Below are 203984 nucleotides of genomic sequence, written 5' to 3'. Positions count from 1 at the left end.
CATACGGCTAATCATTTTTGAATTATGCGAGATACAAACGTACATACTGACTTCACGCCGAAAGTAGTCAAAATGAATTCAAGATTGTCAAAATGGATATTTCCGCTTAAATCTGAAAACCGAAATATTTCACGAACACATTACTTCCTTTACTTAAATTAAGAAGTGTATTAAAACAAAATTATGAATTCGTGTGAATTAATAATATATTATAAATATAGATAGTATTTTAATTTATTTTTTATTAGGTGTTTTATAAGTCCCAAAATAATATTGGTTTTAATACATTTAGTTAACGTTACATTCAAAAGATTTACAATTGACATGCTTCCCGCGTAGACTTTAAAAATAAAAATGTCGGCAGTACAGGATTTTCCGGTTTAATATTGTTGCAAAGATATCGTCCTTTCAAACGCTACGTTAGTAGCTGTTATTTAAGTAATTTAATGGCGTCGGTTTGTCTGTTGGTGTAGGTCGCCAATGCTTACTACGAAAAATTATTTTATAGATCTACTGATTGGTTTCTGTGAATAGTGAAATAACATTTTTCACCCTTGCTGCACGTACTGAAAGTGTGTAATGATTTATACATATTTAATCTGTTCTAAATAAGTGGATGAAAAAAGTAAGTAATGGCATTTAGTTAATTTTGTTGAATTACTGTATATAATATTAAAGTGAGTTTTTGAAGGCGGCTTTACACATTAAGTATTTGTAAAGGTATACTTGATAAATTGTGATAAATAAAGAGGTATTTTAGGTAAATAAATAAATAAAGAGGTAACTAGGTAAATTAAAAATATAAGTGATTATGACGTTAACATTTATAGTTAATTTGAACCAAACTGTAATTTAGACCTAAATTTTTGGAAACTTTTTTTTACTGTTTTAATATTATTTTTTTTGTGTTCATCAGTTAAGTTACTTTGCATTATTTTCTTGTTATCAGTTCTAATCACAAAATTAAAGATTTTATTCAAAATTATCAGTTTCATATTGGTTATTCCTGCTGAATATAAGTAGCTAATGATTTCCCCATTCTAGCTGCTATTTTAATGGTTTGCTTAAAGTGTTTAACATTTGTACATAAAGAAACACGTAAACATTTACTACCTGAGACAAATTATTTAAATTACACCTTCAAAATTTTTTATTAATAAACTCAAATTTGTTATACAAATGTGAAAAGCATAGTACAGTATATATTTATTCATTTAACAGCATAACAAAAAAAAAAACAGAAATAATACTTAGGTTATTAAATTATATTCAAATTGATAAAATTTTTCTTGCAAAAGACTTTTGAAGCTCCTTTTTAAATCTGCTTCTTGTAAGGAATGAGGTAAAATATATATATATTTTTGTGAATTGTTATGTGCTGCTAATAAATTAATTAATTAGCTGCATAAGACATTTGGAAGAAAGATTTTTATTAATCTGAAACAGACTAGTTTAAAAACTTTAAACATAATTATTTAGGATTTCCTTCTATAAAACAAATTGTTAATTTAGTATCATCCATTCAATTTAAGTGACTAAAATTGGAGTTCTTTTTCTAAATTATAACATTTAAAAAATTTTGGTAAATTTCTTCTAATTTGCTTAATTTATAAGAATGAATTATCCTTGTGTTTTGACCGTAGAGTTTTCTTAAAATTATTTTTTTAACTGTTTTCCTTAAAAATTCTGTAGACCTTACATACCACACAACACTTCTCTAAAACTATGCTTTCTTAGTGTCTTAATTATGGGTTTTTGAATAAGAATTTTTTATTTTTTTGAAAGCCACTTCTTTCATTTTTTGTGTTCTGGCTTTTACTTCTTCTTTTTAAAAACATTCAGAGTAATTATTTCACCTAAATGTTTAAATTTTTGTACCTGTTTGATTGATTCTTATTCTGAAATTTTCATGGTTTGGATTCTACTTTTATTATTGGAATCACTTATATGAAATTTGCAGCTTGATTTTGTTTGCACATTTTTCTAATTCTTGAATTCTCTAATGTCTATTGCCAAAGTTACCAAATCATCAGCAGATGCTAAAATGTTTACATTTAAACATATAGATGTGTTGTGCCCCATTTTTATTAAGTATTTGTTTTATCCTATTCTATTTCTCAGTAAATTTTTCCAGAGTGCAGTTGAACAATATTAGTGAAGAGACCATCACCTTATCTCACTATAGATTTTGTTTCAAAGGGTTTGGAAATTCCTCCCAAAAATAAAAATTTTGAGTATATTTATTATATTATGTTTAGTGTCTTATTATTGACAGTTAGGAAGTTTTATCGCCTTTAGGAAAGTTTACAAAAATAAACTATTAATTCCAGATTTGTAATTTTTTTGTACTTTTATAATTATATAATTATTGTTTTTTTTTTATCAATACCAATTGTTTGTGATTTTTATATTATCATTATTTTCAAACCATCTATGGTGGAAATATGTGAATCTTTTCTAAGCTCAACTCTCTCAAACCAGCTGATATTTTTAAATTAATTCAACTTGAATAACAAGTGAATTACTTTTTTTTTAAAAAAAGGTAAGGAAAAGTTTTTCAAATTTTTACAATCTGATTTGTACCATAACCATTTGTAAATGGTTATGTAATTATCAAGAATTTTTTTAGACTTATTTTTTAAAGCAAATACATTCTGATTAAGTATATTGCAATTAGTATTTCAATTATAATAAATAAATAAAAATTAATTTTGAATTATTCAGACTAATTTAAGTAAGAGTTTTGGAAAAACGTATACAACTCTTTTCCTATTGAAAAAACTCAATATTATTTTTTCTATAAATAATGGATTGAGAACACACCAATCAGCAGATTGTTATTGTTTATTAGTACATACTTTAGTTGTAAATTCTAATTTTATTGAAAATTGTTAAGTTTAAAATATAATTAACATCATAATTTTCCTTCATGCTTTAACATTGTTCTATTGTTTTTTAATTATAGTAAATTTTTATTTTTATATTTTTCAGACAAGTTATGCACCAACAGAGATTAAAATAACATGCCCAGGTATATAAAGAATTTAAGTAATTAGTAAATGATCATAAAAAAGAATCAACATCTGGAATATTGTTAAAGGTAAGAACTCTTATTATTTATTTAATTACATTTCGGAATAACAGATTTGAAAAATCAATTCCATATTTATGATAGAAGGTAGATTTTACCGTCAACAATTATATAATTTTGTGTTCTGTTAGCAACGGTGGAAAAAGATTTTTCCTACTTAAGGCATGGTTTCATAGACTGCATTGTGTGTGTGTGTGTGTTGTTGGCAAAAAAAATTAAGTTATCAGTGGAATGAATCACCACTGATACACTTTAAACACATATTAGTCCAATTTATTTGTTATATATATATATATTTTTGCTTATCCTTGAGATTTTGTTAAATTAATTTTGCTTTTGTAATTGCTAATTTTTTACTTGATTTAATGATGACATACTGATAATAGTTTTAATATTTATACTAATAGAGTATATGCATGAATATTGTTGGAGATGCATTCATTTGATTTTAGAAATAATCAGGATAAAGCATTGCCAATATTTCCCGTTTCATTATAATTTTCACCATCATTTTATTAGTTTTAGGAAGGGTAAATTACCAGTTGCGTGAGACTATGAATTTTTATTTAATTTATTGCATCAAAATTGTCTGAGCTGCTTTACTCTACTACTGCGGCTGAAGATACCCGAGGAAACTTTTGTTTGTGAATATTTTAGGTGCAACACTTCATTGAAACCTCTCCTCCCACTTTATTTCTACCTGTTGAGTGTGGGTATACCCTTTACCCATCGGGTTGGTCTAGTGGTTAACGCGTCTTCCCAAATCAGCTGATTTGGAAAGTCGAGAGTTACAGCGTTCAAGTCCTAGTAAAGCCAGATATTTTTACACGGATTTGAATACTAGATCGTGGATACCGGTGTTCTTTGGTGGTTGGGTTTCAATTAACCACACATCTCAGGAATGGTCGAACTGAGAATGTACAAGACTACACTTTACACTCTTAACATATCATCCTCATTCATCCTGATGAATGAGGATGATATGTCGTGCATGTTGTGCTAAATTATCCAATCTCTTTTAGGAAGCCTAGTTTAAACCTTTTCACTTTTATGAATATGCATTCCTATTCAAAATTTAACATTGAAGCTGTTGTTTAACTCTCCTGAAAAGTTAAGTTTTTCACATTTATTACTTTAGCATGGTGGGGACAATATATTATTTAATAATGTACATTTATTGTGTTCTCACACCTTTTTGCAAAACACAAATCAAATTTTGTCATCAAATATTAATATTTTATCAGTGTTATGTTAATGTACCAAATCTAAACTAGCATTTGTTATGCGTTTGATATTACAATAATTGTTAAATCATTGATAAACATTGCCAATAAAATTTGTAAAAATTTTACAAGCAGTGTATTATATATTATTTGATACTGTAAAATTATTTTATGTGCCCTCATCGCTTTTTAAGTACACAAATTAAATTTTGTCATAAAATATTAAATGTAAAATATTTGTCAGTGTTATGTTATGTTCTAACCCTAATCTACCCTAATATTTGTTGTGTATTGGAGATTACAATTATGGTCAATAGACATTGGCAATATAATTTGTAAAAAAAATTTTAAGCAAGCAGTATCAGTATATTACATATAATTTGATAATTTAAATTTATTTTGCATGCTCTTGCCGCGTTTTAGGTCAGAAATTCAAATTTTGTCTTCAAATATTAAATGTAATCTTATAGCAAGTCTTTCCCAAAACCAATTTGATATAGTAATGGATAATATGACCAGGAATTTGTGTGTGGACTACATTTGTCATACTACATGTTACACGAGGTATACCTAATTACTTTAACAAGATGTGTAACCCATTTTGATAACTGTTATGTTATTAATGATGATGATGATTATGATCGCTGAACAATCTAAAATAGTGATCGAAATAAAGGACATAAAAAATTCCAATACGCGTGAGCTAAGGTTTTCTTTAATGCAAGAATATATACTATATTTTTAACCTAATTTTCCTAAATATTTCCAAAGAAGTAATTTTCAACAATCTTTCAGAAATCTGTTAATGGATCTAAATTTCCAGAAAAATAAAAAAAATCCTTTTCGACACGCTGGAAGGCGGAGCTAAATTTTACCGGTGCTAAAAAAATTTTAGGGGATAAAAAAGACTTCCTCCTTAAAGTTAAGAAAAACTTCAAATTTATTCAATACGACAATGGTTGCATGTAAAAAAAGTTTCACTTGTTTAGCATACGACAGCCTCATCTTACAATTCCAGCAACATTTTGGTCACCCCTTGCCGTAAGGGTTGATCATATCAAAAATTGTTTCAGACAATACTTTTTAGGTAATGTTTAAAGGACTAACGATCACTTTAAATCGATTCGATACTGTGTCTATTAAGGGAGGAAGGATTTTTTGTCTTTGAAACCCCATTTTTTCCACCCCCTGGGCCAATGGTTGATGATATCAAAAATCTTTACTTAGATAAGTTTTAGGCTCTTATCAAAAGAATTGTAGGAACTTAAAACAAATTCGATATTTTACCTAATAAGAAAGTTATAGCGATATATTTTTTCGAAAAATCCCCCCCTCCTATTTCCACCCCCTGGTCCGATTTTGTCCATTAACAAACTACACCGAGAATTTGGGTTGTTATATTTTATATATAAACTTGAAGTGATTGGCGCAAAATTACGGCAGTTATCGTGTCCACAAGAAAGTAAAATATATATATAAATTTTTGAACTGACGATGGTTTTGGGGGTCTGGTGGATGTGAAACGCGAAGATATGTCGAAATTTTCCGGAAGTCAAATCATGGTATTCATTAAAATAGGTAGCTTTCTTATGAAATCTACCTAAAACTAAAGTATCTTCAACCCGTCTACGTACGTGCGTATCAACCACTTTCACTTAGTTATTAAAAAATTACATCAGGGGAACTTCTTTTAAAAATAATAATAATAATCAGTACAATTAATTAAAATTATATCTGGAAGATACATTTATAAAATTAAGATGCTGAATAGAGAACGCCATTAAAGTTGGTAAAAAAAAGAGCTATTTTTATTGCATTTAGAAATATTAAAATAGATAGTTCAATCAATCAGTAAGTGCCGTTATTTTACTACTATTTTACCTATTTCCAATAATAATAGATTACAGTTACTTCAGTGACTTTAATGATCGGTATAAAAAATAGAAGATTTTAAAGCTCACCGAATAAATACCATTACAGAAAAAACACAATACACTATAAATATCAAAAGAACTTAATAAATTCTATCTACAACTCAATTTTAAATCTATCTTACAACTTAGTTCTTTGGATCTAACGACTTCTTAAAAATTCAATAGACATATAATGCGTTAGGAATTGTTCACCTACATTTTAATCAGATACTTTTTGATATCGTTGAAAATTAGTGAATTCATGCCACATATTATTTTCAAAAATAAATTACGCAGTAACTCATCATTAAATAGATTTTCATCAACACATGAGAAAGCTAATGTATTTTAAAGTGCCGTTAGAAACAAGCACGAAGTTACCAGACGGATATTTTTAAAATAATTATTTAAACATTTGACAGACTTTTAAAATTTAATAAACCGGAAAAGAGTTGCATAAATTTCCCGGCCCAGAAAGTAAAAAAAAAAATAATAATAAAAAAAAATAATTCTCTTAACTTAAAAGATACAAAAACAGCATATTCGAGAACAAAACAATAAATTAAAAAATCAGATGCTGAAAATCAAAAAAAGAAAAAATTTATTTAATTTATATTTAAAAGATCTTAAAAGAAAATTGCATTTGGTTGTTGAGATATACACAAAAAAGTGGAGAAAGTTAATTTGGTTACAAAATAGGTCACAACATCCTAACATAATAATTTTAATCGACTTGAAAAATAAATTAAATCCATTCACATAATTTTTACTTAATCGCGAAAAAATTTATGTTCAGATTTCAACAAAAATATCCATTTTGACTAGCTTCGGCGTGACGTCTGTACGTACATATGTATCTCGCATAACTCAAAAACGATTAGCCGTAGGATGTTGAAATTTTGGATTTAGGACTGTTGTAACTTCTAGTTGTGCACCTTCCCTTTTGATTGCAATCGACTGAACCAAAAATGTTCAAAGACCAAAATCCAATTTTTTTTTTGCATTTTACACCTTTTCTTAACTGCAGTAGTAGTAATAAGCCTTCATTGAGACCTTTTCAACGATATATCATAAGTAGGACTTATTTTCATTATAATTTTTATTATATAGTTTATATTAGTTATTTTGTTATTTTAGTTTTTAACCTAGTTTTAAGTTTTATGTTAGATCTTTTGTGGTTTTCAGTTTTCTTTTTAGTCTTTTTATTATCCGAGAATGGGCCCTTTACACCCATCTCGGACTTTGTTAAGTTCTATTCACTTTTGGTTTTATTTTAGATTTTATCTGTGATATTATTTGTAAGTTTTATTAATCTTTTAGTTTAACTTTATTTTCTTTTATTTTTTTATCAAAAAAAATTCCGGGCGATGATAACGCACAGGCGTTTTTCGACCCCAAAAAAATTTAAGTCATTGAATATTAAGCAATAGCAATAAATACGGAAAAATATTTAATTTTAAATAATAATATCAGTTTTACGTAAATTTTTATTTATGACTGAGTTTTGGTGCGAAATGTTGGTAAAATTCGTCAGTACGCACCAAACAGTGAAAATAGCAATATAAATAAAAGTTTGTAAAAAATTAACAAAAACATTTTTTTATGTTAAACATGGTAAAGTTATCACGACATATGTACTTTTAGAGTGTTATAGCGGGCGGCGTATAGCTCTACACATTGCGTGCGAGAGAGATAAACGATAGGACGGGAGAAACAGTTAGATTCCTTTACGAAAACATCTCGTATAGATCCGTATACTTACATAGATTGCAGTACATTGCCAAAGTTGAGGATAGTTTTATAGCTATATAAGCCAGCCGTCAGCTTACGTGCACAGTACGTCGCCCTCCGCTGCAACCTTCGATTTCATTATTTTTTTTAATTTTCAAAAAATTTAATTAACATAAAAAATGAGTTGATTTGTTGTCAATAACAGGTTAATCTCACGTTTATTTATGATCTCATGAAAATGTTACTAGAATTTTTTTGTGCAAAATTTCCCTTCTACAAGTTTTATTTGAAACTTTTTTCGATAAATTCAATACCGTATTTATCGAGTAGCAATACCTTGCAGGTGAACTGTGGAGTCTCCTCAGGAATCGGTTCTAATAAGCTTTATGGTAATGCTTATTAGATTCATTAATAACCAAAATGTTGATTGCAATCATATTCAATTTATAAATTGTATTAAATGGTCTCTTTATTGACACCGACCTGATACAAATGTAAATATATTGTGTTGTCTTAAGTGAGAGAAAAATGACTGAAGAAAACAGTGCATGTGTGATGTTAAGTGTATTAAGGGTTTTTTATTTTAATTTTTTATTAATTAAATTGTGGATCTGGTACTGCTACCGATGGTCAAGCTTTAGCTTTGTGGGTAGTAAACTACTAGACCTACTCGATGGATTACACTTCATGGGTTTCTTGTCTTTTTCATGTATGTATTATGTATTGATGCAGTTGAAAATAAATAAATTCATTGTTATTACTATTGTCTATTTTATTCACGAGGAACTAATGAAATCAGTTATGAAATTGTACTTACATTCTTTAAGTTTGACATAACCTACAAATGTCACCTCAACTTATATTTAAACTAGCACAGTGTCATATAACATTTCACATATTAACTTTCTGTTTTTCATTTATTCCTCGATCACCTTCAGGTTTTTTAAATATATAATTGGATTTTCGGGGCCTTTTTTTGTAGTTACCCATAAAAACAAAATAAACAAATAATCAATTCAAAATTAATGACAACCACAGCCAGTGTTTACTGGATATTGCCGTAATAATTCTAGCAGATTATTTTGGTATAGTTCATTATTCAAAAAGAATTTTTACTAAAATACTAGGCAAGTAAATGCTCGCGCAAGGTAATATTTCGGAAACAAAGATTCAGCAAATGTAGTGTCTAAGTTATTACATCATTTTTATGTAGTACTTGAATATTTATAATTGAATTAGGAAAAAATTAAAATCAAAACAAATGACCAAACTTTGAGTAGACTTCCTCTTTGAGGTAAAAGATCAATTTGAACCGATAGATATTTGTAATCGAAGCTGCAAAAGACTTAAAAATTTTATCATATAAAAACACTATTTTTCCAATAGTGTCCTTCAACAAATCTATTTTTACTACTTTCTTCAAAATTAAATTACGGATAGCAGTGCTATCCATAATCTTAAGTCTTTTTTAAGCTGCTAAAGCTGTAGCCTTCTTACTGAGCAGTATTACATCATTTTTTTTGTTTTTAATGTAAACCCTATTCACAGGATAAACTTACTCTTGTTTTTTTGACATGCGTTTTACTCTCAGAAAAATAAAAATACCACATCGACGAGGGAGATTCAAAGCCATCTTGCCCCAACAAGTCTCTCCCTCCTGCTTCCTTAATTTACAAAAATCAGATTGCATTAATAAAACTCGGTTTTTCCAAAATATTATCTGCCTTAAAATAACTAAAAATTATGTAGTGGGAAGTTCATATGTTAATCTTAGTGGATATTATCCTCTAAAGAGAATCATCAACTTCATTTAAAGAAGGCAAAGTCCTGTAAGGACATTCGACAGGATTTCTGAGATCTGTAGCAAAAGAAACAAACCTGAAAATCTCTTCTAATTAATATTTTACATCCAGCAATCATTTCTAATTTGATACTTACCGCTTAACACCATAAACCTGAAGAATACATGTGCACTAGCTGCTTTAAGAAAACTTTAATATTTAATGTTTATTAAATAGATATAAAATGTATGTCATTTCTTAAACAAAATTGGACCAAGATTTTCGTGTGGTCACTGATCTCTATATAACTGGATATGGGATCCTTATGGCGTAAAATACAATAAAATGTTCAATATTGACCCCACAAGTTTAATTGGTCTACGGTGAACGCTTCTTCGAAAATCAGCTGATTTCGAAGTCGAGAGTTCCAACGTTCAAATCCTAGTAAAAGTAGTTACTTTTATACGGAGTTGAATACTAGATCGTGGGTACCAGTGTTCTTTGGTGGTTTTTATTCCCCAAGACCACTGATGATGGTCCACAAGTTACGCATTGTGATTCTCAATGGTTGCATGGTCTCTAACCTCCCGGGACCCCACAGGATCCGGTGATGCCGAGCCCTGTAAGGGTCGCTCACCCAGTAGGCCGGGACTCGATATTTCCTTTGCGCCATATCTCAAACCAGATCCCCTCCAAGAAGCAAGGAGGGGATCTGGCCCGGTCTCCGGTCTTTTCAATTTTCCCTTAACTCAACGGTCAATCATCGAGAGCGGCCCACCTCAGCGAACCGCCCTCTCATAAGCAGGGCCTGCCTTGTATTTCCCTACCTCCAGTATCTCTCCCCATACCACTCCCTAGCGTCTCTCCGCTTGATTTGTATTATTCTGGTTACCATACAGGCTACGTTGTCCCATTCATGTTTTCCTTTTAGCATGTACTGCAGCGTGTTTTCCGGATGCAATTGACTTATTCCAAATGAATGTCTAATCTCATCCCATCTATTACATCAGTATATCGATAGTAATATATGCAGACACAATTCGTATTGCAGCTCTCCTCTGCAGAGCAGATATCTTATTTAAGTTCTTCTTATCAAAGGCCTCGGCCCACGTATAAAATAACTGTCATTACAATTGATTTCAGTCTCCTTTTTGATGAACATGGACCCCAGTATGTGGTCATGAGTCTGCTTACCTTACCAATCACAGCCTCGGCACGCTGCGTTACCTTGTTCAAGTGCTCCGTATATACCCTACGATTTGCAACCATACGCATAGATATAATACATGTAGATATGAGGATTATCATGCCACCTACTCTACTCCTATTTCTCTGATTCTTCTCCTGCCTGTTAAGGTGACCGCCGGTGACTTATTAGGCGCTAATGTCAGTCCTTTATCTTCAAGCCACCTTTGTATACTTGTATACTATCGACCACGATTGCTGCACAATCCTCCACTTCTTGTCCGTCTTGCCGGCGACCAAGACAGCAGCCAGGTCGTTGGCAGGAGTACGTGTGTTGACTTGTATTGTGATTAACTTAATATCTCTGGGCTTGCTCGATATAAGACTTAAAAAAAAATCTCTGTATATGGAAGATTAATGTTATTAAATTTTGGATAACACAGAAGGAATTTAAACAAGAATATCAAGAAGTAAGCAGGCATTTAATACGAAGGAAAGATTGCTGTGTGGAATGTTAAATTAAGCGTTAAGGAAGAAATTAATGAAATATTTTTTATGGAGCTGAAACGTGGATGATGAGAAATTGAGAGTGGGAAAACGAATCGAGGATTTTGAGATGCGAGTATGGCGCAAAATGATAAATATCAAATGGCAAATATCATGTAACAAATGAAGTATTAAGGAGAATCTGAGAGAACAGGAAAATGCTAAATGTGATTGAAAATAGGAAAGGAACTGGCTAGGACATTGTATGAGAAGTTGTCTATTAGTGGATGCGATAGAAGACTTGGCGAATGGAAAGAAAGGAAGAGATTTCAAATGATGAATGAGATTATGGAAAAGGGAAAATGTGTGAAAAGAAAAAGGTTAGCAAAGGATAGAATAAGGTGGAGAGCAGCAGCCGTGACAGGACCTGTCCTAATAACAGAACACTATGAATGAATTAGTTATTAATTTATTTGAAATTCCAAAATTTTAAATCAATTGTGTTTCGGTGCGGGAATATTCAAATTTGTACACAGTTTTTGCCTTATATCTCAAAAATCCTTTCACCAAAAAGTTGAAATATGACACATATACAACTACGTATATCCAAGTTTTAACCTAATTTTCGATCTCATCAAACAAGGGGCATCACGATACCCTTATTTTTTTTTTTTTGAAAACTATTATTTATTAGTCTTTTTGAGTAACATTGCACCAAATTGGCCTAACTTATTGAAGAAAATAAATAAGCTTTTAAGCTCAAAAGAAACGAGGAGCTGAATGGGACCCGAACTTAAAATATCTTTTTTAAACTAATTTTCAAGATTGTAAATCCGACTTTATATAGTTTTAATAGACGACTTCGGAACTGAAAAGAAGAAGTTCCATGGGTCATGACTTAAGGATTTAAAACTTTTTTGAATTTTTTATTATTTTTGATACTATGTTTTTAGCAGATTTATATTCTAGAATATAATTGTGATGATAAAAACGTAATTTGGTAAAGCTGTTCAACTAGGGAAGCCAAAATTTTCACTAAAAATTAAAATTGTTTCTTTATTGCACTTTTAGTACCGCGCAAAACATTTTTACGGAACATTTTGGTTTTTTTTCGTAATTATGGTCAAATCTGCTTTCTTTGCTAGGTTAACCAAACCAGTTAAGTACAATTTTCACTATTATTAATCATGACTATAATCATTAAAACAACTGTCGCACTATGCGCGTCAGAAGGGCAGAAACAGATTTTTATAATTTCTTAACTTTATAGTAGTTATTATGAAATACGGTTAGTAAATCTAAAATATACCAACTACCATGACATGTAACAAAGGTCTTCCAATTTCTCATAAGGGAATTCCAGCAAAAAAGGTCAAATTATTTCATAATTATAGTTATGGCAACAAACTACAACAAAGTACTTATTTATGATGAGTAAGTTATTAACTGGAAAGCATCGTTAAAATATATACATAATATATATGAATATGCAAACATAAATACTCATTTATAGAGAGAAAGAAAGAGCGATTGAGAGAGTGTGTGCCTGTGTAAGTGAACAGTGGATATAAAAATTTTGTTACCAGTTCCACTTTAATGAATTTCATTTATAAATCCATCTAAATTAATTAATTTTTAAATATCACATAAAGTGCTAATATATATTTTTCTGAAAAAAGTATTATGTCTTCAGCGAGTTATTTATTTTGGACAATGAGATCTAAAAAAAATGTCCAATTTGATTTTACAAATTTTTTAGTCAAAATTGTACTAAAAATAAGGTCGTAAAGAATCATGTTTTTGAGGTTAACTTTTCTGTATTTATATATAATGATCAGAGATAAGCGGGATGGGAGTACCAGGGATAAGCAGTATAGAAAAGAGCCATGAAGAAATTATCTAAATTCCCTCTTCTTTCTACTCTAAACGTAACTGTACCCTACTCTAAGAAACAAATCACTAGAAAAAAATTTCTCTATATATAAGTGGTCACTGTGCAGTTATTCTGTTACCTAGAATAGATAAACAACTAATAAATAAATTGGATTTGAATTTAGGTCCTGGAATAACAGGAAATAAAATTAATGTAAAAATGCTACTTGTGGTTTATTTTTTAATATATACATATGTTAACAACTCGTACAGTCATACAAAATTTTATATTTTATTAATTAATTAATTAATGATAGGCGTTTAAAAAAAACGCTAAATGTGATATTATATAACTGTCATTAGAGATAGTATAACCTGTAAATAAACTTATACTGTGCAGACATTATAACGGACCGCCTTTTGCAAAAATTTATTTAGCCAATATTACTAAGAAAATTGTGAATTTATAAAACAAACAGCTAATATTACTAATAAATCGGAAAATAAGGAAGACTCAAAAATCGTTTAAATGGCCATTCTGATTGAAAAAAAATATCAGTAGATGCTACGAAAGGAAGTTAAAAGTAATAATAATAATAATAACAATAATAAACAATTCTTAAAGAGTCTTTCAAATCAAATATTTTAAATAATCGATAATACAGTATTTATAAATAAAATTGAGAATTTTTAACATAGTATAACGAATAAAAATAAATTAATTGCTGTTACAATATTTTACTTATTTTTATATTTATATAAACATGTCTTTTATACAGTTTTCTTTTTCCAAGCCTTTTTTCTCCCAAATTTATTTCAATAATCGTTCCGCACTGTCTTTGGGGTTTTCCCCAAAGTCGAGAGTTCCAAGGTTCAAATCCTAGTAAAGGCAGTTATTTTTATACAGATTTGAATATTAGATCGTGGAGATATCGGGTTCTTTGGTGGTTGGATTTCAATTAAAACCACTCATCTCAGGAACGGTCAACCTGAGACTACAAGATTACACTTTATTTACATTCATTATCATCCTCTGAAGTACTATCTTACGGTGATTCTGGAGGCTAAACATAAAAAGAAAGCTATTTTTTTTTTTTGTAATAATTCAAACCTAAATTTTTTCTTGTACAAATAAAATTATTTTTTACTTTTAAAAATTACGATCGTACTAGAATTAATTATAAAAACAAAAGTTTAGTATTATATGTTTAGAAGATTAAAAAAAAAACTAGAGATAAACATTAAAAAACACGACTGCCGAAAAAAACACTGTAATATAGGATAATTAAAGAGCGTGTGGGTGACATTTTATATACAATAAAACTTTTTAAATTTAAAACATTCACATAAATAAATATATAACATGACACTTCTGGTAACATAAGAATTCCAACACAGGGTCATAATCTAAATCGGTTCAGCCGTTCAGTTTATGAAGTGGAACATACATACATACACCCTAAATGCATTACACTCATTTTTGTTCAATCGTGCAGAAAAACAGTAGATTCTCATTTCGAGTCATATATTCAACACATGTATTGATTTCGATATTTATTTTTTTAAATTTTGTACAAATATTTTCTCAGGCAGTAAATTTCCATTAAAAATTTCTTATAATAACCTAAATAAAAGGTTTTTAAGTGAAAAAGTTACATTGCCAATGTCGGCATTTTTAAGAAAATGTGTACGCTACGATTTGTTCAACTAGTGAACAATAAGCAACCCCCCACCCAAAGAACTGAGGATGATCTTCGTATGTATGAGAAGTAAATTATGCGTAGTTTTTACAGACGTCGACCATTCTGAACCCACCAGGTTGGTCTAGTGGTGAACACGTCTTCCCAGCGTTCAAGTCCCAGTAAAGTCAGTTATTTTTACACGGATTTGAATACTAGATTTGAATACTAGTACTTCATTTACACTCATACTATATCATCCTAATTCATCCTCTTTAATTATTATAAGAAAGGTAATTATCGGAGGCTAAACAGGAAAAAGAAGGAGGTCAACCATTCTGTGATGTGTGATTGATTAATTTAACTCTGACCATCATGACTTCGAAAATCAACTGTTAAACGGCTGATTTGCGACGAGTTAACTACTAGTACAGTCGGGCGGGCTAATGTCTACAAAATTTCTTTCTGCCAACAGAAAATCTGGATAGTGAAAAATATAAAAACATGAGATATGTTTTATCTAATCTTTTTATGATTATTTTACCAAAATAGAGGATAAACACATGTATTTGAAACTTCACAGAACGCCATATTAAGAATCATACTTGACAAATATACATGTCACGTCGTCATATTTTTTCTACCTCTACGTCAGACTGAGAACTTTTCTAACGGTTCCTGATTTACTGTAAAAATAATTCTGAAGAAAAATTTTTTAAATTAACATTTTTTAACAACTGCCAGTTTTAATTTAATTTTGGGTCAACTTTTTTAAAAGTTGAAATTTAAAGAATTGAGAGAAAAATTATATTTTATCAATATTAAATAAATCTTTATTATTTATTGTGTTTTTAAGTTAATTTTCATTAATATAAATAATATAATTAACCCACCGGGTTGGTCTAGTGGTGAACGAGTCTTCGCAAATAGCTGATGTTAAAGTCGAGAGTTCTAAGGTTAAGATCCTAGTAAAGGCAGTTACTTTTATACAGAGTGGAATACTAGATCGTGGATACCGATGTTCTTTGGTGGGTGGGTTTCAGTTAATCACACATCTCAGGAACGGTCAATGTTAGACTGCACAAGACTACATTTCACTTACACTCGTACATTTCATCCTCTTAATACCTGACGGTGATTACCGGAGCTTAAACAGGAAGAAAAAAAAATTAATCACATTTTACTTCATAATAAAAATTTATAGTATCATCACTCTCCATAAAAAAGGTGACAACCAGTTGAAGGACTTACCTGTCACGCGGCTTTTTTGCTGATGCACGGCTTACACACACAATTTAAGATATATATCATTCTATTTACATATAATATTGTTTATTTAATTCAATGATTCTAACTAAAACACGCATACCGTATTTCATTCGTGCGCGTGTGGAGGTACTAGCGGCCACTTAAGTACGTTTTTACAATTTAAATATTCATTTATTTAACAGGTTCACTGCCACGATAAAGATCGTAACTTGCCAAAACAAAAACGAGAGAAATTTATCCCTCAGTGTATGAGTGTATTCGTTGCTGAGAGATGAAATTATCTCACTAGTCAAGAGAATTTAACAATCACGCGAAGTGCGAGAGATATTTCAATACCTCTTTACCAGTGTTATTTGATGTGCCGTGCAACTAAGAAAAAGACGTAGAATTCGAAAATATTCTTGGCATTCTTGTAGCAATAATTTTGATTAAGTTACAGGCCATCAGATCTTTATAATAATATTAAATCCCTCCAATATTAAAGCGACTATCCCAGGATGTCTTAATATGTGGCCTATAAGTCTGTCTCTTCTTTTAACTATATTTTTCCAAATGCTCTTTCTTCATCTATTTGCCGCAATACCTCTTCATCTGTCACTTTATCCACCCGTCTAATTTTTAACATTCTCCTCTAACAACGCATTTCAAATGGTTCTAATCTTTTCTTCTCAGGTACTCGATCGTCCAAGTTTCACTTCCATATAAAGCTATGCTCCAAACATACTTTCAAAAATCTTTTCCTGACATTTAAATTAATTCATTTTAGTTTAATTTTAAACTAACAGTTTCTAAAAATCTAAATCATTGGAAATATGTTTAAAAAAAACAGTTTTTAAAATTTTAAATCACTGGAATTGCATTGCCTTTTATTTTTAAAATATGTTGACAAACATTTTCGCTTGTACGATGTCCGATCAGTTTCTCTAAACAAAACCCAACATTAATCGCTCATAATTCCAGGATCCCATCTTCCGTTGTGCCGATGCTACACGGTCAGAATATCCTGTGGGAAACGATCTCCTTGCTCATCGCTGCAAGAGCACTAATTTTTGGGGGAAAAGTCTAGGTGGGAATGTATGAAATAAACTTTTAATAAAAACCTACATCCTAAACGTTTGTAGTTTTCTAACAGCTTAACAGTTTTAATCTGTTTTTGTCGCCTAAAAACCATCAACATCTTCTTCCATGCAGCTAGTTCACATTCGCTAAGTTTATCGTTCAAAGTTGAGTCCTTAAGTAGAGTTTCTTGATTTGCAGACCGATAAATTTACCCTCATTGAGCTTACAATCACTCAATTCACGAAAAATTATCTTTAAATGATTAAATTCTTGTCCATCTTTATAATTCTTGTCTAGTGCCTTTATAAAATGTTTCATGAGTCCGAGTTTTATGTGACGTGGTTACAGTACGATTTTACCACTCTTAATTAATGATAAATGCTTTACATTTTTTTCACCGGCTACAAAGTTCTGTCACAATCGCCAGTTCTTTACTTGGTAATGACGTTTTGTATCACGACTATTCCAAAGACAAAGAAAACAATATTTCGTAAACCAAGAAGTAACGAAACAAATTTCTGATCGCTGCAAACTTGCCCGTATGCTCTTTGTATTTTATCGCTTCTAATATTGATGCCATAGTTTCATACGTTTCTTTCACGACGACTGCACGAGCTAATGGAACGAATGGCTGTTTGTTACCGCTACGCTATTACATAAAATTCTTTATGAAATGGAGTTTATAAAAATGTATTCATACCGATAATTGCATTTAATTTATAAAATAATTATATTAATTTCTGAAACCGAGAAATTTTTTTTGGAAAAAATTCAGCTTATTTTTATAAAATACTAGTTATATCACAGATTTGCTTCCTGAATAATGTTTGGAAATATTGGTATATAAGTTTTTTCAGTACTAAAATGTAGTTCAGCCTCAGTAATACACATCATTGTTAGTGGCAATTGTCATAAAATTTTGTTAGAAAACCCATCCACTATGGAATTTGAGTAGTCAGAATTTTAAATGTGATTTGTGTTTTGTTTCTTGAACTAATATATTATTTCTTTTAAATTTATATCATTTAATTCACGATTTTTATCTGCATGTGTAAAATTTACATGTCATCTCATTATTTCCAGTTTTGAGGTTGATGAGGTTACTTGCAAATGATAATTCTGAAATTTAGTGTAGGTCCTTTTAGAATATTATGATTTCACTGAATGTTCAATTTTGTAAAAGAATGAAAGTGAAAAGTGACAGTTTAAGTACAAAATCGAGCAGAAGCTATTGACTTTGTATGGACATTTAATGAGGATGAGTAAGAACTATTTGCTTTAGACATTTTTTGAATGACAACCTGCAGAAAGAAGATGGAGAGATCATTCAAGAATGGAAGATAAGAGTGTGAAAAATAACATGTAATATTGTAAACACATACTATAAGTATTTAATTTATATGAGAAAATTGTCATAATCTTTTTGCTATTGTGGCATATGTTCCAGTTTTAGGATAGGTTATTCCCTTGTTAAAAAATAGTTCTGTAAATTTCTTCGTAATATTGATATTGCCGCTAGATGTACCGTACTTTCTTATATTGTAATGTATTAAATTAAGCCTTACTGAATTAAAAAGAATAAAACTAAGAATTTGTCTTACCTATGTAGTGATAATGTACTATCTGCAGAAACATCCACATCTTCAGCTCATTCACTGGTTTTCACATGTTTTCAAATTTACCGGCAGAAGACAAACAGTTGAAAGAAATTTTAAAAATTCTATTTCTGTCTGTGGACTAAAAATAACAATTTTCTCTATTAAGGAATTTATTGATATGATCCAGGAACAACACAATTCCGCCATATTTATCAGTATCAAAAACAGCAAAAAATTTTCAAAATAAAATTAATAACTGTTAAAAGAAATTAAAAAGCGATATGCCATTTATTAATTCATATCTTATTGAAAACTGAGAAATTGTCTGGACAGATAAATAGAATAATTTTATCATATCAGTACTATGATAAATATTTCAACAGAATCATTGTTTTCATTTAAAATTAATTACACTTATTTGTATTTATGAACATAAAAACTACATACCTGTATAAAGAGAATAAAATTTATAGATAATGTTAAATATCTTAGAAATAAAATCTATAAACTAAGACAAGAAAGCACTTACATTATTTTTTTTCCTTTTTAATTCTCATTTGTCTTGAAATTAATCTTCATAATTTCTCACATCTTCTAACTGCATGTTTTTAGTCGACATCAATTAATCTTCATAATTTCTCATAATAATCTACTGATAATAAACATCAGTAGATAATCTCACATCGTAGGTTATGTATATGAAATTGCAACCTATAATTTTGACCTACACAATTTCATCTACTAATCCTATCCCCTATACTCTCTACTAATCCTATACTCTATACCCTATTACTCTCATCTAATCCTATACTCTATACCCTATTACTCTCTTCTAATCCTATCCCCTATACTCTCTACTAATCCTATACCCTATACCCTCAGCTATCATAGTTATTTGTTACTGTATATTGTAAAAACATTCTTTTTTGTATATGTATTATGGAATAAAGAAGTATTATTAATTATTATTATTATTATTATCTTTTAACTTCATCTTTTTAGTCAGCTGTATTTAATTAAAAATAGTTTCCTCATCTGTTTTTCACCTGAAAATGTAAAAAACCTATTCAGAAAAACATGCACTATTTTGTGAGTAAAATAAATACCCTATTACTCTCTACTAATCCTATACCCTATTACTCTCTACTAATCCTATACCCTATTACTCTCTACTAATCCTATACCCTATACCCTATTACCCTCTACTAATCCTATACCCTATACCCTCTACTAATCCTATACCCTATACCCTCTACTAATCCTATACCCTATTACCCTCTACTAATCCTATACCCTATTACTCTCTACTAATCCTATACCTTATACCCTATTACTCTCTACTAATCCTATACCTTATACCCTATTACTCTCTACTAATCCTATACCTTATACCCTATTACTCTCTACTAATCCTATACCTTATACCCTATTACCCTCTACTATACCCTATACCCTCTACTAATCCTATACCCTACTATTCTCTACTAATCCTAGAAATCCTAGGAAATTTTCCTACGCTACCTTAACCTACGCCACTCACCAAGACTCAAAAGTCTCCCCGGACAAACCAGGGGATTGTACACAAAACAGCAAGGCAGGATGATTTCCTAACCATAAATGATAACCTAACTGTTACATTGGGCCTAACTTACTAACAAATCATCCAATCCTCTCGGATATACCAAGCTGTCTGTACAACGACCTGAGGTAAAATTGTAACACTTTCATAGGAACGGCGCAACCGGCTCTTATTTTTTTTTTTTTCACCAGACCGTGCTGGGAGCTGTATTACCGTTCCTAAGGGCTTGTCCGGTCATAGGAACAGTCCTACAGACTTTTTTCCACCAGATTAGACTGGATGGTCAGCCTTGCATTACTGACTATTCCTACGGGCGTGTGTGGTTAAGGCTATCCTACAATTAAGCTATGTAGCAATTACATTTCCATAAACTTTATTTGTTATGTATATGAAATTTTGACCTACACAATCGCATCTTCTAATCCTATACCCTATACCCTATTACCCTCTACTAATCCTATACCCTAAGCCTATTACCCTCTAAAATACACTATTACCTCTCAAAAATATCTAACCCCTTTCTAAATGTTTAAATGCCCACTATTCACTGTCATAAACATCTCTTGTATTCTATGTTTCTATTTCTCTCTCTTCATTGCCTCATTCCATTTTTCTTCTTTTTTCCGTTTTGTTCTTCCAATTCTGTTTTGCATCTGCAACATAAAATTAATATCCAGATGTAAGTTTCATGTATATTACTACTTACAAAGACACAATTTAGTAAAAAAAAGGGTGTGTGTGTATAAGCTATTTGTATCCTGTGCATAAAACAGAATTGCATGCAAATGTAATGACATAATATTGTATATAACAGTTTACATAACATAGTGTTATTCTAACAACACTGTAAATTGTATGTTAACAAAATTAATGCTTTTGTTTGAATCACAAATATGCAATAATAAATCTTAATTATAATTTATAGTTTTGCAAGTTTTTATTAGCCAAATTACTGAAATATTACTTTACTGATTTTTTTTTAACAAACAGAATATTTAGATTGGAAATAATACATCTGATGCCAATTCCACAAACTATTTCTAATTATCAAGTCAGTGTTATTTTAGACCATTTTTAATTCTTCATTGAATCTTTGATCCTCCAAATTTTCTAAAGTTGGATGATTTTATTATTTAGGACCTTATAATAATGCTCGGATGATTTTTAACTTTTTTAATTATTTATCCTAATTTTTTTGACTTCAAAAGTGATCTTTTTTTCTGAACTTTGTTCATTGTTATTTAATGTATCTATATTAATTTTTAAAGTAGGATAATGTCTGAAATCCATAAATCACAGTTCTAAAATCTAAGAGTGTCGTCATTGGTTTCCCTTATTTTTACTGCATAAAACAAAAAAGTACTGGATAAAAATTGTATTGCTATAACTTCAGCTGAAACTCCAGTAAATAACCAACAATATGCTGTCACAGATAAAATCTAAGTCACTCAACTAAAAATACTTTTGTATTTTATTATAACATTTCATGTGTTTGTATTTAATTAATTAATATGGTATTTAAATACAACTATGTTTTGACCTATAAAATGTATTATGTATTTATGTTCTGATCGGTCTATAAGTTTATTTATTTGAATTAAAATCTTCTGTTACATTTTAATTCAATTCAATTCACTAAACTAAAAATTTAGACAATATATTTACATTTTTTTTTTTTTTTTGTTTTCATGCATAGTTTATAAATTCAATTATACTTAGTAAGCACTTATTGCTTATATAAAAAATTCATTGTTGGTTGTAGGTTACACAACTTAGCCTTTAATTGGAAAAAATTTTAAAATGGTAATTGTATAGTATTTGGTAACTATGTTTAATTTTTTTCATACTTATAACGCATACTATATAATGCATACACATGTATAAGTAGCTTTTGTATTATAAATATTTAACAAATATCTTACATTTTTAATCAAAACGTTTAACAATATATGTATATATATTGTAACATTTTTCAGTGTTAATTAGTTTACAGTACAATGTTTTAAAATTACAAAAAATAAATGAGATGAGATGATTGTCTTTACTTACATTAGTATCAAAGGACACATGAAAAAGTCTTGTAAAATACAGAAAAAATATAACTTACCATATGTTGTATGTTTTTGAGTAAAAATAAGAGTAACATATATTATTATTCTGTATTCTTATTAATATAGACTAAAAATAATATCTATTTATCTGTCCAGTTTCTCTTCAATAAGATATAATACTAAAAATTTTCTTATGGATATTAATTGTAATTTTAGTTCAGAAAATTTCTCTTTTATTCTTGACATTTTTCCCCTTACTCCTTTTTTCTTTATAAGTGCATTTTAGATTTTTTTAGATTTTCATCATTATTGTAGAAATTCAATTTGTTCTCAGAGTGTACATTATTTCCATTTTAATATGTATAACATAACCATATTTAATTAAATTCATTTAAATTTATGTAGTTAATTCGGTAACGTTAATTTTCATCAATTACGGTAAGCATTTTTTAACTATCTTTATGTAAATGAAAAACATGTTTAAATGAATTAAAATTATGTAAATAAAATGAGAATCAGTTGTTTGGTTACTAGGATACTGATTTCAAAATAAAAATTACAATGAATTCAGCTAATTATTAAAAAAACTATGCCAAACAAAATTTTGAAAAGATTAAATTTCAATAAGTTACAAGTTGAATAAAATATAATTTCCAACCTCCCTGATGGAGTGATAGTATTTCTTTAAAAAAAATTCATTTGGAAGGTCCCAGGTGTGAATCCCAGTCAGGTAATGCATTTTTTCACGTCCTAGAAACGTTCCATCTCAAATTTCCCCACACAAGCTCCAAACCAGGTTGATGATTAATCTATCATAATCAATCTATAAAATAATCATCAATCGCCCAACCCTAAAAAACCAAGAAATTTGTTGGAAATCAGTAATCAATAAACTAAATCTAAGAGATTTCTCCGAATAATCTGCATTTATTGCTGATAACCATGGACTTGAAGCAATACATTTAACCTGGTTTATAATTTAGTCAGTGTTTCCTTTCTTTTTTAGTAATAAAATTAATACAAAATGTAAAATAACAAAAGAATGATTGAAATAGAGTTTTCCAACAGAATGCAGGATTCTGTAGAGGTACTGTATATAATAAAATTTATCAAGTCAGGTCTTAGAGAGAAATGCAATTGATGATTTCAGGGTCGCCATTTGGAGATTGTAATTTCCCAAACGATAATGTTTGGGGAAAAAATTTAGAATTATAAAGAACCAACACATTTTTGAAAAGTATATTGTTTTATAATGTTCTGAAGAAAATGTATTTTTGGTAGTAAGTGAAATAACTAAAATAAAATAATTTTACTCATTTTATTTAAACAATAATAAGAAATCTAATAATATCATATGTTAACTTTTGTCCGCTTTTGTCGTCTTTAATTACATGTTGAATACATTTTGTCCAAGCATCTGCACCTACTCTATTACCTTCTATCAATAGATTTTTACATCATTTAAATGTTGTGTTATGCAGCCTTTGACTTACAAGGTCTATAAATAAAGTAAAGTTGCTAGTAAACATGTGGTTATATGAACAGCTGATTTATATTAGATATTAATATCTTTAGTTTACTGCTGCCATGTGAGAAGCAACTAAACTTATTGTGAAACGAGTTTTTATTGTGCGTTACAAAAATGAGTGATACTAATTATGAGCAACGTTATGCAATCAAGTTTTGTGTTAAACTCTGTGAGAGTGCTACTGAAACGTTTTCAAAATTGAAAAGGATGTAAGGAGATGACGCTTTGTCACCAGCCCAAGCTTTTAGGTGGTTTAAAGCATTTTCAGATGGCCGGGAATCAGCTGCGGATGATCCACGCTCTAGAAGACTGTTAACGTTAAAAAGTGACGACAATGTTGAGCAAATCGAGACTTGATGTGGTACGACCAGTGAATTACTGTCAGAATGATTGCAGTACAATTGAATTTGAACCACACCACAGTCCATCAAATTTTGACAGACGAATTGGATGTTATAAATGTTTGTGCAAAATTGGTCCCAAAAAACCTCACTACTGAACAGAGAAACAACAGGGTGGAAGTGTGTCGCGATCTTCTAGGGCGGATTGAAACTGATCTTGATTTTCTAAAAAACTGTTATTACTGGTGATGAATCTTGGATATTTGAGTAAGACCAGTAACAAAACGCCAGAGCAAGGAGTGGCACACTTCAAACTCACCACATCTCAAAAAAGCAAAAAAGAGCAAATCAAAACCATGCTAATTTGTTTCTTCGATAGTAAAGAGTGCATGAGTTGTTTTTGCCTACAGAACAGATTGTGAATCAATATGTATACCGAAAAATTCTTGAAAGACTGGAAAAAGAGTTGCCTGCGTGAGACCAGCCATCAAAGACAACTGGATGCTGCATCATGACAATGCACCTTGTCATACTGCACTCTCAATTACGGTAATGAGGTTTTTTGCATTTCCTGTAGTTCCTCAACCACCTTATGCATCTGACTTGAGTCCCTGCGATTATTTCCTGTTCCGAACTTTAAAAAACACCTCAAAGGACACCATTTTGGAACAGTAGAAAATATTTTTAAAAAATATAACCAACCATCTGATGGATATTCCAGTTTCTGAGTTCCAACTCTGCTATGAATAGTGGGAAACCCGTTTGAAGCGTTGCGTGGCTCTCCAAGGGAACTATTTCGAAGGTGATAGAGACCATGTATAATTGAATTGTAAATAAAACGTTTTTCTGAACCGGTCTCATTACTTTATTTACGGACCTCGTATGTCGGTATAAATTCTATAGCGCTAAAATTGCAATGGCATTGAGGAAGATGCAGCACGACACAATTTTTTAATTTTGCTGTTTCATCTAGTATATAATGAATATATTTTTGTTTAAGTGATTTTACTAATCTTATAATTTCTAATTTTAAATTGTATTCGGTGTACGCGATTTTCTTCGATTTTAACCGTTCGGAAATTTCAGATTTTGGGATCGAAGCGTTTGGAATTTTTTCAGTTTTCAGGCAACGGTACGGCGCTTTATCCATTATTATGATGGATCCTTCAGCCACAATTTCGACAATTTTTTTAAACCTGTACGTAAAATTGTGTTCATTCATTTCAACACGATACTCTCGGGAAGATCCGATTAAAACTCAGAAACCGGAATATCCTTCAGATGGTCGGTTACATTTTTGTAATGTTTTCTAGTGCTCAAAAATAGCGTCCTTTGTGGTATATTTTTAGTCGGGAACAGAAAAAAGTTGTAGGGACTCGAGTCAGATGCATAAGTCGGTTGAGGAACTACAGGAAATGCAAAAAGCTCATTACCGTAATTGAGAGTGCAGTATTACAGGTACATTGTCATGATGCAACATCCAGTTGTCTTTGATGGCTGGTCTCACGCGGGCAACTCTTTTCCGTAGTTTTTCAAGAATTTATCGATAAACATATTGATTTATAGCTATCCTGTAGGCAAAAACTCCTTATGAAAAACGCCATTACTATTGAAGAAACAAATGAGCATGGTTTTGGTTTGATTTTTTGGAACGGGGTGAATTTAAAGTGTGCCACTGCTTTCTCTGGCACTTTATTTTTCTGGGTTGTACTCAACTATCCAAGCTTCATCATCAATAATAGTTTTTAGAAAATCAAGATCAGTTTCAATTCGCCTTAGAAGATCGCGGCACACTTCAACCTTGTTGTTGTTTTTCTGTTCAACAGTGAGGTTTTTTGAGACCAATTTTGCACAAACCTTTTTCATGTTCGATTCGTTTGTCAAAATTTGATGAACTGCGGTACGGTTCAAATTCAGTTGTTCTGCAATAATTCTGTCAGTTAATCGCCGGTCGTACCGTATCAAGTTTCTGATTCGCTCAACATTGTCGTCACGTTTTGATGTTAACCGTCTTCCGAAGCGTGCATCGTCTGCAACTCATTCCCGGCCATCTGAAAATGCTTTTGGAGTCGTGACAGAGCGTCATCTCCATGCGCTCTTTTCGATTTTGAAAACGTTTCAGTAGCATTCTCACCAATTTTTAACACAAAACGTGATCGCACAACGTTGCTCATAATTAGTATCACTCGGTTTTGTAACGCACAACAAAAACTCGTTTCACGAAAAGTTCACGTTTCACGTGGCAACAATAGACTAAAAATATTAATACCTAATATAAATCAGCTGTTCATATAACCATATGTTTACTAGTTACTTTATAGTGTTGCCACTTTGGCTGCCAAAAGAAAAAAAAACTATTTTCGTTACTACATTTACAGATTTCGTATATAAAGATGAAATGGATGCAATAGTGATTTTCAAATTCTTTGGAAATCCGCTAAAAGTTATGTTTAATATTAATATTCTCGATTTTTATTTTCATTTTATTTAATAAAATTATTGCCTTCATAGCACTAATTATTGTTAAAATTTTTGCATTTCTTAAAGCCGAGTAATATTTGCAATTGAATAAATTTATTTTAACAACCTAATTCTATTTCATTATTTCTATTTTAAAATTTTGTTTAACTTGAGAGAGACGCAGTGTAAGTTTTGTAATCCTTTGCCGGCAATTTTATTTTTGTAAATTTGATTGCGGAATGAAAAACACTACCTGTAATTTTTAATTATTACTATGAAGCGTGTTATTATTAAGCTTTAAAGTCATCGGAAAAGATTTAACATTAATTGCATTAAGTTACGTTAATATTCTTATTTTAGTATAAAAAAAGTAATAATAATAATAATAGCAATAATAAATTAAACTCTGTTAAAAGTTATGTAAATAAATTGACTGAGAATGAATGATAAATGGCAGTGAATTGTACTTTCGTACTTTTAAAATTAAATAAAATAATTATAATAATATAAAGTAAAATAACGTGTTATTTTTACTTCTATTCCTTTCTTTCTATAATTTTGATGATCTGATAACCCAGTTTAGTTGTAAAGAATAATAAAATGCAGCGAAGAACTGTTATTGGTGACTGAAGGAATGAAATGAATGAAGAAGGTTTTTTTTTAAAGTAATTTACTGCTCCAGCATTACATTATATGAATGTTAGGTTAAAAAAAAATGGTTTTCATGCTTCTTTTTATACGTTGATGTATATTAAACATCTTTTTTCTACGAATACTTTTATTGTTATTGTATCTGTCGGTGTGGGTCGTTATACCACTTTAGTTTTTGTAGTATTGTGTTTCATTTGTTTCTCTTGACAACATAAAATATACCTTTTTTATTTTGTATTTTATATATATATATATATATCCATGTTTATTAATTAGAATACATTAACTTAAATTTCAGTTTTTTTATTGTTTCCAAATGTTTAACTGTATTTTTATTAATTCTTAAAAAGAAAAAGATGGTTCTAATTGCATATAAAAGTTTTTAAAATGTCCTAGATTGTTTGTAACAACGATGTGTATTTCTACGTCATAGGAACACAAATAGTTACTTTCATTGTGAACGGCAGTGTAATTACTTTTTTTATTATCTCATAATGACGAAGTGAAATTACTATTCGAAAAATATTAAAATAAGAAAATGGTGTTAATTTATTTGACTTAAACGTACGATATTTAATAAAATAATAAAGATAGCGGATAATAGATATTAAATGTTGCATTATAATTACCAATTAGGAAGAATAACTTTTTTTTCTTGTTTAACCTCCGAGACCACCTTCAGGTATTGCTTCAGAGGATGAGACGAATGATTTGTAGCGTGTGCGAAAAATGCCAAGTCTTACCGGGATTCGAACCCCGGACCTCCGGATGAAAGGCCGAGACGCCACCACTCTCGCCACGGAGGCCGGCTAGAAAGAATAATATTAATCAATAAATTGCGTTCTGCTTCCTGATAGGTTTTCCATATGTCACGTTCCTTGTCAGTCTCTCAGTGTTATCGTATTTTCCTCCAATTGAATCTGTCATATGATACCTCTTCCTTCTTCCTCTTTTCTTCTCTCCATTCTCCCTTATCTCAGTTTTCAACAGGCATTTTCTTCTCAACCGGTGTCCTAGTCGATTCATATTTCTTCTTTTTAAGATCAGCCTTTCTTCCTCGATCCTTTGCAGCATTTCTCTTTTTTGGTCTTTTTTTACGACCAAAAAAGAGAGTTTAGTTTAAAAAGAGAGAGTTTAGTTTTTTTACAAAAAAAAAGAATTCTTCATTTTTTACTTTATCCTCCGTCTTACACCTATTTTTCTCCATATCCAGATTTTAAACGCCTCTAATCTTTTTTCATCCTGCTTTCTTAGTATCCATATTTCAGCATCATATACGATGATACATTCTATAAATAGTCTGTTGCTATTCTCTACCTTAGTTCCTTGTTTAACAATTCCCTGTGTAACCTTCATACGTCGTCGCTAATGTAAGTTTTACCTCTATTATACATCGTATATCCTCAGTTACTGTGCTTTCGAGATAGAAAGAATTAAGTCTTTCTATACGTTATGTCTCCTCACCGTTCAGTTTACTTTTCCTTGCCCTGGCGGGCGGTGTCTCGGAATGGGATTATTAGGTGATCAAAATTGATTACCTAATTTAATTGTCTACTCTCTGGTTAAAGTTCATTAGCTTATGAAGAAAACTAATCACATAAATAGATAAATACATTATTAATATATATATTGATATATATGCGATATATCGATATTTAATATAACAAGTATACGCCTTACCACCACGAGACATGCACTAAGGAATATCGGGATTTTCCGTTAGTGATCGGTACATTCCGTTGCTACTCTAAGGAGAACGGACACACACACACTTACAAATGCCCTTTAGTAGGATAGGATTAAGAAATTCATCATTATAATTGTAAACTGCTGTAGTACTCGGCCGCCGTGCCTCCCCTACATTCTAAACCTAGTTTCAGAATTTTTAAAATATATGTTTTGTCGTGGAACAGCATCTTTGTAGTACTCTGCAGAGAAGGTCCTTGTTGATTTTTTAGGATCCTGAATTACTCTATGTAAAATTACAAAGTTTGATTTATCTCATTTATTGCAATTTTAGAACTCGCTTATATTTGTCAGTTCAATCCGACCACTTCAAAACGATTCTCTGTAATTTCCTTAAATAAATCTAAACTTTATTTTTCTTATTAGTAATATATATACTGGGATTCTTCATTTAATTTTATTACTTTTAACAAAAACCTTTATAAAAAAAGTCACGATTTAATTGGACAATAACTACGATATTTTTTTAAAATACAGATATTTTGAAATTCTAGTGTTTTATCCTATGTTCATTATGCAGTTACTAGAATGAAACTAAGATTTTAGTTTAGTTTGAGTAATTTGAAAATATCATAGTAAGTATTCAATTGAAGTTGAAAATGCGTGAATTCTGATGCTACAGTTTGTACAGACGGTTCTAAAAACGTCCAGCGATCAAGTCCTAGTAAAGTCCATTATTTTTACACGGATTTGAATGCTAGATCGTCGATACCGGTGTTCTTTGGTGGTCGGGATTCAATTAACCACACATCTCAGGAACGGTCGAACTGAGACTGTACAAGACTACATTTCATCTACACTCATTCATCCTCTGAAGTAATACCTGAACGATAATTACCGAAGCTAAACAGGAAAAAGAAAGTTTCTAAATACGTTAATTCTGTCGTTGAAAATAGAACATACATGTTTGGCCTTTTCAGTATCGTCAGTGTTTTTGTTGCGGAGCTGTATGCTTAAATATAATTATCCCAAAATTTCTACACATATTTGTCTGTTCAGATTTCATGTATGCCTTACAGAAAATTAGTGTCGTGTACTCCAGACACTCTGTCGTCTGTGATACACAGTCTCTTTTTTCTGAAATGACTCAGCGAACACAACTGTGAGCTTCTGTTGCATCCCCAGCCGTGTTGAAATTTCAGGCAATGAGTGCACTGATAGTGCAGTAAAAGACGCTTGTTTCCGACCTCCTTTCACTAATCGTGTTGCTTCTGATGAATTTGTCCGTTTTCTAAAGAGATCCATGATGAGTGGCAAAGTGAACGGAATGCTACCACTAACAATAGACTTCGTCCTCGCAAGGATACTACGGAAGAATACGGTGGAGTTCCCCGTGCAGGAATAACCGTCGCGAGGAGGTTATTATTTGCCGTTTGCGAATAGGGCACGTTAGGCTCAGTCAAAAATATCTCACGACTCACATTATGCACACGTTTGTATTCGATGCGACTGCCAATTAAATGTACACCACATCTTTTTGAACTGTTTCTGTTATGCGACATTGCGTCGAAAGTTTAAACTAGGAGATAATGAAATTCTATGTTATATTTTATTACGATTTCTTATGGCCGTCCGTTTATTCAAATATTTAATTTTTTATTTATTTTTTTAGTTACTGAAATATTTAATTTGTCTGTAGTATGTTACATTTATTTTCGCCATCTGGGTTATGGCAGATGATGAATTGATTGTTTTAATTCAGATTATTAATGTAATATTTAATTTTTGTTTTATTTCGATTTTAGTATACATCATAGGCTTTTTCCATTTGTGCCGTGTTTTTTGTTACTGGGTTTTAGTTTTCAATTCAATTTTTAATCGTTAATATTTATTTATTTACTATAGAAATATCGTGTCTGGGCGCTGAGGTTGCGTACCCAGGAAAAACGTTACATAACTTCTGAAAAAATTAACACCATGGTTAAGTAGGTAGCGTCTCGGCATTTCGTGCGGGGGAGGTCCCGGACACGGATCCCGGTCAGGCATGACATCATTTCATACGCTACCAATTTCCACCGGGCAATGACTATAGCTGTTGATGCCCGCTCTTTCATAACAAAATAAAAAAAAATGGATAATATTTATTATTCTAAATAAAAAGAAAAAAAAATTATTTAACTGAAGAAAATCATCCTAATTTAGGAAAAGATCGATGTTTAAATGATCGAACCCATTTTCAAAACAAAATAAGTGAATTATGTACAGAATTTTTTTATTTTAATTTTTGTTTCTCATATTTTTTTTCTATGTTTACATTATTAATGTCTTCCTAAATGTGTGATTGACACTGTTACAACGTATACTAAAGAAATATAATACAAAAACTTAAAACTTAAAACTTTAGAACTTTTACTGTATTAACTCTTCTGAAGTTAATAAAATCCGTTTAAAATCTGCGTCAATTGTATAATACTTTTTAAATTATTTCATAATATATTTTTATTAAATATTTTATTTAGTAATATTTATACAAAGTGATAGATTTTTCTGAAACAGTCAGACCGTGGAAATCTGAGAACAATAGAAATTTTCGTGTTAAAAAAGAAGGATACTTTGAATTGAGAACTAAACGTGATGGAAAAAAGAAAATCTTCAAATATTTTTCGTGGAAAATGTATTTTTCCCTTAAAAATGAAAAAAATCCCTTAAGTTAGATGAAAAAAATTTACTACAGAACCATCAGAGGAAATTTATGCATAGAATTAAAAAAAGTCATCGAAATCTATCCATTTGGCAGAATTAATATTTATATATGCATTAAAAAAGATACAATCTGATCGAATAATTAAATATTTAATTAATTATTACAAATATATTTTTTCAACATAAAAAAAGCATAGAAAAGAGGTGATGTCTGAATTAAAAACAGTTTTTTTTTTTGTAATTTTTTATTTAGTTACATCAACCACTACAAATATTCTTGTCTTTTTGCAACGAGTAATTGTTTAATCACATTATTGCTGTTAACAAAAAAATTACTTAGTAATATTCCAAAAGTATGTTATTTTTTTTTAATCACCAGTCGGTGTTAAATATTTACAAAGAAACTTATGTGGGACACTGTAGAGAAAAGAATAAAAACGTGGTTCTTAATTTCGTTGATTCTTGTGTAATCAGTCATGACGAACATGACAAAAGCGTTGACTTCAAGTTTTTTAAATTGTATATTAAAAATAAATTAACAACATTAATACAATTTTCCCGTAGTAATTTTTTTTTCTTAATTTTGTTCCTTCTATTAAAATTCAATTAGGTAACGTGTATGGTTCGGAAAAGATTTGCGATTACTTATAAATGAGCAAGAGTTATTAAAAAAAATCCCTTTCGGCACGGCGGAGCTAGATTTCACTGGTGCTAATTAGGGGATAAAAAATATTTCCAATTCAAAATTAAGAAAAACTTCAAATTTACTCGATACGACAATGGTTACATGTGCAAAAAGTTTCACATGTTTAACATACGACAAGCCTCATTTTCTTACAATTGCAGCAACATTTTGGTCATCCCTTGCTGTAAGGGTTGTCATATCAAAACGTTTTACAGAAAAAATTTTTAGGTAATGTTAAGAGGACTAAAGATCACTTTAAACCGATTCGATACTGTGCCTCTTAAGTGAGATATGATTTTTTTTTGTCTTCGAAACACCATTTTTTTCTATCCCATGGGCCAATGGTTGGTGATATCAAAAAACTTTACTTGCATAAGTTTTAGGCTCTTATCCAAAGAATAGTAGATACTTTAAACGAATTCGATATTTTACTTAAGAAAGTTATAGCGATATTTTTTTTAAAGTCTCACCATTTCCAGTCCCATGGTCCGATTTTGGGTGTTAACAAACTTGACCGAGATTTTGTGATGAGATTTTTAAGGAACAATTTGAAAGTGATTGACGCAAAATTACAGCAGTTGTGTCCACAAGAAAGTAAAATACATATATAAATGTATATAAAATGTAAATTTTTGAGCTGACGGTGGTTTTGGGATCTGGGAGATGTGAAACACGAAGATATGTCGAAATTTTCTGGAAGTCGAATCATGGTATCCATTACAATAGGTAGCTTTCTTATGAAATCTACCTAAAATTATTCGTGTACTATGATAATCTCTCCAATAAACAGAGTGCGTTGGTATGTTTGCTGTATATACTGACATTTTTATATTGAATGAAGCGTAACCATTTAACAAAAAAATTGAACTAACAAATAACTGTATAATTAACATTTATTATAGTTAACATTTATTACACTTGTTATTCTTTTATATTTTATTGAAAAAAATTATTGTTGACATTCATACCAAAAGAAGTTTTTTTTTGAAATTTTTTATAAAAATAAGTATAGAAGCATCATGCTCCTTAATACGAACGATATATATATATATATATATATATATATATATATATATATATATATATACTATGTAAATCTATTAATTATTTTACTCATTATATTTCTGTCATCACGTTAACAGAAATGTAATTAAGTAATATTACTACTAATCGTGTTTTCTTTAATGAATGTCGTAAATTACTTAATATTCTTACTAACATGAGGATACGAACGCACCGACGGTCCAGGGGTCGGAGCCCACTGACCGGCCAGTTTATTTAAAAAGAACTGGGTTACCATCCATCTGTTTTTATTTTCCTATACATACACAAAGTCGGTACACGTACTTACGTCACACTATTAACTATCTGAAAAAAATGGCAAAATAATAAATGAAATACACAATATATGAACCTAAAACGATGTTAATATTAGTTCTTGAACCGTAACTCCTAATTCAATTAAGTAACGGTCTATCATTGCTTCTATATTTTATGGTGTTACATTTTAATCAATATAAGTAACGGAAAAGGCTTTCCCATCGAAATACATTTTTTACAAAGTAAATTATATTTTCTTCTTTTTTACTATTTATATCTTAGTGTAAAAAAAAATTAGGAAGGTAAACGGTTTTTTAATAGCAGCGTATAAATTTAAAGATGTGCACTAGTGAAAACTGTGACTGGGTTTTACGATAAAAGAAGTGGACGTGATGCATTTAGCTATGAAAAATAAAAATGATATCACGTATAAGCGATTTATCGCAAAAAAGTCACGCGACAAGTTGACTATTGTTACAATTAAGCGTATTATATTTTATCTTTTATGGTTGTCGTTAATGTAGAATTATATTATCCAGAATAAGTTACAAATCATTACTTATAAACGTGCATATATTAATCAGTGTTCATTGTGAACAAGGTATATTATAATTTTATTTATAAATACCGTATCGCGATTTCTTTCCAAATTTATGAATGAACCACCATATCGGTATATTTGTACATTGAAACATATTTGTTATTTTGTTAGAAGTGATGGTTTCATTTATCCGTGTGTCATTTCTATTCGTTTATTTTTATCTATTTATTTCGTTTTGTGCAGATTATTTCGTTTTGTGTCATCAAAGCTTGCAACAGAAAGATCGTAAATAAAACGATTCTTATACAAAGTGTAATATTAAAGGTGCATCCAAATTTGTAATCGCTTTTTATTGGAAGATATTCCTGTTAGAAGCGATTGTAGTGCACACATTAGAGTATATTTTTGTTTGGACTTACCGAACAATATACGATTCAGTTCTGCTTGATTTTTTTTTTGTTGAGATTGTTGCCATATTTTTGTTATTTAGCAACAATTCCCCAACATGTAAACTAATGTGTATGGTAACGTTTGGTTAAATGTACTCGTGATCATAAAATTTAGCATATTTCCCGTGGAATTATATTTAAAGTGTATCCGTATAATTGTTTTAAAGAATGGAAAACAATCATTTTCACCCGATCATTGCTGTACTAAGATTTTTTGTTTGTAATTCTTATGTAGAATATACAAATACGCTTGTGTGATCTTATAAGTACAGTCGGGTATAGACGAATTTTAGTGTGTTAAGTACGTGGCTTTTTTACCTGAAATCTTTGTTTTTTCATTGAAGGAAATGGAAATACGATTTATTGGATAAGACTGAACTAAAAAGTCTAAGTACGAGAACTTTCTCTTTACCACTACAAACATTATTTATGATATTTCTTCTATTATAAATGAGTTCCTTTGTTATATACATTTAGGACATCCAAACCCCGTAGGGAGAAGACATCCACCTTGTGACGACGTTACCGGTCGCCACACCACCCCCTCCGTTCCAAGTCCTGAGGAGCTTTACCGGAAGTCGTCTTTAGATCCTCTAACTGATTACATCTCACAGTCATCGGCCAAAACTCGGTCGGTATGCCACCGATGTAAATGCCTCAGCAGATATTTATATCAGTAAAATACATATCAAATTTCGCCTTCACGTGGGCCTCAAACGGTCATATTCACATCCAACCAAATATGATTCCTCAAACTAACTAATCGAAAACGCGGAAGCGCGAACCCCGCGCCTAGTGCAGATTTGACAACACCGTTCGTGACTGTGAAAAACGCACGAGTTTAAAGTTAAATCAGTGCTACATCATGCCAACCAAATTTATGTTTACATTTAGGACAACATATTACATTATTATTTGTAAATAAATATGGAAACCTATATTTTTTAAATTTTAATTTAATCTTTAATTCTTTATGAAAGCAGATTTTTTACTTGGGTCAAACACATGAAACAGTTAAAAGCGAGATGTTTAAAAATTGTAGATCAGCTGTGAGTCCTTAGCATCACCAGGGGGGGGGGGGAGCCGACTAATTATGTATACGTTTTTATTATTCTTTAGTTCGGTCCCTTTTGGATTATGGTAGTAACGGCTACTCTTCACCGCGTCATACCGTGTTTAAGACGCCGGATGTTGTACACCTCGCTTTTTTTCTTCGTCTTGCCTCCGGTGCGTTTAGATCAAGCCCTGTTGCAGGCATACTTTTGATTGCGGTAAGCCGTCACTTTGGGATAGACGGGACCAGCTGCTAGAATCTTACTTTGCCCATGTTAAAGGACAACCAAATCATTCAGTTCTTAAAGCAGTTCTCGCAAACCCTTATTTTCAACGTTATGAAAACCATCCACGTAATTACAGCACAAATGGGTGTTCGAACCCGGGGTTTAATGTACATTTTAAATTTTGACACCCCTTGTATTTTTCCAACCTATCCCTGCTCATATTCTCCACGGAGACTCGACCCGATACATTAAAATTATGACCTCACCGTACATAATAAAAAATTAAACATTCCTATCGTGTTTCAGCAAACATTTTACCATTTTCTATCCAAGACAAAACCAGACGCAGTAGTATACACAGATGAGTTGAAACAGAATGATACCGTTGGATGCGCTTTTGTTGTAAATGACAGAACCTATTTGTTCGATCTACTTGGCATTACAAGTGGTTACAATGTTGAACTGTATGCCATCAGTATGGCATACAGAATATCATTAAGTCAAAACATCGTCGCATCCTTATTTGTAACCATTTTTGTAGTGCACCCCAAGCTTTAGAAAATTTGTATTCGAAATCATAATACAATCGCCGAGTTGAATCGTTACATGTGAGTTTCTGCTGGATCCGTAGCCTTGTGGGAATCCTGGGTAACGAACGTGCAGATTCCGCTGCTAAAGACGCATGTCGCTAACCGTCTTTCACTACTCGTGTTACTACTACCGATTTTATTAATTCTATTAAACATACTCTTCGAAGAAGGTGGCAATGTGACTGGACTACTACAGTACGAGTAGGTAATAAAGAGTGGTACTTGGTTTGCTTGATATTTCTCCCGCCACCACCCCATTCGGTCGCCCTAAAGCATAAGACCGAATGTCTATGCCACAAACGGCTGCTGAGTCTCGAAACAGTTTAGCGACCAGTGTCCTAAATAGCTCCTAGAGCTTACCTAACTGCGTGAGCGAACTATGCGCGGTGCCATACACCACCGGCTTACGTGTCCCAACTCATCATTTGTCATATATTTACTAAAATGGGTAGGCGCATCCCGTCAACTACTAAAAATATATATGACATCCATAAATTAAAATTTATTTCGTCTAGATAATAATTCGCTGCCACGCCTACGTTGCTGAATGCCAGCAAGTACCTGTCCACCATATTAAAGCGCTTGGAGCCTTAATTGGCTGGTGGTAAGCCATATATATATATATATATATATATATAGATTAGCTTTACACAGCAGTGCGATAGGAGTCTTTTCCCTTAGGTAAACTACTGATGTCGGTTGAACATAGCAATCGCATCAAGGAACCTCCACAGGGTCCGACAATGCGGCTCCCGCCACATTGACTCGCTGTTTGTGAGTGGCCAATTTTCCCGTTGACCTTTAAGTTCCACGGTGGCTCGGTCTCTGCCCCCCCCCCCCAACAAAAGAAGGGGGAGCAGTCAAACATCAGGTGTTTATTTGACTGGACCTCCCCGCAGACGCACAACTCATCAGCTGCCAGGTGAAACCGAAACAAATATTGGTTCAAGTTAGCGTGGTTGGTGAGCACCCGGGCACCCGTTGCCTTTAAAAACGAGCTCGAGGCATACCATTCCCCCAGATCCTGTATAAATTATACAAGGTTCTTTCCTTAGTCGTGGTGTCCCCTTTCAGCTGCCATGCTTCCATTGCGAGGCTCTGCAGCCTCTTCCGCAGGCGGGAGATGGGCAACTGAACGAAATTTAGATCCGGTGCATTGTGATCACCGTTCCGCTCCGGTACTGGCCGGGGCCGAAACCGAATCCCAAATACATCGGCCACCCGGCCTCTTCGCAATCTCCACATGGCTGCCCGAACTTTCACCATTAAATCGATTGGGAGAGCCTTTCCCAACACGGTGGTAGCCTCGTAGGAAGTTGTTTTAAAAACACTAGTGCATACAATTAAGGCTCTGCGCTGGGCACTTCTTAAATTTTGAACAAGTGTTCTATTCATATCCAACAAGGATACTGTGTTGCCATGAAGCTCTTCAATCCGGAATAACCGTCGAGAGGAGGTTGTTATTTGCCGTTTACGAATAGGGCATACTAATCTTATTCATGGACACATAATGAATCAAACAGCGACTGCCAAATAACGACACATCACATCCTTGTAGACTGTATGTGCTACGCTGCATTGTGTCGTAGTAGCTAACATCCAAGATATTCTAGGAAACAGTACAATTATGCTATCGAATATCTTGTTATTTTTTAGGGCTGTGCATCTGTATGCAACAATTCAATAATTACTGAAATACGTTTTTTGTAATATTTTATTATGACTGTTCCAGTCCAACCCACCGGGTTGGTCTAGTGGTGAACGTGTCTTTCCAAATCAGTTCATTTGCAAGTCAAGAGTTCCAACGTTCAAATCCTAGTAAAGGCAGTTACGTTTATACAGATTTGAATACTATATCATAGATACCGGTGTTCTTTGACGGTTGGGGTTCAATTAATCACACACCTCAGAAATGGTCGACCTTCTTTCTTTTACTGTTTAACCACCAGGAATTACCATTCCGGTATTACATGAGGATGATATGTATGAATATAAATGAAGTGTAGTCTTGTACAGTCATAGTTCGACCATTCCTGTGATGTGTGGTTAATTGAAACCCAACCACCAAAGAATACCGGTATCCACGAATCTAGTATTCAAATCGGTATAAAAGTAAAACTGCCTTTACTAGGATTTGAACCTTAAACCTTACGATTAAGAAGGTAGCTTAATCGCTATTTATTTTTTGTTTAGTCCCCGGAACCACCGTAAGGTATTACTTCAGAGGATGAATGTAAATGAAGTGTATAGCCTTGTACAGACTCAGGTCGACCGTTCCTGAGATGTGTGGTTAATTGAAACCCAACCACTTTTTTTAACCTCTGGGTCTACAGTTAAATATTGCTTCAGAAGAGGAGATGAACGATTTGTAGCGTGTGTGAAAATACCACGCCTGACTGGGATTCGAACCCGGGACCTCCGTGTGAAAGGCCGAGACGCCTACCACTCGCGTCACGGAAGCCGGCAAACCGACCGCCTGAACTACCGAAACCGTTCTTTTATGATGATTTATATAGTAAAGAAATATTTAGAGTACCTATAAGATAAAATTATAGTTTAGATACTTTGAAATTTTGGTAGTATGATAAAAGGAAACTAATTTCCCCTATTACTTTCAAAAATTATTCATACGTTAAAAACTAAACGACCCAATTAATTTCAGTAGATTACATGTAAACAGAAATTTAACAATTTTGTCCGCAGTGTATACCACACTTGTTTGTTACATCACCACACTTTTTCAGTTTTTTTTCTTTTTTTTGTTCAACTTCGTTAAGATTTCATGAGAAAATGAATAATAACGTTTATTTAAGGATAAAAAGTGTATTTATTAATGAATAATAAAAATTATCAAACACCAATAATCATTTCATAAAAAATGGCGTTGCGATAACAATAAGGTTATATTATTAATAAGTTTTATATAATTTTATATTTAACAATAATTAGACGATGTTAGCGAACGTAAGTTATGTTTGGTTAGGTTTGTTACACGTACGATTTGTCAGTACACGGAGTTAACATAATCTAAATAAACATAACTTCGCTTGCTTTGTTCGCTAACATTTATTTTTTTTAAATTCTATATAATACGTTGTTTTTTGACAAAGAAGTAGCATAAAAAAAGGCTTTACGATAAACAAGTAGCTTATATTATATTCAAAAAATATGTAGTAACATTCAAGATAAAAAAAAAGCTGACAACTGTGGCTTGTTTCTGATGCACTGCTTTACATACGCAACTTTATTTATAAAGAATTACAACTTTATTTTTAAAGTATTTATCATTTTATTTAAATATAGTATTTTTTCGTTTACTTAATTCAATGATTCTACCTAGAGTGCGCGCGCATACCGTATTTAATTCGCACGGTTGTAGCGATACTAGCGGCTACGGTCGGCACTAACTAATATAATGTAATTTCACAACTTACATAGAACGAATTTTGCTTGTACGGTCGGCAAAATTCTGTACCCGCGAGGTGGGCGATCGAGTTCGAGACCCAGCCAAATCTAGTTACTTTTATACACTTTAAATATTATTCATTTATGTAATTCTACCGCTTACCTGTGAGTCACAACATAGCAGTAGTTTATTAGAGCATTTTTTGGGGTGGAGGTGCGATTATGCAAATTTTTTTTTTCAAATAATGTAATTTTTTATTATTAACAAATGCGCCTAAGAAAAATTTAACCTAAATTACACAAACTTTCGAGCGATACTAAGGGAGTCACCTTGCTCTACAGCTTCACCCCCTTGACCCCTTGAAGTTGAAAATATCATGACATCAATTCCCCAAATGTAGAAGTAATCTCAACAGGTTTGGTCAGAATTTTTCCAGTAGTTCTGGAGATATAAGGTGATTTAAGGTCAACACCGAATACCCACACATACACGTACATACGAACATTAAAATCCGGAATATTTCCATCCGATTTTTGGGTTTCTTAGGTGTCAAAATGTAAAGATCCGGTGAAAATCGCATATGCCCAAATTGGACCGATTATACAATACTTTCCTTCTATAACGCTATCTAAACGGGAAAGTAAAAATAAAAATCGTTATATATAAATTAGATAAAGTACCAGTGCGTTTTTTTTTTTATTGTAGTTATGTCTCGTTAAATTTTAGGAACGGATGAGCCGATCTGAATGATTCTTTTAACATTTTACTGAAATTTTACGAAGGTTTCCGGTATTAATTTATCCAGAATTTCGTTATGGTGTACTCTAAGGCCAAAAACGGATAACTCGTTTCTACAGTTATTTTTCTTGTAGTAATATTTTGAGTCTGTTCTGTAATAAATATTTTTATGGTTTCCGAAAATGAAATGAAAAAAAAACAATAAACGAAACTTTATCTTTAAATTTAATTTATCAAAATCCGGTGTCTCAAGATACGAACGATTTAATACATTTTTTTAATATTTTTTCACCTTTTTCGTACGTAGTAACTTAACTTTTTTCTGCGGCTTATTTATATATACAGTTTATATAAAAATAAAATTTTCCTATCAATTGTTAAGAGTGCATTTCTATTTATACATTTTTGGGATTTATACAAAATAGAAGGAATATTTCAATTTTTTCCATTGCCAAGTTAGCGTATTATCTCTTTTGTTTTGTGCGTTTGTGCCGAATTATGCTGAAAAGGTAGAACTTAGTTTAATGAAACTTGAAAAATTAACTTACTTTTACTAGATGTAGTAATTTAGACAATTGAAATTTTAATAAACATTTCAATTAAAAATCTATCTATTAAAATAGCTATTTAAATTATAGGTAAAAGGTTTTTGAAATGTTTTTATCAAAATTTGGTTCAATATACTTGGAAATTTATAATAAACTTAAATGATTCTGAACTTTGAATTTCTTAAAATTAATTACTTGAGTGAAAAATATGTATGTTAGCATACTCCATGTAAAAAAATAAGTATTTTTGTGATATCTACATTTTATTCAAAAATGTTTCTCGAAATAAATTTCTATAAAATTTCAGAAATTTATTATAATTGTCTTTTATTTTAGATGAATGAATGAAATAAAAGATAAAAGTAGATTAAATTTATAAAAATTATACTATTTTAGATGCTTTAAATATTAAAAAAAAAAAATATATTGTTGTTTATGAAATGTTTTCTTATGTATAACTGGAAGTCAAATAAAAAAATAAAAATTCTAATTTAATGTGTAATTTAAATTTCAAATACTACTTTTGGAGTATTTTGTTGTATCGGTTTGAAAAACGGCTGTTAATAGAGAGAGAGAAATGAGAAAATTAAAGCTTCTGAAGTGTGAGTGTGGAGAGACTGGAATAAAATAGTAGACAGAGTTAAAAATGAGATGGAAGAATAAGAATCCGGCAATGAAATACACATATGCAGTTCAATTTTTCAGTTCAATCATTTTAAGCTCTAATGATGTTAAATCATTTAAAAATCAAGTTTTAAATAAAAATAATTTGATTTTTTTTTTTGGGGGGGGGGGGTGAGCTTCGTTATGAGGAAAGGAATATTAAGTTATTTTAGTGACTTTTAACAAAATACATTTTGAGCATAAAAATTTGAAATTTCCGAAAAAAAAATTTTTTCATATTAGTGGCTACCAAACAAAAAGGGAAGCATTCTGGTATAATTAATTTTTTTTTAAATAATCCCTAAATGGTGATAAAATATATTTTAAAAAATAATTTTTTCAGTTGTTTTAAAAATACAAAAAACACAGCCATAATTCTAAATAAAGTTGTAATTTTCTAGGAAGTGAACATTTTTTACTAATTTTTTTTTGTCAAAAAATACGTAAGAGTAAGGGCTATCAAAAAATTCAGATTTTAACATTTTAAATGGGATGGATTACTTTGCAATGGATTTAAGTATAAAATTAATTTTAAAAACTTATTTTTTAAATTAAAAAAACATTTTTTGTTAGCACAGATCACTGTAATGGGACGGTCAAAAGTTTTTTTTTTATAGTGGTTTGAAAACCTATTGATGCAAAAATAAAGATGTAATAAACTCCCATTAAATCCTTTTCTGAAGCAATATAGCTAAAAATGAAAAAAATATATATTATTATTTTTTTTGGGAGGGATGAATATTAAATAAAAACTTTTAATAATTTGTGTTCATGATAAAAAAAATTACAACTTTTGGAAGAAAAACGTTTTCGCTAAAGTCCCTCCAAGTTAAGATTTGAGATTTTATTTCGGTTAAAACATTCCCTCCCACCTATTTCTCCAAATTTTTGCAAAAATTGAATACATTCTTTCCCTTCGAAGGTAGTTGCTGTCTATTAACTTTGAAGAAAATCGGTCACTGGCGTCCAGAGTTTTATTGTACTACGTATATATACACAAACGTCCATCTGACAAAAATTGATTTTTTGGAATCGGACGCGTTGGAATAATTTTTTTTTTCAGTTTATTTACTGTTTATTTAATTTAATTTTTTTGTTAGTGTTCTTTATTGTCTCCTAAAGGCACACAACTTAAAAAAAGACCAAGGTTTTAAATCTTTTTTACCGATTTATTACTACTTTCCTGTTATAGCTGTAGCTTCGATTGCAGCATTATTACTACAGCCGGGAAAGTGAAAGGAAGAGATTGAAGCCAATAAAAAGTAAAAAAACAAAACTGAGAATACATCAAGATCAAAGATTAGATGTGAAACGGAACAATTGAAGACAACAATGGTGTTAAAGACCTGCCACTCAGCAGAATGTCATATGTTGAACATAGTGACAGCTGTTAAATTCCGATTTATCTAACAAATTTTTATTTATGAATTTACAAAATGGTACAAGTTCAATGATTTTCTATCTTTTTACATAAAGATATTAATAATTCTCAACAATCAAATTTATATTTAAACATCACATTTATCAGCAATGAATACAAAAACAAACGATATGTAGAGAGTTATAAATTTTTAATAAAATCAGACGGATAAAAAAGCATTTTTTGCCAAAGTGTTAAATTATTTTTTCTACATTTATTATTTATGAACATGTTTATATGAAAAAAAAAAAAAAAATTAAAAATGTTTAAAACCAATTTCGTTAGGTTTTTATGTTCATATTTATTCTAATCCTAACGAAATTGGTTTTAAACATTTTTAATTTTTTTTCTAATCCTATCTCAGTCAAAACCTAAATGAAATGAAAAGAAAAATGTTAATTTCTTAAGCTTTAACGAATAAATTATACATTTTAAACACTTTTTATAAATTATACTTCTTGAAGTTATATTATTTTTTAGATATTTATGAAAAAAAATTTTATTCCTTGAAATAATAATAATAATTTTTTTTATAGGGGATTCATTTTTGTATATATCTATCTAAAATATTTATGCAAATTTTTCGTCTACTTTGACACTTTTTATTTATTTTAATACTGGACCTCTTAAGTATCACATATATAATTACTGAATTTGTTTCCAAAATTCTGTCCTTTAATTTTCTTTTTTTTCATCCATTGTATTTCCTTTTAGGTAGATTTCATAAGAAAGCTACTTATTGTAATGGATACCGTGATTCGACTTCCGGAACATTTCGACATATCTTCGTGTTTCACAACCCCCAGACCCCAAAACCACCGTCAGTTCAAAAGTTTATGAATAAGTTTATAGTCATTTTGCGCCAGTCGCTTTCAAATTGATACATAAAATATAACGACCAAAAATCTCGGTTGAGTTCGTTAATGGGAAAAATCGGACCATGAGGGTGCAAATGGTGGGGGGGGGAGCTTTTTCGAAAAACAAAATATTAATTTCTTATTAAGTAAAATATCGTATTCCTTTAAAGTTTCCACAATTCTTTGGATAAGACGCTAAAACTTATAGTAAAGTTTTTTAATGTCACCAACCATTGCCCAGGCGCTGGAAAAATGGAGTTTCGAAGACAAACAAAATCATACCTCCCTTAATAGGCACAATATCGAATCGGTTTAAAATGATAGTTATTCCTCTAAACATTACCTAAAACCTTTGTCTGAAACAGTTTTTGATATGACCAACCCTTACGGCAAGGAATGACCAAAATGTTGCTGGAATTGTTATGAAACTTTATTCACATGCAACCACTGTAGAATTAGTAAATTTTAAGTTTTTCTTAACTTTAAGATGGAAATCTTTTTTTATCCCTCTTCTTAGCACCGGTAAAATCTAACTTCGCCTTCCAGCGTGCCGAAAGGGATTTTTTTATTTCTCTGAAAATTTAGATCCATTGACAGATTTCTGAAAGATTGTTAAAAATTACATCTTTGAAAATATTTGATAATTTATTTTTTTTCATTTTCTTTGAACCGGGTTATTTTGGTTTACCTTTCTTTGAAAAAATTTGTAATAACTTATTTCAAAATTTTTGCTAAATTTCTTTATGATTTTTTTTATTCTCGTTTGGGCTATAGATTTTTCTTAAAATTATTTTATCAATATTTTACTAAATTGTTCACACAAGCTTCCAGTAAAACTAGTTTTATAATGCCTGAATTTCGCATTTTGAAATAAGGATTTTTTATTGTAAATATTTTTTGTAAGGTGATAACCAACTTTCATTTTTTTTTCATGCCTTATTCCTTATTTTTCTAAAACATTCACCGAAGTTATTTCAACTAAATATAACTTTTTTCAGGTAATATCTATTTAAAAATTCTTAATTGAATATTTTAAATTAATTTTTCTTCTGAAATTTTCATTGTTTGGACTTTGTTACTGAAAAATCATTTTGTTTTTTCACATGAAATTTTTTGATAAATTTTGTTTGCACATTTTTCTAATGCTTGAATTTTGATTTTGCTTTATTTTAAAGTATAGATATTAATTCGTGAAAAACGTTTTTCTTACAAAATCTCCATATACTTTCAAATACTAATATGATTTATTACTAACGTGAATACATAGGTTGTTTTAGTTGTTTTTATTTTCGTTTAAAATAGTTTAAAAAATACTTACTTTGTATGAAGAATTAATGAGAATAGGCAAAGTCTTACTTGCTAAACCAGTTTGATATTCTTTAATTTTTTTTTTCTCTTCATTTGTTGTTTTGTTAAAAACAATTAAGGTGGATTTACCCAGCAATATTGCGTGTTAGTTAAAAAGTGTTTATTCAAGTTCTTGTATAGTAGACTAAATATTTATACGCCTTTCCTTTATGTTGTTAATTTTAAATAATGGAAAAATGTTGTTTATAATGTTACGAGTAATAAATTAATATTTAAATTGTTAACCAGAACGTAGGCTTACCGTAAAATTCTTTGTTATAAAAAGACATATTTTAGCAATTTTATATTTAATATCACGAGTGTTTTCTGTCAGAAAGTAATAATGTTAGTAAAAATATATGTTGAACGTGAAAATTCAAATATTCATACGGAATGTGTGGTGAAGAGCAAAATAGTGTATGATATAATACAGTATGTTGGATAAATGGAATAAAATGAATATAAAGTATTTTCTTATTCTGCAGTTCAAGTCGTATTTTGTATCTTCTAATTTAAAATGTAAAATATTAAATTTTATTATTACGCTGAAATTATTTCGATATTCTTAACATCCTGTTATTATATATCATAGTTTTTATAAAACTTGTGTGAAAAATAATTATCTTCTAATTCTTTTTTCTAAGTTTCTTTTATTTATGGTTCACTTAATCTCATCAGTGCTCTTTAGTTAAAAAACTATCTCTTGTCCATCATTTGTGGAATACTTTTTTAAAAATTCTTTTGCCTTTTGTTGTTAAATGTTATTCGTTTTCCCTACATTTCTGTTACAATATATCCATCCTGTTCTGCTTCTTAAATTCAATCTTATATAGTTGAATTGTATTTATAAGACCGAATTAAGAACCGGTTTTCCGTTGTTAAAGAATCTATATTTAAAATAACAACTGATTTTTTTTTTCAAATATTCTTATATGTCACTTTCTTTTTCTGTTTAGTCTCCGGAACCATCGTAAGGTATTACTCAGAGGATGATATGTAAGAATGTAAATGAAGTGTAAGTCTTGTACAGTCTCATCTCGATCATTCCTGAGATGTGTGGTTAATTTAAACCCAACCTCCAAAGAAAGAACACCGATATCCACGAATCTAGTATTCAAATCGGTATAAAAGTAACTGCCTTTACTAGGATTTAAACCTTAAAACTCTCGACTTCGAAATCAGCTGATTTGCGATAATTCTTATATCACTGACGAATTGTCTTGTTATTTGTAACAAAACATCCATTTCATCTGCTTACCGTAGCGTAGTGAAACAGATGAATATAGTTTGAGCTGCCATTTATTATATCATAATTTGTTGTTTAATTTAAAAAAAATAAATAAATTAGCCTATTCTGGAATTTTATTAGAATAAATCTACTGTAATACTATATATATTATATGGTACTTTAAAAATTTTAATTTTCATTTCATATTTAAAATTGTGAAATTCTTACGGCGAGTTAATTTTTAGTTCTCATTTCATCTTCATTGATAAAATAAGCTTACAAATTTAAGGTTTAAAACAAAACAATTAGTATATCAAAATAAATATGTAAAAACAAAAATAAATAAGAAGTATTATATTAGAAGTAAATACGATTACTTCTAATATAAGAAATGTATAGAGATGATCTTCAGATTTGTTTAATGTTTTACAACAAAAAAATATAATAATTAAAAGTTTTATAATATTTCTTTTTAATGTTTGTTTCAGGTTATGATGTGGCGTGTTGTGTACATATTAATAATGTTATGTATGGTAGAAGTAATGGCTCAGTTAATAAATAGGCCGCCGCAATTTTTACCCGGTGGTGACAAGGCAAAATTTTCATTACCAGAAGATACTCATGTTGGTGCACCGGTGTACAGGCTGTTGGGTTCTGATCCTGAAGGTACACATGTACATTATAGTATTAGCGGTGAATACTTTAATGTCGATAGAACATCTGGCATCGTTAAGTTAATTAAACAACTAGATAGAGAAACACTTGAAGTTATTATAAGTATCACCGGTAAGTAATACTGAATGATTATTATTAATTATATTAGGATAGTTTAGTCGTTAGGAACTTGTGTTTTCTCATCCAAGGGTTGCTGGTTACAATCCCGTTTAGTCTAATTGAAGTTTGTAACGTTACAGGCAATTCTTTACTGAATCTTTGTAGATAATTATCTGCACCGTTTAGAACTCGATGGCCCTTAAACAGCTGAATACAGTAAAACTTGATTATGACGAGATTCAAGGGGCCGATTAAATATGCTCGTTACATCCGCGTACTCAGTACTTTCGAGTTGCCCTCGTAAACGTAAACATTATATATTATAATACAAAAAATTCAGTGTACTGTATACCTAAGAAGGAACGGTGATCTCAATGCACCGGTTCTAAATTTTGAACAATTGCCCATCTCCCGCCTGCGGAGGAGGCTTTAGAGCCTCGCGATGGAAACATAGCAACTAAAATGGCACGCCACGACTAAGGGAAGGTCCTTGTATAGATTTATACAGGATCTGGGGGGACGGTATGCCTCTCATTCGTTTTTAAGGACAACGGGAGCCCGAGTGCTCTCCAACCGTGTAAATTTAAATCAATATTTGTTTGGTTCCGCCTGGTAGCTGATGAGCTGTGCGTCTGCAAGGAGATCCAGTCGAACGAACACATGATGTTCGACTGCCCAGTATTTAGGGGGGGGGGGGAGGAGCAGAACTCAGACCACCCTTGAATTTAGAGGTCATGGGGAAAATTGGCCACTCACAAGCGGCGAGTCGATGTGCAATAACATGCTCTTCCTTCTACCTGTCCCTCCAATATTAAAGCGACTATTCCAGGATGCCTTAATATGTGACCTATAAGTCTGTCTCTTCTTTTAATTGTATTTTTCCAAATACTTCTTTCATCATCAATCTGCCGCAACACATCTTCATTTGTCACTTTATCCACCCATCTGATTTTTAACATTCTCCTATAGCACCGCATTTCAAAAGCTTCTAATCTTTTTTCCTCAGATACTCAGATTGTCCAAGTTTCACTTCCATATAAAGCGACGCTAAATTTAAATTAATTTTGGATGTAAACAAATTATATTTCTGACTGAAGGCTCGTTTCGCCTGTACTATTCGACATTTTATATCGCTCCTGCTTCGTCCATCTTCAGTAATTCTACTTCCCAAATAACAAAATTCTTCTACCTCCATAAACTTTTCTCCTCCTATTTTCACATTCAGTAGTCCATCTTTGTTATTTCTACTACATTTCATTACTTTCGTTTTGTTCTTGTTTATTTTCATGCGGTAGTTCTTGCGTAGGACTTCATCCATGCTGTTCATTGTTTCTTCTAAATCCTTTTTACTCTCGGCTAGAATTACTATATCATCAGCAAGTCGTACATCTTTATCTTTTCACCTTGTACTCTTACTCCGAATCTAAATTGTTCTTTAACATCATTAACTGCTAGTTCTATGTAAAGATTAAAAATTAACGGGGATAGGGAACATCTTTGTCGGACTCCCTTTCTTATTACGGCTTCTTTCTTATGTTTTTCGATTATTACTGTTGCTGTTTCGTTCCTGTAAAATTATTTTATAAAATAACTAATTTTTCAGCTTATCTTATATAATATCTTATATATATATATATATATATAAAATAGATGTTTGTTTGTTTGTTTGCCCGTATGCGTTCCTATACCATTCATCCGATTGCGATAAAACTTTGGCGAGTTGTTGTACGCACGCCCGCGAAGGTTTCTGAATTAATTTGGACCCGTTAGGTGGCACTGGAGTCGAGATGTTTCGAAAAATTATAATTATGGTCCGATTTGGCTCATAATCAGAATATGTGTTACTTACGTGGAAAGAAATAACTCTGCAAAAAATGGAGACGGCGCTGGGGGTTGAAATTTTTGGAAAAATTATATTTATGGTCCAATTTAACTCATATTCTAAATATATATTTGTTACGTGAAAAGAAAAACTTTTGCCAAAACTATACCGGCTAAGTGGCGCCAGTGTTTACGAAACAAACAGACTTTCTTCTTCTATATATATAAAAGGCAATGTTCGTCTGTGTGCACGGTATAGACAATATCTACTGAACTAATTTACGCGCTGGAAAAAGGGAAGAAAAGAAAAAGGGAAAATGGGGAAAAGGGATATATGGAAAAAAGAAAAGGGAAAAGTTAAATATGGAAAAGGTCTAAGTAAAAAAGAGAAGAAGGGAAAAATGGAAATAGAGAAAAAGGGATAAAGTGAAAGGTGAAATTTGTGAAGTTCCATAATGTTCATTTTTTTAATGTTTTATAAAACTCAATTGTATTCATTTAATATATATATATATATATATATATATACTCAAATCTAGCAATGTCGAAGCATTGCCTAGTCTGCTAATTTTTTTATAATTGAATTTTATTGATTTAATGTAATTAGGCCATATAAGTCCAGTGCTGTATTAGTTATGTGCAATAATAATTAGGCCCGCAAGCAAACGAAAAATTTTTATGAAACGTAAAATACGGTACACTACTGTATGACACCGATTCTGACTACATTCACTCAGCTAGCCTAAACATAAACACAGTTTACGCTGTTATCTCTCGTATTAATCTCACAACATCGATACATTAAGCGGTTTTATTTAAAACCTTCTCAATATGATTATGTCATAAGTGCGTTATAATCTCGAAGTGAAGACTCCAAAATCATCATATCCGTTGATATAAGGTGGCGTCTATAGAGTGAACATTTATTTTATACAGCTCGTACATATGATAGCGTTGCAAAAATAACCACCTTTTAAGTAACGGACATACAGTGCGTAGATTATTTTGTTCGCATACATCAAATGTTTATTTAAATTCAGTACAGTATAGTAATTAGTAAGATTTCTTTTTATTTTCGTCTGTTCAGTAAAGTGTAATGATGAGTTTATTAACTACCAATAGCTGCAATTTTTTTAGTTTTATGTAACCTTTGCGATTCAGTACAGTTTACTTTTTACCTGTACTTACAGTTATGAGTCGCAAAAGAAAATGTGCGGTAGTTTCGATCGAAACTAAACTGAAAGCGTTAGAACAATTGGATAAAGATCGATCGGTAAAATCAACGGCATTAGATTTTGGTGTCGGTGAAACAACGGTTAAAGATTAGAGAAAAAAAACCGTTCGCAGATTGAAACATATTGTACGCAGCAAGGCAGCCAGGTGGCTCTTCAATCAAGGTGCACCTTAAAAATATCTGTGTTAGATTTACTAGATGAGGCGCTGTGGATACGGTTCCTTCAAGAAATAGAACGAGGAACACCTATCGGCGGACCACTGTTAAATGAAAAAGCCATTATTCTGAATGGAAAAATCGCTTCTGCTAACGGTTCTGGCAGAGCATTACTAGCGACTCCTTTGCAGCAAATGAGGGATGGTTTACGTCTTTGGAAAAAGCGCCATAGTGTCCATACCTTAAGTATATCTAGCGAAAAATTATCTTTAGACCACACCCCATCGGAAAAATTTATCAATTTCATAAAAAATCATCGATGAACCAACTGACACCATTAGGGGTCAATTTGTTAACTAACCCCTAATGGTGTAACGCCCTTGATCCGACCTATGGATCAAGAGGTTATAGAAAAAAAAATTATCTTCAAAATTAGAAGAAAAAGAAGACGCCAATGTAATTTTTCCATAATTTAATTAAAAAAATTACAATTAGAAACTTAATTTACAACGTAGCCGTAGCGCGGAATGAAATCCACGACAATAAATAAGTGCTGGAAAGTCTTCTACCAGAAATTTGAGCCGCGTGTAGCAGCTAGCGATGCGGATGAAACGCAAAATTCAAATAATGAAGATATCGGAAACGTGGAATTTTTTAAATGATTTGAGGGAGCTTAACACGTAAAGCGCAGCGTTGTTAGATACGAATGAATGGATATGCACTGACGAGCTATTAGAAAATAAAATTATGAACAGTGATGATATTGTTGAAGTAATAACAAAAGAAAATCAAGCTGATGAGGAAGACGAAGAAGAAAAATGCGATGTAGCGGAAGACGATACAAAAATACAGCATACGGAAGCAAAAAAAATTTTTGACACGAGTGTGCATTACGTCGAACAAACAGCCTAACGGCATGTATTACGACTTTCTACAAATGAAAAAAATAGTGAGTACGCGTCGTAGCAGTTTCAGTGGTCAAACAAAAACGAGTTATTTAAAACAAAAGTAATCGATTCAATCTTTTAATTGTATTACAGTACAGTATCAGTCTACAGTCCTTGTGTTTAAAAGTGTATATGTAATAGTGCATAGTAAAGAATTAAAAATTAAAGTATAATAAAAAGCAGTGTTCGGAATAAAACGCATTCAGTACAGCACTGTACTACAACGAAACAAATATTATAAATGTAAGTACTGTACATCCTACATCATATTTTACCTAAGCAATTATTTTAATTTTAATAGGGGTAAGATACGAAAATATATCTAGGGCCTTCATTAAAAATGTATCGTTACAGTATTAGTACAAAAACGTAAATATTGGTTAGTAATGTACAACGTATACCACCTACAGTATCTCTTATTCGTAAAAAAAAATTTTTCAATCTAACCGACCTTTTTGTTTAGCCGACCACCCGTCGGTCCCAACTAAGTGGGTTAACCAGGGGCACAACTGTATTTATTTAGAATTAGATTTTTTTAAATTATTATTAATAATAAAAGTCGATGACATATAACGGTTTATCATTAATATTCATTGCTTGTTTTTGTTTATTATCTGTATGAAAAAAATAAATAAAGCGTTGCCATTATTCTATTTTCTGCTTTTCATTATTGGGTGTAATATCTTTATTTTTAAAGTTAATTTTTTTGGTCGTTCATCTTCAAAATTTGTACAAATGTTCCTGTAGTATTTCTTCTAATTACCAGTTACCCATCACAAAAATTTGGTTTCCTGGCTTTCAATTTTCTATTGATGAATATTTCACCAGCCATCATTATCCCTTTTTTCATATTAAAACATTGCCGTTTATGCATTATTCCTTCAAGCTAATGTAGAATAGAGGTATTCATCAATTTTACCTCTGTTCTTTGTTGTCTAAGACAATAAAAATGTTCTGTGTTCAAAATTTGTTGGGACTAGCATCCCGGTTAACTATTTTTTTTTGGTTAGGACTTAAAAATTTGTCTTTGAAGATAAATAAAAATTTATGAAAGTTATATTACTTTGTAATAATAATGAGGATGTCTTATTCAAATTAATTTTTACAAGTAATTATACTTTGGTTAAAATAGATTAAAATTACATACTGTTAAGTTCAAAAAATTATCAGCTGATTGTTTCATTTTATAATAATTATAACATGCTTATGTAGATCCATTGTGCTCACTGTGCATTATGGTATGTTGTAGCTGTCATTTCAGATTATATTTATTGTTATTATTCATTAATTATATAATATCAGTGTTGAAATACATTTTGAACAGTTTTTTTTTAAACGAATAAATTATCTTTTTGTATACCTTGTTAGAATGGGAAATTCTATTTTAATGTTATAAGGAAGTTCTATTAAAGATGACAAAAAAATTATTAAAATATTTATTATTTACATTTTTTTAATAAATTAGAGAATTTGGGTTACCAATTAATAACTACTTTCTAATTTTATATATTAAATTTTTTTCACATCCAATTAATTGTTTTTTTAATGAATTTTAAAATGAAATGAAGACAACTTATTTATTTGCACAATAAAAAAACATTCCTTGGATAGATTTATTACTAATTTTTACTTGTTATTTGCCCCTTATTCTTAATTCTTTCCTTCTCTGTGGTTTTTTGAGTTTTGGATAACCCCTCATGAAATCTATACTAACCCCTCATGTATCTATACTAAAGATGTAGATATCTTTAAATGATGTTCATGGTATTTTTTTGGTTTTGTGGAGCTTTATGTACATGTTACTTGGATTTTTAACCAGTAGGGGTTAATGCTTAGCACCTTGCCAGTTAGTTTATATTCACTGTTTTATTGTGCTACACATTCATACTTGATTTCAGATTTAGTTTAGTGTTATTACTTTTAGCCCTTTAATTAGTGTCTTGCTAATAGATTGGTGTTTTTTGTTAAATATACTTTCACATCCCAAACAGTTCTGACAGTGAGTTTTTTTACTTTTAAATGGACCCATTACTATTCTCAGCGCTCTTTAACATCAAGGAGAATAAATTTATTGCAGACTAAACTTGGTTAGCATAAATTTTTGGTTCAGTAACAAGCTATTGCTTTAATCTTGTGTAAAGGTTCCTCAGTCTCAGAGATTGTTGGTTGGATGGTTGCTTACAGCCTGGAAGGATCCTTGAAATATCTCATTTTCCTATGTGATGGTGTATTGAGGGTTTTGGTTAAACGCTGAACTTTGATATGTTTAATTCAATTGCACTTCACAGGAATGGTTGATTTGGTTAGGAGTAACAACTTGTAGATTGAAATTTGGCTGGTGTGATATGTTAAGAGAAAGTAATATAGTGTTAATAAGAAATAAATAAATAAATATGCAGGTGTAACAACTAATATATTTTTTAAATAAATCTTTAGTAGTATCAATTAACTGCTGTGGTCATTAGTTTCTAATAAATGCAAACAGCATGCAATTCAATTTCAATTTGAAGTTGTTTATTCACAATTAATTACTTCAAACCACAAGAATGGCCAGCAAACAACTTCAATGGCCATATTAACTTTGGCCATTGTATTCACATGGAAATCAAAAGTAGGGTTGAGTAAGAAGAGAGTAGGTTTTAAACATAATATGAGTGTTTTTCAACTGTCTGATGCAATTTTATTTCAATGGAGTTGGTATATCTGTTATTAGTTTTAGTTAACTTTTTAGAACTCATCACCATTTACTTTTCAGATAAATTAATAACTAATCGTTTGCTTATGTTTTCTACAGAACTGAGAAAATAAACATAATACAATAAAATCTCTTAATTTTTTGGACTGAAATATTCATCAAAAAGGTCATTTACATGTGAATCATTCGTATTTAAAGTTGTAATTACTTGTTTTACACTAATATTTCTTTATTCGTTTTTGGTTATGCTATACATAATCCTTCCTTACCCCTATAAGTATCACAATTTACATACGATAGTTCTCACATTCTTAAGAAAAAAAGGTCACATGGGGCCGTATGTAGTGAATACAGAAAGGTACAGCACCATAACATTATTTTCAGTTAATGTGTCCATGATATTTATCTATTTTGTCATTAGCTGTATGTACCTAGCTTTACGTAAAAGTCAAAATGTAAATATAATTAAATATTTTCAAAATAAAATAAAAAAGTTTAAAATAATATTGGGACAAAAGAATAGAAAAAACCTACCTTGTTATAAAATTTTAAAATGTTGAATATTCATGATCCTCTTTTTTCTCTTATTTGAGCAACACTGAGTATTTATCTATTTTTTAAAATTCATAAAATGTTACTTAATATTTTAGATGAAGGATGCTCAACGCATAGTTGGCTGTTGTTAAACATATAGTTTGCAAACCCAAAACATTATAAGGTAACCAAGAAAATAACAATTAAAAATTAAAATAGTCATAATCATAAGTTAGTTGAGATACACATTACCCATTTTGTTGTAGTCTCTGCTTGATTAAACCCATTCTTTTTGTTTGAAAATTATAATTTATTCTTTATTTAATTCAATTATTTTTTACACTGTTTCTTGGTGTTCTGAACTTTAGGCCACCATTTGCATAATTAAATTTTTAATTATTTTAGTTTACAAATTTATTATTTTCTTTTGTTTCAGATGAATCAGTTGGTGGTGCTGAACCAAATACAGTTTCATTAAGAAGAGAAATACCAATATTAGATATCAACGATAATCCACCTGAATTCATTAATAGGCCGTATATATTTGCTGTTACTGAAAACACCAAAGTTGGATCAATATTGTATTCAAATATTACAGTTATCGATAAAGATGTCGGTGTTAATTCTGAATTAAAATTTAAATGTTTTAAATTTGCTGTATTTAATATTGACTCTGAAAAGGTAAACTATTATTATTTTATTCAGTAATACAGTAATCTTTATGCTGTTAATGTTTCCATTTTTGCATTAGAATGTATTAATCTACAACTTATTTTCATCTAGAGAAAGACCGAGTTTGTTGGTGACAAAAGTTCTGTAGCTAAAAATAGTTTGAAGTTTCTGAAAAATCTGTATTATATTTAATATTTTTTAAATATTAAATATTTAAAAAAATATTTAATATTTAAATACACACACTGTTTATCACAAAAAAACTTATGTAATTTCATTGACAACATGCACAAGAAAATATGAAGTAATATTATATGCATGATTTGATCAAAAACTTTTATACACGTTTCCTGTATCCAAAAAAAAATATTTCTTTATTCGTTTTTGGTTATGCTATACATAATCCTTCCTTACCCCTATAAGTATCACAATTTACATACGATAGTTCTCACGTTCTTAAGAAAAAAAGGTCACATGGGGCCGTATGTAGTGAATACAGAAAGGTACAGCACCATAACATTATTTTCAGTTAATGTGTCCATGATATTTAACCATCAAAAACTATGTTTTATTGGGTTAAATTTCATGATTTTTCCATGAATTGCCCTTCAATAAATTTACCATTTTCTTTTTTTTATGGATAACTTTGTAGAAATAATATAAAATGACCAAATAATATATTCTTTTTTGACTCTTTATGGTAAAAGTTAATGGAACACAGTATCATATTAATTGAGAAACAGTAGTTAGAATAGTAAGAATATTTAAAAAAATTTTCTTTTTTCATCAATTTTAACTTAGTTTTTATGTTGCAACTGTATACCCATTTTTCATCACTAGTTAAAATGGATTGCTGCAAAGTCGAGTCAACAGTAACTTTCATTTATCATTTATCATTTTCTTGACTTGTAATTGTTTGATGGTAAAAACTGTTTAATACTGTATTACAAAGAATTATAAAATATCAGTCAATACAACTTATTCATTTGGCTATCAGATCTAAACTATATATTCGATATTAACCATATTAAATATATGTAACAAATAAAAGATTCTAACATTTCCCTGCATTTAAATTGTATGAATTTATTACTTTGGCTAAAGTAAATTTGTATTTATTTAAAAAAATTATATATATATTTAAACTCTTATCTAATTAGAAAACTGAATCTTTTCATGTTTTACTACATAATACTTTGGTTGCAAGAAAGGATATTGCAGTGTTTTCATGACCATTTTTAAATAAGCCAATTAGTTGCCTAAAAATTTAAAAGATCTCCTGTCCAATTAATTTAAATGTTTATTAAAAGATTATTTAATCTTACATTTATTTAAGACTGAAACTTTTTTTTTACAAAAACTACTATTATTTATCATCCTTAAATGAGTTTATGAAGTAGAGCGCATTGTTTCATAATAGAAAGGATATATATATTTAAAATGTATGTATATATACACATACATTTTTTTACATTATACATTCCAGTTTATATCATATGACTGTGACATATGTAAAGCAAAAGAAGTCCAAAAGGTACTTCTTCTCAACAGCTTCCTCTGAACAGCTTTCCTCCCAACAGATCTGAACAGCTTTCTCTATAGTAATGATGTTCACTAGACAGCCAGTCCTAACAGAACAAATGTTGTTTGTAGAACTGAATATGACTCATCTCAATCCTTGGCATGCTGATATGTAAATGTATGTTTAGCACAGTGAAGAAAATGACAGGAACAACTTCACTCTTTACTTTTCCTTATTATGCCTGGCATGGAATGATTGTCATTTTTGGGAGTGATTTGTGACCCGTGCCAGGTATCTAACTGTATTATAGTAGTGACATCTAATGCACATAATATTGTTACCAATATTAAGTAAAATTATAATTTTTTTAATGGTACTAATTAAATGAATTAATTTTTTCCACACTTATTTAACATTTAGTTTTTTTTCATCTTTTATGACTGTATAGGATCACTTTAATCAGTCCATTATCCAAGTCTCATCAAAGGGACTGTTCAGACCTTGCAGTTCTCCCAGTACTTTTTCACACGTTCTGATCCCCATACTGTTTCTGTTGTTGAAAATGTCTGTGTTGTGAGTGTGAAGCGAGTATTTTTTCATTTAATTTTATCTTGTCTGTGGTGTCTTCTGGCGTAAGGCCAATTTCTTTCAGATCCTCTCTTATTTCTCTTATCTATCTGCATCCTGTCTTGGTGTTTTTCAAGTTGAGGTTGTGTTGTACCAACTGTTTCAGAAGTCTCAAATCTTGCATCCTCATGATGTGTCCAAAGAATCCTAGTTTCCTCTTAGGCCAGGTATCAGTGATGGATTCAGACTCTTTGTACATAACTTTGTTGGGCATGATGCACCACCAATCGGCTTTCCTGGTACTTTTTGCTGATGCAGGTTTTTCCAATTTCTTCTTTTGATTTTCTGTAGTCTGTTGGTCTTTGATTGTTCGTTCAGATGGAAGAGTATTTCTGCTGTATATGTAGCTTCCGGCTTTATAACTGTATTGTAGTATTGTATTTTTGTGTTTATGGATAAACGTTTTTACTGTAGGTGTGCTAAGTTAATTTTTTGCTATAGCTATATTTTTTTTTGTTTGGATTGAGGTTTTTCATTTAGGTTGTTTGTTATTATTTCTTCGAGGTATTTAAATTGGGTTACTATTTGACTTTATTACCGTTTATGTTTACTTATTTAATTGTGCTGTTTTTTGAAACATAAGTTCTGTCTTTTTGAATGATATTTTGAGGCCAGTTTTATTTGCAATAATTTGAAGTTTTAATATCTATGTTTTAGTTTTGTCAGTGTCGTTTTCTAACAGTGATAAGTTTTCGGCAAAACTAAGGCAGTTTATTTTGATTTTTTGGCCTATTTTTTGAGCCATGCCTTCATTACCATTTTGCAGTTAAGTTGTGGTGAGAGTCCAACACCTAGGCATAGTCCTGTTTTAATCTCAAGTGGTTTCAAGAGTTTGCCTCTGAATTTCACTTTTGACTTAACGTTTATGAGGGTCAGTTTTATCATATTTATTAATTTGTGGTTATACAATCATATGTAAGAGGTGATACAATCATACAATCATTTGCTTCCTGAAGTCTGCAAATGTCATCACCATGTCTCTGCTTCTTTTTCTGTTGTAATTCATTGTTAACTTGAGACTAATGATCTGATCTGAACAGCTCCTTCAGGGTCTGAAACCTTCCTGGATTCTTCTAGTTATTTCTCAAGATGTAAACTGATCTTGTTGAGGATGAAGCTTGAAAACATTTTGTTTGTTGTGTGTAGGAGTGGGATTCTCCTGTAATTGTTAGGGTTTGTTTTGTGTAATTTTTTCTATAGCAGGTGGATGAGGGTCATCGTCCAGAGTTCTCATAGTTCTTCTTGACAAGCTGTTAAAGGATGATTTTTGCTGGTCTTCCTACATATTTCCAGATCCCTACAAAGATCCGATATTCTCCCATCGCCTTTTTAATTCTTTATCTCAGCCAGTACTTGGTAGACCTTTTTTATTGTGGTTGATGTTTTTCAGCAGTGTTGTTATTGGGGTGCTGGTGTAGAAATTTAGGAGTTATGTCAATTTGTCGCAATTTAGGAGTTTATTGAAATATTTAGTTAAAATTTCCATGTTGTCTTTATTATTATGGGACAGTTTTGGTTTTCATCCTTCATTAGTAGGATTGGGATTCGTATGTTTTGGAGTAATTTTTTTGAAGGTTTTATGGTAATTTCTCAATTGCATTTTGTTGAATACTTCTATTGATTTCAGTGTGTCTTTATGGTGTTGTCTTTTTCTTTTCCTTAGGGTTTGGGTGCTTTCTTTGTTTTACCGTATTTTAGAAGGATGTTTCTGATTTTGTGATTGGTGTGATAACCATGCTTGATGTTTCTTCACTGTTGTGTTGCATTTGCTGTTCCACCATTGATGTTTTTACGGGATTTTATTGGGGCCAATAAATCTGCAATTTGTTTAAGGTTGTTGACTAGGTCGTTAAGTCTATCTGTGATTGTTATTTTTTCATTGCTTTTTGGTAATTTTCATTCGTGATTAGTTGGGTTGGGTCTACTTTTCTTTTAGTTTCAGGGACTTGGTTTTGTAGCTTCCTTTGGGGAGTAAATTTAATTTTAATTTTGACTATTTAGTGATCTGAGCCAGTGTCAAATGCTCGGAAGACATCTACATTGCAAATTTCTTTGTGATGGTGTTTTTCCATGAAGACATGATCTAGTTGCCATTCTCCTTTAGTGTAGTCAGGGTATTTCCAGGTTTTGAGTTTTTGAGGTTTACTCATGAAATGTGGATTTCAAAATTAGGTTGTGGTTTCTGTAGAGATCAATGAGTCTCTCTCTGTTTTCATTTCTTCTCTTTTTAGCAGGCCATTTTCTTATGATGTCACAGTATCTTCTTTCTCTGCCTAGGTGAGTGTTGAAATCTCAAATTAGTCTTGTTTAATGTGATTTTTGGGGATATTATTTATGGTCTGGTTGAATGGATCCCAGAATATTTCTGTTTTTTTATAGTCCTTTGGAGATTTGTTTTTATTTGTAGGGCATGGGGGTTTATTATGGTGTAGATTTTATTAGATGCATTTAGGTTTATAATGAATTTAAATATTTTTCAAAATAAATATTTAAAAATATTCTTCTTCCCTTAAGAATTGCAATCTTTTTATTTTTTATTTCCTCCACATCCTTGGATAATTTTTTTTAATATTCATAATGTTTATAAATTAATGTAAACTACAATTTTATATCTTTCTTATTTATTAATTTCATATTTTTTTGCTATAATCAAAGAAAGGTCCTCCATGATTTTCCTTATTCCTTGCCAGTGAACATTGGAGCAATTTTTTTTTTTAAATCTGGAATAGCACACCTACTATTTCTGAAGTGATCTTTATAATATATCAGTATATTGTGATCTAAAGAAAGTCATTTATTTATACTCAAATTTTTATGAAAAATTACTGTAAAAAATCTTTGGCATAAAAATTTCCTCAAACTGTGTGGAAATGAAAAGGAGGCAGCTAATAAAGTGGAATAAAATGGACTGGAAGAATTTACCGAGGACTCAAAGCTATTGTTATAAAGAGAAAAGAGAAGGAAAGAAGAAAAATCTTTGCCCAAATTTAATTACAGTGGTAAAATAATCATTCAGATTAGGTTTCTAAGTTTTAAATAAACAATTGTTATAAACATATAAATGTAGACTTAGATTCTTATTATAAAAATAAATAAAATTTTATTATACATTCATGTTAGAAAAACAATTAACAAAATAACTTTTTCCTTTATGAAGAAAAGTGGCCAAGGCTTTAATAGATCATTGTGAGATCCATAAAATAAATAATCGTAACATTTTTTCTCTATGTATATGTCTAGTAGTTTTTTATTTACAAAAAAAATCACACTATGTTAAAAACACGACTAATTCTCAATTTTTTTCATTCATGAATATTATATTGTACTCTGTTTTTGTTTAAATGTTGTAGTATTAGACATGATTAAATAATATTTTGAAAATGACCAAAAGATTCAAACATTTACTGGATGTTGTTTTGTGCAAGTGACGTAACCATTTTAGTGTTTAATAAAGTGATAAGTAGCAGTTTTTAAAAAAGATATCAAAAGTTTAATTTTTGTAATGGGATAAAAATTTAAAGCACAAGATATTTTATGAAGCATAAGTTATTTTACTAAGTCTATTAAAGTTTTTTTAATTTATTTATTCTTTAGCCCACTGATCTAATGGTTAACTTGTCAGAGTTCAATTTTTGAACAGCTATTTTCGAAGTTGAAGGTTCTGAGGTTCAAATCCTTGTAAAAGTTAGTTGTTTTTATACGAATTTGAATATTAGACAGTGGACACCAGTATACTTTGTTGGTTGGGATTCAATTAATCATACGTCTCAGGAATGGTTGGCCTGCGTCTTTACAAAATTTTACCTCATTTGCGTGTAATATATATCATCGTCATCTCATTGGGCTCTGAGGGGTTGCTTATTGTTCACTAGTTGAACAGATTATAATGTTCACATTAGGAAAAAAAAATTATTTTCTAATAGATTTAAAGTAGAAAAAAATTATTTTCTGCTTGCCAAAGTGCCTCATAAATACTTATGAGTTCACTGTCCAGTGAAAATGTATGTAAATTTTAAATAAAGCGTGTTTTTTAAGAGTTATTAAAATAGTTAAAATCTGATTTTTTTTACAGGTTGATGAAGGTTTTTATAAAATATCTGTTTTATTATCTAAACCATTAGATTATGAACAGACTCCTGGTTATAGTATTACAATTGAAGCTAGTGATAGCAACCCAAGGTATAGTTTAACAGCGACTGCAAGTGTTGGAATCGATATCATAGATGTACAAGATCAGGCTCCGGTTTTTCTTAATTCACCGTACTCTGCTACATTACAAGAAAATACACCACCGGTAACAACAATCATAATGATAATTACTATTATTTTTCATTTAAAAAAAGTAAGTCTTTTGTTGTTATAATAAAAGCTGTTAGGTCGTGGTAGGAATGAAGAAATAAGAAACTTTTGGTAATCTTTTTTAAAGCTATAGAATTAATAACTATTCATCTTCTTATTTATAAAATAATAATGAATTTTAATAAAACAGATTTTAAGAGAAATTTAGATTTGCATAATTGTGATATAAAAATTTGATCAAGTAGGTTTATGGTGGTCCATTAAACAACAACAGTATTAAAGTGTAAGTCCAACCTTGAGTGGTTGTGTAGAGCCAGATTTCATAGAGAAGTTAGTGCATGACATTAGGACACTATGATGGAGTGTTAGATCGGCATAAAGGAAATGATTACTTTTAATTTTCAGTGACAAGCACTGAAAAGAAGGTTTAGATGGTTGTAGGTTTAATTCTGATACACTCTATACTCAGAGGACTTTTTTAAGGGATAATTTAAAAAAAGTGTGATGTTTGTTAGATTGTTTTTGGAAATAAAATTAATGATCTTTTTTTTGAGTGCTCTGATTATTAGAATTTACATAATTTTTATTATATTAAGTTCTAGTGACTTTCTCATTAACTATAAAATTGCCTCTTAATCCCTTTAACTGGCAATTCTCTTTCACCGAGTGACATCTTTTTTACTTTAACCTTGGGGCTGGGGACAGATCCTCTAAGGAAAACTGAAAGGGAATTATTCACTCTTAGGCTTCTGCGATTTTTGTTCAGATGATTTTAACCAACATCTTGGACTCCACTTGCTATGCCCATAGATCTGCAGCATAGTCCCAATGATGTTCTCTGGAGTCAGTGTGCCAAATTCTCTCCAGCATGCTACCCTATAATGTGGGAACCAATTGCACATGAACATCATGTGTTCTGCAGTATCCTCCTTCTTGTAATAATTACATTCTGGATCTCAGTATCTACACATGCAGGTATGCTTTAAAACATTCCATTGTTAAGGAAATGAATCAACTTGTGCTGTGCAGTTCCTTGTGTTTCAGTACAGTCATCTCTGAAGGCATTAGTCTGTAGGTCCACCTGTCTTTTATTGATTAATCCCATTTCTCCTGCCACCTACAGACAAGCGATGTCTCTACATCTGCCCTTCCTCCTGTACATTTACTCCCTCTTCTGAATGAGAAGATCCACAGACACAGTTACGGCCACTGTGCCAGCGGCTCATGAGGAGGTATCCTCTGATAGGTTTACTTTTACTAATTTATATTTTTTTTATAATTGAATAACATTCTATACACACTTGAGTATGAATAGTCAAGAAAATATTGAATATTCATCAAATGATGAGTTTTTAATGATGATGCATTAGATTAATTTTATATTTAAAAATCTTTAAAACTCATAAGTTAGACTATTTTAAAGTAAAATTAAGCACAAATTAGTAAAAAAATAAAATACAAATGACTTGTGTAAAAATGAAAACCAATGACAAACTGTACTTAAGATATTGATCAACTGCAGAATACAATGCAATTCAGTATAAAACTTTTCGTCAGTTAAGCTAATCTTCATTTTATAAAGATAATTTGCAGATGATCTATTGAAGTTAGGACAGAAAGCACAGAGGTGCCTTAAGGCAGTCTTAAGAATTATCGAATTGCAAGATGTTTGAAGAGTAGATATCACGTGAGTAATAGTGAGGGATAACCACATTAAAGATTAGAGAGTTGTATTTAGCTCTAGAGGTGTAGTGATATCTTGTTACCCAAAAAAAATCTGGTCAACAAACTACTTGTATTGTATTGTTGATATCAGTAAGAAATCTAGCTTTAAAAATATGCTAAATTCTTCACTTCTAATCCTGTAAAAAACTAATGATGGAACTTTTTCCCAAAAAAAAAACTTTTCCCTAAATCTGGAAAAATGGGAATAAAAATATTGAAAATATGAGTTTTCTTTCAGTAACACTTGATTTGTATGTATTATAATAAATAAATAAACTTCATATATAATATGATTCAAATAAATAAACTTCATATTTTGTATTATTTTTACAACCCCTTATTTTATAATTTTGGTCTGATTTTTTATTTTAAGTCAGTACATTTACAGCAAAATGAATTTGATTATTAATATTTTTCTAATAGAAAAATTTAGATTTTCATATTTACTTATCAGTGAAAAAAATACTGTAAATTATAAACCTATCAGTTGGATGTATATATTTATATAAAAATCAAATATGTTGTATCTATAGTACCACATTAAACTTAACTACCTCTTATTTAAAGAAATGCGAGTGATTTATAGTGGGAATATTGTATGCATGTTCCCAATTTTTTAGACATGTTTTCTTCAAAACTAACTCACTATAAGTAAAGTTTTTTTTAATTACTGATGATACATTTAAGTAGTTTAAATTCATTTCTGTACTTTATACTTAACATGTCTTGTAATCTCAATAAGCTGTAAGACATTTCTGAATATTCTTTCATTCAACCAGGTCATATCTGCTATGAATGAAACAGGTTATACTGTAATCTTAATCGATGCTAGAAAATTGTTTTCTGTTGGATTTTTTATCGTAAGGTTAAAATTGTTGAACTCATGTGAATCATTAAACAAAATTAAAATGTAGCAAACAATAATGTACATAAGCTCTTTTTTATGTATTACTTTTTTAATGTTATCTTATTAACTTTCAATTTTTATTATTGTAACAAAATATGTTTTTGTTTTTTTCAGGGACACAGTGGTCTCTTCATAAGGGCAGAAGATGGTGATGTTGGTGATCCTCGGCCTGTTACTTTATCATTAGAAGGAGATGATTTAAATTATTTTACATTAATTTCCAACGGTACTAATGGTCAAGGTACTGTTGTTACTAATAATAATCCTATCGATCGAGAGAATCATAAAGTATTACAAAATGGTGGTGTTTATACTTTTAATGTTAAGGTAAAGTTGAGATTAAATATTTATAATATGTTTGTTCATTTTAAAATTTACTATTCTATTGAATTAATGCGTATGCAATGTTTTCCATAATTGTATAAGTTCATTTTGAAAATTTTTCCTTTGATGATAATTTCCTGTGTATAATGAGGTAAGAAGAAGGCTTCCCATGTGCTGTAACAAGAAGCAGTAACATCACATATTTTACATTACCAGTAGATGATACTAGTACAGATATGTATTTTTTCTCTCTAACAATAGTTATCATAATTCAATAGCATATCATAATAAATCGACCCTGGTTTGTAATTCTGATTTTTGGGCCTTGCAGTTGTTTTTCTAATATAATTTTTTTTTTTTTAATTTTACCATAAATTTTCATTACAATTTAATCATCATAACATGAGTAGATACTATGATCAATTTTTCCTTCATCAGATGGAAAGACCAAATATTTACTGCACCAAATATTTTACGTAGCTTGGTTTAGTCTGCAAGTGATAACCCACCGGGTTGGTCTAGTGGTCTTCCCAAATCAGCTGATTTGGAAGTCAAGAGTTCTAGCGTTTAAGTCCTAGTAAAGTCAGTTATTTTTACACGGATTTGAATACTAGATCGTGGACACCGGTGTTCTTTGGTGGTTGGGTTTCAATTAACCACAAATCTCAGGAATGGTTGAACTGAGACAGTACAAGACTACACTTCATTTACACTCATACATATCATCCTCATTCATCCTCTGAAGTAGTATCTGAAAGGTAATTATCGGAGGCTAAACAGGAAAAAGAAAAAGTCTCTAAGTGATAATTATACTCATACATACAGTAATTGTGGGCAATTTCCTATTTTATTTTGAACAATTTCAGTTGTTACTGCAAGTGCTTTTCTATTAGGATTTCTATTTCCAATTTTATTAATTCTTCTTCTGCACCTCAAAATTAACTTTTCCCCCTTGTAACAAGGTACAATTAAAGTTACCATGTTTAACACTTATTAATTTCCACCACACTAGAATATTAGTTTTAAATTGATTGAATTTGGAAGAAGAAGCTTCAACACTACGGTTCTGGATATCATGTTACATTATTTCTAACTTTAACAATATATAATGAATGAAAAGTCACTGGAATCAATTTATTAATTTTTATTTGCTGCTGATAGTAGATCTTGAAATGAACTAATATTAAATAATTACAGGACATGCACTAAACTCTCTATGTAACAAATTCAAATTCTCCCTTACACAGAAATTTCTCTGTAACGGAAGTCTGTAATGGAATGTTACGTTTATAAAAATTGAAATTTATTCTTTTTAAGTTGCATGTTGTTGTTTACATCTGGAAAACTATTCTGATCTCTAAAGAATAAATATTAAACAGAATAAATAGAATTAGGTTAAAATAAAAATAGCATGTAAAATATGTAAGAATGTACATTTACCAGGGTATTTGCAGAGAACCATTCTTAAAACAGAATTCGACTTTAGTAACAACACATTTAAAAACACTTTTATTTATATATAATATTTAAAAAAGACAAATTGCATTTTACTAAAAATTTGTAACATTTTTTATTTAAGAACATAATTTATTAAAACAAATATATAAAACCTACTTTTTAATTATCCTCACTTATTTATTATAGTTTTAATAAAAATCATTATTGTTTTTTGACAAATTTTATTACTTATAATTTTTTATTGCTAATATTTTGGTCAGTAACACTTACCTCCAGTTACTTTTTCTATAATCAGAACTTGTTACAAACACAAGTCAATACATTGGCATCTAAAATATATTGAAACAAGTCTAATAGCATCTTGCTTAGAAGTTACTAATATAAATATGAAGTCTGTAAGTTTTATTTTTTGCTAATTTACTAAACACAAAATCATAGGTTATTTTTTTTAGTCTTTCTATTTTTGTTTGAAATTGTGTTTGTGTTTTCTGGGTTCTTTTCAGAGTGCTTTGTTATTTAATTGATGGAATTTTTGTTATTTTGTAGGCTACAGAATTAATAAACAATGAGTTGCCTGGCGACTTTAATACAGAACGAATCACTGTAGTAATTACTGATGTTGATGATCAGATACCTACATTTAATCAGCCGTATTTTGAAATAAATGTGACTGAGGATGTTGGTAAGAATTTTTTTAAGTTTATTTATTAATCCTTTCAGTGTCGAATGACTAATGTAATAAGTATCTTCCCTATCGTGGCTGAGTTAGTGACCGTTACATATTTTACATCATCTGATTCCTAACTCTCTTGTTTTATTATCACATTTAATAAAAAATCTCTGTATAAAGTTAAATTATATATTTAAAATTCTACTAACATAAACCACCTAGTACAGACAATTGAGATAAGACATTTCTTACCTTAATTTTATCATGATAGTACTTTCACGGGATCTCGCATCCTCAATCTAATTGAATTAATTTTCTTAAACTGTACTCATTAAAATAAAAATACTAAGAATATTAAAAATTAACAATATGCATCATTAAAATAAAACCATGCATGTGGTGTAATGTTCATTACAGCACTGTTATATTATAATGAAAACTATTTATTAATTTATTGTTCGAGTGCTGCTATTTTTATAAGATTGTCTACCTCAAATATTATCTGAAGCTTTTTCTAATTGTTTATTAGATGATCTGCCATATTAGATAAAAGTAATCTATTATTTTTGTAATATATATAATATTCAAGAAATTTAGCTTTAAAGGATCTATTTGTTTTTCCTTTATAAATACGATCACAATCATTAAATTTTTTTTCACCTCCATTTATCCTGCTCCCCAGTGCCAGAACTAGCATTTAAGCATTAATCAGCTCTGCGGGGGTGGGGGTGTCTTTGCCTCAAACTACCTCGGCAGAACAAAAGGTCCTGCCCAGGTAACTAGGACTCAGTCTTGCAGTACATTCCACGCCTCTAATGAGAGTACCCCAAAGGGGTCCCATCACTGGGACTCTGGTCTTAATGCCCTGCCTCTAATGGGGAACCCCCAAGAGGATCCCCCACAGGGAATGTGGTCTTACATTCCCTCCCCCAGAGGTGCGGCGAAGGAGTTCCTGTCCCCCTCCTGGACGAAGTTGTCCCCTCACAGACACCCATCAGCACAATCATTGAGACTAATTTTATAAATTCCACATAGATTATTTTATTATTGCTATTTTATGTGTTTTTATTTTTTATTTGTTTTATTATTACTATTTTTGTTCTTTTTTTTAATATTCTATTATGTAGTTATTTGGTTTGTGTGCTGGTTTAAATATTTCCTTGTAAGTTTTAGGATTGTTTTCAAAGGTAATATTAGTGTATAAATACTTTATTTATATATTTTCATTTTTTTGTGTCTTATATATTGGTTATAAGCTGGTTATCTTGTTATTATGTTTTGATATTTGTGTTTTATGAATATTATTAATTAAAGTACTATCATATCCAATTTCAACTGGTAAATATGTTTTATGATGTTTATTTTGTTATTTAATTTTTCTTTGCTGTTATTTTCGTACTGGATTACCAAATTTATATACTTGTTAATTTTATGAGATCAAGGGTGATTTGATTTTTTATGTACTATTATATTATTAGATGTAGGTTTTCTATACGCTGATGTTTCAGTTTGGTTGCCCTTGTTTATTTTGATATTTACAACTAAATAATTTAACATCCCGTTATTATTTATATCAAATGTGAATTTGAAATTTTCATTATAGGAATTTAATTTTTTTAATATTATTAGATGTTCATTGTTTATTATCGGGCTATATATAATGAAAATATCATCAACTTACCATATCTATATTAAAACTTTATGTGTATGAGTAAATGTGTATGTGTATGATGTCATACACTAATTTTCTTTAAAAATCTTATATATATAATTTTTCTAAGACATATTATATATATGTCTGACACAATTCCAATAGTGGAAATCTCATAGATAAGGTATTTTTTGTGTATAATATTTTTTTATTAAATTTAGAATAGCTTTGTTTGCATATATTTCTTATAACAGTGTTATTTTTGTATAGTTACATTTCTTACAATGTGTCAAAATAAAGTTAAAAAATTGTTTCAGAATTGTGATTAAGTCATTTTCTGCATTTTTTTTGTTGAAAGTAGAAGATTTTTCACTTTATGATTTGTATAGTAAATAATGAATTAATATTTAGAATGAATTGATGAATTTACTATTGTGAAATGAATTGATATTTAGAATTGTTCTTTTGACTGGTTTTATATTTTTAAATCTACTTAATGAGAAAAGATTATAAATTGATTTTGAGTTGAATGGAGCTTGTGATCTGCAATCTTCTAAATTTAAGTTTATATCTTAAGAATGAATTTATTTTTTGAAGAAATCTTTCAGTATTATTTTTCTATCAACAATTTATATATGTAAGTGGCAGAAATGTAATGCACACTGGAATTTAATGGGAGAACAAAATGTTGCATAAAGCAACAGGTGCTGCCTTCTTGTAGTTTCATTTTTCTGATACTAATATTCTAAAACTTGTTGACCCATGCACTCTCATTTTCTGTCATCACCATTGTTATGGAGTCAAGTACTGCTTGCTATGTCAACCCGTGTAAAATAATGTGCACCGATTGAATTTTTAACAGCAGAAAAAGTGAATGCTGGTGACTTTCATTGTGAACTAAAAGCCATTTATGGCATTGAAACTGTTGATTGAAGTATTGTGAGTAATTGAGCAATAAAATTTCATGCATCAGAAGCGAATATTAAGGGTGAATCTTGCAGTGAATGAACTGTTTCTGTGACTGATGAGACTGACCAAAAGGAGGTGAGTGAGTTGATACAAAATAACCATTGCATCACCATGCAGTTAGGCATATCAAAAGGATGAGTAGGTTACGTATTACACAATTGTGCTATCATTCAATGTGTTCATGTGGATGTCATGTAAACTCACGGTAAAGAACAAACAGCAGTGAAAGGAATGTTGTGTACAGCTTCTGAAATGTTATTGTAACAAGGGAAATGACTTCCTTTTCAATGTCGTGACAAGAGATGAAACTTGGGTTTATCAACACAACCCAGAAGAAAAGCAGCAGAAAATCGAATACCAATACTATGTTTCACAATATAAAAAAATTCACAATACCCCCTCTGCAAAAAGAAATTCTGCAATACTATAATGCTCAACGGAAAAAACATTGTGGCAACCATCAATGCCCTTGTGAAGTTGACATTTTAAGCTATACTACACACTTGATACTCACTAGATTTGGCACACTGCGATTTTCACTTATTTCTGCAATTAAAGAGATATATTAAGAGTATTCATTTCACTCCAGATGATGAACTGAAGGATACAATACAGTTGTGGATCGAGGAAAACAAGCAGCATTCTTCATTGATGAATGAAAAAACTGATTCCTTGTTGGAAGAAGTTTGTAGGTGTAAAGTGTTAAGCAAAAAAATAAATTTAAGTCTTTTTAGCAAATAAAATGTACTTTTATGCTATATTTGTTTTGTTTGACTATTTCTTCTCATATACGATTAATGAGCAACTTTACATTATATCTCTGCCATCGCTCACTTTTTTTTTTTTCAGTTGTATTTGTTGTTGATAAAAGCCATTAGAAATCATAAAATTTTAAAGCTGATCTCTTCTTACAGTCATAATTGTTGCTCCAGCTACCAGTGATGCAAATTAAACTAAATAAATGTGCGGTTTGTTTTGTATTTATTTCGTTAAGTTGTTAAACATGTTAAATATTTGTTTCATACTATTTTTAGAAATTTAAATTATTTATTATCTATTCTCATACAAGTGACCTAAGTGATAAAGATGAAGGTGAAAAATTGTCTCTTTCTTTCTTGTTCCCTTCTGACTTTGAGCTAAAAAAAAACTTCAGTTTTTTAAACTTTAATTCTTGAGCTAGCAATTTTTTTTTTTTAAATTAAACTTCTTGAGCTATGTTTTAATACAGCCACATAAGAAAAACTATTTTTTATTTTGTTTTACTCCCTAAAATAAGTAAGAAAAAGATATACTCTTTAATCTGAGGATTTATATTTAAATTTAATTTCTTAGTAGCTTTTTCATAAATTTTCTACGCTGATGAAAAAACATTATAAGAACAGTTGAATCTGAGTTCACCAAATTCAGATCCCTACAGAAAATCATATGCGTAGTTTCTTATGCATAATTTCTTTCTAGATGTCGGTACTCCATTGCCTGGTTTGAATATGGTTGTAAGTGATGATGATGTCGGTGACAATGCACGATTTACATTAACATTACAATCAGAAGATGAAAGAGTGCATCGTTGGTTTTGTGTTGAACCTACTTCTGGTCAAGGCAGAACTCCAGTTGTTATAAGATTTAATGACAACACTGATCTTGATTATGATGCTGGTTTAAGATCAGCAAGACTTGCTATTATTGCTTCAATACAAGATGCTGATGTAAGAAAATATTCATTTATTAATTAACCAAATGTTACTTAAGACTGCTAAAATTAAAAGATTGTTGCATGTTAATGGTTCACTAAGTTAGTTATTACTAGTTTATTTTATGTATCATTGATTTATAAAAATATACAATACTTGGTTGATTCATAATTACATGAGTATCTTTAATTAATTAATCGGTTGGACTGATTGTAGAAGATTAGATCTACAATAATGGTGTTACTTGAATTGGATTTATCTGATTCTAATTAAATTGAGGTCATGAATTTTGTTAGCTTCCATGGCATTTTCACTTTAGCTGCATTTATATTTCATACATCTGTCATATGTTTCATACATCACATATGACATAAATACAGAGGATCCCATCAAATGTATCATTCAGCTGTAAGTGATACTATAATTTAGAAGAGGCATTCTCTCAAAAGGGAAAGCAACTTCTGATGTTTAGTTCAGTAGGAAATTGTATTAACCCAAAAGTTCTGAGGGGAGAAACCAGATCCCCTTTTTTGGATGGCATAATGCTCGATTCAAGAATAGAGAAGTTACAGTGATAAACTAAATTTGACTTAGAGGCTACTTTTGAGGAGGTCAAATGTAAACTGTACTTTAAAAGGTTAAATGTAAATGTACTTTTGAGGAGGTCAGTATTGATTGTTTATGGTGAAATAAATAAAGATTGGTCCTAAGGGAAAGTTGCTTTAGTTTTCACTAACGTTTGCAAGATCATAAAATAAAGATAAAAATTAATGATAGGGGTCCAATATTTATACAGTTCAAAGTGATATCCGCCAAATCTGTAAGCTTTAACCTTTGCTGTTACAAAGATTGAGGCTGTCTTATCTCTTCTTTTGAAACTAAATACTTTTTATTTCAAGATGGTACTAATTAAAGGACTTTATTTGTTAAATTTATACAGGAGATAGAACCTGCAAACTAATCCAAACGTGATGACCTTGATGTTTGTAATAAATAATTTCTAAAGAGGTCACACATTAATTATTCACTAAATTAAAGTTTCTGAAGTTGGCATTAGAAAATGTTGAAAAATAGTTACAAACTTCTACTTTAAGACAATTCTACATCTCTTTTATACACTCTAAAATTATCTCTTTATGAGTTCTGGTGTTCAACAGCAAAATCTTACATGCAGAAGCTCCAAGTACGGCAAAAGTCTGCTTTGAGAGTTGTCTTGGCTGTCCAGAAAAAAATGTATAAGCTTGTCGGAAGTGGAACTTGCAGTTTTGTCCCTTGAGTTAGATTATTGGATTAAAAACTTAAAACTTGCAAACCGCTAATCTGTTTAAAAGCTCTTTGTCAGACTGTACAAGCTCATTTAAATATAAAATCTTTTCATTGAAACAATATTACTCCGAGACAGTATAGGAATCTACACCAGCAGGGATGTTATTTATTTAACTACTATATATTCAACTACTTCTGTCAGACAATTTTTATAAATAAAACATCAAATATCATTACCTTATATTTCTACAGACATTATTTTAACAAATTAATACTCCCTATAAATATTGTAGAAAATGTACACTGACGGTTGCCTTACTTTATGCTATGAAAAATCTGGGGCAGGTTTTATTGGGGATGTGTTCTGTTTTCTGAGTAGATTCTTGTATTTTTTTGCTGAAATTCTGATCACTGAGCTCTTCTATGTCTTTGGTTGGGTAAAAGACTTTACACTTTCTGATTCTAGATCCTCTGAATGTTTTTGATACATTTTGGCTAATTTTACAGATGCTAAGAAATATTTCAAGCAATATTGAAGTTAAAAAATAAAGAAATTATCTTTCAGTGGATCCACAGCCATTGGAGTATTTTTGGCTATCAAATACTAGATGGAAGTCATAAGAGTTGTATCAGAAATCGGTCCATTGTTACAATTCTAGTAGTCTTAGTAACTATGATTCTACTGATGAATAAAAAACATCCTATATAGCTAGTGATGACCATGAGTGGTCATCAAACTTGTGATATTCAATTTTTCCTTACTGACATATCTGTTTGTTCAGAAAATACTTTTGCAACAAGAGAAAAAACAGGACTTCTGTTAATACTCATGCTGTTTTCACCTCTCTTGATCATCTAATTGAATGAAATGTGACCAGTGATTTTACTTTTAATGATTCACCATATATTCCTAGATTGCTGTTTTGTAATTGTATTTAATAACATACAAAGGAAATATTAACTCCTGATGATTCCTTCTCAAATAATTAACTGGCTGCTTGCTGTGTTGATGTACAGGATATGTTGGGTTATTGACGTGTTTTGATGTTGGATGCCCATATAAAGAAGTAAGTCATGAATGATGCTGCCATAAATTATGACATAAGTAAGCCATGTCATAACTGCCAGTAGGAAGTTGTAACAGATGTACGACAATAAAACAAGTGTGGACACATTTTCATGAAGTCTTTTATTTATTCTCTAGACTTATTTGTGAGAACCTGATACTCATTTTGAAGATTAGTATTCATTCATCAACTATTGTAACTTAACAATTAGCATTTTAATAAAATCTTTACATTTTAGAAGATTATAAATTTTCTTTTATTAGACATAACCAAGATGAGTTTATTAATTGACATTTTCCTTTTATATGGATTGTTTTAGAAAAAATACATGGAACAATATGAATTTTAAACTATTTTTAAAAATGACTCTTACTGAGAAACATTTTAATAAAAACTTTTCTTGTTGATAATTTTGTGAAAATTATCTACAAGTGCTAAAAGTTTATAATTGCCTAATAACAATTCATATCAAAAGTTTATGAGGTGTGGTAAGACTAATCCTGTAAAGTATTTTATCTTATATCTATACATATTTGATTATTATCCCCTTCAATATACTACACCCTTCCTTTATTCCTACAATGCTCCATGCAAATTTTCTTTTTCTTTTTAAACAGTGCTTGAAGTCTTCTGTGAGCTCTTTCATGACACTTGCTACTTTTTCTTTCACAGCTTCAGTGGTTTGAAATTTGTTCCTTTTAATGTAGATTTGACCTTGAGGAACAGATAAAAGTCACATGGCCAGATCAGGCGAATAAGGTGGATGGTTTAACACTGGGCTGTTATACTTGGCTAGAAACGTCTTGACAGACAATGCAGTGTGAACCGGTGCATTGTCCTGTTGAAGAATCCATGACTTGTTCTTCCACATTTGGGTCGGGTTTTTCTTATTGTTTCACGGAGTTGAGCAAGGACCTCAAGGTAGTACTGTTGATTAATATTTTGACCTTCAGGAACCCAGATACACAATCCCATGAATATTGAAAAAAAATAAGACCCACCCGGGCGAACATCATCTTCAATGTCCTCAGCCATCTTGGAAATGCTTAAACCACTCAAAAATCCATGCACGTGATAAACATTAATTGTTATATACTTTATTTAATAAAAGATAAGTTTCAGTAGCGGTTTTTCCAAGTTTCATATGAAATTTCACGACAATTCTTTGCTCTAATAAAACACTTATTTTTTCGGCAAAACAAAAAGCAGATGTTATTCAAGTGAAGGCCATAGCCAGACTAATGTCTTCAGAAACTGGAGTCGTAACAATCGAAAGAGAAGGCTTCATGCTACACACTGTCGGTTATACGAATTTGGCACATGCGCAGTTCTGCGGTAGCATTAGTCTCATTATTTAATAGCCACACCTTGAATAATTAATTTTTCATATTGCTAAAAAATTGGAATATTCTGAATTAAAATTACTGTCAGGCTTTGCGTTGCTATAAAATGCATACTCTTAAGTGGTCGTTATCATCAATAACTTCTTTATTTTCATTATCAGTACTTGTATGATGTGATGTAATTTTTAGATTGTGTAATATGATTCTATTTTAATATAGGGTGAGATGCAGCAAGTAGCAAGTAGTGGTGTTAAAATTAATATTCTGGATTCAAATGATAATTCACCGATATTTAATGAAACCAGTTATTCATTTACAATACCAGAAGATTTACAACCTGGTTCTTTAATCGCTAATGTATCTGCTACCCATAAAGATAGTGGTGAATTTGGTAAAATTACTTATAGTCTTTGTGGTTTTGGTATGGACAAATTTGGAACAAATCTGAAACATGGAAATTTATATCTGCTTGGAAGTAAGTTGTACTATGTTGAAATTTTTATGGTTAAAAAAATAAAAATTACGGTTCATTGTTTCTTATATGCAGTTATGTAATTAATTTAGTTAAATTTTAATTTTTCAAAACTCAACTCAGTCACCAAACACAGTAAAAAAAACTTAAAAGAAACTAATATCAATAGTTGACTTTTGCAGGATCCCACATAATCAGTCAGTTTTATTTTTTGTGTATTGCATCCCATAACTTAACAATTTTTGGTAGCCTGGCATATTCACTCACAAAAATGCTGCAGCCAGTTCAAGGAGTAAAAGCAATCTATACATGGCTTATTGGGAAGACATATTGAAAAGTGTAATAGTAATAGTTTCCCATTGCCCTTGAATTTATAGTAAATATCAGTTTGCTAAACTGCCAAAACCAAGCAACAACTCCTTCCAAGCAACAACTTCACTACATGGTTTTTCTGTGAAATGAACATCATTACCTTAAACGAAGCAAATTTCTGATCTGTGTTACTTTTATCTCAGATGATTTACATATCTGTAAGAGAGACTCGTATAGATACTGTAAAGTAATAAATTAATATACTCCTTCCTGTGGGAAACAATGAATTGTATACATATGTAATATACGATTTATGAATGTGCAAACACAGTGTAGCTGACATAAAGATGGTTTGTTGTTAACTGAAATTCATGATAAATTTTCATTTTGTAAACATTGTCCATTTCTAAATTTATAGTCAACAGGAAGAAAAAATCTAATGGTTTTATGAGGCATATATTTTTGTTTCCGGTAATTTAAAAAATTATTATATTGTTATTTCTTTAAAACAATTTTCACTAAGCATTCTTTAATAATAAAATTGTTTAACTTTTATTAATTGATTTGCACTTTTTAGTTTGTTTAATAAAATTTTGCTGTTTTATCAACTTTTTAATAAATTTTTTGAAGTTCGCACTTAGTTGGGATACTTAATGATCTGATTTGTTATTAAAATGTTGTATTACGTGTGTTTGTGTTAAAAAAACTTATTACATGTTTGTACACATACATATGTAGTAATAATTCATATTCAACAATTAAACATTGTTGAATCTGCCTGCAAAATTAAATTATTAATAATAATAATGTTTTAAATTGAATAATAATGTTTTATTGTAGCTACTTCATTCAATATAGAAGCTCTTTTGTTCATCAGCTGTATGTATTTTTAAAAATACATAAAAAATATATAAATTCTTGTATATTTTAAAAAAGTGATTCACTTTTTTAAAAGAGTTTTGCTTTTACCCAATTCAAGATAGATCTTTAATAGTAATATCTGCAACAACATTGTTTTTAACCAATAAAAACCAAATGTTTTTAAAATTGTATGTTTATTTTTATTAATATTTTTGTTAAATGTACAGGCTGATTGCACACATGGCAATCTCGTGGGAGATGATTCTACAGCCAAAAATAAGAAAAAAAGTTCTTATAAACGTAGGTCAGAAAACAGTTTGTTAGCGAGTTTTGGTTCACGAAAATTTAACCCTGATTTCTGCTTCATCTCTGAAATTAAACCGTACTAAAATTCTTTAAGTATATATAGAGGGGTAAATTTTGTTCTTCCTTGTGGAGTTAAGAAATTGAATGAAAGTGGTTCCAGATCTCTATCTTGCTTAGGTTTTAAGAAAAACCGGAGTAAAACATGAAAACATTTTGTCGGAAAATACAATTCTTTAGATTTGGAATAAAATAACTTTGTTAATTTACCAATAAACAATTAAAAATCTCTAGATAACTTTGTAGAGAATTTAATTATGAGAAAATAGGTGTAAATAATGCCTATTAAAATTAAACATAGGTTTGAGAAGTTAACTTTAATTAGAAACAAAATATACAAACTGGATCAGAAAAGTGATATGATTTTAAACAGAACAATTTACACACAAATACTAAAACTTATAATAATAAATTTGAAACACATCCTTTTAAAACACATTAAAAATTTTTATTTTTTAATAGGTTGTCAGTAACAGCTGACCAGCAGTTAAATTTAGTGTCTAACATTTGAATATTCATTTGAGCAGTGTTTGTGCTGTTATTGTTTGGTCAGTCATTCACTGTGGGTGATACCATAAATATTTTTTCATTTGGATAGTTGACAAACATGTTATTAATCAATGGTAAAGTAAATAAAAATTGATTGGCTGCTGTGTGTGTGTGTGTGTGTGTGTGTATGTGTGTGTGTGTGTGTGTGTGTGTGTGTGTGTGTGTGTGTGTGTGCACATGAGAGAGAGAGAGAGAGAGACAGTATATATATATATATATATATATATATATATATATATAAATATAAATATATATATGTGTGTGTGTGTGTGTGTGTGTGTGTGTGTGTGTGTGTGTGTGTGTATACCAGGAAAATTATCTAAATTGAAGAGTACTGGATTGTAAAACAGTTGAGGTATTTGAGAAGCAAGTTTGAGAAACAGGTATGCTTAAATCACAACGATTTGATGCTGGTCGTGAAAATTTTGTGAGAAATGCCAATGCTGAAGAAGCAGTATTGAATGCATTACAATTAGTTCCCATCTCAAGCACCAAAAGGTTGTTACATCGCTTCCATGCTCGCAATCAAGTGTGTGGTGAACGTAATGGGAGCAACAACTATACCTATTTCATACAACATGAACTAAAAATCATAAATCAGAACTATTGCTATCTGATTTTGATAAACAGATGAAATTCTGTCGATGGTTAATTAAAAAATGTGAATATCTTCCTGATTTTCTAAGTAATATTATAATTACTGATGAATCCTGTTTTACAAGAATGCCATTGTAAATTATTGAAACACACACTTGGGGAGAAGAAAATTCCCATTAGATTGCTTATTAAATGGCTACCTTAATCTCCCAATCTCACGACAGTGGACTTTTTCCTTTGGGGTTGGATGAAGTCGTTAGTACATTCCACTTGTATTGGCACGCAAGAAGAATTTAGATATCATATAATAGAAGCTGGAGCTACTGTTAAGAATAATAATGATGCTATTAGGCATGCCCAGCTAGCATGAATTCGCCAAACTGAACTATGCACTGAATAGAATGGTGGCCACATTGAGCAACTGCTTTAAAAAAAATGTTTGCAGTTTTTCTAGGAACCATTTTATAATAATTAATCATTTTTAGAAAAAACCAAAAAGTATGTGATTTTTAATTTTTTAAATCTATTTTTTATTCATTTGTTTCTGTTATTGATTAGTTTTCTATTTATTTTCATTTACATTATGTTGTTCAAACACTGATGAAAATTGTTCTGTTTAAAATCATATCACTTTTCCGATCTAGTTTATGTGTTTTGTTTCTAATTGAAGTTGAACTTTTCAAATTTGTGTTTAATTTTATTAGATGTTATTTACATCAATTTTCTCTGAATTAAACTTTTTACAAATTTTTATTTATTTATTGGTAAATTAATAAAGTTATTTTATTTCAAACCTAAAAAAGTGTATTTCCTGACAAAAAGTTTTTGTATTTTACCTGTTTTTTTTTAAACCTAAGTAGTTTTAATCTAATTTCTGAGATCAAAAACCATAAGGAAGCACCAAATTAACCCCTTAATTTATATCCCAAGAATTTTAGTATGTTTTAATTTCAGAAAGGGAGCAGAAACAGAACTAATGTTTTGTGAGCTGAAACTCACTAGGAAACTGTTTTCTGATATATGTTTATATGAACTTATTTTCTTATTTTTGGCTATAGAATCAACTCCCGATAGATAGCCGTGTAATTTGGAATCATTATGTATATGACAAAAATTTAATGAATGAAATTAATTTTACAGTTTCAAATAATTACACACTATTAACATAATAAGATTTATTTTACTTTTTTTTTTTTTTTTAATTAAGTTCTTTTTTGTTTATTAAGAACTAGATTATGAAAAACAGTCATCATATTCATTAACCATGGAGGCTAAAGATGGTGGTGGTCGTATTGTTTCCACAAATATCTTGGTCCATTTAACTGATGTTAATGATAATCCACCAGTTTTTGAATTGTCTGATTATAGAAGAACAGTCAGAGAAGGTGCTACTACATTTCAGCCTCAATTTTTTGTCAAAGTAAGTTGATATTTTTTCTACCAAAACCAGAGATATATTATTTTAATTAATAAACTGATATGGATGATTTTTGTGTAGTCCATATATCCTTTTAAAGATAATGTTTAAAATATTTTAATTTATGTATTTAATGTATTTTACAGGCTTTTGATAAAGATAAAGATGGCCAGAGTGTTATTAGGAGGTATTCTTTATTATCTTCAAATTCAGATGTTCTAACTGTTGATGAAAAAACTGGTGAAATCAAAATGACAAGGCCAGTTAGTTCTAGTCATACTTCTAGAGGACAGTATGAGCTTATGATAAGAGCTTCGGATGATGGTAATTATTTCTTATATTGCTAAGAAAATCATCAGTTTAATTTTATCTTTGCATCGGAATAAACAATATATTTTTTTTATAATGACTTATTTAGAATATATTAGATTATAATTCAGTTTATAATTAACTATAATAAAGGATTGGCTTTAATTCATAGAGCAAAAACAGTCCTTAGATATATGTAGTTCTGGTAGTAATTAAGACATTATACTAAAGAAAGAAAGGGAAGAAAATATTCTTCCCTATATATAAAGGAAAATTAACTTACAAAAGCCGAACTATTAAAATATTGAGTTAATCCACTGCGTAGAATCAGGGTTTATCACACAGTTAAATAACCAAACTTATATGACAAACAGAAGAATTAGGTTAGGACTCCTAACCTAATCATGGCCATTCAAGGGGACCATGATATCCTAACAAGTGTCCTGGAAAATAAGTGTTGAGCCACGCACAGACAGAACTTGCGAAGTTAGCCTGGACCCTATTGTTGTATAAAGATTAGGTCATTGTAATTGTCCCATGTGGATACAATATCGTGAACATCATCTTCAAGCATATCAGGTAATGAGGTATGGATTCACAACTTTCATGGGTGTCATGCTTGGATGATGTTGGCTTTTTTCAACAACCACTCTCAGATCCTCTGTTGCCCAATAATAACTGTGAGCCGGTTAAGAAACCTCCCAACATGAAATATGACTCCATCTGATCACAGGATATTACAAAATATTGAACCAGTCTTAATACCAAGCAAACATCTTCTCCCCATATTCCAACTAATGATCACAGTCTTGCGTGATAATTCCTGGCAGTAATGTGGTTTCCATGGATGAAAATTCAATTCTTTCTTGAAAACAGATCGGGTTGTGTGTCGAGTTAAACCACTTTCATGAGATGCCTGTCTGTGATTTCTGAGGAATTCAAGTGAACATCTCCTAAAGCACTTGCCCATTTTCCTCTGTCCTGAATGTTGAGGAGTGTCCCCTAACATCTGGTGCAGAACCTGTATCCATTAGTTTTGAGTGACAATACTTATGTCTTTGCATCTACCAAGGCACACTTCGCCATTATCTCTGTACTTGAACCACAGACCACCATACTTCGTACCAGGATGCCAGTTGAGCCTACTCCCGCGAGGTTAGATGTTGTGTCATGGTCTGCCACTGATACCTGCAATGATTTTAATAAGATATCATGTAATAAATTCTACCACTGCAAGGAAAGATGCTTTTTGTTTCATGATAATCGGTTAAATATTAAAAAAGTTATAAACAGTTTTCAATAGGGAGTTAAATCACGCCCAGCTGTTACATAGTGCTACAGGAGGTTCCTACTAAACTTTATGGGTGTATTCCTCTGATTAAAATAGTGTAAAAAGTAAACATAAATATGAGCCCAAACTAATTCATTTTTTACTTATACCCAATAAAAAATATTCTCTTTTTGGTCATAAAAGATAAAAACCGAATTTTTTGCTATGCGGTAATGTTTTGGGATGCTTCCTCAATTGTAGTGCATGTTTCAAGAACCAGAAGTTGGTAGTTTGAATTAAATATAATAAGCCACTAAAACATTATTGTACAGCAATTTATTTCAGAAAAATTCTTGATAGTTCCAAGTATTTATATACTGAGATTTGCCAAATCATGCTTTTATGAATCACGTGATGCATGGATGGCAGATGCCAAATATTATTAATTATGTGTGAAATCATACATCAGTTAAAATTGATATCATTCTACCAGTTGTGTAAGTCTACCTCAAATCATACTTCTAGTAAGATATTTTAACTAACAGAAAATTAAGTTGTTAACTTCCCAATATTTGTTCTATATAAAAGAAATAATAGTAATAATAGATTTTCATATTTTGTTTTTTGTGTATGTAAAATATTCTTTTATATTTGTGTTTGTAAATGTAAATAGTTTTATCCAACCTATTAAATTATTATTTATAACCTGTAATTGTAAGAATGTTAAATTTCATTTTCTATGTTTATTTTATTTATTTAATGTTTGTAGTTAAATGATAAGAACCACATACACAGTATTTCACTATCAAAATTTTTAATAGATTAAAAAATGTAATTATTTTACGATAAAGTTTTTTTACAGTATACGCAGAATATTTTATTAATGTTTATTTCTTACTAGACGTTGAGTTTTCGAGTGCAAGCTTTATCTGATGATCAAAAAAGAGTATCTGAAGCTCTAGTATTATTAATAGTTGAAGATATTAATGATCATACTCTACAATTCTTAGAACAGGTAATATTTATTATTAAACCGTAAAATACAAATATTTAATTATAATTTTACAGAAGTTTTATCAGTTTTTTTTATGCGTTAATGTGTGATAAAAAAGATATTAGCTATCTGAATCTAATTATTACTTACTATGAGGAACGTTCAGTAATTAACGAGACAAACTGATGTAGAAAAAAAAATTATTCTATGATAATGAAACTTGCACTACTTTTCAACATAGTTTCCAGCAACATTTAGACACTTGTTCCACTGTTCTGTGAACTTTATGATTTCTGCTGTATAGAAGTGTTTCATGTACCACTTGAAAAAAGTTTAATCCATTCATGTGCCCACTCAAAAAGTCTTTTGAGTGGACTAAACAAATAAAAATTGTATGGTGCAAGGTCTGGGCTGTAAGGAGTATGTGGAAACACCTCCCACACCAACTTCTTGAGCATTTTTCCCGTTCTCTGAGCAATGTGGGGTGTGCATTGTCATGAAGAATCACACCTTTTGAGACAAATATTAAAAATAGCCCGGATGTTTTTGCTTTATTGTGGGTCTCACTTTCTATTGGAGCATGTTGGAATAGTACTCACTGTTCATGGTACATTGTTATTCTAAATAGTCACCAAAAATTGGGTCTTGTAAGTCCCAGAAGACAGTCAACATCACTTTACCAGCTGATGCGTGAGTTTAAAATTTTTTTTTTGGTGGGCAAATCCGGGTGTTTTTACTTAAGTCTTTGCCATTTGAATTTGGGCTGGAAATGATGTAGCCACATTTCATCACAGATTATTATACAAGTACGATCTAGAAAGTATTTATCTTTCACTTCAAACCATTCTTTGAGCTCAAAAAATTGCGAATCCGAATGTCTATGGGCTTGTGTCGACTATCTTGGAACCCATCTCAAACACGTTTTGTGATAATTCAGCATGTCATGAATGATTGAATGCACGTTTTCAACATTATTATTACACAAACTAATAATTTGGGAAATTTTGACTCACATCTATCGTCATGAATAAGATCATTTATGTAATTTTGCGGTGCAGTAGTCAAAACTTCAACCAGTCTTCCAAAGTAAGGAAGAACAGTTGCACTTGTTCTGCTCAAATTAAACTGTTCCACACACTTATACACATTACTGCGGTTTAAACATGTTTCACCATACTGTTTCAACATACTTGAGTAAATTTTCACCAGTTTCACACCTGATAAAAAAAAATCATAGCACTGAACGATGCTTTTCTGGCATACACATTTCAAGTAGAGCTGACATTCTGAAATCAACAAAAGAAGTTATGTTTATATTAATTATGATTGAACAGCTAATTAAATATGTTCCCAAGGTTGCCAACTTGACCCTCAAAAGATTTCATTGTCGTTGAATGAATATCTTCAATACATTATGGGTGCAAAGTGAAAATTTATGTATCTTACTGCTAATGAATATTTTTATAATTTAAATCCCATGAGTTAAAATAAAAACGTTATTCCATGCAGTCAACTAATATAAAAAATATTCAACTTCTTTCATGCTATTATAACAAAAATGTTCATCTGAAACACTGCTGGAAAGAATGATTCTATATGACTAACAAGCTTGGTTAACGTACATTTATTTCATTAAACAGGCAATATTCCATATTAAGAGCTTTTTCTACATTTATATGGTATATTGAGATATAATTTTGTATTTTTGCAATCAAATATTTAAACACACATGCATTTTGTAACTAATTGTAAAAATCTTAAAAAAGTATGGGTTTGATTAATGGTTTATTAATATGTTTTTTCCTAGAAATACCACGGTTCAGTTATAGAAGGTGCTAATAAAGGAACACCGTTAAAGCAACTGATGGTGATTTAGCTAGAACTCCTCAAGGATTTGGTGATATTCGTTATTCGTTAACTGGTGAAAATGCTGGATTGTTTGATATTGATTCTATTACTGGTGAAATTAAGGTAAGCTATTTTTTAAATTACTATTTTATCTTAACCTAATTAATATTTAACCATTTATAAACAGATTAATTGTTCTAATCAGAACATTTAAATTATATTACTGACCATAATGAAGTGATAATGTTTCTGGCTTTTATCTGAAAGATTCTGGGTTAAGATTCTAGTCAGGTTTGGCATTTTTTACAAATTTCAAACATTAAGCTCTTGTCATTAATGTTAACTGTAACTGGAGTAATTGCGTATTCTTTCTTGGGGGAAATTTGTATTCTTTCTTGGAAACAAATATAGTTTTAGCAATTATTTGTTTGTTACCTGAGGTATATTGTTGCAAACTTATACAGAGTTAGAAGAAAATTGGAGGCGTTTTCATACTACAAAACTGAATGATTAAATTAAATTAAACTGAATGATTAATTAAGTAGATGACAGAAATATATGTACATGTATATAGTTACTGTTTTATTTGAAATTTCTATTTGCTATTCGGATCTGCTGTTATGAATTCATCTTTAATTTTAAATAACAAAATGGAGTAAGATAATTACTCCCATCTTTTTTTTTTTTTTAATTATCAACGACCAAAATTGCAAATATACATAGTAAATTAAATGGGACAAGCTTTTGGGATTTCTTGTGTTTCACATTGCATTCTATATAAGTGGTATACTTGTAATACTTACTCAAAAATAACTCGAGTATTAATTGTTCAACAATTTATCATTAAGTGAGCAAAAGTGTGCATTCTTATTTATACAAGGCATGTTTTTTTTTTGTTTTAAATAAGTACCATTTTAATATAAAAAATAACAAGCAGATTTAAAAAAAAAAATTATTCACCTGAAAGCCTGGATTTTAATCTAAAATTCTTTATAATTACCACATACATTAAGCACTTGTCACATCATGTGATCAGCTTCTGCATTTCAGCTCATAGAAATCTGCTGCCTGAGAAGATATAACCTTTGCTGATTGACTGGGAGCTGGTCTAGTGATTAATTTCTCATCGCAAATCAGCTGATTTTGAAGTTGAGAATTCTAAGGTTCAAATCCTAGTAAAGGCAGTTACTTTATATGGATTTGAATATTAGATCGTGGATACCGGTATTCTTTGGTGGTTGGGTTTCAATTAACCATACATCTTAGGCTTGGTCGACCTGAGACTTTACAAGTTTACATTTCATTTACATTCATACATTTCATCCTCTGAAGTAACACATTACAGTAGTTTCGGTAGCTAAACAGAAAAAAAAGAGCTTTGTAAGTCGGGTGCTAGGTCAACACTAAACAGTGGGTGATCAATTTGTTCCCAGATAAATGATGTGATGAGATCTTAGGTTCAATGAGAGGCATGTGGCCAAGCATTGCAGTGAAGTAGCAATATTCCCATGCTGAGCACATTATGCCTTCTGTTTTTGATTGCACAATGCAGTGTAATAGGTCTCACAATATGTCTGTGGATTTATCAATTCACCCCAAGACAAAAATCAACAAGCAACACCTCTGCCTATCCTAAAATACAGTGCACATGATTTTCCAGGCTAACATTGTTTGCTTGAACTTCACTTTCTTGGGAGGTGTTGAGTGTCTCCATTCCATGGATTGTTGTTTTGATTCCTGTGTAATGTGAGGCACCCATGTCTTCTCACCAGTAACAATTCAGTTTAAAAATGGATCGCCTTCATTGTTGTGTATCATTGTGTAGTTGTATCTTCATTGTTGTGAGAAAATTCAAAGCACTGGCTAAATGTTTGATTTTGTGCAACTCTGTCAACACTTTTGGTACCCAGTGTCAGCACAACTTCCAAAAATTTAAGCTTAGAGGCACAATTTCATAGAGAATACTTCTTGAAATTAAAGGAAATTCATTACATAGAGATGAAATCATAAACCATTTATTTTCATAGACTTTTCCATTAACTCTCTGCAACAGATCATGAGTAATGACAGATGGTTGCCCTCTCCATGCCAAATTGTGTACTTTTGTATGGCCCTCTTTAATCTCCTAGTCCCATTTTCTCACCATTCCATTGAACTTAGTGTAATCTCTGTACACTTCACTAATCTCTCAATGAATTTTGACTGCTTTCGTATCTGTTGCATTTAAGAAACAAATTACAGCACATATTTGACGATCAGTGGCACTGTCTAAAGTGATAGACACTTTAAACTGTAAACAAAGACTAACAATCGTGTAATTATGTCTGTAGCAAGCCAGTAGATGTAGTTACTCGGTGCACATGTGGAAAACAATGACAGCATACTGCAATAAACATATATCAAAAAGGCTACTTAACCTCATACTTTGCAAGTATGAGTACCTCATACTTTGCAAGATTTTTATAAAATTAAATCATATGCTGTTATAGACCTGCTGATGTTAAGTATACTACAAATTTAGGGGTTCCATTATCCAAAGGTATCCAAGTTGCACTGATCTGCCAGTTAAATTGATAGATCACTCTTTCTGCGTCCTTCTGGAAATATGTTGTATTTATTAAACAAAATTATAGAAAATGACTGTTTTCAATAAAAATTAACTAACTAATAAAACCATACATCATGTTGAATTAGTATCACATGATGTGAAAGCCAATTGTAGTTATGCCCATGGCGTTAGATATCTATCTATATTGTTGTTTTCGGTTGTTATATTTAATTTAGAATAGAAGAGTAAATGAAAAACACAATTTTAATTAAGTTTTTTGAACATGGCACTGTTGGTAAAATAACTATTATACACAATTTTAAGAACAGCTTACCAAAATTCCAATTTACTTCCTCAAGCGCTTTCGGCTATTCTGCCCATCTTTAAGAGGAATTTATAATTAAAATATATTTTTAAAAATGTAAAATTCACGTAATAAAATTAAGTACATAACAATTATCGTCATTTTGTATTGTTCATAAGTTAAAGTAACTATGTCCGTTTTATGAGTGTCACAATTGTTATGAAATCTGTTGATAGTGGAATCAGTTTAGTCAACTTAATAATTGTTGTTTATTATTTGGTTATATAAAATGTCATCATCGAATTTAATCTGTTCATTTATAAATCTGTTGTTATTACATGTGGTGTTTATGAGATTAAAGGCATTATAAAAATTATTAGAATAATCCAGTACTTCCATGAATTTATTTAGATTATAATTATGTTTAATATTTAAGATGTGTTTTGCAAAATTTGAGCAGTCTTTGTATTTCTTTGTCATACAATTGATATGTTCTTTAGTTCTAATTAAAAAGGTACGATTGGTGATACCAGTATATCATAATTTGCAATGAAATACACACCCTGTTTGTTCATATTATATTTATTTCCAGTTATTAAGGTTTTAGTTGGATCTATTTAATTATAGATTATGTAATAATATTATTATCTATTTAATATTTATATAATTTATGATTTTATTATTAGTAGTATTTGCTGTATTAAAATTAAATAATTTATATATATTTTATTAAATTTTCTATAGCTTAAATTATATTCTATTTTTACATATTTGTTTTCTAAGTTATTTTTTAATTTTATTTTTCCTCTTATATATAATTTACTTTTTAATTTGAAGTATAATCTATCTGTTAAATTATCATTATATCCATTTGATGTGGCAATGTATTTAATATTATTTAATTAATTATTCAATTTTATAGTATTACGTTTAAGATATTTGATTGCTCTGTATAGTGAGGAATTGAAAGTGAAAATTTTTTTGTTTCTATGTATGAAAATGACTAAAGTGAAGTACGATATTTTGTTGGGTTGGTTTCCTATATATGTTTATCTTCAGTTTATTATTATTGAAGATTTTATTAATTGTTATATTTAGATAATCAATTCTATTGTTAATTTATTGATTCACAATGAAATTAATGTTTTCATCCAATGAGTTGATTTCATTAAATATTATATTTTCTTCAGTATTAACCTTTTGATTAAATGGCAGTGGTTTCCAAACTTTTCTGAGTCGCAGCCCCCTTTTTCAATTAAGTTTTTTCCATGGCACCCTATCCTAAGTAAAAGTATGACTACTCATAAGTAAGAGATAAAAATAAATAAACTCATTTATTTTCATTATTTTTTTTACTTTATTAACATTAAATTAATGATTATAAATATCTTGGTTCAATTAATTATGAAGCTTTTACAATATTTTGTGGCACCCCTGTGAAGACTGTGCTCCCCAGGGCTCCATGGCTGACAGTTTGTCAGCCATAAAAGTTTGTCATAATTATTCATAAAAATGTCTGCCATGATTGCCAAAAGTGATGATTCGATGGCAAGACCTTTTTCCAGTTGGTAAAGTTTGTTATTGAATTTAAAATAATTGTATTTAAGACATAATTGTAATAAGTTAATTATTTCATTTGTCAGATTGATTTATAATTTTAATTCAGATAAAGTATTATTAATTATAATAAAATTATGAGTTGATGACTTACTTATGTCCTATGAGTACCAATCTATGCATATTAAATTGCTACAACCAAAAATTATTCCATAGAACTTATGTAAAATTATTGGCTCTAATAGAATTCTTAAAGCAAACAGATGTAGAAAAAAATTATTTCATTATTTTTCAGGGTTAAATTAATAGTTCTAATTTTTTTACTATCAACAACTTCAAGATTAGATATCTGGATTTATACTTTACTTTGTTATTTTTTATTCAAGAAAGTGGATAAAAATATTTACATATTTCTTATGCTCTAGAACACATTTCCATATCCTGTTGTGTTCAGCTTAAATATGGTTAACAAATTTCTATACTCATTCACTTGGTGAGTACCTCCCCGTGTGAAAACAAAACTTTAATTTATTTGCAAGATAGTTATGTGATTTTAATAATAACCTTTTCAAAAAATTCAATCCAATAATAAATGGATTTTTTCTATAAATTCTTCATCACTTTGTATAACTTGAAGATCAGCAGTTCATGTTTGTCTTATTTTAAGTTTTACTATATGGGTTTTTGACATATCTGTTGTCAAATATTTAAATATTACAGTCACTGATACATTTAAATTACCAGTAAACAGTTGGTTCAAAATTTGATTTCTTCAGATTGTTAATTGAGAGAAGGCTAAATAGTTGTACAAAAAACCTAAATTTTTTAATATTATTATGTTTAATAATCATTTATTTGTTTTTTTCTTAATTTTTAATGATATTAGGTATCTGGAAATGGTACAATAGATCGAGAAAAGCAGTCTGTACTTAGAATAATAGCTGTTGCATCAGATACTCCTTCTGATGACGCAAACCAGAGACGATCATCTGTTCCAGTGAGTAAATCAATTTAAACATTATTATGATTTTAATAATTATCGCTTACTTGTGATTCTTCATGCGTTATCAAAAATTTTTGAGAAGGATATAGTTTCCTTGCTACTCTGTTACTTTGAAAATAATACATTGTTATTTGTATCATACCCAGTTTGGTTTCCATAAAGGAAAGAATTAAAGCAGTAAATGAATTTCTAACAAACATTTGTATGCTCTTGATGGGTCACAGCTATCTCTTGGTGTCTTCTGTGATTTATCAAAGGCGTTTGATTGTGTGAATCATAAGCTGCTGCTCTGGAAGCTTTAATTCTATAATTTGTGGAGCTCCTTTTACTCTACTTAAGTCGTATTGAAAAGACTATCGCCAGAATGTTCATGTCAGGTTATTAAACCTGAGTAACATCCATGAGTTTTATATTATTTGTTTAGAAATTTTTTTTTTGTCTTTTTTGGTTGGTAATAAATGAAGTTTTAAGGTAGTTTCTAATTGTTTTGCTTATCTGTTTTAGCATCATATCATGGCTCAATGGATTTTTTTTGTAAAAAAAAAAAAAAATAGTCTGCCGGTTGAAATTTTAAAAATGGACAAAATTTATTTCCCAAACTCCATCAACTCTTCCTTAAAGAATGTAAAATTCTCCAAGAGGTTAATTGATTTTAATTGACACCTTATTAAAGATGCATGGATTAAAACTATATGTTTTAGTCAAGGCTTATGAAATGATTTAGGAACAACATTTTTATCAAGATCTTAGGATCTAAAGTCAAGGACAGTGATTACACTGGGACATTAAGTCCCAAATGAAAAGTAGTAGTTTACTCCTCTAAATGAGGTTAAGTTAAAAAAGGGGGATGAAGTGGAACAGTGTGATAATATCTTGAAATGGAAGGATAATAGACATCCTAGCCATTTATAATGAATATGTTGGAAAAGGTGAGGTAGTTGCAAGTAAAGGAGGAAAAAATAAAATCATCCCTGAAGTGATTGATGAGTAAAAGTACATGAAAAGGATTGTTAGACAAGACCAAATGTCAGCTTACTACTCTTCTTATAAGTCCCTTAAGTGTTTTAAAAAATTGGCTATTCCCATTATATTCATAAATATCTTAACTTTATACCATAAATTACTGAGTTTATTACCACTGGAAGTCCATTTTGTTACCCAGTAAAGGAATTATCCATGACATCTAGCATGATTTCCAAATAGTGATCTCTAAGTCTTTATTACCAGATCCTAACATCCTACTAGTAAAGCAGCATAAGGTCCACTAATTAATTTATTTACCCCCTTTTCTTTCTAAACTTTCAAATGAGAGAATAAAGAAGAAACAGTGAAAATGTACTGCAGGAAAAAAACTGCTTGTTACCAGTTATACTTGTTCCAGTTACCTCGATTTACCCAGTATATACTTAGAATGTATACTATCACGAATATTAAGATTAATTTCTAATAGTAAGAGTTTTATTTCAAATTTCTTCAAGAAGATACATTTTTTTTACTAAAAGATGTAAACTTCCATTAGTTATATTTAAGGTAAATGTGTGTTTGTTTTTTTATATTTAATTGCTAATTAAGTAAAAAATATTTGTAGGTCTATTTTTATTAAATCCTGTTTAATATTATTATAATTATGTTAATATTTTACCACCATTCTTAATGAGTGGAAGATTTATTTTAATTAATTGAATATTGAATAATAGTTTGGTTTAATTAAATTAAATTCTATATCCATTGTAGTTTATATTATTTTTTTTATTATTAATATATTTTTATTTTTTATATTTTATCCCATGGATAGTATTATCAATTTTATAATTTCTTTAAATATTAATACTAAAAATTTTAATTTATTAATAATAAATATTTAATTTAACTTAGCACGTTTATTATAATCATCATTTAAATTCTGAAATAAATTAACCATTGTCGGACTTAAAAATAATTTTTATAGGAAGTTTATATAAAATCTAAATTTCATGTCTTAAAGCAAATTTTAGTAATTTACAAAAAGAAATGTGAAACGTCATTGATAAAATTATTATTTCAAAAGATGGAGTATTTTCATGCTATGGAAAGGAGTGATATGAAAAAATATTTCTATATTGTAAAAAATCATATACATAAAACTAAAAACGTACTAAATATATAAAACAAATTTATTTTATGATAAAAAATTATTTTATATACATAAAAAAGACTAAATACTGGAATGTTTTTCAAAACCTGGAATTGGATAACTGCATGCTCAGCATGGAAACTAAGAAGCTACAGAGTTTCAGTAATCACTGGTACACTTCAGCTCCATGGAGTACTGAGTATTTTTCCTGCAGATTTATGTAATATAATTTATTTAATGTACTTAGATTTAAAATTAGCACAAAGTGTAATAATATTGTGAATAATGAACAATATTTTTTAGTTTCATAATGATAATATGTTATTAAAAATAAAATTTTCCGAGATTCATAAGTATGTTTATATAAATAAAATATTTTTTTATTATTTTTTGTTTTTTTAAAGCTGCTTATTTTTAAAACTTCTGAAAAAATTATTTAAAACACTTGATTTTCAGTAAATTATTCACTATCATCAGATGTAAAATATTTAATGCAGAAGCATTTGCAAATAAAAAAAATATACCGAAAGTTATTGAAATAATTTAGATAAGATTATACTCAAAGACCTTTTACAAAATTTTTTTAATTTGAAATGTTTATAATTTGAATATATTTAATCATTTAAATAATAGTTGCAATAATCTAAATTAATTTGATTTTCTTTAAATACACCAAATTTATGATCTTTAGAAACATGGGTTGCATAATTTGAATTTAAATTGGTATATTTTTATGCTGAATATTGTTTGTTGAATCTTTTTTTGATGTTTTAATTTTAATTTTAGATGTAAAATTTTGAGCAATTTTTTGTATCACGTGTAACTCAATACAAATAATCTTGTATTAAGTGTGTTTCTTTTTCTGTTACAAAGATAGTAGAAAATTTTACTAATTGTTTTCAGAATGCTAATATTAGAAATTTTATTTAAGATTTTTACTTATTTTGTTAACAATAATTTTTCCTATAAGTTAGAGAAAATTATTTTTTATTGTTGTTTTTATAATGTGAATTAGTTTAATAATTATTACTAATAACAACATGATGATGAAGTACATAATAAAAGTTATTGAAAGTTCAATTTAAAATCAATTTTGTTGTATAAAACTTTTCTGTTGCTACAAAATTTACTCAGGTCTTGTGAGGAAGAACTAAATATTCCACAGCAAGGAGAATTAAGGCAGTCACCAGTACTCTCTGTATAAATGCAGCATGTTTATGCACTTAAAGAAATCTGCTTATAAATTCATTTATAAATGCTTATAAACAGAGAGTGAGTGTTTGCCTTCTTGTATGAGCAGTTAACATTTCCAGGCCTGGTTGGATCATTTTTTTTTAGCACTGTTGACTTTTCATAAATGTTTGTTGTTAACCATTCTGTTTTTGGGTTTTAATTACAATAAATCCTGGTTAATGAGCTATGGAACACTTACATTGGACACAACAGTCCACAGAACCTGATTCAGCAAAGTTGTATTTGATGACTTAGAAACTTGGGAAAGTCATATGAATAAAATTTTAAAATTTATTCATATGATTTAATGATCTCTACATGGAGGGGATCTCAAAATTATCAAACAAAACAATATAAGTGAGAGCTTCATGGCCCATCCAGGAAGGAGATGTCCTTTACCTGCCTACAGTTCCCCAGCTGGGAATTGGGTATTTTTACTCTGGATTAAAGCAGCGTATTACATTAATGATCGACTGTTTTCCATTGGCTAATTTAAATATTTGCTTCACAAATCATTTTTTTAAAATCAAGAACTACAGACCACTTTTTTTTTAGAACCATCCAAGAACAACAGATTCTTCTAAAGAAAACTCTTATCCATCCTTAGAATATGAATTTGTGAAAATATCTCACTGAATTACAAACTGTTCAATTACATCTTCACGGAGAATATTTTCAAATATATATCAAAGCATATTTTCAAATTTGTTTTTTTTCCACCACATAGAAACTGTTAGGTTCAGACAGAAACTATGAGAAAAGTTAAGGAAATAATTCTTAAAACTGTAGATACTTTTAATGTATCCACTTTATATAGTTGGAGATAAAAAACAGCCTTAAATGATAAAATTTTCCCATTTTATGCATTTATTAGGTTAATTCATTTCAGATTTATGATTATCTTATAAATTCTTACGTTTTACAGGTGTTCGCATTAATGTTCCAGTTGACACATTATTGTTGACCTTATTAGCTACTGATATCGACGCTGATGCAGCACCTGTAACATATCATTTAGAATCTACGCAGTTTAGTCGTCCTTTATCACCACTTTTTAATGGTACGCAATTTTCATTAGACAGTATAACTGGAGAATTGCATACAGCTACTCATATGACACCATTTTCTGATGGACATTTTATCCTTAGAATATTTGCTAATAATAGTCAAGAACATTCTTACGCTACTATAAAGGTATGTATAACATGTGTATAAATTAATAATTAATCATCACTTATTTACTGTATTTCAGCTATAATACAAGGTGATATCAAAAGGTTATGGTAAAAGCTCTATTTAAGGAAAAGTACTTAATTTATCTAAGTTTGAATACCATCCTCTTCAAAGTAGTCACCCTGTGCAATAATGCACCAATGAAAAGTGGCTACCTTTCAGCTGCATCACTTTTGGTAAAAGGAAGAAGTCTGCTGAGTGAGTTGGGTGTGGAAGCGATAACATGTTCTTTATGAGAAGATTATGAAAATGGAGTGCTAGGTGACAGGGTGCATTGTCATTGTGAATCCAGTTCTTCACATGCGACAGATCTGGTTGCTTTCATGAAATTTTCTCCATCAAATTTCTTAGAACATGGCAATAAAATTATTTATTGATAGTCTGACTCAGGGGGACGAATTCTCTGAGAATTTTTTCCTCATTTTCAGGGACAATGCTAGTCTTAAGAATTGCTCATTGTACTCCAGAGATGTTCTGCTTTTGAAATGTGTGTGTCAATCAAAAGATTTTGTGCAACTCATTGGCTCATTGCTATAAGCTTGGAAAAGCAAATTGAATGTCTGTAGACAATTTTCTTGGCTTAATGCAAAATTTCATATTGGCTCCATGTTCCAATTTCTAACTATGGTTAATTGCAGACTATCACACACACTTGGTCATAAATACACCAGTTTAACATCTTCTAATGTAAATGCATCAATGTCACTTGGCACACTGCATTATAAAGTTTAGAGCGTAAGCTTACTGCTCACTTAACCTATGTAGTCATCTGTTGGCACATTACCAAACCAGTCCAGAAATGTTTTGATGCTACTGATATTGATTTGAATAGTGTTTCATTCTAATCAGAATATTCTGTTCCAGTCAGACATGGTGATGATTTTTTGTTTCATTATCAATGCCTTTTTCAAGCCTTTGATGATGATTGAAGGTCTCCTCGAATACTTTTTATTATGTATCTTCATTCTACCATTCTGAAATATTTCAGGACTGTCCAGTATCAGAAGTTTTGTTTTTTTACCGAGCTGTGGAGGAAGAATATTGCCTCATCAATCATGATGAGTGTCCTCTTGAGATCATCATGCATGTGATAGCACTGCCCCATCTTTTGTTAACAATGAACATGTAAAACTTTGTATGCAGCAGTTAATTTCTGGATGATTTGCTGTGTATACGAGTGAAAATGCAAATTAGTGTGTAAAAAGTTTTTATTTATTTCTGTCTGACAAATTCAAGAGTTGGGGAATGCAATCATATTGATTGACTTGGACTCTTTTCCAAAGCTTCTCACATTCTTGATATTTCAGGTGACCAACCAGTGTTTCAACAAGTGTAAACTTTATCATGGACAGATCCATTTTCACTTTACTGACACTTATTGATTGACTGTTTTCCTTAAAGGTGCAAAAAATATTACCAAATGTTTTGAAACTCTTGCTGCATAGATACGATCGACTTGCTTAACATGAACTGTTCCACACAAAACATACTCTTCTACATGGACCAAAGATCCATTGTATCTAACCATCACTGTCAGTGACTCCTCTCACAATCCACATAAGCAGTGTTGCCATCTCAAAATTAGTAATGTTAAATGTAATTATAATTTACCCTTTATATAATTTATAAGTACTTCAGCTTTATAAATCTGATATGAGAATGTATTAAAAATTAACAAATTCACATTTATAATATAGTGAACTTACATTAGTATTAGTGAAAAGTACAAAGAATGAGTGTAATTTTAATTTTAAAACATATTTTATGAAATATGATTGGGGATTGCAGTATCAGATAACACAACTGACTTCTGCAGTCCAGTCTTTTGTATTATTAACTGATTCACTCTATTTATAGAGGTGTATCATGTAACATTTGAACACCTGAATAAATTGAATTGAATTTGTTATTAAATCATTAAATTATAGAACATAATATTTTTTTTTTGTTTTTCATTTAATCAGTATATCTTATATCTTAATAAATTATTTGCAGATAAATTCCTGCCGTTATAAATATAAACAAAAATAAATAAAATTGCATTTTCTGACACTTCATTGGATGCTGTACTTCTTTTGAATTTAATGCTTCCAAGATAATGTATAAAGCCTTGTTAATATCATTATATGCTTGTTTCTTTTTTATTTTTATTTAGTAGAGTTACTTTTTTCAGGTATTTGTTGTTCGTGAAAGAGGTTTATTAAAATTTGTATTCAGTAGGCCACCGGCTGATGTTAGACAAAATTTATTAGAATTTCGTCATGATGTTGAAAAAGCTCTAGCATTAGGTGGAAGTTTAAATATCTATGATACTCAGTTTCATTCTAAACAAGATGGAAGTTTAGATTTTAGTAGTACAAGGTAATATTTTTTTTATAACATTTTAACAAATTTACTGATATATTTAATATTGAATTTCTTTGTTGAAAAAATGTAATTGAAAATTAACAAAATGTATTGCATTCACCAGATTAACATACAGAGGTATAAAAAATAATAATTCTATTGTTTTCTTGTTGATTGCTATAACAACATTGAAATTGCTATCAACATATTGATGTTGAATCATCTTTTCATGTTGTAGCATTATAGATAACATATAGTATAGTAACTTTCTGTAAAAGTTGCTTGTACTGTTTAAGCATACATGCCTTTATAAAAAAAAAAACTGATGATGTCTTTCAGCAGGATTACAAAAAATGTTAACAGATAATCAGTATGCTTGTTTTGCATTGAAATCTTGCTAAAAGTGGTTTTATTGTTTATGCATTCACTTTAAAAAAAACTGACTTATTTAATTGATTGGTGTGAACTATTAGATATTCATTATTCCGTGAAGTATTTTAAACTATTGTCATTCATAAATTTTAATGCAAATGGTAAATTGTGTTACATGAAAATAAAGGTAAGGTTTATAAATTACAGCTAAGTAAACTACACAAGAAGTTGCTGTGGTTTCATGTTAAGTCAGAATACAATCAAAGATTGCACTGAATCAGTGGGAAAGCATTCTATTTGCTAGAATGAATTATATCCATTGTGAAGTGCAGTAATGATTTTGAATAAAATTTCAGGATCCCCTGAACAGATGGATCATAAAGTGGAGTGAACATTTTTAGAATTTGTGTCATTTCTAGGCGAGAATGTCCAAAGTCAAGTGAAGAGATTGTGGATCATTTTAGACAAACCCTCAGCCCTTCATCTGGAGGTTTTGGATTTGAATTCCAGTCAGGCATGGTTTTTTTTTCATTTGCTACAAATTTCAATTCTCATAAGCAAAATGACCAAAAGCAGATGATTCCTGTCATCTCAAAGAAAAAAAAAACTTGTACACCTTACAGTTTCACTATATTTACAAGCTCATTACCAATAATTTTTTATATTCTTCAAAAGAGATTGGAAAGCTGGTGCGGGCTCTCAGCATCAGTGATAAAGAAGTGCAACTTCATTTCTGCATTAGTTCATCATATAAATTTGAGATTAACAGTTAAATGGAATCACACCTGTGTTTTGTGATGAAACTTGTGTTTTGTGATGAAACTACTTCTCATGCGTGTAAGACTGTAAATCTATACAATGTGCAAATATAGACTGAAAATAGACTGGAAATCACCACATAGTTACTGAACATATGTAAATCTATCTAAACTGAATTGTTTTTCCTGTTTCAATGATCAAGTTATAAGGTCATATTTCTTTGCAGTGTACTATCATAGAAACAACGTATTTGGACATGTTGAAAAGTTGGCTGACACTTTAGATAATTATAGGGATTATCATTACACGATAATATGCATCCCATTACCATAATAAGATTCAATACTGTCTCATGAAAACTTCTACGGGAAGTTTTCCCATAGTTTTGGATAGAATAGACAGGTCACGATGGTGAGGTGTAATCGTAGTGGCTATCCTGATATACTGAATTTTACACCAATTTTTTTAAGGGCTTTACGAAGGTTATATTTTTTGTATGCTCACTCCCAGCTAATCTTATGAAATTTCAAATTTTTTTACTGGTGATAGACATGAATTGACCGATAGATATGAATTGACCAGAAAAAAAATGTCTAAAAAGTATACAGGATAAAATGATGTACCATATAGATACCTGCAAAGGTGGACACTTTGATCATTTATGAATCTGTCTGAAAAAACTGAAGATTTTAGCTTCTTTTTAAGATAATGTATAAGTCTGTTTCATAATTTATTAGAACTGATTATTTTAAATGTTTTTGGATATATAGATCATGAGATAATACTTCATTATGCTATATTTTATATTAATATTTAAATTATATATTAACAGCACTTTATTCGATTTTTTTTTTAGTTCATGTTTCCAATTAGTTGGATCTCAAGGATATGATATCAAAGAAATGGAATCATTATTAAAAGAAAATCCAAAATTGGACAATATTTACAATAAATATAGTGTTCAGTCAGTTGAGGTAAGTAATTTGTTTAAAGCTTTTTATTAATTAATCTGATAATATGTAAGCTTTTTATTGCACGACTAATATCCAATCTGTATACAATTTGCACTAAAAAACGTTATGTAACATACTGTTATGCTTGAAAATTGCATCCTTAATTTCCATAATTTATTTTTTTGTGACTCTTCTTGGACTCATTTTGAAATTTGAACTAGGTTTGTTTGTCTGTCTTTCTAAAGATGTGCATATGTGTATTTTCAATCAGCCATATACATTTTGTAAGCATTTTTTTCTCTGTGATTATTAATATAATTTTTTTCTTTTAACTAGTGAAACATTTTATACAGTTTTTATATTATATTTTTCAGTTTTTAAATAACTTGCTTCATAATAATGGTAAAAATCTAGCCTTATCAGATTAGAATTGAAGTGCCTACTATCTAGGATTAGACTGTTTACTAGGTAAACCTTTTTACTTCCAAGTGACCACAATTCTACTATTGTAAACAATTTAATTCCATTGTAAACAATTTTTTCCAAAATACAAAAAAATCCATACTTTTTAATACAGATCAACATTTACTCATTTTGTGAAATGAAAAACAATTCTAAATATTTACCATATTTAGTATCCAGTTAGTAATTGTTTTTTTGTAGCCCATGTTCATTTAGGATAAGCAGTTTCTGCCATTATTTGGCATTTTCTGAGCAATAATTATTTTAATCAAAAATGGTTATTTTTGGAGATTAATTAAACAATTTTTTTCTTGATGTGAATAAGAATTTAAACAAATCTAACTCTGTATTATAATTTATTTATTTCATTAACTGTAAATATTATTGCATGTTAGCCAAGATCCAATTATAAATGGTTAAATTAATAATATTATAATAATTAATTGTATATTTTGTAAACAGAAAATTATTAAATTATAATTCATTTACCAAAGTGCGAAACCAAAGACCAAATAAAGCAAGTAAAGACATTTGTTGAACCCAAAATCAAACAAAAGAAATCAGAACTGATGTTTACTTTGACAATATTTAATTTTATCCTAACATTGCTTCAAAAATAAAAATAATTACAAGTGAATAAGTAGAAGCAAAATATTTAACAAAATTTATGCGACCCCCAAAATTGTTTTCATTGTTATATAAATTAAATTATTATTATTTCAAATAAGTGATATTTTTTACTTTATATATATTTATTATTATTATTATTACTATTATTATTTCCGATTATTCCCCTTAAGGAGAGCACGTGAAACTTGAGTCAATCATGGCTTTAATCCTTCTTCTCTATCCTATATATGTGAGAACAACTGTTATTCACTGACAAAAGGTTTACCTATGGGTTCACCTATTTCTGCAATTATTTAATTCATGACATATTAAGTGCTATTATGGATGAGATATGTACATGATATTTTGGTTATATATAATTCACTTATAAATAATGAACATTTGTTCATTATGAATAAACTTAATAACTATAATGATAATTTAAAGTTTACGTGTGAAATAGAAAAGAACAGAAAATCACCCATGGTCACAAAAAAATATATGTAAAAATCTGATGTTTAGAGAGCCTTAGGGCTTTACATTATACAAGGAACAATGATAAACTTAAAAAAGAAATGTATGTAATAAAACAAATAGCAGTATTTAATGGTTTTGATGTTGGAGGTATAGATAAAATATATTGAAAGCAGAGATTTAAGTACCGTGATAGTTTTACACAACTGCAACAAGAAAATAGCACAGAGATTAGTAATAGTTTTTTCTTAAAATACAGTTATACAAATAAAATAATAGACAAAATTACTGATATTTATGATAAAGTTAAATGTAAAAAAGCTTACAAACTAAACAACCATATAAAATATTTAAGTAATAATAATAATAGTAATAAAGTAATGGAGAGGATTTAAGTGGAATGTATAAAATTAAATGTAATGAATGCAATAAAATTTATATTGGTAAAACTAACACTTTTACAAAATGAGGTTTATGTAACATTACAATGCTTACAAAAATGGAAAGAGAGGTGTATCTAATATGGGCGACTATTTGTTGTTGTGAGGGCACAGTGTTACTGATTGTAAAAATAATTTAGAAATTTTGGAAATATTGCAAACATATATTTTTTCAAAAATAATCATTCCTAATTGAAATAGATATTTTCTTAACAAAATATTAAAAAAAAACCAGAAATAACTTGTTACCATTTTGCCCCAAAAAGCCCAATTAAGCAAGGGTAGAACAATGAAAAATATCTCATTAGCAGATTTCACTAACACGTCAAGTTAGGTTAAACTAAAAAGAACAAGTGATAAAATTTTGTCTTGATAGAATTAAAATTTTTTTAGTGATAAAATTAAAAATGTTAAAAACCCACGAAGCAGTTTTTGAAGAAACATATCTATTACAGCGCCCCCTGGTAGCTTGTAACCGTAAAACTAATCTAAGAACCTGCTCTGTGGTGATACCTATGTAATGCAGAAAACCACATCAAAATTGACCTGTTTTAGAGAAACACTTCTATTGCAGCACCCCCTGTTGGCCTATAACCGTAAAACTAATCTAAAAACCTGCTCTGAGGTGATACCTATGTAATGCATAAACCGCATAAAAACTGGTCCAGTCGTTTTTGAAGAAAATGGTAACACACACGTATACAAAACCTCTTACCCCAAATGCATACACTGTTTCCGTTCCATCATGGGCAAAAAACTACTCGATCAGTCAACAAAAAATTTACCTGTGTTTCTTGACATAACTGAGACGTTTTTTGGTACTTACGTATTAACGCCACCGCAGCTACAGCTTTATTTAAAATTAAGTATTTATTTTATTGAGTCTCTTTATTAATTTTAAGAAATGGTTATTTATATTTATTTATTTTATAAATATAATTTAACCAAACTTAACCTATGCTCGCTATGCTCGCTAACCTTAACTAATTAACACCGTAATTATTTGAGTATTTATTTAATAAATTCAGTAATTATTAAATAATTAGTCAATGTTAATTAGTCAAGGTTAGCGAGCGAAGCGAGCGTAGGTTAAGTTTGGTTAAACTATATTTATAAAATAAATATATTAAAATTAATAAAGAGACTGTTTTGAATCTATGTTAAACTCTATATCGGCCCATTTTCCACCAAAATCCGATTGACTACTTTGTTTTTAAATAAAGCTGTAGCTGCAGTGGCGTTAATACGTAAGTACCAGTTTTTTTTTAGATATATCATTCTGAAAAAAATTGCATTAAAATTGACCCGACCGTTTTAGAGAAACACATCTACTTCAGTGCCCCTTGATAGCCTATAACTGTAAAACATGTCTAAGAACCTGCTCTGAAGTGACACCTATGTATTGCAAAAAACCACATTGAAATCTGTCCAGTAGTTTTTGGCAAAAATGGTAACAGACATACACACACACACAACCTCTTACCCCAAATGCATGTACCGTCTCCATTACATCATGGGTAAAGAGTTAAAAATAATTTACTTAAAAATTATCCCCCCCATCTCACTCTCTCTCTCTCTCTCTCTCTCTCTGTCTGTCTGTGTGTGTGTGTGTGTGTGTTTTTTTATATGATTGGAATAATCAGTCATTAAATTCTGATTAAATTAATAAATTAAATTCATTAAATTCTGAATATATTTATTATTATGTGTAAAATAAAAAGGTTGTTAAAACACAAATTATGAAATTTATAGAATAAAATGTATTATTTAAAAAAAATATGTTTATAAAAATGTAACAGCTTATTTTTAATTTAATAATTAAACATAAATGAAATAATAAAAATATTCTTTGCTACAAGAATTTCTAATCTTTCTAAGATTTGTATATTGTTCTATTTACCACTTTCTACCTAAAATATTTAACTTTTACACATTTTTGAAAATTACGTATAATGTTCGAATCACATTTGTCCTTTGATCACATTTGAGTCCTTGATCACATTTTTAGAAGTCAACCTTGATTGATCTGTTTATACTCCTTTTGTCATTTTCTGTATGTAAATCATTAATTGCTGTAGAGTTTCATTTGTTTAACTTTTTGATAAAGAAAAATAATTACAACAGAACTATTAAAAACCAACCAAAAAACTAGGTGTGACTGAACTGAATAAAGGGTAACATAATAAATGTGTACAATATAGGTAATTAACATATGTTGATAAGGTGTAGATACACCTGACCCATTAAATGTTGTAACACAACTGAAATAAATTAGTATTGCAGTTTTAGTGGTACATAATATTTGATAAAATATTAATACACGTTTTGTTAATGTGTTTTACAAATTATATTCCTAATAATTTTAATTTTTAGATTCAGTTGATAAAAAGTTAATATTTATTATATGTATTGAATAAAAGTTAATGTTAATTATAATTTATTGCATCAGATATTTAAAATTGAGCATGAATAATGATGAAACTATGTAACAACATATGTGTGAATAAATGATATCAGTACTGTAAACAAAATTATTATTTTTCAGGTGACCTGGAGATATTAAACTAGCTACTGCATTCAATATTTTAATTTTCATTATCATATGTATATTGATTGTGTAAATCACATGTAATAAAATATTTGTCATACCAGATTTACAGTATGTGAAACAGGTTTTTATCAATAACTAGAACTGATATCTGTTAATTTTAAAGATACGTATACCGGGAGATATTTAAGTATGGAAACTGCTTTATACTGCATAACTGAGAGATATTTGGAGGCAAAAAGAAGGAGGCTGATAGGTATTTGAAGGGTTCATATAGTTTCATACAGTCTGCATTATGGTGGGTTTTTTAATTTTTATCTGCTGTATTAAATCAAACTTAATTTTTTTTAAATAGAAGCTATATGAAACATGTTTTTGATTTAAAATTTTACTAGAAAAATGATGGTGAAATTCATTTTTCTGTTAATGCCTTTGTTATATACTTATAAGCATTCAAAGTTGCAATGAGTATAATTCATAATTCCAAGTAGCTTATAAGGGTGATATTTATTTGTATTAAGAATTTTTTTGAACTGAAAAATAACTGATATCATGTTAGACAACAGCTTTCCCAATCGATGAATGAGAATTCACAAAAGGTCTGCATTCATCTAATGACTTTGCATCAGTTGTGATGGTTCTTTGTCTTCTGTTGCAAGGACAATTTTTTACAGTACCAGTTTCTTCAAATCACTGTACTGTCTTGATCACAGTCGATTTACTTATTTGTTCTCTGTTTGGAAATCTATTATTAAATCAATCACCTACCTCTTGTAAAGGCTGAACTCTGTCATTATACCTGTACATCATCAATAGAGTTATTCGTTTGGTTTCACTTAAAGAAGGCATTGTTATTTGTTTAATATTTAATAAACGTAAATAAATGAACAAGGAAACTAATAATAAAACTTTCACCAAACATCAAATTTTAACCGTAGGTAGGCCTACAACTTAATTTTTACTAGTTCTATCAAATTTTACATCACAAGCAAGTATGTTTAAGTAAAAAGGTGAAGTGAGGAGTTAATAAGTAGCATTATTTCAATGTAATACAAACCATTTTGTTATAAATTAACAGCTGATTTACTCAACTAAATATGAAATATATTTTTTAAGTAAAAAGTATTTCCTGCTGATTTGTTTCATTTATGATAAGTAACAAATGTCAGCTGCTATTATCACTGGAAGTTAATTTTTATTTAGAAAATAATATCAGTTGATATAGTCGTTTAATTTGTTGTGTTGTGAATTATTAGTAATTGTTTATTATTATCATCAATATTATAGCACTGTTTAAACTTTGTTATTGTATGTATTATAAATGTAAAATGCTATTTTACCTTGTTTTATAGTTAACACGATTTTTCTGTCATTGGAGATTTGAATGCTTTTAATTTGATAATGAAGGCATTAACAGAAAAACATTGTTTTTCTTGTAAAATTTTAAATTGAAATCATGTGTCCATCCACCGTGCTATTTAAAAGAATTAAATTTGATTCAATGTGGCAGATAAAAATTAAAAACCCACCACAATGCAGTTTTTTTTAATTGTGTAGAACCCCTTTTCTTTCTATCTCCAAGTAACTTTCAGGTATGCAGTATAAAGATGTTTCCATACTTAAATATCACCTCGTATAAAAATAATATTACATTCTACAACATAAGATATAATTCCAAGTAATTTTTTTTTTATAAGTAGAATAATTATATTATAAATTAGGAAGTAACTTATGAAGTACTTAAGTTAAAAATCAAGAAACGAACACAGATGTGAAGAAAATTGTGAAATTTAGTTGAATTTAAATTAGATGTTGTGAGTGGGTTGTATTTTTGAAACAGGAATTGTGAAATAAAACAAGCAGGTATTAAAAGTAATCATTTCAGGATGTAAAAAAAGACAACAGTAGAGGAGAAATTATTGATATGATGAAAGAGATCAGAAAGAAAAATATCAGAGATTTAAGTTTTGTTTCAATTTATTGAGCTACTTCTCTACAGCCCTCTATCAGATCTGTATTTGTATTTTAGGAGGGATTAGGAGTCCTGGATTTACCCATCAGGCACTTCAGCCATTAGATGTATTGTTCAGCCACTGGTCAGAAAACAGTCATCTCTCGTCAGATCACAGTGGCTCTACAAGTCTTTACAACCTCAGCATGGACTTAGTATCTTATCTACACCCACAGGACCCTTATTGGGAAGAATGGATCATTGATTAGGAAAAGGGATGGATAATGAGAAAGTATAATCTAAAAAGAGAGGAACTGCAATACCAAGAAAACAGCCCTGTATAAAAGTCTGTCCAGGTAGCAGATACCATCCTGTTCACAACCATTCAGATAATTGGGGATTTTTTACTGAGGATGAAAGCAGTACATTATTGTTCAACAATATTTATTGAAAACTTAGTTTTCCTCTCGAAATAAAGATCAGGCAAAATACAAGCTCAGATTTCCTAAAAAAACAAAAAAAAACATTATATAAACCCATCCCTGGATTTGTGTATTGTTATTTGTGAGATATAATTTAATATAAATTGTTCAAGCTGACTTTCATTGGAGGAATTCAAATCACAACAGTGCGAGAATTTTATATCACATTTTATTTTCAGTGGTACAGATAGTAAACATATTGAAAATCAGAATTTAATCATTGTATTTTGACATCTGGATGTTCTCCTTATTAACATTCCCAGTTTCAAGCTCACCATTTTTTATCATTGTTAATAATTTTGTTGTCTTATAACTCAAAATTATTTTTTTGTCTTTCCACTTATCATTACTTATTTCTTTCCACGTATTCATTCTTAAATTTCTTTGTAATTTAATTCTTTATTGTTACTGACTTCATTCACAACTTAAAGCATTTATTTTTATGTAATACGAAATTTGTTAATAAAGTAATGAGACTAGTTCAGCAAAACTTATTATTTACAGTTCAATTATACATGGACTCTTCTTCGAAATAGTTCCCTTGGGAAGCCACACAACACTTCAAACGGTATTCCCACTCTTCATAGCAGTGTTGAAACTCAGAAACCGGAATATCCTTCAGATGGTTGGTTACATTATTTTTAATGTTTTCTACTGTTCCAAAATGCCATCCTTTGAGGTGTTTTTTTAAAGTCGGTTACAGGAAAAAGTGGCAGGGACTCAAGTCAGGTGAATAAGGTGGTTGAGGAATTACAGGAATGTTTTTCTTTGCCAAAAACTCATTAACTGAGAGTGCAACATGACAAGGTGCATTAAATGCAGATCCTTTGATGGCAACTCTTTTCCACAGTCTTTCAGGCATTTACAGTCTGTCCTGTAGGCAAAAACTACTTATGGACAATGCCATTACTAAAGAAGAAACAAATTAGCGTGGTTCTGATTTTTTATTTGCTCATTTTTGCTTTTTTGGGATGTAGTGAGTTTGAAGTGTGCCACTCCTTGCTTTGACATTTTGTTTCTGGATCGTACTCAAATATATGAGATTTGTCATCAGTAATAACATTTTTTTTTAGAAAATCAGGATCAGTTTCAATTTGCCCTGGAAGGTCGCGGCACATTTCCACCCTGTTGTTTTTCTGTTCAGCAGTGAGGTTTTCTGTTCAGCATTGTGGGACCAATTTTGCACAAACTTTTTTCATGTCCAATTCATTTATCAAAATTTAATGTACTGTGGTAAATTAAATTGTTCTGTAATCATTCTGACAGCTAATTGCCGGTCGTACCGTATCAATTTTCTGATTCGCTCAACATTGTCATCACTTTTTGACATTAATGGTCTTTCAGAGCATGGATCATCTTCAACTGATTCCTGGCCATCTGAAAATGCTTTAAACCCCCTAAAAACTTGAGCTCATGGCAGAGCATCATCTCCATACGCCCTTTTCAGTTGTGAAAGAGTTTCAGTAGCATTCTCACAAAGTTTAACACAAAACTTGATTGCACAATGTTGCTCATAATTAGTATCACTCATTTTTGTAATGCACAACAAAAACTCGTTTCACAAAAATTTTGTTTACGTCTAAGATGGCAATAATAGACTAAAAATATTAATACGTAATATAAATCAGCTGTTCATATAACCATAAGTTTATTAGTAACTTTACAGTGTTGCCACTTTGACTGCCAAAAAAAAACTAGTCTCATTATTTTATTTACAGACCTCGTATGCTACTTGTATGAGAAATTAATCTATGCCATAAATTTTGCCATGATATTTTAATGTACATGAATTTTATATTTTACAATTATAACTTGTACAGTAATTTTTTACAAGTAAAGTTTTTCAGAAAATTATTTTGGAACAGTGGAGATTCGACTCTTTTGGAATTTTAACTTGCAATTATTACAAAAGAGAGTTTTCTGAATTATTTTAAGGAAATTTATAAAACCATGTCCTTCAAACTCTAAAATATAATTTTGGTTTGTGAAAAATGTTAGTAGTAGTTATTAATAGCAAATATAATTTAAACATAACTGATATATACCATATTATATTTACATAGTTTGTAATATAAATATTTTTACGTTTTAGTGAAAATAGATTTTTTTTTTACATTATCTTTACTTTGTGGAATGGAATGGAATGGAATGCAAAGTTGGCAGGAGTCTATTACTCCCTACTTTATCGCAGAACCTGGACAGAGTCCCTTGCTGCTGGATCTTTCTAATCGGGCTTGTTTTTAAAAAGGGTTATTTTTTTTAATCTCGGATCTAATTTTTCAAGTTTTGTCTATTATTATTTTAGTGAATTTAAGACGGATTTAATTGCATTCCAATCCGTTGTTAAACCAGCGTTATCGAACCCATTTCATGGGCCGACCGCGGAAGGCTAGGCTTATAAAGCCTGTCCTCCCGACGTAATTCCCCTTCAGACCGTCCACTGAAGTCCTTTCGGTGCTAACTCTTTAATAGGCTAGCAGGAATACGCCACAACGGGGCACTAGCTATAAGGAGGGAGCAATGTGTCCCCTTTTCCGGAGGAGTCGCAATTGCTGGGTTATTTTATCTTACTGTAAGTTTAACTTACAGATGGTGATACCTATTCGCGATCGCGGTTTTGGGGCGGCGATTCTGGAAAGAAGTAAACAGTAATTATTCTTTCCACGTAATTATTAACCTTCAGACACGCGTGTGTCTGAGAAGGGGTTGGGGGGACCGCGTGGCCGCAGTGAAGAAACCATTTGTTTTTGTGGTGGCTGTTGGCATCTGCAACAAAAGAAGCAGAACACACACACGAGAAAAAAGAAAAAAAAAAAAAAAAAAAAAAAAATTTAATTTTTACTTTCCTTTCGACTGGCAGGATGAGACGGCACGACGCGTCGTTCCACATCCACGTTTCTCCCGTTTCTGAAACTAGAGAAACAGAACAAAACACACGCGAGAAAAAAAAAAAAAAAAAAAAAAAAAAAAAAAAAAAAAAAAAAAAAAAAAACTATTCACTCGCGACCCCGGAAACGCGTCTGACGCACTATTCCGTTTATGGCTCATGCGATATGGAGGCCCCTAAGCCTGGTTTGTCGATTTTCGGCTACCGCACCGCACCATCACGGTGGTTCGTCCAGTACGGCGTGAGGCCGCTTCCTTACAACTGTCGGAGTTGGGTCCTCTCTGCAGATGTCCCGAAGATGACTGTGTTCGGACACAGCCGCTCTCCCGAACAGTCTGCGCGCCTGCGCCACCCCCACCTCGGACACGGATTGAAATCTCGCATCAGATCGGAGAGTGGCGTTCCTGACGAACCACGGAGCTCCAAAGATCGTCCGCAACGCGATGTTTTGGACGGCCTCGATCTTCTTTTGAAGCGAGGAGCTCAACATTGCCCCCCATGCCGGGTAAGCATATGTTAGAATCGGCAGTACGTACAGCCGAAAAATGAGAAGCTTAGTTGCCAGTGGGTATGGGCTGGCACTGTTCAGCACTGGGTATAGTGAGGCTCTGGCGGCCTTAGCCCTCCGGGTCGCATAATTTACATGTTCGCCGAAGGTAAGCCGCCTGTCCAACACCACCCCCAGGTACTTAACTGTTTTCTCAAAAGGGATTTTCTCCCCTGAGATTTCCAGTTCTCTGGTCGGTTTTCGTGTCTTGCATGTGAACATCACGGCCACCGATTTTTCACCGTTGACCCTGATTCTCCACATGTCGAGCCACGGTTCCACTAAGTCCAGCTGCCTTTGGAGCCTCCGGACCGCGTAATCCACATTTGCGGATTCGTAGAAATATGCCGTGTCGTCTGCGTAAAGGGCCGTTTTGACCCCTTCCGACAGCGGCATATCGTTCACGTACAAAGTGTACAAGAACGGGGAAAGTACTGCTCCTTGGGGAACCCCAGCGGCTATTTCTCTGGTGGAGGAAATCGTTTCCCCTACGCGCACGACAAAATGTCGGTCTAGCAGATATGACCGCATCAGTCTGACATAGCGGTAGGGGATCGCCGATCGCGCTAGCTTATAAAGCAGCCCGCTATGCCAAACTTTGTCAAAGGCCTTGGCCACATCCAGAAAAACGGCTGCAGTCACCCGTTTCCTGTTCAGGCCTCCGACAAGGTCGTCTATTATTTTTACCAGTTGGAGGGTGGTTGAGTGACCCTCCCTGAACCCAAATTGCTCGGGCCGCACTTCTCCCTCCATGTATCGCCTCAGTTTTTCAAGAAAAATCCTCTCGAACAACTTAGACAATACCGGTAACAGGGAGATTGGCCTATAATTCCGTGGGAAAAGTAAACTTTTCCCCGGTTTGGGTAAACATACGACTTTGGCCGTTTTCCAACAATTCGGGAAATATCCAACGTACAAAATGGACGTGAATATCACCGAAATTGCTGTAATCACGGAGGCCGGTATGTTCCGGAATGCACGGGCGCTGATCCCGTCGACACCCGGGGCCTTGTCGGGGCTTGTGGCCTTAATGGCTGCGGAAACTTCCGCTTCAGTGACTTGGTCAATCTCTAGAGGGGCATCCTCCACCTGTGAGAAATAATCTACAAGAAAGGATTCCACCTCGGTTGTGTGCTCGTCGTTCGGGGAGGGAGGGGGGTTTGGAGTGAACTGCTCCTCCAAGGTATCGGCAAATACCTCGGCCCTCTCCGCCTCCGAGTATGCAAGAAAACCTCGCTGCCCCACAACCGGATGGCGAGGCTTCTTCCCTTCTCGCAGTCTCCTGTTCAACCTGAACACCGAGGAGATGTCGTCAGAGACCGAGGCGAGGTATTCGTTCCACGAATCCTCTCGATGGCTTGTCAGCAGTTGTTTTACCCTGTCCGTTTGATTATAAAAGGCCCGCTTATCAGCGGGGGACAGGGTGATTCGATATCTCCTCCTCAGTCGTCGTTTCTCCGTTATGGCTTCGGAGATATGAGGAGGGAGGTCGTTTCGAACAACTGCTCGAGTTTTGGCCGATGAGCTGCCTGCCAGGGCCTCAGTCATTGACGACGTGACGCGCCCGACAGTGTCGTCGATTTCCTCCGGGGTGTTCAGGAGCTCAGGATTTACCGGCCTGTACTCCCGCTGGAGGGTCTCGTAGAACCTTTTCCAGTTGACTGACCTTCGGGGTATAGGCGGGGGATCTCGGCCACCCCCTGCCTGACCTAGTTCCAACAGGACAGGGGAATGGTCCGAGCTGAGGTCTTCTATCGTTTCAATCATGAATGGGAGGGTACCCCCCTTCATGACTGCGATATCCAGCACGTCAGGCCTAGATCTGCCTGAGCGATGCACGAACGTGGGCACCTCAGGGCCTACGACGACCAAGCGGCGGGCTCTCGCCCTTTCGTACAGCAATCTGCCATTCGGATTTGTCAGAATGCTGTTCCATGACACGTGTTTGGCATTGAGGTCGCCCATGAGTATCATGGGCCCATCCCAATTTTCCAGCACGGCATCCAGATCTGCGCCGGTTACCGCGTCGTTCGGCTTGCTATAAGCCGAAACCAGCCGATACACCGTGCCCAGATGCTCCACATGCACACACGTTTGCTCCATCACGTTTGTATGAAGAACAACGCGCGTATGCATGTGGCGTCTGTGGACTAAAACCGCAGTTCCACCAGAGGTGCGAGATCCGGGTCGAACTGGCCTATCCGTCCTATATGTAAAATAGTTCCGAAGGGTCAGTTGCTTGGTTGGGTTCAACCACGTCTCAGACAACAGTATCACGTCTATCAGTAGATCCTCGGCCAGACGGCATAGTTCCTCCGTCCGGCCTACTACTGAGTTGGCGTTCCACTGCAAGAGCCTGAGGGTGGGCCTAACCATACCTGGACAGTACAGCCATGAGGCACTCTATTAAGGACTGAATACAGTCCTTGAGAGATTTTGCCTGGAGCAGGCGTGGCAAAACCATCATGATATGTGGCAGGATATCCTTCACTGTCATCTGCGACAGGAAGTCCATGCCAGTGGTCTCCAACGGGGTAGCCGGTTTCGGATTGCCGCTGGAGGTGCCTTTTGGCGCGGCCGCCCTTTTGGTGGGGCGCGGGGTCACAGGGGCCGCGGTGTTTTTAACAGCCTGCTTGGCCTTCCCAGCCGGAGCAGGCTTTGCCTTTCCCGTCGAGGAAGGCTTGGCCTTCTTCGCCGGGGCCGGCTTTGTCGCCGCCTTTTGTTTCACCACCTTCTTGGTGGTCGCCGCCGGTTTTGGCTTGGCGGGTGTTGGGGAGGGTACCTCCCCTTTTTTCACTACCGCCTTGGCCACAGGTGCCGGCACCTCCGGTTTGGGGGCTGATTTTCCCCCACCGGCAACACGGGCCCAGCTGCGGCCGTCAACAGTCGCGGGCTTTTTAATGCCCTTGACCTTATTGACTTGCTCCTTATAATAGGGGCAACCCCGGTAATTAGCCGGATGAGGCCCCTTGCAGTTAACGCATGAGGCTGGTTCATCACGCGGCTTAACGCATGTGGCAGTGTCGTGGTCCCCACCACACTTGACACATTGCTGGGCCCTCTGGCAGTAATTGGACGAGTGTCCAAATTTCTGGCATCTGTGGCACTGGGGTGGCCCCCCTCGTGACACAAACGCAGTCACTGCGACCTTGCAGTAAAAAATACTGCCAAGGTCATAAATGGTCCGGGCCGAAGGGGTCCTCTTAAGGGCCACTAGGCAGGTCGGGGTTTCCCGACCGTCCCTTGTGAGGAGCTTCTTAACCGAAACCACCTCATAGCCAAGGGAGGTCAGTTCCTCCCTTACTTCCTCCGGGGCAGCCCCATAGGGGATTCCCCGTATAACCACCTTCAGCTCCCTGTCCTTCGGGAGCTGAAAGGAGTGAAAGGCGATTCCCTTCGAGTGCAGAAAACTCTGCACCGCCCGGTAATCCGCCTCGCTGCCCAGCTGCAGCCTTATCGAGAGCCCGGTGCTTTTAGCCACCAGGCGCCCCCCGATCCGCGACTTAATGTCGCGCGCTAATGCTGGCCACTCCTTCGGGCAGTCCAGCATTATTGGCGGGATTTTCTCCCGCCTGACGGTAGCAGGCTGTGATGGGGCCCCATCATCAGCCTGCGGGTTGGCGGCTGCTGCAGCCTTGCTGCAGCCCGCTACGGGCTCCGTCTCCATAGGAGGCGCGGAGTCCCGGCGTTTCTGGCGCTTCCTAGCGCCAGACCCGCTTTCCTCTCCACCGACGGACAGTTCCGGGGTGGGAGAACGGGGCGGGGCAGGCCTTACTTTTCCTTCCATTGAGGAAAAATAAAGAATAAAATTTAAAAATTAAAATTAAACTTAATTAAACACTTCTTAATGTACACTTGCTGCAAAATAAAATCACTGACAAGAAAAATCAAAACAAGATATAACCTGTAGACCTAAATAGGTACAGATTATATCAAACAATTTAAAATAAAATTATTTTAAAATCAGCACAATAGTCCTATAATAATAGGCTATTAACTTAATGTGTTCGTAATGACTACAAGAGTTCACTTTACATTATTATAGAAATTTGAATAGAATAGAAATAAAATTAAGAAAAGGATTATCCTTTTCTTAATGTAACTGGCCTGTAATCCAGGTAGCTGGCCGCCCGGCTGATGTCCTAGCAGACCCTTCTCACATTGTCTGGCGACGCAGGTAGAAGAACTGTTGAACACCTGGCTGGACTGGTTACAACTCACAATCACAGAGCACAATAAGACACAACCTTTCACTACAAGAGCCAAGGATGGAATCTTACTTTGTGGCTTTCTAGTATTAATATGTCATTATGTACTATTAATATGTCCTATTTCTAGTATTTAATATTGTTATAATATGGCTACAAAGTTTAAAAGTAGTCTCTAAATATATATAATGAATAAGAAACATTACATCTGTAGGTAATTAATTCTTAAGTTATAATATTTAGATTTTTACTTCAGAAAATAATGTGTGTGTCACAAAATGTATGATATGAATTTCTGTTTATCAGTTTAGTAGATATGTCCTATAAAAAAAAAAAAACAATTAAAATTCAAAACGAGTACTAGCTTGTACCATTATCATCAGGTTTACTAACATTTATCACAGGATTGTATGTTAATATTTTTATTGTTTACTATTTTAATTATTAAGCATTATATTTAATTTTGCACTCACAATAAATTTTTGTCCACCCAGAATAAAATATAAAATATTTTCTTGTTGAAGCTATACTATAATAAAATTTGTATTATTTAATAAAAAATAGTTATTACAATGGATCAAATTAAGACTTAAGTAAATATTTAAATTTTTTTTGTATTATATTGTATAAATGTTATTACTATTACCCATTATGAATTTTACTGAAAACATTTCCTATTTTACGAATTCATTCATAAAATTTGATTTGATATAAAAATGTTTAAGTAATCTTGTAAGCTAGATGAAGTCTTTTTTATCTTTGAAAAAAGATTCTATTTTATAAACACCAGTTTTTTTGTTTTTTTTTATTAATTTATTAAATATGTGTTGTTGCCATATTAAAAATGTTTTAGTCAATTGTTGATGTTTGATATTTGTGTATTTACTATTTTATTTTTAAAATAGGCTGTATTATTTTTGTAATCAAATGTATTTTTTCTGTAAGTTATGCATATACCTTTTTTACTATGTATTTTCTTTTAATGGTAAGTTTTTTTAATGTAAGATAATTATTGTGTGATATAAATTTCTTAATGTATTTTATGTATTTTTGTACATTTGATTATTTTTAAATAAATATAAAGAAATAGTATTTACGTTTATTCTTTCTTGTGTTGTTTTTTTTTTACCTTTTGCCTTTGTGTTCGGACAAAAATTTGTGTTTAATCAAAGATCACTTGGTTTTTTGTTCATATTGCCTATGGAACAGTATATTGTAACCCACAAATTGAGTTGATAAACGATTATATTTTTTAAAGCAACAGTTACTAAGTTGTTATCAAAAAAAAAATTTCTAAAGTGTGTAATTTAACAAACTCATATTATATAGGCTGAAAGCCTATATAATATGAACCGATGCTAACATTCATTTACCTATCAGTATCAAATTCTGCACTTAATGTTGCCCTCTTACTGTGTTTACTGTATCAATTTTGAATTTGAAAGCCTATATAATATGAACTAATGCAAACATACAGTCCCCTATCAGTATCAAATTCTGAACTTAATGTTGTCCTCTCACTGTGTTTACTGTATCCATTTTGAATTTTAAAGCCTATATAATATAAACCAATGCCAACATACATTCACCTCTCAGTATTAAATTCTGCTGTAATGTTGCCTATTCACTGTGTTTACTATATCCATTTGAATTTGAGAGCCTATATAATATGAACCAATGCCAACATACATTCACCTATCAGTATTAAATTCTGCTGTAATGTTGCCCTTTCACTGTGTTTAGTATATCCATTTTGAATTTGAAAGCCTATATAATATGAACCAATGCCAACATTCATTCGCCTATCAGTATCAAATTCTCCACTTAATGTTGCCCTCTCACTGTGTAACTATATCCATCTTGAATTTGAAAGCCGATATAATATGAACTAATGCCAACATATATTCACCTCTCAGCATTTAATTCTGCACTTAATGTTACCCTATCACTGTGTTTACTACATCAACTCTCTGATCAAATAATCTGTGAGGTTTTTGTATGTTAGGTTAATCTGCGGTTATCAAAGCAGCTGGAAAATCTTATTCTGATTTACTTAAAACGATGAAGTCTGCAGTAAGTAGTGAAGATGCAAAAGAGGTCATCCCCTTACGTAAGGGCAGGAATGAAGAACTCCATGTGAGAATTCAGTGAGCGCAGAAAGCTGCACAGTTTACAAGTAACCTATGAGATAATGCGGCAGATCTGCATGTTGACCTGTGTACAAGAGCGGGAAGGCCCAATAGTTCACATCAGGGATGTAGAATATGACACCACTGAGACAGAAATTTTTTGCTGCAATTACTGCAAGAGTAGGAGTAGGATGAGGACATCAAGATATCGTCAATTAGATAAGGGTACGCCGAAACCCAAAATGTTACAGTTATCACCTCGTATAGGGCTGCCTGTAAGCTGGTGGAACAAAGGTTGAGGATTGGCTGGGTAAATTGTCGGGCATATATTAGGGAATCAGAGAAAAAGTGCTTCAGATGCTGGAATACTGGATTTCGTAAACACGAGTGCAAGGGCCCTGACAGAATGGATCTCTTCTTCAATTATGTTGGCAGAGACCACAAGATTGCTGAATGCCAGGAGCATAGTAGCTGCCTGGATTGTGGGAGCCAAGAACACTGCACCGGAGGCTGGGGGTGCTCAAAACACTTAAATGCTTAGGGTGATAATGGTTAACGCAAACAGAAGCACCATGTCTCATGATTTGGTTAGTGAACTGGTTATAGAGCAAAGGGCTGATTTACTGATAATCACGGAGCCGAACAAGTACCTTGTTGCTAGATCAGGCTGGATAGTGGATACAAATGGTGACGTGGCAATTATGGATGTAAGTGGCAGGATAGCATGGAGATTGATGTCCAGATCTGGAGGCATGTTGGCGGTGGAGTCGGATTCAACACTAGTGATTGGTGCCTATTGTCTCCAAACTGTGACATACATGAATTTACTAGAAGACTAGACATAATACAAGGAGTAGTAAATAACGCTAGGAAGAAAGTCATTATTCTAGGTGATTTCAATAGTAAAGCGATTGCAGCAGGAAGCGCATACACCAATCGCAGAGGTGAGATCCTTACGGATATGATGGGGGCAATTAGCTGTCATTGTGTAAATGATGGCACCCCTACATATGAGGCGAAAGGACCCTCGTCAGTGTTGGACCTAACAATCATAGACGATAGATGGAGTAGGGAACACTGGGACTGGCGAGTGTTACCACATGATGTGGCGAGTGACCATCATGCCATTATGATTACCATAAAAGGCTCAGACTATGTGACTAGAGAGAAAATGCCCTATAGTAGTTTTACAACGGAACAGATCGAGATCATAATCGATAGAACGGCCGAAAGGATTATCAACATAGAGAATCTGACACCAGTTGCCCTGACTAATGTTATAAGACAAGAAATGGGCAGAGTAGCTCACAGAAGAGCTAATAGACACTCGGTGTATTGGTGGAATATGGAGATTGAAACACTGAGAGGGCTCCTACAATCGCGCAGAAGAAGGAAGCAGAGACTCAGAATGCGAGGCGGACAGGAGTACGAGGAGGCATAGAGATGCCTCCTCGTACTCGTACTTTGATGCCGTCTCGTACTTTATAAGCCAGAGCGCTTAAACAAGGGTCTCTTAAAGAGACCAGACAGGCCTTAAACAAAGCTATTCGTATGTCTAAGAAAAAACAATGGCACAGACTCTGCGAGGAGTTAGACGGAGACCCCTGGGGACAGGCATACAAAATAATCACTAAGCGATTTGGAAGGCGTCTGCCCGTATTAAATAATGAGCAGGTAGAACAACAAATTAATGAGCTATTCCCCGGTAGAGTGGAAACTGCAGGAAATGTTATAGATTGCGAACCCAGACGCTTCACGTTCTCTGAACTGCACTTGGCTGTAGCACAACTGGGTAATAGGAAGAGCCCGTGTCCAGACGGAATTCCAGCAGCACTCCTTAAAGGGCTGATAAAGAGAATTCCTTATGAAATGCTTGATGTTGCCACCCATGGATTAGAAAACAAGACATTTCCAGGAATCTGGAAGGAATCTAGGGTGGTGTTCTTCCCAAAAGGCACAAATGACAATGGAGAACCTTTATACAGACCATTGAGTCTTTTAAATACCATGGCGAAGGTAGTGGAGAAGATGCTCGCTGGCCGAATCTTTAAGGAACTTGTGGAAGGAATAGGCATTAGTGGAAATCAGTTTGGATTCATGAAGGGTCATTCGACGATACAGGCGGCGACAAAGGTGATCGACTGGGCTAAGGATACTAGGAGCGGCACATGGAGAACGAGGCGTATTCCCCTATTCATAGCTTTAGATGTAAATAATGCATTCGGTTCTATCAAGTGGGAATCAATAAATAGGGCATTAGTGGAAAAAGGTATCAGTCCGTATTTAAGAAGGCAGGTAGGGGAATACCTCTTAAATAGAGAATGCTTGGTGGAGACGCAGAGTGAGTGCCTACGTTTCAATATTTATGGCGGTGTGCCACAGGGGTCTGTACTGGGACCCTTACTCTGGATAATGGCCTTTGATGGGATATTAAGACTAGACTATCAGGATGGGGGTACAAGTAATTGCCTATGCCGATGACCTGGCGATACTCATCAAGGGTAAAACAAATGTCGATGTACAAGAGATTGCTAACAACACGTTACGGACGATAGATAATTGGTTGAAAGAGAGGGGACTCCAGCTGGCAATAGAAAAATGTAAATATATTATGTTCACAGGGAAGAGGATTTTAGACCGTCCGGCCATCCAAATTGGAAACCAACAAATAACAGAGGTCGAAAAGATTAAATACCTGGGTGTGACCTATGAGAGGAACTGCCGGTTCACCCAGCATATAATAGACGTGCCAAAGGTGAACAGATGACTAAGAATTTGAATATAATAATGTCTTCGCAGAGAGCTCCAAGACCCTCTAAGCGAAGGGCGATAGCGTCCACAGTGACATCCATGATGTTATATGCAGTACCAGTGTGGTGGCACTCAGTCAGGGTTAAAAGAAATTTGAACAGACTGGTTAGTACTCATAGGAGGCTGTTGCTGGGGGTTGTTTCAGTTTACAGGACGGTCTCCTATGAGGCGTTGTGCGTGTTGTCTGGGGTGCCACCAATACTTAATGGCCCTAAATAGAGTCGAGAGGGCGCAAGGCCTCGAAGCAAATGAAGAAAAAGATAGACTTAGACATAGATGGCAGGAGGATGGACCAGCCAGACGCACGGTTTCCAAGGAGCTGATTCCAGATCTTGCACTATGGTTAGACAAGAAACATGGTGAGTTAAATTATCATATCACGCAGTTTTTTACAGGTCATGGCAATTTCAATGAGTACCTCCATCGTGTTGGAAGAAGGCCATGTCCAGAATGTATGTACTGTGAGAGAATTGACAATGCAGAACACACATTTTTCTGCTGCGAGAGGTGGGCAATTAAAAGGAGGAACTGTGGCATAATAGGTATGAGCGCAGCAGAGGTCCTAGAGCACATGTTGAGGAGCGAAATAAACTGGAAGAAGGTTACGGAATTTATAGTAGCAGTATTAACAGAGAAGGATATAGATGAAAGGCGACTAGGTTACTAGTGTAGAATAGGGTAGGGTGGACATCCTCAGTGGTGAGAGACGGTACACTGAGGTGTGTCGTTCTCAATGATCCACTGAGGACTCCAAGGGTTTAGATAGGTTCTGATGAAGAAGAAGAGTAAGAAAAGACCCGGTGCCACGTTACGGGTATTTGAGGTATGTTGTGGTTTCCAAATGGGCAAACAGAAAATCACTCAAAAGAGCTGACACCGGCGAGCCGACCTGCCATGCCGGACGTTCAGCTGGTAGGCGGAGAGGCTCGTTAGAGTTTACCAGACACTCCCCTGGGTGGCGCAATACCAACCAGTCGGACCGGCCCAGGGGAGTAGAGTGAATAAGAAAAAAAAAAAAAAAAGTTAATCTGATAGAATACTAGATCCTGGATACCGGTGTTCTTTGGTGGTTGGGTTTCAATTACCCACACATCTCAGGAATGTTCAAACTGAGAATGTACAAGAATACACTTCATTTACACTCATACATATCATTCTCATTCATCCTCTGAAGAATTATCTAAACGGTAGTTACCGGAGGCTAAACAGGAAAAAGGAAAGTGTAATCTGCGATAAGGAAGTTTGAGATTTTCTTGTCATTGGTTAAATTTAAAACGGCTTTCGCTGTCTAAAAGATAGTTATAGAAGTAATCTTTGAGGGCCTTGAAAGTTAAGCGTAATCTGATATACGGAAGAGTCAATGTTTCTTGACATTGGTTAAATTTTTATTGGTTTTCGTTCTCTTATAATATAGTTATGGAAGTAATCTGTGAGGGCGTTGAATCTTAGGTGTAATCTTAGATACGGAAAAATGAATGTTTCTTGACAATGGTTAATGGTTAATGTTGGTTGACAAGTGCTGTTTGCGTGTGGCTCGACACCCAACTTCTAAGACACTGGTTGAGACGTCAGAGCCCCCTTGAGTGGCCAGCTAGTAGTCCTAACGTAACACCCTGCGACTTTTTGTTTTTGCGGTGGGCGGAAGAGGAAGTTTATCGCACAAAACCAAAAATTCTAGATGAATTGGAGGAGCGAATTCACCAAGTTGTTGGAAACATCGTTGGATTATCTGCAGAAATCTTTTGCAAACATCCCCATTCGTTTATGGAAACTGATGGATAACGGTGATGCTTATGTGGAAATTTAGCAATGCTTAGCAATTCTACCATTGCAAGGAACAAAATGTGTTTTTTTTCGAGAAAATTAGTTAAGTAATAAAAGGTTACAAACAATTTTCATTAAGAAGTTAATTTCTGCCCACTCTGTACGTGTCGTTCATGTAAGTGTTGAAAGTGTTGGACATGTTTGGAGCAGAGCCTAAACTACAAATGAAGAAAACTTTTTCAGCCCCCCCAACACCACACTCCATAGTCCCTGTTTAAAAAAGACCTCAGCCACCATTTCAAAACGGAAATTTTATGAAAATATTACAAATATGTTGATCTATTTTCTAGCAAGCAGCCATTCCATAAAATTTTATAAAAACCAGAAAACATATTTGGGAGTTAACTGTGTCAGAATGATACAAAAGATGAGATACCAAAAGGTTTAATTAATACTAAACCACAATTTTCTGCTTCAAATTTATACTTTAAATTTTAAAAATAACATTAATCATTCACACATTTTACGCTTGTTAGAATAATATAAAAAATAATTAAAATTAAAAAATACATAAAAGAATTATTCTTTTAATTTATACTGTTATTATTTATAATGTTTGGTAATGAAAGTTATTGCAAAACATTAGGCAGATGTGTTTAATAGAAACCAAACCAAAATTTATTGTAATACTTTTTTATTAACTTCCTTTGTATTGTTAATTAATCTTATTGTAATTTTAATTAATTGCTGCCATTTCCTGGTGAGGATTTTTTTTTTAAGAGTTAAAGAAGATTTTAATTTATGATGTGGTCAAAAAGTGTATATTTGAATTTGTAAATAATTGTGTGTTTGTATATTCATCTATGCACCTGGTCATATGTAAACTAAATTTTTTTTTAAAACCTCTGGGATCACTGTTAGGTGTGTTTCAGAGAATGATATGAATGATTTGTAGCGCATATGAAAATGCCATGCTTGACCAGAATTCGAACCCGTGACCTCTGAATAAAAGGCCGACATGCCACCACTCGCTGGCAACTAACTAACTTGTTAACTAACTGTAAACTACTTGGTTATAATGCCCTGTAATGGAAAAAACAGGATACAACTTCAAAACATAAATATAATTTCATGATATGGAAATTTTTTAAAAGGCACAATGAGCAGTTAATTATTTACAAATTAATTTTACATTTTTACACATAAATAGAAATAAAAACAACTTGGGTATAAAATTATTTAGAAACAGGAAATAGTTTAGTAAGTATTATTTGTCAGTACATGTAATTTTCCTGTTACAAATAATATAAGGTTATTTAAATATATTTTTCCTAAATTTTTTTTATGTAATTATTTTCTAGGATTGCATTAAGGAAAAGTGTAAATTATGATATATGTAGTTTCTAAACCCTGTGATTTCCTCTGCACATGATATGTTATATGTTATAAGTATACGTTATATGCGTTGGCAAAACATTAACTGAAGTATCATCAAGAATATTAAATTAACTAATGAAATCATTATTTTATTTCTGACTTTATTATTCTGAATATGTCAATAACTTTCATCGAATGTCAACTTTTTTGTACAAGTTGTGGCATGTAAAATACCTAATATACTAAATTACTTAATTTATGAATATTTATTTATCAGAACATTTCAGTTACAATTATTTTATTTAGAACAACAAACTTTTGAAAAAACAAACTAAGTCAAATTTGATTCAGTGATAACAATTTATATGTTTTCAGACATCATTCCAATCATCCTCAGTAAACAAGCTTCTAGATTTTTTTTGATTTATGATCCACAAACATATTCAAAACCACACCTATTAGATTAAAACCATAAACATTTCAACACTGTAATATAGGTAGTACTCTAAAGTAGATAAAATAAAAAACAAAGATAAAAAATACATCACATTAATATACAAACAAAGAAAATAACAGAGAAAATAGCTTACAAACTTAAAAATTCTGGGTACAGTGTTGCTTTCAAAATAATAAACAAATCATTAACTCATAGGACACTGATACTACACAAACATAACGTCCCTTGAACATGTAAATTTAACTCAGATCGCACAGTGTTCTACATTAGTCAAACAGGATGCAGCTTCAAAGACACAATGAACATTTGAAAGCTCTCTGTAGCACCAACATTAGCTAACCACCTCATAGACATAAATCACCAAACCATTACTATTGACAACAACCTTGATGTCCCATAAATTAATATCACGACATACACATAAAAATACATCGGCAGCTGTTGCCAGGTAAAAACAGTAGCACCATACTCTGAACACAAGGATAACAGAAATATTTTTTTTTATAAAATTTGGTTGGTAAAGTTCGGTCAGAAGATTATAATTGATTATAATTCAGTTGACAGAATTTTTAATATTCTTTATAAAATAATTTTCATTACAAACCAAATGAACAGTAACACAGAAAAAGCTAAGTTTTTACATTAATTTCTACTTTCCCTTAATAATAGTGACTGTATTGCATGAAGACTGAGTAAAAATATTTAAATTGATTTTTTTTTTTGTGTAAGTGGAAAAAACTTCTAAGTGGATAAAATGCATTGTTTAATAGGAATGAATATAAATAACTAATACTCTCTTTCTGGGATATATTAATGTCAGAAAGAGGGTACTTTATATTGCCGGTCTATTATCTCAGACATTTTGCAACCGTTATTAAGTATGAAATAACTGATGAATAAGAAGCATTAATCAGAGTAGTAATGTTCAGTATACAGCCTCTCCCTGTGGAAAACAAGGTAATGATACTACTTCATATAGAAGAATAATATTTCTTTAGAGTGAGAGGTGAATATCAGTTCTTGTAAGTATAATAGTATAATTGGTCCAATTAAGGAAGAAACACAGAAACAATTTGTTATTTAATTTCCTAAGTAAGCTCTTGGAATAGTGCACTACATTTGGAAATTGTTTTGCTGTTTAGAAGCGCGAGTTGAATATAATATAGAATACCTACCAGCATGACAGTTATGGTACTTTATAAACTGTCTGGAAAATATCTATGAAACAATACATTTTATTCTACGTTCAAGATTTAAAATTTTTAAACATTTATCTTAATTTCTTGTAATTTAATTTTTCAAATAATTACCTAAATTTCAAAATTATTATAACTAAGAATGAAAATGATTTTTTTAAACATATTTTACCTGGTTAACAATTTACTTATAAAATGAGTGCTGGCATCTCTAATAACTTATAAAAATATTATTCCATGTTTATTATTCCGGAAATAAAATTGCGGTTAAAAGTTTAAATTCTTATTTGTAGAGCTGTCTAAAATTAAGCATATCTCAACATAAAATTGGCCATAGTACAGTGTTTCTCAGTCTGGAGTGCATCCCCCTACTGCTGTGGGAGGGGGGGCATGATAACACTAAATGGGGACATGATCATATCACAAAGAAAATATTTTTAAAATGTTTATTAACATTTTAGGAAAGTAAAACAAAATACATTCTGATATAATAAATAATAAAATACACATTTACACTGATATAATATAATTATAAATAGGATTGTATCAGTACTGCATATGTATTTAATGATTAATAATTAACTGTAATTTAATAATTAACTTATCAATACTAAATTAAAAACAAGTTTAATAATAGTTAGTGACTTCCTTGGGCCTAACTTCAGAGCAAAGTTTATCAAAGGAAGGTTTAATATTAGAAATAGATACACTGGATTCATTTTCTATATTTAGCCGAGATCTATATTTTGTCTTCAAAGCAGCCACCAAACAAAATCCGGTTTTGCACAGGTAGAAAGTTGAAAATGGTAATAGTATACAAACAAAAGCTCTTGTTTTCACTGGAGAAAACTCCCACCCTTGCCCAAAATTCAAAGAGTGATTTATTACTAGCTGTCTTTCGATTTCACTACTTGCTGTGAAGTCTATGGAGATTTCTTCTTCGACAGTTGAGAACCATTCAGGGTATTTTGAAATTGATCTCTAACCCGCTTGTAACTTGCTACCAAGTTGTCATCAGCAAGAAAATACTTTTTAAAATTCTTTGCCAGCATGGTTAAATGATTTTCAAGGGGGTTACAAAAACAACTTTCACATGTTCTTCAGCCTTGTATGTTTTGATACATTCATCCACATTTGCAAACATTTCTAGGATTCTTTGTTACGCGGTCAAATTTGCTTGATTTCACAACTGTTAGAGTTTTTACAGACTGAGTCAGTCTGTAAAAACTACATATAATTTACTTCTCATACATACGAATATCATCCTCAGTTCTTTGGGTGGGGGGTTGTTTATTGTTCACTAGTTGAACAAATCGTAGCGTACACATTTTCTTAAAAATGCCGACATTGGCAATGTAACTTTTTCACTTAAAAACCTTTTATTTAGGTTATTTATAAGAAATTTTAATCGAAATTCACTACCTGAGAAAATATTTGTACAAAATTAAAAAAATAAACATCGAAATCAATACATGTGTTGAATATGACTCGAAATGAGAATCTCGTGTTTTTCTACACGATTGAACAAAAATGAGTGTAATGCATTTAGGGTGTATGTATGTATGTTCCTCTGCATAAACTGAACGGCTGAACCGATTTAGATTATGACCCTGTGTTGGAATTCTTACGTTACCGGAAGTGTAATAGGTTATATATTTATTTATGTGAATGTTTAAATAAACTTAAAAAGTTATATTGTATACAAAATGTCACCCACATGATATTAAAGAGTAATGTTTTTTTTTTTTCAGAAGTCGTGTTTTTTAATGTTTATCTCTAGTTTTTTTTTTTTTTTTTTTTTTTTTTTTTTTTTTTTTTTTTTTTTTTAATCTGCTAAAGATATAATACATTTTTTTGGGTTTAAAATTAATTCTAGTATGCATTGTAATTTTTAAAAGTAAAAAATATTTTTATTTGTATAAGGTAAAATTTAGGTTTGAATTATCACAAAAAAAAAAAATAGCTTTCTTTTTCTGTTCAGCCTCCAGAATCACCGTAAGATAGTACTTCAGAGGATGATAATGAATGTAAATAAAGTATAATCTTGTAGTCTCAGGTTGACCGTTCCTGAGATGAGTGGTTAATTGAAATCCAACCACCAAAGAACCTGATCTCCACGATCTAATATTCAAATCTGTATAAAAATAACTGCCTTTACTAGGATTTGAACCTTGGAACTCTCGACTTTGGGGAAAAACCCAAAGATAGTGCAGAACAATTATTGAAATAAATTTGGGAGAAAAAAAGGCTTGGAAAAAGAAAACTATAAAAGACATGTTTATATAAAGTAAAATATTATTTTTATTCATTAAACTATGTTAAAAATACTCAATTTTTTTATAAATACTGTATTATCGATTATTTAAAATATTTGATTTGAAATACTCTAGTTTTAAGAATTGTCTATTAACATTGTTTATTATTATTATTACTTTTAACTTCCTTATTAAATATTTACCATTTTCGCAGCATCTACTGATATTTTTTTTACAATCAGAATGGCCATTTAATTTTAGATTTTGAATAAAATGTTTGTAAACAATTTGAGTTTTCCTTATTTTCAGATTTATTTTTAATATTAACTGTTTATGTTTTATAAATTCACAATTTTCTTAGTAACATTGGCTAAATAAATTTATGCAAAAGGCGGTCCGTTATAATGTCTACACAGTATAAGTTTATTTACAGATTATACAATCTCTAATGACAGTTATATATCACATTTCGCGTTTTTTTTAAACGCCTATCATTAATTAATTAATAAAAATATAAAATTTATGTGTATATTAAAAAATAAACCACAAGTATCATCTTTACATTGATTCTATTTCCTGTTATTCCAGGACCCAAATTCAAATCCAATTTATTTATTAGTTATTTGTTTATCTACTCTAGGTTACAGAATAAACTGCAGAATAACTGTGCAGTTATTCTGAAAATGATTCAAAAATACTCTGCAGTGATGCCAAGGCATCTGTGCACAGTCTGGCGTGTATTTGTAGTAGTAAATGAGTAAATTGTGTAAATGTGTAGTCTTGAACAGAGTCAGGCCAACCACTCCGAGATGTGTGGCTAATTGAAACCCAACCACCAAAGAACATCGGTATCCGCAGTCAAATGCATATAAAAACAACTGCCTTTGCAAGAACTCAAACCTTAATACTCTCGACTTCAAAAATCAGCTGATATTGTGATGACTCGTTAATAGTGTAGATGTTGAAAATTAAATGCATGTGTTATCAGTATTAGCTGTTGCTTAACTGAGGGATTTCTTTATAAATAATTAGCCTGAATATAAGGTCAAGGAAGGAAAAATAGAGAGAAAAAAAATTACAGATATTTGGATACTATAGTGACAGAAGATGGAAGAGTGCAATAGAAATAAAATGAATACAGTAATGGCAAAGGAAGCCTTCAGAAGAGGAAATTGCTAAGTTGTGAAAGTCTGAACTTAATTAAGGAAGAGGTTAGCTAAACTCTAGGTATGGAATGTTTTGTTGAATAAGTGCCCCTGGATTGAATCTTTTGAGATGTGGATAGAAATAAATAGAAGTGGAATCTTGACATATAAATGGAAGGGCCAGTAGAAAGAGAAATGAAGTGAAGAAGATGAAGGATGTAGTTAATAAATGAGGTGAACAAATTATAAACTGCAAGAGGACAAAGGAGAAATCTTGTGAAGAAACATATGGAGACAACGGCAGTGTAAGGAAGCTGCTACCAGGCAAAACAGCAGATGATGAACCTGAATATGGACATGACAAATATTGTTTTTTTTACTGATATCTCTGCTTGATATTAAAACCACTTCAATAATAATATCTGAGAAATTTAAATGATGATTGTTGTTATATTTAAACTGGTATGTGGTTTCAAAATAAACTACCGGAACAATTTTAAAAAAAAATCAGTTACAGTTTGTTAAAATATTATGTTGATTCAATTACCACTCATATATAGAGAAATTTTTTTCTAGTGGGAGAAGGTGATTTGTTTCTTAGAGTAGGGTACAGTTACGTTTAGAGTAGAAAGAAGAGGTAATTTAGATAATTTCTTCATGGCTCTTTTCTATACTGCTTATCCCTGGTACTCCTATCCTGCTTATCTCTGATCATTATATATAAACACAGAAGTTAACCTCAAAAACATGATTCTCCACAACCAGTATTTTTAGTACAATTTTGACTAAAAAATTTGTAAAATCAAATTGGACATTTTTTTAGATCTCATTGTCCAAAATAAATAACTCCCTGAAGACATACTTTTTTCAGAAAAATAGCACTTCATGTGATATTTAAAAATTAATTAATTTAGATGGATTTATAAATGAAATTCATTCAAGTGGAACTGGTAACAAAACTTTTATGTCCACTGTTCACTTACACAGATATACACTATCTCTCAGTCTCTCTTTCTTTCTCTCTATAAATGAGTATTTGTTTGTATATATTTTAATTATGCTTCCAGTTAACAAGAAATACTTTCACTTACTCATCATAAATAAGTATTCTGTTGGTAGTTTGTTGCCATAACTGTAATTATGAAATAATTTGACCTTTGTACATACATTATTTTTTTGCTGGAACTCCCTTAATACTTCTGAGAAATTAGGAAGACCTTTGTTACATGTCACTTTGTCACATCACTGTCACATTTTTTTAAAAATTATTCTTTGTAATAATATTGTAGATTGTATATTTTAGATTTACTAACTGTATTTCATAATAACTACTATAAAGTTTAGAAATTATAAAAATGTTATTACCCAAGATTGAATAAAAAAATTTTGCACAACATAATTTTAACTTATGTATGATTCTCAAGATTAAAAAAACCCTAAATTTAATTCCAAATTTAAAGACTAATTATAAGGTATATACCTCTGAAACTCCTGACTTGTTCTAGATTTCATTCAAAGACTTAACTTTTTGTTTTCTTCTACCCTTTCCAGCAATGAGACAATTGATGTTTTTCTACATGAAATGTCAAACAAGGAAATTTACTGTGATACCAAACAAAGCCTGATGGAACCAGGTTTTAGATTCAAAAGTGATGTGGTTATTTTATTTTATGAATGTTTGTCATATAGTCATGGCTTTATGACATAAAATTACATATAATCAAAAAATTTTCAAAATTTTATAGGAAGGTTTCTTGTAACTAGATAAAATGATGTATATTAACTATTTTTCTTAAAAAATTTTATTTAAAATTAGTAATCATAAAATTGTATTCAGTTGTCAATAGAAACTGACTGGTAGTCCTCTCTTAAGAGTAATTTTTTGGTGAATACTCATTGTCCATATTACTTTTAAATATTAATTGTATATTCTGTTGTTAAAAAGATTGAGAAATACAAAGAATGTAAAAAAGGAAAAAATTAGGATGTACAAGAAGTACATCACTTCTTGTCTTTCAACAGACAGTGATATCTGGGCATTCCTAGAAACATTATTTATGATACGGTAATATTACTTTTCAAACTGACAAAACTTTCCACAAACAATTATAACACAAAACTCCATTTTATACATTATTCAAAGGTAGAATTTTTAAGATTGCCTGATGATGACATACTAGACTGATGAGTTAGCATCTCTAATTAAGAGACATCAATTTAGGGTGGATATATGCTACTACTTTCCCATCTAGATAGCACTATAGCAGAGCTATAGTTCTAAAAGAGAAAGTATTGTAATCCGACCAATTTGGGTATATGTGATTTCCACTGGATCTTGACATTTTGGCACCTAAGGAATCCAAAGAAGCAAAAAACTGGATGGAAATTTTCCTGATGTTAATGTTCGTATGAACGTGAGTCTATCTAGTATTGGCTTCTAAGTTACCTTATATTTCCAGAACTATTGGACCAATTTTTAACAAAGATGATCAGAATACTTCTATATCTGGGGCATTATGCAATTAAATTTTTAATTTACAAGTGAAGTTTGTTCTATGTTAGTTGTGAAATTACATTAGTTTAGTTAGTGCCAACTGTCGCCACTACCACCACACAACTTATGCTTGGGGATATGGAATGGTAGCAAATGAAAAGACCGTGCATTACAGGATCCAAGCCCAGGATGTTCTAGATGAAAGGCTGAGATGCAACCTCCCACTACAAAATGAAGGATGATATTAATTGAATATCATAAACCAATATGATATAACCAATAATGAATATTATATAACCAATGAATATCATATAACCAATATTTATTGGTTGAATCAATTAAATTGAAGGAAAAACCATCAAAAGGGAATATTATGCAGCAATAATAGATTAACTGAACTGTGAAATCAAGCAAATATGACCGCATAACAAATATTTCCTAGAAATGTTTGCAAATGTGGATGAATGTGTCAAAACATACAAAGCTAAGTATTTTCTTGCTGATGACAACTTGGTAACTAATTATGTTATGCATCAAGTTTTATGTTAAACTTGGTGAGAATGCTACTGAAACGTTTTCAAAATTGAAAAGGATGTATGGAGATGACGCTTTGTCACCAGCCCATGTTTTTACGTGGTTTAAAGCATTTTCAGATGCTCGGAAATCAGTTGCGGATGATCCACGCTCTGGAAGACTTATCGTTAAAAATTGACGACAATGTTGAGCAAATCGAGACTTGATGTGGTACGACCAGTGAATTACTGTCAGAATGATTGCAGTACAATTGAATTTGAACCACACCACAGTCCATCAAATTTTGACAGACGAATTGGATGTTATAAATGTTTGTGCAAAATTGGTCCCAAAAAACCTCACTACTGAACAGAGAAACAACAGGGTGGAAGTGTGTCGCGATCTTCTAGGGCGGATTGAAACTGATCTTGATTTTCTAAAAAACTGTTATTACTGGTGATGAATCTTGGATATTTGAGTAAGACCAGTAACAAAACGCCAGAGCAAGGAGTGGCACAATTCAAACTCACCACAAAAAGCAAAAATGAGCAAATCAAAACCATGCTAATTTGTTTCTTCGATAGTAAAGAGTTCATGAGTTGTTTTTGCCTACAGAACAGATTGTGAATCAATATGTATACCGAGAAATTCTTGAAAGACTGGAAAAAGAGTTGCCTGCGTGAGACCAGCCATCAAAGACAACTGGATGCTGCATCATGACAATGCACCTTGCCATACTGCACTCTCAATTACGGTAATGAGGTTTTTTGCATTTCCTGTAGTTCCTCAACCACCTTATGCATCTGACTTGAATCCCTGCGACTATTTCCTGTTCCGAACTTTAAAAAACACCTCAAAGGACACCATTTTGGAACAGTAGAAAATATTTTTAAAAAATATAACCAACCATCTGATGGATATTCCAGTTTCTGAGTTCCAACTCTGCTATGAATAGTGGGAAACCCGTTTGAAGCATTGCGTGGCTTCCCAAGGGAACTATTTCGAAGGTAATAGAGTCCATGTATAATTGAATTGTAAATAAAAAGTTTTCCTGAACCGGTCTCGTTACTTTATTTACAGACCTCGTGTGTCGGTATCAATTCTATTGGCCTAAATTGCAATGGCACTGAGGAAGACGCAGCACGACACAATTTTTTAATTTTGCTATTTCATCAATTATATAATGAATATTTTTGTTTAAGTGATTTTACTAATTTTATAATTTCTAATTTTAACTTGTATTCGGCGTATGCGATTTTCTTCAATTTTAACCGTTCGGTAATTTCAGATTTTCGGGTCGAAGCGGTTGGAATTTTTTCAGTTTTCAGCCAACGGTACGGCGCATTATCCATTAGTATGATGGATCCTTCAGCCACAATTTTGACAATTTTTTTAAACCTCTACATAAAATTGTGTTCATTCATTTCAACATGATACTCTCGGGAAGATCCGATTAAAATACCCATAAAACACCATTCAAAAACCTATTTTCACTTCCTACGTGCATTACTATTAATCGTTTACCTTTTCTAGCCGGGGTTTTCACCCCAGTTGACAAACTTTTATAAAAAATGTCTTTTGCGCTCTTTATTTCTCTATTTTTTCCCCTACTTGTATCGCATTACCAACCTTTCATCTAGATATAAATTATCTTACCCTCTGCATGAAATCTCTTAGTTTCTCTTGAATATTCCCTATGCCGTGAAATAATATATTCGTATTCAATCAATAAATAATTATTTTTCCTGGACATAAAACAAAAATTCATTGATTTTAAAACACAATGTACATTCTAGAAGTACATTCTTCTAGAAAAATTAGGCGGTTCAGAATCTGTATTAACGGCATTTAATATTTTGTTCCAAAGCTAGGAAGCTTGTTATTGAAATAAAACCAATGAACTTTTCTTCTGATACCAGTTTTAGTAAAATCGTCCTTTATTGGATCGAGAATAAGTTATTTCAACTGTATCTGCTTGAACTAGGTCGTCTAGACCCTTTAATTCGGTCTTTCTAGTAGGATAATTACGTCTAGCTGGCCTGTGTAATTCTTTCACCAAATCAATTTTAATTGACATGTATTCTAAAAAATAAAATAATAATTTACTCGTCTTCTACTTTTGGTGATGTGATCTTCAACGTATTAAAAGATTTTTCATTCAACAAATCCAACTTTTGAATAAAATTAAAACACATTTAAAGATTATGATCACAAAAATGTAATAGGTAAAAGAAATGTTGGCAATGAGTCTGCAGATGATTTCCTTATAAAAATATCAACTGTTACTTTACAGAAAAAATTTGTAAATAAAACAGAAATTTTTATATAAATAGGTAATACAAGTAAAGTGACTAGCAACAAACTGTAATTATTAACCCAGACCCAGAAATAAAAACATGCATGGGAAAGAATTACAGTAAAAAAGGAATCACAATAACTTTTTAAACTAAATAACATCACCTGATATAAAATACAAAACATGATAAAAAAACTGCATAATTAAATCTGCAGTATTAATACTATTTTTAAAGATAATAAAATAATGGCCAATCATAAATAAAATTAAAAAAATTACAGACAGAATAAACAATTACACCAGTGTAAATTGAATAGAAAATGAGCTCATTGTAAAAAAAAAAGAAAACTTATCTCCTCTTAGCAGTTGGTGGTGCTTGAAAGTTATAAAAATAAAATTACACATAGCTCGTATTTGCCAAAAGAAAACTGGACTTTATTTTTTACAGAATGAAATCAGAATTATAAAAACAAGAAAAAATGCATAAATACATTATTACTAATTATTGTTTTGTTAAGACAAATGCTTTGCACAAAATCTCCTTGTGCGATATTTATATACAACAATCCTTAAGTAAAGTATAGGTAAACTTGTTACCTTTAATGTTTCTTTTACATACACAAAGTATATAATAACAATACAGAGTATAATGATAATATCTTATTATTTAACGGACGATTACCCTATTATTTAGCAGGCAATTACAGTTCAATGAAAAACACTAATATCTTGCTATTCACTTACGCAGGATATAATCTGGACTATCATAACAGAAAGTTTAACAGACGATTACTGTACAAAGAAACACAATATCTTGATATTCACTTGCACAAAATATAATCTCACAATCATGGATTTTATATATGTCTACATAAATTTCTTTGTGTTTAATATTTTATCATACAATTATAGAGAAGAAAAACACAAACAATGTTTAAAAGATTTTTTGCCATACAACTAAGATTCATAAGTATTAAACAAAGAATATTCATAGAGTTCACACAACAAAGATTCATAAGTATTCTAACATAACCAAAGATACTTTCATAGTTGAAAGATACAATTTTTTTTTAACAAGAAAACTTATAACACTTTTAAACGTACGAAACAAAAATGACATGTACATTACAAACGAAATGTTCACAAAGACAGCTTAACAACTTGAGAAAGAATGTATCAAGAGAGTTTTTTTTACATTGTGAGTCAAATACATAAAATTGAAAGAATAAAAATGAACTTGTGTAATTATGAAAAAAAAGAAAAGAAAACAATACAACAATCTCAAAATGTTCTTTTCCTCTTGTTCACAATTAAAAGTTATTACCATTCAGGATATAAACACATGAAATAATACAGAGTTAAATCTTAATAAATAATCAAAACAGAAGGCATAATGAAAATCAGCTGGCATATATTTATATGTTGAATGGAAGCTACTGCCTTGGCGTACACACAGCCTTCTATTTTTTCTGGCCAATCACAGTCATTTTCATTCAGGTTGAACACAAGATTTGATGGGCATGGCATGTGATATTTTCTTTCACCTTCACACATGTAGTACATAGTGCAATTTGCTTTATCTGGTTGGTATGAAGTATGACTAACTTCCTCTTCACCTAAAACTGCATTTTCTGTGGAAAAAATATATTCATTATACTCTTACTTTTCTAAACATAGATATTCAAATTTTTAGAGGTTTTACTAGTTTTGCGACTTAAAAAAGAAGGAAAAATAAGGAAATTATATTGTATTTTCCCTGATGTACACTATTCATTTCCATTATTTTTTATGATTATGATGCACATACAGCAACTGAGATAAAGAAGGCACCTGTCAGACTAACTTTCTCTGATAACAATGATTTTCACTACATACAGTGGCCAGTCCCTACAGTGAACAGAATGAAAATGTAATTTGTAGTACTGAACACCAGTTTTTTTATCGACAAATGCAGCAGTACATTCATTTCAGTGAAGGCACCGGAAAATACTCTTCTTAGAAAAGAGCTTTCCCTAGTAAGATCATCGTGTAGTAGGTATCTTTGAGTATGGCTATGTCATTTTGTGAGTGACTTGTATTACATATTAAGTAGCCTATTACAGTACAATACTTAACATGCATAAATTCCATAGTTACTCCTAGATCACAAAATGCTTTTGAATTTAGTAGAAATATAATTGTTTTACCTAAATGTTTTTTAAAATTTAAACTAAGGTCCAACTCTTGAAAAGTAATGAAAAAAATGATTTTTCAACTAAGAAAAACCTATAAAACTGTATATGCAAACTAAATTTTATACCTGGTTACTATAGTAATTGCATTCCTTTCAACGTAATAGTTCTATAACTCCTGGGTCATCTTAAACATTTTTGACAATAAAATTATGTTAAATAAGGATCAAAGACCTACTATGTTAATTGTTTTTAACACTGACAACGACATGTTTAAAAACTATTAATCATCGAACGTAAATTACAAGGTTGTATGCCTTTATGATAGACATTTGAAAGACAGAAATGCTACTACTACTCTGGCTTTGATGTGATTGTTCTAGAGCATGTAACTATTCTCATGGTATCCGGTAGATACTGACCACATCAGTTGATACCACTTAAAAAAAAATATAAGTAAAAATACACTTAAGATAGAAAAAGAAACAGGCTGGTAGAAAATATAATAGTTGCTAAACAGCTATAGAACAGTGAATAGAAACATAAAAGGAAATTGTTATACTTGGATAGGTTTGTGTGTTGCATTACTCCATCCATCTCACAACAATTATCCAAAAGGTGCGTGGCCTTGCAGCATTTGCTGATGAAGGTATTGATTGACAGGTCTTGAAAACCTCAATAATTGATTTGGAAGGATGAATATTTTTGTATTTTATATAGGTATGTGATATTATGTGTAGAATGTCTGTCATGTTATTTTGGTATGTCTACATTTGGAAGATTTATAAAGAAGATCCAGCTGCTTTTAAGATAATATTTACAATTATAATTAAAAGAAACAAGTAAATAACCTCACTTAGTATTTGAGTACGGCTCAAAGAACTGTAATCTTTACTGCTAGTAAAGAATATAAAAAGCTACTATAGAAAGTAATATCTTAAATTTCAAATTTATTGTACTTTTTTATCACAAATAATAGAAAATTCACTTTCATTTGTTTAAAATAAATATTGATAAAGCTCTCTACAGTATTTTATAGATTTCAAAAGTTATCTCTTGATTAACGATAATTAGTGTTTAATAATTTTTATTTTTATTTAATTATAATTTTATTTTTGAAAACTTATTGAATTATCGTTTGAACAATATATTTTATGTTTTTAACACAAAATTAAAACAATAATAGATAATTTAAAAAAAGGATAACAAAAGTACTGAAAATTATATATCTGGTTAGGTAACATTCTATTAAGTATCATTTTATAAAGTATTAAAGGGGAAAAAATGAAAGTAAGAAGAGGAGACTTACAATAAAGATTAAAGAATAAAGAAGTTATAATGAAATAAAGAATGATGTACAGAACAAGAAAAATGTTCAGTAAATAAAATAATACAAATTTACAGAAATAGAAGAATTGTACAAAATTTATGGCACATCATTTTGATGCGTTTGATATTTTATTTTGTTTATTTTTCTATTGTTTTGTATGAAAAGCCTTAAAATACCCATCTTATTATAAATCTCAAATACAATTTACTTAAAAATTACATTACGTTAGGGATACAGGCACAATTACATTAAGGGTCTTACATCAATTCAATTTCAGTGACAATTCCTGAGAAAGTTCTGTAATCTTGAAAAAAGTAAAGTTCTATGAAAAAAGTACAAACAGTAACATATAGGGGATTCAAATCTATTAAAATTCTCTTTTTAGCTAACTACTTGAACCTGAGGTAGCAACATCACAAATCAATATCAGGAATATTATCTACTCATTCAAGTTAAGGATTACCACCACTTAACCCTCCATTAGGAGTCTGGGTGAATAATGCAGTCACATAATTTCACAGGGTAGCTGTGAAATAAAGGGTAGCTAATACGTAAAGTATTAGCTGTTAATACGCACTTGCTCAAGGAAATGAAAGTGGAAACTAAGTGTCCACAGGGAAGCTTGAAATACTCCTTCTGATGGGCTGTTTTTCTTATTATGTGATCCTCTACTGACAGATGGACTGGATTTTTAATTATTCAGTCTCTTCATTGATCCTGGATCCATTCCTCCCCTGGAGTGTCTAGCGGGTTATATCTGATTGCTAACTGGCTCTGTGCTGTGGATATGGACACTTTAGATTAATTTAACCGGTATAGTGTCAAAAATACAACCAAGGAATAAAGAATGCATTGAGAACTAAGTAGTAGTAGGAAAACTGAAACTTAATAATGTTGATTTCTTTTAACAGAGTGTGTTAGAGTAACAGTACTTAAAATAATTTGTAAAAGGGAATAATGTTAAGGGAATGAAAAAGATTTATTGTATTCCAGAAGATGAAGGAAAAGTAGTAAGAGATTAAGAATCCAAAAAAGTCTATGAGAAATACAACAAATGGGACTTTACAATTACATCTACCAAACATAAATTAAAAGTTAGTGAGAGAATGAAACAAATAAATAAAATTACTATGAATAAGTTTTCACATAAATAACAAAGAATGAGGGAAATTTATTGTAAATAATGTATAATGAAAGATAGCGCTTATATTTTTTATATTCATCATTTTTCTCACATTTCCCCAACAGTTGAAGTCATTTATTTATTTATCTTTAAGCAACAGCAGTTTTATACTCACTTGCAGTCACTTAGTGATAACTGAATTTTATAGTGAATAAAAAATTCCAAGCCTTACTGGAATTTAAATTTTGTGACAGCCACTCTGGCAAATTAATGGGTTTTAAGTTATGGCAGCTAATGAGCATCCTCAGTAAAGAATAATTTATTTAACTACAGATGTATGAGCAGAAATTTAGTGGAAACAAATTCTGTTGACATTTATAAACTGACATTAATAACTCATAACAATGAATTATTATAAATTTTAATTTATTCTCTATATATTATATATTAGATAATGAGATCATTATTAAAAATGTGTCAAGTCTAAACAAACAGACTGAGGAGGATATGGTTTCTTTAATAATTATTTAACCTGGTTACAAAAAGTAAAGGTTATTTGGATACTCAAATTTCACAAAAAAAAATCTATCAAATAATATTTCTATTCTATTCCAAATTTAAACTAATTTCATACAGCTTGAAACAGTAAAATAATTCTTACATCAACTAAGTAAATTAAACTGGTGAATTAAAAATTAGTTATCGTTATGCAGAATGTATACAGTATAATTTATTATTTTATTTTTGGTAAAGAACTTACGATCTTTAGTTGTATAACCACCCACAGGTTTAGAAGTTTCATAAGGACCATCATATTCCAATTTTACTGTGTAACCATCTAATTCTTGTTGCATTGCAATGGCAATTTTCCTGTTCCAAAAAAAAAAAACCTCTGACCATCCATATCTGCAGACCAAACCATGTTACCTCCAAATCCTTCTTCTTTTAATCAAGCCATCTACAAACAAAAAAATTAAATATAATTAGTAATAGTTTAATAATACCTTAACGGTTAATACCCACGTTATAATACCTTTAAAGGTCTGCATCTTGTAAGAATCTGTAGGTGTTGCTGTTTACTGCCACAGTAAATAGCTTAATCACTTTACACATTGATTGCCAACTATGTAGGATTTATGAAGTCTCCTTGTGTGTTCTTAAATTTTGAGTCTGTTGTTTATGGAGTTTCACTATTGTTTAAAACTCTCCTCTATTCAGTTGTCATCCGTTTACCATGTTTATTTTATTTTAAATACACACAATATGAAATTTACTTCATCCTAAAGTTGGATTAAGGGATTTTTATTTTTGTAGTGTAGTAATTTGTTCAGTTTGGATTTTTGAGCTAACTCGGCCAATAAATTTTTTTTTTCATTTAACTATTTTTAGTTAACGTGATACACAACAGGCATAGATTTACAAATACCTTATACAGTCCACTACTATTGAAAAAAATCAGAAAATGTCCTTCATTGGCAGAACAAAAGTCAGTTAAATTTATCAAATGAATCTACTTCAGAGTAAATAATAATAATAATAATAATAGAATAATTCACTCAATGAAATAAATGATAGATTTACATAAAATTAACGTAATAATTTATTTTATTTAATGGAATTTACAACTACACAAATACAGACGACGTTTGGCTATCTCTGTCGTAACCATTGAATTGTGCAGACAGTGATTATTAGTTTGCAGTATAATTATAACAACATTTATATTATACGAGTATATGCAAGTTTACCCATCATGCCTGATAAAGGTATTCAACACAAGCGATGAAAGAGCTAGTTGGCTACAGGCATTTTTAGTAGCTGAATCCGCGTGGCTAGGGATTCAACAGAAACTTACAATTGTAGCTATTTTTTCATATTTAGTGTCATCATCATGTATTTTATCTTAATATTATTTCATGTTTTTTTTTTTATATTTAATAATTAATATAAACTTTAATCAAATCTATTTTTGATATTATAATTAACTATTTATTTTGTGATCCTGCTTTGAACAAGGTTTTACCTGGATCCATCCCGATAAATGCTGGAACAGTTCCTTTTACATCCATGAAATAGCATAACTATCCATTCCTGACATGAACTACATGTATTGTTACTGGGTCTTTAAGCATAATGGTGTTTTCCTCTAGTTGTTGTATTATTAATTTATTTATAAGATATTTATTTTTACAGAATTATAATAATTCCTCTGACAATTCATGCAAATCTGAAGGACCACTATTTTCTGGTTGTGGGAAACTGACACAATAAAGAAGCGCAAAGTTCACAGAAAGGATTACAAGTGAAAATATAAGTTAAGGTTAGAAAAAACTAATAACATACATGTGGTTGAAACACAACCGTCAAACAACACTGGTATCCACAATCTAGTATTCAAATTCGTATAAAAGTAACTGCGTTTACTAGGATTTAAACCTTAGAAATCTTGACTTCGAAAGTAGTTGATTTGCAATGACGAGATTACCATTAGACCAAACCGATGGGTTGGTGACTTCTTAAGTTTGAATTTTTAGAGTAGTTACTGTGGAATTTAGAAGTGCTCAAATAAAAAAACAAGAATGCTAATAAAAAAACGGTTTTGCACATAACAATACACTTTTGTTCTGTATCCTTAAACGCAATACATACTCCCAAAATCCTTCTTATTTATTTAATAAGATAGATTCGAAGGTACGGAAGGTGTCGCAAAACCCTATTTTAAAGGTTGTTTAGATACTGTCGCCGTCTCTGTCATACTTGCATCGCTAGTGCTCCCTCGGGAGCACTAGCGATGCCCCTCGATAATAATGAAAATATAAAATGTACAATTATTATCCTGCACTAAACTACACACAACTCAACAATTTATTATTCGCCAATACCAATAAAAATGAAAATAAAGATTTACACACACCTGAATCAGTACGCTACATAACATATTTAACTCTGTCAAAATTATTATCCAGTAATACATTATTATGGACTATAATAGCATTTATTATATAAAAAACTGTTTTGGATCAAACCAGTTAATTAACTGTAGTTAATTCTCATGCAGCGAGGAAAATATTAACTCTCGGTTAAAAAAACGGTTTTTTATTTATTTAATACCTCCAACATTACGTAAAAAATAAAAATTGTTTTAACAGAATATAGTAAAAAATTGATAAGGTTTAATTGCAACGAACTGTTCGTTATTGAATTCAATACATAATGAATTCATAAAAACATACATTGTTTGTATATGTATAAACACTGTTTTATCACAGGATTACAAAAATACAAACACGAATGGCCGCAATCAGCCGTCGGGTTCACCTCAAAATGGCTGCCAAAATTAAAATGTTATAATAATCATTATGTAATAACGGTATAAGCTACCAAGTTTGTTCAAATACACTAATGTACGGTTTACTAAGATGCATAAAATATATAAATATCAATTTTGTAAATCACGTGTAAACGGTGGGAAAACTAACTTTTTAATAATTGAAAAAAAGAAAACCACCAAAACACTAAATAAATAAATTACATTAACTTAGTGTATGTAATAACGTTAGTGAAAATAACTTTGTTAGAAATGAATTAACGATTGAAAAAACAGTAATAATAATATTACCGTAAAAGTCTTAGTAGACTTTCCATTGATAACTGCTTTATTTTATTTTTAAGATTCTTAAAATTAACCTGCTAGATGGTGCGCTTATAATCTAGATTGGGATAGCTAAGATGAAGAGACATTATAACTATCAAAGTTTTACTTTCCCATTAATAGCAGAGATATAGTTCTAGAAGGAAAAGTATTGTAATCCATCCAATTTGGGTACATGAGGTTTTACCTGAATCTTGACATTTTGTCATCTAAGGAACCCAAAAATCCAGATGGAAATTTTCAGAATATTAATATTTGTATGTACGTCTGTGTGTTTGTTGTTGGCCTATAAATCACATTATATCTCCAAAACTACTGGACCAATTTTGACCAAACTTGATCAAACTACTTCTATGTATGAGGCACTGCCATTAAACTTTCAATTTATAGTCAACGGGATGAGGCTGTATAGCAAGGTCACCTTCAGTATTTCGAGATTTCGCTTATTTAAAGTATATTTGCAAAAAGAAATATCGCATCCTACCCCAAAAAATGCTGTTGTAGTCCCCTGTTATGTTGTTACGTCACAAGTGAGCGGTAGAATTAAATAAACGAATAATTTTTTTCCTCTGGGCCAAATCCTGCAGTTAAGTATTACACAGCCCAGGGGAGTATCCTTATGCTTACGGGCCTCCATGTCTCAGCCCACCGGTCAGATCTCACTTTGTGCCCGCCTCTAACCCCCCAGAATCCACCAAGCCTGGCTATGCCATCCCTGCTCCGGAAGCTGGTACTCGGCCTTTATGCCAATGCCTCTAACGGGGACACCTCTTAAGTATTTTTTCTGTGTCGGTTTAAATGTAATTCTGAAGACCCTTCTTTTAGCAACCGAAGATTAGAATGTGATCGTTTGTGTCACTCGAAGTAAAACTACCAGAAACATCAGAATAATGATAAAGTACACCGGAAAAATCACTCACAAGACTAGCGCAGAAATCACAACTTGAAACTACACTGGAATGCGATGGTTTCATCATTCGCAAATATACCAAATATTAAGTAAAATTCAACTCAAGGTAGACTGTCTGGGGAAGAACTTTTTCAACAAACAAAGGAACTTAGCAACCTCAGGTTAAGATTATGTATGGATCTTAGCAGCTTACCTAGCATAACGACATGAAACACCACCGACACAAAAAAGAATATATTGGAACTTTTCCTTCGTTGTGGAGCTGACTTAAATGCACACCTTTGTGCAAACAAGCAAATCAATATAACAGCATGCGAAGCATGTTATCAGACAACATCCTCTATCTGTCTCTCTTAGTCGACTAATTTTCTAATGAAGACAATTTATTACTGTCACACTGCATTGTCATCTACAATAATTCGGTATGCAAATTTTGACCTACTTCGGTTAACAGGAAGAAAGTAAAAAATCGATGTCCAAGTTTTGATCATCTTGCCGTCGATAGAAAGACTTACGCAAAATACGAGTTAAATAAAAGCATATAAAAAAAACGCCAAAAGTTTTACGTAACCAGAAAACTTGAAAAATCTTTAAATCGTACTTACACTGACAAAATCAGTAATCACATTTTTATCAATAGTATGGTTTTTGAAATAATTTCTTATAGAAATTATACTTTATCAAGATCTGAAACAGAATCCTCACAAAACATCATTGCTGAAGCAATTTTTAACAATCTCTGATCTATTTGAGAATACTATGTATAAATTCCTTGTTTCTGTCCAAAAAGCTCTGAAAATTATATAAAGATATAAATTGTGTTCTTTCCATGTAAGCACATAATTTTCAAAAAGCATTTACATTCTAATCTTTCGTTGCTAAAAGATAAAGGATCTTCAGAATTACATTTAAACCGACACAGAAAAAATACTTAAAGGTTGAACTCTGAGTGTGGCTCTTTTATTGAAACTTTTTTAAGTTATATTGTTATATACTCATTTGTAGTGATGTAATTTGTTGTCATGGATTTTGGAGTGACAAAAACCTATGTGGTTATTCACCCAAAAAACAATTAATGGCAAAAAATTAATTGAAGCCTTCTTAAAATTTTTGAATGAATATTTTCAATATGAACTTTATTTTGTAGTATCAACATTGTATAGCAGAGAGTATGAGAAGAAAATAAATGCCAAGTGTGCCAAGTTTATAACACTGTTTCTTTTGTGAGCTTTGTGATAAGGAATTCAATAAATCACTGAAAAAAGCTCATTGTACATAAACAAGACAAATGAAGTGAAGTTCTTAAATTTATTAATTACCTACACTCGTCAGAAAATAACTGGCATACTTTAAAAAATATGTTGGTATGAGGTAATTTATTATATTGTAATAAACAAGTCAATACTCCACAACATACTTTTATTAATTGTTTTTATGATAATGATTCCCAATATCTCAGAGTTTTAGAAAATATGCTCATAAATGTAAACACATTATGATATGAAAATAGAAAAAAGACGAGCCTATAGCCCACCGTGTAAATGTTAATGAAACGTCTGATTTTGTTAAATGTTTTTGCCAGTTGTAACTAAATAACTTCATGAATTTAGCATACTATCAACAACAAAAAACTTTTACGATGAAAAGTTTCAAAATTCTGAACATTTTTAGCAGTTTCTTCGGTTGTGATTTTTAACACAGCTCTAACCCCATTGTTTTCCTTTTTTATCCCCAAAGATCAATAAATTTATTAAAGGTATATTAATCGCTTTTATTTAAATATATTAATAAATGTAAAATATAAAATTAAAGAAAGCTGATACGATTATTCCAGAGCATTTATTCAACACAATCCTTTTGTTTAACCAAAACAATAATTATTTGTTAAAAAAAAAAATATATAAGCAATATCCTGCAAATAATCTCATGTCCCTTCTATTTGCTTTGTCCCTTCTATTTGGTTTTCATAATAAAAAGTGAGCACATGTTTCGGTTACGAAATCAAAGCACGGTGCATCAGTTTCATAACAAACCGATGCACTATGCTTCTTTTTTAGATTTATAGATTACTTGGAATAAATTTAACTATACTGATTTTTATTTTTTTTATTACCTTATTTTAAATAAGCGTAAATAAATGTGTATATAGAGTGGCCGAAAAGTCGCCATACCCCTAAAGTTAACGAAAAATATGAATTTTTTTTAGGATATGTTTATAACATACGGTATTTTCATTGGGATCAGGTGGCAACGGTTTTTTAGAACGTCACACTGAGTCAAAGACAGTTGTTCCAAAATAGCTAAAAACAAGTAGGTACAGCATCTAGGACAAGTATATGAGTTCATGAATGACAACATACGAATCAAACACATCTAATCAGGGATATGTTTCGGCAACGCTTTAATAAGCAGTCACCATCATGAAAAGCAACAATGTTGGCTTGAGGAAAACATACGTTTAAATAGGCAGTGTTAAAGATAGGCCATGGAGTGGACGCAAGTTAATGCGGTTAGAAACACGAGCTGCTATTAGTTTCCATCGAACAATCCTCAATGAAATCACTTGTAAAGAGTCAACAAAACTTTGTGTACTGAATGCAAGATCGTATGAAAAAGAACTTGAGAATTGTGTCATTTCGTCTGATGTTCATCAATGAACTGTCAGATGCCAACATGGAGCGTCGCGCTGTATCCTGCCGGGCTTTATTAGAAAAATTCCCTGCTGCAGTGCACCATGGAAAGGTGCTTTTTACTGACGAATGTGCAATCTACCGCAGTTCGCGTGCCAGAAATGTGATATTTTGGGTGAAAGAAGATCCTTATTACGCGACACAAAAGGAAAGAAATTCACCGCACGTCGTGATACGGGTTGGAATGACAACTCGTTATTTGTTTGGTCCTTATTTTTTTGACGGGCCAGTGAATGCACAAACTTATTTAGAGATGTTGCAGGCGCGGGTAATACCACAGCATCAAGAGAAGGATCTCATGGAACAGCATGGTTGCAGCAGGATGGAGCACCTGCACATTTTGCTCTATCAATATCAGCATTTCTAAATCATAAATTTTCAGTTCAATTATGGAGTATCAAGGCACATGTATCTGCATGTCACTACACCACAAATGAAGAGTTACATGACGCTGTGAGGGACGCCTTCCATAACGTAACACCAGAAATGCTCTGTCGCATATCACAGGATGTGGTGACGTGTAGAATCGTGCGTGCAAAAATGAGGGGAAGCACACAGACCCACTGAACCATTAAAATTAATACTATTTATCAAGCGAGTCAATAAATAATTCATTATTGCATCGCATTTTTCATTTATAACTTATTAGAAATTTTTAGTTTTTATTTTAGGGGGTACGGTGACTTCCTGGCTATTCTGTACATTTTTCAAAACTATCTTTTATGATTTTTTTTAATATATAATATAGTTTTTAATATATTTATTTTACAATAAAAAAGGCTTGCTTGACCTCTGCTAATATAGTATTACCATAATCTAATTACCCAGCAGACCATGATTATTTCTGCAAGCATTATTTTTTTCTATGATGAAAATAGTTAATTATCCCTGTATGTACTATTTTCATGAGAAATAATTTAAGTTTCTTGTATACAGTAAATGATTAATAAATAAACTGTTGAAATTAAAAGTTTACTGGATAAGGAAGATTCTCATATCCCATGCTGCATGGGATTTGTCAAATTTCTACTGACAAAAACCTCCCCTTCCCTGTCCATACTAAACCCTTTTTTTTCTTCTTTTACATTGGAGGAGTGGAAAGCTCTGCTAGTCGCCGCTTACCCGTACAAGATGACAGTGTCGGGCTTTCACCGACTAAAACCCCTCCTCCATTACTAACAACTAATATTAGCTTACCGTACCATATAGATGGAAGGAGATTGCAATACCTAGTCAATGGATCGGGGTTTTGCGGTTACTAACAAGAGGGGCATAATCGACTGCATTAACCTTGCTTGGCATATGCTATTGCGCGAAATCCCATAAACATGGAAGGATATTTCAGTACTTATTCAGTGGAGTGGTGGTTCTGCGTTAGTAATGAGAGGTAAAATCGCCTGAAAATCTCGCCAATATATATATATAATCTCACTTATATTTCAATGACAAAAAAACTTTTTTTTAAATATATTTAAATCAATACGTTTTTTATGTTAATTGATTCTGGATTGAAAAGATAATTTTTTCTGCCTAAAAAAATAATTTCTAATTCCTCTTTGTGACAAATTTAAGCATTTTTTACATGAAAATGAACAAAAGTAAGATAAAATGTTATAAAATGAGCAATAAATAAACAATAGAAAAATGATCATACAAAAAGTCCTAGGAAACAATAAAATACGTTAAGTATGACTGACTGACAGCAGGCTCTTCTATTATATCAGCAGCATACTGTAGAATGAAAAATCGCTAATATAAAATGAACATGTTACATCATACAGAATATAATTACAAGTATACTTTAATAATTATGACACTTGAAAAAAATGTACTAAGAGAAGAATCTGGATGTACTAAGATCTGGAATCTGGAAGCAAAGGATAACTGGTTACTTAATATTCCAGTAAAGATATGTTAATTGCCCATGTTTCGCTTATTTTACCCAATAACATATGGAGTGCCAACAGTTACCTTTAGCATACTGACTGAGATTAAAACAACAGATGTTTTAAAAGAAAACTGTTCATACTTTTTTCATATTTTTCTAATTTTTAAACTTTGTAAGGTAAATCCCCTTCCTGGCACATTGCCATACTATAATCACAGTTTGGAATGAATATATTACAAAAAATAAAAATAAAAAACGAATTATTCTGCTTGCTACAACCCAAAAATTATAAAATCCTTACAGATTACAAATTCTTTTTAGTTTTACAAAAAAAAAAGAAAAAAGCTTCCTATTGAAGTAATTTTTTAAATATGAGACCTATTCCAAAAATCAAGCATTTTTAAAACAAAAAATAAATGGTTATTTAAAACAGCTGGCAACTAAGTGCTTTAATGCAGCTTGGGGCTCCAGAAAGGTGTCAATGAATGGCTGAAAATGAGATGACAAAAATCATTGATTAAGGGATACAAAAACTCTACCACAGATATGATAAATGTCTACACTATGTAGAAAAGTAGTTTAAGAGATAAACTAGTTACTTTCTGGACAGCCCTATTATTTCTCATAATATATTTCCCTAATTTTATTTCTGGGATTAGACAGGATTATTTGTAGTTGGACAACTACATTCTTCTAAAGAAAATGAAATATAGAAATTTATAAGCTGTAAAAAATACAAAAATGATCAGGAATCAAACCCACAACCTTATGGATGAAAGATGGAGGTGTTACCACTCCAACACATCAGTTTATTATATTTTCTCACCAAAATATAATGCCAACAACATTGAAGTGTACCCAGAGTTCTTAACTCTGATGATTTACAGGAACCATTCATCAAACAGGATAAAAAAGCCCTTACATACATTCTCATATCGTCCCATCTAACACTTCATCAGAGAAATAATTTCAAAAATGTTTCTGTTTAATGATTTTTCATCTTTTAATAATTTTTTTGAACAATAATACCAATTTTAAAACACACTATGACTTTAAACATTCACTGCATTTCTCAAGATACGAGGAACACTCAAAAAGTTATCAACCTACCTTAAAAAGAATGGCGGTGGAAATATAGTGTCATTTTTATTTTTCAGTGTAGATCCCTTGCACTTCCACACACTTGCTCCATTAGCCTGCACAGAGATTACGCCAGGGTAAAAAAATTTTGTAAAAGAAATTCAGTCACAATTAGATTGTAGCACATACATATTATGAACCACAAATAGGTATCACACATCTCAATATGAAATTCGCAACACCCGTAGGTAGATAACTTGCCCCTCATATGTAGTAACATTTTTAAAATAAAACAATCAATTTGACTGATTGTCAAACAATACTGACTGAATATATAATTATTATGTAATAATAATTAAATTTAATTAATTAATTATACAGGTGTAATGGTAAATTAATTACATATGATTTTTATTAATAGCAATATACATTTTCTATCTTTTATTTTTATATTCATTTAAAAGCATATTCTACTTGTATTGTATAATTTGCAGATTTTTTATTTCCAATCGTAAATAAAATTTAAAAAATTACAGACAGAATAAACAATTACACCAGTGTAAATTGAATAGAAAATGAGCTCATTGTAAAAAAAAAAGAAAACTTATCTCCTCTTAGCAGTTGGTGGTGCTTGAGTATGATGCATACAGCCTGTTGGGGAAAGTTATAAAAATAAAATTACACATAGCTCGTATTTGCCAAAAGAAAACTGAACTTTATTTTTTACAGAATGAAATCAGAATTATAAAAACAAGAAAAAATGCATAAATACATTATTACTAATTATTGTTTTGTTAAGACAAATGCTTTGCACAAAATCTCCTTGTGCGATATTTATATACAACAATCCTTAAGTAAAGTATAGGTAAACTTGTTACCTTTAATGTTTCTTTTACATACACAAAGTATATAATAACAATACAGAGTATAATGATAATATCTTATTATTTAACGGACGATTACCCTATTATTTAGCAGGCAATTACAGTTCAATGAAAAACACTAATATCTTGCTATTCACTTACGCAGGATGTAATCTGGACTATCATAACAGAAAGTTTAACAGACGATTACTGTACAAAGAAACACAATATCTTGATATTCACTTGCACAAAATATAATCTCACAATCATGGATTTTATATATGTCTACATAAATTTCTTTGTGTTTAATATTTTATCATACAATTATAGAGAAGAAAAACACAAACAATGTTTAAAAGATTTTTTGCCATACAACTAAGATTCATAAGTATTAAACAAAGAATATTCATAGAGTTCACACAACAAAGATTCATAAGTATTATAACATAACCAAAGATACTTTCATAGTTGAAAGATACAATTTTTTTTTAACAAGAAAACTTATAACACTTTTAAACGTACGAAACAAAAATGACATGTACATTACAAACGAAATGTTCACAAAGACAGCTTAACAACTTGAGAAAGAATGTATCAAGAGAGTTTTTTTTACATTGTGAGTCAAGTACATAAAATTGAAAGAATAAAAATGAACTTGTGTAATTATGAAAAAAAAGAAAAGAAAACAATACAACAATCTCAAAATGTTCTTTTCCTCTTGTTCACAATTAAAAGTTATTACCATTCAGGATATAAACACATGAAATAATACAGAGTTAAATCTTAATAAATAATCAAAACAGAAGGCATAATGAAAATCAGCTGGCATATATTTATATGTTGAATGGAAGCTACTGCATTGGCGTACACACAGCCTTCTATTTTTTCTGGCCAATCACAGTCATTTTCATTCAGGTTGAACACAAGATTTGATGGGCACGGCATGTGATATTTTCTTTCACCTTCACACATGTAGTACATAGTGCAATTTGCTTTATCTGGGTGGTATGAAGTATGACTAACTTCCTCTTCACCTAAAACTGCATTTTCTGTGGAAAAAATATATTGTATTGTATAATTTGCAGATTTTTTATTTAAATAATTGATATGTAAATTTCTGACATCAATAATTGTAGTAAAAAAAAATGAAATCTATCTTACTGCACTTGTACACCTCATATATAAGTAATCCTTTATGCAATAACCGTGCCCATCCTAACTATACATTATTATATCCTAATTATACATTTACGGAGACAATCTCAAAAAGAAATTATTTTAAAATTTGTTACCACCATCCGAAATCAACTTCTTCAAGTTGTGAACATTGACTTTAAACATGCACACCAACCGTAGTTAAACTACGTTTTCCAAAAAGCTGGAGAAATATGGAAAATATATTCTAAGACACAGTGAGTAATAGTTGATAGCAGTGTATAATTACATTATATTTTTCAACATTTTAAATTATGGACACTGAATAAAATAAGGCTCGTCTAAAAATCCTTTATTTTAATTTACAAATTAAAATAAAGTTATAAATTAAAATTTAAAAATATTTTAAGTTTTTTTTTTTTTTACAGATACTAGTGTTTTTGCATTTAGAAAGATTTAATATATATTAAACAATTTTATCCATACATCAGTAGTTTATAAACAGATTTGAACAAATGAAATGTGATTTTGTTCATAATAAAAGGCTTAACATTTTATTTAATACATAATTTGATTGAAAAATTTAAATCCAAATTTTTGAAAGGTACATGTGCACCAAATTTCATTAAAATATTTCAATCTGTTCTAAGATGTACATTTTTATTGAACAAACAAGTATAGAGAGAGAAAATAACCGAAATATGGAATTTCTCTACTTTAACATTTTTCTTTACTTCGATGTCCTGTGAATTTGGCCAGCACTTCTCGAGACACCTGTACATTAAGTTGGTGGTAAATAAAAAATGTGTTAAACCATATATTTTACAGGGTTATATTTAAAATTTGATATTTAAAAAAGTTGTGCCATTTACAATGAAAATCAATCGATTAATATTTCTTAAAATGTTATAATAAAATTAGAAATTAAAACTCTTTATTATTACTATTATCATTATTGAACTGCTTCAAATTTTATTATTACTATTATCATTGTTATTATTGAACTGCTTCAAATTTAACAAGATTGTTTTCAAATTGCTTCGATCATTTAACCAGCTCAGCAATTGACTGATTTATTTTTTTAACCTCCAGAACCACTGTTAGGTATTGCTTAAGAGGATGAGATGAATGATAGAATAAAGTAGCATGTGAAATGCCATGCCTGCCCAGGATTCGAACCCGGGACCTTCGGATGAAAGGCCAAGATGGACTGATATATTTAAAGGTATTAAAAATTACGGAGAAAGAATGACTCATTTTAGCTAAAGCATCTGGAATTTATAAATAAATAAGGGAGAGAAAGAAGGAAAGTAAAGAGAGGCTCCAGTAAATCAGTATATTTTTGATAACGATACCGATACAAATTTTTTTTTTTTTTTTACTTAGCACGCTTCATTCTAGTTGCCCAATTTAAAACTTGTTAATACATTTAAAATTAAATTGTGTTAAATTCCATATTTAAAAACTCTATACACTTTGCTTATATCAGTACAGTTAAATTTGATATACAATATATTTTACTTCCCGTACTATTTAATGACCAAATAACCAAACATATAACTTGTTTGGTTTTGTCTGTTTATTTCTTCGATATGTTTAACCGGTATTTAGATACATTATTAAATAAATACAGTAAATAATTATTAATTTATTTTGTAAAAATAAATGAGTGTAAACTGGGTTCTAACATTTTTAATCTAATAAATAATTTGAATAATACAAACAAAGAACAACTGCAAATTATTGTTTCAAAAATTGTAATGATATTAAAAAGCAAATAAAACTTTACCATAATCAGTAATAAGTAATCTCAATAAAAATACGTAAATTGTATGACGGTTACAATTGGATTTAGTTAGGTTAAACCAAAACTGCTGGCTAGAATTTTTTCTCTGTTTACACTCGTGATGTCTCCCCACCGCTACGGCAACGAACATCATCGACAGAAATCTTCAACAACCTGTGTTACGTATTCGATAATACAAAACTGCAAACAGCACAGTTTATTCATTCGTACACTGAAGATCACCGATTGTACACGGAGATTGACGAACGTATGTACATTCAGGTCGCTTGCAGTTACGGAAAATAAGCAGTGTTTAAATTTACGTATCTCAATGCGTGTTGTTTTATTTGTAAAAAATTATCGTCTTTATTTTAACATTTTGATATGTTTTTTCTTACATATTTTATTTGTTCTATCTAATACATAATTATTATAACATAAGGATTTTAATTTAAAAAAATTCAATACGTATATATTCAATTTTTAAAATGGTCACTTATGTTTTCAATTATGTAGAACACTATATAGAACCTTTTCGTATTATATAATAAAAAATAGTATTGAATAACTTGTTTCAAACCTGGTTGTAGTGTCTCTCTCTCACTCTCTCTCTCTATCTGTGTGTGTGTGTGCGCGCGCGCGTGCGGTATCCTAATCCTTCATAATCATCAAATTATAGTTGATTTTTGTTCGATTGTTTGTTAATATTTTTGTGCGAGTGCGTGCGTGCGTACATCTGTGTATGTGTATGTATTTAATTTATTCTTATAACTGTTAAACGAATGGATTTTGACTTTTTTTTCATAAATCAAGCATATCTTAACACACTAATTACGATGTATTTTTCAGTCTACCGGTTGTAATTTATAAACCATAAAAATGAATTATTTTTTCTTACCAAACTTTGGAGGCATTGAACCGACTTAAAAAAAAACCTTCATTGTTTAAAATTTCAGGTTTTCTACATAACGTAGGATTTTTTTTCTTATTCAATACTGAAAAAAATCAGTAATAAATGAGATTCATTTTGAAGGAAATAATATTTTTTTTCGGTACGGTAAACTTAAATACGGTAGAAAATTTAGTTGAAATACTTTAATATTTTGATTTTTAATATGTACGTATGAAAACAGACAATAAAAATGAAGAGGTGTTTATTTCGTTAGAATAATTAATAGAATTGTTGTTAGTTGTTGTGCGGACGCCTGCGAAGGTTTCTTAATTAATTTGGACCCGCTAGGTGGCGCTGGGGGTCGAGATATTTCGAAAAATTGTATTTATGGACTGTTTTGGCTCATATTCGGAATAATTATTAGTTACTTAAAATATTTTTTTTCGAAAAATTGAGCCGCAGGTGGCTTTAAAGTTGAGATATTTCGAAAAAATTGTATTTATATTCTGAAATCTGATTTGGCTCGTATTCAGAATACATTTGTTTCGTAAAAAGAAAAATTTTTTGCAAAAACTATACCTGCTAGGTGGCGCCGATGTCGAGATCATTACGAAACAAACAAATATACATACAGACTTTCTTCTTATAAAAGAATGTATATATATGTCGTATGTGTGTCCGCTACACACTAAAAAACTACTGGACCGATTTATGCGCGGGATAAAGGGAAAAATAGAAAAAAAGAAAAGGTAAAAAGAAGGAATGTGAAATGGAAAAAGAGGAAATGGGGAAAAAGTAAAAGGGAAAAGGGATACAGTGAAAGGTTAAATTTTGTAAAGTTCCGTAACGTTCAGTTTTTTAATGTTTTATCGAACTTTCAATTGTGTTCATTTAATCTATATATACACTCAAATCAAGAGATAGCGAAACATTACCGGATTCGCTAGTTATAAACAAAATATTGTAATATTTACCCGTTTAATTTGTTTGTTGTATTGTTAATGTTGTTGTTAGTTGTTGCTTATTATTATCAATATTTACTGTATGCATTATGAATATAAAATCCAATAAAATTGTTCACGCAATGCGTTTTACGTTGTTTTAATTTTAACATGATTTTTCTTTTATTTCAACTTTGAATGCTTAGAAGTCGATAACGAAGGCATTAACAGAAAAACGGGTTACACCTATGTTTTTCTGGTAAAACGTTAAATCAAAATCATGTGTCATATGTCTACCATCCTAATTAAAAAAATTAAATTTGATTCAATATGGCGGATCAAAGACGGCAGACAAAAATTAAAAACCAAATATAATGTATATTTTTCATTTAACTATGTAGAACCCCATTTCTTTTTACCTTAAAATACCTCTCAGATATACAGTATAAAGCGTTTTTTTTTTAAATTAAAATACCTATTATTATTTAAATATGTATTAAAAGTTTAAATATTTGTATAGACCATAACATTTGCGTATGAATCAGAATCAGAATTTTCAGATTTTTTCAAAAAAACAGACGTGTAGTCTGTTTCCATAATTAAATATCACCCAGTGCAGAAGAAACGTAGTCGGAGAATTAAAAAATATCCCTTTCGGCACACCAGAAAGCAGAGGTAGATTTCACCGGTGCTAAGTAGGGGATAAAAAATATTTCTATCTTAAAGTTAAGAAAAAATTCAAATTTACTCATTACGACAACGGTTGCATGTTCAGCATACGACAAGCCTCATTTTCTTACAATTCCAAGAACATTTTGGTCATCCCTTGCCGTAAGGGTTGGTCATATCAAAAAATGTTACATATAAAAATTTAGGTAATATTTAGAGGACCACTTTAAACCGATTCGATACTGTGCATATTAAGGGAGGTATGATTTTTTATCTTTTTTTTAATCGAAACCCAATTTTTCTTACTCCCTGGGCGAATGGTTGGTAACAAAAAGCTTTAGTTAGGTAAAATTTAGGTCCTTATCCAAAAAAATAGTAGAAACTTTAAACGAATTCGATATTTTACTTAATAAGAAAGTTATTGCAATATATTGTTTTTTCGATAAAAACCTTCCATTTCCACCCTCATGGTCCAATTTTGCCCATTAACGAAAACTCGACTGAGATTTTGGGTCGTTATATTTTATGTATCAATTTGAAAGTGATTGGCGCAAAATTACGGCAGTTATCATGTCCAAGTGAAATATATATATATATATATATATATATATATATATACATTTATATATATAACCTTTTGGACTGACGGTGGTTTTGGAGTCTGGGGATCTGAAACGCCAAGATATGTCGAAAGTCGAATCATGGTCCCACTACAATAGGTGCCTTTTTTATGAAATCTATCTGAAAAAATTGAACAGAATGAAATAAAATTTTATCATTTAAAAAATTTATTTTTTAAATTTATTATTATTTTGCATTTAAATTTCATCGTTAAACGTGAACGCATGTTTTTGACAGCGAATAAAATGCTTTAAGTCTATTCCCCGGTATAAATTTAAATAATGTTATTTAAAAAATATAATAATATTTTAATTAAAAGGTTCGTTTCTTTTGCGTATAATATGGTTTTTCATAAAATGAGAAAAACCTTTTTCGACATAAAACAATTATTAAAAACTATTAAATGATAAAATTATGTTATTTAATTTATGTTATTAATTTAAAATATGTTATTCTTCTTATCTGAACGTAGACGCACTGTTATATAAATTTTTTATCGTTGTTTGAAGATTAATTTTTTTTTAATTTCATGGCGTATTTTTTTGCCAACAGCTATACTATTGTCTTCCACCTGCGGTTATTTAAATTAATTTGTACGGTTAAACTGCTCAGTATTTCGTTTAGTTTATTGTAAAATTATATTTTATCACGTTCTTGGGTTTAAAGCCGTTCGTTTTGTGATATGTATTGTTATATTCCTTAATCAATTTTTCTAGAATATCTACTCGCTTCTAATTACCCCTTTCAGTAAAATTACGCCGTTTCTTGTTCTTCAATGTTCTCTTAAATTTCTCAACTATAGACGTTTTTCTTTAGCTAAAAGTTAAGTAATGATTGTTACCCGGTCCTAATAAGGACCGTGCCTGGTCCTTAATCGGCAAAATTTCAGTAACGGTTGAAAATATTTGGCGATGACTGAAAGAAGATCGTAAATAAAATCTTAGAGATTAAAATTAAAGTGGAAATCTCATTCGGTTCGGAACGATCAGTTTCAACTGACGATCTTCGCCTAAACATTACGGCAAAATTTTCCTGAAGATCCTCACCCCTGTTTTTCGTGTTTAACGTAGTATTTCGGTTTACTAAAAGACCGACTTTGGTTTTATTGAAGAAAATCATAACTGTAAACGAGTACTAGACCTACGGATATGTTGCTTAGGCAAAGACAAAGTCTTCTCAAATGAAGATGGCTATCTTCGTGGATGAAAAACATACCGATGACAATGCGAGTTGAAGGTCATATCAGTCGTTTTTTTTTTTACCACCAGCCCGTAATTCAGATCGATTGCAGTCGTTATAAAGTGATGACAAGGTAATTTATTAGGAACAATCCCACACGTTGATCAAAGTTCATTGAGAATTTACTAGAGAAACATTGTCAGCCTCTCTACTTCCGATAATGGTTCTAACGACTAGTTAGTTAAAATTTTCAAAACATCGCTCGAAAAGATAATATTTCTGAATAATGAATAGATCAAAACAAACGCAATGAGAGGGGTCTTTTTATAAATTTTGATGTAAGCAAATGCATTTTTATATATATAAAATAGTGAAATAACAGAAGGAAGAAATGTATCGACTTATAAGAGCTGTTTTGTAAGGTAACTTTTCAAAAGTTTTAGTTAGTTAATATTTTTCTCGCTTCACGTCTAATGCATTTTGATCAGATGCATATGTACTTTTGGTGGATGTGCTTATATAAACGATTGAGTTTGTGTTATTTTATCACCGATGTTGACCTTCGGTTCGTGTAAATGAAACGCTTATGTTGTACTACGTACCAGCTTCTTCACCGATGATAAAATTTAATTTAAGTCAGCTATGTTGTTTGCCGCAGTACAACTTGTGGCTAATAGCGGTCTCTACCTTTGATTAGGGCTTATGTTGTTTTTTTTTTTTTTTTTTTTTTTTTTTATAAAAATAATCAAGGATATTTGATTTGATTGACTGAGGAGGATATTTGATTGAAATTAATGAATTTAACTTCAAGAAAGATGTTGAAAGAATAATTATTTTATTAAATTCAATAATAAATAATAATTCAATAATAGTAATAATTTATTTATTAAATTTTTGTCAGGATTTTATGATAAACTCTATTAATACACTTATAATTTGGAGATATTACTATTAATTTTACTTGTGTTACACATTTGTTTTTTTTTTAAATCTTAATAAAATGAAATCAAAAATTAGAAAATTTAAGGTTTCATTTTGTTCTTAATTTTCCTCAAAAATTGATCTATCCTTCTTCTATTTGAATATTTAATCGGTTTGAACATTTAAAAAATATGTTCTACAGTTCATCACGATCCAACTGGAAAATTAATATTAACTGATTTACGATCTCATATAGAACCTACAAAAAAGAAAAACTTATATCAGCGATTAGATTATAACAGTAGTGTTACGTACTAATTATATAATTTTTCTTTAAGAAGTACTTGTTTTTATCGTACAATGTATAATTGTGGAAAAATGACGAAAAAATAATAAATTAACAATTTCTACACGTTTTTTATCTGCGTTATTTAAATTGGTCGGGCAGTATTTTTCATTATTTCTGGTGCTGCTACTCCTTTGATGTGTGATTTCATTATTGTATATGCCTAATTTATAATTCTTAAGGGCTCTGTTTACAGGAATGTATTTGAGAAACGTACAAAAACCAAGGTAGCGACTAGAGTTTAAATTTACTAAATAAAATCTGAAGAGACGTAATTTATTTTCTTAATACTAATCAAAGATGAAAAAAGTGAATTACATTAACAAATTTTTAATATAAAATAACAAATCGGTTAATTCTAAGTATATTTTTAATGTGTGCAAGAATTAGGGCTATTCTGTGAATATGTCCTGAAAACAAAAATATTAAAAAAATTACAATAAATAAATGTTTCGATAAAAGCACCGATCCAAATTTCATTGAAATTGAAATAAAAATTATAATAACGTCAATCGGATTTAATTTTGAATTCGGTAACTCTTTAAACAACCCAATTATTTCAGGTCATTACAACGAAATCAATCGACAAAAAAAATTATTCTGCCGCAAGAAAGAAAAGATCAAGAAAAAATGTTATTTGGTACTTACTACGGTATTGTATTGGGAGACAGGAATTTTTTCATAAGCACCCTAGACAAAGAATGGCGATTTTTATGCAAATTATTTTTGAAATTTTCTTACTCGTACGTAAATAATGTTTTTCTCATAACCTCGCAGATATTAAGGATACAAATGGAAGAAAAGTTTCCTCCGCATCATTAGAATTCATCCACCAATCGTTTAGCTTAAACCATTTAAGAAGTGAATGTTGATTGAAAAACGTGTAATAATAATAAATTGAGGATCCAAAAACTTAGCAGTAGTAAACATCTCGCAGAGAAAAGACTACTATATTGTAAATTGTTCTGCCAATTTACTAACAGGGAAATTATTCTGACGTCAGAACTTAGGAGACAGTCATATCTATATCTACGGTGAACGTGGTATGTTCTTATGAACACCTTCGTTTTCACTCGATTATATGTAGGATGAAGCGATGAATTTTTTTTTTTAGTTGATTAAAACATTCAATAATTCCCGAATTACTTATTCGGGAATTATTCTCTGGTCACCAAACCAGAGAACTTTGTAGTGGAAGTGTGAAATATTGAACTGGTCCTTCGAGCCGAAATTTAATACTTCTAAATTTCAAATCAAACCATCAGGATTTACTAAGGTTAAGTAAACATTTCTGAAGGTTTATTCGATAATATATAAAGGAATATAATTCTAAACGGATTGTAATATAATTATTAATATATGTTTCGGTTTTAGTTATGTAAAAATTAGATTCTGATACCTTAATAATTATAGCATTAGTAATAACAAGTCCGAAGCTTCCGCAAACATTAAATGGTGTCGAATGCAGCTGACTAATCAAGAAATAGATCTGTAACAAAAAGAGCTTTATAAAAATTCCATAAAAATAAAATAACTTTTCAAAGCTATATATCACATTTCTCCAGTTAAAATACAGACAGATTCATTTGAATGAACCCTTAACAACATTCTGTAAAAGATGGTTTCTCATTTCTCATCGAATAAATCACAAATTAAGAAGGCTACATGAACATTGTTATTTCAGATTGAAATTCAACAAGCGGTAACTGCAAGAGTAAAATTTCCGTAACCAAATCACGTGATTAATATTCACATTCATATTGAAGTTGAACGTGAATTGTTCATAAGAGGAATATGTATTTTACATTTTATGCATATTTTTTTTTATAGAACATATGATTGAAATTCAAGAATTCTTTCTATACTTTTGACTAAACGCACCATTGCTCTAATAAGAGATGTCATTGTGAACGTGGAACAATTCACATAAATAGATTCTGTTTATGTGGACTGCTGAATATTTTACAATGTTGAATCATATATCGATGATTATATGTTTGTCTAGCAATGAAATACTTTCAAGGTATAATCAATTTAACTTTGTTTTTTTTTTATCTCCGGGACCACCGTTAGGTAATACTTCAGAGAATGATATGAATGACAAGTAGCGTGTGAAAATGTCACGCCTGACCGGGATTCGTACCCGGGACCATCGGATGAAAGACCAAGACGCTACCACTCGCGCCACGGAGGCCGGAAATCAATTTAACTAGCAGCAAAGTTTAGTTTATTTTCAATTGATTATTGCTATGAGATTTTCCATTTTCTTGATTTAAAATTACCCATTAACTGTTAATGGATATATATTTGCAGCAGGAGTGGGTAATTTGTATCGTTATAGGTAGATATTATGAACTGCAGACTTACTATGCCATATTTTACAAAATTTTGACCGTGTAAATTTCCAGTATAGGTAAAATATTATTATTATTATAATAAATATAATATTAAAAATTATTAACCAATTTATTATTTGAATTCCTCAAACGTTTTCGGGTACTCTGCCATCTTCAGGAGGAATTTATAATAATTTAAAATTAAAATATATAAAATTCACAAGATAAAATTAGAAACATATCAACAATTGATCGTCATAAGATAAAATTTTTGCAAATGTTAAGGTCATAAATTAAAATTAAATAATAAAGTCATAAATAAAATGATGGTCATAAATTAAATTAAAATAATTACGTCCGTTTTATAAGTATCACAATTGTAAATTTCAGGAAATCAATATATTGGTAACTGATTTTAATATTATATTAATAATTATATTGTACCAACTGTGGCATGTTTAAAAAACGGAATTTAAAATATGTTCTTTTATTAATGAATCTATGAGGGTAAGTCAATTATTATCCGCAATTTACTTATATTTTTATTTATGTTGGTAGTACTGTCATGTTGCGTAGATTACGCATGCGTGGTTTAATTTTTGTTATGTCTGTGCAGCTTTGATGCTGCTAGGTTAGTTCCAGTATCGCTTCCCTGCCGTTAACCATGGCTGCTCCTCTTTCAGTTTGCACCAAAGAAGAGTTCGGATCACGTTCAGTGATCCGTTCTTTGTGGTCGGAAGGTGCATCAGAGGCCGAAATTCATCGAAGACTTTCGGTACATTCCCCCCCCCCCCCCGAGGGGAAAAAATCCCGCCTCGTAGCGTGTCCGGTCGCTACACCACCCCCTCCGTTCCTAGCCGGTAGTGGCTTTAACGGAGGACATCTTCTCGCTCTCAAACTGATTGCGCACCACAGATTTCAGTTCAGGCCCCGCAGAGATGCCACCGACGCAGATGCCCCAAAGGGACATCTACATCGGTAAAGTTCACCCCGAGATAGTTTTTAGTTTATGCCTTCAAAAGAAGACAACGGACACCTGCAACTACCACGTCGCCCTCAGGAACTAAGCTAGAAGCCCAACCGCGGAATGAAAACCCCGCGCCTAGCTCTAACTATTAATGAGCCGACTTATTGAATGTCTCAGATCCGAGAAACTACCACTATAACAAAATCTTTCCCACTAAAAGTTTTAAACACAGCGAAATTTGGTCCTAGTTCCCTTAAAGAACCCCGCTTACTACCCCGTTTGTACTCAAAATGAGTACAAACTAACTGACTCCGCTTCGGTCTGCCCGGAAGAGGAGAACGAACGCCTACTCCCACAGACTTTCGGTACACTACGGGAACAGTGTGTTTCCCGTACGTTTAGGAGTGTCTACGAACGGATTGAAAAATTCAAAAATGGTCGCATAAGTACGACGAAGGAGCCGGACCATCGTTTACCGCCACAAATGAGGGAAACATTGAGCGTGCACGCGACATGGTTTTCTTAGACAGACGAGTAACTATCGATGAAGCGGCACATCGTCTGCAAATTATTCACGGTTCTGTCTACGGAATCGTCCACAACAGACTCAGGTTTCATAAAGTCTGTACAAGATGGGTCCCAAAACAACTCACACAGTTGCATAAAAAAACGCGCTTGGACATCTGCCAAAACATTTGGATCGGTATGGTTACGAACTCCTCTTAGACAGAATCATTACTGGTGACGAAACACGGATCCATCGTTACGAGCCGGAGAGTAAACGGCAGAGTATGGAATGGAGACATCCAAATTAGCCCTGCAAAAAAATTTCAAGACCCTTCCACCCGCACGAAAACTGATGCTTACGGTTTTTTGGGACTCACAACGCCGAGGACTGCTGTCGAAAGATGTTGTGTTGTTGCACGACAATGTCCGTCCACATACTGCTGCCCAAACTGCTGAAACGCTCCAGAAACTCGACTTTGAAGTACCGGCTCGTCCTCCGTATAGTCCTGATCTTGCCTCTTCTGACTACCACTTGTTTGGTCCACTCAAAGAGGCGTTAAGGGGCCGTCGATTTACCTCGGACGAAACGGTGAAAGAAGCGGTGTATTCCTGGCTCGCAGCTCAACCGAAAACCTTCTTTTATGAGGCCATCAGGAAGCCTGTGCAACGATGGACCAAGTGCGTTGAAATGCAGGGGGACTATGTTGAAAAATGATGTACATGTAAGTTTCCTATTTGTATTGCAATAAAATTTATAACTACATTGCGGATAATAATTGACTTACCCTCGTAATTGCCAAGGATTATAAAAGAAATTATTAATGTAAAGATTTTTTCATTCCATGTTATTTACAAAGTGAATATATTTTTTGACAATTTTATGACAATACATTCGTTACGTTTTTTCATACCGCAAAAGTTTGTAGCTGAAATTATAAAGAAGTAAAATTGAAACTTTAAAAATTATTCTTGACTAGAATATAAAAATTTATAAGAAATCGAAAAAAAAATCAAATCAAGTCTGGAATTACAATTCAATAAGTAATTTTATAAGAGTTTGTCCGGATGCAACTGATAATGTACTTTTTGTGAGTTTTCAAGGAATCTGGTGGAAAATAAAATCTTTTTCTGAGCCTCCACTTGTAAAAAAGTTATTAATTACGAATACATGACATGAAGGCTTGTAAAAACTAAATTTTAGTTTTAAAAATATATCATATAAAAATGGATTATTCCAAGACAATATTGTTTTACTAGAACATATGCAAATTATTAGTAGAGACGATATTCCTTGAACACTCATTTATCCAAAACCTGCACTTTTTTCTAGATTTACATTATTTTTTTATCTAAACGTTAGTCGATTTGTCCATGAACATTTCTCTATTGAGTGTGTGCTAGGTCTACATACAAACCTAAAACTAATAAATAAAATCCTCAACTTTCGCGTGCATCCACAAACGCAAACATCTACTCACGATATAAATTTGTATTTACCTCATCTTTTAAGTCGTCATCAATAAGAACTGTGTTCATCTTTAATAAATCCTTTATGATATCACGAACCTGACAAAATATTACATTTTGATCAATATGAAACATTTAAATGTTTTGTTAGATAGCAGTATTAACACAAAAATAATTAAATATATAACTGTCGATGTTATGATATAATAATTTTTTGTTAGCTAAATGGAATATTTAAGTTCAAATATCAAATATTATTGAAATTATTTCAGTTACAAATATCCAAATACAGAGTGATTTTTTAGTCCTGTTACCCAATTGTTAATGTCTGGTAATTGTTTTCTAAGAAAGGAAAATTTTGTTTTGTGACACGAAGTTGGTAGCGCTACTCAACGGGTATAGATGCGGCAATGTGACTTGATTCTCCTTAAACTGTGAAAATTTTGTGCCGTTTCCGGTCGTATTACGAACAAAATGTATTTTACCATAGAACAACGAGTTTTCATTCTTGCACAATATTTTGCTACGAAATCGTACGCGAGTGTAAAAGAATCATTTCAAATTAAATTTGTTGGTGCTCCTCCGACAGAAAAAATGTCAATTTCTAGGCTAGCAAATCGATTTCGAGAGACAGGTAGTGTTTGCGACAGAAAACGTAGCGGTCGACCGACTCGTTTGACAGATGGCGTTTTAGAGAATGTGAAAACAAGATTGCTCGATTCTCCACGGAAAAGTTTACGAAAACTTTCCACGCAGGTCTGTTTGTCATATTCGAGTGTTCAGAAAGTCGCTAAAAAATTGAAATCGTATCCGTATCGCGTACGATTAGTCCAAGAGCTTCAGCCTCCAGATTTAAACAAGCGATTGTAATATTGCCGTCGGTTTAGGTCTCTCGTAAACGGTAACGGAATCGAATTTTTAAATACAGTGTTCTTTAGTGATGAAGCTTGGATCCATCTCGACGGTTATGTGAACAGTCAAAACCGTCGAATTTGGGCGGTTGAAAATCCTAACGCTTTACAAGACAAATGTTTGCATCCTGAAAAAATTGGCGTGTGGTGTGTGATATTCGTCATCGTATAGTGTGACCCGTATTCTTCGAAGAGATAGTAAACGGTGAAGTATACAGGAATATTGTGCGCCAATTTGTGTCCCTCTTGGAACCTCAAGAACGGTATTGCTGGTTTCAGCAAGACGGGGCTACATGCCACACGTCTCGAGAAACCGTGGATTTTCCGCAAGAGTTCTTTGATGATCGAATAATAAACAAGGGCTTATGGCCTCCAAGGTCCCCAGACCTCACATCGTCTGACTGCTTTTTGTGGGACTATATTAAGTCCGAGGACTTCAAAAACAATCCTCACACTACCGATGAACTTAAAGTAAATATTATAGACTTAATCACGAATATTTCCAATGCGACTCTTAAAAAGGTTTCTTCTAATATGCTGAAAAGAATCAAGGGGTGGGCATTTTGAGCATATTCTTTAACAATTATGTAAGTAATAGCTTTTTATTAAATCTCTTTAGTAAGTAACAAATACATTTTTTTATTCCACGGAAATTTCCCTTTCTTAAATTACATTTAAAATTGGGTAATAGGACTAAAAAATCACTCTGTAGAACATTTATTAAACGCAATAAGATATCTATTAAACACAACTGATGTCTTCGTCTCCTGAAATCAATCTTTAAAATTGAATTTAAAGTCAGTTAGGTGATTTCTTTTTAACAGTTAAAATTATCTGGTTTGTTATAAAAACTAAAAATGTAATTATTCCAAGTCGGCTTACCACGATATCTCTTCTAAGAATTAAACATTGAAGTATTGTATGGATAATGGTTGAAATAGTTGTGTAAATATAACTAGCAAACATCTTAATGAGCATTATTACGTTTTTTTTAAAAATATCATTGTAATTAAAAAAAAAAAAAAAAACAATCTTACCATTTTATTCGATCTGGTGGACAAAAGAGCTACAACCACGTATATTGAAATATTATAAAAAAATCCATAATTCAAATCGGACAAGATCTTGTAATTTAAATGAAAAAATTATCAACGGTGTAATTGCATATCTGGTATAAAAATGATTAAACAAACGTTCCCATCTGAATGCATTTTTGACTTCAGAAAAATATTCGTTTAAATCATTATGCAGCAATCTTACTTTCCCAATAAATTGTGGTGGTGTGTCGTATTCTAATGCGCCTCGTCTAATGTTTACCGTGAACTTATTTAGCAAATGATGTAAAATTTTCATCCTTTTTTGTAAACATAATAAAAATATAACATTCAGCGTGAAACTCATATGAACTGGAAAAGTCATTAAATAAACAAACAAGATTGTAACAAGCACCGCATGAATGTTGAAATTTTTGTAGTCCAGGTAAGCGAGTAATAATGGAAACGGAATGACGGTCAGTAATAAAGCAATATTAAAATATTTATCGTCCTCGTTTTCAAAATATCTGTTTAGATTATAGGAAGGAAAATACGTTTGAACATTTTTATCAAATCTTTCGATTTTTATAAAAATATTATTAATATTCTTAAACAGAGGTATCAGTGTTATCTGTTGTATAATTATAGTCGATGAATAAAAACACAGTAGAATATTTAATAGTTTAGAATGAAACCTGTCATTTTCTTGCGTATTTATGTCGTGAATATATACCGGAAAAAACAAGTAGGAATAAATAACGCCTAAGATTAAATACGAATACCAAAATTCGTAACACTTCCAGTCATATCTGAAGTATCCGAATTCGGGACTTGTTATTTTTAATGGAAGTAAACCGAAAAATTTTAAAATGTTTAATACTATTCGAACTGAATTATATAAAAACGAATGCGAGTCCGTCATTTTATATTATTCCCGTGTAACTATTTACGATTAACCAAATAAAATTTATCTGTTAAAAAAGTAGTACATTGCTTATATTCTGCACAAAGCAGCTAAAGTGTATCGATATTTGTGAATTAATAAAATAAAGTATAAATTAGGAAATGAATTATATATACGCTTCATAAAAATATATTGTTATAAAAGAGCAATTTTATCTTTTAATGTAAATTTAATTTAAAAGGTTCTGCTGCGTAACTTAATGATTTAATGAATTGAACATTTGCGTTTTATAATTTTAATACAAAACGTTATAAAAATAATCTATAAATAATGTAACGTTCAGTTAATACAATTATCTGAAGATACTATACAAACGTTAACAGTCGATAAAATTATTATAGTTCAAAATGTATTAAAGAAAATTATTTAATTATTGTACGTAAGTTGTGCAAAAAGTTTTTATCCGATTTAAAACCACTTACAAAACTAATCAAATATATCAAATATAATATCATTTTTTTTCTACATATACGAGTATAACCGTAAAATTATATTGGTAGGTTATAGCTTGGAGATCGAATGAAAATTCTCCAATTATGCTAAAAAGAGATTATAAATATTGAATTTTTAATAAAAATAATACTTTAAATATTTAGCGTTTGTTACGTACTGAACGGATACTTGAGCCCCTACGTTGTCTATTAGGATAAGATCCAAGTAAAAACATTAAAAAGAAACTGTCGAAAGAAAGGTAGACAGAAGTTCTGGTTACGTCACTGATTATTTGATGAAATTGGATAGGTTCAACCTATTCTAAGGAAAAGGAATAAAACCCGGTAATGTAAGTTACAAAAAATATAAAGAACACATCGAGTAATGAACAAAAATAGCATCTGATTAGGGGTTTGGCATTCAACCGATACAAAAATAGCCCGTTCGCTTTCAATCTTCTAGGATTCTACGTTAAAATTCTTTCAGCTGTTCACAAACAAAACGAAAGGAAATTGAATGAACAAATAAAATTTGTCTTAGATGTCTTCTCCCTTTAAAAGAAACAAATACCAAAAGAAGAGATCTACTGTAAATAAATAAATTAAATAAGATTCAACGTAGGTGAAAAATACTTTTTATTTTATTCAATCTGGTAACATTAAGGATAGATGGATATTTTTAGCGATAGGTCTTAGATACCCGTAATCCAATTAATGTATAATTAACAAACGTTAGTAAAATAAATATCAGTCCGATTTGAAAGCGCGTTGAGAATTTCTGAGTAACGTCTGTTTAATTATTATATAAATAACTGAACGGATTCTGAAGATTACAAGAGCGTTTTTAGTTCGTTGTTTGAACAGGCAAATATCGAGATGTTTGATGTAACAGGAAAGTAGTTGTTACATGTGCTTTAGAGTCTGTCTGAAATTGTGTTCTGAATGTAAATTAGAATACAGTTTTATAAAAAAATTTTTTATAAACTCACTGTAACTTAAATGTTTAGATAAAAAAATACTGCATTTTTTATTCCTGCCATCAGATAACTGCTTTAACGAGAACCCGAATATTTATTCAAAGACAATTTCAAATCCCAAAGCCGATTCAACAGCAACGATACATTTTTTTTACGTATATCTCAATATTCCACCTATTAAACAGCTAACTTCCAGATTCCTTGAGATGTATACTACTTTCCCACACCTGTTCACCTACGGATACGGAACCTCGTATTCATAGGTGAATAGCCGAAGGAAACAATTGACTTTTGCAACGTGTTTTTTTCTCTTTTTAAGTTAGCTTAAAATAATTTTTTTTATGTTACAATTTCTACAAAGAAAAACCTTACCTTCAGTAAAAACTGGCGGTAACGTTTTTAAAATGAATATTCTCTGACGAATAGAACTAATTTTACACATTGAATAACAGCTGTTTTGTGTGCATGTGTTTCAAGATAAGCCATTTACATCGAAAGATTATTTACATATAATTAGTTAAGAGTAATGTAATTATTTTAGGGTATATGAGTTTTAATAAGTTGCTTTCATCTTTAATTTTACATTTTTAAACAGAAGTTTTACCTTCGGCAAAGATTAATTTGAATTCTTTGAAATTAAGGAGATTTATTTTTTTGTCGTTAGCGCGTACATTTTGCATCTCCTTAAGACATTTTTTAGCCTTTCCGAGTTAAATATTTTTCGACTCAAATAGACAATTTAGTACATTTATAACACCTATGTAATAATTGATAAAAAGATATTTTTTTCGCTTTGACTTCTTAACCGGGCGAAGTGTGCATCATACATCGCGTTCTGGAAATTCAACGAACGTAATGGTCAGTACAGAACTATTATCATCGTATTTTCTTCGATATCGATAATGATTTCCGATTTCAAGAAAGTTTCATAAATCTTATTGATGAAATTGTAATTACAACTTATCAAATTGGAAAATTTTGTTCCTACGTCGGCCAGCACATAAACCGACAACAAATAGATAATTCTTCCTAAAAGCGATCCGATCATAAGAATTGTCGATTCTTCTTTCGCTAATAAGTCCAAAGGAACTAAAATCAACCGTTCTCCGAAACATACGAATAACAATATTATAAAAAGACCGAATACCGAATTAAAAGCGTTCATACGTTTAGAGAATTTTTCGTGAAGCAAGAGCTATTCATTTTCCGCATCGATTCATCTAATACAGGATTATTTTTGTGCGGATTTTTAGAGTAGATATGTTTGCAATAGTTTGAAGCCGAATTCGTAAAATCATTGTAAATATCTAGTAACTCCTTAGCGACATACAACATAATCCCGATTTGAAGATCTATCGCAAAGGTTAATTTAACTAAGATTGCGTGAAACAGGATGCTACCGAAAAACGTAGAGATAAGAGACAGTATTAATGAATAGTGTTGCCTTAAACAAAACATATGAAGTATAATCAAACGATTATTTAGCGTACGGCACCAAAACAGAACACCAGTCAAAATTACAAAGATTTAACAAACTAACTTATGCTACCGATTCTGGAGTTGCCATCAGGAAATCTTCAGGATTCCCTTCATAAGCTGTCCTACGGCAAACTTCTGTGATGCGGCTAACAGTTTGATTTTCACCACACTCACAAAGGGGCGTCGTATAATCCACGATATTTTTAGTCTTTTTGGCGATGTTGCGTTCGACACTAATCAACAGATCGTTACACAGCTCCATATTTTTTTGTTAATTCTGGCCACAAAAGTGCACCGTACGCGATGGCAACTGTTAGTAGGAAATCTAGTATTTGGTGAATTCTCACTGCACGGATTAAGCCAAATACCGCAACTAAAAATATTACAAAACATTGAAGTATTAAATCTATTATTCTTATCGGTCGCCGAGACCTCTTTTAACAGTAAACTGCAGAGTATAATGGTACACATCTTAAGAGAACAGACAGCGGCTGAAGACCATTCATAAACGGATTATTTTCTTTTTTAAGTGAATTTTAATTCACGATAGCATTTTATTTCTTACGATTTGGTACAAGTTTTCGAAAACCATTTTTTTAACGTACAAGTCTATGCGTTCTATCGTGTAGAAATATTTCAGTTTTTGCTTCCTTATTGCGTAAGACTTAGCATTTAAAGTATATATATATATATATATATATATAATATTATAATTATATATTATGTACTTCATTCATTAAATTATAATTCGTTAATAGTAAAAATTTACAATAAAAAGTTACATTACGCCTAATAACAAAACAACAATTTAATCGATGATAAATGACTGCTTTTCGCGTAAATAGCGTTTCAGTTTTAATAAAATAGTAGTATATTGATTTTTGCTGAAATTTCATAAATTATTTATTAACAACTTAATCTTTACATTCAGTACAACCTATGCATTAAAATAAAATAAAAACAAATCACTTTGGTTAAAAAAAAAAATCTAAATAAATTCTGTTTTTTTAATAATATTATGAGATTTGCAAGTTTTCTGAGAGTGATAAAAACAGTTTTAAGTAATTTATTTGATACGTTTTTATAAAAACCGAAATTTATACATATTTGCATGTTCCTACACCATCGTCCAAGTAATTATTAAAAAAAAATTCATTGATGTACTCGTAGCTAGTATTTGGGCACACTTGCGCTTTCAAACATTCAAAATTACCGGTTTTTCTGTAAAAGAAGTCTTCTATTATCATTATTTTTCTTCAGAAAGTGACAAAAACGGTTGAATTCATTGTTACGCAAACGTTTTTTAATTTCGTTTCATCTATAGCAACGTAATGCGTTCTTATAAACACAAGGATGACTATGACGTGCTAAAAGGTTACAAATTATATTAAAAGCTTAATAAGAGGGTTTATATATCAGCGTATACATTGAAATAAACACACGCTAGGAAAACATAATGGATACATTACGTAACAAAATTATAATACTGTCTTCGACAGCAGTTAAAACGATGACGTTCGTCGGGAGAAAATCCCGTAATAAGGTACGGAGGTGACCGTACATAAGTATTTAGTATCTTACCGATTGCCAAGTTATCCTTTAAAGCCCTCAATCTATATAAAATAAAAAAAAGATATCAGATTGGTTCTCAAAGAAGCAAAATGTTATGAAAGTTCATTCTTATATGCCGTACTGCATTCCAAAAAGTAAAACTAACATTATGAAAACGCGTTTGCTGCGATAGAAACACAGTAACATAGGAATATCCTAACGGATTTGATAAATCAGAATACGTCTCGGTGGAGTAATTATAGTCATCATAAATTCGCTTCTAGTCTTCTAGCCCCAGGTAGAGACTATCTCTTCTAAGATATTTTCAAAAGAAAATATCGTGTAGCGTAAATGATAATGATAGTAACGAGTAATAATAATAACAAAAATTACTTGTTCTAATCTAGTTTTCAATTTCACAGCCCTCTATTTTCGGTCATCATTAGCACTTAGGCCAACATAAAATTTATCAGCCTTTGTATTCTACCTCGAAGAAGTGTCGGTAGATGGACTTATATACATTCAGGCCGTTCTGCGGCTTAACAACGGTATTGGATTTGAAATGTATCGGTATTACGGACGAAGATTACGACTTCCTAGTTTTTAACGGTGTGACAAAATTCATACGCGATGATTGCAGAATGGTGAACGTAAACAGATTATTTGTTCTTGTAATTCAACTTTAAATCCCGGAGATAAAACGACAGTATTTGTTAAATTTAACGATCTATTAAAATTTAAAAAATGAGTTTATATAAAAACCGGTTGTGCGAAGATCAAAACCGAGGATAAAGGATACAGGACTTTTCATGCGATCGTATTACAGTGTCATAATGAAGGGGTGTTGACCCAGAGTTCTGGCCGAAGAAAATGTTTCCCTTATATTTTATGGAGCGCTGAAGGAACACAATATATATAACGTAGACGTTGAAAACTGACATCAAATTAGTTACACTAACGTTGATGTTTTATATCGAAACGTTAGAGGATTTCGAACGAACGCTGTTTTTTACATCGGTGGAAACAACAACGTGATATTATTACTTTTACGGAGAAATTTCTTTTCGATACCAATCTAACGGCGTATTTTCCTGGCTGTTGGATATATTTTTTTCTGATAGAAATACACTGAAATTATTAAACGTTGTGTAGGAGATTCTCTTATTGCTGTTGACAAGAAGATTAAATCTTTCGGAACTTTACACAAGAAGAAATTTACGCGGCTTAAAATAGCGTGTTGCATCATTTACTCTCCTTCATGAATTACACTTGGATACGGGAACGCAAGAATGGCGGGAGTTTCAATATTTCTCCCTACAGATCGCAGAGCCTGGACAATGTCCCTTGCTGCTGTATCTTTCTATTATCGGGCGGATTTCATCGTTATTTAGTGGCGGTTATAAATTTTAAGTTTTATTTACGGACGGATTTGGTAATTTTCGTTCCTATCCGTATGGACCATCGTGAAATTTGTTTACCGGTTCTGACCGTGAGACACTAAGCTTTTGAGTCTAGTAATCCCGGCGTGATTCCCCTTCAGTCCATCCACGGAAGTCCTTTCGGTACCAGCACCTATGGGCTAGCAGGAGTGCCCCTACCGGAGCCCTAGTTATTTGGAGGAAGAAATGCACCCCGTTCTCCGGAGGGAGTCGCATATGCTGGCTGACTAAATGAAATTGTGGTCTCTTCGTAGGACGGTGTGGGGTGTAGTTTAGCTTTTTATAGTTTTAACAAAATTTAATCGCGAAAACGGTTTTTCAAACTTTCGCGGCCGGAATTTTCCATTTATAGGTTACGCGATATAGAGGCTTCTAAGCCTGGTTTGTCATTTTTTGACTCTCGTACCGCCTCTTCACGATGGTTCGTTTAATACGGCATGAGGCAGTTTTCTTATACCCTGTGGAGTACGGCCGCTCTCCGGAACAGTCTGCGGGCCTGCGCCACCCCCACCTCGGATACGGTGTATAATCCCGCATCTTAGCGAAGAGTGACGTTTCTGACGAACCACGGTGCTCCAAATATCTTCCGCAACGCTATGTTTTGGACGGCTTCTAATTTTTTTTGAAGCGTGGAGTTCAACAAAGCTCCCTACGCCGGGAAAGCATATGTTAGAATCGGCAGGACGTATAGCCGAAAAATGAGCAATTCCATATACGCTGCATCCGGTTCTAATGACACTCTACTTTCAGTATCACTTACCCATCGTCGTCTTGCCTATTCGCCATAGCCGTTGTACTGTTTGTATATGTGAACGGTTATGTGCAGTTTATCTGTTTAGTTTATCTTGTAAAGTTTAATACGGTAATTTATGTTAATTACGGCGTTAAAATTAGTACAAAAGGACAGCGTCTACGATCTTTTACGGTAAATGAAAAACTAAGCGTTGTAGAAGAGGCTGAAAAAATTGTAAATCGGGAGGCAGGAAGAAAATTTGACGTAGATGAAAGCTGCATTCTAGACTGGCGTAAGAAGAAACCACTTCTGGTGAAAGGCACTGATAATAAAAGGGGTTTTCGTGGCTTAAAACAGAAATACACCGACATAGAAAAAAAGTTGTATTGACTGTATCGAAAAAAAGGAAATGCGGTTATGCTGTCATGACAGAAATATATCAATCATATGGTCGTCAAATCGCTAAATCGCTGAATAAAGTTGATTTTAAAGCAAGCCGTGGATGGACCTACTAAATGGTGGTAAGGTCGTAATATATCAAAAAAATTTACTTACGGTCGAATTTGGTTCATATTCAGAATATATATTAGTTACGTGAAATGAGATTTTTTGCAAAACATGGACCTCCTAGGTGGTTGTGGAGTCGTGATATTTCATAAAAAATTTATTTATGTCCGATTTGATTTATATTCAGAATATAATTACTTACGTGAAATGAGATATTTTTATAAAACTTCGACCTCCTAGATAGAGGGAAGGTACATGATATTTAAAAAAAAAATTTAGTTATGGTCCGATTAGGTTCATATTCAGAATATATATTAGTTACATGAAACGTCATATTTTTGCGAAACATGGACCGCCTAGGTGGTGGTGGAATCGTGATATTTCCAAGAAAATTTATTTACGGTCCGATTTGGCTCATATTCAGAATATATATTACTTACGTGAAAGGAGATATTTTTACGAGGTGGTGGGTCGTGTTATTTAAAAAAAAAAATTATTTATGGTCCGACATCGCTCATATTCAGAATATATAATAGATAAAGAGAAAGGAGATATTATTGCAAAAGGTAGGCCTCCTAGGTGGTGGTGGAACGGTGTTATTTTTTTTTTTTAATTATTTATGGTCTGATTTGGCCGTTATTCAGAATATATACTGGTTACGTGAAACGAAATATGTTTGCAAAACATGGACCTGCTAAATGATGGTGGAATCGTGATATTTCGAACAAAATTTATTTACGGTCCGATTTTGTTCATAATCAGAATATATATTACATACGTGAAACGAGATATTTTTGCGTGGTGGTGGTGGTATTTCAACAAAAATTTCTCGTATCACATAAGTAATATATATTCTGAATATGATGCAAATCAAATCATAAATAATTTTTTTTTGATATATCACGACTCCACCACCACCTAAGAGGTCCATGATTGGCAGAAATATCTCGCTTCACGTAACTAATATATATTCTCAACATGAACCGAATCTGACAATAAAAAACTTTTGAAATAACAATACCCCACCACCACGCAAAAATATCTCGTTTCACGTAATAATCGGACCGTAGAAAAATAATTTTTGAAATATCACTATTCCACCACTACCTAGGAGGTCCACGATTTGGAAAAATATCTCTATTCACGTAACTAATATATATTCTGAATTATAGCAATATCGGGCCATAAATAAATTTATTTTGAAATAACACGACCGCATCGCTACGAAAAAATATCTAGTTTTACGTAACTAATATATATTCTGAATATGAACCAAATCGGACTATAAGAAAAAATTGTTTGATATATCACGATCCTACCACAACCTAGAAGGTCCATGTTTTACAAAAATATCTCATTTCACTCAGTAAATATATTCTGAATATGAACCAAATCCGATTAAATAATTTTTTTTTTAAATATCACGACTCCACCACCATCTAGAAGGTCCGCCGTATTTTGCAAAAATATCTCTTTCACGTACCTAATATATATTCTGAATACGAGTCAAATCGGACAATAAATAATTTTTTTTTTTAAATATCACGACCCCCCAACGCTAACTAAGAGGTCCATGTTATGCAAAAATATTTCGTTTCACGTAATTAAAGCATATTTTGAATATGAACAAAATCGCACTGTTAGATAATTTTTTTTTTTTAATATCAAGGAACCACCTTGTAGGTGGTTCCGTGAAACGAGATATTTTTGAAAAACAAAAATATCTCGTTTCACGTAACAAATATATATTCTGATGAGCCAAACCGGACCGTAAATAATTTTTTTTGAAATATCACGACTCCACCACCACCTAGGAGGTCCACATTTTGCAAAAATAACTCATTTCACGTAAGTAAATATATTCAAAATATGAAACAAATCGGACCATAAGTAAATTTTTTTGATATATCACGACCTTTCCGCCATTTAGTAGGTCCATGTTTTTTTAGCTTTTAGCTTCCTGGCTAAAAGGGTGGAATCTTCTTCAAAAGAATACAGAGATATGTAGCACTTATCGTAATCACCATTCTCAATTTAAAGCCTCTTTTTCTGAAAAAAATGCCTTAGTGTTTTGTAATGACATTTCTTCTCTTATGCAGACACTTTGTAATGAACATAACCCAACAGAATGGCGCTTGTTCCAAGATTCCTATAAAGTTAGTTTAAAAGCTGTGCTTCTGCATAATGGCAATAAATTTTCATCAGTACCTGTGGCCCATTCTGCTACTATGAAAGAAACTTATGAAAACTTGAAATCTATATTGGAAAAGCTTCAATATTCAGTATATAAATGGAGTATTTGTGGTGATTTGAAAGTGATTGCATTAATTCTTGGTTTGCAACTTGATTACACAAACTACTGTTGTTTATTGTGTGAATGGGATAGTAGAGACAGAAAAAAACATTTTATTAGAAATGAACAGCATAACCCATGGCCTAAAAATGTGTATCTATGTTACATATCAAACTAGGAATAATGAACAATTTCGTCAAGGACATGGACAATACTCCTGGTTCAAGTACTTAAAACAGAAGTTTTCTGAAATTAGTGATGCAAAAATTACAGAAGGATTATTTGTGGATCCACAAATACGGTCACTAATGCACAATGAAAAGTTTGAGAGACTATTGAATCCACTGGAGAAAGCCGCTTGACAAGCATTCAAAAATGTTACTCAAGAGTTTTTTAGCGATATCGAAAGCCGGAAAATTATTGTGATATGTCAACGATCTTATAAAAACTTGGGTAGTAATATATCCTTAAAAGTACACTTCCTGCACACGCACATAGATTTCTTTCTGAAAAATCTTGGCGCAGTGAGCGATGAGCACGGGGAACACTTCCCTCAGGAGATTTAGTTACGGAAAAGAGGTATTAAGGCAAATGGAATCCTAATATGCTGGCCGATTATTGTTGGACCATCAAGAGGTATGCTACACAGGCGAAGTGTAACAGAAAATCGTCATTTCTTACTTTCTAGGTGAGCCAAATGTATGAATATTTTGTAATGAAGAATGCAGAAATTATTAAAATGTTTGAATTATAAATGCGTCTCTTGGAAACCTTGCGCAGTGGGGAAAAATCAATATCATATTTGAATTCAGAAGAATAAAATATGCTCAGAATCACATATTTTTCTCCCAGAGACAAAAAAAAATTCTTTTTTTCCCCCAGTGTAAGCTTTTGAATTATAACAATCAACATACATATATAACTTAAAATATTTTATTAAAAATCACTTATTCTTACACAAATGGTCAAAAAAGAGTGTAATGTAATTAGGATGTATGTAAATTATTATACAATTTATTTAAATATATATATATATATATATATATATATATATATATATATATATATATATATATTCATATAGCCTGTGACACTTTCGGTAACATAAGGATTCTAATGCGGGGTCATACATTTAAATCGGTTGACTCATAGAGCTAATATGGTGGAACAAACATTTGTACACTCTAAATACATCACACTCCTATTGTCTAGTTTGGTTTCTATTTCATTTTGGTTAATATTAAAATAATAAAAATACATCTGTTATGGTAGAAAATTATTTTTTATTTTCTGGATGAACCGCGTATTAAAAATATAAAATTATCAAAACTATGAAAGGATTACAAAAAATCCCCTAACTAAAACAAGGAAAAAATGGATATAAGAAAAAAGTGAAAGTTGGTACATTATATTTTTAGCTGTCCAAAATCAAAAATACTACATGCAATGCAGTAGTGAGAAAAACAGTATTGCAACAATCTGATTATTTTTTTTATTACATCTTGGGCAAACAAAATCAATAATGAATGAGAATAGAATTCATTATTGATTTTGTTTGTCCATAAGATTTTTAACATTTGCCTATCGAGTTATGTCTCAAATACTTCTAAATTCTTTCTCTTAAATTTTTTTTGAGTTTATATGTGTCTGTGCATAGCACTCTCTCTCTCTCTCTCTTTCTGTATATGTGTGTGTGTGCATGTTTGTGTAACTGATTAATAAATAAATAAAAAAGTTGTATTAGACTTGTTTCTTCGCAAAAACTGGATGATTTTTGAACAAGTTCAGAAACTGGATCGGATTTAGTTCAATGTTTTTCCTTTTATTAAAAATGGTTGTCGTAGATATTTTTCATATTTTATATACAGATACGGTTGGGGTACCCATACATAGAAATACAATAAGAGAGGTTATCCTTAAAGGCAGTTTCATTGCAAAAAAATTTATTCTGAAAACATTATAAATATCTATTATTTCTCTTAAACTAAATACCTTATACTACTTCTCTATACAATCGCCGCATGCATTAAGACATTTATCGTAGCGATACACCAGCTTCATTATACCGTCGTCGTATTCTTCCGCCGCCGGTCCATTTAGCCACTGATTAACTGAATTTTTAAGTTCATCGTCACCCGCGCGAATCGCTTACCGCTCAAGCATTCTTACAATTTCCCAAACGGAAAGGAAGTAAGTCCGGACTCTATGGTGGGATCGTAAATTTCCCATCCAAATGTTCTCAGTAAATTACGTGTCAGATCCGCAAGACATGCATTATCGTGCAGCAGGAAGACGCCGTCGGTCAGCCGCCCACGTCGCCAATTTTGAACTGCGTGCCATAACTTATGTAGAGTTTCGCAGCAGGCTTCTGCATTTATAGTCGTTCCACGCGGCATGAAATCGATCACTTTTATGCCAAACCGATCCCAAAAGACTGTGGCCATCATTTTAGTACAAATGTCTGTGGCTTGACCTTTGTCGGTCTCTCTCTCTTTTCCTGTTTAGCCTCCGGTAACTACCGTTAAGATAATTCTTCAGAGGATGAACGAGGATAAGTAATGAGTGTTAATGAAGTGTAGTCTTGTACATTCTCAGTCCGACCGTTCCTGAGATGTGGTTAATTGAAACCCGACCGCCAAAGAACACCGGTATCCACGATCTAGTATTCAAATCCGTGTAAAAATATCTGGCTTTACTAGGACTTGAAAGCTGGAACTCTCGACTTCCAAATCAGCTGATTTGGAACCAGGTTGGTGATTAAGGATGACGCCATTCGCTTGACTGTCGTTTTCTCCTTGGCACGTAATATGAAATCCACGTTTCAATGCCGGTAACAATCGAATTACGAAACCCGTCGCCTTTTTCTGCGTAGCGCATCTTAAATTCCAAAGCAGAGATTCCATTCGGATTTTATTGTGATGTTTAATGTCCAGCAGTAATCGGCTAGCATGTTAGCATTCCATTTCCATTTATAGCAGCTTTTCATCACCAAATTGTCTCGGTGGAAACGTTCACTGTGTTCGTCACTTACGTCTTCGAGGTTAACCGGGGAAAAATCCAGATGCGAGTGGAGGAAATGTATTTTCAAAGACATATTACATCCCACAGCTCTGTATGAAGCAACAAGTTGATTAGCAATATTGTGGTTATTGTCGAATTTTTATTTGCCGAGAAGAGTTTTGCAAACGTCTTTAAATGAAGCCCAAGCTGCACATTCTACATTATTTAACATCGAGTTAAATACATCATCTTTGACTGATTCTTTTATTTGAGAAATTTTAAATTTATAAAATTCATTATTTTAAAAAACATTTAAACAAAAAAAAATCAAGTAAAAAAACACTACTTTTTACGTAACATTTCTAAAATCTAAACATACTGTAAAATATCGTTCATTGCAATCTGCAATTAGGCCTGTGCCTCACTGTGAAATTATTCAATTTCCTGAGCCACCTGTGAATGTATATTTTGAAAGCAGCGATGAAGAATCAGGCAGTACTGAAGAAGACAACAATGATTTTGATTTTGAATTACCTTCCGATACCACATCTTATATCACAAGGTAAATTAAACGACTCTGTTAGGGGCTTAAACTTATCAAAAAATCAAGCTGAATTGTTAGGATCAAGACTGCAAGGTTGGAATCTACTTCAAAAAAATACTAATATTTCGGGTTTTCGAAACTGACAAAAAGAATTGTTTTAATAGTTTATTGATGAAAATAATTCAGTTTACTGGATAAACATTGATGAGCTTATGTCACACTGAGGACAAGTTCATAAACCTGAGGACTGGCGCCTTTTCATAGATTCATCCAAGTACAGTTTAAGAGCGGTTCTACTACACAACGGTAATAAATATCCTTCGATACCAATTGCTTATGGTATTAATTTGAAAGACATACAATGTGATGAAAGATGTTCTTGAAAAAATAAATTATAAAAAAACATAATTGAAACATATGTGGTGATTTGAAAGTTACAGCTATTTTGTTAGGCATGCAGTTAGGCTATACTAGGTACATGTGTTTTCTTTGCGAACGGGACAGCCCAGCTGGGGATAAACATTGTTACCAAAGAGTGGAACAAATGAGACCACTTAACTCCAAATGGAAAATATATTATTCAAGAGCCGTCGGTTGAACCAAAAAAAAATATTTTTACCCCCTCACCAGGCAGCCAGAAATTTCTTCTGCTTTGCTAAACCACCTGTCGTCTTAACTTTGAAGGGAAAAGTGTTGTACATCTTTTGTGATAATTCTACATCACAAAATAAAACAATGTAGTTTTTAAGAAGCATTGTATGAGTAAATCTCTAAAAAAAGTGTTAAAACGTGTATTAAAGAAATTATTTTGTATTTCCCAGTGCAAGGCCGAAGCTTCCTCCCTGCTGTAGAGTTTTTGGCAGGGCAGAAAAGATCCTATGGAAAATACACAATAAAAATATTTAAAAAAACAGCTTTTATGATCTTAATTTTTCTTTTGATTTCTTATACATCAATTTAAAAGTAAAGGCTAGATAAGGCTCATCAATCTTTTACTCGTTTCAGTTTTACAATTGTTTTGTCTTTTTCTACTCTTTATTATAACCAAACAGTGCAAAAAAGGAGTATGCTAAAGCCAGAACCGTGTATGCATCAGCTATTAAAAAAGCAAAGACCAAATGTTGGAAGGAACTACACGAGGACATTGACAGAGATCTGTGGGGGAAAGGCTACCAGTTGGTATCAGAAAGATTAGGTTGACAGTTTACTGGTGATCGTGAAGGATAAGGTATGTGAATACGTCAGGAAGCTCTTTCTGGAACGAACAGAGCCTTTCAGAGAAGAAATACTAGCTGACGATATACCGCTGTTTACCATGCAGGAGCTTAAGACTGCAGGTAAAAAAATGAAGCTGCATAAGAGTACGGGTCCGGCTGGCATTTCGGTTGAAGTCGTCCGGATCCTGATAGAGGAAGCTCCAGTTACTATTCTAGACGTAATGAATAAAATGACAAAGGGTGATTTTATCCCTACTTCTTGGAAGACATCACAACTGGTCTTAATACAGAAACCTGGGGCGCCGGAGAGCGCAGTACCATATAGACCGATCTGTTTAGTTAAAAATCTTTGCAAGTTATTAGAGCGAATGTTAGAGGCCAGGCTGAGGAATTACATTGAAGAGAGAGGTGGCCTTAGTCAATGGCTATTTGGTTTCCGGTCGAGGAGATCAGCGATTGATGCTGTAAAAGAGGTGATGAAAACTGTCGATAATGCAATGAAAGGTACTCGGTGTACGTGTCAAATCCCAGTGGTCATATTGGTAGATGGCCAAATATATTATATTCTCTCAGTTGGAAGGCTATATTCAAGGTGTTGAAAAAAAGTCAATGTCCATGCATACCTGAGAAAACTGATTCAAATATATCTGCAGGAAATTTGCTGTATGGTGTACCGGTATGGTACAGATCTCTGAGGTATGATCATAACAGACGACAGCTGGAGGGAGTACAAAGGAGGATAGCTCAGAGAATTACATGTGCCTACTCCTCGGTGTTCACAGAGGCTTTATTTGTGGTCGCCAGAGTGTTTCTGCGGCAGCAGTTGGCTGATTCACGGGTGAAGATAGATGATGATATGAGTAAAGAAGAGACATATCGTGAGGTATTAGAGAAGTGATAGATAGGGTAGACTGTTTCGTGTAAAAGTAAATACACAAGACGATTAATATGTGAGATTGGACCGTGAATCGGGAGAGAATTTGGCGAGCAAAATTACTACTGGCTTACACAGTTCCTAACCGGCCACAGCTCCTTCAGAGCGTACTTGTTTGCAAGACACAGAACAGATAGTACAGAGTGTCGGTACTGCAATGAAACAGAAACATCAGAATACATCATCTTTTCCTGTAGTAGATGGGAGAAGGAAAGATGTGAGTGCACACCAGTAACAGGGCAAATTAATCCTGAAAATGTGATGTGAAGCGACCGATTTGCAGCTGTGGCTAATTTTGTCTGTATAGTGTTACAACAGAAAGAAAATGATGAGGCAAGAAGAGTTAGATGACAGTCGAATATACAACAGAACCCTGGCAGCCGGGTCAGGTGTCGCAAGGGAGTGAAAGACAGCCCCTCATGCAGTTGCCGCTCGTTTGTGTTTATATGCATGGGTGGTAGATGAAGCGAGGGGACTCCAGTAGCCTCTGAGCAAGTTGCAAGTGAAACCAATGTCCAAAAGGAAGGTAAATAGCGATGTAGGGTGTGAATATTAGCTAAAGTGAGTACAGTTGGTAGAAGTCATTATATTATCTAGATTATTGATTAAACTATAATTAATTAGAGCAAGCAGTGAACTAAAACAGCCCAAGAAGAAACAGTCAGAATAATGTAGCTGTCAGAAGCAGCGTCAAGAGCCGGAAGGTGAGGCGGTGAGGGACAGCCTTCAGTGGAGTCGCCATCTGTCCACACTTGTGCAGGTGGGGGCAGCGATGAAGCTACAGGACTGCTAAGCCCCCCTATCTTGTCACCCCCGGTGTTGTGATATACTTAATTGCAAAACCGGCTCTGGGTGGAAAGGAACAGTGAAACCGGAGTTTTAGTCGGTAGGGTACAGGCATTCATAGGCTCTATAACATCTAGCCGAACCCATGTGAGTCCATCACTCCTCCACCTCGTGGGGGTACATAAATGGTATTTCTCCACAACATCGATTAAAAAAAAAAAAAATATATATATATATATATACATAAATATATAAAAAAATGGTAGGCGACATTTAATTTAAATAGGCATACAATTTTTCAAATTCTAAAAAAGTTCATAGCCATCAATAGTCAATAGTCATCAAGCCAATGGTTTTTTTAATGGACCCTTTTACTCACCTAGTACAATAGGAATGTGTGCACACCTTGCAGAGCTTGTTCAAGTAAGAACTGAGGCAAGCAACTTTGGATCTTCGTAATGACATTAAGCTAAAATACTACGTATCAGGTAAGAACTTTTGTATTGCACTACTGAGAGGTTTTCATTCTTAAAAGAGTAGCTTACAGGACAGAATCGTTTTTCAGTTACCATATATCTTTGCGAATCATTTTTGACAATAAATATTATAATATTAAAATGTATCAAATAATATCAAAGTATCAAAATGTGTCAGAAGAAATAAAATATAGATCTCGACTCGCTGATGAGCATCCTGTTGAGTGTTTACGAACAGAATATCATCATACTGATCTAATAATTATGAGGCACTGGTCAATGAAATGGAATGTCAAATATCACATTGATTTTTAGATTGATATTATTTATATAAATATATATATATATATTTAATATAATATGAACTTTGTAAACATTCATTTAGCGCAAAAATTTAAACAATAGTTTTTATGAATTTTAATAGTAAAAATTAAAGATAGAAACAGATATCAATTTGTGCATATGTAAACATAAAATTGCTTTGATAAGATATGTAGTACCTGCTCTGCCAGTATTTCAGAATATATTGATATGATAAAATTCAAGGATGGGAATTTGAACCCAGAAAGAGCAAAAAAGAAAAGTTTTTCCCCCATCTCTTTATGGGGATTTGATTAAGATAAAATACTATTAGAAAGTATCTTAGCTATCAAAGTTGAATTAAATTATGTGAAGAAATTTACTTACAAGTTTTCAACAATGGCCTTTTTTAATGTTTTTAGCTTAACATTATTTTATAAATAAATATTACTTTTCCGACAAATATGGCTAGAACAGCTATATTGAAAGGTGAAGTAAAATGATCATGTCAAAGATAGGGTATTGGGTTTTTTTCTGTAAATTTGTAGGTTTTAGGGTCAAAAAACACAATATATGTATGTATCGTACAACTTATTCTAAAGTCAAGGCGTTTTAAAAATTTTAATAAAAATACAGAGGTTTTTTAATATTTTTTTTTTGTATCGCATTCTGTGAAATGGAAAATTATTTTTTAAAACATTATGTTTTTTAGTCAAGTAACCAGAGGCTGGTAAAGCCAATCAAATCGTACATACAATAAGAGTGGCAGTAGCTGTATTTGTTGGGCTGCCATGCCATATACTGCCTGCACTTTTGATATTCACATGAAGATTACACACACACACACACACCAAAAATCAAGTAGAGGTAAGAAAAATTCTAAAAATAATAAATTACATTTAACTCAATTTGAACCTTTAAACTCAAAATTTAACAGAATTCTTTCTTAGTGCTCACTTACATTGTAAGAAAGACATGTATACAAATTTCCTTAATTTCAAATTAATCTTCATCAGGTATTTTTAGAAGTTTTTTATAAATGACTCTCATGCTATTTTATAATTATAGATATATTTGGATACAGTTTTTAATATTCTTTCACAATTACTTCTAATATACTCTTAACTTAATGAACATCTTAGTAACAATGTCTTAAACTTGTAGTTTTCATTTGTTATGTATTAATAATAGGAAGTCTAAAAAGTAATGAATGTTTTGCACACTATATAGTTTAATGTCCTAAATCTCAGGGAATATGAGTCGCAGTGGGTCAGGCCGAATGTTATTTGACAGCTGGCAGTTGAAGCTACTAGATGTGCAAAAAATGTTGCAATTCTTATACTTGGACGTAAGGTATTGTGCTATGAAAATCAGTGGATGTTCAGCAAAACTGATGAGATCTTACAATTTTATTTCGATAAAGATGCAAATGCTGCGCAGAACCGTGAAGAAACTTGTGCTGTTTATGGGCAAGATATGTCATCAAACACAACAGCCAAAAGATTGTTCAGTCGCTTTTGTTTTGGAAATTGTTATGTCCAAGATGCTCCTTGCAGTCGAAGACCAACAAAAAAATCACAGAAAAAGTGAGTGATATTCTGGTAAAAGTCTAGCCATGCGAGCCTTCATGACATTGTCAGTGGCCTAACACCCATCACCAAACACTGTTAGTCCAATCAGAGAAAGCTGGTTACAAAAAGAAGCTTGACATTTGAGTACCACATGATCTGACTGAGAAAACTTTACTCAATTGAATTTCTATTTGTGAATCTCTACTAAAACGTAATAAAACTGAGCCATTTCTGAAGCCAGATGATCATCAGTGATGAAAAGTGGATAACCTAAGAACAAAATGGTGAAAAAGATTGTGACTGAAGCAAGGAGAAACTCCATAGTCTGTGACAAAGCCCACACTGATGGCAAGGAAGATTATGTTGTGTTAGGTGTAACTGGAAGGCCATCGTGTCTCACAGTCTGGTGCTACCAAGCAGTATGATAGACTCAAACCTGTACTGTTGGCATTTAGTGTGACTGCACTTATCAATAAAAAAAAAAAACGGCCAGAATTAGTAAATAGAAAGGATGTCATACACCATACTGATAACCGCCAGAAAGCGACATCTTTAACAACCTATCAACAATTGCAAGAACTTGACTGGGAGATTTTGATGCGTCCATCATATAGCCTGGACCTAGCACCGTTAGCATAGCACTTGTTTCAGTCTCTGCAATAATTCCCTGAATGGTGTTAAATTAGTTTCAAAAAAGGCCTTTGAAAACCTTGTAACTCAATTTTAAGAACGGAAAACTTAGAAGTTCTATAGTGTAGGATTTATGGTGTTGACAGAAAAATGGAAGAAGATTATCAAAAAATATGGTCCAGGTAGTCTCAAAATGTATTTTTCAAAAACAATAAATGTATTCTACATTTTGGATTCCAAAGGCTCAGTACTTTTTAGACAACCGGAAATAAAGAAAATACGAATTATGTAATATGCAAGTTATTTCAAAGCTTTATTAACAGAATGTACATATATAACATAAATGGTTCCAAATGATCTTGTTTATAAACTAATTAGTTTAGAGTAGTATATACAATAATGTAAAAAGAAAAAACTAGCCACAAACTGCAAAGATCCTATAACAGAGACAATTTATACCACTTTGTAACCTAATTTGACTTTTCAGTAAAACTTTCTAGATAAAAATTACAAATGAAATTTTCTAACCCGTATGAATAAAGATGTCTTTTTAAACTATCCCTGTGACAAAATGTTTTCTTACAAAAATTACAAGTAAATTTCTTCTCACCATTATGAACAGAGAGATGTGTTTTTAAATTAGAGCTTTCATTAAAAGTTTTTTTACAAAACTTTCTCATTTGTATTAGTAGAGATATGTGTTTTTAACTTACTGCGTCGAATAAACGTTTTTTTAGAAAAATTATATTTTAAGTTTTTTTTTACAACATGAATAGATAAGTGTGACTATAATGTAGATCTCCGAGTGAAAGACTCCTGACAAAGAACACATGTGTTAATAGGAAGATGAAAAGATATAACATTCCTTTCTTTAACACGTTTTTCTGTAATTTGCAAGCACTTTTTTTAAAAGAAAAACTGTTAAAATCATCATATTCTTCATCGATGACGTTATCACAAATGCAATTATATTTTAATTTATTGCAAACCACACAATTTGATGTCTGTAAACTACTTTCAGTAATTCTTTCCTCCACATCATCGATAATTTCTTCAATAAGATCAAAAAAAAAAATGTAACTGTTAAGTTAAAAATCTATCGGAATTGACAAATCTACAAATTGACAACTTTATACTTTAATATTAAATATCTTATGTTCATATTTAAGGAAGCACAATATATTTGTTTCAATGTAGCAAAAATAGAAATTTCATTAGTACAAACAGTTAAAATATAAGGAACAAAATTTAACAATCCCCAAACTACATGCTACTAAGCATACAAACTAAAACTGGTCTGACAACAGACAATTTTATAATGGCAAATAAAAAAAAAAATTAAAAAAAAATTACTGGTAGTTTAGTTCTGTTAATATTAACTGAAAATAGAAACCTGGCAATAAGTGTAAATATTTTCCAAACTCATCCCCAGATAAAGATATTGGTCATTACATTTGTTCTTAAAAAATCAAACAAGAGTAATAAGATCGGTTTATCATTTTTATTAGATTTTCATCCGCTGGAAGAACTGAATGAAATGAAAAATAAGAGAAAATAGGTTTAGTACTGGATGGGTGAATCAAGTTAATAATGAAAGAGTCATATACTGAAGATCCAAAATTATATTAATTGATCATGAAAATGGGGCGTGAAATGTTAGAAGTCTAAAAAAGGTTGGTAGGTTAGAAAACTAAAGAGGGAAATGGATAGGATAAATGTAGATGTAGTAGGAATTAGCGAGGTTCGATGGGAAGAGGAAAAACGACGTCTGGTCTGGTGATTTTAGAATAATTGACTCAGCTTCAAATAATGGGCAGGCAGGAGTAGGTTTCGTAATGAACAAGAAGATAGGGAAGAGAGTAGAGTATTTCACAATGCAAAGCGATAGAATCATTGTAATAAGGATAAAATCAAAACTTAAACCGACAACGATTGTTAATGTCTATATGCCTACAAGCGCCCATGATGATGATGATGATGACGTAGTGTATATGAAGAAAGGAAAAGGCAAGGAAGGAAATATAGTTGGTGAATACGGGCTGGGCAAAAGGAATGAAAGAGGGGACTGACTTATAGAGTTTTGCACAAAGTATAATTTAGTAATTCCCAACATTCAGTTTAAAAATCATAGTAGAAGAAAATACACATGGAAAAAGCCAGACGATACTGCAAGGTATCAGATAAAATCTATCATGGTTAAGCAAAGATTTAAAAATCAACTCGCTAACTGCAAAACTTACCCTGGAGCAGACATTGATAACGACCATAATTTAGTGATAATGAAATGTAGATTGGGGTTTAAAAGCCTGAAGGAAAGGTGTCAGATGAATCGGTGGAATTTAGAGAAGGTTGAGGAAGAGGAGGTAAAGAATTTTTGAAAAGGACATCGCAAGAGGTCTCAGTAAAAAATATAAGGCAGGAAATGTAGAATAATGGGTAAACTTGAATAGGAAATTCTTAAATCAGCAGAAGCTGAACTTAGGTGGAAAAAGAGAACTGGTAAAAATCCTTGGGTTTTAGACGATATATTGCAGCTGATGGATGAACGTAGAAAATATAAGAATGCTAGTGATGAAGAAAGTAAAAGGAACTATCGACAATTAAGAAATACAACAAACAGTAAGTGCAAACTAGCGAAAGAAGAGTGGATTAAACAAACGTGTTCAGAAGTGGAAAGAGAAACGAACATGGTAAAATAGATGGAGCGTACAGGAAAGTTAAGGAAAATTTTGGGGTATATAAATTAAAATCCAATAATGTGTTAAACAAAGATGGTACACAGATTTATAATACGAAAGGTAAAGTCGATAGGTGAGTGGAATATATCGAAGAGTTATACAGCGGAAAATGGTGTTATGGATTATACTAACTAGAGTGTAATATTTATGAAAAAGGGGAATTTCCTTCAGACTTCAAAAAAAGTGTTATAGTCATGATACCAAAGAAAGCAGGGGCAGATAAATGTGAAGAATACAGAACAATTAGTTTAACTAGTCATGCATCAAAAATCTTAATTAGAATTCTATACAGAAGAATTGAGAGGAGAGTGGAAGAAGTGTTAGGAGAAGACCAATTTGGTTTCAGGAAAAGTATAGGGACAAGGGAAGCAATTTTAGGATGAAAGAAGAAGAGAATGAAAGGGGAGAAACAATACTGAGATCTGAATTTAAGAAAGCATTAAAAGATTTGAATGGCACAAAGGCTACTGGAATAGGCTATTTACCTGTAGAATTACTGCGCAGTGCAGGTGAGGAAGCGATTGATGGATTATACAAACTGGTGTGTAATATTTATGCAAAAGGGGAAGTTCCGTCAGACTTCAAAAAAAGTGTTATAGTCAAGATACCAAAGAAACCAGGAGCAGATAAATGTGAAGAATACAGAACAATTAGCTTAACTGGTTATGCACCAAAAATCTTAACAAGAATTCTGTACAGAAGAATTGAGAGGAGAGTGGAAGAAGTGTTAGAAGACCAGTTGGTTTCAGGAAAAGTATAGGGACAAGTGACGTAATTTTAGGCTTCAGATTACTAGTAGGAGAAGATTAAAGAAAAATAAACCAACATACTTGGAATTTATAGACCTAGAAAAGCCATTCGATAATGTAGACTGGAATAAAATGTTCCGCAATTTAAAAAATTAGGGTTCAAATACAGATAGAAGAATGACTGCTAACATTTGCAGGAACCAAACAGCAACAATGATAATGGAAGAACATAAGAAGAAATAAGCTTTAATAAGAAAGGGAGTCAGACAAGGATGTTCCCTTTCCCCGTTACTTTTTAATCTTTACATAAAACTAGCAATTAATGATGTTAAAGTACAATTTAGATCCGGAGTAACAGTACAAGGTGAAAATATAAAGATGCTATGATTTGTTGATGATATAGTAATTCTAGCTCAGAATAAAAAGGATTTAGAAGAAACAATGAACGACATGGATGAAGTCCTATGCAAGAACTACAAGAACTATGCAACATTTGGAATATGTAAAACAAATTGTTAGGGATGTAGGATGTAGGGGGTATACTGAAATGAAACGACTAGCACTACAAAGGGAAACTTGGAGAGCTACATCAGACCAGTCAAGTGACTAAAGACAAAAAAAAAGTGAACATCACTTCGAGTTAATTGTGGATTTGTTGTAGTATCAAAGCTACAGTTCATTGTGTCAAGGTTTGGGAAAAACTCTTGCACAATTTTGGCCAGACAATGTGATAAAACAATACAATAGCATCTTAGCATGTAATTTAACACCTGAGATCCAAATTCAATACCACATCATTTAGAAAAAATTAGTAGATTATAAAGTTACTTATTTTTCTTCAACAGTCAATATTGATCAAATTTCGAGTAATGATGAAAGGATCTCTTTATAAATAAATTATATAAATTTCATTGCTAAGATCTCTAAAATTGGTTAAGAGGGCAAATCAATCACTACGTTGATTGCGTTTTAAAGAAGGAGAGAGAATTTTTTTCACCCTTACAACTCACACAAAGCACTCACGCATTTTTTCACAGCTATTTTAGTGACAAAATTTTGAGTAACATGATTAGCATCTTTGTAGACAAAATATTCAGAAGTTATCACATTCTTTAAATTAAATTCATTGCTACCATCTAACTTGAAAATATACCATTCTAAAGCGCGAGCTCTAACAGGAAGTTCATAATCCAGTGTATTCGAAAAGTATCTACACACCTACATAAAAATGATTATAGGTTGAGGGATTTTATTCTGTGTTAATATGAATAATGTTTTCTACAAAGGTTTGTAATTCTGTATTGAATGCAGTTAGCTTCCATGACCCGATCAGGATGTTGTGACAAGAATATGTGTCAACTAAAGAAGATACGACTCTTTCTTGTCACTGTTTGTTCATTGTATTTAAATGATTGAGGCTGTCTTTCCATGTGCACACTGAACAGTGAATATTTCTCATTTAATACATCTTCATAAGCATAATGAGTATATACAGACAATGAAAGATTAGTATTTTATTAGATTTCCAGGTACACTGGTTCCTAATCGATATGGCGTAAGAACACTAATCGAAGACTTTGGGGAGATTGGATCAGTAAAGAAATATGAGTGAAGTGGTAGACCATAAGTACTCGATGAAGACGTATCGACTACTATGTGATGTAGTCTTAACAAATCCGTGCAAAAGTTAGCTTAACAGAAAAACAGCTGCAACAAGGCAATTTGTAATAAGCTCAGTCTTGTCCCATATAAAGCGATTCAAAAGTTATTGGCCAGAGAGCTGTGCAAAGAGAATTCAATACTGGGAATGGTTTCAACAGTTTCTAGTGGATGTTTGTGAGCTGCCAACTATTTAAGCACAAATTTAATTTATACTACCATTTAAATATGAATTCAATTCTCTGTGAAAAGAAACTCTAAGAAATTAACCTTGTTTTGAGAAAGCTGATACTTTGCTAAAAAATAGTAGCATTTCAATATATTCTACTAATTTTCAGATTTATATCATGCAATAGTCATATTTCTATTGAATAATCATTTTATTATAATTACAGATTATAATTTAATACACATTAAAAAATCCCAAGGAACCCTCAGAAAACTCATAAATACCATACTAAAAACTATACAAGAAGTACAGATTTTGGAATAGTAGGCTCATGGCTGTTACCAAAGACCAATAGGAATGGTATTAAGAAGTACAATATTTCTTACGTTTATGTATTTTATGGATGTTTCATAGCAATAATGCAAATGCTGTCTGTTGGGAGGTAAACAAACAATTTTTTCTGGCTGTGCCACATTTACAGTATCATAAGAAACACAATGAAGTAGTTTCTCTGAGGACAATAATGTTCTTTATAAAACTGGTTTCTGTGAAAAGATTATAAATTTACTTGCAAGAATATATCCGCTGCATTTCAGTAGGTTTGTTATATGATGAGAAACAGCATATTTTGGCACTATAAAGATAGAAACAAGAAACCTCATATAAAATCTCACTCGGAATGGTTATTCTTTATCAAAAGCCACGAGTTTTCGTAGCTTTTGGAGTGACGTGTGACTTCTCAATCCTACAAATACTGTTTTATCATTTCACATACACTTTGGTATCACTTTTTTTAAGCTTTTAATCAAAATAACTAATTATTAGATATTATTTAGAATGCTAAATATTAGGTAAACCATCAAATAGTAAATGAAAATATCTTACTTGTCTAGATGTTGTCAGTTTATCATCTATCATAGCAACAGGAGCAATCAAATGTACTGTTCGCTCTGTTTCATGCTTGATTTCTTGTTTAATACTGGAAGATAATGGATCTTCATCAAAAAATGAACTATCAGTTTGTGCATCCATACTCTGCAGCAAAATATAAAGTAATAATAATAATAATTTATTATCTTTATATAATTAACATCTATTAATAATATATCTATTTTTCTTACAATTATAAAATAAATTGATTTTCATAGAAATAACTCATCCGTGTGAGTACATCTACAATAATATTTAACTGGAATTTGCAGTATATAATCACACATGATAGTGCAAGAAAAGGGAAATATTGGAGGCATTGGCATTAAATTAATAGATCAATAGAAAAATGTTTGCACAATCTAAATTGTTTGGTAAAAGAAACAGGTTGCTGATGCAAATATAAAGAAGCACATCAACCTTGTTTGGAAACAAAAATTGCAGTGACATAGAATAAGGATTATTGAAACCTATAACAAAGTTTCTTGTAACTGAACATGCTTCATAAAGGCAAGGATAACTTTGTACTCTTTTAAACATTTATATAAACAATGTTAAATGTGGGTATAAAATGAATATGTTAGTCACCTTTGTTTAAGGCATGAGGCATCTGCTCACTGTATTTTATTTGTTACGTATTGTTGTACAAAATTTATCTACCATAAAATGTTAGATGCAATTCGTTAAACAAAGCTATTTAACCCCTTATACTCCACTAATAAATGTTTTTTACACTATAAATGAAAATATCTCTTGTCAGACATGAATGCTCAATAATATGTGGGCTAAAAAACAGTAAATAAAAATATCTTTACGAACAGAAAAATTGAAAAGTCTTATAATAACTAGCTTTTATGTTTTTCACTTAAAATAAAGATGCCAAAATAAAGAAGAAAATAGGTTACTTGTTTAAAAATTGTCAATTTATCATCAGTCTTGGCAAAATGTACAAACAAATATTCTTGTTGCCCAGTTTCATGCATGTCTTCTTTTTTAATGGGCAAGGATAATGGATTTTCTTCCAAAACTGAATCGTTAGTTTGTGCATCCATACTCTGCAAAAAAAATATATTAATATCCTACTACAAAAGTGTGACTTAAAATAAGCATGTTAAATGAAATATTACTGAAACGTAACATCTGATGAAGTCAAGAGCTTGGAACTACATATATTGTTAAAGATAATTTAAGATATGTTATGTATAAAACTGGGTTTTAAAGCACTAAAATGCATCAGTTATGTATGGAAATGATTTGCTATACATATAATCTATATTTATAACTAACACAACATGAAAACCAGAGTTTTATGGTATAACTGAATTTCTAAATCTCCAAAAAATATGAGTAGGCAATAACAGTAGAGGTGATGGTTTTTTATTACCTAAATTGATACAATTTTTTGCAAAAGAAAACCTAAATATAGACTATATGCTATGTATATAGACTATGATGCTAAATTAAACAAGGATTATTGCATGTTTTTAAAGTACTAGTGGAAGTCAATTCAGTTGTATTAAAAACAAAAATTTAATTTTTAGACAATCAAAAAATTGTCAGAAGAAAAACATAATTAATGAGTTAAGAAGCCATTAACATAAAATAAGTATATATAACATGAACTATTAGAAGAACGCGAGTCAAAAGCGAGTGTCCTAACCTGACCCTAGTTATAACTTTGTCACAAAAGCATCTTGGGCTGACAAACGCCAGAGTTGATGTTTATCGATTAGCATAATATGACATGACATCTCAATGTTATACTGTGTTTTTAACACAAGCATACCATTCGCTTTGGCTTCTTTCTCTTTTAATTAATCTGACATAGTAACATTAGACATGAAAACTTGTAAAACTGCAGACTCTCATATGCCATTATCAACCAAAATCATACCGTTTATTTGTCCAGAACAGTAGATGAGGTAGTGGGATGTAAGTGATTCTGAAATCCTTAATATTTCAATTAAAATAAAACTCAAAAAAATAAACAAAAATGTATTTATTTTTCTCATATTATGAAACAACTGGAGATTACATAAGACAATTTAATAAGCAGTTGAAAATATTATCACATTGAAGATTAAATGTTAACATAAGAGAAAATGTAGGTTCTTCCACACCGCCGCTCTGCCGTTTTGTTGTTCGCTTCACCTCCACAACTTCCTGGAGGCAAAGCTCATTAGCTATTTCAGTTACGTCCACCTCCAGAAGGTCTCAGCAAAAAATTACTTCTTGGCTGGTATTCAGGGTTTTGTGGCACACCGCACTTGCGTTTATACCTCTCATTTTAGTAAGACGTAAGAGAGATTGACTCTGCTCGTCGTTATATTTTTCGATCAGAATCAATTCGTCTCTTAACTTCTTGGTGTTCTTCTGGAAACCACTTCAACCCATTACAACATTTTAACTAGGGAAGGCAAGACCTTATGAAGGGAGCCACCTTCCTGATTATTTAGAAGAAATTGATAAACTGATATTCTTTCTTGTATTGCAGACTAGATTTGTCACCATTTATATTAACACTTTGTTCAAGACTGTTATTCTCGCCAAGCGAGGCCTTTTCACTAGACTGTTTTTGGGGTTATTTTCAGATGGACCATCAGCCATCATAGAATTAAATTGAGCACTTGAAAATTTTGGTCTCACGATTATCTGCGATATAACGGACACTGCTGCAGAGTGCATGCATACTGGAGTTAAGAGCTAAATACAATTGGGTTCGCCCTGGTGGCATCGTTCGAGACTCACTACGTAGTCATTCACCCATCAGTATGATAGTTTCCACCTTGTGTTACAGTTGCGTTTCATAAGATGTTGCAACAGTATCGAGTGTAAATGTATGAATTTATAGAGTAGGATGTTGCTCTGTAGTTGTGTAAGGGTATATGTTGTAATTGGTGTAGTGTATGTATATACTGTAAAATATTCTGCTTTCTGCAACTCTGTGCATAGTTGGAAGAAAAGCTGCAGAGGCTAGGACCATGGGGACGCCAATCCCCAAAGTCTTAAAGAGTAAAACTCCCCATTGGAGGCCTTCTTTTGAAAATATTTTTTTCATATTTTAATGACTTATTAGATGTTTGTCTTACTTCTTTTTCAATTTGGCTTAGTTTTAAATTCTTATTTATACTTATAACAGTATAAATAAATGTTGAAAAATAAAAATTTAAAAAGAAGGAACTGCAAAGCATCACACATGACTTAAAGTGAAAAATAAACTTTACAGTTTGCTGGGAGTATAATGATTCTTAAAAAAGAAAACTTTTTAAAAATGCATTGCCATCTAAACGATGGTACAGAAGCTGAGGTACAAATTAACCCTCCGCCAGCCTGAAAATTTGTTATGTGTTTCTTATGTTGTAGACAAGCAATCACAGATTCTGTTAAGAAACCAGTGTAAGTTCATTCATAAATTTTTTTTTCTTCCTTCTATTTCCAAATCTGTAATAAAGTTTCATTTTTCAACTTACCTTCCTAAATTATACTGCAACTAAAATTAGTGAGTAGTTACTTTTATCTAATTTACCTCTAGTTCACATTCCAACAATTTTATTCTGATTCAAAAAAATGTTTATTCTTTTATTTTTACTAATGACTTCTGTATCAGTCACACTTCCATTCTTCAAACATATCTAATATGAAGCAACAGGTATAAGTAATATAAGGTGTCTCAGGTTACAGAACTAATTTATATCAAAGGTAATTTATGTAAGAGGACATATTAATTTTTTATATAGAGAAAGTTTGAATACAATGTATTTCTCTTTTTCAGTCATACAGTACTCAAAACTATAAAATGCTAGCTTTACATTGTGTTATTCAACATGAATCAAATTGTTAATAGACTTAGCTGTTACTTGTAGAATAAAATTTCTTACACAAAAAAGTAACTAGAAACTAACTGATTGATCCATCATTCAAAACAAACTGAACTACCAAAAGGTGCAAGGTGGGTTCCCAGAGAGCTTACTGTTCATTACAAAGCTGAGAAATTTCACACCAAATTAAAAAAGTTTGCACCAAATTCAAAAATGTTTCAATAACAACGGTAACGCATTTTTGGACAGGATTTTAACCTGTAATAAAACTTGGATACATCACTTTGAGCTGGAGTTCAAGCGTCAAAGCATACAGTGGAAACACCCTGAAACACCTGTCCATATATTCAAAATGCAACCATTGACTGGTAAGGTCATGTTAACTGTCTTCTGGAGTGCCCATTGTCCGATTTTCTGTGATTATTTGGAGAAGCAATGCACTATCAACAGCCTGTACTACTCAGCTATGACTAAAACAAAGTCAAGCCCACATTGAAGAGGAAATGTCCGGGATAGCAGAGAAAAGACGTGCTTCTTTCTCAAGATAACACTCGACATCATACGGCACAACTGATGCTGAAAACTATTGGAAAACGGGTTAGGAGCTTCTCCTCATTATCCTTACAGCCCTGACCTTGCCCCTTTGGATTTTTATCAGTTTGGTTTGATGAGATAAGCTTTGCATGGCACCAAGTTCAAAGGAGGTAAAGAAAAAAGTACAAAACTAGCTTCGTAGATCAAGTTAAAGAATAATTTCACTGAGGGGATAAGAAGACTCGTAAAAAGATGGGATAAGTGCATAGAAGTTGGTGGGGAATATGTGGAAACACAGACAAAAAAAAATTGTATTTATTTAATAAACCAGTTTTGCTGTACAGTTATTAGTTTGTTTAATTTAATTATTGATTGACCCTTGTATTTGAAGGCAATTTAAATGATTATGAGGTTGCTGCATGGAAATCATTTAAAAAGGTAAAAGAAAATATAACTTAACTTCTTTAATATAAAGCATTTGGGTGTAGTATGGTCACTAAAGATCCTGTTCTTAGATTCTCATCTGGATTTTTCCCTACTAATTGTGGAGCTGTTAGTGATGAATATAAAGAGTGCTGGATATACCTACAGTAAACTACACCAGAAAATTCAAAAGAAGAATATTTTAGGCATGTAGAAATAGCATGTATAATATTGTCGTACTATCGTCACAATGATTCTTTCTTATAAAACATAGTTTTTTTACAATAAAACTATGCCTGAGAAAGAAACCAGTTATTTATTTAAAATCAGTGTCAAAAATACTTTAAGATTCAGCTATTAACATTCTTGTAATGAACAAAAAAACAAAATTTTATTGTCCAGTATTATGGAAAATTATAATAATTAAAAATATGATTTTAACTTTGGCTCTTCTTAATGCTATGAACATTAATATTATTTTAGCTTAAAATCTGTTTATTGGAATGAAAATAGTACAAACGGAGCTTTTAGTCATGTACATTTTCATCATCTGCAGTATTGTCATCAAATGTAAACATCCCACTTTTTAAAGAAATTTACCCTTATGTTTATAAATTTTCACCTTTATATTTATTTAAATATATTTTAATAATGTATGCGATGAAAACTAATAATAAAGCTAACTTTACTTTCTTCACTTTTATAACATTTAAATACCTTTTATACATTTTCATATATTTAAATACATTTTGCCTTAAATACATTTATTTAAATAACTTCTCTGCAGAATAATTGTAAATTAAATCAACCAAATCTTATAAATGAACAAATTGTAATCCATGTTATGCATCCAAACACAAAAATGATGAAGATTATTAATAACAAGTAGTGTGACAAATATAACCTGAAAAAATGTTTTATATATATATATACACACAAAACAAATTTATTGAATCAAACAATTATTTAAAAAATAATAATAAACAATAAATAAATATTTATTAAATAATTTTTAATAATAATGATGTTATTAATTAAATGCTTAAACTACTGAATATATTCTTTTAAATAAACATTCTTACTGCAATGCAATTAATCCATTGGTACAGGTTTTTACTATATGAAAAAGTATAGAAAAGTATTGCCTAGGAGGCGACTGTTCTGTTATAATCACTGAAATGAGCACTGCCTATATCCATTGTGAGCGGAAAACGAACGTGAGACAGATGGGCTTCGGCATCTTCTTGAAAAGTACCTTTTAACATTGCTGAATGAATCTGTGTTTTTATTACCATATAACGTGCCTAACTTTAATATAATAAAGATTATTTGATTAATTTATTTTAAAATGAATAAAAATAATCTTCCGTAAAAAAGCAATATTACTTTAATATGTTCTATTATTTGCTATAATTACATATTTTTATTTATTAATATAGATTATTTTTCAGTTTAATAATTTTGTTATGCAGCTCTGATTTAGATGTTTGCTTTGGGTTTTCTATATACTTCCTGGCATTCTAGTTCTTTTTGTTACCTAGTACAAAATAACATTACACAAAGCTAACGTGATCAAATATGATCATTTTTTTACGATTGCTTAGCTGTACGCAAGTGTTAAAAAGTCATGGCAAATATTTTTAATTAATAATACCCCAAATTAGTGAGTCAATTTAATTGGGTGTCTCCTATAATTCAAGATAAAATAAATCAACAGAAAAACATGTAATCTGGTAATAGTAGATTCGCTTGGCCTATAGATCAACAACCCGCCAAGGTTAACTGTCACAAATTTCACCTGTTCTAATGTATTTTGTCACACAACAACCGGTAAGGTGTTCGAAAACTGCGACTTCGTTTTTTAGCGTAATTCGTTACAGCTTTTTGAAGTAAATAATTTTCGCAGTTTCTAACGAAATTAACGAAGTAGTTTAAAATATGTAATCGTGCATTAAAATAACTATAAAAAATAATTGTTATTATTAAATAACAATCCCGGTCAGGCATGGCACTTTCACACGCTTCAAAAATTGTCATTCAGCTCGTCTTCTGAAGTAACACGTAACGGTGGTCCCGGAGATTAAAAAATTCGTGATACAAGAACCTTTTTAATCATGATTAATATTAGAGTATTAAACTTTACTCTAGAAATTTTAGTTCATGTTTAATCTGACATGAAAGCGCTACTATCGTTATTTTAGGTAGCTCTATGCAATAGTTCAGTGTACTGTAACGTGTCGATTCGTAAACATAACCTACTTCTAAGTGTTTTGTAGTAACTGTGTTTAATTTTTTTTTCGAGGTTTACTGCTTTCATTATTTATCGTTTACTTACTGTGTGCTTTTATTTTCTTGTAAGATGAGTGGTTATTTATATAATGCTGCAGTGTTAGCGAGATAGTTATTAATATACATTACATAATTTATATTTACTTAAATAATTTTTTATGTAATGCAGTACTATTAAACATATGATAATCAGTGATAGAATTTAGAGAAAAGTTTTTAAAATAAAATGACTTCCAGTAACAAACAGTATGGGTTAGTTATGCCCAAGAAAAAATTTAATATAACAGAAGTCAAAAGGCCATCAGTATTTAACAACAGTGATTCGGATGAAGATGCCAAAGATATGGGCACTTCAGATTGGATAAAAAAATCATTTCAGAAACAAGCAGCTCAGAGCAGCGGTGTCAGAAGACAGACAGAAATAGATATGAAGAAAGCTATAGAACAGGATCCTACTGTATTTAAGTATGATGAAGTATATGATGAATTGGAAAGAAAGAAATTGGATGAAGAAAAAAAGAAAAATGATGAAAAAAAGAAACCTCGTTATATACAGTCACTACTGAAGCAAGCACAACAAAGGAAATTGGAAAACGAAAGACGAATAGAAAGACAAGTACAGAAAGAGAGAGATGCAGAAGGTGAAGAATATAAAGATAAAGAAACATTTGTTACATCTTCATATAGGAAAAAATTAGAAGAATTTCGTAAATTGGATGAAGAAGATCAGAGACAAGATGTATTAGAAAAAATCTGTGATGTCTCTAAACAGCAAGATTTAGGTGGATTTTATAGACATTTGTATAAAACAACTGTTGACAAAGATGACTCTGAAAATAAAAGTGATGCCAAGGAAATTATTAATAAAGAAACAAAAGAAGATAGTAATGATAAATTAAGAATAAATAGCAAAACACAAAATGAAAAAAGACAGTATCGAAAACGTAAAACTTCTGAATCTAGTTCGTTGGAAGAAGGTGAACACTCTACTGATTCAGACACTAGTGTCAGTTCAGCTTCATCCTCATCTTCATCAAGTGAATCTTCATCTACTGCGAGTTTTAAGAGAAATAAGAGTAAAACAAAAGAGAAGGATAAAAAGGAGCAGCCAAGTAGATCAAAACTTATGAAAATTGATGTAAATGAAAAAGAAATTAAGAATGATAATGGAGAGAAAAGTAGTAAAGGTATTAACAATAAAAAAGATAATGGTAACACATCTTCAAATGTAAAAGATGAATGTACAACAGAAAACTTATCCATTGCTGAAGTAAAAGAACCAGCTAGAGAAGAAAAACCTAAAATAAACATATGGGAAAAAAGGACTGTTGGTCTGGTTTTTGAAGCGGCACTTAAGAGATATTTTGAAAGAAAAGCCGAAAGGCAGGCAATGCGTGGGAATTAATTTTTCTTTCTGTTAAATATACAGTTTTGTTTTATCAAAAAATATATATTTAATTTTTGTTGTGCAAATTAAAATATGTAATGAAGTGTTAATAAACTTTGCTGTATACATTTTTTGTTAAATGATTTTTGATTATTTGGAATTCAAAAGGACTTGCGCATATTTTTATCAGTTTCAAAATATATTTATATAGAGTGACTTAAAGGATCTTTTCGTATTTTATCAATGTTGTATGAAGTTAATATGATCTCAATATATGTACGCGTTTGTTGAATAAAATGGTGTACAAATTATAAAAATATTTGTCTAATTTTTTAAAGTTGAGTCTGGTATGAAGTATTTTACTTCATAGAATAAATATTTCACAAGGTGAAAATGCTCAGAATACTGTTCCCTAGTGTTTAAATCTTTTGCATAATATTTTGTAGAATCTGTTATAAAAAATCTCTGTACACGTTAAAGAAGTAAATACATTTTACAGAAAAGAAACAATTTAAAAAACTTTATAGGCTTTTTTCAACTTTGCTAAATATTTGATTAGTTTTGTAAATAAACTGTACATGGAGGATTTTTTAATTATCTTGAAAAATGAATTATGAATTAGGTGTATGATGCTTGTTTGTTTTTTATTTACATATTTTGGATAATTTTTTCCTTCATTCATTTCAAATGTTTTCAAAAATAAAAAAATAAGTAAATTTCTGTGAAATGTAAACCACAGTTTGAAATGTAAACAAAACTTAGTTTCATTCCTTACTATCAGAAATGTTCTAAATTTGATATAAAAAAGTAGGTTAAGTTATGGTTTTAAAAATGCGGTTACATTAATACAATTAAAAGTTATTCCATAAAAGTTATATTAGCTTCAGTAGAACAATTCTTAGTATCTAAACTAATTTATATGAATCAAATTTACAATAATTGTATCAGACTAGTTTTCCTTATTATCAAAACTTAAAAATTATTTTCCAAAATTCTTAACATTGTATTGTCAGTATACATGTTTGCTTTCATACTGAAATTCAGCAAAACAAATTATAGAAAGAATATACCTAATTAAACTTACGTTTATTGTGCCAGTTGTAAATGTAGTTTTCCATTGTTAACTTTTGAGAGATATGAGTAACAATATTTTTGTGCTTGCCGTACAAATTTGACTAAATTGCTATATCTGCAATCAGCATTGCTTTTTTATTGTAATTTCTCATATTTTTAATTTAAAATTATCTTTTTATTGGGGAGTGTTCTACTGTTCTGTGATGCGCACAAAAAAAATAAATCAATACTAACTGAGAAATAGGCAGGCAGCATTTTGCACTAGGTTTTTGAAATATCAAGGCATATATTACAATAATCATTAACTTAATGAAATAACTTCAGTTATATTTAATTTTAAGTCCTTTTGGGTTTTCATTAGTTTATAAGGCTTGAAACAGCGCATGACTATCAATTTTTTATCCTCTCTGAAAACAGAATACTATTTGAAAAAGAAATGTCTGAATCATTCAGCGTTTCAATTAATTAAGTGGCTGCTATTTCATAACATTCAGTTTTGTACTGAAATGTAACATTTTTTGACATAGAACATTTTATTATATTGTATGTCAGTTTGTAACTATATAAATAATAAAGATTCAACTTGCCAACAAATTCATAACATTCACTATTATTTATATAGTTTATATAAAATACCAATGGTGCCATGCTAAGAAAAAATAAAACAACATTGATTTTTTTTTACAGAACATTTTGTAAAGGGACACCCTGATTATGACAATATTTCAGTTTTTGTTAATTGAAATGGGATATGAGAGCCTAGTTTGTCAGGATATCTGAATTAAACAAGGGATTTTCTCACTACAATTAAAATTACTAATGATTCACTTTCAAATTGTTTGGAAATTCTTTTCTAGAATCAGAGCAAATTATTCATCTCCATCAATGGAGTTACAGGTTGTACTGTTGCTAATGATAGCCATTTTAAGAGCTTAGAAAACTGTTTTTGAATGTAGTCAAATAATATTTATATTGTTTATATACATTTAATAAATTACTTTTGTTAGATTTAGTATATTTGTAAATTTCATATTGTTCATACTTGTTGAGAGCTTGTTTTTATTTATGTATTATACCTATGAGGTGAATTACAAATGTTGATTCTATATAATTATTTATTTTACTTTGTATCAGTGGATGAATGTATGTCCACTCATTTCGATGTAGTATGATGCAATTTCTTCAGTTTAATCTATTTACTCTCTGTTGTTTGTCAGTTCATGAAAATGTTGTTAGTTTACTGTATGATGATTTTGTAGATTTTTCTGAATATGTAGGTGATTTTTTAAAGATTGTTAGTTGATATATATAATGTTATATATTATCTGAAGTCATCTGTTTTAATGAATATTCAGTGTAGTTTTGACTAATACTGCTTGCATGTTACTAGGAAAGCGTAAAATTGCATAATTTGTAAGAAAGCAATTTGGAGTGATGAAATATGGTTATTAATGTACCACTTTTAATAGGTTTTCAAGGTATTTTAAAGGTGTGTTCACTATAATTTGGGTATGGTGAAGTCAAGGAAGTTAACCCTTTGGCTCCCAGAAGGTTTTTACAGATATATTCCATAAAATCCCAGGATTTTTTATTATTATGCTATCTCTCTAAAATCCCAGCCCTACTTTAGTACCTCTGCAGTGTTTCGCTAAAAAATTTGTAACTCATTTATTTATTAACCAATTCTTATGATTCTTTTTTTTTTGTTTGATATTAACTACTCTAAAACATTAAGTGGTATAAATACATAATAATGCAAAAAATATATATTGTACAGAAAAACTAACTTACCAAAACAAAATTTGAAATATTTTTCTTGAAGTACAAAGGAAGTAATCCTGAAAAAAATTCTGGTGCCATTATATATACTTATTACAAAAGTACACTTACAAATTAACTCATTGAATTATTTATTATTATTTTCAAATTTCAGTAAATAACACAGTCAGAAATGTTTCTGTAAATTAACACACTTTTGGTTTTGCAGGGAGGCCTTCATCAAGTTAAGTAAGAATGGAATTTATAAATTAACACAGTTTTTAGCCTTATTAACAAATATTTATATAATTTTTTTTTTTGCCCTAAGTGTTTTTTGAGCAGTATTCCCCATATTTCTATCATTGAAATATTGTTTGTAGTTTTCTTCCTTTTTATACTGCATTCTATTGAAAAGTTTTTATAAGAGCAAAAATAAAGTTCTATACTATTCTTAACAATGCAGATTTTTCATACAAAGGTTTGACATTTTTTTAAGGCTTTAATCTTTGTTTTTTACAAAGATTTTATTCATTTTATATTACGTATCCTTAACACTGATTGGTTAACTTCAGACCATACATTACCAATATATCAGCACTCATTTTTTTTATACAATAATAAGTATTAGTTGTTTGTAAATAAAGTAAAAATTAAACCACGTTCTTATTTTTATCATTCACTTTAATGATTTTTTTTTTGTCTTCTGTCACTTGACTGGTTTAATGCAGCTCTCCAAGATTCCCTATCTAGTGCCAGTTGTTTCATTTCAGTATACCCCCTACATCCTGCATCCCTAACAATTTGTTTTACATATTCCAAATATTGCCTACCTGCATAATTTTTTCCATCTATATGTCCCTCCAATATTAAAGCGATTATTCCAGGATGCCTTAATATCTGGCCTACGAGTCTGTCTTCTCTTTTAACTATATTTTTCCAAATGCTTCTCTCTTCATAATTTGCCACAACACCTCTTCATTTGTCACTTTATCCACCCACCTGATTTTTAACATTCTCCTACAGCACCACATTTCCAAAGCTTCTAACCTTTTCTTCTCGGGTACACCAATTGTCAAAGTTTCACTTTCATATAAAGCTACACTCCAAACATATACTTTCAAAAATGTTTTCCTGACGTTTAAGTTAATTTTTGACTGTATATTATATTTTTTACTGAAAGCTTGTTTCGCCGGTGCTATGCAACATTTTATATCGCTCCTGCTTTGTTCATCTTTAGTAGTTTACTTTCCAAATAATAAAATTCTTCTACCTCCGTAATTTTTTCTCTTCCCATTTTTATATCCAGTGGTTCTTCTACATTATTTCTACTACATTTCATTACTTTTGCTTTGTTCTTGTTTACTTTCACGCGGTAGTTCTTGCATAGGACTTCATGCCATTCACTGTTTCTTCTAAATCATTTTTACTCTTGGCAATAATTACTATATCATCAACAAATCATAATATTTTTTTATCTTCACCTTGCACTGTTATTCTGGATCTAAATTGTTCTTTAGCATCATTAACTGCTAGTTCTATGTAAAGATTAAAAAGAAACGGGGATAGGGAACATCCTTGTCGGACTCCTTTTTATTCTAGCTTCTTTCTTATGTTCTTCTATTATTACTGTTGCTGTTTCGTTTCTGAAAATCTTAGCAATTGTTCTTCTATCTATATACTTGACCCTAGTTTTTGTAAAATGCTGAAAATTTTATTCCAGTCTATATTATCAAACGCCTTTTCTAAGTCTATAAATGCATGTTGATTTGTTTTTCTTTAATCTTCTTTCCACTATTAATCTGAGTGCTAAAATTGCTTCCCTTGTCCCTCTATTTTTCCTGAAACCAAATTGGTCTTCTCCTAATACTTCCCCCACTCTCCTCTCAATTCTGTACAGAATTCTAGTTAAGATTTTTGATGCGTGAGTAGTTAAGCATGAGTTGCTCTGTATTCTTCACACTTTCTGTTCCTACTTTCTTTGGTATCATGACAATAACACTTTTTGAAATCTGACGGAACTTCCCCTTTTTGTAAATATTATACACCAGTTTGTATAATTTATCTATCGCTTCCTCACTTGCACTGCGCAGTAATTCTGCAGATATCCTGTCTATCCCATGAGCCTTTCTGCCATTCAAATCTTTTAATGCTCTCTTAAATTCAGATCTCAGTAATGTATCTCCCTTTTCATCCTCTTCAACCTCCTCTTCTTCCTTTATAACATCAGTTTCTAATTAATTTCCTCTGTATAACTCTTCAATATATTCCACCCACTTATCAACCTTTTCTTTTGTATTATAAATCGGTGTACCATCTTTGTTTAACACATTATTAGATTTTAATTTATGTACAGCAAAATTCTCCTTAACTTTCCTGTACACTCTATTTTACCAATGATCATTTCCCTTTCCACTTCTGAACACTTTTCTTTAATCCACTCTTTTTTTGTTAATTTTCATTTCCTGTCTATAGTGTTTCTTAACTGTTGATAGTTCCTTTTACCTTTTTCATCACTAGCATTCTTACACTTTCTACATTCATCCATCAGCTCCAATATATCCTTTGATATCCAAGGTTTTCTACCAGTTCTCTTTGCTCCACCTAAGTTTGCTTCTGCTGATTTAAGAATTTACTTTTTAACATTCTCCCATTCTTCTTCTATATTTTCTACCTTCCCATTTTTACTCAGACCTCTTGTGATGTCCTCCTCAAAAATCTTTACCTCCTCTTCCTCAAGCTTCTCTAAATTCCACCAATTCATTTGACACCTTTTCTTCAGGTTTTTAAGCCCCAATTTAATTCATTATCACTAAATTATGGTCGCTATCAATGTCTGCTGCAGGATAAGCTTCACAGTCGATGAGTTTATTTCTAAATCTTTGTTTAACGATGATATAATCTACCTGATAACATGTACTATCACTTGGCTTTTTCCATGTGTATATTATGTTATGATTTTTAAACTGAGTGTTGGCAATTACTAAATTATACTTTGTGTAAAACTCAATGAACTTAAGAGGGAACTTAATCGGTTCCCTCTTTGATTCCTTTTACCCACCTGTATTCACCCACAATATTTCCTTCTTTGCCCTTTCCGACTTTAGAATGTTATTTTTTAATTTTCTGGTGAACCCTTCCGTAGTAGTCCCCACCTGGAGATTCGAACAGGAAACTAGTTTACCTTTGGAATATTTTACCAAGGAAGGTGCCTCTATCTTTGTTACATGGAAATGCAGAGAGCTACATTTTCTTGGAAAAAAGCACCTGTAGTTTAACATTTCTTTCAGCTGCACAGTACTCAGACGATTGAGTGAGGCTGATGTGGCCATTTAAATCCTCCTGACTTACGCCATTAACAACAACTACTGATACAGCTGCCCTCTTTCAGGAATCATTCCTTAGTCTGGCTCTCAACAG

General features: G+C 31.3%; 4 protein-coding genes across 7 annotated transcripts; 3 read left to right on the top strand and 1 right to left on the bottom strand.

Moving 5' to 3' along the window:
* Positions 1-442: 442 nt before the first annotated feature.
* Positions 443-114433, top strand: LOC142331687 (cadherin-related family member 1a-like). The gene is given in 20 exon segments (XM_075377719.1): positions 443-625; positions 2992-3100; positions 47447-47744; positions 55556-55800; positions 62013-62234; positions 64986-65198; positions 67200-67335; positions 71402-71649; positions 75530-75785; positions 79691-79884; positions 80028-80205; positions 80711-80769; positions 82362-82475; positions 84262-84304; positions 84307-84425; positions 89598-89712; positions 93986-94254; positions 96467-96654; positions 98627-98744; positions 113242-114433. Coding segments are annotated over 18 exon segments (3075 nt in total). The 5' UTR covers positions 443-625; positions 2992-3100; positions 47447-47449; the 3' UTR covers positions 113305-114433.
* Positions 114434-116184: 1751 nt separating this feature from the next.
* On the top strand, positions 116185-116901 carry LOC142331686 (uncharacterized). Its single transcript, XM_075377718.1, has one exon. The coding sequence runs from the start codon at positions 116185-116187 to the stop codon at positions 116899-116901; it is 717 nt and encodes a 238-aa protein (XP_075233833.1).
* A 15331-nt stretch (positions 116902-132232) lies between these two features.
* Positions 132233-195666, bottom strand: LOC142331193 (uncharacterized). 4 transcript variants are annotated; one of them, XM_075376927.1, is made up of 7 exons: positions 195142-195666; positions 190190-190339; positions 189240-189389; positions 161293-161361; positions 157385-157474; positions 137153-137350; positions 132233-133399 (listed from the first exon to the last, which is right to left on the bottom strand). In XM_075376927.1, the coding sequence occupies exons 2-6, from the start codon at positions 190334-190336 to the stop codon at positions 137342-137344; spliced, it is 465 nt and encodes a 154-aa protein (XP_075233042.1). In that variant the 5' UTR covers positions 190337-190339; positions 195142-195666; the 3' UTR covers positions 132233-133399; positions 137153-137341. The 4 variants fall into 4 exon arrangements, with proteins under 4 accessions (XP_075233042.1, XP_075233044.1, XP_075233040.1 ...); XM_075376929.1 differs by lacking the exons at positions 157385-157474; positions 161293-161361 and adding an exon at positions 146643-146728; XM_075376925.1 differs by lacking the exons at positions 132233-133399; positions 137153-137350 and adding an exon at positions 155623-155898.
* A 613-nt stretch (positions 195667-196279) lies between these two features.
* On the top strand, positions 196280-198049 carry LOC142331360 (nuclear speckle splicing regulatory protein 1-like). The gene has a single exon (XM_075377209.1). It carries the CDS (start codon positions 196575-196577, stop codon positions 197751-197753), a length of 1179 nt encoding a protein of 392 aa, XP_075233324.1. The 5' UTR covers positions 196280-196574; the 3' UTR covers positions 197754-198049.
* Positions 198050-203984: the final 5935 nt, after the last annotated feature.

The sequence above is a fragment of the Lycorma delicatula genome, chromosome 10 (assembly GCF_047948215.1).
Source record: "Lycorma delicatula isolate Av1 chromosome 10, ASM4794821v1, whole genome shotgun sequence".
Taxonomy (NCBI): Eukaryota; Metazoa; Arthropoda; class Insecta; order Hemiptera; family Fulgoridae; genus Lycorma; species Lycorma delicatula.
This window is presented reverse-complemented; position numbering and strand designations above follow the sequence as displayed.

Coding starts and splice junctions, on each gene's coding strand:
- LOC142331686 (XM_075377718.1), top strand. CDS start 116,185: ATGGAGATTGATGTCCAGATCTGGAGGCATGTTGGCGGTGGAGTCGGA.
- LOC142331360 (XM_075377209.1), top strand. CDS start 196,575: ATGACTTCCAGTAACAAACAGTATGGGTTAGTTATGCCCAAGAAAAAA.
- LOC142331193 (XM_075376925.1), bottom strand. CDS start 190,336: ATGGATGCACAAACTAACGATTCAGTTTTGGAAGAAAATCCATTATCC. Junction 189,390..190,189: donor AATTGACAATTTTTAAACAA/GTAACCTATTTT, acceptor ATTTTGCTGCAG/AGTATGGATGCACAAACTGA. Junction 161,362..189,239: donor AACTGACAACATCTAGACAA/GTAAGATATTTT, acceptor ATATTTTGTCAG/GTTCGTGATATCATAAAGGA.